The sequence below is a fragment of the Eleutherodactylus coqui genome, chromosome 2 (genome assembly GCF_035609145.1).
Source record: "Eleutherodactylus coqui strain aEleCoq1 chromosome 2, aEleCoq1.hap1, whole genome shotgun sequence".
Lineage (NCBI taxonomy): Eukaryota > Metazoa > Chordata > Amphibia > Anura > Eleutherodactylidae > Eleutherodactylus > Eleutherodactylus coqui.
In genome coordinates this window covers 16,118,903-16,407,260 of record NC_089838.1, presented here as the reverse complement: position 1 = coordinate 16,407,260, position 288,358 = coordinate 16,118,903, and the positions used below count along the sequence as shown (strand labels likewise).

The 288,358-nt window shown below is 44.1% G+C and overlaps 1 protein-coding gene and 1 long non-coding RNA gene across 2 annotated transcripts; both read right to left on the bottom strand.

Annotated features, from left to right (window-relative positions):
• Window positions 1-47,105: 47,105 nt before the first annotated feature.
• LOC136611133 (A disintegrin and metalloproteinase with thrombospondin motifs 2-like) lies at window positions 47,106-285,738 on the bottom strand. The gene is made up of 22 exons (XM_066590415.1): window positions 285,565-285,738; window positions 272,364-272,725; window positions 239,683-239,836; window positions 222,646-222,848; window positions 205,989-206,072; window positions 191,765-191,921; window positions 172,826-172,931; window positions 164,385-164,528; window positions 162,135-162,267; window positions 158,766-158,879; window positions 154,800-154,945; window positions 151,603-151,778; window positions 147,577-147,710; window positions 133,188-133,311; window positions 128,081-128,161; window positions 119,373-119,539; window positions 108,895-109,054; window positions 96,648-96,780; window positions 89,822-90,029; window positions 86,612-86,741; window positions 84,863-84,952; window positions 47,106-47,837 (listed from the first exon to the last, which is right to left on the bottom strand). The coding sequence occupies exons 1-22, from the start codon at window positions 285,647-285,649 to the stop codon at window positions 47,410-47,412; spliced, it is 3,519 nt and encodes a 1,172-aa protein (XP_066446512.1). The 5' UTR covers window positions 285,650-285,738; the 3' UTR covers window positions 47,106-47,409.
• Window positions 102,236-108,859, bottom strand: LOC136611134 (uncharacterized). The gene is made up of 3 exons (XR_010790224.1): window positions 107,211-108,859; window positions 106,144-106,605; window positions 102,236-103,594 (listed from the first exon to the last, which is right to left on the bottom strand). It is a non-coding gene; the product is annotated as an uncharacterized lncRNA (long non-coding RNA).
• Window positions 285,739-288,358: the final 2,620 nt, after the last annotated feature.

Sequence of the window (288,358 nt, the reverse complement as noted above, 5' to 3'; positions counted from 1 at the left end):
TTTTAAAATAATTTGCATGATAAATAGCAGAGTCTTTTCTCATTTAGGATAATTCCAAGTATCACTGATAAAGGCCTGTAATGTAGATATGTGTCACATTATCCTAGCATTTACAGCATCAGATTACCCTCACTTATCTGAGAGCCCAGAACAAATGTATAATCATACAAAAGTCTATATACTCATCATGGCAGATTATGTGTCCATTTCAATGCATTCATCTGACACAGTGCTAAATTAATGTATCCAGGAGCACTGACCTGCTCTGTCTTATCATATGTGATAATAATAATCTTTATTTATATAGCACTAACATATTCCGCAGCGCTTACAGAACAGATACAAAAAACAAAAATACAAAAACCATGGTTACATGTACTAATCAGTTAATGGAGACAGTAGGGGTGAGGGGCTCCAACGAACGTACATACTACAGATAATAGGGGGATATAGAAGGTAAAGGTGCTGGGGATGTGCACAGTAAGGCGAGGTTGAGTGTGTGGGATGCTATACACATAGAAAATGGTCAGACTTAAGCAGTATAGTGGCTGAATCGGTATGACTGCAGGGGGCAGTTGGTTACGGCTAGCAGGGATTGCAGTCAGTAGGACAGGGAGCATGTTATCAGGCAGAGTACAGAGGGGTTTGGTTTAGGGGATATGGTATACCTCCCTGAAGAGGTGCGTTTTTAGAGCACGCCTGAAGTTTTGTGTTTCAGTGATCGCCCAGATAGTTTTCGGTAGCGCATTCCAGAGGACTGGTGCTGCTCTGGAGAAGTCTTGGAGGCGGAATTAAGATGCTTGTATTAAAGGGGCACTTAATCTGATTTAATTAGCAGAGCGGAGGACCGGGGCTGGGTAGTGGATTGAGATGAGGGAAGTAATGTAGTGCGGCACGGTGCCATGAAGAGCTTTGTGGATGAAGATAGTGCGTTTGAATTGAATTCTGTATTTAACGGGCAGCCAGTGTAGTGACTGGCACAGGGCAGAGGCATCTGATTAGCGGCTGGACAGAAAGATGAGCCTAGCTGCTACATTCAGAATGGATTTGAGAGGAGAGAGTCTGGCGCCGGGGAGTCTGATCAGCAGTGAGTTACAATAACTGAGCCGAGAGTGCATGAGGGCAACAGTGAGTGTTTTTAGCGTGTTCACAGGGAGAAAAGGACAGATTCTTTCGATGTTTTTGAGGTGCAGCTGACATGTTCAGGTGAGAGATAGGGGGTAAAGGAGAGCTTGGGGTCAAATATAACCACAGGACAGCAGGAGTGCTGGGAGTTATGGTGGTGCCACACACTGAGATGGAGATGTCAAGATGGGGTTGGTTAGTAGAGGGCGGAAACACTAGTAGGTCAGTTTTTGAGAGGTTTAGTTTTAGGTAGAGGGAGGTACATGAATCCTGGAAAAGAGACACATATAAAATGGTCATTTAGAAGTTCATTGTAGTAAATCGTCATTGCTAGTTCTTTGTATGTTATAGTCTTACCTGGCCATATACTTAAAGGGATGTGTCATCAGAATATAAGCTATTGCATACCTTCTAAATTTGCATCAACAAAAAGAGGGACAATTTGTTGTGGCAGATTTTAGGCCATGCCCCTTTTATGCCGAGCCATGCCCATTGTATCTGTAATGCCCTTTCAGTAGAAATTGTGGCAATGTCTGAGTGGGGTATAGTGGCCCAATGGGTCCTACATAACACTCACAGTGCACTTGTCCTGTCTCACCTGTCTGTATGCCGTCCATGGATACAGACAGGTGCCATCTGTGGGAAAGACCTGTGTCTCCCCTTCTGCTCTAAACCTAGAGCTCAACTCTGATGTCAGCTGGTCTCTCATTGGCTAACAGTCAGGTTTAATTTCACTGGTGCAGAGCCCAAGGGCGAGAAAGCAGCTTCACAAGTCACAATGCAGGAAGAGGAGTCCAGAAAGAGCAGGAAAGACAGAGAGGTTACAAAAGGGAGTGTCAGAGAACAGTTATTCAGACTCAGCCAGGTGTAAGAAGTTGCAGTTCAGTTGTCAGAGAGGAGGAGTGAGTTTCATCACGTTTGTCACTCGAGGTAGAGCGAGGTGAAAAACCCACTCCCTTGGCATCCTGCAGCAGAGAAAAAGAAGAACCTTTCTGAGGCCCATCTTCCACGAACAGTGAGTTATATAGCTACCCGGTGAAATCAAAGCCGGGATTAGCATCACAGCCACTTGTCCCTCTGCTTCATAAATCCCTTATTCAAATTCAAATCAGTTATTATATTCATCTAAATCCACTAATGGGGAAATTGTCTAGTTAAACCAATCTACAGTAAAGTAAGAGAGAGAGCTTTGAAGTCAACGTATCATCAATTCAATACTGCTACACCTTCTTGTTATACTCAAATCGCCTGTTTATTGCTGCATTTTGTTGTACTTGCTGCAAATACGTTTACTGTTATCCAAGTTGTAACTGCACACTCTCAGATAACTAAACTACCACTGGACTCGTCTCCGCTATTTCTGAGGCATATCATCTTGAGTGTCCAGATAAAGTGTTGGCGTCACGTGACAAGGACTAGGCCTCTGGCCATACGGACAGTAAGTTCATTGGAGCTTTACAACCTCCAAATCTTGGCATCCTACAAACAGGATAGTTCCTTCTGTGCCTTACAATCATAAAATCAGGATGTCGGTTGTGGGAGATAATTCCGATGGCAACCAGACAGCCATCGATGACCCTGCAGATGCTGCTGCACCAGTTATTGCGCTTGCAGAATCAGCCCCTGTGACTACTAGCACCTCTAGCTTTGCACCGCTAAGCATGCCCTATTGCTTAGGAGCGCCATGGCTACCTAAGTACAGTGGCGAGCTCCACACTCTAAGAGAATTTAAGGGGAAAATAGGAGCAGTATTCTGCCTGTACTCATTAGCCATGGAACAGAAAGTAAAAATTCTCATAGGCCAACTAGAAGGTCCCGCTGCCAGAGAAGTCAAAACATGTCCGCGAGAGTACAAAAAGACGGTGGAAGGTATTATGGATAGGCTGCAGCTTATCTTTGATAAACAGACTATGTCAGAGATAAAGAAACGTTTCTTTAATAAAAGACAGAAAGTGGGTGAGACTCTGAGGGAATATGCACTGTCCCTGCAGGGGGACATGAAGGCCGTAATAAGGGCCAACCCTAAAGAGGCTGCTGTGCAGACCAAGCTCTCAGGGAACAGATTATTGAGGGCTCATTAATGGAGACTCTCAGGAGCCAGTTGAAGATGCTGTCGGTGCAGCACCCCGATATCAAATTTTTGCAATTCAAAGAGCAGGCTATGGCTATTCTGGGTACGAAGCCCCAGACTGCTGAGGGGGAGGAGCTTAAGATGTCTGATATGACTCGAGCATCGCTTTTTCCGAGTAACTGACTACTCGGACGAAAAGATTCGGGGGGTGCCGGTGGTGAGCTTGGGGTTGCAGAGGGGAGTAGGGGGAGGGAGAGAGAGAGCTCCCCCCTGTTCCCCACTGCTACCCCCCGCTCCACCATGCCGTCCCTCGACGCCCCCCGAATCTTTTTGTCCAAGTAGTCAGTTACTCGGAAAGAGAGGTGCTCGAGTGTAAAAACACCCGAACCGAGTAGGCTCGCTCATCTCTAGTTACTAACAATCTTAACAAGTATTTTTTTACAGAATTATGCACAATAAAGCATACTTATACGGCAAACAAATACATTATTACTTTTTCCATCCACTCACATTACCACCCACAGTGGACAGCGTAATGGCCATCACCAGATGCTTAATGATCACGACTGGCAGCATCTGGCTAGAATTGCCCATGACAAGCAACTCCGGCAGAAATCACATCCACATCCAGTGCAGAAGACCCCAAATGCATATCCCGCGGTTCAGTGCAGTGTTCGTAGCTTCCATGAGATATGGGAGCAGAAGACCCACCAGTGGGCCTCTGTTGTTACCACGACATCGACACAGTGCCTCACCTGGAGTTGGGAGGTTGCTGATTGGACCGTAGAGGACTGGAAACATGTGGCATAGTCCAATGAGCCATGATATCAATTGTTTCAGGCTGAGGGTAGGGTTTGTGTGTGGAGCAGACCTCAGTTCTCACCAAGGCACATATTGGTGTGGGGTGTGTTCTCTCATAGGTTGTGCCCACTGGTCCACCTAAATACATTGTTGACAGGGGCCTGCTATATTTTGCTGCTTAGTGACCATTAACAGCCCTTAATGAAGTTCATGTACCTCCACAATGATGGGATAATGATGGGACTAATGCATCATGCCATCAAGCCCAAGTTGTTCAGAATTAGTTTGAGGAGTATTCTGGAGAGTTCCTATGAATAGTGTAGCCTGCATGTTCACCTGAAATGAGCCCCATCAAGCATTTAATTGGATCTAGTAGAGAGGTCCATTTGCACCCAAGATCCTGTACCTACAAATACTACGGAGCTGTGGATGGCTATCCAGACGCTATGGCTCAACATCCCTCCAGACATTGTCTGTCTTTTTGTGGAATTGATGGCACATCAAGCTGCTGCACTTCACTAGGTTAGAGGGGGCCATACATGATATTAGTTCTTGTCCCATGACTTTTGGCATGTCAGTGTAAAAGTCTAATTTTGTGTTGAATTTGCAGATACCACTTGTTATATTAGTTGTGTTGAGCTATATGAATTGTTCTTTTTGCAAACATTTGAAACTTTGTACATTTTGCAAATAAACCTCATTTGCAATGCGGGTGAATAATTACAACTGCAGGTGTGCATATGAGCTGTATACACAAAATGGTTGGATAGTTTTATTCCGAAATCACATAGGGCTAAATAGGTTCTAGCAGAGACTACTATCACCGAAAGGAGAACCTAAAACGTAACTTTTATTGGTATTGGATTAGAAAAGAAAGAACACATAGCTGCATTAAACTACAATACCCTAAACCCATGAATACACAGGGTTAGTGTAATAATCAAGTTTCACCCACAGATCGTGGACGGTATAGTGTATTGGTAGATATAAAAAACGTTCACACTATGTGAGTGAAAGCAACATTAATTTTTTCGATGTTACTCACAAGACCAGTGGGACACAATTACTGGTCAGATGAGACATACGGCTCCAGTGATACTCAGAAACATCTCTCTCTTATATACACACAGAGATGACTGTGACTTATTCGCCCTTGATGCAAACAGTTATAATTGAGGTGCCAGTTGCTGTGAAAAATAGGAGTGCTCTGATGGTGTTTGGATGCTGTTTGGATTATTATTGCCCCTAAGCCTACTACAACAGCCATCTTCCTGGATTTGAGCTTCTTTTAGTTTGATGACACTATAGTAACTTATTCCTATTGTCAATGGTGACTACTCTTGGTTAGCTGTTGAAATGGACATTATATACAGCGAAGTTGTTGCAGTAGTGGGCTGGTCCACTTAGGGTTAATGCTAAACACTCCAACAGTCAGCCCAGTGCAGGGGCCACTACAATAGGAACCAGCTACTCGGAGCAGCTTCTGAATTATACAGGCTCAATGCGCAGCGTCCCATAGGGTGACCCTGGACACAGGGAGTACGTTGAGGAGCTGGAAGGGCAAGATGGTGGCTTGTCATGGTGGTGCTTACCACGCTTTCTCCCGGAGCATCGGTGTCAAGAATTGTACACAGTATTCCAATGTGAGGCCTGACAAGTGCCTTATATAGTGGAAGAATAATGTTCTCGCCCCTATGCCTCTTTTAATGCATCCCAAGACTTTATTTGCTTTTGCAGCAGCTGACTGGCATTGATTGCTCCAGTTAAGTCTACAGTTCACTGATATACCCAGGTCTTTTTCCATATCACTTTCCCCTAGCAGTACCCCATTTAGTGTATATTAATGACATATTCGTTTTTCCTGCCCATGTGCATAGCCTTAAATTTATCAATATTGAACTTCATTTGCCATTTTTCTACCCAAGCCCCCAGCTTATTTAGGTCCTTTTGTAGCCGCATATTGTCCTACGTTGACTATACAATTGCACAAGACAAATATATAACATTATGGAGGGGCCCTGCTAACTTCGGGCTACTACAACTTCTCATTGAAGGGTTAATTAATACATTTAATAATAATAATAATAATAAACTTTATTTGTATAGCGCCAACATATTCCGCAGCGCTTACATAGACAGGGGGGGATACAGAAAGACAAAAGTACAAACATTACAGAACCACGGTTACATAGTAATCAGTTGATGGATACAATAGGGGTGCGGGTCCTGCTCCAACGAGCTTACATACTACAAGTAATGGGGTGATACAGAAGGTAAAGGGGCTGGAGATGTGCACAGTATGGCGAGGTGGAGAGTGAAAGATTCTATACACACAGACAATGGTCAGACATTTAGCCGTGTGACGGCAGAAACAGTATGACTGCAGGAGCGGTTTATGATGGCTAGCAGGGATTGCAGTCAGTAGGTCAGGGAGCATGTTATCAGGCGGAGTACAGAGGGGTTTGTTTAGGGAATGCGGTATGCCTCCCTGAAGAGGTGAGTTTTTAGAGCACGCCTGAAGTGCTGCGAGACCTGGATTACTCGGGTAGCCTTTGGTAGTGCATTCCAGAGGACCGGTGCTGCTCTGGAGAAGTCTTGGAGGCGGGAATGAGAAGTTCGAATTAAAGGGGCGCTCAGTCTGGTTTCGTTAGCAGACCGGAGAGCCCGGGCTGGTTGATGTATTGAGATGAGGGAGGTGATATAGCGGGGCGCTGCACTGTGGAGGGCTTTGTGGATGAAGGTAGCGAGTTTAAATTGAATTCTGTATTTAACGGGCAGCCAGTGCAGTGACCGGCACAGGGCAGAGGCATCCGAGTAGCGGCTGGACAGGAAGATGAGCCTGGCTGCCGCATTCAGGATGGATTGGAGAGGGTAGAGTCTGGTGCAGGGGAGGCCGATCAGCAACGAGTTGCAATAATAGAGCCGGGAGTGGATGAGGGCAACAGTAAGCATTTTTAACGTGTCCACAGTGAGAAAAGAGCGGATTCTTTCACTTTTATATGCAATCTGAATTCTTTTTCTTATCCTAAACATAGGCCATCAATGCTGATCAGGAAAGAAATATGGTAAAATATTCTGTGAGAATGGCTGGGTAGTAGAGATGAGCGAGTATACTCGCTAAGGCACATTACTCGAGCGAGATTCGGGGGCTAGCGCGGGTGACAGCTGAGTTGCAGCGGGGAGAGAGAGAGAGAGAGATCTCCCCTCCGTTCCTCCCCGCTCTCCCCCGCCGCAACCCACCCCCCCCCCCACCCCCCCCCCGCCGGCCCCCGAATCTTTAGAGACGAGCGGGGAGATACTCGGCTAAGGCACTACTCGCTCGAGTAATGTGCCTTAGCGAGTATACTCACTCATTTCTACTAGGTAGGTTTACATTTGTCTTTTTTGTTGCTGAATTCCCACTATTGCAGTCACAGTTTTCTATAGACACACAGTAGTTGTTCATTGTATTGCGCCACTGCAATTCCATTAAAAGTACACATATTGGTGCAATTTTCGCTGTAATGGTGCTGCAATCGGCTGTATGTGAATATGCCCTTAACATTACCACTGTTTTCCTCTCTTTTCTCCCTGACAGCGTCTGTGATTTGGCAGCTGGCACAAAGAATTTCTCATTATTCTGGGTATAAAAATGTAATCAGCGGAGCGCTGATTATCTCTAATCGGTCAGCTGCTTTGCATTGACATTGTACGCATTATCTATTCCTGACTTTGGAGAATAAGCAATAAGCAGATGTTGTACTGATTTTCTGCTGATTCTAAAAATTTGGGTAATTAAAATTTCACCTGTGTCAAAACTTTTCTTTTTGTCCCCAGGGAGATGTTTTACTAACATATGGTGGAAATTAGTGTGCTGTTTTATAGTCTATTAGCTCAGTAGAGGTAAAGTGGCCTCTCATGATACCATATACCTAATTATCCAAAGAAGGTTCCATGTGGAGGGAGACAATTTACTAGACAGTTTGACGGTACAAGTGCAGCAATTTAATTTAGGAAAGAAGATTATTGGCAATCATTATGCCTTTACAGGGTCATGAACACAGCGGTATTATGGATCTGTCTAGTATACACTACTAAGAGGCGCGGTGTACCTAGAGTTGCAAGAAAAAATAAATCCCCTGGATTCTTGCATTGATTACTAAAAAACATGGTCTGCGGAAGGCCTGGCTATGGAGGAGTCGGGACATGCACATCCTCTCCTTCAACGGTATTACAGAAACTCAAACCGACATCTACGGACAAAAAGGCATTGGTAGCTTCTATATGGGGAACAAAAGGAGCAAAGCAACTTCACATACCTCCTCTCCGAGAGGAACGCAGTCTGCGCAAAGGATTCAGCGCTATCTCTCTAGCAAAAGCTGGTGGAGGCTCAGCAGGCCTTGGCGAATTTGGCAGCCGCAACAGAACACCTGCCCAATCCGAGCCCACTGGCGGGGAAAACTTTGCAACGACCGGCTTCAGCCTGGACAGAGTTGGCCAGCATAGCACTGCAGCCATAGCCGGGAGATGTGTATTTGGCACACCTGCATTGCTCACAATTGCCGCAGGTGGACACAGAGGGCATAAGAGGATAGAAGACAGTAATAAACCATGTGGTGCAGTACAGCGGGAAAAGGAAGATCTGCCTGGGGAAGCACACTACCGTGATCACATGCCAGGTTCAGCTGCCAGGCCTCAGGTATTTAATAACTCTCCATTGCTCAGCTCTTTCACCATTAAAGACATTGTTCCTGGCCAAATAACTTTCCCCAGCTTGGGGGATAGTTCAGTTCAGTGCACTCCAGTGGCAGACATGACAGCTACTAGTCTCAGGGGTGTAACTATAGATGATGCAGGGGATGTGGTTGCACCCGGGCCCAGAAGCCTTAGGGGGCCCATAAGGCCCCTCTTCTCCATATAGGGAGCCCAGTACTATGAATAAAGCGTTATAGTTGGGGGCCCCGTTACAGGTTTTGCATTGGGGCTCAGGAGCTTCAAGTTACGCCTCTGACTAGTCTGTCTGAACCTATTCAAGGTATTGCAGCATTAGCAGAGATCAGGACTCTCAGTGCTTATATCACAGCTCTACCAACTAAAGAAGATATGGAGGCTTATATTGTCAGATTGGAAAACTCATAAAAGTGAAGTGGCCTCAATTCATGCTGAGATCCATCAAATTGACACGAGGGTCACTACCATAGAGTCTTCTCTGGCTGAGTTAACAAACCGCGTAGACACACAGGAGTCACTGATGGTGGCCTATACTCATAAGATGCAGACACTGAAGGACTCTTTGGATAGTGAAGAAAACAGGGGAAGTAGAAACAATATCAGGATACGGGGTGTTCATGAGGAGGTGGAACAATAAAATTTAAAGGAAATAATATGTCTCAATTTCAACTCCATCCTAGAGGTCTCTCAAAAGTCCCCTCTAGAGCTAGACCGTGCTCAATGGTCCCTTAGACCCAGGTAGGTCAGCTCTGTGTATGCTAGTGACATTATATGTAGAGTTCACCGCTATCAAGGAAAACATACTATCATGAAAAAAGCTTGGGAATGTCAGCTAATATATCATCAGGGCAAGTGTATTTTGTTACTTCCTGACCTGTCTTGTGCTACCCTCCAAAAAGGAAAGCCCTCTGTCCTCTTAAGGATTTCCTGCGGGAACATAATTTTTCCTATAGCTGGGGATTCCCATTCCACCTACAACTATGCCATGAAGGCCACTTATATGTTCTTCGGAACCCAAAGGATCTTTCTACCTTCCCTTCGGCTGGACTGTTAACTGCAAAGGGCGTGATTCCAATACTAATTCAGTGACTTAATTCAGTTATGGTAGTTTAACTAATGCACTGAATCTCAGTCCCTTTGGACTTCAGTTGGGGTTATTTTGAGGGGCTATAGAATTGTGTGCAGTGTGTATTACACTGGTTCTGAGGCGGAATGAGGGTTTCTTCAGGCTTTAGGTATCTGAACCCATGCTCTCTTGGATATATGTTTTCAATTATGCTTTTCAACATTGGTTAACTATTTATTATCGGCATTCAGAAGTAAAGAGAGACTACATAGAATCATAGAAAGGTAGAGTTGGAAGGGACCTCCAGGGTCATCTGGTACAACCCCCTGCTCAGTGCAGAACTCACTAAATCATCCCAGACAGATATTTGTCCAGCCTTTGTTTGAACACTTCCATTGAAGGAGAACTCACCACCTCCCATGGTAACCTGTTCCCCTCATAGATCACTCTCAGGGCTCCTGCACACTTGCGTTTTTCTTGTGCGTTTTTTTCATGCGATATCGCTGCATTTTTTTCACGCAATTGTCAATGGGACTTTCTAATGTTAAAAACACATCGCACAAAAATTGCAAAGCACCAACTTGCGATACATTTTTAAGATTAGAAAGTCGCATTGACAATCGCGCTAAATACGCAGCGGTATCGCGTGAAAAAAACACACTCAAGAAAAACGCAAGTGTGCAGGAGCCCTCACTGTCAGAAAGTTTTTTCTAATATCTAATCTGTGTCTCCTTCCTTTCAGTGTCATCCCATTGCTTCTAGTCTTTCCTCGTACAAATGAGAATAGAGCTGATCCCTCTGCACTGTGACAGCCCTTCAGATATTTGTAGACAGCTATTAAGTCTCCTCTCAGCCTTCTTTTTTGCAAGCTAAACATTCCCAGATCCTTTAACCGTTCCTCATAGGACATGATCTGCAGACCGCTCACCATCTTGGTAACTCTTCTCTGAACTTGCTCCAGTTTGTCTATCTCTTTTTTAAAGTGGGGTGCCCAGAACTGGACACAGTATTCCAGATGAGGTCTGACTAAGAGAAAGTAGAGGGGGATAATTACCCCACGTGATCTAGACTCAATGCTTCTCTTAGTACATCACTTAATAGTGTTTGTGTTTTACATAGTAACATAGTATGTTAAGCTGAATGAAAACAATGTCCATCTGGTTCAGCCTGTTTCAAGCTCCTTGTTGATCCAGAGGAAGGCAAAAATGTTGAACAACACTGGGCCTAGGACAGAGCCTTTTGGTACCCCACTTGACACATTCTTCCACTTGGATGTGCAGCCATTTATGAACACTCTTTCAGTACGATCACTCAGCCAGTTGTGAATCCACCTAACAGTTGCCTTGTCAATCCCATATTTGGTCATTTTTTCAATAAGTATAGTATGAGATACTTTGTCAAATGCTTTACTAAGGTTAAGATAAAGTAGATCTACTGCATTTTCCTGATCGACCCAGTATGTGATACTATCATCAAAAGAAATTAGATTTGTTTGTTACAAATCCCTGCTGGCTCTGGTTAATTACTTCATTTTCAATCAAGTACTTGCATACATGCTGTTTAATAATTTGTTCAAAGATCTTTCCCGGTATAGAAGTCAGGCTCACAGGCCTGTAGTTTCCTGGATCCACCTTCTTCCCTTTTTTGAAGATAGGGACAACCTTTGCCCTTTTCCAATCTCCTGGGACTTCTCTTGTTCTCCAGAAATTTTCAAAGATTATGGCGAGTGGTTCAGCAATTACCTCCATTACTTCCTTTAGAATGTAATTCATTTGGACCTTGAGACTTGAATTCATTTAAGTTAGTTAAGTGTTCCCTCACCATCTCTCTGCTTATAGATAGCCTGCATTCTTGTATTCCCTCAATAGCACAGGGAAGATCAATTGATGTTCCATCTACTTTCTGAGAGAAAACAGATACAAAATAGGAACTTTTAGGGATTGTTAAGGATTGTGCTTTGAGAATCTCATTTCGCAATATTTCCCAACCTTCTTGGACATTTCTGTCCTTAAGAACATCCAGCCATTGGATTCTTCCTACCCTCTTCCTGAGTTCATTGAAATCTGCCTTTCTGAAATCCAACCTTGAGGTCTGAGTTTTCTCCGGTCTTCCTCCCCTTTTTATCAAAAATTCAAGGATAACATAATCACTGCCTTCTAAGTGCCAGCCCCCCTTACTTCCTCAACCATTTCCTCCCTGTTAGTAATAATAAGGTCCAAGATAGCAGATCCCCTTGTTTTCTCTTCGACTTTTTGGAAGATAAAGTTGTCAGCAAGAGCGGATAAGAATTTGTTGGATCCATTACTTTTATCTGAGAGAGATTCCCAACAAATGTCTGGATAGTTAAAATCTCCCATAATTACTATGTCATGCTTTTTTAAGATCTTGTCCATCTGATGTAGAAATAGTTCATCAATATCTTCTGCTTGTCCAGGTAGCCTATTGTAAATGCCTACAATGGTGTCCTTTCTGTTGTTTTCTCCTTGTATTCTTACCCAAACAGTTTCTACAAAACTACAATGCTCTGAAGCCTAAACCTCTGTGCAGATTAATGTTTTCCTAATATACCTCCTCCCTTTTTTTTTGGTCTGCTTCTTGTAAATAAGTTGTATTCTTCAAGCCTTGTATTCCAATTATATGTATCATTCCACCAAGTTTCCGTGATGCCTATGACATATTTCTCTTCCTGTGCTAGGAGCTGCAATTCTCCTTGCTTGTTTCCAATGTTCTGTGCATTTGTGTAAAAACATTTTAGTTTGTGATCAGTGTCTTTTGCTCCTCTACTTGCCTTCTGAAATTTTTGTTCATTCTTTCCACTTCTAATAGGGAGGTTCTCAAATGTATTAATTAGCTGTATATTTTTACCTGGCCTTTTATTTCCCTTCCCATATTGTTCTAGTTTAAAGCTCTCCTAATGAGTGAAGCAAGGCGTCCACCAAATATATGCTTACCAAGCAGTCCATCACGTAGGTAATTCACTCGATGGTCTAGAAATCCAAATCTTTGCTGAAGGCACCATTGACATATCCAGTTGTTCACCTCTAGAATCCTGTTCCATCTTCTTATTCCATGGCCATCCACTGGAAGGATGGATGAGAAGACCACCAGTGCTCCTAGTTCCTTCACCTTCTTTCAGAGGTCTTCAAAGTCTCTGCAGATAGTTGCAAGGTCCTTTTTTGCAGTGTCATTTGTCCCTACATGTTTTAGTAGGAATAGGTGGTGTTCTGTAGGGCTGAAGAGTCTTGACAGCCTATCAGACACATCTTTGATTTGTGCACCTGGAAGACAGCACACCTTTTATTGCATCGTGCCTCTAATGAAAGGAAAAATGACTTTCTAGGAGTGATGCCTCAGCCTGCAGCAGCGACACATTCGTCACCTCTGACTTTTGGGCTTTGACGTTATAGTTACTGACTCTACCACAACACTGGAATTTCTGTAAGATCACTGGTAAACCAATATGCAGGTTAGATAAGTAAAATAGGAGGTCATCCACAAAAAGCGTGATTTTTGTTCCGTATCTCCTATGTGAAAGCCTGTGATCGACCCGTTTTGGTGGATCGCATTCACCAGTGCCTCCATGGTTAGGACATATAGAAATGGGGACAGAGGGCAGCCCTATCTAGTCCCGTTCCGTATTTGTAAGACATCTGAAAGGACCCTGTTGACTCTGATCCTGGCCCGAAGGGTTATGGTACAGTGCAAGGATTCGTTTCTTCATTCTTAGGCTGACACCTATTTTGTCTATGGTATTTGAAAGGAAACTCCAACTGATCCTGTCGAATGCCTTCTCCGCGTCGACCACAAGGAGACAGAGTGTTTAGCTCTAGTGATCAATGACAAGGATTTGATAGTATTATCTCTTGCCACTCTACCTGGCACATGGCCCACCTGTTCCCTATGGATTAAATGCGGAATTGTGTCCTGTAACCATGTGGCTAGCAGTTTTGCAAACAGTTTCATACCAATATTGAGGAGAGAAATTGGCTTGTAGCTGCCGCACACCGAGGCGTCCTTACCAGGTTTAGGGATGACCATGATCTTTGCCATCAAGGCCTGGGCTGGGAAAGGGCAGCCAAGCCCTACTGCATTGAAGGCCCTGAGCACCAGAGGTGAAATTTCCTCTTAGAACAGTTTTTAGAACCTGGCTGTGAAGCCATCCTGTCCCGGGCTCTTGCCCACTTTCAAATTTTTGATGAGATCCGCAAGTTCCAAAGATGAGAAGTCAGCCTCTAGATCCTCCGAATCCTCTCTTGCCATTCTTTTGCTGGCATTAAGGGCGAGATAAGCCTCTGTCTCTTCTGACGTGCTCTGGGGACCTGACCTTGTGTTCCCTTCAATCTTATAAAGTTTGGTTTAATATCTCCTGAACTCTTCTAGTATGTCCAAAATGGAGTGGACAAGGCCTCACCGGCCCGAATGAATTTTAGCGATATGAGAAAGTGTTGCCCTGGGGTGGAGAGTTCTGGTTAGCCAGCTCCCGCATTTGTTCCCGTATTCGAAGGCACCCTTGCGTAGCCTGCCTCTAAAGGCCAGCGATCTCTGGTCAAGAATTCACAGAATCTGCTGTCTCAAAGTCGAAATTTCTGCTTTGAGTGTTTCCCTTTGGGATCTTTTGTTGGCTGCCTCTTTTGTCTGCAGGTTTAGTATGAGTTTACGTAAGCTCGCTGCATTTGCTTTTTTGAGTCTAGCATAATGTGCGATCAAGACCCCTCTTACGATGCATTTTAATGTTTCCCACTGGGTGGGAGCCCCCGTGAGGTTTGAGGGGTGTACTTCCGTAAACTCTGCAATTGCGTTTTTAATGTCTAACACGCTCAGAGGGTCTTTAAGTAAATTGTCGTTGAGTCTCCAGGAGAGACTCCTCGGGCGACTATCCCACGTAGCAACTTCGCCAAAAACGGGCGCATGGTCGGACCAAATAACATTTCTAAGGGAGCATCTCCGGGAGCAAACCAACAAGCTCTGTGAGATCAGGGGCAGGTCTATTCTCGTGTATGAGTTGCGTGCAGAGGAGTGGAATATTTAGTCCCTTACACCCAGGTGAAGGATCCTCCACAGCTCCACCAGTTGTAGAGCATTTAAGGTTTTTTTAAGGGAGTGTAGTGCTGATCGGGAGACAGATGTCCTACCTGAAAATGCGTTGAGCTCCAGATTCAGCACTAGGTTCAGGTCTCCCCCAGTGTCTTCAGTATTCCAGAGGAGCACAGTACTTGCTCCTGGTTAGGAAAATTAATGTTAGCAAAAGTCACAATAGAACCGGGCGCATCCACCTTCAGGACGACAAAACGTCCATCTGGATCAATTTTAGAGTCCAGAACCTGGTGCCTAAACCCCTTATGGAGCGCTATTGACACACCTCCTGCTTTTTTGGAGGGGTGGGGCCATGAAACCAGCTGTGGCAGTACTTGGAGCAGCAGGACAGAACACTGTCCGCTTTGAAGTGAGTTTCCTGGAATATGGCCAACCACACCCTCTTCTTGTGGAAATGGTAGAGAATCTGGCTCCTCTTCAGTGGGACATTAAGTCCCTTGGCATTGAAAGTACCACATGTCAAATCACTCATGGTTCCTGAAAAGGTGGAAGGCCCCCTGCTGGGAACCCAGCCTGCTCCCCGAGCGGAGAGGGGTAGGGTGGAGAGAATGGAGGGACACACAGAGGGGAACATGACAAAGATAAGAACATATAACAGATAAAATAATTGTGAACTATCTTCATTTGATAGACTGTGATGGCAATCAGTGCCTTCGCTCCTAATTGGAGCAATTGAGTCCAACCAACAGACGGTCAACCTCCCCCTACCACCCACGCCCTGAATCAACTTTCTTCTTTCAAACATTGTTAACCCCAAACAAGTCTGCAACCCCTCTCGGGTGATCTCTGGCTTTTCTACTGGAACAGAAATATGGAGATCACAAAGCTCTCTCAGGTTTGTTCCCGTGGTGGAGACATGGCGTGATGGCAGTGGCCCACCTTCTGACACTCATTTCTGGGCAGGTGAAGTGGCAGGGAGCAGGACCTCGGCCAATCAGGAAGAGACAAAGATGGCAGCTCAAAGGTGCCCAGGAAGTTAGGCAGGTCTCCCATGCCTCTAGGCTGACGTGCCCTCTTTACTGGCGTGAAGCTGGAACGGAAATTCCAACAGTAGTTCATCTCCATTACAGAGTAATGTGAGCAACAGCTTCAGAGCTTTACGTAACTAGAGGGTGCGGCGAGATAAATCCGACAAGCTCATTAACGAAGACCCGCGGTAGGACAGTTTCCAGCCCCTCTGGCACATTGGCGGATCTGCTCTTTAATCTTATAGAAGTGAACTCTGCACACAATGTCTCTGGGTCTGTTAGGATCAGAGGATTTTGTGCCCAGGGAACAATGAATTCTCTCAATTTTGATCACGGAGTTAGGTGGTTTCTGCAACAGCCCATTGAACAACTCTCGGGCCCAATTCTCCAATTGAGCGCTCTCAATTTCTTCTGGAAGACCCCTTATCCTCAGATTGTTTTTGCGACGATGATTTTCGAGATCGTCGATCATTAAGTATAGCTCTGAAATCGTGGGATTCACTGCCCGCGTGTCTGGCAGTCTCTTTCGGGGGTGGCGCCACCTTGGCCAGCTGCGCTCTCCGGGCCTCTCCTGTGTGGCGGAGGAACGCCACTAGGCTCCCTCCCTGGGTGCTCGGAGTTTTCCTCAGACCCTCTTGGGTCTTTTTGCGTCCCATCCGCTTTGCTGTCGGGGTCCCCTTTCTTGTTCAGGGCTATTGTATGGCTCTGGTGTCAGGAGCAGGAAGGAGACACTTGCTCATCAGTAGGCCACCACGTCAGGCGTATGTTTTTGGATACCCTGTGCAAAACTGTCTTGTCATTCTGTTATGTGTATTGCACAGCTGCAGCAAATGAGAGGTTAATGTCTGCAAAGTGTGAGCTGACTGTCTGTGAATGTATACATTCTATCCTGTCACATGGTACGAGTGAGAGTCTATAAATGTGAGTACTTGAGAGCAGGAAAGAGGTTCAGTACAGTGAGTTCTTCCATCTAGAGCCTCATCTTGAGTACAACCGAGGAGAAAGCACAGAGGTACATGAGGGTACCTTCAGCCCTCGTGTGCTGAAGATGGAAGAAGAGGAAAGATTCCACTGAGTGTGTGTTCCCGTGATGAGCGGTAAGTGAGCCCCAGTGAAAGAGACAGAGAGTGTGAGTTAGTCCTAAGTCTTTTCTATACAAGGCCCAGTGCAGAGGTACTCATCTTTTGCTTTCAATTGTTCACACTCCAGCGTCCTAAAGTCTGGGACTGCTGGGTGGAGGTACTCATCTACAATTGTCACACACACAGGCTTCTGAAGTCTGGGATCGCTGTGTGGAGATACTCATCTTCAAGTCTGTCTGTATACTTCCCTAATTCTTCCTGCACTTGGAATTCTGTCTATGCCTTGTATCGTTGGAGTGTTTATTCAAGTAAACTTGTTCCAGGCCCTTACCGTTCCTGGGGACCTGAGGTACTATTCTCCTGTTGGTGGCTCGTTTATTTCCCTGTCGATGTTCATGCCGGTGAGTACCGAAACGGTGGTGTCACCCGTGACAATGTCACCCTGTCCTAATGTTTATTAGACATCCCCATGCCAGGGGTGTCTGAAAGAGGCCCAGCGCTGCCCTGGCCTTGGCTGTGTGTGTCCCTCCGGGAGGGAGAGTGGTAAGTGCCGCCGTGACAAGCCAGCATCTTGCCCTCCCTGCTCTTCAACATATGCCATGTGTCTGGGGTCACCCTACGGGACGCTGCAGTATTCTTTCCCATTGTGTCTCATTTCTAGTGTCACTACGCTGGGAGAAAGGTAGATCTTCTTTGTTGACATTGAAAAAATGTTATCTAGCAGTTGTTTTCCTGCAGAATATCACTACTATAATTGGTCAGTCTGTATTTTAAGGAGAGCAGAGAGGCTGAGCCTTTTTGCATTTTAGGATGGAGGATTTGTCTTATTTATAGGCGATAGAACTTTTTCTATCTGGTGGGTTGAATTTATGATCTACAAGAAAATCAACGCGTGGTAATATGCCACATGTATCATTTTCAACCACAAGGTGGTGCTGCAGTCCACTAGTTCAGGGTCAATAGTATGAAGTCTGCATATACCATGTTTCCCAAAAAATAAGACAGTGTCTTATATTAAATTTTGTTCAAAAAGGTTTAACTTTTTTACATGTATAGCTGCCTGGACACAATTTAATTGACTTTTTTAATTAACTGTTAGCAGGGCTTAATTTTGGAGTAGAGCTTATATTTCAAGCATCCTCAAAAAGCCTGAAAAATCATCTTGCATCCTCAAAAATTCTGGAAAATCATGCTATGTCTTATTTTCAGGGTATGTCTTATTTTCAGGGAAACAGGGTAGTAGAGATGAACTTAATTGCTGCTCATGTGCTGCTATTCAGATGTAGTAGGTGCATAAGACGGATTTAAAGAGCTCCTGATATTATTAGTTCCAACACTAGAAGATATGGCTTCCTGGCTATACATCTCTGGCCTCTTTCTCCAGCCCTAACAGTCCCAGACAGGCGACTTTCTATGTATTATGTGGTAATATGCTGAGGACTCCAACTGAAATATTTATAATTTCCACTGCCTGTCTAGATCTTTCTGGTGAAGCCCCCAGCAGTGTGTGGCTATATGAAGGTAGATGTGCCGCAGCAGCTTCCTCACCCTACTATCCAGCCACTATATCCAGGTGTTGTGTCTGAGCTCTGCAGCTCCTCTTCTCTCCCACACCTTTCCAGCTTAAAGACAGAACTGTAGGCTGCCCTCACCTCTGATTCTCCAACATGGCGACTGCCCTATGAGCCCTCGCCGGTCCTGAGGGGTGCTCTGTGCGTGGCACCTCACAACCACCAACTCTGGAGGTCAGCGGGGATAGAGGTGATCCCTGAGGTCCTGATACGAAGGGGCCAAGTCCCTTATAGAGGTATGGGCTGGGCTGTGGTGAGATTGGCAGGAGACACGAGCCTGCGGCTTCACTAACCTCCAATAGGCAGGGGGTTACCTGGTGCTGCTGCTGCCATGTGCTGACAGAACGAGGTGGATGCACCAGACACCTCCGGATGCGGGTCCCATCACTCCAGGCTGGACTAGGCCACAACTCCCTCACCCTTCATGTAGTGGTGGAGACACATCAAAGTACTCCTCGGGAGCAGAAGAGTGTGTCCAGAGGGTATTGAAAGGTGCTCTGTGTCCTCTTTCTGCCTGGTTGCCTACGTTTCTGGCTAAAAAACAGGTCACCATGGCAGAGCTCAGCAAAGTGCGTCTTCTCCCTGGGCTTGCTAGGCCACGCCCCATCAATATTCGATTCTAGGCATGAAAAACTGCAAAAATCCACAATACACAAGATAGTTCTATTCTCAAAAATCATGAAGCCTTGGGAAATGATTTGTATACTGAGGAGAATTTACCTCACCTTAATGTGTATATACTGAAGAAACTTTAATGCACCTCTATACTGAGGGAATATAATTGACCTCTATGTGTATATATACTGAAGAGAATCTACCTTACTTCTATGTGTATATACTGAGGTAAATCTACCTCAGCTATATGTGTATATACTCAGGAGAATCAACCTCCCCTCTATGTATATATGCTGAGGAGAATCTACCTCACCTCTATGTGTATATACTGAGGAGAATCTACCTCCTCTCTATGTGTATATACTAAGAATCTACCTCACCTCTATGTATATATACTGAGTAGACTTTAATGCTCCTCTATGTGTACATACTGAGGGAATATAACTGACCTCTATGTGTATATTCTGAGGTGGAGAATCTACCCCACCTCTATGTGCATATACTGTAGATTATTCTCCTCACCTCTATGTGTATATACTGAGGAGAATCTACCTCACCTCTATGTGTATATACTGAGGGAATATAACTGACCCCTATGTGTATATACTGAGAAGAATATACCTCACCTCTTTGTGTATATACTGAGAATCTACCACACCTCTATGAGTATATACTAAGGAGAATATAAATGACCTCTATGTGTATATACTGATGCGAATCTACCTCACCTCTATGTTTATATATTGAGGAGACTCTAACGCTCTTCTATGTGTATATAGTGAGGAGAATCTACCCCATCTCTATGTGTATTACCTGAGGAAAACCTACCTGACCTCAATGTGTAAATACTGAGGAGAATATAACTGACCTCTATGTGTATATACTGAGGGGAATATAACTGACCTATATGTGTATATACTGAGGAGAATAAAACTGACCTCTATGTGTATATACTGAGGCAAATCTACCTCACCTCTATGTGTATATACTGAGGAGAATCTACCTCACCTCTATGTGTATATACTGAGGAGAATAAAACTGACCTCTATGTGTATATACTGAGGCAAATCTACCTCACCTCTATGTGTATATACTGAGGAGAATCTACCTCACCTCTATGTGTATATACTGAGGAGAATAAAACTGACCTCTATGTGTATATACTGAGGCAAATCTACCTCACCTCTATGTGTATATACTGAGGAGAATCTACCTCACCTCTATGTGTATATACTGAGGAGAATCTACCTCACCTCTATGTGTATATACTGAGGAGAATCTACCTAACCTCTATGTGTATATACTGAGGAGAATCTACCTCACCTCTATGTGTATATACTGAGCAGAATCTACCTCACCTCTATGTGTATTACCTGAGGAAAATCCACCTGACCTCTATGTGTAAATTCTGAGGAAAATATAAGTGACCTCTATGTGTATGTACTGAGGAGAATCTAACTGACCTTTTTGTGCATATACTGAGGAGAATCTACTTCACCTCTATGTGTATATACTGTGGAGAATCTACCTCACCTCTATGTGTATATACTGAGGAGAATCTACCTCACCTCCATATCAATATACTGAGGAGAATATAACTGTGCATTGAGGCGGTGAATTACCTATATGATATACTGCTTGCTAGAGACAGGTTGCACTTTACAAAAACAGGTAAGCACTAGAGATGAGCGAACGTGTTCGTCCGAGCTTGATATTCGTGCGAATATTAGGGTGTTCGGGATGTTCGTTATTCGTAACGAACACCATGCGGTGTTCGGGTTACTTTCACTTCCTTCCCTGAGACGTTTGCGCGCTTTTCTGGCCAATTGAAAGACAGGGAAGGCATTACAACTTCCCCCTGCGTCGTTCAAGCCCTATACCACCCCCCTGCTGTGAGTGGCTGGGGAGATCAGGTGTCCGCCTAATATAAAAGTCGGCCCCTCCCGCGGCTCGCCTCAGATGCCTGGTGAGTTAGATGAGGGACAGTGCTGCTGGTACCGGAGCTGCTGTAGGGAAAGAATTGGTAGTTAGTGTAGGCTTCAAGACCCCCAAAGGTCCTTATTAGGGCCACTGATAGCTGTGTGTTGGCTGCTGTTAGCAGTGGCAATTATTTTTTTTCCTCAAAATCGCCTCTGCAGAGCGTTGCACCCGGCATTAGGGACAGAAGTGTTGCATAGGCAGGGAGAGTGTTAGGAATGAGTGTAGCCTTCAAGAACCTTAACGGTCCTTTCTAGGGCCATATTTAAGCGTGTGCAGTACTGTCCAGGCTGCTGTTAGCTGTGCTGCATATTTTTTTTTCTCTCAAAATCGCCTCTGCAGAGCATTGCACCCTCCATTGATACTGCAGGGAAAGAATTGTGTAGGCAGGGCCACAACACAGTCATTATTCATTGAATATACGCAGTGCTGCCTTTTGCTTGTAAAACAACTGAAAAAAATTGTATTTGTCCAGCCTCTGTCCGTCCTAAGGGCTGTGGACACGTGTGAGCTGCGTGAACAACGTTGAAAAATCAGACGCACCCAGCTACGCTTTACTGCTGGCTTCGCCATTTGCTTTCCTTAATTGGGAAAAAAATACCTGCTCTGCCAGAGTTATAATAACTCTGCTACCCTCACGTTCTGTGACACATTAGCAGGGACACAGCACAGTTATTAAACTTAGATTATTCATTCACTAGAGGCAGTGGGGCCTTTCGTTTTCCAAAAAGGGAAAAAATTATATTTGGCCTGCAGTCTTGCGCCAATTTATTTCCTGCCTGTGAAATCAAATCACTGGTAATACAGCATGCTGAGGGGTAGGGGTAGGCCTAGAGGACGTGGACGCGGCCGAGGACGCGGAGGGCCAAGTCAGGGTGTGGGCACAGGTCGAGCTCCTGATCCCGGTGTGTCACAGCCGACTGCAGCGCGATTAGGAGAGAGGCACGTTTCTGGCGTCCCCACATTCATCGCCCAATTAATGGGTCCACGGGGGAGACGGTTATTAGAAAATGAGCAGTGTGAGCAGGTCCTGTCCTGGATGGCAGAAAGTGCTTCGAGCAACCTATCGTCAACACGCAGTTCTGCGCCGTCCACTGCTGCAAATCCGAATCCTCTGTCTGCTGCTCCTCCTTCCTCCCAGCCTCCTCACTCCACTACAATGACACCTGCTCAGGAGCGGGAACACTCCCAGGAACTGTTCTCGGGCCCCTGCTTAGATTGGGCAGCAGCGGTTCCTCTCCCACCAGAGGAGTTTATCGTCACTGATGCCCAACCATTCGAAAGTTCCCGGGGTCCGGGGGAAGAGGCTGGGGACTTCCGCCAACTGTCTCAACAACTTTCTGTGGGTGAGGAGGACGATGACGATCAGACACAGTTGTCTTGCAGTGAGGTAGTAGTAAGGGCAGTAAGTCCGAGGGAGCAGCGCACAGAGGATTCGGAGGAAGAGCAGCAGGACGATGAGGTGACTGACCCCACCTGGTGTGCAACGCTTACTCAGGAGGACAGGTCTTCAGAGGGGGAGTCAAGGGCATCAGCAGGGCAGGTTGCAAGAGGCAGTGCGGTGGCCAGGGGTAGAGGCAGGGCCAGACCGAATAATCCACCAAGTGTTTCCCAAAGCGCCCCCTCGCGCCATGCCACCCTGCAGAGGCCGAGGTGCTCTAAGGTCTGGCAGTTTTTCACAGAGACGCCTGACGACCGACGAACAGTGGTGTGCAACCTTTGTTGCGCAAAGCTCAGCCGGGGAGCCAACACCAACAGCCTCACCACCACCACCATGCGCAGACATATGATGGCCAAGCACCCCACAAGGTGGGACGAAGGCCGTTCAGCGCCTCCGGTTTGCACCCCTGCCTCTCCCCCTGTGCCCCAACCTGCCACTGAGATGCAACCCCCCTCTCAGGACACAGGCACTACCGCCTCATGGCCTGCACCCACACCCTCATCTCCGCTGTCCTCGGCCCCATCCAGCAGTGTAGTTCAGCGCACCGTTCAGCCGTCGCTTGCGCAAGTGTTCGAGCGCAAGCGCAAGTACGCCGCCACGCACCCGCACGCTCAAACGTTAACCGTCCGCATAGCAAAATTCATCAGCCTTGAGATGCTGCCGTATAGGGTTGTGGAAACTGAGTCCTTCAAAAGTATCATGGAGGCGGCGGCCCCGCGCTACTCAGTTCCCAGTCGCCACTACTTTTCCCGATGTGCCGTCCCAGCCCTGCACGACCACGTCTCCCGCAACATTGTACGCGCCCTCACCAGCGCGGTTACTGCCACGGTCCACTTAACTACGGACACGTGGACAAGCACAGGCGGGCAGGGCCACTACATCTCCCTGACGGCACATTGGGTGAATTTAGTGGAGGCTGGGACAGAGTCAGAGCCTGGGACCGCTCACGTCCTACCCACCCCCAGAATTGCGGGCCCCAGCTCGGTGCTGGTATCTGCGGAGGTGTATGCTTCCTCCACTAAAGCACCCTCCTCCTCCTCCTCCTCCTCCTCCTCTGTCTCGCAATCAAGATGTGTTAGCAGCAGCATGTCGCCAGCAGTCGGTGTCGCGCGGTGTGGCAGCACAGCGGTGGGCAAGCGTCAGCAGGCCGTGCTGAAACTACTCAGCTTAGGCGATAAGAGGCACACGGCCCACGAACTGCTGCAGGGTCTGACACAGCAGACCGACCGCTGGCTTGCGCCGCTGAGCCTCCAACCGGGCATGGTCGTGTGTGACAACGGCCGTAACCTGGTGGCGGCTCTGCAGCTCGGCAGCCTCACGCACGTGCCATGCCTGGCCCACGTCTTTAATTTGGTGGTTCAGCGCTTTCTGAAAAGCTACCCACGCTTGTCAGACCTGCTCGTAAAGGCGCGCCGGCTCTGCGCACATTTCCGCAAGTCCCACACGGACGCTGCCACCCTGCGCACCCTGCAACATCACTTTAAGCTGCCAGTGCACCGACTGCTGTGCGACGTGCCCACACGGTGGAACTCTACGCTCCACATGTTGGCCAGGCTCTATGAACAACGTAGAGCTATAGTCGAATACCAACTCCAACATGGGCGGCGCAGTGGGAGTCAGCCTCCTCAATTCCTTTCAGAAGAGTGGGCCTGGTTGGCAGACATCTGCCATGTCCTTGGTAATTTTGAGGAGTCTACCCAGGTGGTGAGCGGCGATGCTACAATCATTAGCGTCACCATTCCTCTGCTATGCATCTTGAGAAATTCCCTGCAAACCATAAAGGCAGCTGCTTTGCGCTCGGAAACGGGGGCGGGGGAAGACAGTATGCCGCTGGATAGTCAGGGCACCCTCCTGTCTATTTCTCAGCGCGTACAGGAGGAGGAGGAGGAGCATGAGGAGGATGAGGAGGAGGGGGAAGAGACAGCTTGGCCCGCTGCTGATGGTACACCGGCTGATTGCCTGTCATCCTTTCAGCGTGTATGGCCTGAGGAGGAGGAGGAGGAGGAGGAGGAGGATCCTGAAAGTGATCTTCCTAGTGAAGACAGCCATGTGTTGCGTACAGGTACCCTGGCACACATGGCTGACTTCATGTTAGGATGCCTTTCTCGTGACCCTCGCGTTGCACGCATTCTGGCCACGACGGATTACTGGGTGTACACACTGCTCGATCCACGGTATAAGGAGAACCTGCCCACTCTGATTCCCGAAGAGGAAAGGGGTTCGAGAGTGTTGCTATACCACAGGACCCTTGCGGACAAGCTTATGGTAAAATTCCCAGCCGACAGCGCTAGTGGCAGAAGGCGCAGTACCGAGGGCAAGGTAGCAGGGGATGTGCGTAGATCGAGCAGCATGTACATCCCAGGCAGTGCAACAGTCTTTAAGGGCCTGGCCAGCTTTATGGCTCCCCACCAAGACTGTGTCACCGCTCCCCAGTCAAGGCTGAGTCGGCGGGAGCACTGTAAAAGGATGGTGAGGGAGTACGTAGCGGATCGCACGACCATCCTCGGTGACGCCTCTGCCCCCTACAACTACTGGGTGTCGAAGCTGGACACGTGGCCTGAACTAGCGCTGTATGCCCTGGAGGTGCTTGCTTGTCCTGCGGCTAGCGTCTTGTCGGAGAGTGTGTTTAGTGTGGCTGGGGGAATCATCACAGATAAGCGTAGCCGCTTGTCAACCGACAGTGCCGACAGGCTTACACTCATCAAGATGAACAAAGGCTGGATTTCGCCAGACTTCTCTTCTCCACCAGCGGACAGCAGCGATACGTAAGCAATACGTAGGCTGCACCCGCGGATGGAAGCTACGTTCTCTCTCACCATCCAAAACGTGGACCTTTTAGCTTCATCAATCTGTGTATTATATTCATCCTCCTCCTCCTGCTCCTACTCCTGAAACCTCACGTAATCACGCTGAACGGGCAATTTTTCTTAGGCCCACAAGGCTCAGTCATATAACTTTAGTAAACAATGTTCATACATTTCAATTCTCATTAAAGCGTTGAAACTTGCACCTGAACCAATTTTTATTTTAACTGGGCTGCCTACAGGCCTAGTTACAAATTAAGCCACATTAATCAAAGCGATTAATGGGTTTCACCTGCCCTCTTGGTTGGGCATGGGCAATTTTTCTGAGGTACATTAGTACTGTTGGTACATCAATTTTTTTGGGCCCTCGCCTACAGTGTAATCCTAGTAATTTTTAGCCCACCTGCATTAAAGCTGACGTTACCGCAGCTGCGCTGCGCACTGCAATGGGATATATTTATGTACCGCCGGTGGCTTCCTGGGACCCACCCATGCTGTCGGTCCACACGGAGTTGTAACTACATGTGTTCACTTCTAAAGAACCCCAGTCTGACTGGGGCATGCAGTGTGGGCCGAAGCCCACCTGCATTAAAGCTGACGTTACCTGATGCAGTGATTGTGCTTTGTTGGAGGTAGTGTGGTGCTTAGCTAAGATATGCCTTGCTAATGAGGGTTTTTCAGAAGTAAAAATTGTTGGGAGGGGGGGCACTCTTGCCACTATTGTGGCTTAATAGTGGGACCTGGGAACTTGAGATGCAGCCCAACATGTAGCCCCTCGCCTGCCCGATCCGTTGCTGTGTCGTTCCCATCACTTTCTTGAATTGCCCAGATTTTCACAAATGAAAACCTTAGCGAGCATCGGCGATATACAAAAATGCTCGGGTCGCCCATTGACTTCAATGGGGTTCGTTACTCGAAACGAACCCTCGTGCATCGCGAAAATTTCATCTCGAGTAACGAGCACCCGAGCATTTTGGTGCTCGCTCATCTCTAATAGCTAACTTAAATGAATTCAAGTCTCAAGGTCCAGATGAATTACATCCTAGGGTACTAGAGGATGCAGTGAACATAATTGCTGTACCACTTTCCATAATCTTTGAAAATTCCTGGAGAACAGAAGTCCCAGAAGATTGGAAAAGGGCAAATGTTGTCCCTATCTTCAAAAAAGGGAAGAAGGTGGATCCAGGAAACTACAGGCCTGTGAGCCTGACTTCTATACCGGGAAGAATCTTTGAACAAATCATTAAACAGCATGTATGCAAGTACTTGGATAAAAATGGAGTAATTAAGCAGAGCCAGCATGGGTTTTTAGCAAACACATCATGCCAGACAAATCTAATTTCCTTCTATGACAGAATCACCAACTGGGTTGATCAAGGAAATGCCGTGCATATAGTATATATTGAGTTTAGTAAAGCATTTGACAAAGTATCTCACACCATACTTATTGAAAAAATGACCAAATATGGGATTGACAAGGCAACTGTTAGGTGGATTCACAACTGGCTGAGTGATCGTACTAAAAGAGTGGTCATAAATGGCTGCACATCCAAGTGGAAGAATGTATCAAGTGGGGGACCACAAGGCTCTGTCATAGGCCCAGTGTTGTGCAACATTTTTATAAATGATCTGGAGGAGGGAATTGATGGAAAACTGATCATAGGCTGACTCAATGCTAGGAGGGATACCTAACACTAGGGAAGAGAGGGAGAGTATTCAAAAAGATCTACATGTGGGCAAGAATATGTCCATTACTGCTGAGGAAATTTCTGACTTGAAGATTGAATTCATTTGGATTAACAGTGCTGCCTGTCTTCCAGCACTTCGCAGAGCCTCCTCTAAGTGCCTGGGACTTCCTGTACTTCTAGGCCCGGGATATGTAGGCACGAGTAGGCCTCCTGAGGCAGCGGTGTCCAGCAGCTGCGTAATTGGTCCCCAGAGCCCTCACTTCTCCTTCCTCGGTTTTAGGGGGACAACACTCTTACTCTCAAGCGCTGGATGGCGGTTGTTACTGGGAGCCCCCCGCCGGGTCACACTCACCTGCTTCCTGCTGCTGGAAAGGGGACTGCTGGTAATGCTGACTTTCCCCTGTCCTCCATTGGTGGATCCGGGTGTGTCGCTGCCTTCGGTGGCTTGCTGGTCGACTTTGGAGCTCCTGCCAGCCGGCGGCACCCGGAAATTTAGGCTGGGGATGCATTGGCCGCAGCAGGCTTCGATTTGCGGTCTTGCTAGAATAGACCTTAAAAGATCTCTTTTTTTGTTCCCCCAGTCTGAAGAGGGCAGCGGAGCACAGATCCGGGCTGTATGGGGTACAGGTGAAGCGGGTTGCCCAGAAATTCTCTGCCTGCTGCAGAGCTCCAAGGGCTAGTCTTTAACCTGTGGAACTACATTGGATTCATCAAGTTGATGATAATTCCTTGTCTTATGCATATGTAGATTCCCATTTACTAATGTATATCCTTATGTTGTCTAATTTCAGTTTTGCAGTTTGTACTACATATTTTAGGGGTGTGGTAGATAAGCACAGATCGCTTATTATTGCGATTGTGTTGAGCTTTGACTAGTGTTGTCTGAACGCTGTTTTAATTAGCAACATAGTATACTAGGCCGAAAGAAGTCATATGTCCATCCAGTTGTTTTTCCAGAGAAAGGCAAAAGAAAACAACAATGAGCTAGAAGCAAATTTTCTTCATTCAAGGGAAAAGAATTCCTTACAACTCCAAGTCTGGCAGTCAGAATAATTCCTTGAATCAACAACCCTGTGAGTCGGCTTCCACATGGGTAACAATTAGCGGGAGGGCATTATGCACAAGAGTAGTAACTCCCTGGTGTTTCTTGGAGGCTGTTGAAGAGTATACTTTAGAGTATTGGGGGTGAAAATATGTTGGCGCAGAGGAGGAGAAGTGGGTCTCCTGCAGGCATATAATATCTGGTTTGAGTTTCAGGTACTGAGCCAGTCGTTTTATAGGTGAATTGAATCCTTTAACGTTATGGGAAAGGATAACTACCATCTTGTTGATTTTTTAAGTGCTGTTGAAAGCTCAAACATAGGATAAGCGTCCCCATAGCTTCTGCCTGTTTGAGGCCGCGGGGGCCCCGATTAGAGGATTGCTGCTCTCCAACAAGCTGTCTTCCTAGATAGTCCTACATAATGTGACGGATATGGATACTGCTGATTTGAAGGTATTGCCTTAGATAGAAACATATAGTTGTAAAAGCTTATAACTAACAAGAACATAACAACAATGTACTGGGCTTGTAGGCCCAAGGTGGTCCAGATGTCGGGTGTATCCCCCATATTATGTGGGGCACCCACGAGGTCCGGGTCAGAGTGGACAACAAATATCTCCAGCCCATCCTGGAGCTAAATTTAGCTAAAAGATAAAAGGTTAGAAACCAGATCAATGCCACAAACCCCAAACATTAACTATATTTAACATTGGCCAAACTATGTGCCTCGTAGATTCCGAATGTGACTAAACAGAAAAATCACGGCAAGTAGGGCCCTTTATGCTAGCCTTTGAGTGGCTAAATGCCTGGTTTAGCCCCCGGTGAGAAGGAACAAATTGTTACGACTCTTTTGTTTGGAGGGTCAGAGAGGTGTATCTTAAAGTCTCTGTAATTGTTTAGAGTCCGCCAATATGGCCCCTTCCCTGTAATTTCCCCCCCCCCCCCCCATCCCTGGTGGTTCAGCGGGGTGCATGAAGGTGTACCGTATAGTCCCGTGGTTGAGTGATGTTCAATTCTACTTGGGAGGCTGGACTCGGCGCAAGGTTCCAGTCGTTGACCAGGTCCTTGTCACCCTTTGGGCTCTGGGTATCACGACATTCAGTGTGTTGAGGGGGATTCTTTCGTTGATTGATCCTCACATTCAGTGCAAAGGGGAAGTTCCATCTATAACGGATATTTCCTCTTTGTAGCACCTGGGTAAGAGGTCTCAGGCTCCTTCTTTTAGCCATGGTGATTGGGGCCATATCCGCATAAATCTGGACAGTTGGCGATACCCCCAGAAGCACTGTTAGATTTCTTGCAGCTGTTAGTATTTGGTTGCGCATCTCATCATAGTGGAGTTTGAGGACAATGTCTCTTGGCAGATCTGGGTTGTTAAGTCTACTCAGGGCACGATGGATACGCATGATACGCAGGCTTTCTTGAGAAACTTGTGGTTCCAGCGCAGAGAATAAATTAGTTGCAGCTTCACGGATGTTGGTGATTGCCTCTGGCATACCTCTGATTCGGATATTTGCTCGTCTACTTCTATTTTCCAGGTCTTCACATTTCAATTCCAAAGCTTCTATCCGCTCAGAGACATCTGCGCCTTTGGTGCGTTCCTGATCTAGGGCTTCCACTATCTCATCTGTCTTGTGTTCCAGGTCCGCTGTGCGTTACCCTAGGTCATGAATCTGGCTATTAATATCGCGAAGCGCGGATTGTAGTTCAGCTTTAAATAAGTGTTGAATACGTACGAAGAGCGCCGTATCAGAGGCAGATAGTGAGGAGTCGTCCGATGTTAGCGGTGGCTAGGCAGGTTGGCCTCCCATTGGTGGTGATGTTGAGGTATCCATATTTGGGGCCTGGATCTGTGGTCTTTCTAGTTCGGCGTGAATGGGTTGAGGAATTGAAAAGAGTTCGCAGAAGCGTGCTCTGGGATGTAGAAAGTCGTGACTTGTTCTATTTACTAATTCTCTTTGGCATAGCGATGTGGCATCGAGCCGGTTCCCATCAAAACGGCCAGGACGGGATGGAGCACAGGTCACAGATGAGAGAGAAACATTGTGACCATGTATGTGCCCCTCTGGCTTAGCGAGGGTTCCTTATGGGTCTGCTGAATATGTCTAGGTGTTACGAGTTAAATTGGACAGGTAGTACGAAGAGCCAGGCCGATTCTGCCAATTGCGATCTTTTTCAGATATACGTATAGGTTATGGCAGGGTAAATTATCAGCACTTGTCACTAGGTGGCATCAGTAAATTGGAAAAGATGAGTTGTGAGTGCAGTACCAATATTTGCCACTAGATGCCAGCAGCACTCTCGGGGAACTATGAATGGAGATACAGTTCTGTATTTCACCGCTAGATGGCAGCAGCAGCCTCAGCAAAAGGCAGTGCAAGGCTCCTGATAGTACTTTTGATCTGGGGTGGGGGGCATCCCTACTACTTATCATGTAAGTCTTTTTAGTTTTTTTTTTCCATTTCTTTCTTTCTTTCTTCTCTTCTCTTTCTCTTTTCTCCCCGTCCTCTTGTTTTATTTCTTTAATGGGCTTAGGGAGGGGGACATGAAGGGGCTATCTATCTCACCTTCTCAGGCATGGTGACAGGACACTGCTGCCTTACCCACTGCTGTGTCGTGCTGCCCCCCGCTGCTGTTAGTCTGGGGGGTCCTCCAGTCCACGGCCACCGGACTGGTCCGCCAGGCACCCAAGGTTCAGGCTGTGGCGTTGGCCAGCACAGGGTCGCAGAACTCTAATCTTCGTTCCCTGGGAGGTGCTGCCTTTAAGCTTGCCTTGCTCCCCAGTGGTGGTCTGTGGTCTCCCGAGGGGCGAACAGGCCAGTCCTCAGCCTATAACAGGTACCGCGGGCCACGGCTCCGGGTCCTCCACTCCGCTCCCCGTTGACAGCAGGGCTGGCGTCTCACCCTCTTCTCCCATTGCGTGTCGGTCTCCCCGCAGTATCCTGATAAGTGGCCCCTCTGGCCGCTGAGTGGGAGGCCAAGAGAGTCCGGAGTCCGAGGCTTCAGGCCCCAAGGTAGGCCGTATGTCCTCCAGCAATATTAGAAAGGTCTCCCTCGCCTCCCTCCGTACCACACAGCTTTAGAGAGTCCAGGGAAAGGTTATTTGGTGCGGGAGCTTTCTTTAGCTGGGCTAGATCTGCTTTTTTACAGGGCGTCTTGGCGGCGCACAGGCAACATGCTTCCTCCCGACTCTGCAGCTAGCCACACCCCCCATGATGGCTTATTTTTAAAGTGGGATGACTTGTATTTTTTTTATGGTACAATTCAATGTACCACAATTTACTGGAAAGCTTTTAAAAATGTCCAAGTTGAGTGAAATTGAAAAAAAGGCAATTCTGCCATCTTTGGGGGATCTTGCAAAAATGTCATGATAACTTTATTTTATGGGACAGTAAATCATTTAACTTTTGCTGTACTACTTCTAAAAAATATAAAACATCTTCGTCAAACAATTAAATTATCTTCTGCCACCATCTTCTGACAGCCATAACTTCTTTAGTTTTTCATTGATACAGCTGTGCGAGGGCTCAAGTATTGTGGGATGTCCTGCATTTTAGTCCTGGAGTTTGTGTGACCTTTTGACCTGTCATTGCAGGAGGATATGAAGTCGGTAGTTTATGCCAACCCTAAAGAAGCCGATGGCGTGACCAGGCTCTGAGGGAACAGTTTATAGAAGGATCTTTAACAGAAACTCTCAGAAGTCAGCTTAGAATGTTGTCCCTGCAGCATCTGAGTAGCGACTTTCTTAAGTTGAAAGAATTAGCTATCCAAATCCTGAGTATGGAACCCCAGACCGCTGAGGGTGACGAGTCCAAGCACAGTATGACTCTGATGGGGGATGATAAGATGTCCCATCCTCATAAACATGACACTCGCCAGCAAGTTGAACAGGCTAGCGAACCTACTAACAATAGTGGGCAAAATGGGCATGAAATGAATACCTGCTAAACTTTAATCAGGCCCTGGGCAGAAGGACCGTACCCCAGGAGGACAAACAGTAGGTCCACAACCCTCTAGAGAGATATCCAAATATGTACTCTCCATCCGGAAGTATTTCTGTACATGGACGCTATGCCTTTTCCTGCGCTACTATAGACCAGATCACAGGTGACCACTATAAGAAAAGTAGATTTCGAGAAATACTGGTCATCCGATATACTTAGCTGTCCAACTAAACAATTAATCAATATAGTAGCCAGCAATGGTTTACCGGTACCTATAGTCACGTACAGGGAACCCACCATTAAAGCTGGTAAAACAGAGTTGCAGCATCAAGATATACTGGTGGTAGATGTACCAGACAAAAACGCACCCATAATAACGTTGGGTATGAGCATCCTCCGCAATTGCTACACTGAAATACATTTGGCAAAGTATCTCATACCATACTTATTGAAAAAAATGACCAAATAAGGAATTGACAAGGCAACTGTTAGATAGATTCACAACTGACTGAGTGATCGGAATCAAAGAGTGGTCATAAATGGCTGCACATCCAAGTGGAAGAATGTATCAAGTGGGGTACCACAAGGCTCTGTCCTGGGCCCAGTGTTTTTCAACCTGTTTTAATAAATGATCTGGAGGAGGGATTTGATGGGAAACTGATCAACTTTGCCGATGACACAAAACTAGGAGGGATAGCTAACACTAGGGATGAGAGAGAGAGAATTTAAAAAGATCTAGAAAAGCTTGAACAGTGGGCGACAACTAACAGAATGGTATTTAACAAGGAGAAATGGAAAGTCCTACATCTGGGCAAGAAAAATGAAGAAAAGCACATACAAAATGTGAGGAATTGGGCTAAGCAGCAGCACATGTGAAAAGAGACTTGGGTATACGCATAAATCATAGACTGAACATGAGTCAACAATGTGATGCAGCAGCCAAAAAGGCAAACACAATTCTGGGATGTATTAAGATCACGTGAGGTAATTATCCCCCTCTACTCTTCCTTAGTCAGACCTCATCTGGAATACTGGTCTACATCTGGGCACCCCACTTTAAAAAAAAAGATGCAAGAGGACCAAGCGATTCGAGAAGGTGCTTGAAGAATAAAATGACTATAGAAAAGAAAAAAGTCTTCTGCGCTCGTGTGGATCAGACCGATAAAAATCAATTTTCTACGTGTCTGTAAACATAAAACTTTTATTGAAACACTGGGCGATGCGTTTCGGCTACTGTGCCTTTCTCAAGCTCATCTCATGTCCAGCAGGAGGCACAGTACGTTCAGACATTTTTAAATAATTCTCAATCCTGGCTGACTGATCTCCCTATCCGGGATGATCAAACTTCTGTTACCCAAATCCAAGGGGTTAGAGAGGTTGCTGTTGAGAAGCAGGCTGCATTTAGCCACCATAGCATGGACTTTGGCAAGGCAAAGGGCATATCACATACCATTCCCACCAATGGTCATGCCTCTATTAAGGAAAGATACCGACCTATCCCCCCTTCATCTTATCAACAGGTCAAGACCATGTTACAGGAAATGAAGGAGCACCAGATCATTAGAGAAGGTTATAGTCCTTGGCCGCTGAAATAGTATTGGTAAAAAAGATGGTGGGGGTATCCGGTTTTGCGTGGAATACCATAAATTGAATAATATAACTCATAAGGATGCATATCCACTCCCGCGCATAGAGCAGTCGCTAACAGCTTTAGGTATAGCTGCCTATTTCCCCACTTTAGATTTAACTACTGGTTATTGGTAGATGCTTATCAGTGAACTGGATAGGGAAAAGACTGTTTTCACAACTCCTATGGGTCACTTTGAGTTTAATAGCATGGCCTTTGGTCTCGGGAACATTCCAGAGATTAATGGAAAAATGCTTAGGCCACAAAAACTTTGATTCCTATATCTAGATGACATTGTATATTAAAAAACTTATGAGGACTACCTTCATCACCTTAGAGATGTGTTCCAAATTCTTGTAGAACATGGCCTAAAAATAAAGCCCTCTAAATGTCACCTGTTCCAAACCAAAGTAGGCTATCTTGGGCACATTGTCACGGTTGAGGGGTTATATCCCGACCCTAACAAGGTTGACACAGTCAAAAACTGGCCTACCCTAAAACACTCAAAGACGTCAGAAATTTTCTAGGTTTTGTCGGCTACTACCATAGAGTTAAGTTTGTTCAAATAGCCGCCCTTCTCCAAGAAGTTCTGAGAGTAAACTCCAAAGAAGTTCACAAGAGATCTCTTGGGAAATTAACCAAGAACAAGCATTTCAAACTCTAAAAGAAAAACTAACCACCCCTCCTATCCTTGCGTATCCAGACTATGCTCTTCCCTTTAAACTTTATACAGATGCTAGTTTTAAAGTGTTAGGTGCAGTGCTCAGTCAGGTTCAAGAGGGCAAGAAAAGAGTAATTGCCTATGCTAGTCACTCACTGAAAAGATCTGAGGGAAATGACCAGAACTATAGTTAGTTTAAGTTAGAATTGCTTAAGTTAGTTTGGGCAGTAACCGAGAAATTCAAGTTGCAACTTTCACCGCTTATACTGACAATAATCCAGTGGCTCATCTCAATTCAGCAAAACCCGGAGCACTATAGCAAAGATGGCACTCAAGACATGCGAACGTCAACTTTAATGTCAAGTATAGAGCTGAGAAGACCAACACAAATGCTGACACTCTCTCTAGATTACCCAAATCAATTGACTACTCCTCAGAGGAAGATCAATGGAAGGAAATAGAAATGCCTAATTTTTCAGCTCATCAAGCACAATAAAGTTGCTAACCATAATCCAACAACTCCAATTCTTCACCAGAATTGACAGATACCCTTCAAAGATGGTTCCTATAACAACAGGGTAGCAGGACTTTCGGTGAATTACAAGAACATCTAGTATCTGAAGCTGTTCCTAACGGAATCTTTTGTAAATCTTCTGACCCAGAGTTACAGCAATTATGGAGACCAAGAAAGAGACATTTCCTCAAAAAGAACCTTATATTTAAGAGTTCTACTGATCCTGCCTCTGGAAATCATGCCCACCAAATCTTAATTCCCCACAGGGATGCCAACCAAGTACTGTTAGCTTACCATGATCAATCTGGTCACTCCGGAGTACGCAAAACAGAAGCTATCATCCGCCAAAGATTCTATTGGGTCGGCATGTATAACGAAATTGAAAAATGGTGTCAGGAATGCAGTGTTTGTGAAACCCATGGGAGAGCAAAGAAGGACCAAAAAGCACTAGAACTTCTAGCTATTGATCATCTCTAAATTGAGATTAGTAGGTCTGGATATAGTTATGTACTCACTCTCACCGACCACTACACAAAATTTACTGAGGCGGTCCCTCAGTAAGGACTTAACTGCAAAAACCACTACTGCTATAGTATGGAAGCATTTTATCCTGAACTACAGGTGTCCTGAGAAAATATTGAGAGGTCCCGCCTTTGAATCGCAACGATTTCAGGAACTTTGCGACGTTTACCACTGCAAAAAGTTGAGAACAACAGCGTATCTTCAAGGAAATGGCTTGTGTAAAAAAAAAAGCTAATAAGACCATCCTAGAATTGTTAAGAACTATTTCTCAATCTCAAAGATCCCATTGGCCATCGTTGCTACCTGAACTGATTTATACCTATAACACCCCACACTGCTCAACTGGCTACACAACTTATCTTATGTTTGATCGACAAGGAAGATTGCCAGCTGATTTCAAACTAGGAATACAAGTTTCAGATGACACCTAGCCAAAAACAGAATGGGTTTAAGACCATCAGTGTCGCCTCAAAGAAGCCCAAGACACAGTAGACACATTTCATAGGTGTGCAAGAAAAGCAATCCAGAGACTTCAACAAAAATGCCCACGCCACAGATCTTCAAGTAGGAGACCATGTATGGTTAAAAAAAAAAACATTGCACAGGGAAATTAGATTCCAGATGGGAATTGCAGCCTTATACCGTGGTAACTATACTCTCTGCTGAAAGAGGACTGTCTCGTGTAGCACATCCCAATGGAAATAACCAAGTGATACATAGAAATCGTTAGAAAATTTGCATTGCCCCACCTTCATCACCTGTATCTACAGATTCTGGACAGAGGAAATTGAGACTGATTCAAAGACTGACTTAGATACAAATCCAGGTACTGAATGTCCTGTTTGAATACTGTTTGACTGCGGGGAGAAGAATTAGTAAGAGCCCTATCCTAACCCAACATGTTCCCTCAAAATACTTGCAAGTACTCTAAAATCCTAAAATAATGTGCTGTCACGACCCAGTAGGTACACCTCTCTGTCTTTCGGATCTCAGTACTACTGGAGACGGCTGTGTTTTTTAAATTGGGGGGGAACTGTAGTGGCCCGGAGGGTCCTCCAGAATAGTCACAATTATTTGTCCTGTAACACCTAGCTATAGGCTCCTAAGAGATGCAGAAGGTGCTGTACATTGGAGAAACCCTAACTTTCCCCTTTCTTCTCAAAGCTAAAGCTAACTGCTTGACAACTTTTGGCTGCTTATTGGCTGCTTGTCATGCTATCACTGATTGGAGAAGGGGGATGGTGTGAGCTCCCAGAGCAGGAAAATATCAGGCTGAGACAGGATGTTAGGTGGAAAAGTAGAGAAAGTGCGGGAATTAGACAGGAAGAGAAGGCAGTTAGAGGCAGAACAGGGAGCGAGTCGGGAGGAGGTAGTCATCAGAGGAGGACATGAGAGAGGAGTTCCGCGGAGTGAGCAGAGACGAATCATGTTCTGAGTGAGGAAGTCAGCATTCTTCAGGTTCCTTACCAACTAGCAGTTTGGAGGAGAGAATTCAGGGTCATTTTTGCCACTACAACAGAAAGTTACTAAAAATACCTGGTAAAGTCAAAGCCAGGGAAAGTAAAGAGGCCCATCTTATATTCTACTTTGCTATTGCCTTATAATCGTCCAGTAAGCTCAACAGATAACTAGGACTGTGGGAGATATGCTGATGAAACCTCTAGGGTCAAATAGAGAAAGTTGAAGAGTCAATTTTATTCTATTGTTTTCAACTGTCAAGTAACATGTTATCTCACTACCGAGTCTTAAGGTCCAATTACACGCAAGGATGATCACTCTAAATTCGTCAGACACTGACAGTTTTGAGCAATCATTTTGCATTAGCTACTTATGGGCTAGCCCAATAGTAGCTAATTACCTTCATTTGCATGTATTTAGAGAACAGCGGGTGGTCTGATCTCTAAATACACCACTTTTGTTCTGCCAAGGGCAGCAGGCTGCATAGGATGCTATCAGCAATCCCCTTGGAGAACACAGCATGCAGTCCCTCTTATCAGGGACGTCGGTTTTTATGCTGAGCCTAACTCGGCGATGGACGAAAAGTGCACAGTAAGTGTGAGATGGGCATACATATTTCAGTCAAAAGCCGTCGTTTGAACAAATTTTGAGTGATAATCGTTGCATGTAAATCAGCCTTAAATCTCTGCCAAATTACTGCTGTGTTGCTTTTGAATGCAAAGCTAAATTAAATATGTACACTTCCAGTTTACAATATGTTAGGAGAGGTTACAGAGAAACCTGTGACAACCATCTTTCCTACCCATGGTCTCCTCCCCCCTTTGGTGCGCCCCGCTCGGACGCTGTAATGGCTTGCATCTTGGACATAGGCTTTGTTTTATCCCGAGTCCTCTAGGGCATTGTTCCCCAACTCCAGTCCTCAGGGATTGCCAACAGGTCATGTTTTCAGGATTTCCTTAGTGTTGCACAGGTGATGTAATTATTGTCAGTGCCTCAGACATTGCCACAGGTGTTCTTACCAATAGGATATCCTGAAAACATCACCTGTTGGTGGTCCCTGAGGACTGGAGTTGGGGACCCCTGCTCCAGGGAGCGTGACAAGAAAGACTTATTTGGAGATGCCATGCGGCAAAGCAGAGGAGAAAGGGGGTGCATATCATAAGCTATGCCTACACAAGCGGCAGGCATCGTTGCTGCACTTATGTGATTATTAAGGTAGCAGAGATACTCGGTGTTGCCCAGGATTAAAACTTGAACCAATGACACATTAACATGGATTGAGATTTTAAAGAACATCCGTGTTGCCCATAGCAACCAATCACAGTGCAGCTTTTAGTTTACATCAGCAGTATAACAAATAGCAACCAATCACAATGCTGCTTTTCTTTTACCTCAGCTGTGTAAAAAATGAAAGCTGAGCTCTAGCAACCAATCACAGCGCAGCTTTTATTTTACCTCAACAGTATAACAAATGAAAGCTGGCCTATACGACACAAACAGATTTTGCTTTACAACTTGAATGAAAGACACATTAACATGGATTGTGATTTTAAAGAAAATCTGTGTGGCCCATAGCAATCAATCACAGGGCAGCTTTAATTTTACCTCAGCAATAGAAGAAATACCAACCAATCACAGCGCTGCTTTTATTTTACCTCAGCTGTGAGAAATGTATTTCCTATCCACTGTTTGAGGGGGTTCAAAGAAGGGCAACTAAATTGATAAACGAAATGGGAGGACTGGAATACCCAGAGAGGCTAACAAAACTGGGGTTATTCACCCTGGAAAAAAGACAGCTGAGGGTCAAGCAAAGAACTATGTATAAATACATTAGGGGACAATACAAGGATCTGTTTATACCCAGGACTGCGACGGTAACAAGAGGGCATCCTCTACGTCTAGAAGAAAGCAGTTTTCATTACCAATACAGAAGGGGGTTCTTTACTGTAAGAGCAGTGAGTCTGTGGAACTCTCTGCCCGAGGACGTGGTGATGGCAAAATCAATAGCGGAGTTTATGAGGGGACAAGATGTCTTGATATTACAGGATATAGATATTAAATAACCAGTGGGGTTGTTGATTCGGGTCTTGGAATCAGGTAGGAACTTTCAAACACTGATCCAGGGATTATTCTGACTGCCATTATGGAGTCCCAACTGGACATTCACTGCACAGGATCAGGTACAGAACATCAGACATGGAATATATGAAGGTCCCCGGGATCTTATAGTCTTGCTGTCTGTTGAGGATTTGTATCCTGTCCGTGGTCCGTAGATGTGAGCAGGTCTTCCAGCTCTTTACATTGCAGGGATAAGTTTCTTTTTGCGTGTCAGTGGGCAATGCACTCCTGATTATAAGGTTCCTAAAATGTGGCCTGTAACGTAGGAGGATCCAGGAATATGGTTTTCAGATAGTCATCCTTTTGTAGGGTATGATGCAGCTTCTTTGCGGTTTTCCTTAGTACCTCTAGCTGTGAATTGTAGGTCACTACTAGAGGTACTTGACCATCTTCCTCCTTCACATGTTCCACGTCCGATGTTGTGTACCTGATCCTGTGCAGTAAATGTACTGATGGGGATCTTTATGTTGGGGACACAAGACGAAAACTGAAAGCCAGGTTGAGATAGCATAGCCGCACGATTAAAGAGAGAAAGACAGAATTATCTATGGCGAAGCATTTTTCTAGTCATGGACACAACATATGAAAGTTATTTATAATTAAAGGCAATTTCAAGTCCCAACGTCACAGAACAATTTGGGAATACAAGTTTATAACCACCTTTGATACTATCGAAAACTGAAGAAATCTCAGAGGGGGTATTTTGCAGCAGTGAAGGTTATGAGATATGAGAAACCAAGAGCAGAGGTAACACGTTGACCTGGTGGTAACCCCCTAACATCAATTTAGAGACTATAAAACTTTCACAGTCCTTGTCACTGGACTAATTAAGTATTTACTGTTCTGCTCATCCCTTTCTGGTATTTATCTAAGTGCTATTAATCACATCATGTCTTTGCCTTTTCATCTTGTCCTGGAATTAGTTTTAAGTGCAAATTAATAATACCATGTTTATGCCCTACCATGTAATCCTGTGTATAGGTATTTATATAAATGTGTCTTTAGATCTTTTTCCATTATGCTTGAGGAAGAACCCTGAGTAGGTTCGAAAGCTCATAATAACATCATGTATTTTTTTTAGGCATGAAAAGGTATCATATCTGCAAGATCATAAAATCATAGAATGGTAGAGTTGGAAGGGACCTCCAGGGTCATTTGGTCCAACCCCCTGCTCATTGCAAATTCATCCCAGACAGATATTTGTCCAGCCTTTGTTTGAACACTTCCATGGAAGGAGAACTCACCACCTCTCGTAGTTACCTGTTCCACTAATTCCTCATTATCAGAAAGATTTTTCTAAAATCTAATTTGTGTCTCCTCTATTTCGGTTTTATCCCATTGCTTCTAATCTTTCCTTGTGGAAATGAGAATAGCGCTGATCCCTCTGCACTGTGACAGCCCTTCAGATATTTGTAGACAGCTATTAAGTCTCCTCTCAGCCTTCTTTTTTGCAAGCTAAACATTCCCAGATTCTTTAACCGTTCTTCATAGGACATGATTTGCAGACAGCTCACCATTTGGTAACTCTTCTCTGAACTTTCTCTGCGTTGTCGATGTCTTCTGGGGTGCCCAGAACTGGACACAGTATTCCAGATGAGGTCTGACTAAGAAAGCGTAGAGGGGGATAATGACCTCATGTGATCTAGACTCTATGCTTCTCTTAATACATCCCAGAATTGTGTTTGCCTTTTTGGCTGCTGCATCACATTGTTGACTCATGTTGAGTCTATGATCTATGACTATACTCGAGTCTTTTTCACATGTGCTGCTGCTTAGCCCAATTCCTCCCATTCCGTATGTGCTTTTTTCATTTTTCTTGCTCAGATGTAGGACTTTGCATTTCTCCTTGTTAAATACCATTCTGTTAGTCACCATCCACTGTTCAAACTTTTCTAGATCTTTTTGAATACTCTCTCTCTAACACTTCCCTAGTGTTAGCTATCCCTCCTAGCTTTGTGTCGTCAGCAAATTTGATCAGTTTCCCATCAATTCCCTCCTCCAAATCATTTATAAAAATGTTGAACACTGGGCCTAGGACAGAGCCTTGTGGTACCCCACTTGATACTTTCTTCTACCTTGATGTGCAGTCATTTATGACCACTCTGAGTAGGATCACTTAGCCTGTTCTAAATCCACCTAACAGTTGTCTTGTCAGTCACATGTGTGGTCATTTTTCATGAAGTATAGTATGAGACACTTTGTCAAATGCTTTACTAAAGTGAAGATATAGTATATCCACCTCATTTCCCTGATCAACCCTGTCTGTGATTTTGTCATAAAAGGAAATAAGATTCATCTGGCATGACTTGTTTGTTTCAAACCCATGCTGGCTCTGGTTAATTACTCCTTTTTTATCCAAGTACCTGCATAAATGACGCTTAATAGTTTGTTCAAAGATCTTTCCCAGTATAGAAGTCAGGCTCACAGGCCTGTAGTTTCCTGGATCCACCTTCTTCCCTTTTTTGAAGATAGGGACAACATTTGCCCTTTTCCAACCTTCCTGGACTTCTGTTCTCTAGGAATTTTCAAAGATTATGGCGAGTGGTTCAGCAATTACCTCGGCTGCTTCCTTTAGTAGCTTCGGACGTAATTCATCTGGACCTTGAGAAGTGAATTCATATAAGCTATGTGTTTTTCACTGCTTATAGATAGCAATAGCATAGGGAAGATCAGTTGATGTTACATCTACTCCCTGAGAGAAAACAGATACAAAATAGGAATTTAAGAGTTCGGCCTTCTCAACATCATTCTTAACCAAGTCACCATTTTCATCTTAGAACCATCAAATAGCATCTTTGACTTTTCTTTTGCTTTTGATATAACCCCCAAATCCTTGTTTTTTTTGCTTTTTGCCTGTGTTGCAAGCCTCAATTCATTATTAGCGTTAGCTTTTCTGGCACTTGCCCTACAGTTTCTGCATTATATTCTTTAGATATTCCCCCTCTTTCCATTTGATAAACACATTTTTCTTCCTTTTTAACATATGTGCAAGTTTTGTGTTCATTCATCCTGATTTCTTTAAATGCTTCGCATTCTTCCTTCTTTTAAGAATAGTTAACGATTGTGCTTTGAGAATCTCATTTCGCAATATTTTCCAACCTTCTTGGACATTTCTGTCCTTAAGAACATCCAGCCATTGGATTCTTCTTATTTTCTTTCTGAATTCATTAAAATCTGCCTTTCTGAAATCCAACCATGAGGTCTGAGTTTTCTCAGGTCTTCCTCCCCTTTTAATCAAAATTCAAGGATAGCATGATCATTGCCTCCTAAGGTCCCAGCCACCTTTACTTCCTCAACCATTTCCTCCCTGTTAGTAATAATTAGGTCCAAGATAGCAGATCCCCTTGTTTTCTCTTCTACCTTTTGGAAAATAAAGTTGTCAGCAAGAGCGGATAAGAATTTGTTGGACCCATTACTTTTACCTGAGAGAGATTCCCAACAAATGTCTGCATGTCCAGGTGGCATATAGTGAATGCCTACAATTGTGTCCTTTCTGTTGTTCTCTCCCAAACAGTTTCTACAGAACTCCCAGCTCTGAAGCTTGAATCCCTTTACTGGCTAACACGGTACTAACCTTTTTTTTTTCCCCTGTTATTTAAATGAAAATATGTATACTAGAGTTTCCCTATAGCAGTAACTTTTATTCCTGATAAAATTAGTAGCAGCTCTAAGAATTAACGTGTAACATAGTATGTAAGGCCAAAAAAAGAGATATGTCCATCTAGTTCGGCCTCTTACCCCCGAATATTGATCTAGAGAAAGGCAAAAAAAACTATGAGGTACAGGCCAATTTTCCCCGTTTAAGGGAAGAATTCCTTCCGGACTCCAATTTGACAATCAGAATTATCAACAAAGCTTTTGAAGTTATTAATATAATATTGTATTGCTCAAGAAAGGTATCCCAGCTCCTCAAACTCTTATGGAATTTGAGGAGATACCACAACTAACTATGGAATACCACAGAGGCCCCTACAGGCTTAATGTGGGTAAGAGCTTTGGATGATATGATGTATATGGAAGAACTGCGGTCTATGGATGACGCTAAATTGTCCGGCTACTACGCCACTTGAGCGATCTGGATAACCTTCCGCTACTCTACTAAATTCAACTCATGGTTAACCCCCCTAAATTACAATCGCTATGGGAATGCCATCCTTGATGGTGTTCACATCTGGATGGCCGTCTCCGTGCTGGTGTGTCCACCTCCCACCCTTTCTCCACCTCCTCCTTCCTTCTCATTCCCCCTCCTCTTTATTTTTCTTTCTTCTCTTTTTATCTCCTTTCTTTTTCCATTGGTGAGATAGATGCCGGGTTCCGACGGTGCTGGGACCAATCTTTATTACAGGAGATGTGTGGGACTTCCTCCCTCTTCTCTCCACACAAATCTTTATATAAGATTTTGCATTTACAACGTCTCGGCCACCAGACACCTGTATCTGACCCAGGGACGCTCCGGGACGGAAGTTAATTGTCAAGTTAAAAGAAAATGAGCATTGCCAGGCACTTGTTAGGGATCCTACTATGTTCTTATGTTTTTTACCTGACTGATTCTTATTTATTTTGAACATACACTACCGTTCAAAAGTTTGGGATCACCCAAACAATTTTGTGTTTTCCATGAAAAGTCACACTTATTCACCACCATGCGTTGTGAAATGAATAGAAAATAGAGTCAAGACATTGACAAGGTTAGAAATAATGATTTGTATTTGAAATAACATTGTTTTTACATCAAACTTTGCTTTCATCAAAGAATCCTCCTTTTGCAGCAATTACAGCATTGCACACCTTTGACATTCTAGCTGTTAATTTGTTGAGGTAAGCTTGTGAAATTGCACCCCACGCTTCTAGAAGCATCTCCCACAAGTTGGATTGGTTGGATGGGCACTTCTGGCGTACCATACGGTCAAGCTGCTCCCACAACAGCTCAATGGGGTTCAGATCTGGTGACTGCGCTGGCCACTCCATTACCGATAGAATACCAGCTGCCTGCTTCTGCTGTAAATAGTTCTTGCACAATTTGGAGGTGTGTTTAGGGTCATTGTCCTGTTGTAGGATGAAATTGGTTCCAATCAAGCGCTGTCCACTGGGTATGGCATGGCGTTGCAAAATGGAGTGATAGCCTTCCTTATTCAGAATCCCTTTTACCCTGTACAAATCTCCCACCTTACCAGCACCAAAGCAACCCCAGACCATCACATTACCTCCACCATGCTTAACAGATGGCGTCAGGCATTCTTCCAGCTTTTTTTCATTTGTTCTGCGTCTCACAAACGTTCTTCTTTGTGATCCAAACACCTCAAACTTGGATTCATCCGTCCACAACACTTTTTTCCAGTCTTCCTCTGTCCAATGTGCAGACATTGGGTTCTTTTGCCCATCTTAATCTTTTTCTTTTATTGGCCAGTCTCAGATATGGCTTTTTCTTTGCCACTCTGCCCTGAAGCCCAAAATCCCGCAGCCGCCTCTTCACTGTAGATGTTGACACTGGTGTTTTGCGGGTACTATTTAATGAAGATGCCAGTTGGGTACCTGTGAGGCGTCTGTTTCTCAAACTAGAGACTCTAATGTGCTTATCTTCTTGCTTAGTTGTGCAACGCGGCCTCCCACTTCTTTTTCTACTCTGGTTAGAGCCTGTTTGTGCTGTCCTCTGAAGGGAGTAGTACACACCGTTGTAGGAAATCTTCAATTTCTTAGCAATTTCTCGCATGGAATAGCCTTCATTTCTAAGAACAAGAATAGACTGTCGAGTTTCAGATGAAAGTTCTCTTTTTCTGGCCATTTTGAGCGTTTAATTGACCCCACAAATGTGATGCTCCAGAAACTCAATCTGCTCACAGGAAGGTCAGTTTTGTAGCTTCTGTAACGAGCTAGACTGTTTTCAGATGTGTGAACATGATTGCACAAGGGTTTTCTAATCATCAATTAGCCTTCTGAGCCAATAAGCAAACACATTGTACCATTAGAACACTGGAGTGATAGTTGCTGGAAATGGGCCTCTATTCACCTTTGTAGATTTTGCACAAAAAACCAGGCATTTGCAGCTAGAATAGTCATTTACCACATTAGCAATGTATAGAGTGCATTTGTTTAAAGTTAGGACTAGTTTAAAGTTATCTTCATTGAAAAGTACAGTGCTTTTCCTTCAAAAATAAGGAGATTTCAATGTGACCCCAAACTTTTGAACGGTAGTGTATGTCTATCCTTGCTGATGTACATCATGTCTGTCCTTGCTGATGTACTCAATAAAATATACATTGAACCATCTTTTATCGAATTTGTCCTCAGGCAGAGAGTTCTATAGTATCGCTGCTCTTACAATAAAGAACCCCCTTCTACGTCGGCGTAGAAACCTTCTTTCCTTTCCTCTAGATGTAGAGGGTGCCCCCTTACAGTCCTGGGTATAAATAGATATTTAGAGAGATCTCTGTATTGTCCCCTGATATATTTTATACATAGTTATTAAGTCGGTCCTCAGCCATTTTTTTCTAAACTAAATAATCCTACTTTTAATAACCTCTCTGGGTATTGTAGTCCGCCCATTCCGTTTATTACTTTAGTTGCCCGCCTTTGTACCCGCTCAAGCTCTGATATGTCCTTCTTGAGTACCAGTGGCCCAAACTGTCCACAATATTCCATGTGTGGTTTAACCAATAACTTGTAAAGTGGAACAACAATGTTCTCACCATGTGCCCCTAGACCTCTTTTGATGCACCCCATGATCTTATTTGTCTTGGCAGCAGCTGCCTGACATTGGTTGTTCCAGTTAACCTTACACTTAACTAAAATATCCAAGTCCTTTTCCATGTCAGTGTTATCCAGTGGTTTCTCATTTAGGGCTCATTCAGACGAGTGTGTTTATGTGTGTATGTAGGTGTGCACAAAACTGTGCATCTATTTAGAATCATTGGTTTTCTATGATGTGTCCACATGTCTGTGTTTTACAGGCGTGCAAAAGCGCGCACCTGCAAAAGATAGGACATGCGTGCACCGCATAGGTCTGTGGTGCACATGAATATTCCCGGTGGGGAGTCCTCTCATCACTGAACACTGTGACAGCACTATCAAAGTGTTCAGTAATGATGGCACTCCCAGCGGGGAGTAAAGAACCCCCAGCCACAGCTGTTAGAGCTGTGACAGCTGTGGCAGATGATTGTGATGTTCTCCCATTGCTTTCAATGGAGCTGCTGCTGCTGCCAGCAACACCTGCAGTGATTTTCGGGGAAGGGCTTTAAATATAAGCCCTTCATCCCTATCATATGTAAAAAAAAATATAATTATATATATATATTACATATACACACATATACATATACAGACTTACCTCTCCACTGCTGCAGGGGCTCATGCGCGTCTAGCTGCTTGTCTTCCTGCACTGCACTGAAGCTCTTTCAGCAGGCTGAAAGGACTGTGTCTGATTTGCTTTTTTTTCCCCCTAGGTTCGTTCTCTCTCTCTCGCCAGTCAGACAAAAAATTTGCCAATGACGCGTGCTGTATCGCGACGGGGAGGGGCCAAAACAGGCATGTCACAGCGGGGAGGAGCCAAAAACTGGGGCGGGGGCGAACACGGCTTGATGCTCATTTGAGTAGCGAGCACCATCGGGTATGCTAATACTCGAACGAGCATCAAGCTCGGCAGAGTACGTTCGCTCAATTCTAGTTAACAACTGTCTGTTTACGCAAAACGACCAACAATGATTTTTAGTTTTGCATGAAAGATCTGATCAGCAATTTACCGCTGATTGTTCTTTTACTGCATGCATTTATGGTGCACGATCTAACGAGCGGTTAGAGATAATAGTGCAGTGTAAAACGCCTCTTAAACTGTGGGTAGTAAGATATTTTGCAAAAAGTCTTTAAATCACCACACATTAATAAGAAAAAAAAATGACAAATACACTTTAACCCTTTCCAATCCACTGTCTGACGTCTGAAGACATTCTGATTGAAACCTGTACAGTTCTGGTGTTGGAAGACGTCCGGCAGGGTATTCTTACTGTATATTACTGGCTACTCTGTTGTCGGGGGCCTTTCCAGCATGTCCCATACAGCAGTACTGGCTCTAGCCAGCAGATGGCGCCATTGTATAATGACAGAAAGAGAAAGCCCCCTAGGAAACCCTGATATAAATGATTGCTAGAAAATTATATTTTCATGGTGACTGTATAAATCCAGTACGAGAAAATGAGAGCAGCACATAGACTGATTCTATTGCAAAACATTCTAATTGTATATTATTACAAATAATACATATGATTTACACTTGTACATGAACACGTGACAATAACATAGTAGTAAATGTCGACAGACTGTTTGTGATTAGAAAAACAGCACCGGAAGCATCTGTAAACAATATTAACCCTTGCAGATCACTGTAGGTTGTTGCTATATTTAAAGGGAATGCCAGTCGATAGTTTCAAAAGTACTTCCTGCAATGTGCAGTAATGACCGCAACTGGTAATGTCACGTAGTGCCATCTTCTTCCATGCTCAAAGCAAATGCTCTTGACATTAATGCAGCTTCTTCTTGGCTTCTTGTAATTTCTCTGCAATCAGTTGTTGAATCCTCTGGTTTTTGGTCTTTTCATACACGGGCCTTCTGCGTGGTAGGAGATTAGGAGGGGGGACCTCATTGCCATGCCTATTCTTTTTGTAGAGGACATCTACTCGGTTGGTGTCTTGCAGATTGTCACTTACATTCCTAGGAGATATCTGTATACTGTAGGCAGGGGTGTGTGACATTGGAGGTGGCACGCTTGTGAGGGTTGGATTTGCCGGTAGAAGGGTTTCAATGCTATTATTTCTTACATTACTGTGACTTGAGTTTTGAGATGAATTGCAGGCCTTACAGCACAGTCTGCTATATCCACGCATGGAGCAATAACGAGCCAGCACTTCCAAACGACAAAAAACAGATTTATCCCCAAGACAATTTTCTTCTAAAAGAAAGAAAAAAAATATTTTATTATCTGTAATGTAATTAGGCATATAAAAAGAGAGATTATTATTGCACTTGTGTAACAAGGTCCAGCAGGTTCCCAATGGGATGGAGATCTAAAGAGTTTCCTAGCCACGGACCCAAAATTTCAATGTTTTGTTCACCGAGCCACTTAGTTATCACTTTTGTCTTGTAGCATGGTGCTTCATCAGGCTGGAAAAGCACTGTTTATCACCAAATTGCTCCTGGACCGCTGGGAAGAGTTGCTCTTGGAGGAGGTTTAGAGACTAGAGATGAGCGAACCTCCTCGGTTCGGGTGTTTTTGAACTCGAGCACCGCTTTTTCCGAGTAACTTACTACTCGGACGAAAGGATTCGAGGGGCGCCGAGGGGCGGCGTTGTGGAGCAGGGGGGTAGCAGTGGGGAACAGGGGGGAGCTCTCCATCCCCCACTCCCCTCTGCAACCCTCCGCTCACCCCCAGTGCCCCGCGAATCTTTTCGTCCGAGTAGTGAGTTACTCGGAAAAAGCGGTGCTCGAGTTCAAAAACACCCGAACCGAGTAGATTCGCTCATCTCTAACAGAGACCATTCTTTATTCATGGTAGCTAAACATTATACTCAGAGCATTCTTAGGTAAATTGTGATTGAGCCAATTAACTTGGATGAAAACCAACCCCACATATGGTCTCAGGATGCCCTACTGTTGGCATGACACAGGACTCATGATAGCGATTTCCTTCTCTTTCTGAGGCCATTCATGCATGGGGTTGCTTTTCATCCGAGGGAGTGGGAGTTTACCTAAGAATACTACCATGAATGAAAAAATTGTATCTAAACATCCCGCAAAAGCAAACTTCTAACGATCCAAGAGCAATTCGGTGATGTGCAATGCTTTCTCCCGCATGATGGAGCGCAATGTCACAAGACAAAAATGATAACTAAGTGATATGGTGAACAAAACAGTGACATTTTGGGTCCCCAGATCTAAATCCCATAAAGAACCTGTGTTCAGCACTTATAAAGTGGGTGGGCAAAGACACAGAAATTGTGATAAACTCCAAGCATTGATTAGGCAAGAATGGGCTGCCATCAGTCAGGATTTGGCCCAGAAGCTGGTATTAAGCATGCCAGGGTGAATTGAAGAAGTTTTGAAAAAAAAAAAAAAAAGGATTAACACTGTAAATTTCAAGTGTTTGCCTAGAATTGATATATCTGTCAATGAAAGCTTAAGGACGGCTGCACTCGGCCGTATTTGAATAGCAGAATCCGGGGCGGGCGCCCACCCCCGGGTTCCGCAGCAAATACCATCAATAACATGCTATGTAAAAACGCTTATTTTATTCCTGTACAGGCTCCGTATGGACAGCTTCCATTGGGGTCAATGGAAGCTGTCTGAGCCGTGGCCCTTCAGCAATTAATATTATGGAAAGGTCGGGGACCCACGTCATCGCCTAGCAACGAGATGGGAAAATCTATACTGTGCTTTTCCGATGATGAGCCATCCAGACCATCTGCAGTGCAGAAGGGAAAAAGCAATGACAGGTACGCGGTGTCAGACACAGGGTCGGATTCCGTTGTGGGATCCCGCATGCGGGAACCGACCCAGTCGTGTGCAGCCGGCCTAAAACGTTATAAAATACTTATAATTGAACCAGTCTGAAAACGGATTGAGTTGATTGGGTAGAATAGATTTTAGATAGATCCATCTGAAATGTTGGTTTTCTTAATGTCTTTGGACCAGTAAAGGATCATATGATAATTATATTCTACTGCATGTGACTAATTTCTAACTTCTACTGCAGCCTTCCTAAATTGTATCTCTGTGTGTTAATTAAGGGCTCCAACTGCAGCTTCGGCCTTTAGGCTTATTGAGATACAAGCTGACTTTTTAGATTCCTTCATGTCAATGTGAAAATTACTGAAATTATGGCAACGAGAGAAACTGAAAAAGTGAATTATCCACTATATGGACAAAAGTATTTGAACACTGCAGAAAATCAGCCGATACTGAGCTTGTCGAACGACATGCTGGGAAGGGCATGGGTAAAATAAAAAGCTGCTCATTTTGTAATAACTATTCATTCATCCGATCAAGCACTTGGGGGACGAAATGGAGCAACGGGTACGACACCGCCGCCCACGCCTATCTGCACCACAGTGTCTTCTCCGACTTATAGAGAACTTGTGGACAGTATGCCTCGATGTGTAATACAAGCAAAGGAGGGCCGACACGTTACCAAATAGAATAATAAAGCACTTTTTCTGACAAAACATGCAGTGTCCAAATACTTTTGTCCATATAGTGTATATTCACTTACACCTAGATATGTAGAAATATATATTAGCTAAATATACAGAAATATCTAGGTGCAGCCCTACCAGGACCGACTACTGCAAGATAAATAAAACACTATTAAACTGTCTAAAAGGAAAATGGTCTGCCCATAGCGACCAATCACAGCACAGCTATAATTCTGTACTCTGCAGAGGTAAAATAAAAGCTGGGGTGTGATTGGTTGTTATGGGCAACTAAGACAGTTTTTATTTTACACAGTTTCATAAATCTTTCCTGTTTCCGATCTTTCTAAATCATCACAACAAAGTACATATCACTGAAAAAAAGAATTCCCCCCTCTAAAAACAAATACTTTATTTGCTTTGGGAAGAATACCCAATATTACATACAGCGATAAATAGAAGATGCATAAATAAAGTGCGTATGCGCTAATAAGAAATCAATATGGGGTCATAGGTGGGAGAAAAGTAAGTATTACGTACTTACAGTTAGAAGAGTTCATAGGATGTGTGCAGACAAAAGGCATGTCAAACAACGGTCAAATGGTAGCCAATATCCCTACATTAACCCTTTAGTTAATGGCATTCATATATGATGTCTTTATGTTCCAATAGCATATTGCGCCCCATATGATCCCAGTAACTATGAATTTGGGAGAAAGTCGTTGGAACAAAATTTATACGAGGTATGGTTCAGGGTGTAATAAGTGGACAGCGGGGTTCAGTCATAGATGGGCATCGGGGTTCAGCGATCGTCTCACAGACAGGCAGGGTAACTAGAACGCCCTGTCTAGGAAGCTCGCATCTGGCAATGGCAGCACTTTATTGAGGAAGCATTGATGACGCTCCCAAAAGAAGAGCCCTTTTGGCCTACTACCTCCCTATAAAGGCGAAATGCCAACCCATTTCTCCTGCTGCCTGACCACCACCACAGACCATGTGATGCACTGCAAACTTGTCAAATCAGATTACTTGCTCCTGTCAGTGACTTGCGGAATCCCCATAGAACAGCATAGACGTCCGCAAATCGATTAAAGCATGCGGATTTGTTTTACAGACCTTTTAATCTGGAAAACAAATCGCAGCATGCTCCATTTTTGTGTGGTCGCCGCAGAGATGGCTTCAATTGAAGTCAATGTAAGCAGTCTGATCCGCGGCACACCCACAGCTGGCATTGCAGACGGACTGCGGATCCCGTGGGAAAGCAGGAGAATAAAAAAAAACTGTACTGCACATGTCCAACGGTGATTCATCTGGGCCATGCACAGTACAGGGAACCCGGAAGTGGAGAGGCCCGCGTGGATGCCTCCGCTGGAATAATACAGGTATGCAGGGCAGGGCTGGATTCCCTGCACTGAATCCGACCCGCCCGTGGACACTGGGCCTTAATGTTTCTTTTCTACCAAACCTACAGCATGTTGTGATTGCCACTGACCCTAAAATACCGCTGACCATTTTTGGAATATGCCATGTACCTGTTCTTGCTGCAGGAAATTTCGGTCAGTTTTTTTACAGTAGAACACCATGGGCAAAAGTTGGCTGCAGGACAATAGTAAAATATGAAAAACCCTACAAACATTCTGGGTTTTTTGTGACGTCTTTTCTTACTGGTATTTTTTTTTTGTTTCAATTTTTTTTTTTAACTTTCAGCATGTTCTATGTGCCATTTTTTTCAGGCATTTTCCCTCAGGCTCCTGTATAGGAAGTAAAGTAGGAAACAACAAAAAAAAAAACTGTGTATAACTAAAAAGTCCACAAAAAACAACTGCAGAAAATGACGCTATGTCTAGGACACCAAAAGATGGTTTCTCACACAGAAAGTATTAGGGGAAAAAAGATGACAGTTCTTCATATTTTTGCCAGCACGAAGGAGAATTATAAGGGCTCATTCACACAGGTGTAAATATATTTTTACGCACGTAATACAGAGTGCTGAATCCCCATTTGTTTGTATTAGGGTATTCGAGACGTGTTCTATACATGTGTATTTACATGAATCGAAAAAGTAACTAGTGATGAGCGAGCATTGCCCTTAGTGAGTACCTGCCCGCTAGAGAGAAAAGATTCGGGTGCCGGCGGCGGGCAGGGAGCTGCGGGGGAGAGCGGGGGGAACGGAGGGGAGATCTCTCTCTCCCTCTCTCCCCGCTGCTACCCCCTGCTGACTGCCGCAACTCACCGCAGCTCCCCCGCGCCGGCACCCAAACCTTTTCTCTCGAGCGGGCAGGTGCTTGCTAAGGGCAATGCTCGCTCGAGTTATTACTTGCACAGAAAAAACAAGCACTGCCAGATATGTATAAACAGAGAGCGGTCCTACTGGATGGGGAGCATTATGCTGAATTGTGCTGAGGGGGGTAATGCTCCTGGTCGGCTGTGAATAAACTATCTTAAAGGGGTTGTCCCGCGGCAGCAAGTGGGTCTATACACTTCTGTATGGCCATATTAATGCACTTTGTAATGTACATTGTGCATTAATTATGAGCCATACAGAAGTTATAAAAAGTTTTATACTTACCTGCTCCGTTGCTGGCGTCCTCGTTCCCATGGAGCCGACTAATTTTTGCCCTCCGATGGCCAAATTAGCCGCGCTTGCGCAGTCCAGGTCTTCTGCTCTCTTCAATGGAGCCGCTCGTGCAGAATGCCGACTCCGTGTAGCTCCGCCCCGTCACGTGCCGATTCCAGCCAATCAGGAGGCTGGAATCGGCAATGGACCGCACAGAAGAGCTGCGGTCCACGGAGGGAGCAGACCCCGGCGGCCATCTTCAGCAGGTAAGTATGAAGACGCCGGACCGCCGGGATTCAGGTAAGCGCTGAGCGGTTTGTTTTTTTAACCCCTGCATCGGGGTTGTCTCGCGCCGAACGGGGGGGGGGGGGGTTAAAAAAAAAAAAACCGTTTCGGCGCGGGACAACCCCTTTAAGTAAATAAAAGCTGTAGCATTTTGGATGTACATGTATTCACTTTCTTTTGCTATGAATCCCCTAAATTAAGTGGGGTCCAACAAATTAACTTCAGAAGTCACATAATTAATTAAATATAGTACAATCAAGATGTAGCAAATCAAAATGAAAGATCCAGGAGTTTGTGAGGGCAAAATAAGTCAGACAAAAGTTGTGGAGAATTACAAATCAGGGCCGAGTTACATAAAAATATCCCAAGCTTTAAACATCCCATGGAGTAGCGTTATATCTATTATAACATAATGACAAGTATAGGACAAACCTGACAAGAGACACACTAAAACTCACAGACCAGGCAAGGAGGGCATTGAGAGGAGACTCAACAAAGACACCAGTAATAACTCCAAATATCCACAGTGGAGATGAAAGGATCTGTCCATAGGACAGCCATACATTCCACACAGTGCAGTTTCATGGAAGAGTGGCCAGAAACAACCCATTGTTTAAAGAAAAACATAAGAAAATGTTTGGAGTTCGCCAAACTGAATATGGCAAACTCCCCAACACATGGAAGAAGGTTCTATGATCAGATGGGACTAAAACTGCACTTTTTTAGTCATCATGGGAATCACCTGAAGAACACCATTCCCACAGTGATGACCATCATGCTGTGGGGTTGCTTTTCATCTGTAGGAACTAAAAAAAATGGTTAGGATTGAAGAAAATATGGATGGCAGAAGGACGAGAAAATTCTGAGGGAAACCACCTTTAATCTTCCAGATATTTGAGAGTGGGATAGAGGTTCACCTTCCAGCAGGACAATGATCCTAAACATACGGCTGAAGCTACACTGCAGGGGCCTAAGGGGAACCATTTAGATGTCTTTAAAGGGATGATTTGTGGGAGTCGGAACAGCCGCTAATGATAATACTGCATCTGTGCACAACCATCATCAGATGTAAACATCACAGGGGCTTAAGCGCTCATAGAAGCACCGCGGCCCCTTCAATCAGGTGATTGGTAGTAGCCCATCACCAATCAGATACCAATCAGTATCTGATTGGTGATGGTGCACTGCTGGTCTATCCTAAGGTTGGGTAAACCCTTTAAATGTCAATTGAAGATCTGTGGCATGACTTGAACACTGCAGTACCTCAACAGGCCACTTGGCAAGTTCATGATTGTGATTGCTGTGTCTAGTAAATAGAGGTCTATATTGAACCACTTCTGTCCTAACCTCCAGAATATCTGACGACCTCCAGAATATCCGACAGCCTCCAACAACCTGGCCTGCTTACACTATACATTTATGTAGCTACAAGAAGTGGATCCAGTAGCAAGAAGACAGACATAAAGGCATGTTCACTTAGCAGAATCCACATTGAAAAGCTAACCACTAATCCAGTCCCTCCTGAGACATTTAAGGCTGCCCAGGCCTTCCCTCATAAAAGCTTGCCGTTACAAGGACTGACACAGCATGGCAGCAATGATACCTCCTGTTTCTGGAGCTCCTGAGGATTTAAACTGAGAGAAGATAGGGATCTTCTCAGAAGTCCCAGGCTGGAGTCGGGAGGTGGAGGAGTTGAGGTAAGCACACAGCGCTGCTGTGCCAGTGATCGCTACATTCACATACCATTGGTCTGCAGTTTGCTCTACTATTCTGTCTGCCCAATATGCTGAAATTGAATGGAAACCTGCAAAAATGGAAACTAAAACTTGCAGACTTACAGATGGAGCCCTGGGACATAATCCAGAGAAAAGGGGTTCTTAGCTCAATGTTAATGAAGCCTTAGGCCTCATTCAGTCAAGCGGTTTTTTTGCGCACGCATAATGCACGCTTCTAAAAGAACCAATGGGTTCTTATAGAAGCGGTCATGTGCGCAGAATTTAAAGCGCAAAACAGCCGCACCTAAAAAATGATAGGACATGGGCTCCTATGGGAGCAGTAGTTAATGGAAATTCCGTTAATCCCCACGGGAAGTCTCCTCATCACTGAACACTGTGACAGCAAAGTGTTCAGTGGTGATGGGACTCCCCAAGGGGATGAAGGAATCCCCTGCCACAGCTGTGACAGTTGTGGTAGAGAAGTACAATGCTATCCCCATTGCCTTCCATGGGGCCGGTGCTGCTCCCACCCCATGGAAAGCAATGGGATGAAGCAATCTCTGCAGCGATGATTTTCAAGGGGGAATGGGGGGGGGGGCTTGAGACATAAGCCATACCCTGAAAATCATCCGTAGCTGCAGAAAAAAAAAATCAGAGGCAGCACTTCCAGGAGGTGGGGATTTTAAAATCCCCAGCCAGAAGAAAATGATACAGAACAGTGCCGGGTCGTCAGGGAGAAGACCAGTCAGAGCCCTGACAGTTAAGATTTTTTTAAAAATTTTCAGCAGCTAGGGGTCCCCAAAAATCCCTGCGGGGGTTGCCTTCATCCCATTGCTTTCAATGGGGTGGCAGCAGCATTGGCCCCATTGAAAGCAATGGGATAGCATTGCGGTCCTCTGCCACTGCTGTGACAGCTGTTGCAGGGGATTCTTTCATCCCCATGGAGAGTCCCATCATCACTGAACACTGCGACAGTACTGTCACAGTGTCCCACGAAGGGACCTTCGTGGAGCAGCTGCTCCAGTGAAGGGCAAAGTTTCATGCGCAAACTTTTGCCCATTCGTGTGTTTTCCACAGAAGCGAGGAGCACATTTTTTCGCACACATAGGCGCACAAAAAAACATGCTCGTCTGAATGAGGCTTTATACTCACATTCAATCCATTTCTATTGCTTGTCATCTTCACATAAAAATCATCTCTTGCACCTGGTGGCCCTAAACTGTGCTATACAACGATTTGCATTGTTATGTTTTAATACAGTACTGTGGAAACTATTTTAGGCAAAGTGTGGAAAAAATGCTGCAAAGTAAGAATCCTTACAAAAGTAGAAGTGTTAAAAGTTCATTTTTCTCAATTAACACAATGCAAATTGAATGAATGAAAGAGAAATCTAAATCAAATCAATATTTGGTGTGACCGCCCCTTGCCATCAAAACAGCAGCAATTCTTTTAGTTACACTTGCACAGGATTTTTGAAGGAATTCGACGGGGAGGTTGCTCCAAACTTCCTTGAGAACTAACCACAGATCTTCTCTGGATGTCGGCTTCCTCAAACCCTTCTGCCTCTTCATGTAATCCCAGACTCTTTAATGTTGAGATCAGGGCTCTGTCAGGGCCATAACTTCATTTCCGGGACCTTTTCTTTACACTGAAGATAGTTCTTAATGACACTGGCTCTATGTTTGGGGTCGTTGTCCTGCTGCAGGAAAAAAATTAGAGACATTCGGACTTCTTTCTGATGGTATTGCATGATGGATAAGTATCTACCTGTATTTCTAAGCATTGAAGACACCATTAATCCTTACCAAATCCTCAACTCCATTTGCTGAAATGCAGTCCCAAACTTGCAAGGAATCTCCCCCATGCATCACTGTTGCCTGCAGACACTCATTATTGTACCGCTCTCCACTATGCTTCACTGTTGCCTGCAGACAGTCATTATTGTACCGCTCTCCACTATGCTTCATTGTTGCCTGCAGACACTCATTATTGTACCGCTCTCCACTATGCTTCATTGTTGCCTGCAGACACTCATTATTGTACCGCTCTCCACTATGCTTCATTGCTGGACATCTGATTTCAAAAGGAAGTAAGCTTCACCAAGTTACCATGGTCGACCACTAAGTTTACAGTCCTCAATGTTGGCCATTTATTTGTGCCCCTTCAAAAGATCTTGATTAGAGATGAGCGAGCGTACTCGTCCGAGCTTGATACTCGTTCGAGTATTAGCGTGTTCGAGATGATCGTTACTAGAGACGAGTACCACGCGATGTTCTGGTTACTTTCACTTTCATCTCTGAGACGTTAGCGCGCTTTTCTGGCCAATAGAAAGACAGGGAAGGCATTACAACTTCCCCCTGCGATGTTCAAGCCCTATACCACCCCCCTGCAGTGAGTGGCTGGGGAGATCAGGTGTCACCCGAGTATATAAATCGGCCCCTCCCACGGCTCGCCACAGATGCATTCTGACAGAGATCAGGGAAAGTGCTGCTGATGCTGGAGCTGCTATAGGGAGAGTGTTAGGAGTGATTTTAGGCTTCAAGAACCCCAACGGTCCTTCTTAGGGCCACATCTAACCGTGTGCAGTACTGTTGAGGCTGCTTTTAGCAGTGTTGCACAATTTTTTTTTTTTTGTATATCGGCCGTGCAGAGCATTGCGTCCGCAGTCTGCAGTCATTGTACAGAGTATAGGGCCAGTACTGGTGAGGCAGGGAAAGAGATATTCAGGCTATATAGGCAGTGGGCTTTTTCCAAAAAATTGGGGAAAAATACTATATTTGGGCTGCCTGTGACAGTCTTCAGTTTACTGCGTGTCTGCTGGGGGTAGTAGTCCTAATTAATACGCAGCTAAGCGTTACAGCAGGCTTGCGCAAAATTGTTTCCTGGATCTGCTGTCTCTGTTACATGATCGCCGTCATCCCGCCAGAGGGAAAGAGTATACATAATATTATACGCTGCCTACAGTATCTATCTGCTGGGGGTAGTAGTCCTAATTAATACGCAGCTAAGCGTTACAGCAGGCTTGCGCAAAATTGTTTCCTGGATCTGCTGTCTCTGTTACATGATCGCCGTCATCCCGCCAGAGGGAAAGAGTATACATAATATTATACGCTGCCTACAGTATCTATCTGCTGGGGGTAGTAGTCCTAATTAATACGCAGCTAACCGTTACAGCAGGCTTGCGCAAAATTGTTTCCTGGATCTGCTGTCTCTGTTACATCAGCGCTGTCATCCCACCAGAGGGAAACAGTATACATAATATTATACGCTGCCTACAGTATCTGTCTGCTGTATCAGCTCAGCATTTTTAAAAAATAGAAGCAAAATAATTAAGGCCTACTACTGGCCTTTGGCCACTTGACTGCTTCTGCGCTGTGAATTCCACTAGCTCAGTCATACGCACCTACGTCTCACTACAGGTGTGCGCAAAACTGTTTCCTGGCTCTGCTGTGCGTTCCGTAAGGGAAGTCAGCCTCCAACCACAGGCCAATAAGCGGCACATTTAATTACAGCGTTCTGTTTCTGCACTACTGGTAATACAGCATGCTGAGGGGTAGGGGTAGGCCTAGAGGACGTGGACGCGGAGGCCCAAGTCAGGGTGTGGGCACAGGCCGAGCTCCTGATCCATGTGTATCGCAGCCGACTGTTGCGGGATTAGGAGAGAGGCACGTTTCTGGCGTCCCCACATTCATCTCACAATTAATGGGTCCACGCGGTAGACCTTTATTAGAAAATGAGCAGTGTGAGCAGGTCCTGTCGTGGATGGCAGAAAGTGCATCCAGCAATCTATCGACCACCCAGAATTCTGCGCCGTCCACTGCTGCAACTCTGACTCCTCTGGCTGCTGCTCCTCCTTCCTCCCAGCCTCCTCACTCCATTACAATGACACATTCTGAGGAGCAGGCAGACTCCCAGGAACTGTTCTCGGGCCCCTGCCCAGAATGGGCAGCAATGGTTCCGCATCCTCTCCCACTGGAGGAGTTTGTCGTGACCAATGCTCAACCTTTGGAAAGTTCCCGGGGTCCGGGGGATGAGGCTGGGGACTTCCGGCAACTGTCTCAAGAGCTTTCAGTGGGTGAGGAGGACGATGACGATGAGACACAGTTGTCTATCACTCAGGTAGTAGTAATTGGAGTAAGTACGAGGGAGGAGCGCACAGAAGATTCGGAGGAAGAGCAGCAGGACGATGAGGTGACTGACCCCACCTGGTTTGCTACGCCTACTGAGGACAGGTCTTCAGAGGGGGAGGCAAGTGCAGCAGCAGGGCAGGTTGGAAGAGGCAGTGCGGTGGCCAGGGGTAGAGGCAGGGCCAGACCGAATAATCCACCAACTGTTTCCCAAAGCGCCCCCTCGCGCCATGCCACTCTGCAGAGGCCAAGGTGCTCAAAGGTCTGGCAGTTTTTCACTGAGAATGCAGACGACCGACGAACAGTGGTGTGCAACCTTTATCGCGCCAAGATCAGCCGGGGAGCCACCACCACCAGCCTCACCACCACCAGCATGCGCAGACATATGATGGCCAAGCACCCCACAAGGTGGGACGAAGGCCGTTCACCGCCTCCGGTTTGCACCACTGCCTCTCCCCCTGTGCCCCAACCTGCCACTGAGATCCAACCCCCCCTCTCAGGACACAGGCACTACCGTCTCCTGGCCTGCACCCACACCCTCACCTCCGCTGTGCTCGGCCCCATCCACCAATGTCTCTCAGCGCACCGTACAGCCATCGCTAGCGCAAGTGTTGGAGCGCAAGCGCAAGTACGCCGCCACGCACCCGCACGCTCAAGCGATAAACGTGCACATAGCCAAATTTATCAGCCTGGAGATGCTGCCGTATAGGGTTGTGGAAACGGAGGCTTTCAAAGATATGATGGCAGCGGCGGCCCCGCGCTACTCAGTTCCCAATCGCCACTACTTTTCCCGATGTGCCATCCCAGCCCTGCACGACCACGTCTCCCGCAACATTGTACGCGCACTCACCAACGCGGTTACTGGCAAGGTCCACTTAAGAACGGACACGTGGACAAGCACAGGCGGGCAGGGCCACTATATCTCCCTGACGGCACATTGGGTGAATTTAGTGGAGGCTGGGACAGAGTCAGAGCCTGGGACTGCTCACGTCCTACCCACCCCCCGAATTGCGGGCCCCAGCTCGGTGGTGGTATCTGCGGTGGTGTATGCTTCCTCCACTAAACCACCCTCCTCCTCCTACGCAACCTCTGTCTCGCAATCAAGATGTGTCAGCAGCAGCACGTCGCCAGCAGTCGGTGTCGCGCGGCGTGGCAGCACAGCGGTGGGCAAGCGTCAGCAGGCCGTGCTGAAACTACTCAGCTTAGGAGAGAAGAGGCACATGGCCCACGAACTGCTGCAGGGTCTGACAGAGCAGACCGACCGCTGCCTTGCGCCTCCAACCGGGCATGGTCGTGTGTGACAACAGCCGTAACCTGGTGGCGACTCGGCAGCTCGGCAGCCTCACGCACGTGCCATGCCTGACCCACGTCTTTAATTTGGTGGTTCAGCGCTTTCTGAAAAGCTACCCATGCTTGTCAGACCTGCTCGGAAAGGTGTGCCGGCTCTGCGCACATTTCCGCAAGTCCCACACGGACGCTGCCACCCTGCAACATCGGTTTCATCTGCCAGTGCACCGACTGCTGTGCGACGTGCCCACACGGTGGAACTCTACGCTCCACATGTTGGCCAGGCTCTATGAGCAGCGTAGAGCTATAGTGGAATGCCAACTCCAACATGGGCGGCGCAGTGGGAGTCAGCCTCCTCAATTCTTTACAGAAGAGTGGGCCTGGTTGGCAGACATCTGGTTGGCAGACACTCAGATGGTGAGCAGCGATGCTGCAATCATTAGCGTCACCATTCCTCTGCTATGCCTCTTGAGAAGTTCCCTGCAAAGCATAAAGGCAGACGCTTTGCGCTCGGAAACAGAGGCGGGGGAAGACAGTATGTCGCTGAATAGTCAGCGCACCCTCCTGTCTATATCTCAGCGCGTTGAGGAGGAGGAGGAGGAGGAGGAGGAGGGGGAAGAGACAGCTTGGCCCAATGCTGAGGGTACCCATGCTGCTTGCCTGTCATCCTTTCAGCGTGTATGGCCTGAGGAGGAGGAGGAGGAGGAGGAGGATCCTGAAAGTGATTTTCCTAGTGAGGACAGCCATGTGTTGCGTACAGGTACCCTGGCACACATGGCTGACTTCATGTTAGGATGCCTTTCTCGTGACCCTCGCGTTACACGCATTCTGGCCACTACGGATTACTGGGTGTACACACTGCTCGACCCACGGTATAAGGAGAACCTTTCCACTCTCATACCCGAAGAGGAAAGGGGTTCGAGAGTGATGCTATACCACAGGACCCTGGTGGACAAACTGATGGTAAAATTCCCATCCGACAGCGCTAGTGGCCGAAGGCGCAGTTCCGAGGGCCAGGTAGCAGGAGAGGCGCAGAGATCAGGCAGCATGTACAGCACAGGCAGGGGAACACTCTCTAAGGCCTTTGACAGATTTCCGGCTCCCCAGCAAGACTGTGTCACCGCTCCCCAGTCAAGGCTGAGTCGGCGGGAGCACTGTAAAAGGATGGTGAGGGAGTACGTAGCCAATCGCATGACCGTCCTCCGTGACGCCTCTGCCCCCTACAACTACTGGGTGTCGAAGCTGGACACGTGGCCTGAACTCGCGCTGTATGCCCTGGAGGTGCTTGCTTGTCCTGCGGCTAGCGTCTTGTCAGAGAGGGTGTTTAGTGCGGCTCGGGGAATCATCACAGATAAGCGTACCCGCCTGTCAACCGACAGTCCCGACAGGCTTACACTCATCAAGATAAACAAAGCCTGGATTTCCCCAGACTTCTCTTCTCCACCAGCGGACAGCAGCGATACCTAAACAATATGTAGGCTGCACCCGCGGATGGAAGCATTGTTCTCTATCACCATCAAAAACGTGGACCTTTTAGCTTCATCAATCTGTGTATAATATTCATCCTCCTCCTCCTGCTCCTCCTCCTGAAATCTGACGTAATCACGCCGAACAGGCAATTTTTGTTAGGCCCACAAGGCTCAGTCATATAATTTTTGTAAACAATTTTTATACGTTTCAATGCTCATTAAAGCGTTGAAACTTTCACCTGAACCAATTTTTATTTTAACTGGGCTGCCTCCAGGCCTAGTTACAAATTAAGCCACATTAACCAAAGCGATTAATGGGTTTCACCTGCCCTCTTGGTTGGGCATGGGCAATTTTTCTGACGTACATTAGTACTGTTGGTACACCAATTTTTTGGGGCCCTTGCCTACAGTGTAATCCAATTAATTTTTTGCCCACCTGCATTAAAGCTGACGTTACATCAGCTGTGCTGGGCACTGCAATGGGATATATTTATGTACCGCCGGTGGGTTCCAGGGAGCCACCCATGCTGTGGGTCCACAGGGAGTTGTAACTGCATGTGTCTACTTCTAAAGAACCCCAGTCTGACTGGGGCATGCAGTGTGGGCCGAAGCCCACCTGCATTTAATCGGACGTTACTTCAGCTGTGATGGGCACTGCAATGGGATACATTTATGTATAGCCGGTGGGTTCCAGGGAGCCACCCATGCTGTGGGTGCACACAGAATTCCCATTGCGGAGTTGTACCTGCCTGTGACTATTTATAAAAAACCGCGCTCTGACTGGGGCATGCAGACACCTTGACAGAATGAATAGTGTGTGGCACATAGGTTCCCCATTGCTATGCCCACGTGTGCAGCTCCTGATGGCGGTGGCACAGGATTATATTTCTCATTGCTTCTGTACAGCATTGTGGGCTATCGCCCCGCCCCTTTTAAAGAGGGCCGCTGCCTAGCCGTGCCAACCCTCTGCAGTGTGTGCCTGCGGTTCCTCCTCATGGCAGACGCACTTATAAATAGACATGAGTGTTGCGTGGCATGAGGGCAGCTGAAGGCTGCGCAGGGACAATTTGGTGTGCGCTGTGGACACTGGGTCGTGCGCGGGGGGGGGGGGGGGGGTTTGGGCAGCATGTAACCCAGGAGAAGTGGCAGCGGAGAGTGTCATGCAGGCAGTGATTTTTCTTTGTTGGAGGTAGTGTGGTGCTTAGCTAAGGTATGCATTACTAATGAGGGCTTTTCAGAAGTAAAAGTTGTTGGGAGGGGGGGGGCACTCTTGCCGCTATTGTGGCTTAATAGTGGGACCTGTGAACTTGAGATGCAGCCCAACATGTAGCCCCTCGCCTGCCCTATCCGTTGCTGTGTCGTTCCCATCACTTTCTTGGATTGCCCAGATTTTCACAAATGGAAACCTTAGCGAGCATCGGCGATATACAAAAATGCTCGAGTCGCCCATTGACTTCAATGGGGTTCGTTACTCGAAACCAACCCTCGAGCATCGTGATAATTTCGTCCCGAGTAACGAGCACCCGAGCATTTTGGTGCTCGCTCATCTCTAATCTTGAACCGTGTTATCTTAAAACTGCTATGAAATATTTTCATGGGAGGGATCTTGCTGATGAAGTAACTACTTTGTGTCTGGTTGCTGTGCTCAGTCTTGCCATGGTGTATGAGCTGTGACATTAAACGGTCTTCCACAACCTTCATCTTTGTAACAGCGTTTTAAGCCTACTAACACAGCTGTTTCTGTTTCAATGGCCGTGCTTCAAACTACAGATGAAAAAAATGATTATCACCACTTTTTTTGTTATAATAAGTAAATACACCGAACTATAATCCTACGAAATCCCTGAGTTTGTGCAGGTGTAACTAGAATTGAGGCTTTTTGAGGCTAAGCGCGGTCACACCAAACATGGATCGGACTTAGATTTCTCTTTTGTCCATTAACTTTGCTTTTTGTGAACTGACAAAAACAAACTAACAGCACTTCTATTTTTTAAAGCAATCTTACTTTACAGCATTTTTTCCACACTTGCCTAAAACGTTTGCCCAATACCGTGCAACAACCAACTTCCGCAAGCACTAAGAACAGGCGCACACAAGCATATAATGAAACGGCATGTATGTAACACTGCGCATTGACCCGCGTATGGCAACGATTTTTGCCTGCGCATGACAGCGTATCTCATGCACACTATCAAGCACATGCTTCGGTCTTTTTTTTTTTTAACCCTTTCCAATCCACTGTCTGACGTCTGAAGGCATGCTGATTGAAGGCTGTACAGCTCCGATGTCGAAAGACGTCCGGCAGGGTATTCTTACTATATATTACTGGCCGCTCTGTTGTCAGGGGCCTCTCCAGCATGTCACACACTGCAGTACTGGCTCTAGCCAGCAGATGGCGCCATTTTATAATGGCAGAAAGAGAAAGCCCCCTAGGAAACCCTGAATCCAAAATTGGATTGCAAAGGGTAATCGTCCCGCTTTGTTGCTTAGTGTCGTTGCATATACTCAATGTAATTGCTTATGTACAGTGTTTTGTATGCACCCATAAAGAACGATAGGGCTCTATTGCTCGTAATAGGCGATAAAATAGAACCTGCTGCGTTCTTTTTCACTTGCTTATGATATGCAATGAAAAAATGCTGGTGTGAGTATCACAGCAAACATCAATATATGTGACCATTCAATGTACTAAGTACATTGCTCGAGTAATACGCAATTCAAATACTCTCCTGTGACTCTGGCCTACTGCAGACTAATCATTAATTAGATTTTTTTTTTTTTTAAATGGCCAAGGGTTCTATTCTAGCTTAAAAAAAACCTTTTCAAGAGTCTAAACAGACAAAATACAGTTTGAACAAAGTTTATTTCATAGACTTTCATTTGTAACAAACAAAATACTTTATATTATATACAATATTGTGAATTTTGTCATAAAAGCAGTTTTATCACAAAGGCAGTTTCCACAATAACATACCATTGTCTTACTAGCTAAAAACTAATATCCCTGATATGTTAGAGTGCATATAGGCTAAAGTCAGAAAAGGGCAGAGATTACAATTTTCTTGTTAACAGTATGGATATGGGATCATATGGATAAATGGGGGGGGGGGTAAATGCTGGTTGCATAAATAGACTCATTTGGAAATTGACTGTGTAGAATAGAATTCAGATTTTTACTACCCTTTGGTCATTTTAGCCAAGCATCACTGGTATTTTGAAAACCTTTTTAAGCCACAGTTTACGTTTATAGATATTAACAGTGAAACATAGAACATTAAGATCACTTTCCATTTATGTATATTTAACAGTATCAAAAGCCGGTGCAAAATAGTGCACATCGATTTCACATTGTCAGGAAAATTCACAAAAGCAGATTAAACGCTGCAGTAACAACATCTCCAATGGCTCCAGGATTAATAAGGTTTCTTACGCAAATATAGTTTACTTCATTTCAAATACAAAACATACGTAAATGCCTTTTTTCTCGAATTCCAGTCTCACATGGGACAAATCTACAGTTACACAATGTGGAGTATCCATGGTTAGGAAATAACTTACAGCAATTCTTGGTATTCCGACTTGGTGCATAGACATACAACAGAGTGCACTTTATGGTAATTCATATTAGTAATACTGCAGGATAAAGTACATTGTAGGTTTAGCACTGAATACTTTGGCATGTAAGAGTTAATGTAGGATAAAAACATTAAATAGAAGTCCTGATGGGGCATCCAGCTCAGGACTGCCCTCTTCTACAGGCCAGAACGAAAAGTCTCAGTGTAAGAAGGGTTCCTATTAGAGATGAGCGAGCATACTCGCTAAGGACAATTACTCGAGCGAGTATTGTCCTTAGCGAGTACCTGCCCGCTCAGAAGAAAAGATTCAGGTGAGCGGTGAGTTGCGGGAGTGAGCAGGTGAGAGCGGGGGGAGAGAGGGAGAGAGAGATCTCCCTTCCGTCTCGCCACCCCCTCCCCCCCCCCCCCCCCCGCCTGCCGGCACCCGAATCTTTTCTTCCGAGCAGGCAGGTACTCGCTAAGGACAATGCTCGCTCGAGTAATTGTCCTTAGCGAGTATGCTTGCTCGTCTCTAGTTCCTATTAGAGATGAGCGAGCGTACTCGCTAAGGCAAATTACTCGAGCAAGTATTGCCTTTTGCAAATACCTGCCCGCTCGTCTCAAAAGATTCGGGTGCCGGTGGGGGTGAGTGGTGAGTTGCGGGAGTAAGCAGGGGGGAGCTGGGGGAGAAAGGGAGAGAGAGATCTCCCCCCATTCCTAACTGCTCTTCCCCACCGCTCCTCGCCCCCCGCCGGCACCCGAATCTTTTGAGACGAGCGGACAGGTACTCACAAAAAGCAATACTCGCTCATCTATAGTTCCTATTATGAGGACCCAGCAAATGTATACATTGCCTGGCCAGTCGTTAATTGGAATGTCTGCATGGAATGCTACATTCTCTGAAGGGGAGATCTGTCCAGAAGTCAGCTGATTACATGGATTTAGACAAGATAGACCCACTGATTACCACAAAAGTTTCTGTTGGGAGATAACCCCTTTAAACGCCGTATGGAGTAACATGCTTACCATTGAAAAATGTAATTGATTAATTGATTTGATGTTTCAGAAGGTAGTAGAGAAAAGGATGTTGCAGTCCGAGGATTAAAATCCAACATATTAGAATATGCTTAAAAACGATAACGGTGGAATGAAAACCCTAAGCTCACCCGCTGTGCCCGGTATGTTTACCACCATTATTGTTTTTAATCGTATTCTAAAAAAAAAATTTTGGTATTTTATTCCATGTACTGGATCATCTTTTCCTTACCTTTGCAACCATGGTTCAGCTAGGTCTCCTCAATGAGGAATTCATTTGCAAAACAGTTCATTACAAGTTAATGTGAAAACAGTTAAAAGGAATCCTTCTTTGATTCAAAATATAATTTCTGGGGTCTGCTCTTTAACGGATCCGATGTTACATCAGAAATGTAAATTTGTAACTACAGATGAGCGAGTATACTCGATAAGGACAATTACTCGATCGAGCATTGTCCTTAGCGAGTACCTGCCCGCTCGGAAGCAAAGGTTCGGGTGCCGGCGCGGGCGACAGGTGAGTTGCGGCAGTGAGCAGGTGGGAGCGGGGGGGGGAGAGAGGGAGAGAGAGATCTCCCCTACGTTCCTCCCCGCTCTCCCCCTCCGCCGGCAGCCGAATCTTTGCTCCCAAGCGGGCAGGTACTCGCTAAGGGCGATGCTCGATCGAGTGATTGCCCTTAGCGAGTACCTGCCCGCTCGGAAGCAAAGGTTCGGGTGCCGGCGCGGGCGACAGGTGAGTTGCGGCAGTGAGCAGGTGGGAGCGGGGGGGAGAGGGAGAGAGAGATCTTCCCTACGTTCCTCCCCGCTCTCCCCCTCCGCCGGCAGCCGAATCTTTGCTCCCAAGCGGGCAGGTACTCGCTAAGGGCGATGCTCGATCGAGTGATTGCCCTTAGCGAGTACCTGCCCGCTCGGAAGCAAAGGTTCGGGTGTCGGCGCGGGCGACAGGTGAGTTGCGGCAGTAAGCAGGTGGGAGCGGGGGGGAGAGGGAGAGAGAGATCTTCCCTACGTTCCTCCCCGCTCTCCCCCTCCGCCGGCAGCCGAATCTTTGCTCCCAAGCGGGCAGGTACTCGCTAAGGGCGATGCTCGATCGAGCAATTGCCCTTAGCGAGTATACTCGCTCATCTCTAGTCTGCTCTTTAATGATCCATTGTTACATCAGAAATGTAAATTTGTAACATAAACATATAGTTGTAAAAAAAAAAAATCAAGCACCTAAGAGGAGTTGTCAGAATCGACTGAAACTTTATGTGTGATTGTAACGTTGATATAAGGGATTAGATATCGGAGCAAAAAGATAATTTATTGCAAAAAACTGAACTATTAAAAGGACCTCTAGCAGCCTGTTGGGCCGCCTGTAGCTTCGATGCAAGATGTTCATACAGGTGGGCATGAAGTCATACAGGTCCTGATGCAAAATAGTCCATATCTGCTGACAGTGAGCCTATAGACTGTCCAAACTTGCAGGCTGTTGAAGTTGGCATCCCACATGGTTGAACCCATGTTCTACTGGCAATAAATGTGGCAACCGGGCAGGCTCCATAAGTGTGGCAATGTTGTGGAGGCATTCCTGTGAAACCTTTATTGTGTGCGGCCGAATATTATCCTGTTGGAAGCCCTGCCATGAGCGGTAACACATGTAGCTGCAGGATGTCCTGGATTCGTTGCTGAAGACAACCCAGTTGCACTCCTTAGTAGACCAGGTTCATCATTCATGACAAATGTCCTTCAGCCAAGCACCTGGAAATGATTACAATAGACACAGGGGCCTGTAACAATGGTGCCATCTGTCTCTGGATTGCGGACATTTGTAGCTGCTCGTACTTGTTGGATGATTATATGATCTTCTCTAGAACTGGTATGTCGAGGGCATCCTGAAGCCTGGTCATCTTCTATGTGTGCCCTTACACATCCACTGAACCCAACACCTCCGAACAGTCTGATCAGAATGACCCAGATGTTGGGCAATGCATCGATATGATCATCCAGCTTCTCGAATTCCAATAGTGCGCCCCCTCTTAATTTCTAATAACTCAGTAAAATTTCTTCAATTTCATCATAGAAGCATGTCTAGTGGCCAATAAGCTGTATACAAGTGGAAAAAGTAGCCTCTGAGAGTCTTTTATAGGTCTGGAACCAATTTAAGGGCATATCTGCCTGAGATGGAACTGCACGCCGAGTTTTGCAACAACTTCTTCTAGGTGCTTGATTTTTTTTCCTGACAAAGAGTGTATATACTACATATATGTGTACTGTATATAGTGATCAGAGATAAAAGATTAGCTGCAGTGCTCTGAATGTTTGCTGATCCTCAGGCTGGATTCAGACGAACGTATATCGGCTCGGTTTTCACGCCCAGGCGATATACGTCGTCTATCTCTGAGGGGGGGGGGGGGAGCCTGGAAGAGCCAGGAGCAGTGCTCTGAGCTCCCGCCCCCTCTCTGCCTCCTCTCTGCCCCTCTGCACTATTTGCAATGGGGAGAGGCGGGATGGGGGCAGGGCTAATTCTAAAAACTTAGCCCTGCCCCGCCTCCTTTCATTGCAAATAGTGCAGAGGGGCGAAGAGGAGGCAGAGAGGGGGTGGGAGCTCAGTTCCTGCTCCTGGCTCTTCCATCCTCCCCCCCCCCCCTGCAGATGAGGACACCATATATCGGCTTGGTGTGAAAACCGAGCCCATATACGGTAGTCTGAATCCACCCTTAAACAAACATCAATTTCTTAGACACAATGAATTTCTTCACTTTTTTATAGTTGTATTCCGAAAACCATGAATTTAGTTTTCTGGTGACATAGCTTGTGTTTTGCACAAGTTTTGTTTCAGAGTACATATTATTTATTGATTAACTTCTATTAACGTCTTGCTAAAAAGTCCTTGCATCTTATAATCTAAATTAAGGAGATCTCGGCAGCCCCAGACACTACTGACTGCTTGCTTAATGACTGGGCAGAGTGCTCATAAAGAGATGTGCCTGATCATTGAGAAGACTGTGTGGCTATTCATAGCCACACAATTCTCACTCTCCCTACCAGAAACAGATCCTCCTGCCTGCTCCTCCTGCACTCGAGTGCCATCATGGTCATGCATACATCAGACCCAGCCACACCACTTTTACGCCGTGATGTGCTCAGGAAGTTGGAGGTGGTAGAAAAGCACGGATAAGATGCAGCCGAGAGCACTGCAGACAGCAGGAGCTATAGGACAGATATGGAGGCAATCGAGCTGTGAGGAGGCTGGCTAGTGATCGTTCTAATTGTTGCTTGTAAATCTACTTTACACCATGGAATTTCGATTGGATAGGATTTAAGACAAGTTTTCAAGAGTTTTGTCAAATCACACGTTCACCTCTGTAAATATGTGCAGTACATATTCTTCATTCAGCTGTTGCATTAACCCCTTAATGACACGGCCTATTTTGGCGTTGAGGACCAAACGATTTTTGGTATTTTTTCATCTCCATTTTTCAAAAGCCATAACTTTTTTATTTTCCCGTCGACGCGGCCGTATAAGGGCTTGTTTTTTGCGTGGCGAGCTGTAGTTTTTATTGGTACCATTTTTGGGTACATAGACTACATTGTAAAACTTTTATTATTTTTTTTATGATCGTAGGGAGAGAAAACGCATCAATTCTGCCATAGATTTTTGGGTTGTTTTTTAGAGCGTTAATTATGCAGCATAAATGACACACTACATTTTTTTCTGCGAGTCGGTACGGTTACAACGATACCAAAATTGTTATTTTTTTTTAAGGTTTTTCCACAACAAAAGCCCGTTTTTTGGAAATTATTAATTTTTTCTAAACTCACTGCATTCAAAGTCCTGTAACTTTTTTATTTTTCTATGGACGGAGCTCTCTGAGGGCTTATTTTTTGCGAGACGAGCTGTGGTTTTTAGTTGTAACGGTTTTTATTGAAGGTTTTGTTCTCCAAGAGTGAGACAGTAACATACATGCTCTTGTCCCCACGCAGGGGGCTTAAGTTAAGCTGTCTGGTATTATTTAGCTTATAATACAATCTTTTACTCTTGGCATATAATATTGGGAGGGGTTAACAGGGGGAACAGAACAGGGGGTCGTCGGGGATCCACATCTTCTTTAGTTTTGATTGGTACCATTTTGAGGTACATACTTTTTTTTATCACTTTTATTGCGTTTTTTGGGATGCAAAATGCTAAAGATTAGCATTTTGCCTCAGTTTTTTAGCGTTTTTTTAAACGCTTTTTGCCATGCAGGATAAAAAGCGTGTTCAATGTATTGCAAGCATCGTTACGGACGCGTCAATACCAAATATGTGGGATTTTTGAAACATTTTTTATGCTAATATAAGAAAAAGCATAAAAAAAGGGTTTTTTAACTTTTTTTTTTACATTTTTATTTTTTGATCTTTATTTTTCTCTTTTTTTTACAACATCTGTGTCCCTCTGAGGGACTTTCACCACAGCACTGCAGATCGCTGCAATAAGGCATGGCAGGACTTCTCTCCTGCCATACCTTATCGCTTATTACAGCGATCTTAGGCTATGGCAATACAGGACGCCGGTATCCGTTATCGCGAGAGCTGGCTGGTTGTCACATTTTTTTGCTATTTTTGCCCAATGAAAGCATTTTTCATTGTTTTCTTGCATCGCCACATTCAGAGTAACATAACTTTTGTATTTTTCATCTGTGGTGCTGTTTGAGGGCTCGTTTTTTGCAGTTTAAGTTCATTTGAACCATTTTAGGATGCATGTGACATTTTGATCATTTTTTTTGCGTGTTTTGGGAGCTGAGTCGTACACAAAACTATTTTTTTTCCCCCTGTTTGATGTGCAGCATCGATGAGAGGTTATTCTTGTCCTCTGGGTCATTACGATTCCAGTGATACCGAATATATATCTATATTTGTTTTACTTTGGGGCAATAAAAACATTTTTCATATCAAATTCTTTGTTTTGTATAGCCGTACTCAGAGAGTCAGAACTTTTTTGTTTTGCCTTTTTACAAAGCTGCATGAGGGCTTGCTTTTTTTTGGAACGAGTTGATGTTTTCATTTCTACCATTTTGGGGTGCATATGACTTTTTGTTTGCTTTTTAGTTTTTTGAAGGGCAAATCAACCATTTGGGCATTGATTTTTTTTGTGTATTGTACCAATTCTTTAAATTACCACTTTCTCAATAATAAATAGGAATTTTAATTCTATGTTTTTGTTAAACACATTTATTTGCCCAACAAGGGGATTTGAAGATGTGATTCTTCGATTTCTTAGATAATACATGAGCACTACCTAGGTCGTGCATCGCATTATCTGCTTTGTCACGTTCATCACTGACAATACAGCCTGTTACTCTCAGTGATGAAGCTGGCCCTCATAGGCCTCCATAAATGTCAGACCCAGAGGTTATTTAACCCTTTCCAATCCACTGTTTGACCTCTGAAGACATTATGATTTAAGGCTGTACAGCTCTGATGTTGGAAGACGTCCGTCGGGCTTCTCTTACTGTATATTGCCAGCCTCTCTGCTGTCGGAGCCTATCTAACGTTTCACCTCATGCAGTACTGTCTTTAGCCAGCAGATAGCGCCATTGTAGAACGGCAGAAAAAGAGTAAGCTCCCTAGAAAAACCAGGATACAAATTGGATTGGAAAGGGTTATTCTCTGGTTGGCATGGGACCCCTCAGGACTCTTGTGATCAGATTGTAGAAGTGCCCATTGTAGAAGTGCATTGACCGTGGCATCTCCAGGGTTAAATCACTGGGATAGGAGCTACACTGTAAGTTACAGCCACGATCCCTCTCTGATTACCGGGGGGGCTCAGAAGCAGAGTTCCCTGTAATCAGTTGTACATGATTAAAACTGCTGAAGGTAATTAGGCAATGTTGTGAAGTAATGTTTATGCATAGAGCACTAGTTAGTCCTTCACTTCCTTAGACCACCAGAGAAGTTTTAAAGCATCCCAGCACTTCCAGGTGACTTTCCTGAATCAGCAGCAATGTTTGTGTACATGAGAAATAGCACTATTTCTAGTTGGTATATAACTTATATTAGCAGTCATCCCCTCTGCAGCCTGTATATATAATACAGAGCTCTCCCTGAGATAGTCTAGCAGACTAGCTGCTATGATATCTCCCATACACTACACACACACGCAGTACCTGCTCCCCTCTCTCTGTAGAGTGGAGGACATTATACAGCAGAACTAAGCAGTGTAGCTGTCAATCCAGCACTGAGCTGAGCTAAAACACTCACTAGAGGCTGTATCCACATCGCTGTCTCTCTTCAACAACTCCCTCCCCCTCCGCATAGACCTCTATGGACATCATAAGACAGAAAGAAGCAGAGCCATTGCTACCTCCTGTAATAAATAAAATAAATCTGGTTATTTATATAGCGCCAACTTATTCCGCAGCGCTTTCAGGTAATTTATTTATTGAAATATCAAACTCGGAAAGATGGAAGGCTGCTTAGTCAACCTTGAGCCGGCTACCTGAAACAGGCAGGGATTCACCTTGCAACCTTCAGGTCAGAGGCAAGAGCTTTGGACTGCATTTTGCTGCCTCACCACTCGATGCCACACGGGGCTCTAACCATCTCCTATGCCTCTACTACTGGAGAAAGACTGCAAATAACAAGGAGGTAAACAACAGGTAAACACCTGTGCCAAATTAACTCGGGCGAAGACGGGTATATCAGCTAGTACAGTATAAAGCTTGAGAATAAGATGGGCAGCTTAGTGGTTACCATTGGTTCCTTGCATTGATATGGTGGTGTTGTCCTGAGTTCAAATCTGACCAAGGTCAGTATTTTGTATTGAATTTTTAATGGGTTTCATTCCAAATCATACTGATAAATTAATTTAGCTTGCAAATCCGCATGTGAGCGATACCAATCTACACACTGTGGAATATAGATGAAGAAACTAAATTATAAAAACTGCAGAGGTTCTTTAACAGGCACTTAAAGCAACCTTTAGACAGGTGCTCAAAATTCATATGCAAGTCTGAACCTTCTGGGGATGATTACCTTCTGGCTTTTTTTTACAATTCTAGCTCCCTAACTGCTTTTATCTCATACTTATTGAGGAGCGAGCTGTGATTTGTGACTATAGCTTAGCTACACTGCTTAGTTTGAGGTAGTCTGGGCCACACCCCCTGTGTAATCATAGGTTCAAACTGCAGAGGAGGCAGTCTGAACCAGTGGTGAAACAGACGATGTGTCCAAAGGATTTCAGATTTTTGGCAGACCAATGGACACAGGCATACTCAATAAGCTCCAAGTTTTCCTGCTGCGCAAACCACTTAGAAACAAATCGAAAGTTACTATACAAATGGTACTATACCCCGTATAAAGTAGCCAAAATCTCTCCACAGAATCGCACAGGCACATTGCTGCATATATGATGGTTGTTTTCATACTGCTGAGGTAAACGAGAGCTGCGCTGTGAACAAATGATTTGGGACGCCTGCCAAATGGCGCACTAACATCAGTTATCATGTTGAAAAAGGAAATAACTTTAAAAGCCCAATTCTTAATAACCAATCCCTGCGCTTAACGCACCGGTATATCACCTGGTATACCATAAGCCCATATCTTCCTGGCAAATATTCAAATCATTTCAATTAAAGGGAAGCTGTTATGTCCCCACGGCACTATAAACTAAGTTACAATTGTGAGCAGTTCATTCCCTTTAAAAATAAAAGAAACTCAGCTAAAAGGAAACCAATGTGGCTCGACAAGACGGTAAGAGGGGCAATAAGCGAAAAAAAGAAAGCGTTCAAACTACTAAAGCAAGAAGGCAGCGAAGAAGCGCTAAAATCATACAGGGAAAAAAACAAAATATGCAAAGATAAGATCAAAACTGCCAAGGAGGGAGCAGAAAGACTGATCGCCAAAGAGAGCAAAAACAAGCCGAAGCTATTTTTCAACTATATTAACAACAAAAGGATTTGCAGGGAGAGCACTGGCCCTTTAAAAAACAATGCAGGAGAAATCATTGATGATGACGAAGGGAAAGCAAATCTACTAAACAGTTTCTTCTCAAGTGTATTCACAAACGAAAAGGAAATGCCACAAGAGATGCAGGGGAATAAAACGAACCCCTCACAAAATATGTCATACCTAACGCAGGAGGAGGTGCGGAAGCATCTAAAGAAAACTAAAATTGATAAATCGCCGGGCCCAGATGGATTACACCCAAGGATACTAAGGGAACTAAGTGACGAGATAGCTAGGCCGCTATACCTAATATTTCTAGACACTATCAAGACCGGTGTAGTACCATTGGATTGGCGCATTGCCAACGTGGTTCCAATTTACAAAAAAGGGAGCAAAAGTGAGCCTGGTAACTACAGGCCAGTAAGTCTCACTTCAGTAACGGGAAAAATTTTCGAGGGGATTCTGAGAGACGCCATCGATGAGTACCTCAAGGAGAATAAGGGAATAACTCCTCACCAGCATGGATTCATGAAGGGTCGCTCATGTCAGACAAATCTGATCAGTTTCTACGATGAAGTAAGCTGTAAGTTGGACCAGGGAGAATCTATTGATCTTGTATATCTGGACTTCTCTAAAGCCTTTGACACCGTGCCACATAATAGGCTAATATACAAAATGAGGCAGCTCGGACTGGGCGAAAACGTGTGTAAGTGGGTAAAAAATTGGCTCAATGATAGAAAGCAGAGGGTGGTAATAAATGGCTCATACTCTGATTGGACCACAGTCGCTAGCGGGGTGCCACAGGGTTCAGTATTAGGCCCCACTCTGTTCAACATATTTATCAATGACCTGATAGAGGGGCTGCACAGCAAAATATCAATATTTGCAGATGACACAAAATTATACAATATAATTAATGCAACGGAGGACAATGTGCGGCTACAAACGGACCTGGATAAGCTGGGGGCTTGGGCAGAAAAATGGCAAATGAAGTTCAATGTTGATAAATGTAAGGTTGTGCACATGGGCAGGAGAAACGGATGTCACCAATATTCACTTAATGGGGTACCGCTGGGGAAAAGTGATATGGAAAAGGATCTAGGGGTATTAGTGGATAATAGACTAAACTGGAGTAACCAATGCCAGTCAGCTGCTGCAAAGGCAAATAAAGTCTTGTGGTGCATTAAAAGAGGTATAGGGGCGAAGGACGAGAACATTATCCTCCCATTATATAAGGCACTTGTCAGGCCTCACATGGAATACTGCGTACAATTCTGGACACCGGTGCTCAGGAAAGATGTCACAGTGCTTGAAGGGGTTCAAAGAAGGGCAACTAAACTAATACATGGAATGACGGGACTGGAATACCCAGAGAGGCATCAAAACTGGGATTATTTACTCTAGAAAAAAGAAGGTTAAGAGGCGATCAAATAACCATGTATAAGTACATGAGGGGACAATACAAGGATCTCTCCCGCGATCTGTTTACACCCAGGACCACGACGGTAACAAGAGGGCATCCGCTACGATTAGAGGAAAGTAGGTTTCATCACCAACATAGAAGGGGATTCTTTACTGTAAGAGCAGTTAGACTGTGGAACTCTCTGCCTGAGGACGTGGTGATGGCAAAATCCATAGAGGAGTTTAAAAGGGGACTTGATGTCTTTCTGGAGGGGAAGGATATTACAGGATATAAATCTTAGGTTAATTGTCAATCCGAGTATACAGGCAGGTAGGAACTATTAGGGGTTGATCCAGGGAACAGTCTGATTGCCATTAGGGAGTCTGGAAGGAATTTTTTCCCCAAAAGGGCTAATTGGCTTCTGGCCTTTGGGTTTTTTGCCTTCCTCTGGATCAACAACACAGGAGGATAACAGGCTGGACTAGATGGACATCGTCTTCATTCAGCCTTACATACTATGTTACTATGTTACAATGCTGTTAGAGAACGTGACTGGGAGCCGGGTGAAGTCCCAGCGGTGCACAAAACGTCCCGCACCCTCCTATACAAGTCTAAGAGAGCGTGCGGGCATGGGATCCTGAAAAGAGCCAGACTTTCATGCGCCAATGGAACTTCACAAACTAGTGATAAAATGTAGGATACAGCTCATATATCTTATTTTACTCATCATAACGATCAGAAATAGTGTTACTTCTCACGTACATGCGGTGGTTTACTCTGAAAGGGCCGTTACGCTTTAAGATCATGTTGCAAAATAGAAAAAAAACAATTTGACTTTTTCAAAGTATGGATAGTGTTGGTTATCTTTATGATCGATTCCATATTTTCTGAGGTGTTGGTTGTAGCGGCAGGGGATATTAAACATGTAGAACATGCTACAATGATGGCATGGTAGAATGAAAATGTATCAGCACTTCAATGGTCAGGCCATGATGTGCTTCTGACTATAGGTTATAAATAGAGATGAGCGAACGTACTCGGAAAAGCACTACTCGCTCGAGTAATGTGCTTTATCCGAGTATCGCTGTGCTCGTCCCTGAAGATTCGGGTGCCGGCACGGAGCGGGGAGCTGCAGGGGAGAGCGGGGAGGAACGGAGGGGAGATCTTTCTCTCCCTCTCTCCCGCCCGCTCTCCCCTGCTCCCCGCTGCGACTCACCTGTCAGCCGCAGCGGCACCCGAATCTTCAGGGACGAGCACAGCGATACTCGGATAAAGCACATTACTCGAGCAAGTAGTGCTTATCCGAGTACGCTCGCTCATCTCTAGTTATAAACATCTAAGGGGCCCATGCCTGGTAAGGAAGTGGTTAAAGTATACCATCATATCCTCATTGACAGTTATAGCAGGATATCCTGAGAATCTAATGGCTTCCATACATTTTAACTCACCATAGCAAAAACTAAGTGAGCGAGCCCTCCATTTATTTCTTGGTAACCGAACAATCATCCCTTCCATGACAAGCGTCAGCACTTTCTGCTAGGGGGGGCTTCATAGACAACTTGTCAGCAGTGAAGATTCTGCGGTTCAGACTTGCCATATAGTGCAATTTATACAATATATATTGATAATCCACAGCAAACCTCTACATATCAGTACGCTTAGGCCAGATTCACATGGGCGTATGCGTATTTGCGCATGCATGAGTGTAATTTTTGCGGAATTAACAATGCTTTTTTTGTTTGCACATCAGCATATTTTACTGTTTTTTTTCGCATGCATTTGCACGCAGCAAGCAAAGACGAACTATTTAGTCTGCGTTCCAGATGTGTTTTTTTCCCCCATCGGAATCAAGCAGCGTATCATACATCTCCTATGGTACTGAGCGTGCCTTTTCTGCACCCCCCCCTGAGATCTATGGGGACCTTTATTGGGCAGGTGCGCCGGAAAATAGAGCATACTGCATTTTAATTTTTTTTTGTGCAATTGAAATGCGTGCACAAAAACAGACATGTGAATGACACCCTTAAATCAATGGGTTCTATTCTCTGTGTATTGCGCGTGCAAATATGCGCATGTGAATATGGCTTTATTGGGCAGAAAATGTGGTAAACGGTTCTCTTAATGTCAGAATTTGCACGCACATAATCATACAGTTGTAGCCCAAAAGAGCACAGCATACATGAAAACTAAAGAGGTAACCCCATGTTAGCACATATTACATGACTTTCCTCATAAAGACTCAAGTTACACATAGTTAATAGAGATAAGCGAGTATACTCGCTAAGGCACATTACTCGAGCAAGTAGTGCCTTAGCCGAGTGTCTCCCCGCTCGTCACTAAAGATTCGGGGGCGGGTGACAGGTGAGTTGCGGGGGGGGGGGGGGGGGGGGGGAAGAGAGATCTCCCCTTCGTTCCTCCCCGCTCTCCCCCGCCGCTCCCCGCCCCCCGCCGGCCCCCGAATCTTTAGAGACGAGCGGGGAGATACTCGGCTAAGGCCCTACTTGCTCGAGTAATGTGCCTTAGCAAGTATACTCGCTCATCTCTAATAGTAAAGCTTCCCTTTGTAATTACTTTAAAGAATACGTATCGTATGGAAGCATCAAAGAATGTTCCTTTTAACTGCTGGGTACAATGTGTTACAAGTAATCAGCAACGTTCCGTTGGTCACATACAGACAGATCAGCACTTAATGCCTCTCGCATTCCTGCTATTTTTAGACGATTGTAAGTGGTAATACAGATAATAAGTAGAACATTATATTCGGTACTGTTCATAGAAAGGCGTCTTTAAAGTGGCTCCAAAGCAGATCTTAAAATAAACTGAGCGGTAGGAAGCAAAATGAGCATTCATGTCTGTAAAAATCCATACAAAATAAACAAAACAAACATACAAACAGTCTTTGCACTTGGACCAGGGTCCCAATGTTGGCCCCGTTTCATTAGCTGCACAAATGTTATTCTTGAGAGCATAAAACGTCATTGAAACAAAATGTTACAACGAGCAGAAAACTGTCACTGTCAGGGCATAAGGATATTCTATGAACACAAGCGATGTCATGCTGTACAATATGTCAGAGGTAGAAGATAAAAGACATATAGAATAAATGATAGATGAGGAATCGGACAAAAGAATTTCATCATGTTTGCAATGTGTTTGAAAGATATACACACACACATTATATATATATATATATATATATATATATATATATATATATCTCAAACTAAGAGGTATTGGACAGCTTCCGTCCTTGAATGTACCGTTACCGTCAAGAGAATAAAGCAATAAGGTGCTGCTATAGTCCCTAAAGATAAATAGAGGTACAAGTGCAGCACACATCGATGGCCGACAACTACAACACCAAGTATACAAATTCTATAAAAACACTGACATAAAATAATCACCAAATAAAGGTTCCATATAAGTTAAATAAATAATGTATAACATTAGAGTGTAAACATAGTAATTATCTTACTTGCATGTAGATATTAAAAGGGATTCTGTCATCGGGATCATGCTGCTTGAACAGAAGGCAGCAAGAACCTGTTAAAGGGAAACCTGCTGCCCCGTGGCCGTTTTATTCTGAAATGATGTGTGGTTTCAGAATAAATAGAGACTTTGAAGTTTGACTAGTAGATGATTTCTGAGTAACTGGGAGGGCTGCACCCAGAGGCGTAACTTGAAGCTTCTGGGCCCCGGTGCCAGATCTGTAACAGGGCCCCCAACTATAATGCTTTTTTCATAGTACTGGGCTCCCTATATGGAGAAGAGAAGCCTTAGGGGCCCCCTAAGGCTCCTCGGCCCAAGTGCAACCGCATCCCCTGCACCCCCTATAGTTACATCCCTGGCTGCACCAGACTCTCCTTGCCCTCTGAGTGTCAGCGCTTTCTAAATAGACAAGCGGAGAGAGGAGCCGTCGTTCTTCATACTGTAGGAAGGTAGAGGCCGATGCGGCCCACTCCCGTGACTCGGAGCTCAGCTGTCAAACTTCAAGGTGTATTTAATCCGGAATGCCACATTTCAGAATACATCAAACACCCATGGGGGCAACAGAATTCCCTATCCTGGGTTCAAGCTGCCCATTGTCAATGCAGCATGAACCCAGTGACAAAATGTATTTAACAGGTTCTTGGTGCACGGACCATTGGCTGCAGAACTGACAGATTCTAATCTGTTGGGCGTATTATGTGATGATGAAAGAGAAGGTGGTTTTGATTTATTTGTTGATATGGAGCTACATAGTCTCCAGGGCACATCCATAAGGTTGCATTCCCATGAACGTATATCGGCTCGGTTTTCACGCCGAGCCGATATACGTCGTCCTTATCTGCGCGGGAGGGGGGGGGGGTGGAAGTAAGGTGGGACAGGGGTGGGGCTAAGTTCCACGAATTAGCCCCGCCCCGTTCCGCCTCTCCCCATTGCAAATAGTGCAGAGGGGCGGAGAGGAGGCAGAAAGGGGGCAGGAGCTCAGTTCCTGCTCCTGGCTCTTACATCCTCCCCCCCGCCTGCAGATGAGGACGACGTATATCGGCTCAGCGTGAAAACCGAGCCAATGTACGTTCGTGGGAATGCAGCCTAAGGAATCAGAGCAGCTTTAATTGGAATATCTCAGTAATGCAGCCAAAGGCATCCAGATTGTAAGTAAGAACAATAACCTCTAGACATACAGAGAAGTATAAAACAGTCTCGTTCTTTGTAATATACACTAACAGGCTGTTTTAATTTTCCTTTGTTTGATGAATTCATTTCAAACATGACTCGTTGCAGGTAGCTAAATTGTTCTGGAGTTAAGGTGCGACATCTGTTAGGTAGGTTGTTGGGTATCTGCAGCTCATTGGTAGCCTCCGTAGGCTCTGCAGTACTGAATTCAAGTGAAAGCTATAGAAAGTAATGCATACCATCTGTAATGCTTCAGCAGACTACATTGCACACACTACTTGCGCTGGTTATAGCACCCGATAACTGAGAAGGTCCCTCTGCAATGAGCTAGTTGCCACAAGCCACCTCCGATATGAAAAAAGGGGTTTTACTAGAAGACAACCCCTTGAATGTAAAAACAGTCATTTTTGACATCATAAACTATTAAATCAAGAAACTGCAGCAGAAGGGATCTAGGTTTAAAGGGAACCTGTCACATAGAAAATGCAGGATATGCTGAGCAGATCGATATACATATTTGTGAGAAAAGATTCAGAAGAACAAGTAAATTACTGTGTTTCCCTGAAAATAAGACAGTGTCTTATATTAATTTTTGTTCAAAAAGGTTTAACTTTTTTACATGTACAGCTGCCTGGACACTATTTCAATTGACTTTTTTTAAATTAACTGTTAGCAGAGCTTAATTTTGGAGTAGGGCTTATATTTCAAGCATCCTCAAAAAGCCTGAAAAATCATTTTGCATCCTCAAAAATTCTGGAAAATCATGCTATGTCTTATTTTCAGGGAAACAGGGTATTCCCCGAACATCTACTTATTCTTTCAGTCCTGCACCGTGAATGACAGCCTTTCCTGTATGACTGTACACAGGCAGACACTGATTACTGAGCAGGACCGCCCACTGGACTCCTAAACCCAGAAGAAGCAGATGTTTCAATGAATAACTGACTAGTTCTACTGAATCTTTACCTACTAAAATACACATGATTCTGCTCAGCTCATCTTCCTATAAGACACGGTGCCTGCAGCCTGAACTGCATTTTGAAGCTGACGAGTTCCTTTTAAAACAAGATAATGTCTCAGTTTCTCTGATTTGAAGTTCAGTTTTCTGACGCTGAGTTTATGTCACTATTAAGGCATCATTATTACATTTTTTGGATAATTCGATACATGCTATATAAACTGAGGTATTCATGTTTCATAACTTTTAGTATTTACGCCCTTTAGTATCATGTATTAGTAGAAGCAATAGAACATGAAATATTAAACAAAAGCAAGCACTGGTAATTAAGTGGGATATACGACCCAACCGTGTAAACCATTGTTGGGATATGCATTATTGGGAGTTGTACCAAAATAATATATAAAGAATAAAGAAAAAACTTCATTTATATTTTGTAAACTAAAAGACTTTTCTTAGAATTATGTAAAAGTGTTTTGTAGTGCTAACCAGTTTAGGGGGTGTTTCCCATTTAGAATATGTTAATAAAGGCTTGGCAGTAGCATAGATTAGACGACACAGGAAGTAGGTTTTTTGTTAACCTCTCTGAACAGTATTGAAGTTCAAAGTGCACAAAAAGTTCATTCTTTTCATCATCCTAAGGGCGCATTCAGACGACCGTATATCGGCTGCCGGCCGATATACGGCATCTCTCTCTGCAGGGGGTGGAGGCTGGAAGAGCCGGGATCAGTGCTCTGAGCTCTTGCCCACTCTCTGCCTCCTCTCCACCCCCTGCACTATTTTTTATGAGGAGAAGCGGGACGAGGGCGGGGCTAATTCCCGAAGTTTAGCCCCGCCCCTGTCCCGCCTCCTCTCATTGCAAATAGTGCAGAGGGGCGGAGAGGAGGCAGAGAGGGGGCGGGAGCTCAGATCACTGCTCCTGGCTCTTCCAGCCTCCACCCCCTGCAGAGAGAGATGCCGTATATCGGCCGGCGGCCGATATACGGTCGTCTGAATGCGCCCTAAAGTCTACAAAGGACACAAGGCAGCAGTCGCTTTTCTCATTGAAATATAACAGTTGCTAAATATATGCTGGATTATAATAGAGCCTAGTGCAGTGATTTAATGTTCGTTGTGCACCTATGGGTAATACAGAATTAGCGTAATACAAATACCAAATGTAGGAACTTTTTAAAAGTTAGTTTACTTAAAGTGATCCAGCAGGCCTGGGCAAACAAAGATGGCTGCGCTAATTCTCTGACTACCTGATGGGCACTGTGTATTAGTATGTAATAGTAGTCTAAGACACTGCATGTTGTTCTCACTGGCCAGCACTGCGCACATGGCTGCACTGGTTCATCAAAGCAGGTGTAGTGTCTTAGACTAATGTACAGTGGGTCAGAGACGTGGCGCAGCCCTCTGTGATTCTCCAGGCCTGGAGGGTCACTTGAAATGTTTCCCACTTCTGTTATGATCAATTTAGCAAAGAAGGCCGACGGAGCTTACATTATTCCTGCTCCCATAGGAGTCTATGGAAACTCCTACGCTTAGCGCCATAGATAGGTCCTATCTTTTAACGCAGCAGGGAATATCAGTTGCTCATGATCTTTTTTAGGTGCGTTTTTTTTTTTTTTTGTGGCTAAAATTCTTTCTTCTGAATTGGTTCTAATAGTCACATTTTTTGGATACATCTAAATTCCCCGTGGGTATGATCCCTTAAGATGAATCAAATGTATTTACATGAGACACGAGTTCAAAATCTACACTTTAAAAAAGTGACATTTTTGGAAGGGTTTTTCCAATTTCAACGTGACTGTTGGGGGTTAAACAAATATTTTGTGTTAAAACATTTTATGTATGTTTGCATAAACTATGTCAATTCAACTAATTAATGCAAGACTTAATCTGCATTGGAATGTGATGCTGGGCACCACGCAGGCCCTGCCCTATTTGAAATTACACCTGTGGACTTGTGGTGCCTTTCTATCCTTTAAACGCTGACATGTTCTGCATGCCAATTGTGTGATGAAGTGCCTGGTTTGAGCATGAAACGCGTAATTCCCGTAATTTTCTATAACCCTTTCCAATCCACTGTCTGACTTCTGAAGACATTATGATTTAAGGCTGTACAGCTCCGATGTTAGAAGACGTCCGTCGGGGTTCTCTTACTGTATATTGCCAGCCTCTCTGCTGTCGGAGCCTATCAAACGTGTCATCTCATGCAGTACTGGCTTTAGCCAGCAGATAGCGCTGTTGTATAACAGCAGAAAAAGAGTGATCCCTACAAATTGGATTGGAAAGGGTTAAAGTAAATAAAATCAGTGTGCGTTTTACCATAGCGCACTGGTGCACTGTTTTTCTATTAGTAATGGTGTCGTTTTTCCTTAAAGAGAGGACCTAGTAGGTGTAAGGAGACTTATAAGGCCATGCACGCTCCTCTGGGAAATATACAAATGGACATATAGAACAATCCCTCTACAGCACTACCTATGGGAAGGCAGGATTTCTGCAAGTCAATGCTAGACTTTTTAACAAGCTTTGTAACAATAACTAGGAATTGTGAGCCAAAGCCAGAATAAGCATACACAGACAGCTGTTTCAGGGTGATTTTCCCTCATCAGTGTGCAGTAGGTTTCAGCTTGGCCAGTGAAAGGCCTATAGATGTGGGTCAGGAAGGGTAGCATTCCTCCTTATGGAGAGCACCTAGTAGGTGTGAGGAGACTAATAAGTCCATCCATGTGCCTCTGGGAAATATGCAAATGTGGAAGATGGAAAATAAGTGCCACTTATGGAGAAACGATACCTTTCTGGAGAAAAGTTGGATTTAAGGGATTGGTATCCTTTTTCCACGTAAGTAGCTAAAGCTATGGACTATGCAATAGAGGCTTTAAACTAAAAATTAATCTATCGTCAAAAAATGACCTATTGTTTTAGGTTATACATATTTTTAAAAAATTATGAATTTTCTAATTTTTCATAGCATTATCTATATTTTAAATAACTCTGAAATCTTGCATTTATTATACTAAACACCTCTGGTTCTGTGACTTTGCAATACCTATTTCCTTATCATCACAGGCCAGATTACAATGAAAGGTAACACCTCTATTATAAAGCTAAAGAAAAATAACACAGCATTGACAATACGTGAGGGTCACAGCTCACCTCTTCCTCCTCCCTGCATTGTGACCTCTGAATACTATTAGAGAGGCCACCCTCATGAAATCATTGTGTTGCTTTAGAAAAAAAAAATAAAATTAGCCTTGTGGTCTGACTCAAAGCATGATTGTGTATATATGAGTGTATGTGTGTAGTATTAGTATGTTTCTGTATGGCCCATTTAGGTCAGTGCCTTTGATTGTGAAGATGAACATGTTTAAAGTTTTAAAAATGATAAACTCTGCTGGAAAATGCAGAATTATACCTTTATCCTAGCTGAACCCAACTATTCTATGGTTCTGAGAATATATATATATTTTTTAGAACAATTTAGTTCAATCCGCACATGACTGAAGTAAGAGCTTCATATTACCCACAGGTGCTTTAATAGTCACTTCTGTCCAAGTGAAGGAATTTTCAGAGCGTTCCATTAAAAATGTATAAATGTGAAAATTTGATGCGCTGCTACATTGTGTTCTTTGCTGCTAAACAATATTATAAAAAAGTAGTAAAAGAAACCCTTTAGTCAGCGCTGCAGAATCTAAAGAAGAGTGTAAACAGAAGACAGGAAATGCAAGAAGAAAATCAAAGATATGAAAGTCTTTCGCAAAGTATAACATGAAGACCCAGAGCCCAGCGCTGCAGCCGCACGGAGAGCATGCATTCTATGCCACAGGCAAAATTATAAATAGGTCTTTTACTTGAAGATATTTTTTGGCTTGGGTAATCTGTGTCCGGTCTAGAGAGCCACTGGACAATGTAATTCTTCTTTAATGGATCAGAAGAGTTTCCTGAAACAAGAAGACATTTCTTAGATAGACACTTGCCTCATTTTCTCAGGTTTTGATATTAAATGACAAAGATAAAATAGTGAAAAACAGGCTTTAATTAACAGATATGTAATCATTTGCTTAAAGGGGTTTTGTCATTAAAAAAAAATTATCTAAACTTACCCATTCCTTCCCTGTCTGTCTCCTTATCACATCTTCTCCTGCTTGAGCTTCTCCAGTGCCCCAGATCAGCTCACTGCAGGCTGGGCTCAGCTTGTTATGAAGGCTGCTTATCACAAATTCCTTCCGGCCTGGTCAGTGAAGGTCACATCCCTGTGCTGTAGCTTCACTGCCTAGGAAGGAATTGTAATCTATTTCAGAGACAGCTCGCATGAGCAATCTCTGAAGAAGATAGGCAGTCCTCCTGCTGGCCTGTGAGCTGTGACATAACGTACATTGGCAGACTGCCAACCTAATGTAGGTAACCTCACAGGAAGGCGAAGAATCAGGTAGCTGGAGGTGAAGTGAGCCCCTGGACTGCAGGAGACAGGAGAAGATGGGGGAGGTAAAGATCTGGTAAGTAGACTGATAAGGGAGGAATAGATAAGTACAGCATTTTTCTTTTTTAGTGACAGAACCCCTTTAAGGCCCAATGTCCACAGGGAAAATAGATTGATTAAATCCGCGTGGGTCTCCCGCACACGTGATCCATGCCCATAGGGAATCATTGGGCACCCGCAGGTATGCAATCATTTTCCTCGGCGTGCAGACTGGAAGACAACCGCAGCACGCTCCATTTTTGTGCGGTTTTCATTGAGCCCAATGAAAGCCGTCCAGATCCGCGGCACAGACGCAGCTGTCTCTGCGGGAAAGCAGGCGTTTAAGAAAAAGATGGCGCGGCACGCCGCCGTCGTCCCGAGCGCATCCGCCATGCAGAAGAAAGAAGATCTGGCCGCCATTGTTTCTTATATCGAAAGAGACTATAGCACCGCATGTATTTAATTAATTAAAACCAGATAGAGAATATTCAAATCTTTCTAATCTCTTTTTATTTTCTGATTTCAGAATTTTTAATTCTGCTGTTTATATGACTATAGAGGCTGCCATCTTATCGGGTTTCATCCCGCTACCACTCCAGTCCTCACTTACAATACTTCCAGGCTGAGGCCTGTGATTCACCTAAGGAGTCCCATACTTAGATGTCACGTGATCATCTCCTTGTATGTGAGTAGAGACCAGCAGAGACTGGAGTGGTGGGAATTGTCAGTATACAGAAGCCAGGAATAGGCAAAGGGGAATGTAAGATATGGGTTCATATTACAGATCTGTATTTCCAGGTCCCATTGGCTGCTATGATGGAAACACAACTGTAATGCGGCCTCTAATGAAGCACACTGGAGGCACACAGGAGCGGTAGTCATTCAAGTGAATAGAGGCGGAATGGGTCGCCCACCTCCATTCATTGTAAACAGGTAGTCACTCAAACATTGAGTGATTCCTATTTATACTGAGCAAGAAGCTACTCAGCAATCGTTCCTGTTCACTAAGCTGAAAAGGAAAGACTAGTGACAACTCTGACTTACTGCTCAGTGTCCTGTCTGTTGCCATATGTACACGAGCCGATAGTCACCCCAAAATCGCAGGGCCACTATTGTCCATGTAAAGGTACCTTAAACTTACCAGAACATAAAGGCAGACTGCAAATCCGTATGGTTTCAGGTTTGACACTATTGCAGTTGTCTATTTTATTGTTACTTGAACCACAGAGAACTGGTCTTTCCTGAGTTCCATTGCCACAAGTTACAGAACACTGCAAGAGAAAAAAAAAGTCATACTAAAATAACTAGATATGATTGTTAAGTCTGCTACCCGTGTCTGACGCCCTTTTGCTGTTCCGGACAGACACGAGTGTCACTCTGCTCCTTCTGAATGAATGTACTCTTTTCTTCCACTTTTTATCAGCACTACACTAGCTAAACCTGCACAACCCAGCTGCAGTATAATTGGCAATTACCTCCTTATTTAGCTGAGCTGGGAATCCTCCATCTTTACCTCAGTATTGTTGTGTGTTTGTCTCAGACACTCAGCACATCTGGTTGCCTGTCTAAGGGCTGTTTTCTCTATTTGAGCCTGTATCTGTTTATTCTGTATGTTCTTTGCCTTGTGTTTTAGCCTGTGTGCGTTTGTCCATTTCCTTCCAGCCTGTGTATCGTTTCTGTCTCTGTGGTAAGTCAGTCCTGTTCTGTCTTCTGTACATTGTCCCTGTGTCTTGTCAGGGGTAGTTAGCCCTGAGGTGAAAACAGTGGGTCCGTTCTTATCAGGATGCCTACCCTGCTTTTAGGCAGCGGTCTTCCCATCTTCCTGATTAGATAAGGCCAAATTTCCCCATCTGAGATTGCCTTGCAGTGATACATCTGACCACTGGGGTCAGCTGTCAGCAACACCAGGTCTGGTCCAAAAGCCAGGTTGGTTGGTTAGCACAGTGAGTCCACTTTCGCTATCCGTAACAATGATATTCTGAATAATATTAAGTCTGACGAGAAGCTGGTTTCCTTCATTCATTGCATCAGGTACGGTATTAATAGGTTGCATACATTGTCTAAATACTCCCTAAAGTACATAAGTAGCGAGAGGACAATTTACATATCCGACAGTATGCTGGCTTAGGTTAGATTAACATTTTTGTATAAAGACTTATTTTGGCTATATAGAAGGCTGTATTAGGGATATAGATAGAGATGAGCGAACGTACTCGTTTAGGACGATTTCGCAAACGAGCACCGCTTTTTTCGAGTAACTAACTACTCGGGCGAAAAGATTCGGGGGGGCGGTGTGGTGGAGCGGGGGGTAGCAGTGGGGAACAGGGGGAGATCTCTCTCCCCCCCCCTACTCCCTTCTGCAACCCCCCGACACCCCCCGAATCTTTTTGCCCGAGTAGTCAGTTACTCGAAAAAAGCGGTGCTCGATTGCGAAATCGCCCTAAACGAGTACGTTCGCTCATCTCTATCTATATCCCTAATACACTTATGCTGATAGTGATGTGAGTGCTGCAGCTTTCATTTGTTGGTGGGGCAGCATGGTTGCCTTGCTGTATTCGGGCCCTGGGTTTAAATCTGACCAGCATTTGTATGACATTTGTATGTTCTTCCCATGTTTGTGTAGGTTTCCACTGATTCTCCACACTACAAAATATACTAATCAGTTAATTTGAAAAATTAGATTGTCAGCTCCAGTGGGGGCAGGGAGTGATGACAATTATGTACAGCGCTGCAACAAATGTATGAGCTATATAATTGAGTAAAATAAAGCAAGCCACCAGTTTTGGAACAAAAGTCCATTGCAGGAGCAGAGGATGCATAGTACCTGCAATTGCTTTTTTCTGCCAACTCCCTGATTCACCAGTTTGAAGATGGCCAACACAATCTTAATCTTCAGATTGCGTAATCCTTACAGTGCATTGGTAGTTTTAGACCTCCAATACACTGTACCTGCTCTCTGACTGGTCATAGCTACTCAGATGATCAACACTGGCCAATCAGAAAGCCATGCACAATGTGCAATAGGTAGCTAGATAAGGGAGATGGAATAAATCCTCCACAGTGCCACCTATTGGAAGGCAGAATTCCTTCAAGCCAAAGTCAGTCTCTTTAAACAAGCCTTGTAACAATGACTGGGAATTAAAAGCAAAGCCAGACTCCATGCACAGACAGCCGTTTCAGGGTATTTGCCCTTCATCAGTGTAGGGTAGGAGTCTGGCTTTGCTAGTGAGAGGCCTGGGACGGGGGTCAGAAACGCTATCTTTTCTCCTTAGGGAAAACACCTAGATGGTGAGTGAGGAGACTCAAATGGCCATGCACGCTCCTCTGGGTAATAGGCAAATATAAGAGATGGAATAAAACCTCCACAGTGCCACCTATTGGAAGGCAGCATTTCTTCAAGCCAAAGTCAGATTTTTTATACAAGCTAGAAAATTGCTGTAGCCATCTTGGGCATCCAAAAACAGGACCTGGAACTGGCGAATCAGGGGGCAGCAGAGAATAACTGCAAGTAATACTTCCACCTTCCCCAGGACAGAATTTTATCCCAAAGTCAGAGGGTTACTTTAATTAGAAGTAGATTTTAAATCTAATTTGATTTAAAAAAAAAAAAGAAAAAGATGCTGTAAAATCAACCTTCACTTTAAGGGTGCATTCAGACGATCATATATCGACTGGGTTTTTACACCCAGCCGATATACGGCGTCCCTCTCTGCAGGGGGAGGAAGCTGGAACAGCCGGGAGCAGTGCACTGAGCTCCCGCCTCCTCTCCACCCCCTTGCCACTATTTGCAATGATAGGTGGCGGAGCTACATCCGGGAATGTAGTTCCACCTCCTCCCATTGCAAATAGTGGCCAGGGTGGAGAGGGGGTGGAGAGGGGGCGGGAGCTCAGTGCACTGCTCCCGGCTGTTCCAGCTTCCTCCCCCTGCAGAGAGGGACGCCGTATATCGGCTGGGCGTGAAAACCCAGCCGATATACGATCGTCTGAATGCGCTCTAAATTACAGAAACACCATGACGGTTACTGAGGGCCTGCCTGCTCTTGTTTGGAGTTTGAAAATGTTACTCTGTATTTAAAACATGGTGTTAGAAAAAAAATAGTTCTCACAAAATAAGCCAATTTTAACTTTTGTGGACTGTGCATAGATCTATACATTTCTGCTTTTGGTATACGGTATCTGCCCATTCTTATCTAGAAATCACAGGTTGGACCATCTACTAACTATAGGCAACATGAATGTACGTGTCAAGATATGTAAAATACTTTTCAATACAAATCAGGAAAATTAACAGACTGTAAGAAAAATATAATTCATTGCTTACTAAAATAAAGAGATTAAACAGTATACATACTTGGGACCAGAGTCCTACCCTCCACTGAACCGGGCATGGTAGGCGATTGCAAGGCCTTTTGGTTTCGGGACGGTTCTCGCTGCAGTATTTGCTGTGCACAGTTCTGTTCATATTGTCACTTAGCGGCTGGATACACCGTACTGTGCGACTTTCGTAACCTGCTTTCCCACATGTTGCAGAGCATCGCTCCCACTCTCCGATCATCCATCTGTTAGCAAACAAACAAATACATTATAAAACGCAAACTAAAAACACCGATATTACACTATTATTAGGAACCTTATATATTTGTTGACTCCGCAAAACTATGTGATATACGGGTACCTATTCATGTCAATGGATGACATGGGTCAGGAAGGGTATCACTTCTAATTAAGGAGAGCACCTAGAAGATGTGTGAGAAGAGTTATAGGGCCATCCATGCTTGTCTGAGAATATGCAAATGGAAAGATGGAACAATGCCTCTGCAGCGCCACCTATTAAAAGGCAGCATTCCTGCAAGTGAATATTAGGCTCTTTGAATAAGGCCTTGTAAGCCTCCTCACACACCTTCTAGGTGCTCAAATTAAGGGGAAACGCTACCCTTCCTAACCTACATCTATAGGCTTCTCACTAGCCAAGCCAGAAACCTACTGCCCACTGGTGAGGGGCAATCACCCCGAACAGCTGCCTGTGGATGGTTCTGGCTCTGGCTTACAATTTCCAGTCATTGTTAGGAGACTTGAAGGAATGCTGCCTTCCAATTGGGGGAGCTGCAGAGGTATTGGTCCATCTTCCCTTTTCCAATTTGGTGGCATGTAATATGACTAGTGATGAGCGAGCATACTCGCTAAGGGCAATTGCTCAAGCGAGCATTGCCCTTAGCGAGTACCTGCCCGCTCGAGAGAAAAGGTTCGGTTGCCGGCGGCGGGCAGGGAGCTATGGGGGAGAGCGGAGAGGAACGGAGGGGAGATCTCTCTCTCCCTCTCCTCCTCCGCCAACCCCTGCTGACTGCCGCAACTCACCGCTCCCCCGCGCTGGCACCCAAACCTTGTCTCTTGAGCGGGCAGGTACTCGCTAAGGGCAATCAATGCTCGCTCATCTCTAAATATGACGTTTTTCAATATGGAGATAAGCATATCTTCTACTGGAAAAACACATAATTGTTATAACTGCAGATCCATAGCGATCAGCTTAACACCTGCAATCTCCCTGCACCCTTGTGGTGCTGATGCTTGTAGTGCTCACATCGATGGCCTTGTTCCAATCAAGTTCTGTGAACATTTTTTTTTAAGTAGGTGATTTTTTTAATTTTGCTTTTTTTTATGTCAATATGTATATTTATTAAAAAAGTCTGAATATTGTGCAGTTTTCACAGGCAAGGTTACAATGAAAAGTAACACCTATATATAGACACAATATCCACCATTCACAAGAGATGATGGTAACAGCTCACCTCTTCCCCTCCCTGCACAGATGACAGATTATGTGTCATAGAGAAGTCCCTTCCTGTCCATTGAAGCATATTTACTTAAACTGGTCCTTCATAGATTCTTAAAACTAGCCTATCAATATCTGATTGTTGGGGGTCCACTGAGTGTGTTAGCACTGCAGCCTCCTCGATGTTCACATTGGAGAACTATCCTGTTCGTATTCAGAGCGCCATGTTATTTATAGTGGCTGTTCTGAATACTACAGGCTTCTCCTATTGAAGTGAATGGGATAAACCTGCAGTACTCAGAATAACTGCTATAAATTATATGATCGCATGGGTTCTGAGTGGTGGACCCCCATCGATCAGATATTCATTGACAGTCCTGAAGATAGGCTGTCAATTTTGTAAAGGCTAGATAACCCCTTTAATTCTTGTCCCTTGCCCTCTGCTCCTGTATGCTGACATCAGACTACCACCACTAGCTACATCCCTGCAGTCAAACCATTCCTGTGTCATTACAGTTGTTTAGGAATGTTTTGAGGACACAACCTGGGAATTTCCATGCATTAAATATCTCATTGCAGACGCTAAGGATGCAAAGACTAGAGGTTCCTTAACCCTTTCCCAACACTGGGCGTAACTGTATGTCCTGGCAGAGGGGTACTTAGCGCAAGAGGACTTACAGGTATGCCCTAGGGATAGTGCAAGATCATAAGAGATCCCGCGCTATCCGGCAACGGAAGAGGGCCTCCCTCTGCAACAGCAGGGGTGCATCGGAGCAGCGACCCCCGCCGTTAACCCCTTCCCTGCAGCGATCTACGTAGTTCGCGGCATGTAAAAGGTTCACAGAGGGAGCGCACTCCCTCTGTGAGGTCATCGGATTCTGGCTATGTAATTTTGGATTGCGATTGGGTTACCATGGCAACAGGATGCCAGACACAGGCGTCCTGCAGTGCCTGTGATCGCTAATACAGGGACGTAAAAAGTGTAAAAAAATATATAAAAACAATGAAAAAAAAAAGAAAAATGTAAAAATACCTCTTTTTTGTGCTTTTTCTCATTATTAGCATAAACATTTTTTTTAAAAATTAAAATCCTACATATTTGGTATCGTCGTATCCGTAATGACACGTACAATAAATTGAACATGCTTGTTATCCTGCATGGCAAAAAGCGTAAAAAAGAGCTAAAATAAACTGAGGCAAAATGCTTATTTTTTTCTTTTTGCCGCTCAATAAAAGTGTTTAAAAAAAGTTGTATGTACCCCAAAATAGTTCCAATAAAAAATACAGCTCGTCCCCCAAAAAATAAGCCCTCACAGAGCTCAGTCCATGGAAAATAAAAAAGTTATAGGACTTTGAATGCAGCGCTTTAGAAAGAAATAATTTCCAAAAAATGGTTTTAATTGCGGAAAAGTGGAAAAACCTAAAAAAAAATAAGAATTTTGGTATCATTGTAATCATACCAACCCGGAGAAAAAAAAATGTATTGCGTCATTTATGCTGCATGATTAAGACTCAAAAGAATGGCAGAATTGATGTGTTTTCTTTCCCTGCGATCATAAAAAAATTAATAAAAGTTCTACAATATAGTCGTACGTACCCTAAAATGGAACCAATAAAAACTACAGTTCGCGATGTAAAAAACAAGCCCTTTTATGGCCGTGCCGACGGAAAAATAAAAAGGTTATGGCCTTTGTAAAGTGCAGATGAAAATCCGCCAAAAATGTGTGCGTCCTTAAGCCCAAAATAGGCCATGTCCTTAAGGGGTTAAAATCCAGACCTTTACTTAACTTGGAATTAGAAGGTCTACAAATCCTTGTCCATTATAATATACCAATGTCTTGATTTAGTACAACCACACCAACTCAAGTCATATATAATTTTACCTCACAACTTTTACTGCAAATTCTCAGGGTTTAGAGAAAAAAAAGTCAAACTGAAAGCCTAATTACAGTCCAAGAAGCTCCTAATCTACACTGTATAACCACTTCATAAGAGGCATGTCGGACCTCGTGTGGCCTTCACCACCGCAGCAATTCCTCACGGCATAGATTCCTCTGATCCTGGCATACTGGAACAGGTGGCCTGCTCTTACAGCCCATCCATGCTAAGGAAGAAGTTTCTGAGGGTTACTAGCATTGTATTTTGCTTGAATTAGCTTGAATGTGTAACACCTGTTTCTCGGAGCAATTCCTGACATCCTCTTCAGATCCCTTTTGTCAAGGGATCGTTTACATCCACAGGATCCCTTTACACTGGGTGTTTTTCTTTGATCCCACCATTCAAAATATACTCCCAACCGTTGTATGAGAAAACCCCCCAAAATTTGCAAATTAGCAATGTATGAAATACTGGCCCTGGTTGTCTAGCAGCAATGATTATGTCTCACTGGAAGACACTGCAATATCTTGATTTTCTCAATATAATAAGGATTTACATGTATAATTTTCACACAGAAAAGTGTGGTTACTTCAGAGGAATGGAGGAATAAAATATCTATACACATAAAGGGGGAATTGGATTCTCCTTAGACTGCATGCACCCATGTCCCCCTGCAGACTGTGTCACCCCTCCCACTCCCCTTACTTTTTACCCTTTAAGGTAACGCCCCTTTTTATTCAAATTTACCCCCAGACTAGAGGTTGCAACCCCTTCATAGCCTTAAAGGCACGCTCCATCCCTGCGTTCCATGGCCACCTTCTTATGTACTTTACAGCCTTTCAGTATATGCACACAGAAGTCAGTTAGATTCTCCTCATTATATACAAATATAGGTGGAGTAGATTCTCCTCAGTATATACACATAGAGGTGAGGTAGATTCCTCTCAGTATATACACATATAGGTGGAGTAGATTCTCCTCAGTATATACACATAGAGGGGAGGTAGATTCTCCTCAGTATATACACATAGAGGTGAGGTAGATTCTGCTCAGTATATACACATAGAGGTGAGGTAGATTCTCCTCAGTATATACACAGAGGTGAGGTAGATTCTCCTCAGTATATACACATAGAGGTGAGGTAAATTCTCCTCAGTATATACACATAGAGGTGAGGTAGATTCTCCTCAGTATATACACATAGAGGTGAGGTAGATTCTCCTCAGTATATACACATAGAGGTGAGGTAGATTCTCCTCAGTATATACATATAGAGGTGAGGTAGATTCTCCTCATTATATACACATATAGGTGGAGTAGATTCTCCTCAGTATATACACATAGAGGTGAGGTAGATTCTCCTCAATATATTTACACATAGAGGTGAGGTAGATTCTCCTCAGTCTATACACATAGAGGTGAGGTAGATTCTCCTCAATATATTTACAAATAGAGGTGAGGTAGATTCTCCTCAGTCTATACACATAGTGGTGCGGTAGATTCTCCTCAGTATATACACATAGAGGTGAGGTAGATTCTCCTCAGTATATACACATAGAGGTGAGGTAGATTTTCCTCTGTATATACACATAGAGGTGAAATAGATATTCCTTAGTATATAAAAACAGATGTGTGGTAGATTCTCCTCAGTATATACACAAGGTGGTGAGGTATATTCTCCTCAGTATATACACATAGAGATGAGGTAGATTCTCCTTAGTATATACACATAGAGGTCAGTTATATTTTCTTCAGTATATACACATAGAGGTGAGGTAGATTCTCCTCAGTATATACACATAGAGTTGAGGTAGATTCTCCTCAGTATTTACACATAGAGTTGAGGTAGATTCTCCTCAGTATATACACATAGAGGTGAGGTAGATTCTCCTCAGTGTATACACTTAGAGGTGAGGTAGATTCTCCTCAGTATATACACATAAAGGTAAGCTAGATTCTCCTCAGTATATACACATAGAGGTGAGCTAGATTCTCCTCAGTATATACACATAGAGGTGAGCTAGATTCTCCTCAGTATATACACATAGAGGTGAGCTAGATTCTCCTCAGTATATACACATAGACGTGAAGTAGATTCTCTTCAGTATATACACATAGAGGTGAGCTAGATTCTCCTCAGTATATACACGTAGAGGTCAGGTAGATTCTCCTCAGTATATACACGTAGAGGTCAGGTAGATTCTCCTCAGTATATGCACTTAGAGGTGAAGTAGATTCTCCTCAGTAAATATAGTAGAGGTGAGGCAGATTCTCCTCAGTATATACACGTAGAGGTGAGCTAGATTCTCCTCAGTATATACACATAGAGGTGAGGTAGATTCTCCTCAGTATATACACATAGAGGTGAGGTAGATTCTCCTCAGTATATACACATAGAGGTGAGGTAGATTCTCCTCAGTATATACACATAGAGGTGAGGTAGATTCTCCTCAGTATATACACTTAGAGGTGAAGTAGATTCTCCTTAGTAAATATACGTAGAGGTGAGGTTGATTCTCCCCGGTATACAAATCATTTCTCAGGCTTTATGATTTCTGAGAAAATAACTCTCTCATGTATCACAGATTTTCAGTTTTTCACACTTAGAATTGAATAATGAAATTGCAACTCCTTTACTTTTCCTATTTAGGACATAAAGAATGGTAGTGGCAAATTCCATGTTTGTGCGGTTAAGATGTATGTTATTAGGTACATTACATAGGGGTGCACTTACTTTTGCGCTTAAAATTGAAAAATCAAATTGTGACCCCTTTACTTTTCCTATTTAGGACATAATGATTGCTTGTGCCAAATTTTATGTTTGTACAACATCAGGAAGTTAGAGAATTAGTGGCGAGTCAGTCAGTGAGTGAGTGTGTGAGTCAGTGAGTCAGTTAGGGTTTCACACTTACAGACAGACAGATAGCAGGTGTTTTTAGTAAAGTGGTCATTCAGTGTTTATGGTGATACAAAAATCAAGTTAATTCCATTCACATGGTGTTGCTTAGTAAACATGAATGCCATCTCTAAAACCAACTCTATTTTATCAATAAAGTGCAGAAAAAAATGAAAACTACTGCTTCAGATTTTATATGCAGTACCAAGAAGAAATCCAGTATTAGGTGAATACCGGCCCCATATCCCCCTCCCCACCTTGTGTATACCCCGCAGATGCAAGGCGTTTCCATGTCAAAACCGCCTTGCATCATTTCGGGGATGTAGCGATCCTAGGCCGCAGCTGACAACCACGGCAGAGGAGCAGAGTTTCTCCCATTGTTTGCAAATAGAGACCTTGCATCAAATCCATGCTACCGCCGGCCCTATTGAAGTCATTGGGCGCTGCGATGTGAGAGCACGCAGGAAAATAGGACACGCCGCATCGCAATGCCACGCAGGAAAAATATCACCCATATGTATGATCCCATTCAAAATAATGGGGTTCATATTTGTGCATTTCACCACGCGATGTTCTCGCCCCTGGGAAGGCAGCCTCAGGGGGCACTTCACTGCAAATTAGAAAAAAACTTACATAGGCTGTGAACACTCCTGGGGATTGCAGGCTCTGCGAATGGGCTTTAACTTTGGAATGGCTTCACATAACTTCTTATGTACCATTTTATGGGTTGATTTCCTCCGACATCCGTACTTTGTAAACTGATTACCTTAAACATAAATTAAAGACTTCTTAAAGGTAATTTTTTGAATCAGTACATTATAAAAGACATCTTATATATAAAAGACAAAATCTGTTTGTGTTGTATTTGTATATTGTAACTGTATCCACAGTTCTGGTCCGGTCTGAGTGTTTTTCAGCGCTAGGCGACGGATAATGGTATAATTAAAAATCCAGAACTTACCGACTTGCCCAGTACTTTTTGTTGCAATAGCAACCAATTACAGCTCAGCTTTCATTTCTTATACTGCTGAGGTCAAAGGAAAGCTGCGCTGTGATTGGTTGCTATTTCTTATACTGCTGAGGTCAAAGGAAAGCTGCGCTGTGATTGGTTGCTATGGTCGACACAGATTTTCTTTGGGGAAGCTTTTATCAGAATGTGGTGCTGGGCTCATCTTTGTGGCCCGCTTTGTATATTCCTGGACTGCTATTCAGAAAAATCGCCCGGCAATGCATATAAATGTACAGACATTTCACTGGGAATTTACTGCAATTAATTAAATTATGTAAATAATTAGGTAAAATTGTGTTCAACACTTTTAATGTAAAACCATTTTTTATGGTTAGTGAATAGAGATGAGCGAGCACCCAAATGCTCGGGTCCGCGTTATTCGAGTCGAGCTTTTCGTGAAAATTTGAGAGCTCTACTTGAGTAACGAACCCCATTGACAACAATGGGAGACTCGAGCATTTTTGTATGTGGGACGCCGGGTGCCAAGCTTTTTTTTTTTTTCTTCTAGCTTCGTCTCTCTCTAGACAAAAATTTTTCTAATGATGCGCGCTGCGTCGCGGCGGAGAGGGGCCAAGACAGGCATGTTACATGCTCTATTTGCTCTGTTATTCCATTAGTGACCAAGCCTGTGTGCGCTTTAAAGGACGGTTTTCCAGGGAGAATACTTTTGATGACCTATCCTCAGGATAGGTCATCAATAGTTGATTGGCCGGGGTCCGTCGCTCGGGACCCTGAACGATCAGCTGATTGTGCACGGCGCTTGTAAATGCAGACACGGCTCCCAGTGATTTCTTCAAAATAAGAAACATTCTAATTTCTAATCCACTTTGCCTTAATTCTCTGGGAATAGAGAAGAGTCGGGAGCAATGTATTAAATAAAAATATAAAATAAATCTAGAATTTAACAATGTGAGTTAAGCAAGCTACAGAGAGTACCTAAAGTCCTCAAAATGCCCCAATGACCCCATCACTCTACAGCCCACTCCATGTACACCCCAATAGTATTGTGAAAACGTCAAAGTTTGTCACCTGAGTCAGCATTCTTAGTCATCACTCAACATCCGTTCCCTGCATTGAATATAGCAGTTGACCTCATGCTGTATTTCTAGCCCAAGCTACTGAGGCACTGACAGCAAATACACCCCAATTTACACAATACTACCTAAATTTGTGTAACAGAGTAAAATAGTAAATTAGACTGAAAAAACATATGTCCACCCAGTTCAGCTTATCCCCCCCCCCCCCCCCCCCAATGTTGATCCAGAGGAAAGCAAGAAAAAACCAAATAAGGTAGAAGCCAATTTTTCCGGTTTAAGGGAAATAAAATTCACGACTTCAATCTAGCAATCTGAAGTGACTATAGTGACTATAAAATATGTAATATTGCATTGCCCAAGAAAGACGTTCAGGCCTCCCTTAAACACTTTTATAGAGTATGCCATCACTACATCCTGAGGCAAATCTCACTTCCATAGTCTCACTGCTCTTACAAAAAAGAACCCCCTTCTATGTCAGTGTACAAATCTTCCTTCCTCTAGATGTAGAGGGCGCCCCTTTGTTATAGTCACGGTCCTGGGTATGAATAGATGATGATATATTTATACATAGTTATTAGGTCGTCTCTTCGCTATCTTTTTTCTGGACTGAATAACCCCAGTTTTGATAACTGCTCGGGGTATTATAGTTCGCCTATTCCATTACTTTAGTTGCCTGCCCTTGAACCCACTCAAGCTCCGATGTGTCCTTCTTGAGTATCAGTGCCCAAAACTATATACAATACTCCACGTGTGGTCTGACCAGTGACTTGTAAAGAGGAAATCATGTCATGTGCCCCTATGCCTCTTTTGATGCACCACTAGTAACCCAATCCAAGTATGTACTATTTACTACCACCCTCTGCTTTCTATAATTGAGCCAGTTACTTACCCCCTTACACATATTCTCTCCCAGACCAAGCATTCTCATTTTATATACCAACCTTTTATGTGGCACAGTATTTAAAGCTTTGGAAAAGTCCAGATACACAAGATCCGATGACTCTCCCCAGTTCAGCCTAGAACGTACCTCCTCGTAGAAGCTGATCAGATGTGTTTGTTAGGAGCCACCTATCATGAACCCATGCCGATATGAGTTGTACAGCTATTTTCCTTGAGGTACTCCAGGATAAAATCTCTTAGAAACCCTTCAATCATTTTATCCAGAAGACATACTGGTCTGTAGTTTCCATGTTCATTTTTAACCCCTTTTTGTATAACGGCACCACGTTGGCTACGGGCCAATCCAGTAGGGCAGACCCCATGACTATCGAGTCCTTGAATAATAAACGGTCTGGCCATCACATTACTTAATTGCCTTAGAGCCCAAGGATATCTGCCATTGGGACGTGGCAATTTGTCTTTTTTTTTATTTTTTAACGTGACTCTACACTTCTTCCTGGGTAAGACTGGTGACATTTAGTGGAGTTTACATTATCAATCTGCATCTCATGTATTCGATCTTTAAACTGAACACCTTGGTTCCAATGGGTCTAAACAAAAGTTTGGAAAATATTTTTGATGGCTGATCTCAACCGCCACACCTTCAGGTCACCCCTTTCTGTCCTGAAAAGTCCCTAGCGCAGCTTACAGCGAGTTGTGATGCCCAAAGTGCACAACGGGAGGTGCCGCAGCCAAGGGACTTAGTGTCCTTTTAGATGAGACGATTTAGGGCTCATGCCGTTCGCCACAGCGCCCCTTCAAAGACCCCATACGCCCCTCCGGATCCGCTGTGCAGCTCCCGCATGACGCGCTGGCAGTGTCATACGACGTGGCCAGCGGGACACGTATTCACGCTATACTCCCGCATTAGCCCTTACTGTTAGAATAAGCAAAGGACCGGTTTGCTTTTAAACGATAACTGTTCAGACAACCATTATTTACATTTCTCATTATTACACTAATTTGGTTGCTCGTTTAGACTGATCGATTAATTACTCAGGTGAGCCTGGATACGTGTGAACAAGGCTATGATTATGTGCATAGAAGTATGTGATTGGCTCTTGTGAGGACATAAGCAGGTTTTGACATGCCCACAAAGTGCTTTACTATTGGCTGTTAGTATGTGCATGGAAGCATGTGATTGGCTGTTGGAAGAACAAAAGCAAGTTTCAACACGTCCACAAAGTGCTTTACTATTGGTCAGAAGAGTCGCATAAAGGCCTTGAAGAATCATTCGTTATTCTGATAGCCTGGATAGTGGCGCCGATGCCTGTAAGATGGTTATTTTCGGTACTTTGAGAGAGTCTTTGACTTCTACACAACAGAATGAGGATTACTTCATTTGATCGCCTTTAAGTATTAAATGGTTCCAACTTTAAAAGGTGAGTTTTCTTGCTGATACGTTCTTTTACTTCATAGCCTCCAGCACTATTACCTCCTCCTTAAGACGAATATACATGTCCTAGTATTCTTCAAAGTTGAAATCAAAAATAATATGCCTACAGCCCCTGGAGGAGGAGCCTGATATCATGGTGGTGGGAGTCCCGCTCTGAGCCTGGTAAATGCCAAAAACTGTATCTCCCTTAACCCTTTCCAATCCACTGTCTGACGTCTTAAGACATTATGATTTAAGGCTGTACAGCTCTAATGTTGGAAGACGTCCGGCAGGGTTCTCTTATTGTATATTGCCAGCCTCTCTGCTGTTGGAGCCTATCCAATGTGTCAGCTCATGCAGTACTGGCTTTAACCAGCAGATAGCGCCATTGTATAATGGCATAAATAGAGTAAGCCCCCTAGGAAATAAAGGATACAAATTGGATTGGAAAGGGTGAAGACCAGTTTCAGTTGAGTGCATTGTCACTCGGGCCTCCACTAAAAAAAGAGATAATCATTCCTGTGTAAAAGCACCAGAACAATCATTGCTAGGATGGCATGTTGGGCATCTGCATCTGACAGGTCATCTCATGCAAAACGGCCCTAGCACGTTCAGAATATTGGTCTGTATTATCAATGACCTTTCAATGAAAAAAATCACAAAGCAAAACGGGCCTAAAAGACGCTATTCTGAAACTGGTCAAAAAATTTGCAGTTTATGTTTTCGTCTATTCTCCATTTTTGGTGCAGAAAAATGGCAAGGTGCACATCAGTCTCTTTCCCATTGATTTGTATGTGGTCCCAAAAAACATGCAAAGCAAAATTTGAAGGCTTCCATTACTATTTTGAGATCAATGGGGAAGGGGGCGGGGGAGTACCCAATTCATTACATTTCTCTGCTCCAAAATGTATAAGTCCCACAACTGAAGGCAACAGCCTGTGTCCCTGTTAAGTTGGAATGCAGACAAAAAGTGACACTTTTCAGCCTGGCCTGTGTTCTCCCATAGAGATGAATGGCAGAGCAGAAGCACAGAGCAGGAGGAAAAGAGTCACTTTTTGTCCACACTCAAACTTAAAACGGGCCCAGGAACAGGGTATGCGGGGAGCATGAAACAGCACTCCCCATTCCCTGACCTTAGTGGCCCAATACGTAGTTTATGGGGCTCAAAGGCCATGACAGGTTCCCTTTACATGGAGCCTATCATAACCTTTGAGCACCATGAGTTACATTATGAGACTCAAAGGTCAGGAATCGGGGGAGCACTGTTTCATACTCATCACATTCCCCATTCCTGTGCAATGTTATAACACATTCTTATTAAAACAGGTTGTGACCCCATTAATAAACCGTTAATAGAAATGTGTTTTAGCATTGTACATTTATTGCGCAGGAATGGTGGATGCAATGATAATGAAGTGGTGCTCCCCATTCCCTGACCTTTGAGCGTTGAGGACAACAGACTATTGATACTTATAATTTATTCCGCAGCCATGCAAGGAAATCCCCCCCGGCCAGGAGGCCAGAAAATTTCCTTGAGGCCATCCAGGGCTGCACACTGCAGAGGCAGCTATGGAGCATCTAGGTGGAGCTGGCCCATCTCAGGCAATGGGGAGAGGAGGGTCTTCACCCTTGAGCTTCACATTGCTCCGCCTCACTTTTTGTTGTGCGCCATAGATCCTTTTCAGTAGCGCAGAACCCGGATGAGGATCCGTTGCTTCCAAGAAGTCAGGTGCTTATAGAGTCCATCTTAAGCCTGGTGACCCATTATCTGAACTACAAAGTGGTGGCCCATTAAAACAGTGTTGTAAACTTTTATACATGTTTTAATAGCTTCTTTCTTTCCTTTAACACAAACTGCATTTCTGTCATTTATTTTATTTATTGTGGGATTTTTTTTGGCATGCAAAACACAAGGATATAGAGTACAACGTATACTGGATCTTTCCTCATAAAACTATATATATATACATCTGCCAAGCTCCTCCTGCTCTATAAAAGGGGTTTAAAGGGAGTTTGTCACCTGGAACAAGCTGTCCAAACTGCAGGCAACATGTTCTAGAACAGGAGGAGCTGAGCACATTGATATATACTATTATGAGGCAAGATTCAGTATTTTATTCAGTTATGTCTCTTCACATCCTGGACATCCATTGGACCGTTCAGCTCAGGATGTGCAGAGATACAAATGAATGAAGTACAACAATGTATCAATTTATGAGGAAAGATTCCGTATAAGTTGCACTTTATTCATTTGTATCTCACACATCCTTCCTGAGCTGAACAGTCTGATGGGTAGGATGCGCTGAGCTATAAATAATTAAAATACTGAAGCTTTCCTCATAAAACTATATATCAATCTGCTCGGCTCACTCTGCTCTATAACTTTCTGCCTGCAGACTCCCTTTAAAGGGAAGCATGCATAGGACAAGTATTGTATAGACCTCATATCATTCCAGCCTGCTATGACACTGTACCCACACTGTTGAAATATGCTCTATATTGCTCACAAGAGTGAATGGCATCATCACAGACACGGCAAACCTGAAGGGACTGGAGAGGTAGGATCCCTTGTGCTCCTAAACGCCGCTGTCCATAGTTGATTTGCAAGGGATCCACATTTTCGCTATTAAGCAATGCAGACGGGGCGGTATGACAGTGTATCATGATGTAGTAAGAAGTTGTACAAGACACAACAGGCCAGCACTACCTTGTCTGTGGTTTATGGAGATGGATTGCGGTGTGAAATATGCAGAAGCGGTTGGCCATAATGCCAAGTGTTCTCCACAAGTCTCGCTTGGACAGTCAAAAACTAAATATTTTCCTTCCTTGATCCAATAGTCTTTAAGGGAAAGGTTTCAGTAGATGTGCTTGTGGTGGAAAGGCCTCATCTCCAACAAACACAAAATCCAAAATTGCTTTTGTCTCTACGTTGCTCAGTAGGCCTAATCTGTCTGTTTGCTCCATGAATTTGGTGTGCTCCAAAACACCGCTGTCCGATACTTGCCCGTTTTTGCAAACATCTACCATCAGAAATTTGTAGTTGGAATTCCATTAATATTATACTACAGTAGCCTTTGTAATTATAGCAGTATGATCCTGAGTTTGCAGGCTGAGAGATCCAAAAATGTTTGTCGTCAAGGGCCCCTCCATAGTTGGGGAATTGACAGAGACGTTCAAAGTCCTCTGCAGGAATCTTCCACTCCTCTACGGTCCTTGGGAACTGTAGAAAGAGAAAAAAACTTGGTTTCAAGAATGAACACAGCAGTGAAGCGGCTATGAAAAGCATACATGAGGGGGGAACATTTATCAACCATTTTGCCCCACATTCTGTTAGGAACAACCACAAATAGTGGGCACTACACAACGAGGAAACCTGGTAATGAGGTGCACTATGTTTATGACTTTCAGAGAAAAGGACGCAACTGAAAAGGGCTGCAAGCAAGTAACACCAGGACTCTAGAAAATATGAATGAATATTACTAGTGATGAGCGAGCATACTTGCTAAGGGCAATTGCTCGAGCGAGCATTGCCCTTAGCGAGTACCTGCCCGCTTGAGACAAAAGGTACGGCTGCCGGGGGCGGGGAGCGGCGGAGGAGAGCGGGGAGGAACAGAGGGGAGATCTCACTCTCTCTCCCCCCCCCTGCTCCCTCCTGCTCACTGCCGCAACTCACCTGTCACCCGCGCCGGCACCCGAACCTTCTCTGCTGAGCGGGGAGATACTCGCTAAGGACAATGCTCGATCGAGTAATTGTCCTTAGCGAGTATGCTCGCTCATCTCTAAATATTACATTAAATATTTTATTGAAATAAATGCCAAAAGCAACCAAACACATTAAAACCATTTTAACACAAAAAGACAGGTGACTACTGTAACTGAGAAAGACCACACAAAAACTAAATAATGCATCAATGTTGGCTGCACAAATAATCCAATGCATTTATGTATCTAGATCATAAATATAGTAAAGAAAAAACTCATATAGACAAATACTTGCACATAATTGAGGATTTCGTTCAAAGAGTAGAATACCAGGAAGCACTGCCAGAATAAAAAGTGTAGCAAGGGGCTCCCTAAGTGATGAAGCTTGCACTCCGCTTAGGGTGGGGGCGTTGGCCACATGTAGCCTTTATTCCTTTCTTTAGGGAGACCCTTGCTTCACTTTTTAGTCTGGTGGCGCATCCTTTACAACTGTTCTAGTATACTTCTTTTTGAACTGAATCTTGCACTCTGAGCAAATATTTGTGTATATAAGTGGTAATTTACATATATTTAATTAAATATTTATATATTTATTATTTTGATACATACATAGTATGCTAGTCCGAAAAAATACAAAAAAGGCCATCCAGCTTAGCCTGTTTACCCCCTTTCCACCTTGTTGATCCAGTGGAAGGCAAAAGAAACACAGTGGGCAGAAGCCAATTTACCCTCAATCTGGTGAAAAAAAAAATCCTTCTTGACTAAGAATAATCTCTGGATCAACATTTAAGATGAACTTCCCTTCTGGTTATTTAATGTCTATATACTGTAATGTTGTAGTGCTCTAAAAAGACATCTAGTCCCCTCTTAAACTCCTCTGTGGATTTTGCCATCACCACGTCCTCAGGCAGAGAGTTCCACAGTCTCTCTGCTCTTACAGTAAAGAACCCCTTTCTATGTTGGTGATGAAACCTGCTTTCTTCTAGACGTAGCGGATGCCCTTTTGTTACTGTTACAGTCCTGGGTATAAACATATAATGGCAGAGATCCTTGAATTTGTCCCCTCATGTATTTATACACAGTTATTTGTTTGGCCCTTAGCCGTCTTTTTTCCAGGGTGAATAATCCCAGTTTTGATGCCTCTCTGGGTATTCCAGTCCCGTCATTCCATGTATTAGTTTAGTTGCCCTTCTTTGAACCCCCTCAAGGACTGCAACATTTTTCCTGAGCACCGGTGACCAGAACTGTACGCAGTATTCCATGTGAGGCCGGACAAGTGCCTTATATAGTGGAAGAATAATGTTCTCGTCCTTCGCCCCTATACCTCTTTTAATACCCCCCAAGACATTATTTGCCTTTTCAGCAGCTGACTGACATTGGTTGCTCCAATTGAGTCAACAGTCCACTAGTACCCCCAGATCATTTTCCATCTCACTTTTCCCTAGCAGTACCCCATTTAGTGTATATTGGTGACACCCGTTTCTCCTGCCCATGTGCATAACCTTACATGCTTTGGATTATGTGTGCATTATTTATTTTTTGTGTGGTCTTTCCCAGATACAGTCGTCACCTGACTTTTTGTGTGTTTTAAATGGTTTAATATGTTTGGTGCCTTTTGGTTATTTATTTCAATACAATTTTGCATAGGATCTTCCTTCAGATGTTCTGTGAATGCTGGTGTTCTTACATTCTGTTAAGCTTCATTTACACAGGGCAATGCGAGTTGCACCCAAGACTCCTGCACCCGTCCTTGTACTGTGTCAGGTGCATGACACTGCACATTACATATCCTGCTATTATGTAATCCTCGCACAGATATAGGGAATGCAGAGCGTGGGTCCGAGTGAAGAAGGGAGAAAAAAAAACTAAAAAAATTGCTTCTGTATTTGAACCCTTTCAAATGAATTGGGCTTATTTTCCTTTCGATTTCTGTTGGACAGGACACAACTCACACAAGTTTAGCAGGCATATCCTTAAAGTCAACCCTTTTTCTTTTGCATTTATGGGATTGCGTAACAATTTGCTACTTTTGTTCTTCAGACCAGATAAGGAACTACAACTGCCTACCTTGAATGGATCTGCTTTCAGGCTTGCATCACAAGGTTAAGGAATTATGGAACTCAAAGAAGCAACAGAGATGGTAGCTGAGAACTTCAGGTCTTGCAGGACTTTGCTGATAGCCAAGAAGCAGAAAGTCAACTGCTGCTCTGCTGAGATAGCTTCACGCAAAGCTGTGTTTTGCTTCTCAATGCTTGGTTTCACAGTTGCCAGCCAAACAGAAAATGACTCTTAGACATGCACAAGTAATTTCTGAAATCCTCTGTGTTGTTCTCTTGCATCTACGTTAAAAGCCCCTTGTGTGACAAGCTGTCTCTTTGCGGCAGCCACTGTTTGGACCAAGCTCTCTGCTGACACTTGTGGGGATGTTATTCTTCTTCCTCCATTTCTGCTACCATGATTTCTGCTTCCAGATGGCGTTTTGTCCAGCATCGTAGCTCTCAGAGTGGTGACCGTCTTCTTCACCCAAAACTGTAAATAAACAGAACAGGTACATTAATATGGAGTCGCGTACACAGAGAGTGCTACAATACTACGAACCTTACAAGAGAACAAGCTCTCCTTTGTAATGGAAGCATTTGTTCTTGCGAATGTTCCCTCAAGAAAGCAGAACTTCCAGGTGACCGAATTAATTATTGACATGTCCAAATATCCCTCGAAGTAGCCAACAACAATGACTCACAGGTGGCAGTGCCATGTGGCCTCCTTTTATCATTAAAAGATGCCTTGATGGAGCCCATGGCACTGCCACCTGTGAGACATTTTTTGCTTCTTTGAGGGACACTACGGTCTCCTTGAAATCAATAAAGCTAAAGTGGTGGAGGGCCATAATAACTGAACGGACATGTTGAAGTAGCCTTCGAAATAGCGAGCAAAAATGTCTCACAGGCACCAGCACCATGTGGCTTTCCATATGCCACTATGAACGCCTTGATCGCCGGTCATTTTAATCACAATTTTGAGGGGTACTACACTGTTTGTTCCTTGCAACTGGGAAGTAAGGTAACAGTATACAGGATGCTACTAGAAGCTGCAAAGGGATCGAGTTAAGAGAACATACAAGCAAGCCAACTCACCTTTGTAGTAAGAAGCGTTCACTCCTACGAATATACCCTTGAAGAACTGGCAAAACTTGCAGGTGACCAAACGAAGTAATCCTTGAAGTAGAGAGAAGAAGCAGTAGCGTTGTGACACTTTACGGATGAACGGAATGGCGAAGATCTCTCGAGGCTTTTATGTAGCTCTTGTGGCGAATGTCATAACGTACTTCCCATAATTTGAGGATTTAACAGCCAATAGTAGAGCACTTTGTTAGGGTGTTAAAAACCTGCTTTTATTCTGCCGGCAGCCTGTCGCAGAGCATTTCGTGGGGCATGAACTATGTCCTGACGAACAATCACCCCTTCACTCAAGTCTGTAAACGACTGCTTAAACCAAATGATAAGTGAATGACCCAACGAGGATTTTTGTGAATAAGGCTTTCAGATAGAAACACAGTGCGACTGGCCACATGCAGCCAAATCATGGCCACACAAATTATTGGCAAAACTGTATGGCCATCGCAAATGGACGTGGTCTGCCTATGTGTGGCCAACGACATTATGTTCTTCTAGCCTTAACTTGTTTATCTATTCGACATAAATACAGTACCATAACCAAACTCGGTACATAAATACAGTATCAGAACCAAGCTTCTAACATAAATTTGCAGCATTATATCACTCTTCTTTCATCTGAAGCTTTCTCGCAGCTTTCATCCAACCAGGTCTCCGTTATTCCCACTATGTCGTAGTTTTCCTCAGATATTATTACTTCCAGTTCGTCTACTTTATTGGTCAGACTTCCAGCATTAGTCACCATACAGTTTAGAAGGATTTGGTTATTTTTTATGTTATGTGCATCCTACTAACTGTTCTGCCAGTTCTAACTGCCTCTCCAACCTCTTTTTCATTACTTAGTTCCAGGTCACTGTCTACACCCTATCTCTCTGGTTGTCCTTCCCCCGAAGTCCCTAGTTTAAATACTCCTCCAAGATATAAAGTGAGAATGCTTGGTCTGGGTAAGAATGTGTGTCAGTGCGTTAGTAACTGGTCAGTGATAGAAGACAGAGGTGGGTTATAAATGGTACATACTCTGAAGGCTCCGATTAATTACAGCACAGAGGGATCCACAAGCATCCCCCAACCACCACATTGTATTCAGAACCCCAGCTGACTTGACAGGACACACAAAGTGAGAGAGACAAAATGTGTCATAAAATACTGAAAACATGCTACTGTACACACCTATTACTCAACTGGAAAACACATATACTGTATGTACAAGTACTTCCTTATGCCCCTTTTACACAGGATAATACTCATTTGATCGGGCGAGTGACGTCACCACTCGTTGCTCGTGCAGATTGTTTAGACCTGCAGATCATTGCCAGAATCGTTCACTTTTCGCTCAGTGCCTTACATTAATATGTATACACCGAGCGTGTTTAGATGTAACGAGAAGTGAGCGAATCAGCGACGATTTCTGTGCAGGCTGAAACTGAGCGACAAACGAAAAGTGCACGATGGCTTCGGGGTTAGATGTAACAATTTTGTTCATTTGAGGGAATTTTAGCCTTTAGTCTATTTGTGATTTGGAGAATTTACAAGAAAAAGAACAATTTAGGGTAACTTTTATTGTATGTACAGAACGTGTCATCACTGGTACTTAAAAGGATACTGCATTTGTCAGTTCTGAATGTACAGTATACAGACTGATTACCTCCTCCACATGGTTTAGAACAATGGGACCATTTCTTCAAAGCCCACTCATACTCAACCACATCCTCTTCAAGAACATAGTTGTTGCCTACATTTAAGGAATCTTCATGTATCATGTACTTATAAGACAATGAGATTTTAACATTTCCATGAGGGATTACCTGGAATACAAAAGGATAAATTTACATGTAAAGTAGGGTAGACTTCAGTACCTGCCGCATAATTTCAATGCTCTTATGCATTAGCCTCTTGAAAGGTGACTGATGAAACTTAGTGACCCTCCAATCAGGAGTTCAAAACGGATATGTCAGTACCTAAAGGGGAAGATTACCTTCTATTATTTTTTCCTGAGTAATTGCTCCTTGGTTGCTTTTTAAGAAGTCACTGAGACAGAGGGAACTTCGTATTTAAATTTGCCCTTCACAGATAAGAAACCCTTAAAACCTAATCCTAATATATTTAAAACTAAAACCTTAGGGCCATACATAGACAGGCATAACAGACAAACAATTAGTAGGTATCTCCAGTAGCAGTAGCCAAGGCCACAAAGAATAACCCTCTACAAATGCCCACTCATTGGGATAGACCAGAAGTATAGGGAGACAAACTATAGGAGTCTCCTGGTGTATTTGAGCAATATGTCAACACCAGAAGTGTGGGTGTGCCCAGGCTAAGCTAGAGGTAATGTCCAGGTCACGCCAACAGCTCCCAAATGGCTGTGGCGTACCCAGCTTGACCGAGCTGCCGAGGGCTCGGTGCATCATAGGGACCTCTGTGAGGTCATTGGACCACCGCGATAAAAATTGCAGAGGGCCGATGGTTTGCCGTGGCAACAGGATGCCAGATACAGGTGTCCTGCTTTGCCATCGCTTCCACCGAACTATCTCTCTCTCGCCAGCTCCGTGAAGGCGCATGCGTTCCGCTGCCAATCGGGAGCTGACGGCGTGACCTGGGCACTACCTCTAGCTCAGCCCAGTCATGCCCACACTTCCAGTGGAGACATATTACACTAATACCGTCTCCCGATACAAACCACTCCCCAGGAGGTAAGATATTCCTATTAGAATGCCCAGTCCAAATAGTGGAAAATATCCCATCGGGCACTATAAATTGATGATTCAATGGTCCATCTAGTCTGCCCCCTATACTCTTTCTTTCTCTCTCAAGATAGATCCAGTGTCAGACAAACAGATGTGAATCCTCCTTGCCACATAGCAATTTAACTTTGGGTGAACAGGTGAACAGCCTGACGCATCGTGACATATAGTATATGCTCATTCCAGGTACACTTGAATTCATTTATTGTTAATTTTCTAACCTCGGCTGCTGGAAGTTTGTTCCCAGCATCCACCATGCTGTCAATAAAAAAAAACCATACATGGGAGATTGTGATCCTGCTGTACGGAGCTCTGGTAAAACCCCATCTGGAATACTGTATTCAGTTCTGGAGACCTCAACTACAGAAAGACCTTGATAAAATAGAACGAGCCCAAAGATGGGCTACAAAAAGGGTGGAATGTATGAACAACAAAAGTTATCAGTAAAGATTTAATGAGTTATCCAATACCAAAATTTTTTCTAAAAAACGGGTCCCCTATGGCCTAAAATAATAAAAAGTCATATACTCACTTATCCTGGCTTCCCACATCTCCCTTGCCAGCAGCTCCGGTCTCTCATGTGACATTCGAGCTCTGCGCCCTAAGGCCTGTAATTGGCTGTGGCAGCTTTTGACATTCTATATGGAGGCTGCTGCAGCCTGTAAAAACAGACAAAGCACTGAAGACGGAGCTGCATCATGGGAGGTGTGTACCTCTACTCGCCCTCTACTCAGACAGACCTGTGCGTAATCGTAAGATTGAATGGAGCCCCTATGAAGTTCTGTTTGATAGGGCCGATGTAAAAGGCCCTCTCTTTCTGCAGTCACAGTATGAGCATCTCACTTTCTATGCGAGTGCTTTATAAAAGTTTGGAACTGAGATTTGATGGACCACACCAGATCCAGTTGACGACTGGAAAAGACAACTGGATACACACCAGCCGCTCCAAAAGAGTTCTCCCTCCTAAACCAGAAAAAGACTTGTCACCATACACACCTGGACTCCATAATGTGTTGAAAGAGGAGGACAATAAATTTGTTAAAAATCATGAAATACTTGTAGTATTCGACGATGCAGAAAACGGAATTGTTGAATGTGTACTTCTGTTCTTACAGAATCCTCCTCAACACCCTTTGTGGATATACCCCTTCCTGTGGAGATCAGGTCATGGTTTAATATGGTGTATCAGGTCATGGTGTTGTCACAAAAACACCAGAGCACAACTGCCCCAGTAATGGTTGGAGCATGGCTCGGTGACCCCTGGTTGTTTTTTAATTGCTCGTGGACGGGGGATCATCACATCTTAGTTGCCCAGGGAAATGCCACTATAGACTTTTATTCCTCCTGCACAAAATGCGCATGTGTGGAAGTCACAAATAATGTTGCAATGTTGTTTTTGAATCACACCCCTTATGGGGATTGCAATAGGCTACCTAATACACACCTACAATGTGTAGGACAACAAAAATGGTAGAAAATCAGGCCAGAACGTAGGATGTCCTGCTATTTGGATGACAAGTTATCTGGAGTCCTAGATCACAATGTAGTAGCTAGACATGAGCGAGTATACTTGCTAAGGCACATTACTCAAGCGAGTAGTGCCTTAGCCGAGTATCTCCCTGCTCCTCTCCAAAGATTCGGGGGCCGGCAGGGGGCGGGGAGCGGCGGGGAGGAACGGAGGGGAGATCTCTCTCTCCCTCTCGCCCCTCTTTCCCCCCCCCCCTGCTCCCCGCCGCAACTCACCTGCGCCGGCCCCCGAATCTTTAGAGACGAGCGGGGAGATACTCGGCTAAGGCACTACTCGCTCGAGTAATGTGCCTTAGTGATTATACTCGCTCATCTCTAGTAGTAGCCATGACAATTTTGTGTTACCGCATGATGTGTTGCCACAACAATCACCGGCACTGCTTAGCTGCCAACTTCAGTTTCTCTATAACACTCCCCCATTCAGGAAATTTTATGAAAAAAAAGAAACCAATGCTATGGGGTGTATCCTCAAATACACTATGGAATAATAGCCGGGCGGAAAGATATAACCCATTTCTGAGGGGGAATGGTAGAATAAAGTTCCCCACTACCCCCTTGGGCAACTTGGAACAAGGTCCAAGTTGCCCAAGAATATCAGGTCCAAAAAGCTGCAACACTTTGAAGGTGGACAAACAGCAACAAGAACCTCTTTTTTAAAGCAGAATATGGAATGGGCAATAAAGAAATCCAGTTTTAATAATGCCTGCATTGATGACCGCGAGAGAGGAAACCACTAACATTTTTGTCATGATGGGCTTCGGGAGCCAGAAATGAGGTCAGATCAGAAGTCTCTGCAAGTCCCACCAGCCAGAAAATCCCTTCTGTTCCATCTATTGGTGGATATTGTGTTAATGAAAATGCAAATGAGCCGCTGAATATTAAAGCTAATAAGTTCAATATAGACTGAAATATGTGCATTTATATGAGTTAAATCAATCATTTTTTTCTCTAAAAATCCAGTTGCTAAAATTTTGGATTGGACCTTGAAACTACAGTCTGTACAGAAAAACACTTTTACAGATTGTAACCCTATTTCATGTGGGATGTTGGTGTACAGAACGGTTGAGAGGCCCATAAATATCAAGATTTCTATTCAAGATCTTTTAAAAATGTGAGAAGGTTGCCGGTGTCTTTAATATAAGCAGGTAGGGTCACAACATATCTCTGTAATTGATGTTCTAGATCAGGGGTGTCAAACTCATTTCACTGTGGGCCAAACATTGATCCAGAGATTCTTCTGACTGCCTTTATGGAGGCAGGAAGGACATTTTCTCCCAAATTGGCTTCTGCTTCATTGTTTTTTTTTGCCTCCCTCTGCATCAAAAAGGGAGGGGGGTGTTGGAAACAGCTGAACGTAGATAGACTTCTCTTCTTTTAGCCTAACATACTATTGGGAAGCACAGCTTGGGTTAAAGTTGGCTTGACACTGCAGGTTAAGAAAACACTTTTTGAGCTAATTGAAACGGCCTTTGATAATAGTTTAGCCAAGAATGGAAAAAAAAGAATGTGTGTTCAGAATTCTCAAAGACACAAACTTACTAGAGATGAGCGAGCACCAAAATGCTCGGGTGCTCGTTACTCGGGACGAAATTATCGCGATGCTCGAGGGTTCGTTTCGAGTAACGAACCCCATTGAAGTCAATGGGCGACCCAAGCATTTTTGTATATCGCCGATGCTCGCTAAGGTTTTCGTTTGTGAAAATCTGGGCAATTCAAGAAAGTGATGGGAACGACACAGAAACAGATAGGGCAGGCGAGGGGCTACATGTTGGGCTGCATCTCAAGTTCACAGGTCCCACTATTAAGCCACAATAGCGGCAAGAGTGCCCCCCCCCCCCCACTGTCAGCATAAAGATCGTTCTCCTCTGCCATAGCTGTAACAGCTGTGGCAGAGAAGAACGATGTTAGCCCATTGAATTCAATGGAGCCGGCAATACAGCAGGTTCCACTGAAAGCAATCAGCTGCCGGCGTGCGCGGGATGAATTGTCGGGAAGGGCTTAAATATAGAAGCCCTTCCCTGCAATCCATCCAGAAATGTGTAAAAATAAAAAAAATATACCGTATATACCGGCGTATAAGGCGACGGGGCGTATAAGACGACCCCCCCAACTGTCACCTTATACGCTGGGAATACAGCGGAGCAAAGAATAAAAATCATTACTCACTTCCCCCGGCGGTCTGCGGTGCTCCTGCAGGCTGTCGCTCCCTCCTGGTTCACGGCAGAGCATTGCTTTCTGGACGCAGGGCTTGAAATCCCCGCCTCCAGAAAACACACGTGCCTTCAGCCAATCACAGCCAATGACAATGATGTCATTGAATGGCTGTGATTGGCTGACGGCGTGTGTTAGCTAATCACAGTAGCTTTCTGGAGGCGGGGATTTCAAGCCCTGCGTCCAGAAAGCAATGCTCTGCCAGGGACCAGGAGGGAGCGACAGCCTGCAGCAGCGCCGCAGAACGCCGGGGGAGGTGAGTAATGATTTTTATTTTTTGCTCCGCTGTATTGCCGGCGTATAAGGTGACAGTTGGGGGGTCGTCTTATACGCCCCGTCGCCTTATAAGCCGGTATATACTTACCTTGTCCCGGCAGACGGAGTTCAGCGTGGCCGGCCTACAGTGGGTGTGAAGGGGGTGTGAGTCAGACCTGCCCCCTGATTGGCTCAACGCTGAGTCTGACTCACACCCCCTTCACACCCACTGCCGGCCGCCGCGGCTGAACTCCGTCTGCCGGGACAAGGTAAGTATATACATATATATATTTTTATTGTAACACATTTCTGGATGAATTGCAGGGAAGGGCTTATATATTTAAGCCCTTCCCGACAATTCATCCCGCGATCGCCAGCAGCCCATTGCTTTCAGTGGAACTTGCTGTATTGCCGGCTCCATTGAATTCAATGGGCAAACATCGTTCTTCTTTGCCACAGCTGTTACAGCTGTGGCAGAGAAGAATGATTTGTCTTCTATATGTTCTCAATGAGGTCGGCGCTGCTGCCGCTGGCCCCATTGAGCGCATATAGAGAAGAGAACAGGAATCGCAGATAGGTGCGATCTGCGATTTCTATGGCCTAAGAAGGACCGTTGGGGGTCTTGATGCCTAAAATCACTCCTAACGCTCTCCCTATAGCAGCTCCGGCATCAACAGCACTTTCCCTGATCTATGTCAGAACGCATCTGTGGCGAGCCGCGGGCGGGCAGATTTTAATACTCGGGTGACACCTGATCTCGCCAGCCACTCACTGCAGGGGGGTGGTATAGGGCTTGAACGTCGCAGGGGGAAGTTGTAATGCCTTCCCTGTCTTTCTATTGGCCAGAAAAGTGCGCTAACGTCTCAAAGTAACCCGAACATCGCGTGGTGCTTGCCTCTAGTAACGAGCATCTCGAACACCCTAATACTCGAACGAGTATCAAGCTCGGACGAGTACGTTCGCTCATCTCTAAAACTTACACATCAGTCTCCAGTTTGTCCAATTAAATTAGGGAGCAGATCCATAACTGCTACTTTATCAGAATACCTAGACCATTAATTACAGAGATATGTTGTGACTCTACCTGCGTATATTAAGAACACAGGGCACCTTCTCACACTTTTAAAAGATCTTGAATGGGAATCTTCATACTTATGAGTCTCCCTCGATATGACCACGCTGTATACCAGCCTGCATGAATAGGGGTTACAAGCTGTGAAACCATTTTATGTACAGTTCCTCTTCTGCCTGAGAGACAAGGAGTTTTATCCTAGATTCAATTAGCTTTATACTTAAATACAATGATTTTAAATGAAGCACTTCAAAAGGTACGTGTTTCGCACCGAGTCATACTGACCTCCACATGGAAGCTTTTGAAGAATTTGAAGGATTCACATATTAAATTTTATCGCACATTTATACATGATATATTATAAATTTGGGATTGATCATAGATGTACCTTAACCCCTTCACGACCAATGACGTACCGGTACGTCATGGAGCGTCGGGGTATGTATAAAGAGAGGTTGCGTGGCAACCTCTCTTCATACAGTGCGGGCGTCAGCTGTTTATAACAGCTGACACCCAGGGGTAATAGCCGCTATCGGCCGTTCGGTCCTGTGTTCAGAAACATACCCATTGTGGCCCTAATCTTATGTTGGTATGCACAACAGCGCCCAAAATAAGAGAAGCAGCCGGTGGCTTTCAGAACAGACATTTTGCTTGAAGGTGTTTTAGGCCCCATTGCACTCTTGCAGAGCCCTAGAGCGGCCAAAACGATGGAGAACCCCCACAAATGACCCTATTTTGAAAACTAGACCCCTTAACAAATTCATCTAGGGGTGTACTGTATATTTTGACTCCAAAGTTTTTTAAAGGAATCTAAGCAAAGCAGAAGGAAAAAAATTACTACTTTCATTTTTTTGGCAATTGTGTCATTTTAAAAACAGGTTTTTTTTGTACAGCACACATATGCATGAGGATTTACACCTCAAAATGGATCTCCCTGTTTGTCCCGTGTTTAGAAATATATCCATTGTGGCCCTAATATTATGTATGTATGCACAATGAGGCCCAAACCGAACAGAGAATTAAACTTCAACTGTCTTTTAACTTTTACATGATCGCCAATATCCATTGGATAACTGTGATCACGTGACCAAACACCACTTACGGCGTCCCTCGGTCCCTGCGCCAGACTACCTTTAGGAGCAGGGAGATTTTAAATTTCCCGGACCCTCCCCAGCTCCTGCGCTTGTGTACACCACAGCTGGGTACAGGTTTGTGGATAAGGCCTCAGGTAAGTAATTTTACCTCCTTTCATGGATCAGATCTGTAACGGGAGGTGAAACTTTAACCTTTTTGTACTTTTACATGATCGCCGTTATCATGTAATTACACACACAGCTCTGCTACATGCAAGCCACAGACACACACAGCTCTGCTGCATGCAAGTCACACACACAGAGCTCCGCTACATGCACATCACACAAACACACACAGAGCTCTGGTACATGTACATCACATACAGCTCTGCTACGTGCACATCACGCACATACAGCTCTGCTACATGCACACCATGCACACACACAGATCTGCTATATGCACGTAACACACATACACAGCTCAGGTAAATGCATGTCACACACAGAGCTCAGCTACATGCACGTCACACACACACAGAGCTCTGCTACATGCACGTCACACACACAGCTCTGCTACATGCACGTCACACACACAGCTCTGCTACATGCACGTCACACACACAGCTCTGCTACATGCACGTCACACACACAGCTCTGCTACATGCACATCACACAGAGCTCTGCTACATGCACATCACACAGAGCTCTGCTACATGCACATCACACAGAGCTCTGCTACATGCACATCACACAGACCTCTGCTACATGCACATCACACAGACCTCTGCTACATGCACATCACACAGACCTCTGCTACATGCACATCACACACACAGCTCTGCTACATGCACGTCACACACACAGCTCTGCTACATGCACATCACACACACAGCTCTGCTACATGCACGTCTCACACACAGCTCTGCTACATGCACGTCACACACACAGCTCTGCTACATGCACGTCACACACACAGCTCTGCTACATGCACGTCACACACCCAGCTCTGCTACATGCACGTCACACACCCAGCTCTGCTACGTGCACGTCACACACCCAGCTCTGCTACATACACATCACACACACACCCAGCTCTGCTACATGCACATCACACAGACACACAGCTCTGCTACGTGTACATCACACACACACAGCTCTGCTACATGCACATCACACAGACACACAGCTCTGCTACGTGTACATCACACACACACAGCTCTGCTACATGCACATCACACACACACAGCTCTGCTACATGCACATCACACACACACACAGCTCTGCTACATGCACATCACACACACACACACACAGCTCTAATACAAGCACATCACACAGACACAGCTCTGTTACATGCACATCACACACAGTTCTGCTGCGTTCACATCACACACACAGCTCTGCTACATGCACATCACACACAGCTCTGCTACATGCACATCACACACAGCTCTGCTACATGCACATCACACAGACACACAGCTCTGCTACGTGTACATCACACACAGCTCTGCTCCATACATTATAATATACGTGTAACTCACTGTTTCACGGACAAGTGGTTGTTAGTATTTTGATTACGTTTGATGTTTAGCAGTACATATGCATTTTCTCTAGCATAATATCCACCACTTGGTGGAACAGAAGGGGGCTTTCTGGTCAATTGAATGTGGAAAGATGTCTTGTCTTACCTCACTTCTGGTTCTGAAAGCCCATCATAAACAAAAATGTTACACTGGTTTTCCTCTTACTGTCCTCAATGCGAGCAAGTATAAAAACTGGACTTCTTTTATTGTCTATACCATATTCTACTTGCGAAAAGAGATGCTTGTTGCGGTTTGTTCACCTCCAAAATGTGTTGCAGCTATTTGGACCAGAAGTATGTACTCGCATTTCTTTGGCAACAAATGGCTTGACTGCTCCTGTTGGCACCTGCCCTGTTTACGGATACACCTTGAGAATAGATTTGGAACAAGGAGGTAATGGGGAACCTTGTTCTACCACTCTCCCTCAGAAGTAAGTGATAGCTTTCCTTCTTATGGTCTTATGCCAAATTGTATTATTTGAGGATATACCACTGAGTGTTTGGTTTCTTTTTCCTTCCATATGGAAACAAGGTGAGAGGGGCAGGCTAAATGATCTGTAGAGTACAGGGGGTTACTGAGTCTGTAAACGTGCAAGGCAGTACAGCTGACAGTGGTAGAAGGAGAGGTAAGACCTAAAGATCTTTCCATGATCTGCCCTGCCTGGACCTGCCAATCAAGTGCAGCATCCACCCTGAAAGAGGTAACCCCACTTTTAGAACCTCACCAGATTATCTGATTCTCGATATATCCCTAGGTGTAAAATGAAGGAGAGAGAATATGTAAGGACAAGGCGGAACAGAAAAGACAAATAAGACAAGGTCAGAGTGCAGAAGCAACAATAGTCAGTAAAGTTATTGTCCAAAGTCCATAAAAGGAGGGCAGTAACAAAAACTCAGAGGAACAAAGGCAAAAGCACCTAACCACTAATCAGGACCAGTATACAAAGGTATTACCGCCATCCTCTGCAAAGAGGAGCTAGAATAAATACCCAAAGCAAGTCACTGGTAGGCTGGTTGAGATGAACATCTCAGCCAGCCTATTAGCTCTACAGAGAAGAAAGGTTTCTCCCTCGAAATCCAGTGCCGAATGCCACTGCACATGCCCCGGCAAGTGAATCGTGTGGTGTGGTATTGATGCCATGACATCGCACAGACCTGCATATGCACCCAATCCCCGTTGGCGCTCGCGGTGCTGTGCCATGTGCTCTCAGACAAAGTTGGTTAAAAAACCATACAAGGTGTCCACAGAAATACCTCTATGGGGCAAAAGACATCTTTCCATTTGTTTCATTGATGACATTAATTCATTAAAGGCATTTTTTAATTGGCACCATTGAATGAATGTATTGCTATGCTAATTCGTCTTAAACTGATTACTTTGATTATTTCTAGTACTGGAACAAACATGCTCCATGCACATACCGTGGTGCAATGCTTGAAAGATCTTTCCCCCTAGATAGGCATTTTTGTGAACACCATGCATACGTCTACTGTTTGGCAATAATGCAGTCTGCATATGGTCTGCCATTATGGTGTTACTTTGTCTTTGTGAGTTCTTTTGTCTCAGTGCCAATTCTTTCACAGAATTACCGAATGTTGCTTCACACAAGTATACAGGCATCGTGGATTATGAAACAAAAATTACTATTTGGCACTTACAAGAATTACAACAGGAGTTTTCAGAGGCCCCATAGTCTGAATTGTTTCCCGGTTGGCATCATTCCGATATTCCCATTCAATGCCAATTTTCACGAATACTTTCGAAGTTTGCAGACTCTCATTTTCATCGTTTAAAATAAACTTCCCAGTTGCTTGATCTCGGATAGCTGGATATAAAAACAAAGGGAAAATTACTACCGGTAAGGCAAAGCTGCTGAAACTCTCTGCCCAACACAGAGCCTGCATTCTACACATCATTGGTTAGGATTTTATTGAATTATGGCAACTCTTTGTTTCTAGGTAGTGCCGAATAGGACTATACTTGGCCTAAGAACGATGGAGTTTAGACATTTGTTAAACAAAGTGTTAATAAAACTATACAATATCTCCAAAAAGGTTAATCACTGGTGAGCATTACAAAAACATAATATAAAAATGATATGTTTTGAGTACAGACATTATAAAATATATATAGAACTAGCTTTTGTCCGCGACTTCATCCACATGAAATTCGTATTAAAGGGGTTGTCCCGCGCCGAAATGTTTTTTGTTTTTTTTTCCAAACCCCCCCCCCCTCCCCCGTTCGGCGTGAGACAACCCCGATGCAGGGACCTAAAAAAAAAACCGCTCAGCGCTTACCTTAATCCCCGCGCTCCGGTGACTTCTATACTTACCGGTGAAGATGGCCGCCGGGATCCTCTTCCTCCGTGGACCGCAGCTCTTCTGTGCGGTCCATTGCCGATTCCAGCCTCCTGATTGGCTGGAATCGGCACGTGACGGGGCGGAGCTACACGGAGCCGGCATTCTGCACGAACGGCCCCATTGAAGACAGGAGAAGACCCGGACTGCGCAAGCGCGGCTAATTTGGCCATCGGAGGCCGAAAATTAGTCGGCACCATGGAGACGAGGACGCCAGCAACGGAGCAGGTAAGTATAAAACTTTTGATAACTTCTGTATGGCTCATAATTAATGCACAATGTACATTACAAAGTGCATTATTATGGCCATACAGAAGTGTATAGACCCACTTGCTGCCGCGGGACAACCCCTTTAAGCTTTCTAGATGATACAAATCGCAACTATCTTCATAATTATTATGTTGCTAATTTATCACTAATTAACATATGTTATTATAAACCTTTATATTTCTTTATTAGAGACGAGCGAGCACCCAAATGATCGGGTCCTCGTTATTCGAGTCGAGCTTTTTGTAAAATTCGAGAGCTCTACTCGAATAACTAACCTCATCGACTACAATGGGAGACTCGAGCATTTTTGTATGTAGGACGCCGGGTCCTGAGCTTTTTTTTTCTTCCTTGGGTTCGTGTGTGTGTTCTCTTTCTCTCTCGCCAGACAGCCAAAAAAATTGCCATTGACACGTGCTGTGTCGCAGCAGGGAGGGGCCAAAACAGGCATGTCACAGCGGGGAGGAGCCAAAAAACTGGGACGAGGTCAAACACGGCGTGATGCTCGTTCGAGTAACGAGCACCATCGAGTATACTAATACTCGAACGAGCATCAAGCTCGCCAGAGTACGTTCGCTCAACTCTATTCTTTATCATATATCTTTCTGTTTCTTTACTGTATTTTTGAACCCATGGGTACTCTGTGGGTATCATCGGTATTTGTGGTACAAATACAGTTTCCCATTTAGCACATGCAGTGTTTTCTGTGGTCGCAATAACATTTCGATTGAGAACTCTTATTTGCAGTCTGATGCCATTACATAATTTCAGAGGGTTTAGGTTCCTTAGTAACATAACTGGTGCGCTAATCTTAAGAATGCGTTTAGGTGGAGGGAGACCAGCTGGGTTGAGGGTGTTTAGGAATTCCATGGGACAGTTTACTGTATCATCAGTTTGTAGCACTGACTCTACAGACTTATACATTTCTTCTTCTTCGAATGATTTCAACAAAAGATCATTAATAGCAGCTGCTTTGTCATATTTTGGGGTTAAAATGACACGCTCGCATCACCAATATAGGGCTTCGCTTTGTTATCAGAGATGTCTGGATACACCTTAGCAGTCAGTTCTGTAAGAGATATCGCCGCCACTCTAACTAAGCTTGGTTTTATAATGATCTTACCTTCCGTGTAGAGTTTTCTCAGTCTCCTATTTTGAGTAACATCTCTGAAAAATGCCCATCGGAAGTGTCCTCTCTTAAGAGAACTCTGTTATTAGGGTGAGCTTCAGAATATGAGGCCACAAACATGAAGATTTTAAAGATAACCTTACTTCTTAGGCTCGTATTCCCCTGGGCACAACTGGTGAAGTTTGCTGAAAGTCTCCAGCTAAGAGAACCGCAACACCCCCATTAAGCCATCATTTGTCCTCCTCTTTTAGCGTTCTACTGAGAGCTTGAACTCAACTGAGCCATAGTGCATTCATTCCATACTATTAGCTTAGTCTCTTCCAGCACCTGCACCATATTACTCTGCTTTGATATGTTGAACAAAGGAGTCTCTACATGCATCAGATTTAAGGGCAGCTAAAAAGCAGATTGGGCTGTCTTACCACCATCTAGTAATGTGGCAACAGTGCCAGAAGAGGCAATTTATCGATTTTAATCCTCTTTAATCGGCTCTGCACTTCCTCCTGTGTTAGGTATGCAATATGTTGTGGGGGGTTCGTTTTATTCGCCTGCATCTCGTGTGACATTTCTTTTTCAGTTGTGAATACAACTGAAAAGAAACCATTTAATAGATTTGCCTTCCCCCCATAGCCTTCTATGATTTTTCCTACATTATTTGTTAAAGGGCCAGTGCTCTCAGTGCAAATCCGTTTGCTGTTAATATAATTGAAGAATAGTTGAGGGTTATTTTTGCTCTCTTTGGTGATCAATCTTTCTGCCTCCTTCTTAGCAATTTTATTATTTTCTTTACATATTTAGTTTTTTTTCCCTGTATGACTTTAGCGCTTCTTCGCTGCCTTCTTGTTTGAATAGTTTAAACGCTTTCTTTTTGTCGTTTATTGCCCCCCTTACAGTCTTATCGAGCCACACTGGTTTCCTTCTACTTGTGTTTTTTTTTTTCTTTTAAAGGGTATGAACTGCTCACATGAGGTGATTAGGAGGTTTTTAAACTTTTTCCATTTGTCGTCTGTACTGATATTTTTGAGGATGTTGTGCCAATTAATGTTACCGATAGTAGTTCTGAGTGGATCACATTTCGCTTGACTAACGTTTAGTTTTTTGGGTCATTCCCTGGTAAGGTTTCTTATTGAATGACAGCTGGAAATAAATTATATGGTGGTCACTGTTCCCCAAGTGCCTCTCAACCTGCACCCCCATTATTCGGTCCGGTTTGTTAGTAAGGCCTCGGTCAGACGGGCGTTTTTTCGCGCGATTTGCGCATGCGATCTTTTAGAACCATTGCTTTGCAATGGTATCGGACACATGGGCGCTTTTTATGCGCTTGTCCGATAAATTATAGGACACAAGATTATGGAAAGTGGTTCAGCAATTACCTCCGCTACTTCCTTTAGTATCTTAACCCTCTAGCCATCTTCTCCCCCAGCATAGCTGCACTCTCCCCATTGAGATGCAGCACATCCCCACTGTAGAGCCTGTAGCCAACAGCAAAGTCAGCCCAGTTCTCCAGAAGTCCTCTTTCTTATACCAACTCTAAAGCCACTGGATTCCCTCCCTAAGCTCCCATTGTCTTTCTGGTGTGGCTCATGGTACACGCAGTATTTCCAATAAAATTACCTTGGAGGTCTTCGCCCTAAGCTTAGATCCTAGGTCCCTGAAATCGTTTTTGAGGGACCTCCATTGACCACTAACTTTGTCATTGGTGCTATAACGGCTGGATCCTCACCAGCCCCTCCCAGCAATCTGTCAACCCAATCTGTGTTGTGTCGAACTCAAGTGCAAGGAAGACACACTGTTCGACGATCTTGGTCTTTGTGGCAGATTGCCCTGTCTGTCCCCCTTATAATTGAGTCCCCCACCACTATGACCTGTCTAACCAGCCCTGTGCTTCCCTTCCCCTTCGTACTGGAGAAGTCATCTCCCTGGCGTTCAGTGGGGAATGTCGTGCTACAGCGGTGCTGGCTCTGTAATGGCATTCCCATCATCTGCCAACTTTGCAAACATATTGGGGTGTGCCAGTTCAGGACCAGCCCACCTGGTTCTCTTCCCTTTACCCTTTCTTACTGTCACAAAGCATACACAGAATGGGAGGAATTGGGCTAAGGAGCAGCACATGCGAAAAAGACTTGGGTATACGAATAGATCATAGCCTGAACATGAGTCAACAATGTGATGCGGCAGCAAAAAAGGCATACACAGTTCTGGGATGTATTAAGAGAAGCAGCCAGCTCTGCAGCCCGTATAAATGATTAGAGTGCCATTACGTGATCACCTTTCTGATTGGAGTCATTCACTTTCCCTTTTCTTTTCCATGTGGCCCAGAATACCATGGCCACAACTGTCTCTGCAGAATGACACGCGGACATTTCTGACAGTGAGGGTGATCAATGAGTGGAATAGGTTACTATGAGAGGTGGTGAGTTCTCCTTCAATGGAAGTGTTCAAACAAAGGCTGGACAAATATCTGTCTGGGATGATTTAGTGAATCCTGCACTGAGCAGGGGTTGGACCAGATGACCCTGGAAGTCCCTTCCAACTCAACCATTCTATGACATCTTTGTTTTCTTGCTTTTCCAGCACCTTCTCTAGGTTTTCCGGTCTTCTACACAATCCCACCGTCTAGTGCTCAATATACTAATAATGCCATCTGTGGTACCCGATATAGTAATAATAGTATCTCTATTTTAGGGATGCCTGCACCTGCAGGTCAACACAGTAAATGCAGCTTATAAACACCCCCACATAGTAAGAGTGCTTTCATACAATGCCCTTTTTGGCTCCAGTCAGTAATAATGTCTCCTCTGCCTGCAACTAGTAATAATGCCCCTTATGACTCTTATAGCAAGCTGGGGTTACTTGTCTGCAGATCGCCGACCTCCCGGTCCGGAAATGGGCACCACACGTGTAGAAACACTCGGGAGACTTAACTTTCTCTTAAACCTGGTGCTTGCCAGCATTAATTTTCATGGCACAGCAAACTTTATACAGCATAAACATAGTCCAGCGTTTACAACCCACAGGGTCACGGTCACTAATCCAACCTGGGGTGTCTAGAGGGCGTCCTCCTCAGTCAGACGGGTGACGGGCCCAAATTGGTCTGCACCGGACTTCAGGCTCCAAGTTCCTGATGTGGCGTCTTCACACTGCCTCTCCCTGGTCCACACTGGACCTAAGGCTTGCAGCCCTTCAAGCTTTGCTAAGCTGCAACTTTCCCCTGAGTGTGACAGGAGCTGATCCTTTTATCTCACTTTCTGCCACACCTACAGGTATCAGAATGCTTGTCAAGCACCCTCTTCAGGCCACGCTATGTACTCCTACACTCTATATCACTTAACAATGCCCCTTGTCCCCCAACAGCCTAATGAATGCAGCTTGTGGTCTCATAGTCTGTATTAAGTCGACATAGTCATTAATAATATCCCTAAAGACTTGGATATACTAATAAATCACAGACTGAACATGACTCAACAGTGTGATGCAGCAGCAAAAAAAGGCAAACACAATTCTAAGATATATTAACAAAAGCACAGATCACATCAGGTAATTATCCCCCTCTACTCTTCATGAGTCTACATTCACACGAGCATAAATCCCAAACTCACACGAGCGTTTTTCCCCCCTCCCAAAGATGCTGCAAGGCAAAAAAAATCTCTACATGTCTTATTTTTTCACGGCCCTTACAATGAGACAGTGAAAAACATTGCATGCCTTTCGATGTGCATGTGAGTGCGTTGTGATGTTTCCCAATGAAAACAATGGGAAACACTTGCATATCCACTTGAAACAAGCACCGGATGATTAGAATTTCAGAGAAGTAATGTGGGGGGTTTTACATGGAAATCACTTTTTATCTGCATGCAAAGCGCACGTTAACAAACGTAATATCGGGCCAGGTTCTCAGGTCAATAATGCACTTGTTCATGTGAAGATGGCCTAATTTAGACCTCATCTGGAATATTGTGTCCAGTTTTGGGCACCCCAATTAAAAAAAAAAAAGATGTAGACAAACTGGAGCATGCAAATAATGCAAACTTGGTGGCTTCACTGTATCTAAAAAAAAGAAGGCTGAGAGGAGACTTAATAGCTGTCTACAAATATCTGAAGGGCTGTCACAGTGCAGAGGGATCAGCCCTATTCTCATTTGCAAAAGGAAAGCCTAGAAGCAATGGGATGAAACTGAAAGGGAGGGGACACAAATTATATATTAGAAAAAAAAAATTCTGATAGTGAGGGTGATCATTGAGTGGAACAGGTTACCACCGGAGGTGGTGAGTTCTACCTTCAATGGAAGTCTTCAAATAAAGGCTGGACAGACATCTCTCTGGGATTATTTAGTCAATCCTGCCTTGAGCAAGGGCTTTGATCCGATGACCTTGGAGGTCCCTTCCAACTCTACCATTCTATGATTCTTTTGTGCACTTACTGAGAGGTATCGGTATAATTTGTATATATTTCTTATAGCTGCATATCTACAGCTATTTACAATTTTATTCACAAGTCAATTATCCAGTGCTAAGTGCAGAAGTAAGTGACCCCCCTATGTAATATAAATAGTAACACACATCTGTACCACACAAAGATGAAATTTGGCACAATCATTCTTTAGGTCATAAATAGGAAAAGTAAAGGGCTCGCACCTTGGTTATTCAATTCTAAGTGCAAAAGTAAGTGATCCCCAATGTAATGTAACTTCCCGTGTCATGCAGACTTGAAATTTGGCACGACCATTCTTTCGGTCCTACATAAAAGAAGTAAAGGGGTTGCAACTTGATTATTCAATTCTAAGTGCAAAAGTAATTGAACCCCTATGTAATGTACTTAATCTAATCCTCTAACTTCCCAGTGTGGTACAAACTTGAAATTTGTCACTACCATTCTTTAGGTTCTAAATAGGAAAAGCAAAGGGGTCACAACTTGATTATTCAATGCTATTGTAAAAGTAAGTGACCCCTATGTTACGTTTCATTTAACCCCTTGAGTGGCGGGTTTCCTACCATCCTGTCGTGCCCACCAGGGCAGGTTTTTTAAAATGGTCTAATCATTGAATTTCAACTAATTTTGCAGTTGCGTCTCAAGAGCCATAACTTTTTCATTTTTCCATTGACATGGCCATATAAGGGCTTGTTTTTTGCGGGACAAGTTGTGATTTTTTTAAACAGGGGGGAGGAAAAAAAGAAATGGGGAAAAAAGAAAAAAAGGGGCCATGTCATTAAGGGGTTAAATAATGTATTAACTTCCTTCTCTGGGTCATTACGACGCATGCATACCACATGTGTGATTGTATTTTTGAATTTTTTTTACAAAGTAAAGGGAGACAAGTGTTTTTATAATTTTTTTTATAATTTTTTACCTTTTTTTTTTTTAAAATTTTTTTGTCCCTTTAGGGGACTTCCACAGGGACCCATCAGGACCCCTGATCACATTCCAGGGGTCCGATGGTGACAGCCCTTTACATGCTGCAGTGACAGCCCTTTACATGCTGCAGTCACATAGACTGCAGCATGTAAAGGGTTAACACAGCAGAGATCGGAGGTTGTCTCTGATCTCTGCTGTAAGAGCAGGTACCTAGGTGTCCTCTGACAGCCAAGCACCAAGCTCTCCCTGCCACAGAGACCATCGGCTTGCTTCTGACAAGCCGATGGTCTCTATGGCAACCTGTAAACAAAGCAGGAGGTTGCCGACATATCGGCAATATCTTCTGCTGGTTTTTCAAAGCCCTTGCACTGCTCTGTGTGGGTCTGTGCAGGCAGAGCACACTGTCACAGCTTGTGGCACTGTGCTCTGCAGCTCCCATAGTGATACATAGCCCGGAAATCTTCCGGGCTATGTCACTATGAGCAGTGGAGCTCGTCCGGGAAAATTTCCGGGCATGCCACTCAAGGGGTTAAAGCATACACAATTCTTCAGGTTACTTTTCATAATAAGCTGCTGTGTGTATACAAGTAATATCACTATTTCTAGCCACTATATGACCTGTACTGTGCAGCCATCACCAGATTGCTCCTCTGCAGGCTCCTTCTCTGATTTTCAGTTTACTCTCAGCTAGTAGATGGAGACTAGCTGCTATAATATCTCAACATACTGCACATGAAGAAAATCGCAGACTGTGTTCCATAAGTCTGTAATACACACACTCGTTTATAAACACTGCATAGCACAGCCGGGTCGCTGTGATTTCAGTACCTGTAAATCACTTACTACTAGATGTAGCCATGTCTGTGTGTCTCTCTTCCCCTGTAGCAACTTACCCACCTGACTATTTTCGTCACTGCCACTGAAACAAATGGAGTGGCAGTACCGGAGCACAGCAGTCACTCCATGCATGCAGTGACTTACAGGACATGCGTTTTTGGAATAGTTGGGGATCCCGGCAGTTCAACTTCCACCAATCAAAAAGTGAATCGCTACCCAGTGGATGGGGTATAACGTTCTATCCCGGCACAGACCCTTTACTACAAGTTGTCTCAAAGTGAAGTGACCATTTACATTTTGGTATATGATGGAGACTTGCAATAATGGTAGCCACTTCCTTTTCCATACTTTCCCCAGGGATAGCTTTAGGCATGTGTCTGCTGTGCTTACAGGGAGATAGGATTCTAAATTGTATGCTACTTACCGAGATTGTTAGCAGATGATTCTGTTTCTTGAATGAGCAGATGCCGGGCTCCAGCTGGAATTTCAAATATCCGAATGTAACCTGTTTGGGAAAAAATTGTAAAATGTAAATAAATTTTAAAAAAATCAAAGTCACAACCAAATGTCTGGATATAGAGCATAATTACTAGAGATGAGCGAGCGTACTCGGTTCGGGTGTTTTTGCACTCGAGCACCGCTTTTTCCGAGTAACTGACTACTCAGACGAAAAGATTCAGGGGGCGCCGGGGGTGAGCGGGGGGTTGCAGAGGGGAGTGGGGGGGGGGGGGAAGAAGAGCTCCCCCCTGTTCCCCACTGCTACCCCCCGCTCCACCACGCCGCCCTCCGCCCCCTGGCGCCTACCGAATCTTTTCGTCCGAGTAGTCAGTTACTCGGAAAAAGCGGTGCTCGAGTGCAAAAACACCCGAACCGAGTACGCTCGCTCATCTCTAATAATTACTACATACTGTGGCAGAGGTGCCACTTTAGTGGCGTGTTTGAGCCACTAGGGGACCATATTTAAAAAAAGGGTGGGTACACAACAGCTATTCTCAACTTTGGAGGTAGCTTCACCTGAGGGGCACATTAAAAAGAGGTGAACCTGAAGGGAGAGACGGGCTATGCAGAAAGGCCTGTGGCAGCAGTGTTACTTGAACGTGTAGGAGATGCACCCTGTGCTCCTTTATGGCATGTGAAGCTTTAGGTGCCAGGCCTGACTGTTACCGAGAGAGAGAGGCATCGGTAATGCTTAGCAGGAGGCGAGGCAGCCAGGTTGTGCTTTTGTGCACCAAAACGGTGTGAAATATTTGCTGTGGAGAAGCAAAATAAAGCTGGCAGGAGCCAGATGAAGAAGAAACCAGAAATATGGCGATCCTAGTGATCCCCATATGCTAATCCCCCCAATGTCACAATACATTAATTGCTTACATGCCCTATAGCCTAATAAATTCCTGAACAATATTGTAAAATTCCATATATAAGACTGCGTTACGATTGATATGCTATAGGCCGCCTGCAGACGAGCGGGTCGGATCCGGCAGCGAGAAATCTCGCCGCGCGATCCGACCCCAGAGCCTGCAGGGACGAGCGCGTACTCACCCGCGCCTGGCGGCCCCGGCTCTTTGATGTGCCGGCTGCCACGCAGCCGGCGCATGCGCAGACCGGAGCCGGCGGCCAGGTGAGTGCGTGCCCCGCAGAAAATTAGAACATGCCGCGGTTTGTTTGCCGTGCGAGATTTCGCGCGGCCAAACCGCGGCCGTCTGCATAGGAGTGCGTATTGTAATGCACTCCTATGCAGACTTTCAGCGGCGGAAATCCCGCGGCGGGATTTCCGCTCGTCTGCAGGCGGCCATAAGCAAATAGACCATAAGACAAAACAAAAAACACTAGGTTAGTACAGCAATTACATTGTTACATGTTCAATACTAAAAAAAGACAAATGTACAAATTGTCAAGAGTTAGGCCCCCTGTCCACAGCCGTGACGGAATACTGCTAGCGATGTTCCGCTGTGGGGGAGGAGGCAGAAGCGCTGACAGGTCTCAGCGGTGAGCCTATCTAACAGATAGGCTTACTGTGGAGAATCGCGGCAAATTGAGGCGTGCCGCGATTTAGATCCTGCAAGCAGAGAGATGCCATGATTCTCCACTCGTGGATACTGATGCTGCGCTGACAGCGGCATTTAAAGCGCTAACAGTTCCCATGTCGGAACTGCTGCCGCCGGGTGTCTGCTGTAAGAAACAGGCTGCACCCGACGTTCAGGGGTCCCATACAGTGTCCCGCGATAACATCGCGGGACACTGTGCAATTGCTAGGCAGCCGGGGGCCTTCTAAAAGGCACACGGCTTGATAGGCGCTCTGCAAAGGCAGCCCTATAGTCCTTCAGACGGACCGGCTTGATAGAATGCCATAGCATTACATCATACTGTGCAGGACAGATTGTTCGCATCTTGCGAAGTTCGTAACTCGAACGCTCGCAGGTAGGAGACTACCTGTATAGTGTTGGTGTAAAGTATTGATAGTACTAACCTACTATAGTACCCCATGTGTAGAGAATTTGTTACACAGGTACCCCCCGTAACCCTTTGGGACAAAGTTAGGCCATGTTATAGTTTATTTTGCTTATTCATGCTTAGTGAGCTGATTTATAGTTTGTTATATCGGTTTTATATCTTTACACTGCTTTCTATACTATACCGATTAGATTGGATGACCGTTATATTCTACTCCAATTTATTGAGATACTTGTCCTCTATGCCTTATTACATATATCTCAGTGCGTATGTAGGAAGGTACCGCCAATTTGCTGAAATTGCTGAAGTTTATCTGTGCACAATTTATCTCCCTTTCATGTGTCTATGGGTGAAATAACCTTTTTATCATGGAACGTCAGGGGTATGGGCTCAGCGAGGAAACGCTCCATGATAATTTCTCTGGTGCTTTCCCACAGTACCCATATAGTCCGCTTACAGGAGACCCATCTCACGCCTGATAGCACCAAAGTTCTGTGCCAACCCTGGGTGCAGTGCTCATATCACATGTCCTATTCCAGGGGAGTGTCTTTACTGATATGATGCTCTCTTCATTGGGAGCTCGAGCAGTCCAGAATCAATCCAGAGGGCAGATTCATTCATATAAAAGCCAAAATTAACAATGAACCTGTCATTATCCTGTTATTATAATCCTCCAGCTTCCAACTCTATACTGATGGAGGGCATTTCATTTGCATCTACCTCACCCAAAGCATCTGTAATTTCTATGGGAGATATGAATATGATAGTGGGCCCGGCTATGGATAAATTTGGAGGCAGTGCTAGTTTGAGAGGAATTGGGGGGCCAACCAGATTAGCTTCTGCGATATCGGCTGCAGGCTGGATTGATTTGTGGTAATTATCCCATCTGAATTCCCAGGAATTCTCATGCCACACTGCTCATAATCATGCCCTTAGTCGTATAGACTAAATATTTGGATCTCCGTCTCTATTCTCCAAAGTTAGCTCCATCATGTAGCCCACGAGAGGAGTTTCTGATCACTCCCCAATTTGTCTAGCTTTAAAATCCCCGGATCTTTCCCCACTGAAAAGATGCAGGGTACATCCGTTCTGGCTATCACTATTCAATCTCACCAATCGTATCCCAGACTAGATACAAGTATACTTTGAGGTGCACGAACAGGCCTCGGACTGTATATCGGTGAGGGATACGTTCAAGGAATGAATTAGATCAGCTATATCCTTCATCAATGTTGCAGGAGGACCATGTGTCCATATTATAATCCTCCATCTCTGCTAAGGAGATCGAGGAGGACCTGGAGTCTATGTCCAAAGGTAAAACCCCAGGACCGGATGGCCTCCCTCTGTAGGTATATCTACAGTATAGGGAGCTGCTGGTCCCACGGCTGCTCCTACTATATAATGGTGCCCTGGATAGGGGATGCCCCCCAAGATTCCTTTGGGAAGCCAACATAATACTCATTATTAAACCTGATAAAGTCCTAGAGGAGTGTGACTCATATAAGCCTATCTCCCTACCGAGCTTAGATAATAAAGACTTAACAAAAATCTTGGCACTTCGCTTAAACTGAGCTATAGAGGACATTGTTCACCCTGATCAATCAGGATATATACCTGGGAAATCCACTTCAGATAATATTCGAAGAGTGCAGGTAGTCACTCAAGTGGGGTGGAAATGGCAATCTGATTTTCCCCTAGCAGTCAGACTCACGGGTCTGTAGTTTCCTGGGTCCACCTTCTTTCCTTTTTTGAAGATAGGGACAACATTTCCCTTTCTCCAATCTTCTGGGATTACTCCTTTTCTCCAGTAATTTTTAAAGATTACGGCGGATGCTTCAGCAATTACCTCCACTGCTTCTTTCAGTACCATAGGGTGAAATTTCTCCTAACCTGGTGACTTGAATTAATTTGTTAGTCAAGTGTTCCCTCACCATCTCCCCACTTATGGATAATCTGCATTCTTTTATTTCGTTAATAGCACACGGAAGATCAGTTGATGTTATTTTCTGTGTTTCAGTTTACTTGCCCTTTTAATAGCTGTTCAATGACTTAGTTGTTTTGAAGCAATAGTTTTTCAATAGCTCAAGATAACAAATAGGCACGGAAATTTATCCCACTGAAGTTACACTTTGCCACATCAGTACAATGAAATCATATGCGTATTAATAGTTTGAATGCCTTTAATTTGGGTGTTTTCTCTTAGAGTTTGTGCTAATTGTTCTATTGACAATATACAGATTAATGGGCACAGCAAACGCCCCTGTTGGGTGGCATTAGGGATACCAAATTTGTCTGATAATTTCTCATTTGCAAAAATCCTACAGGGCTGTTACAGCTTTTAAGATATTAACCGCAAAGCCCAATTTACTAAAAGGAGTGTCTCACAACAGGCTTTACCAGGGGTGTAACTATAGAGGATGCAGGGCATGCGGTTGCACCCGGGCCCAGGAGCTTTAGGGGGCCCATAAGGCCTCTCTTCTCCATATAGGGAGCCCAGTACTAAGAATAAAGCATTATAGTTGGGGGGCCCTGTTACAGGTTTTGCATTGGGGACCTTCAAGTTATGTCTCTGTGCTGCATGGTTTAGGTATGGGTACGGGTACAGATACAGATACAGATAGAGGGGGGGACCCCAGCTCACGTTTTGCATCAGGGCCCCTGAGCCTTTAGTTACGCCCCTGGGCTTTACCTATCATGCAGGCACTCCACCCACGCCTCCTCCTGAAGTTTATGGCAGTGGATGGTCGCACATACTCATCGCTGCTCCATTTACTTCAATGATACCACTGGAAATAGGTGATTTGAATATCTCTGGCAGTGCTATTGAAGTGAATGGTGTGATGCTGCATATGCACGAGCTGATTTTAATCTCCTGAATGAAGGTTCCTGTTAAATGCGTGTAAGCGAATAAAGTTAGAACTTCTCATTATTGGAGGAATAACTAAAATAATTAAATGGGATACATTTTTATTGCAATCGCTCTAATAGGTTCTAAGCAGCTGATGGCAACTCATCTTTACTATTGATCTAGTCATTATTCCATTACACATTTACAGTATCATATACGGTAATACATTTACCTTGCTTCTTGGGTGTTCTTGTAAACGTTCCTTTGACGATTTTACAATGTGAATTATCACCGCCACATACTCCACACTTGTCTTCTTTTTTAATTGACCCAATCACTTTGTCACAACCAACTTTCTGTATAAAAAAAAAATACAAACACAATGCGAAAGGGAAAAGATTGTAAAATAAGCAGATAGTGAAAAGAAGTCTACACAAAATATAAAGCAACTTAAAAATCAAATGGTAGGAATCTGGGTCAGAAAAATCACATATTAGTAAAATGAATGGCAATAAACAATATTACCAAGAATGTTACAAATAATGTACAAGAACAGAGTACATAAAACATATAAAGTGAGAATGCCAATGATGCACTCAATGATGATTATACAGAAATGGCAGACGCCCAACATAGTGGAGATGGAAATTTCGATGGGAATTGTCATGTAAAAGTGTTGGTGGTCCATACTATGATATTCAAAAGTATTTTCGAGAAAAAAAGCAGAAATTGGAGGACAATAAAAAGAGAAACATAATAGGACATAAATATTGACTATTTGAACATTAACCAATAGCCCAATGTTGTTCTGATGGACGGACTCTATGAGAATGTGGGACATTAAAGGCCGTACATAATTATACATAAAGTATGTAAAAATGTAGGTGTATAAAATTATTATTACCCGATATATAACTAAAATTTGTACTCCGGAAAGGATGATTCATTCGTGTGTAAAGACAGAACACAAAACAAGAACAAACTAAATGAAAATTAAATGTGATAAATGTGAAATCCTTCTGAAGGAATGATGAGCAAGATGAACTTAACCGGGAGGATAATGGACCATTAATATTACCAATGAAAAGGAGTCAGCAGGTTGACCAGAGCTACAAGTATTTAACTAGAGATGAGCGAGTATACTCGCTAAGGCACATTACTCGAGCGAGTAGTGCCTTAGCCGAGTATCTCCCCACTCGTCTCTAAAGATTCGGGGGCCGGAGCGGGTGACAGGAGAGTTGCGGCGGGGAGCGGGGGGGGGGAGAGAGGGAGAGAGAGATCTCCCCTCCGTTCCTCCCCGCTCTCCCCCGCCGCTCCCCGAATCTTTAGAGATGAGCAGGGAGATACTCGGCTAAGGCACTACTCGTTCGAGTAATGTGCCTTAGCGAGTATACTTGCTCATCTCTACATACCAGCAGTTGGTGGACCAAAGGAGGTTTTCAACCCATCACAACAGAAAGCTTGCTTTATAATGTGTATGTACTTAATGGGCTGTGAAAGGAAGAACCTGGAGGGAAGATAGGACATTTTGAACAGTGTAGAAATGTAAGTGGCCAAGAAGGAACTGTAGCAGGTGGAGCAGCTTGTGTGGTGGTGTTTAATTAAGTAGCGGGGTTGTCGGGGCAGAGCGGGTGCCTTGGAGTGTAGGGACACCGGGGCTACACGCAGACACAGTGGGAAACTGAAGGAGAGAACACTGCAAGGATGTCATGGAAATGAATGAAGTCAAAGCGCCAGCATATATATATATATATATATACTGCAAGTGAGTGAAGAGATAGGAAAGAAAGGAACAGACGGGTGTCAAAGATTCTAGAAAGTGGATGCGAATGGAGGGGGGCAACGCAAGACCCATAAATAAACAAGCAGAGCTGATGGTAATAAACAGAATGAAAGAAGCAAGTATTGGGTAAAGCGTTTTAAAACGGAGGATGTGAAAACATCTATAGGTGATAGTAAGTTAAGGCCTGAAATGGTGATGAGAGAAGTGAGTAAATGTATAGGAAGATTTAGACAAAAAGGGGTAGTAAATGGGACACCGCAGTAAAATCCTGATGAGAAGGATGGAACATGATGATAATTTATAGGGAAGCCCATGGTATACGGATTGTGATGGGCATAGCTAGGGGAATAAAATGCCCTAAAATGTAGGGGTGCTGCTGAACTAATGATGTAATGTTAAGTATTTGTATGTTGTACAGTATATAATTACCATAGGAAACACACTTGAGCAACAGACATGATAACAAGAACAGGAAGTGGGAATGCAAGACGGTAGGGAGTGGAGGAAACGGTAAGATTAAAGTGAATATATCACTGAAAATAGGAGGTGGAATAACAATGGAAGGAATATATCCACATATATCCAATGGAGGAACACGCAGTCTAATGGGCATCAAGGGAAGACAAATTAGCAAGAGCATTCAGGGAGAAATTTACAGATCATGTGACAAGCTGGCAGGTGAACACACAAACTGGTGGGATGGTGGCAGGTGAATTGGCTCATGAATGGGGAATATTTAATTACTGAGGGGGTACATCGGGGACACTTCTTTACTTTGGGGCCATGGTGGTTGACATCTTATTACTGTGTGGGCCATAATGGGGGCAACATGGATAACACCTCTTTACTGTGCGGGGTTACATGGGGACATCTTATTACTGAGGCACATAATGGATGCCTAATTAATGTGGAGCTCACATTGTGGACACGGGGGGGGGGGGGGCTTATAGAATCATAGAATGGTAGAGTCGGAAAAGACCTCCAGGGTCATCTGGTCCAACCTCCTGCTCAGTTCAGGATTCCCTCCATCTGAAAGCCCAAATCCTGAATCTAAATGAGCGACTGGCAACACTGTGATCCATTGACAATATTAAAAGCAGTTTGATGCTCACTGATCAGGCACTCGCTGGGGTAGATGTGGGGGAGGATGGTAGTTTGGAAGAGCAAGACAAGCAGGCAGCTAGCCGGGTAAATCATAGAATTGTAAAGTTGGAAGGGACCTCCAGGGTCATCGGGTCCAACCCCCTGCTCAGTGCAGGATCACTAAATCATCCCAGACAGATATTTGTCCAGCCTTTGTTTGAACACTTCCATTGAAGGAGAACTCACCGCCTCCCGTGGTAACCTGTTCCATTCATTGATCACCCTCACAGTTGAATATCTAATCTGTATCTCCTCCCTTTCAGTTTCATCCCATTGCTTCTAGTCTTTCCTTGTGCAGATGAGGGGTGATAGGTAAGGATTTGGCGCTCACTAGAAGGATACTGGAGAGTGTAGTAGGTGAGTGGTCTTGATTCCCAGGTGGAGATGAATATTCGTAGGTGCTGTAAACAATCTCATAAGAGAGAGCAGCTAGAGGGAAACTCCAGTCATGGTATGAAGGAGGAAGACATAAATGAAATAAAAGAGAAAAAAACCTCAGCGCTCGCACCGTAGAATAAATGAAAATAGAATGTACTGAAAATACTGAAGTTATGTCACTTACTTCCAGGAGGCGCCTTTAGGGTAGGCGCCTCCTAATCCAAATAGGCGTATCAGAAATGGCACCGATCAACAATGATGAACAGGTTCCACGATTTTAATAAAATAAAATAAATATATAATACACAACGCGTTTCGGCCGCACGGCCTTTTTCAAGTGTCACACTTTATTTTATTTTATTAAAATCGTGGAACCTGTTCATCATTGTTGATCGGTGCCATTTCTGATACGCCTATTTGGATTAGGAGGCGCCTACCCTAAAGGCGCCTCCTGGAAGTAAGTGACATAACTTCAGTATTTTCAGTACATTCTATTTTCATTTATTCTACGGTGCGAGCGCTGAGGTTTTTTTCTCTTTTATTTCACCTTGTGCAGATGAGAATAGGGCTGATCCCTCTGCACTGTGACAGCCCTTCAGGCATTTGTAGACCGCTATTAAGTCTCCTCTCTGCCTTCTTTTTTTTTTTATTTTTTTTTTTAGATAGAGTGAAGCCACCAAGGGGGCATTATTTAGTGGGGGAACTGGAGGTGGCCGCTGGATAGGGACAGTTTGTGCAGACAAGTCATCATGACAGTCCAGGCCTGGATAGATGAGAATAAATAATGACCGCAGGCACTATGTGCAGTATAACTTACTACTGCGCGCACTGTTTATTTCGCGGAGCACAGTAAGTAGTATAATGTATTACAGGGGGTGCACATGGTAGATTATCTCTGTGCCCCAGAGATGAATTAGAATATACACTATGCCCCCAGAAATAAAATGTATCTCTGGGGCACACTGTAGTATAAGTTGTTTCTTAGTGAGTAGCACTAACTTCAGGTAACACAGTGTGTAGAGGAGCCAAACACATCTCTAGCCACAAACTCCGCAGAGGCAAGAATTAGCTAGAGAAGTCATGAAGGTCTGCAGCAGATGGAGAGAGAAAAAAGGAAGTCCAGCGGATGTCAGCTGGGAGTCACTCCTTGTCATTGTGTACTCTGCTTCAGATTACATCACATCACTATTGTATTCACGTTTAAGGACCACTGAATTCCAGTTTGCTGTACTACACCTCCCAGCATGCTTTTGTTAAGGTCCCACCGGGAGTTGCAGTTCCACATGGTATAGCACAAGATGACAATAAGGGGGCTGACAATAATGTTTTGGTGTACGAAGTATACCACAGTATTTTTCCCAATACGACTTGACCACAATGTCATGCTCTCCCCTGCCCCCCCCCCCCCCCCTAGCCGTGTCTCTCTCATTTCCCCTCTAGGTTAGACACCCCCATCATCCTGTGAAAGCCTATCCCCGGCTGATATCTTTGCTACCCCTTTTCGCCTAAATTAATACTCATCTTTCTATATATTTACTTCCTCCCCTCCAAACCATTTTAGGTCTTACTATCCCCTCCACCTGTTTCCGCATCACCCAGTTTAACAGGTCCCCTAATACTAACCTATACCGTTCTGTTTATTACCATAGCTCTACTGTTGTGTTCCATGTTTATAGCCGCCACCTCCAGTCCCATCCTCCTCATAGCATCTTTGACATCTGTCCGTTTCGTTCTTTCTCTTCGCTTTCCTCACTGCCCGGCTCCAGCCCTAATGTTCATATATACCGGCGCTTAGATTTCATTTATCTCTATGACATCATGGCGCCTGCGCATTGTCATCCCATTCCGCTTCTCACTGTGTATGAACATAGCCCTGGCATACCCCCCACTCCATGGCGCCTGCGCCACCGCGTCAACCCTGCTACTTAAATAACTTGCTCCAAACAGGCAGAGGACCTCCTACTTCAGTGCCCTACAGGACTGGACAACCAAAAGGCTTACCAACCTATTGGTAAGCTATCTCTGCATGTTACAGTTCCTTCTCAGTCACTTATATTCCCTACACCATCCAAAACATATACACTTTTCACCTATCTTCCCTCCAGGTGTTTACTGCTACAGCCAGGGGCGTAACCAGAGGCTCAGGGGCCCGGGTGCAAAAGCTCAGCTCAGCATGACCCATGCAGCATTTTACACTTATGGCCTTGTGAGCCAGCCTTAGGCTGTGTTCATGTTTATGGTTGCATTTTTGAACCACAATTTAAAAAACCTAGAAAAATATTACATGCTGTATTCGAAAACCACATACACAATCATATACAGGTAATACCCAGGTTATACCAGCATGGTCCATATCACTATATACAGGGAGACGTACATCTCCTGTATCTCAGAGGCTGTGATGGTCTGCGCCTTGCGTATTTTGGATTTTAAGGACATTAGTCTGGCTTTCCCGGGTTGATTAACTTGGCCAGGAGATGGTTCAAATGATTTCCCATTTCGAAGTACTGTTGCTTAATAAAAAAAAGCTTTCTTTTGGTTTTAGTGTATATTTGATGTTTATATAGTCTCGTTAGACTTAGCCAATTTATTTTATTAATTTCAGTTGGCTGGGATATATGTTCTTTTTCAGCTTCTGCCACCCATGATTCTAGTAAAGAGTCTGTCTGGGAAGTACTTTTTTAAATAAATGATATGGTAGATTTAAGGCAGCCCCGAAGATATGCTTTGAAGGAATCCCATTTAAGGGTATGTGGGATGGTTTCTTCATTGATTTGTAAAAGCTGTGCTATCTCATCTGGGATACGATCATCGGATCCTATGAGTTTTAACCAGAAGGGGCCTATTTTCCATCTAGGCAATATAGTCTGCACTGAAAATTGTATATGTAATTCTATTGGAGTATGATCTGATATGCCTCTCAGTCCATGAGTTACGGATGTTACATGGGCAGCCAGCATTGATGTACTTAATATGTAGTCTAACCTAGACAAAGATCCCTTACCAAGGGTGTGCCAAGTGTACTCCCTGACCCCTTGGTGCTTTAACTGCCATAAGTCCATCCACCCCACCCCATCCATAAGTTGTCGCAAAGTGGAGTCGCCTCCCTGAGCAGGCCGAGGGCTCAGTTGAAACCTATCTACCAATGGGTCCATCACACTGTTAAAATCTCTCACATAGAGCACATCTACCAATGGGTATTGATGCACAAAAGTTACGGCTGCTTGGATAACATACGTGTCAGGATGTGTTGGATTATATATGCATAGGTAACGTATGGCCTATTGTTTAGCTCTACGTGTATAAATACAAATCTGCCTACTAGGTCTCTGTGGGGAGTAATGGAATTCCATCTCACTGATCTGTGGATCATGAACGAGACCTCTGTGGAGCTAGATGTGTGAAGCGAGTGGCAAGACCACTAGACCCATGGCTTCTTCATAATACCCACCCTGTCCACCATGAGGTGTGCCTCCTGCAACATCACAATATGTGGGCTGCCTCTCCTAATAGATGCAAAAACTGCTGACCTTTTTGTCGCCCAGACCACGCATGATCCAAGTTAAACAATTTAACGACATGGTGTCACGTGCCAGTGATTTCTAAGGGGGAGCCCATACCGGTTAACCTGTAAAAGCCACACGTTGGTTGTAGATTACGTTGGCAGTATTGAAGTATATATACCATTGCAGACAAAATATTAAAATTCAATATACTTGAGTTAAACAACTTACATAACTAGTTTGTAGAATCCAAAGCATATAACATGCCAGGGATGCTACGTCGAAGAGAAACGTATAAGTAGTCTCTTCTTCTCAATGAACATTTAGAATGTGGGACTGCAAAAAGACAACTCTGCCCTTCACCACAATGCAGAGTCGTGCTGGGTAAGCCATTGAGTAAATGATGCCCCCATCTTTAAATTTCTTTTTCGCTTCTATAAACATATCCCTTTGCTTTTGGAAATCCGCTGAAAAATTCGGGAATATAGAAATTGTGGAGTTTTTAAACTTAATGCGACCCTTCTGCCTGGCTAGACGCAATGCAGTATCATGGTCTCTACAATTCAGGAGCCTAGCCAAGAATGGTCGTGGAGGGGCTCCCGGAATGTGTGGCTTCGATGGTACACGATGGTCTCTTTCTACTGTGAAAGATAAAGAAAAGGCATCCTCTCCCAAGGTGGATTTTAACCACTGCTCTGTGAGGATTTCGAGTTGCGACCCCTCTACTCTCTCTGGCAAACCTATTATGCGCAAATGATTGCAGTGGAGGCGATTCTCCAAGTCAACAGTTTTAGATTAACAGAATTCAGCTTTTATAGTGGTCGTTTGAAACGGCATTGGAGAGGTCATATCTCATCTTCCATTCGGCCTTACAAACTATGTTAATATGTTATATTGCATATGCGGCACTCTATTTCGGTCGTCTGGCCCTGCATCGCCTGTAAATCTTGCAGTAGCAGGTTCACATCAATCTGGATTTCAGCCATTTGTCCTGTGAGCGTGGTTTCACAAGCATTAATGGCCTCCAGCAGTTCTGACGACACTTGACGGAGTGTGGGTTCTGTATCATGTTCAGTGTCAGCATCTGAGTCCTTTTCCTTATCTTTGGAGTGAGGTGTCCGCACTATATCAGATGCATCCACTCGGATAAATTGTTTATGTTTTTCTCATGCTCATGTTGGCTGTTATACCAGGAGCAAGCTCGCCTTACTTGACTGTCAGTATATGGCTCAGTGCGGGTCTGTGTTGGTATATAGGTGTATCACAGTACAAAACAAGCAGCACTACAACTCCCAGATCAGGCTAAGGGAAAGTGCTTTCCGGCATATCCTTCCCCACCACAGTCTCAATATGGAGCATTTAGATTAGATGATGTGCCTATGTTTCCCGATCGGAAATGTCCCGGCTTGTATATATTATGCAGCACTAAAGCGGAGCTGGTAAACACAGTCCCGTTAATTTCCTTTCCAATTGCTTGAAACCCTGCTGGGCACCGCCTGAGCTCCCTGACTGATCTCTTCAATACTCAGCCCTGCCCGCCACTACTTGGCTTCCTGCCAGGAACTCCACATGGTGTTCTCAAATGGCGCCCTCCGGCTGCTCCTCTCCTTCTCCTCCTATGCGGCTGAGTGGTGAGTATGCACAGCGGTGGATGGTGCTGCAGTGCGCCATGTAAGCTGTGCTCTTAATATTGTGGCTGCTGTGTAATTTGAGACTAATGGCGGGTGGTAGCTCATGAGCGCTGTTGAAGTGCCAACATGCAGTCCCGCCGTTATGAAGAGGAGGGAGAAATTCCTTCAGCCTCTTACCCTCCTGTGATGCAGTGGGCTGTAGCAGGGGTTTCTCTGTTCCAGCGCTGGCTCTTTAAGCCACAGGTTGTTTGGGATCGCTGCAGGATTGATATCTCCCAGAGGGAGCTCTTCTTAGTAGCGTCTGTCCATCTTGATTGAAAGCCACGCCCCCCGCTCTACCCAGGTTTATGATTTATTTATATACTGTTTTTCCCACATTTTGGGGCCATTTGCTACCGTACGAATAGTCATTATTTCTGTCTAATAATTATGTTCCATTATTTTTGTCTGTTTATTATTGTCCTACTATTCCTTCCTGGTCCCACAAAAATACTTTTGAAGATTGTTGTTTGGGCCAACAATACTTTTACATAATAATTACTTCTGAATCTTCATCACAACCAAGCTCAGACTGGCGACACTGAGGACTCTTGATCCAAGAGTGCAGCAGTGCATATAGCTCTTCTTATTCTTGTGCTGCTAGTAGTGGAGAGGAAGCCTTGCCCACTAGGAACATTTCCAGTTTCAGTGCAGCGCAGTTGACTGCTTTCAGGCATTGCTGTCTCCCTGCTTCGCCTATTGTGAAGTCTGGCCAAAGTGAAAAGGGAGGGAAGGGAGGCTACAGACACTGAAAACAGGAGGCCAGGAACAGATACAAGAAGACTCCAATGATCAAAGTTTTAAAAAATCGAAAGCATTTGATTGTTATAATATACTGCAATACTTCAGTATTGCAATGTATTCTATGGTCCTATGAGGCTCAGCCTCTACCACAAATGGCAGAACTGGAGGCCATCTCCAAGCCTCGAGTTGCCATAGCAACCCACGGGGACCTCCTGGTCACATCACTGGGGGTCCAATGGGTGACAGAAGCTTTGTCTTCCCTCTGTTAGCCTTTTACAGGGATTGACCGCAGTATGTAAAGGATTAAATGGTGAGTATCATCAGTTTCTTCAGTCCTCGCTGTTATAGCAGGGGCTTGGCTGTCTGATGATAGTTGTGTGCCAGCCCCTGTAAAAAGGCACATGCATCAAAATAAAGTCCATTTGTAACTGCCGTAAAAAAAGGCGTATGGGTGGTCACTAAACAAATTTTCTCCACGTGCTGCAGAAAAAAATCCACACAAAATCTCCAGGATATCAACTTATGCTGTGGATTTCAGTACAGATTTCAACCTTTGCTATATAAAGGATGAAATTTGTGGCAAATCCAAAGCACTTCCGCACCCAAATCTGCAAAAAAAGCAACACATTATTTGGTGCATTTTGTACCACTGTAGATTTTCTGCTGATTCACAGAAAATCCTCAGTGAATCTGCCTTGTATAGCCTTACCCTACTTATTCAGATGTTTGGGTCATATTTTCTAAACCTGTAATGGATTAATGAGGCTCCTGGCAGACATGAAGGCTTACCATGGATCACTATTCAAGGGGATGTGCCTCTGAGATCATGCATGCCCACTACCTGTGAAAATCTCCTCAACTGGCATTACGGCTCTCCTTGCAGTGCTTTTTGGAAGGACAAATCCCAATAGAAATTGAAAAAATACCGGCATTCACTTCTCTGCTTAGAATAGTTTTATTACATTGAAGCAACATACAAAGACGTATTTTGTCCCATCGAGCCTTTTTCAACTGCCACATATAATAGTAGCATCAAGAAAACATATAGACAAATTAAGTCCCAATAAGATGACACCCTAGTAACCAAAGTAAACAGCATGCCAATCATACAGGTTGTCTCAAATATAGGAGATATCAAAAGTCTACGTACCCCTAATAAAATGGTATGCTTTTCTCATGTTAAAAAATCTGACAAAGAGTATTCATTTCATATTTATTTCCACCTTCAATGTGACCCGCTATCTGTACAATTCCATTGAAAAACAAACTGAAATCTTTTACAGTGGAAAAAAGCCCTCCAAATCATCCAGATTGTGAGGGCATCTTGTGTGTCAACCCAGCGACCTTCAGGTCTACCCAGCGACCTTCAGGTCAACCCAGCGACCTTCAGGTCAACCCAGCGACCTTCAGGTCAACCCAGCGACCTTCAGGTCAACCCAGCGACCTTCAGGTCAACCCAGCGACCTTCAAGTCAACCCAGCGATCTTCAAGTCAACCCAGCGATCTTCAAGTCAACCCAGCGATCTTCAAGTCAACCCAGCGATCTTCAAGTCAACCCAGCGATCTTCAAGTCAACCCAGCGATCTTCAAGTCAACCCAGCGATCTTCAAGTCAACCCAGCGATCTTCAAGTCAACCCACCGATCTTCAAGTCAACCCAGCGATCTTCAAGTCAACCCAGCGATCTTCAAGTCAACCCAGCGATCTTCAAGTCAACCCACCGATCTTCAAGTCAACCCACCGATCTTCAATGGGATTTAGGCCTGGGCTCTGGCTGAGCCATTCCAAAACTTTGATTATCTTCTGGTGAAGCCATTTTTTCGTTGATTCGGAGGTCTGCTTTGGGTCATTGTCGTACTGAAAGGTGAAATTCCTCTGCATGTTCAGCTTATTAGCAGAGGCCTAAAGGTTTTGTGCCAAAATTGACTGATATCTGGGGCTGTTCATAATTCCCTCCACCTTGACTAAAGCCCCAGTTCCAGCATAATGCTGCTTCCACCATGCTTCACTGCGGGTCCGGTGTTCTTTTGGTGATGCAGTGTTTTGGCTTTCTGTCAAACATACCTTTGGGAATTATGACAAAGAATTGTAACTTCGGTCTCATCAGACCATAACACATTTTTCCACATACTTTTGGCAAACTTGATGTAGGTTTTAGCAACACATAGCTGGGCTTGGATATTTTTTCTTTGTAAGAAAAGGCTTCTGTCTTGTCCCCCTACCCCACAGCCCGGACATATGAAGAATACGGGAGATGGTCGTCAAATGCGTTACACAACCAGTACTTGCCAGAACTTCCTGCAGCTCCTTCAATGTTGCAGTAGGCTTCTTGGCGGCCTCCTGGTCCAGTTTCCTTCTGTTCTTTTCCTTATTTTTTGAGGGTTGGCCAGTTCTTGGTAATGTCACTGTTATTGCAAATGTAATCCACTTCTTGATGACGCCTTCACTGTGTTTCATGGTAAATGTAATGCCTTGGAATTTTTCTAGTGCCGTTCTCATGACCGATTCCTTTCAACAAGCAGATCCTTTTGAGGTGTTGGAAATTCTTTATGGACCATGGCTTTGGCTGAAAAATACAACTAGAAAAATGTCAGGAGAATCCTACTAGAAGTAGGTACTTTATAAAGGGTGTGGCAAGTTGGGGTCTACTTGCCGCGGGATTGCCCACCTTTGTTACCGGAATGGCCACCAGCCATGCAGAAATGCTCCAGAGATGCAGAGTCAACTCCAAATGCTGGTTCCTCCAGCGTTTATTTCAACACAGCATAGGTATTCAGTCTACATAAAGTCCAGCATATCATATGGAACTTCACACTGTTGTATGTCACAGTGCACACAGCAATGCATATGGCTTCTTCCAGCGGACCTTCCAGGAAGGTGACTTCGTCCCAACAGGTGATGAGCGAGGGGCCGACTACCCCTTGTCCGCTCCCTGTTTCCAGGTCCCTCACGTACCTCAGGCCCCAGAGGCCTCCATGTACTTAAGCTCGACAGTCTTCAAGGACACTGAGCTTGTGAGGGAGGGGAAATTTAAACTGCGTAGCCGCACCCTTGCAGGTACAGGTTGACTAAACCAAACACAGTGACTGTGCTCAGAGGCCCCCTACAGGCCACTCTTGCTACTGCACTGTCACAGGGGTAAATCAGAATCACTTTAAATAATGGCAGCTGAGTACTGATTACTATTTAACTTGAGTTTAAATGTGATTCTGAACACAACCACATCCCCAAATATAAGAGGGTGTTCACATGTACGCAACAATATTATAATATGCTTTTCCTTTTTCCACTCTAAAAATAATTTCAGTTTGGTTTTTCAATGGAAATTGTACAGATAATGGGGCACATTGAAGGTGGAAATAGATCTGAAATGACTCTCTAATTTTTTACATGACAAAAACCTGGTATTTTAACTAAAGGTGTGCAGACGTTTTATATCCACTGGATGACATCACAATGCTGAACAGAACGCATAGTAACAAATGTCCTTCACAGATCCATGCATTTACTTCTCAGCACTGTCAATAAAGCTAAAAAATAAAAGTAAAATGACAAATGTGCTGCACTTGTTCTATGACCTGCAATTCGAATTGAGCTGTTAACCCTTTCCAATCCAATTTGTATTCTGGTTTTCCTAGGGAGCTTACTCTTTTTCTGCCATTATACAACAGCACTATCTGCTGGCTAAAGCCGGTACTGCATGAGGTGACACGTTGGATAGGCTCCGACAGCAGAGATGCTGGCAATATACAGTAAGAGAACCCCGATGGACGTCTTCCAACATCAGAGCTGTACAGCCTTAAATCATAATGTTTTGAGATGTCAGACAGTGGATTGGAAAGGGTTATTATGTTTATTTTCATCCAAGTGCGGAGATAAAGTCGATAACAAATTTCTACACACCGTATTGTGGACTTCTGTTTACTGATGTGATCTTTAATATGCTGCGTTGTCTCACTGACATTTAGGAGTCTACACGGACATTTAACCAAATTAATCACATTTGAAGAATCACAAGAAAAATATCCCTTGGTTTTAAAAGCTCATCCTGTCTGTGGGTGAAATTGTAATAATATTGGATTACGGTGCCTGCAGAAATGTTCTATCCCTTCCAGAAGCCAGAAACAATTGACACAGCACATTCACTTCACTCCCCGAATCAATTCTGACACGACAGCCTCTTAGATTGCTCAATTTTGTGTTACAAAGCAATGATGGGAGAACAAATTCTTGTATCAAAGTACTCCGTAAAATGGACCAATACTTACACAATTTTATTATTAACCCTTTGCAATCCAATTGTGGATTCAGGGTTTCCTAGGGGGCTTTCTCTTTCTGCCATTATACTATGGCGCCATCTGCTGGCTAGAGCCAGTACTGCGGTATGTGACATGCTGGAGAGGCCCCCCCCGACAACAGAGTGGCCAGTAATCTACAGTAAGAATACCCTGCCGGACATCTTCCGACATCGGAGCTGTACAGCCTTCAATCAGAATGTCTTTAGACGTCAGACAGTGGATTGGAAAGGGTTAAACAAGTAGGATTTATGAACAGAGGGGATACATCCTGCTATTGAGTTTTCCCAGTTTTCAATAATTACTCTGGTACATAGAGATTTGAAAACAGTTAGAGAAAAGAACTCCTGTGGATTGGGGATAACTTTCTATCTTGTCACAATCCCTTTTTAATCAATTTCTGGAAGGGCAGAATGAAAAGACTGCAGACTGACCTAAAAACAGATCTGTTAAAGGGGTTGTCCCGCGCCGAAACAGGTTTTTTTTTTTTATTCAATAGGCCCCCCGTTCGGCGCGAGACAAACCCAAGGGATGGGTTAAAAAAAAAAAGGTTTAGTACTTACCCGAATTCCCGCGCTGCGGCGACTTCTTACTTACCTTACCAAGATGGCCGCCGGGATCTTCACCCACGATGCACCGCGGGTCTTCTCCCATGGTGCACCGTGGGCTCTGTGCGGTCCATTGCCGATTCCAGCCTCCTGATTGGCTGGAATTGGCACACGTGACGGGGCGGAGCTACGAGGACCAGCTCTCCGGCACGAGCGGCCCCATTCACCAGGGAGAAGACCGGACTGCGCAAGCGCGTCTAATCGGGCGATAAGACGCTGAAATTAGACGGCACCATGGCGACGGGGACGCTAGCAACGGAACAGGTAAGTGAATAACTTCTGTATGGCTCATAATTAATGCAAAATGTACATTACAAAGTGCATTAATATGGCCATACAGAAGTGTATAACCCCACTTGCTATCGCGGGACAACCCCTTTAAGGACTCTAGCTTGCGCAGGGAGTGAAGTGGTTGGTTCCTAGGAGTAACTTCCTCTATACTGAATGAGATGCTATTTCTGTAGTTGAACTACGGCTTTATAAATATGTATTACTCACCAGGCATTCACCTCGAACACACATATTGTGGGAGTCTTTATATGAGCATTGTGTTCCATCATGTGCTAGCCTTTTCATATATACTACGTCTCCGCTTTCCTTTGACTGACAGTAAAGATGACACCTTTCTTTTTCTGGAAGAAACATTGGAAAAATCTACAGTCATTAAATCATATCCTAATATTAACGCATTGTAATCTTCATTTAGAAGGGGTTACAAAAATATTCGCAAAAATACACAAAATGTAACTTCGTAAATCTAGGGTAGATGCAACTCTGAAACTCTTCTAGCCCATAGCTGTGCCTTTAATTTCAGCAAGTATAAAAGTAAGTCAACTTATTGCTTAAAATGTATTATATCACTGAAGGGCTCTATAATTATAGGTGTCCATACTGTTTTTAGAATGAGGATTTTCATAGAATCATAGAATTGTAGAATTGAAAGGGAACTCCACGGTTATCGGGTCCCAGACAGATATTTGTCCAGCCTTTGTTTGAACGCTTCCGTTGAAGGAGAACTCACCACTTCCTGTGGTAACCTGTTCCACTCATTCATCACCCTCACTGTCTGAAAGGTTTTTTTCTAATATCTAATCTGTCTCCTCCCTTTCAGTTTCCTTCCATTGCTTTTAGTCATTCCTTGTGTAAATTAGTACAGGGCTGATCTCTCTGGACTGCGACAGCCCTATTCATATAGTTTGGAAAGTTATAGGGTACTTCTGGAGGGAAGTATTGGGGTTCAACAACTGAAGATGGACCCGACTAGAGTGATCAATTCTAATGTGTGCCTTCTCCTCTTGGCAGATAAACTTCTGCACACTACAATTCAAAAGGCCTTTTTAATCTTAATATTTATTATTCTACTAACTCTGGCTCTGTTGAACTCAAACTTAATTAAGCATAAAATTAGTGACTTGTAAAGGCCCATTTACATGGAGCAATGATCACTCAAAATTCGCTCAAAAGACAGTTGGAGTGACAGTTTTGAGCGATCATCTTTGCCTAACTCGAAGTATCTAATTAGCTACTTTAGTGTTATGCAGGAAGAGCGGGATACCGCCATGATAGCTCAGAGAACAATGCAGCTGTTTTATATATGCAAACAGCTGCATTCTTCTCGGCACTTTCAGCTGGTGTTCCTCTGAGAACAGTCAGCGGGATACCAGCTGAAAGAATGCTATAGTACCGCTCGCTGAGATATCAGCATGCGGCACTGGTAAGGCTCATACCTAATTTTTAGCTGGCTAGAAAGGAGCGATGAACGATCAATTTACGATTTCCGCATGTTTAGACGCAACAATTATCACTCAAAAGATGGCTTTTGGAGTACATTTTGAGTGATAATCATCATATCTAAATGCGCCTTAAGGCCCAAGGCTGTATGGAGAATTTTTAAGAAAATCTAACATAATATGTAAAGACAAAAAAAGACATATGTCCATCCAGTTCAGTTTATAACCCCTCCCCAATGTTAATCCAGAGGAAAGCAAAAGACAAAAACAAAAAACAAATGAGGTAGAAGCTAATTTTCCACATTTAAGGGGAAATATTCCTTTCTGACTCCAATCTGGCAATCAGAGTGATCTCTGGATCAACCACCCTTCTGAATTAATTAGTGACTCTAACCAGTCTATTTATTACTCTAGTTGACATTCTTTGAACCTGCTCAAGCTCTGATATGTACTTCTTGAGTACCAGGCACAAAATCAAATGCTTTGGAAAAGCCCAGATACATAAGATCCATTGACTGTACCGAGTTCAATCTAGAACGTACCTCCTCATAGAAGCTGATCAGATTGTTTTGACACCAGCGATTCATAAGCCCATGCTGATATGGAGTAATACAGCTATTTTCCTTCAGGTACTCCATGATAACACCTTTTAGAAAACTTTCAAATATTTTACCCACAACAGATTTAAGACTTACTGGCCTGATTGACTTTTTGACCCCTTTTTTAATATTAGCACCACAATGGCAAAGTGCCAATCTAGAGTAACAGACCCCATCACTATAGAGTCTTTAAATATAAGAAACAATGGCTTGTCTATCACATTACTTAAAGGGGTTGTCCCGCGAAAGCAAGTGGGGGTATACACTTCTGTATGGCCATATTAATGCACTTTGTAATGTACATTGTGCATTACTTATGAGCCATACAGAAGTTATTCACTTACCTGTTCCGTTGCTGGCGTCCTCGTCTCCATGGTGCCGTCTAATTTTCAGCGTCTAATCGCCGGATTAGACGCGCTTGCGCAGTCCGGTCTTCTTCTTTTCTGAATGGGGCCGCTCGTGCCGGAGAGCTGGTCCTCGTAGCTCCGCCCCGTCACGTGCCGATTCCAGCCAATCAGGAGGCTGGAATCGGCAATGGACAGCACAGAAGCCCTGCGGTCCACCGAGGGTGAAGATCCCGGCGGCCATCTTCACCAGGTAAGTAAGAAGTCACCGGAGCGCGGGGATTCAGGTAAGCACTATTCGGTTTTCTTTTTTAACCCCTGCATCGGGTTTGTCTCGCGCCGAACGGGGGGGGGGGCTATTGAAAAAAAAACAAAACCCGTTTTGGCGCGGGACAACCCCTTTAATTCCCTTAAAACCCAGAAGTGTATGCCATAGTGACTTGGCTATTTGTCTATTTTAATCTTTTTAAGGTAGCTCTGTACGTCTTCCTGGGTTAAACTGGTGACCTTTAGTGGACAGTTTACGTTATCACTCTACATCTCATCTGACATTTCATTTTGCTCTGTTAATACATTGCAGAGAAAAACTATTTAATAGATTTGATTTCTGCTCATCACCCTCTACATTTTTTTCCTACATTATTTAATAAGGGGCCAGCACTTTCAATATAAATCTTCTTTCATATTTATATAATTACAGAATAATTTAGGGTTGAGTCGCTGTCTCCACCTTTTGCTGCTTTTCTCTGCTTTTTACAAAATGTATTTTTTTAGTTAGGTCTTAGTGCTTCTTTGCTGCTTTCTTGTTACAGTAGTTTAAATGCTTTCCTTGTCACGTTCCCTCCCTAACGTGAGCTGCAAATGATACTCACAGACAGATAAACTGACTGACAATCCTAGAAGTAATTTGGTATCAGCGGCACTCCTACTTCAATTACCATCAGATCTTGCAGGAAATGATGGATGTTGCACACCCCGTTCAGGCAGGATTCCAGTCCAATAGTTCCAGTAGTAGATATAAATAGGTAAGGCAGCAAGATAATGGTGCCAGTAAAACCGAAATTGGTCAGGATGTGACTTTATTCCTTTACAAAAGCAGCAACGTTTCAACTACATGCTGTCGAGCTTGACAAATCCCCGCCTGCTGAATGAGCTGCCTCTGATTGGTCACAGCCCTCACCAATCAGAGGCAGCTCTCACTTACCTTAGCTTCTCACTGAATTCATGAATGGGTGAGCGAGTGCTGCCTCTGATTGGCTCAGCGCAGGGACCAATCAGAGGCAGCTCTCAGCTGAATGACAGTGATAATGTCAGTGATATTTTTAAGCCCTTCCCGAAAATTCATTGTGCGATCGCCGGCAGCCCATTGCTTTCAGTGGAACCTGCTGTATTGCCGGCTCCACTATATTCAATGGGCAAACATCGTTCTTCTCTGCCACAGCTGTTACAGCTGTGGCAGAGAAGAATGATTTGTCATCTACATGTTCTCAATGGGGTCGGCGCTGCTGCCACCGGCCCCATTGAGCGCATATAGAGAAGAGAACAGGAATCGCAGATCGCGGATAGGTGCGATCTGCGATTTCTGTTCTATAATTTATCGGACGAGCGCATAAAAAGCGCTCATGTGTCCGATAGCACTGCAAAGCAATGGTTTTATAAAATTGCCGGACGTATGCGCATGCGCAAATCGCGCGAGAAAATGCCTGTCTGACTGAGGCCTTAAGTTGCAGTTATTTTCCTTTTTGATAAGAATTAGGGTAAAAAAATAAAACTAATCTGCCAATTCCATACAATAAAGAAAGGCATGGGAGTAACGCAAATACATGTAGATTCTTCATAATAAGAAGTTACCATCAGGATGTTCATATGGAATCCAGTGATGTTTAGCATTCTGATATTCGAAGAATGGGTCCCATTGTCTGCACTGCTCTTCTCTAAAGTCCTCAGAGTCTTTGCCACACTCTTCAGTATTACAAAGCTGTAGTTCGTAAGTTGGTCCTATGCAAGAACGGCCTCCATTTACTGGGCTAAATATAAAAGAGAAGAAGCATGAATAATGAAGCCAATATTATAATATTCTTCAAAATCTAATTTACTTCCAAAAAGTTTTTATTGAGATTTTATAGAATGAAAATGTGCATTAAAGGTAAAATGTCCAATGCCTGGGACTTTCTTTGGTGCTAACTAGAGATGAGCTCAGGGGGGCAGCGTGGGGTGGCGGGGGAGAGCGGAGGGGAGAGAGAGAGATCTCTTGATGAAAAGACTTCTTTTTTAATCTCCAACTACACATTATCAACTGTGAACTAATCCCATTCTGCCTCATCACCAACCTTACGACCTTATATATCCCAGCCTTAAACCATCTCTTTCATGTATTGCAGGGATTCCCAACCCTGTGGTGCAGCGGCTCTCTGTCTGGATATCACGTCGGTATTATTGTATCTTGTCGCAACCAAGAAGTCCTGGTGGAGACAAGATTGACAGGGGGTTGACGCCCCCTGATGCTGATTGGCCACCAGCTCCCTGGTCCTGGCAGTTAGTCAGAAACTTGTGTGCCTGGGTGTCAGGGAAAGCAGCATCCGCATTGAGAGAGGTGCAGCAGGTGTGGAAACAATGTGTACAAAATCCGTGTGGGTATTGACATAAGGTGCAGGATTTATTTCCTCAACATGTATATTAGAAGCCCATCCAGCATTCTTCCCTGTGTGTTTTTCAAACAGCCCTATCCTTTTTATAACGATGGAGGTAAAAATCATATATCGTAATAAGCCACACCTTAGCCATACCCCTGACCACACAATAGCCACACCCCTAACCATACCCCTTTTTGGTAGGGGTGCCGCATCGTAAAATGTTTTTCCCAGAGGTGCCCCAAGGGTGAAAAGTTTGGGAAACACTGATCTATTGTATCATTAACCATCTGCCATCCTCTTACAAAATATCTTAATCTTCGCATCATAGACGTTGCCTTCTCCTGGATCTCCTCATACTTCACCAATCAAAAATTTTGTGTCTTGCATACCAGCTCCTCACTTTACTTCTCTGTTATTGTCTCCCAAGGCTCTGCTCTTCTCATTCACGTGAGGTTTCGGTCCTCTCTGAGCTCACCTTAGGACACCCGTGTTATGGTTTGACATGTGTACTGCGCCAGTCAAAATCCCCACATGCCACTTTCTTTGGAGCAATCCTTTTACCAGGAAATCCTAGTGTTTTCCATCTATAACTTTGTTGTAGGACAGCTTGTTGTAAGAATCCTATAGCTTTAAAGACGGTTTCTCACTGAAGATACTTATCCATGATCTACAGGACTCTCAGGATTCCTGACATCTACGTATCCTGAATATGTCATGTGAATTGAGCGGCGATGTGAATACATAACCACCGCTCCATTCACTTTTATGTAACAAAAGGAGACTGATGTTCATCCCATATGAGTGAATGAAGCAGTTGTGGTGGATGTGCAGCACCACTCCATTGACGTGGGGAATTTAGGGTGTGCAGTTTTTAAGATCGCTGTTGGTCCCAGTGGTTGGACCCCCAGCAATAGACATTTATGCCCTAGTCTGTGGATAAGGGACACATATCATTAGCGGGGAAGTCATGCTTAGAGCCACTTTTATGCTGATGACACTCGCCATAATCTTTGAAAATTCCTGGAGAACAGGAGAAGTGCTAGAAGATTGGAAAAGGGCAAATGTTGTCCCCATCTTTAAAAAATGGAAGAAGGTGGATCCAGGAAACTACAGGCCTGTGAGCCTGATTTCTATACCGGGTAAGATCTTTGAACAAAATATTAAACCACAAGTATGCAAGTACTTGGATTAAAATGGAGTAATTAACCAGAGCCACAATGGGTTTGTAACAAACAAGTCATGCCAGATGAATCTAATTTCCTTCTATGACCGAATCACTGACTGGGTTGATCAGGGAAATGAGGTGGATATACTATATCTTTACTTCAGTAAAGCATTTGACAAAGCATATCATACCATACTTATTAAAATAATGACCAAGTATGGGATTGACAAGGCAACAGTTAGGTGGATTAACAACTGACTGAGTGATCGTACTCAAAGAGTGGTCCTAAATGGCTGCACATCCAAGTGGAAGAATGTATCAAGTGGGATACCACAAGGCTCTGTCCTAGGCCCAGTGTTGTTCAACATTTTTATAAATGATCTGAAGGAGGGAATTGAAGGGAAACTGATCAAATTTGCCAATGACACAAAGCTAGGAGGGGTAGCTAACACTAGGGAAGAAAGAGTATTCAAAAAGATCTAGAAAAGCTTGAACAGTGGGTGGTGACTAACAGAACAGTTTTCAGCAAAGATAAATGCAAAGTCCTACATCTGGGCAAGAAAAATGAAAAAAGCACACACAGAATAGGAGGAATTGGGCTAAGCAGCAGCACATGTGAAAAAGACTTGGATATACTAACAGATCATAGACTGAACATGAGTCAACAATGTGATGCAGCAGCCAAAAAGGCAAACACAATTTTGGAATGCATTAAGAGAAGCATAGAATCTAGATCCCAAAGATAGAAGACACAAATTAGATATTAGAAAAAACTTTCTGACAGTGAGGGTTAACAATGAGTGGAACAGGTTACCACGGGAGGTGGGGAGTTCTTCAACGGAAGTGTTCAAACAAAGGCTGGACAAATATCTGTCTGGGATGATTTAGTGAATCCAGCACTGGACCAGATGACCCTGGAGGTCTCTTCCAACTCTGCTTCTATAACACTCAGATTTACTTCTCTTAAACCACTATTAACTAACATATTCCAGGTCAATTGTTTTAGCCTCTGCAGAAAACGAACTGTAATTAATCTGAAATCTATAGTACATAAGGACTCTGCATAAATGTGGATAGTTTTGATTAATGCCTAAGAGAACATTTAAAAGAATACTACAATTCACAAAAAATGAGGCCAAGTACTGGTCTCAGCAGTGAGGTCACAATGGACTGAACTTCAGTATACTCACTCATCTCTAGTCTTAGTGTTCTGGCTATGCAAACTACAATTTAAAAATAAAAATACTTACTGGGGATTGTCACAACTTCTTGTTCTATATCTCACACCTGTGCCGCATGTCCGAGAGCAGGAACCATATTTACTCCACTGCCCCCAATTTCCATCTTGCCGAAGAATATCAGGAGTTAACCAAATGCAGTGACCTTTAAAGCAATGCTTGGGCCAAAAATAAAATATATTTTAATTAAAAATACAGTAAAAATCTCACGTGTTTTAATATCTGATCAGTTGCCAAAATATTAAAATAATAAATATATTTGCTTCGTCATCAAATTATGTTGAAAACCATCTATTAACCAATATACATGACTGTAATACTAATAAAAAGTATCTGAAAGCCGTAATAACCTTACAGATTAAGCAATAAAGGGGTTGTCTGAGATATATGTACTCCTTAGTGATCAAGCCCGTTTGCGCCATAGTTTGGAAATCTGAGATGTGTCGCTTTAAAACAGAATAACTCCGTAAAGGTTTTGCACATTTAAGTGATTCTGGCAATGGTTTTTTTTGCCACAAATTGTGCTTCATTTAGGTGGTAACAATAGACCAACAGAATTTGTGTATATTTATTAAAAGTGCACAAATTGGTAAAATTTAGAAAAAAAAAATCATTTTTTGACATTTTCAAGTGCAATATGTCAAATATGTGCAAACATACTGTACAAATTTTTGATGAGATATTTTTTCATCTGTTTACTTTATTCTGGAAGAACATTTGAAAAACTTTAGGCTGATTTTAACCATTAAGGAGACATACAAACGTAACAATTATTATTTTCTATAGTGCACATGAAAATTAGGATTTTCACCCCAATATAAATACTCCTGTCTGTCCTGTGTTCAGAAACATATCCATTGTCGCCCAAATCTTATGCCTACATGCACAACAGGGCCTAAGCTGAAAGGAGCAGCCGGTGGCTTTCAGAACAGAGATTTTGCTTGCAGGTGATCTAGCTCCCATTGCCCACTGGTAGAGCCATTGAGCTGCCAAAATGATAGAGAACTCCCACAAATTTTGAAAACTAGACCCCTTAATGAATACATCGAGGGGTGTACTGCGTATTTTGCCCCCACAGGTTTTGCATGGATCTAAGCAAAGCAGAAGGATAAAATTATGATTTTCATATTTTGGGAATTGTATAATTTAATAAATATTTTTTTGTGCTACACACATATGAATGAAGATCTGCACCCCAAAATGGATCCCCCTGTTTCTCCTGTGTTCAGAGACATACCCATTGTAGCTCTTAATCTGCTTACTGGACACATGGGTAGGCCTATAAAAGGAGGGAACACCCGTTGGATTTCAGAGCAGAACTGAAGAAATTCCAGGCTCCATTGCTCACTTGTAGAGCCATCAAGCTGCCAAAATGATAGGACGTCCCCCACAAATGATCTAGACCCCTTAGCCCATTTATCTAGTTGTGTATGGAGCATTCTGACCCCACAGTTTTTTTTGCAAAACTTATTATAAAGCAGGTGAAAAATATTTTTCTTACAAATATTTAACTTTCATAATGGTTTTGTTTCAAGCAGGGTACACTGGAGAGACACATCAAACTGTATAGCAATAGTTCTTCTGTGTTTAGCAATACCCCCACAGTAGCCTCAATCTGCTTACAAGATGCATGACTAGGCTTATAATGGAGACAACACCCTGTGGCTTTCAGGGCACAACTGAATACATTCCAGGCCTAATTGCATACATGTGGAGAAAAAAACTCCCTAAAAATAATCACCCCTTTTTGGCATTCCCTAAATATTAGATAAACGTAATAATGTAAAACTGTGTGGTATGTATTAAAGCGGGTAATTACAGAGGCCTGGTTGGGATGGGCACATGGGGCAATAAAACCGAGTATCCCTCCTCCTCCCATGCTTCGTGCAAGCCTGACACTTTTTTGCGGGGTATTTGTTGACCTCAGTGGCAGGGATGGGGTGTACAAATTGGCGCTCTGTAAACCTTCGCACCTCCTTAGACTCGTAAGCTTGCTGAGGTGCGGCGGTCTCACACAGAAGGCGCTCAACAGGCTGCTCCTGGAACTGCAGGAAGGGGAACTTCTTGTAAATTACATTGGCATTCTAACCAATCTGAATAATACGGGCTCACAACGCCATATGCGAAATCCGAAGGCGGAGGCCCGTGGCGGATTACAGCTGTGAACCCGGTCGTGACCCAGCGTACAGCTGCATAATATACTGCGCATGACCACATACTCACACAGGCGGTCATGCGCAGTACACCTTTTATTGTTTTGTTTATATTTCCCGCGATGACGTGGGTACTCGCAGCCCATATGCAATGTAAAAACCTGTTGGTAAACCTAGATTGCAGTTAAGATGTAGTAGATAGTACCTATCTGTGCCATGCACATCCGCCGGGCCGAAGAAAGAAGATCCGGCCGCGGCGGAGAGAAGATGAAGCCGCGGCGAAGGGAAGATCGGGAGCATGCGAGAGGGGAGTTAATTCTTATTTTCAGCGCTCATGTCCGCAGGGCAGGAGCAACCCGCTACGGATTCTCCATGGAGAATCCGTACCGGGCCTGATTTTCCCCGTGGACATGAGGCCTAAGTGTAAGGGAAGGGTGACCTGGGGTGGTGGGAATCCCTCCCTCCCGTCCGCTCGATTAACTGCAGGCTCGGGGGGCGGGAAGCAGCGGGCGAAGGGGGGGGGGGAGTGAGAGAGATCTTTCTCTCCCCCCCCCCCCCCCGCTACCCCCTGCTCACCTATCAAGTAACTGCCTTATCCGAGCGTGCTCGCTCATCTCTACTCGAGTCTATGAGGGCCCTGGGATAGTCTTTTTCCTTAAAACACGTATTTTCCTTTCAAAGGCTCCCATGAAGAGATTGGCATAACTTGGGGCAAACGTTGCGCCCATTGCTGTGCCTTTAGTTTGTAGATAAAACTGATCCTTATATCTAAAGTAATTCTAATTCAGAATAAAATTCACGGAGTCCACAAGGAACCTCCTTTGATGGTACATAATTAAGGGATCTTCTTCTAAAAATAACTGTACAGTTTATATAGCATTTCCATAAAAATGATTAAGCTACATAAAAAATGAATAATAAAAAACAGTAATGGCTTGGCAAACACACAAACGTTAAAATTTGGAATTTACAAGGAAAAGGCTATACCCATCCTTGAGCGAATAATAGTAGCACTTATTTTTTTCCTTGGTATATTCAAAAAGTTCATTGATGATTATGGGAACATTTACATGCAACTTCTTTACATACACATTTATACTAGGTCTAGCTAAAATGTGTAGCAAGTTGCACAATTGTTGTACATATTGAGTATTGACAAGCAAATATAGTTGCATGGCTGAGCAAGGTAGATAGTAAGGGTCCTTTTACATGTACCAATTATGCACCAATGACGAGCGCCAATCAACCCGAGCTGATTTATAGGTGGAGGACTTCAGAACTCCATGTTTACAAAAGGCCAGGGGCGTAACTATAGAGGATGCAGGGGATTCGGCTGCACCCGGGCCCAGGAGCCTTAGGGGACCCATAAGGCCTCTCTTCTCCATATAGGGAGCCCAGTACTATGAATAAAGCATTATAGTTGGGGGCCCTGTTACAAGTTTTGCATTGGGGCCCAGGAGCCTCAAGTTACGCCTCTGCAAAAGGCTATATTCGGGCGAGCAGCGACTATATCTCTGCTCACATAAAAGATATGCGCTTGCTCAATCTCCTATTTGTCCTTTTACATGGCCCTACAATTGGGCAAAGAAACATTCAGACAATCGTCTGATAATTGGGACGTATACAGCGGCGGAACTTGAAACTGGTGGGCCAAAATGCTAAATCTGTAACGGGGTCCTCGACTGAACTGAGTATTGCAGCCTTTTCCTATTGAACGCTTTATAGCCAAGCATTGAGAATATATCTATTTCCCATGAACTGGATGGACATTTGGCTTTTTTCAGCCTATGTTACTATGATATTCATACTGCATTATGAATATTACCTTTCCTTGCGCACACATTGTTCCGTCCAAAGGGGGTCCTTTTTTGGTTTTACAAAAGTAAGGATTATCGGGGTGACTGCACCAGAGTTGCTTGCAGGGGTCAAATGTGCGAAACTGTAAAGAAAAGTCAAATGAAACAAGAATTTAGATTTTTCTTAACTATGACTTTAGATATTCCATGTTTTCATCAGTAGAAATAGTGACTAGAGATGAGCGAGCACCCAAATGCTCGGGTCTGCGTTATTCGAGTCAAGCTTTTCGTAAAATTCGAGAGCTCTACTTGAGTAACGAACCCCATTGGCCATAATGGGAGACTCAAGCATTTTTGTATGTGGAACGCCGGGTGCAGAGTTTTTTTTTTTGGTTCATGTTTCTCTCTTTCTCTCTCTTTCTCTCCCTCCCTCTCCCTCCCTCTCCCTCCCTCTCCCTCCCTCTCCCTCTCCCTCTCTCTCCCTCTCTCTCCCTCTCTCTCCCTCCCTCTCCCTCCCTCTCCCTCCCTCTCCCTCTCTCCCCCTCTCCCTCTCCCTCCCTCTCCCTCCCTCTCCCTCCTTCTCCCTCCTTCTCCCTCTCCCTCCCTCTCTCTCTCCCTCCCTCTCCCTCCCTCTCTCTCTCCCTCCCTCTCCCTCCCTCTCCCTCCCTCTCCCTCCCTCTCCCTCCCTCTCTCCCTCTCTCTCCCTTCCTCTCCCTCCCTCTCCCTTCCTCTCCCTCCCTCTCCCTTCCTCTCCCTCCCTCTCCCTTCCTCTCCCTCCCTCTCCCTTCCCCCTCTCCCACTTTCCCCCTCTCCCACTTTCCCCCTCTCCCACTTTCCCCCTCTCCCACTTTCCCCCTCTCCCGTTCGAGTAACGAGCACCATCGAGTACGCTAATACTCGAACAAGCATCAAGCTCGCCAGAGTATGTTCGCTCAACTCTAATAAGGGTGCATTCACACTGAAAAGATTTATTGCCGACATTTCTGCCACAAATATCAGTTCCATCTGAATGAATTTGCTGTTTTTATATATGCCACTTAAAACAATGCATGTTTGGAGGGAGGTTGAGGGAATTAAAGAACAATATCATTGAATTTTTCCATAAATCACTTTTACAAGTGAGGATAAGAACTTTGTAGTATTGTGTGACTTCTAAAAAAGAATTCCTTTTGTCCCCTTATTAGACCCGATACACTGAACATTTTGTACACAGAAGTTCCTACAATGAGTAATCAGATTACAGTTGCAAGGAGGGGTGAGAGTGATGGATTAAGGAAGAAGTCGGAAGGGGGGGGGGGGGAAATGGGATGAAACATTTCCACCATGAATGAGCAGCGTGCTCCGATTTCTGTGCGGACATTTTCTAGGACATGTCAAGGAGATTTTGAAAGCCTCATCCACTTGTGCTGTAAATTGCTCTAGATTTGTGATGCAGAATCTTCACTGCACACCCAGAGAACATCCACTGCGTCTGGACTCTAAGGCCCAATCTCCACGTGCAGATTTGATTTGTGGGAGATCCTCAAATCAAGTCCCCCATAGAAATGCATTAGCATCCGCAGGTCAGTAAAAAGCATGCGGATGTAATTTTTTTCCCCGGCATGCGGATCGCAGTCAATGGAAGCTGCCCGATCCACAGATTGCCCACAGCTGTCATTGTGGACAGGCCACGGATAAGCAGGCGATTAAAAGAAAAAAAAAAAAAACTACCGAAATGTGCCGGGTGCGTCAACCAGCGTGCCCTGACAGAATTACCATGCTGAAGAAAGAAGACCTGGCCGCAACGGAGGAGACCCCCACTGGATCCGCAGCGGTAAGAAACTGTCTTTTTCTCTCCATGTTTGCGTGCAAGTGGACATTGGGCCTAAGAGGTGGAAATCTATTGAAGAGATATCTTCTGGGAACTACCCTGAAGGTCAATGGCTTTCTCATTTAATGAGATGTGAGAGTAGACCATCTCATGGTGAATTAGAGCAAACTGCAAATTCTTCCTATTTTTGTTTAACTATGTGCTAAAAGGAGTACGCCACCCTGAACCAGTCATACGGGAGCGGACAAGATGGCGACATCCAATGGATTGAACACTTGTTCAAACAAGTGCGGTATGCCCTATGAATTTCATTGTAATGTAGGATGGTGCAGATTTGGTGGAGATCAACTCTTCAGAAATAGCTTTATATATTCAATTCCCGATACAAGCCTAGTTATTCAACGTACATTCACCCAAGTACAGTTTGGTTCATATGGATTTAACCCAATAAGGACCAGGCTGTTTTGTACCCATGTGGTGGTTTTACTGCCCTATTTTTTTTAACCTTTAGCTACCAAAATTATTTTTGCTGCATTCCTTTTTTGTGACATATAGGGCTATTTTTTTTTAATATCTCTTTCACTTACTTTTTTTCCCGTTTTTAGGTTTTATTGGAGGTAAAAAGCTAAAAAAAAAACATTTCTAGTTATTTATTTTTTTTAATTTGTATATTTACGCTAAAATAAAGTTTGGGAATGGGTTCCTCGTGTTTCGGACGTTTTGATATCTAGTATGTATGGTTTTGGATTACAGGGCACATACGGCGACAGTTTTTGGTTGGCATCGGCTTTGGGTTATTTTCTTTCTTATGTATGTATTGTTGATTTATTCTGTAATTTTTTCTTACTGATGTATGTAATTATTCTTTATACTATCTAAGTCCACCATGACGTCATATAGGACCTCTGGGGGACATTCACATATTTTTTTTTCATTTAATACTTTCCCACTGTAGATGGGAGGTCACTGTGAAGGCAGGGAAAGGATATAGCTATGACAATCATCTGCTGTTAATGGTGGACCCAGAGTTATCTGCTTCTAGCTTTATTAAAAAAAAAAAAAAAAAGTTTCATTTCATTGTTTTCTACTTATTGTGACATGTAAAATATAGCATCAAATGAAAAAAAATATATGTTTATCATAAACAAGTGATTTAATCAGTATGTTATTTTCTGACAATACATTCCCTTTAATGCTGCCCTATTAATCCCCCCTGCTTTACACTGCAGTTCCCTGTGCTCAGTTTGGCTGATGTATATAATCAATAACCAGCGGGCTAATCCAGTGTATCTTGTGATGGTTTCCCCTCTAGAAAAGAAAAATTATAAACAAAAACCTGAGTAAAATAAAAACAGACAATGGGGAAGATTCATGGAACGGTCTACAGCAAAAACTTTTTGTTGCCTATAGCAACCAATCACAGCTCAGCTTTAATTCCTCATAGCGCTCCTGAAAAATGAAGTCCGCTGTGTGATTGGTTGCTATAACAAAGATAGGAGCGGATTTATGAAAATCTTTTTTAGATAAACAGACAAAGATGCAAAAGTCTAGTTGGATTCTATAAAACACTTTAAAAGACAATACTTACAGCTGTGCACATCATGTAACCAATACCAAAGTCAAAACGGCATTGCTCATTCATGGAATAATGAATTCCGGGCAGCTGAGGAAGTGAAGGCCAATCATGGGCAAAAGGATCATCACGCAGACAATCATAAGAACTGGGAAAAAAAGACATCCCCGATATATTATTATAAGAGGAGCATTACATATTGTTATTCACACAGCTTTAAAGGGGTTCTGTCACTAAAAAAGAAAAATGCTCTACTTATCTATTCCTCCCCCATCAGTCTACTTACCAGATCTTCACCTCCCCTATCTTCTCCTGTCTCCTGCAGTCCAGGGGCTCACTTCACCTCCAGCTGCCTGATTCTGCTCCTTCCTGTGAGGTTACGTACATTAGGTTGGCAGTCTGCCAATGTACCTTACGTCACAGCTCACAGGCCAGCAGGAGGACTGCCTATCTTCTTCAGAGATTGCTCATGCGAGCTATCTCTGAAATAGATTACAATTCCTTCCTAGGCAGTGAAGCTACAGCACAGGGATGTGACCTTCACTGACCCAGCAGGAAGAAGTTTATGATAAGCAGCCCTCCTAACAAGCTGGGCCCAGCCTGCAGTGAGCTGACCTGGGGCACTGGAGAAGCTCAACCAGGAGAAGATGTGATAAGGAGACAGACAGGGAAGGGATATGTAAGTTTAGATAATTTTTTTTTAATGACAAAACCCCTTTAAAGGAATTTTAGCACTGATGGCCAATCCGCAGGAGAGTCCGCAAATGTTTGAGCAGCGGGGTCAATGAAAGGACCCCTTCACTGATTATATAGGGGCTCAGTGGCAGCTTTGCCGCCTTCTTTTTGTTGATGCTGCTGAACATATAATTCCTTAGAATAAATGTACTCTCACCTTTTATAGCTTACTTTATACATTTATCTTACAATATACTCCCTGTATTCCATGTAGCTTTCAAGATTTCTGCTGGCAGTCGTTCAATATCTTCATTGCATACTTCCAGGGTATAAAAATTTGTCTTGGTCATTTATTGCTCCATGTTCAGTTCTTAGAGTGGCATTGTAATGAGCTGACAGGTGTGTTTGTATCCATCACATGATCAGGACAGATTTTTATACACTTGAATTAAACAACAAAGGCTCTTATTGAATGACAGCAAGATCTTGAAAACTACGAAGAATTAGGGCTAATGCCCATAATCGGATTTATGCCACGTTCCGCGTGGCGGAATAACACAGCTATTAGGTTCTATGGAACCTAATAGCTCAGTCCTCACATGCGGGATTCTGCCGCGGGAAAAAAACGTGGCATGCTCTATTTTACTGCGTTTTACGGTGGCTGGAGGTCTCCATTAATATAGTATTAACGGAGACCGCGAAAAAACGCAATAAAAAAAGCGCATTTTTCCGCGATCATCAGCAGGGACTGTTTTGTTTATCCCTATGGGACTCCCGTGGCATATCCACTCTGTCCGGGGCATGAGCCCTGAGAGTCTAGTAATTGCGAGTAACTTTTCCAAAAGAGGTTTGGTTTTTCTAAACAGCTGAGAGGGCAGAGGATGGTTAAGGCCTTCCTCACACAGACATTTGCAAAAACCCTGCAGTTGGATAGCCTTTTGGCTGCAGTTTTAGCATAGTTATAAAATGCAGCCAAGCAACTTGCTAATGCCTGAACTGAAAAAATGTAGCTGAAAGCACTGTCAAAAACGCGGTAACCACATTAAAAAATAGAGTATATTTCGGTATCTGATTCTATCTAGTAAAAATATATGTACAGATGATACATTCACTTTAAATGTATAAAAAGCATGCAGCAAGCTCTTAAACTCCTCCTAATGGTGGATGCAAGTGGCCATTTTTGTCTTCTGTATCATACATGTAACTACCCTGTTTCCCTGAAAATAAGACATGCCCTGAAAATAAGACATAGCATGATTTTCCAGAATTTTTGAGGATGCAAAATGATTTTTCAGGCTTTTTGAGGATGCTTGAAATATAAGCCCTACTCCAAAATTAAGCCCTTCTAACAGTTAATTAAAAAGTCAATTTAAATAGTGTCCAGGCAGCTATACATGTAAAAAAGGTAAACCTTTTTGAACAAAAATTAATATAAGACACTGTCTTACTTTCGGGGAAACACGGTAGTATAATCAATTATCACTAATTTGGGCCATTAACAATAAATCATTATGTCTATGACCAATTTTAGCAGTAAAACCTTGCAAAAAAATATATAATGTGATTAAACAAATTTCACAATTTAGTTACCTTAGGTAGCGGCCAAGCTCTTGCTGACTACATCGAGACCAGTGAAAGCGATGAAATGCAGCTTGTACAAGTGGAGCCATAATGCTGCCCATTCTTACTTCATCTCCACATCTATTTCCTTGACCATCATGTTCCATTCCTAACCTAGAATATACATTGGGCAATATTTACTAAACATTCTTAGCAAATTTACATTTAAATCACATCACAAACAGATATGTAATATAAGGCATATATTGCATTTTTCTCACAGCCCGGACATTTCTCTATGCAGATTTAAAGACTGACAGGGATGAAAACAACATGAAATGGAGACCAAACATGGCTCCGTCTTACTGGGGTAATGACCAATCAAAACGAATAGTAGCACAACCTTCTAAAATATATAGAACGAATCAACAGCTGTCGCGCTGTGGAGGCGGGATTTATGAATAGACTATCGGTGGCCTAGTTAATTCATAAATCCCACCTCCACAACTAGATGGCTATGATTGGTTCATTGAGCGCTGCAATGATTGGTTATTCGACAGCTGTTCAGCCAATCACAACCATTGCTTCCTTGAGGCGGGATTTACAAATCCTGTAACCAGGAAGTCAGGTTGCACGATCAGCCGAGGACTGAGGGAAGTGCACTCAGTGGAGAGTTTACTTTATAACTATGCATTTCATCTAACATTTCATTTTCCCCTGAATACACTGGGGGGGGGGGGGGGGGAAGTAATAGATTTGCTTTCTCCTCATCACGCTGTATGCTTTTTCTAACATTATTTTTTAAAGAGACAGCATATTCAGTTTAAAACTTTTTACTACTTAATAGAAATAAGACAACATGCTTTTTCTTGCACCACTGTTTGGGCACTTTGCCTCACCTCAGGATGATGAATTGGGTGTCATTTGATTTCTTTGATCCTCACCACCACCGTAAAATTCAAAAATTTGAGGTGGGTATATTGAGTAACCTGTCAGGCCATGTCAAAGTAACCATGTTAAAGTATAGCGGCATATGCAGTTAGGGAGATTCAAGTGTTGCTAAGCGATATTCATAGTCTCTCAGCGTCTCTCTCTCACACCATCATGAGACTATGAATGTCACGGCTGGCTGACGTCCGATGAGACGTAGAGAAGCACCGGAGAGAGAAATAAACATATGGACACAGACAAACACACACTCACACCAGAAAGGATTCAAGTATTGCTAAGTGATGTTCATGAACGTCACTGCTGGCTGCAGGGCCAATGAGATACAGAAGTGCTGGTAAGAGAAACAACACACAGACACACAGGAAAGGGAGGGGAGAGAATCGGCATGGAGAGAGGGTTGGTGAGAGATAAGCGTCATGGGGGGCACGGAAGAAGCGTCATGGAGGGGGTGGGAGAAGCATCATCAAGGGGAGGAGAAGCGTCATAGAGGAGGGAGAGAGCAGCAACATGGAGAGGGAGGAAGAGAGAGAGAAGTGGCATAGAGAGAGAGAGGGGGTGGAGAGGCGGAGATTCACATCAACCATTTTTCTAAACATTTTAGGTTTGTGTAGCGAACATCAGGTCAATCTATTAATTGACTTATTTTTGCTCTCTTTGGCAATATGTCTCTGTCTTCAACTTTTTTTGTTTTTAACTGCTTTTTATATACATTTGATTTATTGTTCATCCCAGTTGAACTGTTTAAAATCTTGAAAGATCATACTGTCAAGGTAATGCATGCCATATGCTAGCAAATATGGAAAACACAAGAATGTCTATCAAATTGGAAAAAAAAAATCAACTTATATCCCCATACCAAAAAAGGGAAATACTAACGAATGCTCTAACTATCGCACGCGGGCCCCTATCTCACATGCCAGTAAAGTAATGCTCAAGATCCTGCAAGGTAGACTCCAGCAATTCATGGAGCGAGAGTTGCCAGATGTACAAGCCGGGTTCAGAAAAGGCAGAGGAACTAGAGACCATATTGCCAATATCCACTGGACAATGGAGGCAGGCATTGGATTTCAGAAAATCATCTATTTCTGTTTTATTGATTATTCTATAGCCTTTGGCTGTGTGGATCATAATAAACTGTGGCAAGTTCTTGGTGGTATGGGGATACTAAGTCACCTTGTATGCCTCCTGAGGAATCTGGATACCGAGCAAGTAGAAACGGTAAGAACAGACCATGGAACAACAGATTGGTTTAAGATTGGGAAAGGAGTATGGCAGGGGTGTATACTCTGACCCTACCTATTTAACTTGTATGCAGAACACATCATGTGACGAGCAGGGCTTGATGAATCCAAGGCTGGAGCTAAAATCGCTGGAAGAATCATTAACAATCTTAGAAATGTACATGATACATCCTTGATGGCTGAAAGCGAGGAGGAGCTGAGGAGCCTTATTTCCAAGGTGAAAGAATAAAGTGCAAAAGCTGGGTTGGAGTTAAACATGAAAAAAAAACAAGATTATGGCAACTATATTGATTGACAACTGGCAAATAGAGGGAAAAAATGTGAAGGCGGTGACAGACTTCATATATCTAGATTACTGCAAACAGGAAATCAGAAGACCTTTACATCTTGGGAGGAGAGCAATGATCGATCTCAATAAAATAGTTATGGGCAGAGACATCACACCGACAACGAAGGTCCGCATAGTTAAAGCAATGGTATTCCCCATAGTAACCTATGGATGTGAGAGCTGGACCATAAGAAAGGGTGAGTGAAGGAAAATAGACGCTTTTGAACTGTGGTGTTGGAGGAAAATGCTGAGAGTGCCTTGGACGCAAGAAGATCAAACCAGTCCATACTCCAAAAAATAAAGCCAGGCTGCTCACTGGAAGGAAGGATATCAAAAACTGAAGTACTTTGGTCACATAATGAGAAGACAGGATACCTCGGAGAAGACACTGATGTTGGGGAAAGTGGAAGGCAAAAAGAAGAGGGGCCGACCAAGGCAAGATGGATGGATAATATCCTTCACTTGACGGACTGGACCCTGGTGAAGTTGGGGACGCCGACAGCCGACAGGAAGCTCTGGGGTGGGCTGGTCTACGAGGTCACGAAAAGTCGGAAGTGACTGAACGAATAAACAACAACAATTTATTGTTTACCCTATAGGTTTTTAGGGCTTCTTCACTACCTTTTTGTTTTAGTAGTTTAAATGTTGTTGTTTATTACCCTCTTTGCATCTTTATTTAGTCAGATTGTTTTTTTCCTATTCCTAACCAAGGATATATCAAGGTACACGACAAAAACAATACACAATGTATCCCCAGATATAAACAAATGTGGCATATCAGGCGTAAGAAATCGGGCAAAAGCTGCAAACTCTCACAAGATGTACTTGGTTACTCAAAGTTCTGTAGAGTCACCAAGCAGGAACAGAGGTATAGCAGGGGTGTTGATAATGTAAAATTATCCCTAGATGCAACTTACTGCTCTTTGTCTAATTGATAATATTTAAAGGGGTTGTGCGAGACATAAAAAACAAAAAAAGTTAAAAGGACTTCATATTAACAAAAATTGAATACTCACCTACCCGCATGGCTCAGTGTCCTGTGATGCAACCTTGATGCCCGCCACACAGATCCTGGAATAAGCGGTTGGCGGTCAAGTACTGTTCCTTGTGTATATGACCACTCAGCCACTCACAGGCTTCAGTGGTGATACTTCCATGGCCGCTGTAGCTTGCCAGTGGCTAAGCACAATGACCGTTCCTCACTTCTTCTGGGCTCTGCTCAGAGGGCACCAGAGCTGAAGCACTGAACAGGAAATCACGGATATAGCTGACTATGCAGTTTTTATTCATTCCAATCTCCTTTAACTTTTTTTTTATGGCCTGAAAAATCTATTTTACCCTCTATGCTGTTTGATATTGTTGCCAAAAGTGATTTTCTTGCAGATAACTTTTCACTATCAATACAAATTGTATATTTTATAATATATAATTAAATCATTTTTTTTTTTTAAATCCTAGTTTTATATTATAGCATTAGAATTATATAATGTATTTTATAATCTATATTTTATGCACTGCAAACCTCCAATAGAAGCAAACGCCGCTCACCCAATAAATAAGTAAATCTTTGACAGCACTTTCCATATGGTGATCAACGTTGCTCAGCCATTTCAAGAATATCCAAAATTCACGAATGTGTGAAGGCTTGAGAAAGCATCATGCGACGCGAAACAGCTGTTGCTTTTCTGTGTGTACCACGTCCTCATTTTTAATTCTGCACTTTTGTTATGGAATACACTTCTGCCTCGAAATTTGATATCATCGAGTGCCACCTGTTCAATCTAGTTTGTGGATTTTATGCATTGCTCTTTAATCCAAATCTCCCACCCTTGTTCCAAAGACAGCTGCACCAGCTGTCTGGAAAGCGCTACACCCTTAGGGTTCAGTCATTGAATGACAGCTGAGCGCTGCCTCTGATTGGCTTAGCACTGTGACCATTCACAGGCAGCGCTCAGCTGTCATTCAATGAGTGGCTGAGCGCTGCCTGTGATTGGCTGAGCACTCAGCCAATCAGACCAGCACTTTCTAAAGCATGTATGACCTCTGCAAAACCATAATTCCCATTTTGGCAATATTTCCACAGGAGATCCTCCAATTAGGAATATATGCCCGACATATTTCTGGCCATGATTTTATTTATTCAGCGATATAACTAGGTACACTGATATGCCGTTTGGGCGTGATACGGGGTCCGTACCACAACATCTGTAGATGCATTTCATTAGGGGTTAGAAAGGGCAAGCTGCCATAAAGACCGGGATCGTCAAACGGTGTGTTGTCTTCCTGACGCTCGAGTTCGACACATTGCAGATCGGGTTGACAGAGTACTGTGAGGGGCTGGTCAGGATCCAGCGGTTATGGTACACATTAGCACGAATGACAAAGTTAGAGGTAGGTGGAAGGTCCTTAAAAACAATTTCAGGGAACTAGGATGTAAGCTGAGGGCACGGACCTCCAAAAAAAGTATTTTCTGAAATATTACCTGTAGCGCGGCCACTAAAAAGGCAGAGGGAGATTGGGGAGGTAAACAAGCGACTCAAGAGTTCATGTACAAAGGAGGGGTTTGGGTTCCTGGAGAACTGAGCCAGTTTTGCAGTTGGCTGCAAGTTCTACCGTAGGTATTGGCTACATCTCAATGGGAAGGGTGCAGCTGTGTTAGAGGAGAAGATGACTGGAGGAGTGTTTAAACTAGGGACTAGGTGGGGTAACTGGTGAGTTAGAGGGGAAGACAATGTAGACAGTGACTTTGGATTAAGTAATGAGAATGGGGATGGAATGGTGGGAGGGTTTAGTACAGTTAGAACTGGAAGAATAGTTAATAGGGATACACTTAAAATAACAATATAACCAAAACCTTCTAAATTGTACGGTGACAAATACTAGAAGTCTGACCAATAAAGTTAAAAAACTGGTAGTAACATCTTAAATACTTACTGTGAGAATTTTACACCTTACAGAAATAAAAGGGTTAGGAATAAGATAAAACCAATGTGGCTTAATAAAGATATAAAGTGGGCAATAAACAACAATAAGAAAAAAAGCGTTTAACGCAAAAAAACAGAGTTATTGCCAAAGAGAAAAACTATCCCTAAACTGTTCTTCAACTATATAAATAGTAAACAGATTAATATTGAAAGTGTTAATGAATAATGTAGGAAAAATTGTAGAGGGTAATGAAGAGAAAGCAAATCTATTAAATAGTTTTTCTCTCCAGTATATTCATAGAGGATAATGAAATGTCGCCAGTCTAACTCAGGAAGAAGTGCAAAGCCGTCTTAAAAAGATCAAAGTAGACAAATCACCAGACCCCGATGGCATACACTCCTCGGGTTAAAGGGAAATAAGTAATGTGATAGACCGACTGTTTCTTATTTTTAAGGACGCTATAGTGTCCACTGGATTGGGGCATTGCGAATGTGGTGCCAATATTCAAAAAGGGCTCAAAAAATGAACCTGGAAACTACAAGCCAGTAAATCTTACTTTTGTTGTAGGTAAAATGTTTGAAGGGTATTTAAGAGATGTTATCTTGGAGTACCTAAAGGAAAACAGCTGTATAACTCTATATCAGTATAGGTTTATGAGGGGTCGCTCCTGTCAAACCAATCTGATCAGCTTCTATGAGGAGGTACGTTCTAGACTGGATTGGGGTTAGTCTTTGTATCTGGACTTTCCCAAAGCATTTGATACAGTGCCACATAATAGGTTGGTGTATAAAATGAGAATGATTGATCTGGGTGAGCAGGTGTGCAAGTGGGTAAGTAACTGGCTCTATGATGGAAATCAGAGGTTCGTTATTAATGGTACATACCCTGATTGGCTCACCGTTACTAGTGGGGTACAACAGGTTCAATACTGGACTCTATTCTTTTTAATATATTTATTAATGACCTGATAGTAGGATTGCAAAGTAAAATTTGCATATGACACAAAACTATGTAAAGAAATTAACACAAGGGAGCACAGAATGTGGTTGCAAATAGATCTGGATAAATTGGGGAACACAAAACAGGTAAATAAGCTTTAACACTGATAAATGTAAGGCTATGCACATAGGCAGGGGAAATACATGTCACCATTACACATTAAATAGGAAACGACTAACTAACACTGACATAGAAAAGAACTCGGGGATTTTAATTAACTGTAAGCTTAACTAGAGCAACCAGTGTCAGGCAGCTGCAGTGAAGGCAAATAGGATCATGAAGGGGCATTAAAACAGGTATAGCAGCACATAACGAGAACAATGTTCTTCCTCTTTGCAAGTCATTGGTCATACCATGCATGAAATATTGTGTATATTTTTGGGCACCAGTACTTAAGAAGGACAGATCAGGGCTTGAGTGGGTTCAAACGCAGGCAACTAAAGTAATACAGGGAATGGGTGCACTGCAATACCCTGAGAGGTTATCAACATTGGGGTTACTTAAACCTTCCAATCCAATTTGTATCCTGGTTTTCCTAGGGGGCTTACTCTTTTTCTGCCATTATACAACAGCGCTATATGCTGGCTAAAGCTAGTACTGCATGAGGTGACACATTGGAGAGGCCTCTGACAGCAGAGAGGCTGGCCATATACAGTAAGAGAACCCCGATGGACGTCTTCCAACATCGCAGCTGTACAGCCTTAAATCATAATGTCTTTAGACGGCAGACAGTGGATTGCAAAGGGTTAATTTAGAAAAAAAACACGACTGAGGGGCGACCTAATAACCATGTAGGTAGGGGACAATACAGAAATTCCTCCCATGATTCTATATCCAGGACTGTGACTGTAACAGGGGGACATTCTCTACGTCTGTAGGTTTCTACACCAAATTAGTAGTGGTCTCTTTACTGTTAGAGCAGTGAGACTATGGAACTCTTGGCCTGAGGATGTGGTGATGGCAAACTCTATAAAAGTGTTTAAGAGGGGCCTCGATACCTTTCCGGAGTGATAAAATATTACACATTATAATTAGAGATGAGCGAGCACCAAAATGCTCGGGTGCTCGTTACTCGAGGCGAGCTTTTTGTAATGCTCGACAGCTCGGTTCGAGGAACGAACCCCATTGAAGTCAATGGGAGACTTGAGCATTTTTCAAGGTGCCCCATGCTTGGCCTCTCTCTCCTTCTCTGCATGTTTAGTGGCTAAAAAATGGCGCTAGGGGGAGGTGACATTAAAGTTCCTCGAGCCCCGCGTGGTGCTTGGTCGAGTAACGGGCATTATCGAGTATGCTACTACTCGAACGAGCATCAAGCTCGGACAAGTATGCTCACTAGAGATGAGCGAATATACTCGTTTTGAGTAATTATTCGATCGAGCACCGCGATTTTCGAGTACTTCTGTACTCGGGTGAAAAGATTCGGGGAGCGTGGGGGGCGGAGCGGGGGGCTAGCAGCGGGGAACAGGGGGGAGCCCTCTCTCTCTCCCTCTCCCCCCACTCCCCGCTGCAACCCCCCACTCACCCACGGCGCCCCCCGAATCTTTTCAACCGAGTACGGAAGTACTCGAAAATCGTGGCGCTCGGGTGAAAAAGGGGCGTGGCCGAGTAGGTTCGCTCATCTCTAATGCTCACTCATCTCTAATTATAATCACTAATTACTTCAGAAGGATCAGTGATCCAGGGATTCTTCTAACTGCCAGATTGGAGTCAGAAACAAATTTTTTCCCTTAAATGTGAAAAATTGGCTTCTACCGCATTTGTTATTTTTTGCCTTCCTCTGGATCAACATTGGGGAAAAATAGGCTGAACTGGATGGACGTATGTCTTTCTTCGACCTAACATACTATGTTACTATGCACAGGGTGTAAAGAATGTACAATAGGCATTACAGGTTTATGTATATGGAAAGGTTTACGATTTTCTATATATATAAAAGACAAGATACATTAATGACAACTCACTTCTTAAAAAGTATGTGCCCCCCCAAATATGTATTGTATATATATATTTATTTATATTTTACTTACACATGACCAGTTTCATGAGCTACTACAAAAGCTGAAGAGAATCCATCTTCATGGTTTAATGTACAACTACGTACTGGGTGACACATTCCTGTAACTGGTGCATAGCCTAAAGAAAAAGAATATTAGAAGTGTAACTACAACAAGAAGTCTCGAGCATAACATCCGCAAAGGTCTATAACATGGAGCCAATATGGGGCCAAAACAAGAGACCAAACCACGTAGATCAAAACAAGCAATTTTAAAGCGCCATACACGTCAGCACTTGTTCGGTGTGGTCTATTGCCTTATAGTTGAGTTGATGTTACTCCGGGATGCTTCCCACTGAATTGACTGCGGCAGATCTAGCAAGTTAGTCACTTCACAAACTGACTTGGGGCAGAAGTACCATGCCATAACAGTACCATGTTTAGAGTTTGTTTACATGTACCATAAAATGGTGCGAGTTGTCTGCAGCGGACAGTACACACCAAATTGAAGTGCACATGGCGGAAGGGTTTGAATATGCACACACAAGTATACTATTGTTCCATTTGTCCCATTTTCCTGCCAGTCTGCCCTACTGATTTTTGCCATGAAGTTTACATATATCAGCTCCGGGGGTTAGTCAAAGCCGAAATACTAGCCTATGCTGGCTGTTTATTTAACCAAAGAAGTTTACACTTAAAAGGGGTTTTGTCATTAAAGGAAAAATTATCTATAAAAACTTACCTATTCCTTCCCTGTCTGTCTTCTTATCACATCTTCTCCTGGTTGAGCTTCTCCGGTGCCCCAGATCAGCTCACTGCAGGCTGGGCCCAGCTTGTTATGAGGGCTGCTTATCACAAATTCCTTCCTGCTGGGTCAGTGAAGGTCACATTCCAGTGTTGTAGCTTCACTGCCTAGGAAGGAATTGTAATCTATTTCAGAGATAGCTCGCATGAGTAATCTCTGAAGAAGATAGGCAGCCCTCCTGCTGGCCTGTGAGCTGTGACATAAGGTACATTGGCAGACTGCCAACCTAATGTACATAACCTCACAGGAAGGAGCAGAATCAGGCAAGGGGAGGTGATGTGACCCCCTGGACTGCAGGAGACAGGAGTAGATAAGGGAGGTGAAGATCTGGTAAGTAGACTGATGGGGGAGGAATAGATAAGTAGAGCATTTTTCTTTTTTAGTGACAGAAGCCCTTTAATCTTTTAAATTAATTGTCTGTCTTTGGAGTGTTGCGCCAAGCTACCAGTTTTTTTAGTTGCATCCCTCTGTTCACCCACACCCACTTAGGTGGAGCATTTCCATTATATCTTGCACACTCCAAACGTCTACGTCCCTTGCTTCCTTTCTGAGACACCCAACTATTCGGGTTTTGCTCCCCCAGTTCTTTCTATTCTGCGTCTATAGTCTTACTGTCAGACAGTTTAGCTAAATGTAAATTTTTGAAATTTGTTGCCATTGAAATCAAGCACCTAGAAGGAATTGATGTTTTGCTCTTAAATGTGGCTTGCAGTTACATCCCAGGAAAATATGCAAAAAAGTTGAGTTGTGGTAGGATTAGATGAATGGTCTTGCCACCTTAGGCCCTAAAAGTGGTTCTATCTTTGGCCTATAAAAAGGCTCTTAGAGGCTAGCTGTGTGTAGTAGACCTCTTTTTCCGCTTGTGAAGAGCTTATTCCCCACTAGACATGCCTCTACGATGCAATCAAAGAGATTTTGTCCAGTTAACCGAGTTTGAGATGGAGCACATTATTGGACTGTGAGAAGCTGGATGGTCATATCGACGCACTGTACACCAAATGGGCCGTTCTGACCAGACTGTTAGGAGGTGTTGGGACCAGTGGATGTGTAAGCTTATCCACACAAGGCGACTGGGCATCCACACAGACCACCAGTAGAGAAGATAGTCTGATTGCTCGACCATCATTATAGGCGCCTGTGTCTGTCAGAACTATTCATAAACGCTTGGCGGAAGAACATTTGGTCTTGCAGTGCCATTCTGTGGCCTGCCGTTGACACCTACCAGGCTGTCTTCAGCGAAAAATTCAGGTCTAATTTGGGTACTGATGATGGCTATATTCTTGTCTAGAGACCTAGAGGTGGGAGCCTTAATTCTGTCTTTGCTGTGGAGCGACACATGGACCCAACTGCTGTTGTGATGGTCTGGGCCCATCACATACGTCAATCAGTCACCCTTAGTATTGGTACGATGGACAATGACAGCTCAGTGATATGTTCAGGACATCCAGCAACCACATGTGTTGCCCCTCAAGGCAGGGCTTTCAAGAGGCATTTTCAAAGCAACCCTCCACACTGCATGCCGTATGACATGGCACGCGTCATGTTGGTAGAGACACGGAGCTGTGCCAAAGCATTGCCACAAGATAGGTAATGCCATATTGCGCAGACTGTCTATGTGTCCATTGACGTTGAGGGTGGGCTTCACTATTACTAAATGACCTAGTCCTTCCCAGCAGAAACATCCCCACAACATAACAGAACCTCCTCCAAACTTCACTGTAGGGATGATGCAGTCACAGAGAAACTATTCTCCAGGCAACCGTCACACCCAAGTGTGGCCATCCAAATGGAATGTGTATTGTGATTCATCTGTCCACAACATTTGCTTCCACTCATTTACAGTCCAAGAACAAAGCTCCAAGCACCACCGCAGGCTCCTCTATGCATTCACTGCTGTGATGTTGGAGTTATATGCAGCCACTCATCCATGGTAACCCTTCACATGCAGTTTTTAATGGATTGTTCTGGTACTAATGGATGTTTCAATGGCCGTGAGACCTCCTGGGCAAGTGTTATGGCCGACAATGTGCTTGTACAAGGCTGTCAGTTTACGAGGTCTCCCCGAACGTGGCTGCACTGCCCACACACAAGAGGTTTTCAATTTCAGAATAACATTGCCAACAGTGGTCCAAAAGCGATGTAATGTCCCATGCGGATTGGTCCAGATAGACACCAAAACCATGGGTCAAAGGTGCAACGCTTTAAAAGGTTGCACCCTTAACCCATCGTTCTTACTACTTTTCTGGACTATATTACTATGCTCCATGCAAACAGATGTATATTTGGGTTGGCAGCACCCTAGAACTGCACATATAAATATTGCCCTTATACTACACTATATCCTTTGGATTATATCTTCCATTCGGGCCCACTCTAACCCTCTGTTTTTCTTTTTGCATGCTGATTGGTAACTCAGGTGGCATCCCACCACCATACCCCATTGGAAGTCTATCAACTCTTCATATGCTAATATATGTGTTAAAATATGTAAACCATTAGGTGTAAATATTAAAAGAGAAATAAGCAATGAGCAAACTTTAAAAGTTCAGTTCAGCCAGTCCACCAAATTTTGTAGCCTGTTCCACTCATTGATCACCCTCACTGTCAGAAAGTTTTTTCTAATATCTAATCTGTGTCTCCTCCCTTTCAGTTTCATCCTATTGCTTCTAGTCTTCCCTTGTGCAGATGAGAATAGGGCTGATCCCTCTGCACTGTGACAGCCCTATTTTTTGCAAGCTAAGAATTCCCAGATCCTTTATCCGTTACTCATGGGACATGATTTGCAAACCGCTCATTATCTTGGTAACTCTTCTCTGAACTTGCTCCAGATTGTCTATGTCTTTTTTAAAGTGGGGTGCCTAGAATTGGATACAGTATTCCAGATGAGGCCTGACTAAGGAAGAGTAGAGGGGGAGAATTACCTTACGTGATCTTAATACATCCCAGAGCTGTGTTTGCCTTTTTGGCTGTTGCATCACATTGTTGACTCATGTTCAGTCTATGATCTATTAGTATACCCAAGTCTTTTTCACATGTGCTGCTTAGCCCAATTCCTCCCATTCTGCATGTGCTTTTTTCATTTCTCTTGCCCAGATGTAGGACGTTGCATTTCTCCTTGTTAAACAGTATTCTGTCAGTTGCTGACCACTGTTCAAGCTTTTCTAGATCTTTTTGAATACTCCCCTAGTGTTAGCTATCCCTCCTAGCTTTGTGTCAGCAAATCTGGTCAGTTCCCCATCAATTCCCTCCTCAAGATCATTTATAAAAAAAAAGTGAACACCACTGGGTCTAGGAGAGAGCCTTGTGGTACCCCACTTGATACATTCCTCCACCTGGATGTGCAGCCATTTATGACCACTCTGAGTACAATCACTCAGCCAGTTGTGAATCAACCTAACAGTTGCCTTGTCAATCCCATATTTGGTCATTTTTTCACTAAGCATAATATGAGATACTTTGAGATATATTCTGTGGCATTAAAGCCGTACAAAAACCTTTAAGAGGAAGGAATTGGAGAAAATTTCTCTTCATCAGAGAGGCATTCTGGATATTGAAATTGGGAACTGTTTTACCAGTGCGTTTAAATGTTAAAAATGATTTGCTGTATCTATTTTTGTTTTGGGTGTCGCAATCAAACTTAATATGCACACATGATTTAAAGGTATGATTGGTTCATAATTGATTTTAAGGGGAAGTACCATGTGAGTTTGTTAGCTGTGATCAAGGAAGAGTATTTCTGTGTGTACGAGTGTATACATGGTGTTACACAGTGCCTACCGTTTGTAATTTTTTTGAATAAAATAAGTGTTTTTAAGGAGCTGGCTTTTCTCCTTTGTTGTTAAGGGGGTATAGTAATGCTGCAGTGATGATGATGGGGGACACAGGTGTAATGGGAATAAATCATATTCCAGAATATTTCACTGGTTTGCTCCAGATTGGTTATAATGAGAAGCTTCAAGCATTCAAGCATGAATATATGTATTTGAACTCATGGATGCTCTCCGTCAGCCCCCATACCCTTCTGGTTTATTGAAAGGAAGTACAATACAGATATACTGAATATGATGCACCAATTACATGAATGCCCCTCCCATCATCATAACAACTCATGATTGACCCAGTATGTAATGACGCTGATGATTAACTTATGTTTACGCCTCAGGTGTATGTTGCTATGTGAACATGAATTTCCCATATACCCAAGTAGCATAGACTTTATTAACCCCTTAGTGACCAAGCCTGTTTGCGCCTTAATGACCAGGCCAAATTTTGAAAATCTGACACGTGTCAATTTAGCATGGAAAAACACCAGAAAGGTTTGCATATCCAAGCGATTCTGACATTGTTTTTTCACCACATGTTGTACTTCATTTAGGCGGAAAAAAAAGACCGATAGAATTTGTGTTTATTTATTAAAAGCGCCAAAATTGGGAACATTTTGAAAAAATCGTCATTTTTTCACATTTCCAACTGCAATATCACAATTATGTGCAAACATAATATAGAAATTTTTGCTAAGATATATATTTCCATCCGTTTACTTTATTATGGGCGCACATTGGAAAAACTTTCGTTTTTTTTTTAACCATTTAAGAGACGTACAAATTTAACATTACTTTTCAGCATTTTGAGGAACACTTCGTTTTCCTACACCAAGCCAAGATTGGAAAGGCTCATAGGAGTCAAAATGATAGATACCCCCACAAATGACCCCATTTTAAAAACTACACCCCTTAACGTATTCACTGAGGGGTGTCATGAGTGTTTTAACCCCACAGTTTTTTTTTAGGAGTCAATGCAATTTAGAAGAGAAAAACTAAAATTTCATATTTTTGCAAATATGTCATTTTAAAGACAGGACTTTTTTCTATAGTACACATGAAAATGAGGATTTGCACCCCAGAATGGATAAGCCTGTTTGTCCCGTGCTCAGAAACATACCCATTGTGGCCCTAGTATTACGTCTGTATGCACAATGGGGCCCAAAATGAAAGGAGCAACCGGTGGCTTTCGGAACAGAAATTTTGCTTGAAGGAGATTTAGGCCCTATTGCACACTTGTAGAGCCATTGAGTGACCAAAACGATGGAGAACCCCCACAAGTGACCCCATTATGAAAAGTAGACCCCTTAACGAATTTATCTAGGGGTACGATGACTTTTTTGACTTCACAGTTTTTGAATGAATCTAAGCCAAGCCGAAGGAAAAAAATTACGATTTTCATTTTTTGTGCAATTCTGTCTTTTTAAAAGCAGTTGTTTTGTACATCACATATATGAATGAAGACTTGCACCCCAAAATAGGTACCCCTGTTTGTCCTGTGCTCAGAAACATACCCATTGTGGCCCTAATCTTATGTCTGGATGCACAATGGGGCCCAAAATGAAAGGAGCAACCGGTGGCTTTCGGAACAGAAATTTTGCTTGAAGGAGATTTAGGCTCTATTGCACACTTGTAGAGCCATTGAGTGACCAAAACGATGGAGAACCCCTACAAGTGACCCCATTTTGAAAAGTAGACCCCATAATGAATTTATCTAGGGGTACAATGACTTTTTTGACTTCACAGTTTTTGAATCAATCTAAGCCAAGCAGAAGGAAAAAATTATGATTTTCATTTTTTTGGCAATTGTGTCAATTTAAAAACAGTTTTTTTTGTCCAGTGTACATAGGAATGAAGACGTTCACCCCAAAATGGATACCCCTGTTTGTCCCGTGTTCAGAAACACCCATTGTGGCCCTAATCTACTTAAAGGAAACATGGCTAGGCCTATAATGGAAGGAGCACCCGTTGGATTTCAGGGTACAACGGAATAAATTCCAGGCCCCATTGCCCACTTGTAGAGCCATTGAGCGGCCAAAACAATAGAGAACCCCCACAAATGACCCCATTTTGAAAACTAGACCCCTTAACAAATTCATCTAGGGGTGTACTGCGTATTTTGACCCCACAGTATTTGAATGAATCTAAGCAAAGCAGAAGGAAAAAAAAGTACGATTTTCATTTTTTGGCAATTTTGTCAATTTAAAAACAGTTTTTTTGTACAGTGTACATAAAAATGAAGACTTTCACCCCAAAATGGATACCCCCATTTGTCCCGTGTTCAGAAACATACCCATTGTGGCCCTAATCTACTTACAGGACACATGGCTAGGCCCATAATGGAGGGAATGCCCGCTGAATTTCAGGGCAGAACTGAATAAATTCCAGGCCCCATTGCCCACTTATACGGAAAAAAATTTGACTTCCTAAAAATAATCCTCCCCCAACCCCTTTTTTTTGGCATTCCCTAAATATTAGATAAAGGTAATAATATAAACTGCGTTTTATGTCCGAAGACAGGGGTAATTACGGAGGCTGGTTGGGTTGGGCACATGGGGCAAGAAAACCGGGTATTCCCCCTCCTCTCATGCTTTTTGGGGGGTATTTCTCGACCTCAGCGGCGGGGATGGGGTGTAGAAAGTGGCGCTGTGAGGCTTTGTAATCCTGCTGCAGTGCGGGGGTCTCACACAGAAGGCGCTCAACAAGCTGCTCCTGGAACTGCATCAAGGCGAGCGTTCCTGGGGCTTCTTGTAAATTACGTGTTACGGGTAGCGGTCTGAATAACACCGGGCTCACACGGCCGTAGGTGGAATCTGCTTGCGGAGGCCCGCAGCGGATTCCAGCTGTGACCCTGCGTACGGCCATGTAATGTACTGCGCATAACTCTACTCACACAGGCGGTCATGCGTAGTACACCGTTGTTTGTTTTTTATTTCCCGCGCTGTCGATTAGAGATGACCCGGGTACCTGCAGCCCGTACACAATGTGTTTGCATATGGGCTGCGGGTATATCTGCGGTCATAGAGCACAATGGGCTCTAGGTCGCGGATATAGGCGGTAAAATATAGCATGCCGTGTTCTGTTTCTGCGAGTGGATTACGTAATTCCGACCCACTAATTGGGGGGAATTGTGTAATCCAATGCATGCGATTGATCCATGGATTACCGCTGATTAAGCGCATGCAGAACCCATAATTCCTCTCCAGTCATGTGTGACCGGCCTAATGTTAGATCACTACTTTATCACGTGACTGGGGACCGCTCAACGAGGCCGCCGGTCACTGCTCCAAGCACTCAGCGACTGTTGGTCGCTGGGAGCAAGGAGATTTTAAATTTCCTGGGCTCCCCAGCTCCTGCGAATGTGTCCGGCGTTTTGCCGGCGGGCGCATGCGCAGCAGCCGGAAGGGTCCATGGAGGATAATCACATCTGAATTCAAATGCGGAAGCCTCCGAGAAGATGTTTCATCTCCTCTCACCGATCGCATCGGTGAGGGGAGATGTAACTGCCACTTTTTAAAAAACTTTTACGTGATCGCCATTATGCATTGGATAATGGCGATCACGTGACCAGTAACCGCATACCGCGGCTCCCCGTGACATCTCCAGGCTCTTTGGCAGCCAGCAGCAGGGGGATTTTAAATTTCTTGGGCAATCTTTCACTTTTGCGCATGCATCCGCCATCATGCTGACGGGCGCATGCGCAGAAGCTGGGGTAAGGTCCGCGGATCAACATCCCATCAGGGAACAAATCCGGGGACCTTGGGTACGTAATTTCATCCCCCCTTACGGATCATATCTTTTCATCGGAGATGAAACTTTAACTTTATAAACTTTTAACTTTTTTTTTTACTTTTTAACTTTATATGATCACCCTTATCCGATGGATAACGGTGATCATATGACTGGAAACCGCATACAGCGGTCCCCAGTCATATCTCCCTGCACTCGGCTAAGTGTGACAGCCGGGTGCAGGGAGATTTTGAATTTGCCGGGCTCGCCGGCCTTCTGCGCATGAGCGCCACATCGGCACATCGCAGACGCCAGCGGGGGGTCCGGAGACCGGCCGGAGGACATGGAGGAATCGGGGTCAGTATTTTCACCTCCCCTCATGGATCCGATCCATGAGGGGAGGTGAAGCTTTAATTTTTTTTTTACTTTTTTTCAATTTTCCGCGATCGCCGTTATCCATTGTATAACGGCGATTGCGGTACCTACAGGAGCTGGGAGCCAGGAGATTTTAAGTCTTCCGCGCCGCTGGGCCTTCTGCGCATGCGGCTGACGTAATGCCGCCTGGCGCGCATGCGCAGAAGGACGGTTACGGGGCCCGGAGCATCGGGAGAGCGGGGTGCAGCGTCCCGGACCTGGGTGAGTAATTGTAGCTGCTCCGATGGATCCGATACATCAGGGCAGCTGAATATGTAACATTTTTTCAACTTTTATTTACTTTTTTGCGAACGGCGCTATCCATTGGATAGCATCGATCGCAATACCGGGGGGGGGGGGGGGGGGGGTCCGTACAGCCCGGGATGACAGCTCCATGCTGTCGGCTACCTGCGGACATCGACAGCATGGAGGTGTCACGTCCAGAGCCCGAGGGGCTTTATTCTCTGCAGGAAGCATGTTTTTACGTCCTCAGAGAATAAAGCCCACTTTGGGAGGACGTAAAAACACTATGGGCTGGTCGTTAAGGGGTTAATATTCCAATCTGGCCAAAGTAATCCAATGGAGAAGATAAAGAGCACCCCCACCCACATACCCTAATGAGCAGTGGGTATCGCAGGTTTTTCTCATAAGAAACAAATCTGTAGACCTTGTTAAGTCCTGAAAAACTGTGTGTAGGAGATACCGGACAAGAATGCAAAATACGCACACAGTGTACAGTATTGAACCAGTTCACCATTTCACTGCTAGCCATTTGCCATGAAGGTGGATAAATTTTATATATATACACTACCGTTCAAAAGTTTGGGGTCACATTGAAATGTCCTTATTTTTGAAGGAAAAGCACTGTACTTTTCAATGAAGATAACTTTAAACTAGTCCTAACTTTAAACAAATGCACTCTATACATTGCTAATGTGGTAAATGACTATTCTAGCTGCAAATGCCTGGTTTTTTGTGCAAAATCTACAAAGGTGAATAGAGGCCCATTTCCAGCAACTATCACTCCAGTGTTCTAATGGTACAATGTGTTTGCTCATTGGCTTAGAAGGCTAATTGATGATTAGAAAACCCTTGTGCAATCATGTTCACACATCTGAAAACAGTCTAGCTCGTTACAGAAGCTACAAAACTGACCTTCCTGTGAGCAGATTGAGTTTCTGGAGCATCACATTTGTGGGGTCAATTAAACGCTCAAAATGGCCAGAAAAAGAGAACTTTCATCTGAAACTCGACAGTCTATTCTTGTTCTTAGAAATGAAGGCTATTCCATGTGAGAAATTCCTAAGAAATTGAAGATTTCCTACAATGGTGTGTACTACTCCCTTCAGAGGACAGCACAAACAGGCTCTAACCAGAGTAGAAAAAGAAGTGGGAGGCCGCGTTGCACAACTAAGCAAGAAGATAAGCACATTAGAGTCTCTAGTTTGAGAAACAGGCGCCTCACAGGTACCCAACTGGCATCTTCATTAAATAGTACCCGCAAAACACCAGTGTCAACATCTACAGTGAAGAGGCGGCTGCGGGATTTTGGGCTTCAGGGCAGAGTGGCAAAGAAAAAGCCATATCTGAGACTGGCCAATAAAAGAAAAAGATTAAGATGGGCAAAAGAACACAGACATTGGACAGAGGAAGACTGGAAAAAAGTGTTGTGGACGGATGAATCCAAGTTTGAGGTGTTTGGATCACAAAGAAGAACGTTTGTGAGACGCAGAACAAATGAAAAGATGCTGGAAGAATGCCTGACGCCATCTGTTAAGCATGGTGGAGGTAATGTGATGGTCTGGGGTTGCTTTGGTGCTGGTAAGGTGGGAGATTTGTACAGGGTAAAAGGGATTCTGAATAAGGAAGGCTATCACTCCATTTTGCAACGCCATGCCATACCCAGTGGACAGCGCTTGATTGGAACCAATTTCATCCTACAACAGGACAATGACCCTAAACACACCTCCAAATTGTGCAAGAACTATTTACAGCAGAAGCAGGCAGCTGGTATTCTATCGGTAATGGAGTGGCCAGCGCAGTCACCAGATCTGAACCCCATTGAGCTGTTGTGGGAGCAGCTTGACCGTATGGTACGCCAGAAGTGCCCATCCAACCAATCCAACTTGTGGGAGATGCTTCTAGAAGCGTGGGGTGCAATTTCACAAGCTTACCTCAACAAATTAACAGCTAGAATGTCAAAGGTGTGCAATGCTGTAATTGCTGCAAAAGGAGGATTCTTTGACGAAAGCAAAGTTTGATGTAAAAACAATGTTATTTCAAATACAAATCATTATTTCTAACCTTGTCAATGTCTTGACTCTATTTTCTATTCATTTCACAACGCATCGTGGTGAATAAGTGTGACTTTTCATGGAAAACACAAAATTGTTTGGGTGACCCCAAACTTTTGAACGGTAGTGTATATGTGTGTGTGTGAGTGTGTGTGTGTGTGTGTGAGACAGTCAGCTCAGGTAGAGCGCGGGGTTGCAGTCTGAGTGACAGTCAGAGACCACAACAGAAGATAAAGTCCATACAGGCTTGGCCTGTGTTTATTAGAAAGCATGAAAATAAACAAAGTACAGCCTTAACTTCAGGCATAAACAAAAATCCTGCTTATCCATCACTTACTATACAGAGTCCGTCCAAGACTATACATACGGCTCGAGCAGGTGGACAAGAAACCACACGATTGTGTATTTACAGTTTAAAGCCTTTCACATGGGAGTGAGTATCGCTGGATCGCTCACAGCAAGGTCAGCAGTGAGGTGGGGCGGCTGGAGGAGAGTTCTTCCCGCTCTCCCCCCGCCTCTCTACACCCACTTTAAGCAGTGACTGTTGAGTACCGACCGACTGATGTTACATTGAATGATGGTCTTTCGGAATTTCAAGCATGCTAAAAACTGAACGACTTGATGATTCTCACCCATTTAGTTTCTGCATGCTTTCATACGAGACAATAATCGTTCAAAACCCTGCGGAAGCACAGGAGCCGGAAAAACCAGAACGACAATCGTCCGGTGTAAAAGGGCTTAAGCAAGGGTCTGCTTTGATATGCCTCAGGCAATACATGCCCCCTGCAAACGTGTATTCACTTGTGTTAGAGGTAACATTCTTCTTGAGGGCTGTCAATACTGCAGACTGAATCCCCCTCCCCTACTAGTATTGTGATGACATTATCCTAATGAAAGTCCACCTCGGTCCTCGATTGGCAGGTAGGGATGAGTCTCCAGAATTGAGGAGGGCGGCGTTTTGATCACAAAAGCCCGAGCTTCAGCCCGCGGCTTCACTATTATCCTCCAGGTAACAGCTGAACATCATGGCTATATAGCTATCTACTTATTAGGGCAATAAATGACTAAACCCCCTGAGGAAATACTCCATGTATGCAGTACAGAATAGAGTTGAGTCTTCAAACCGTATCCTAACACTGACATTGACATTACCTAGTTAATGTTTGGAGTGTTTTAGAACATCCTTAGCTAGGATGATAATATTATTAATAATAGTCCTTATTTATATAGCACCAACATATTCTGCAGTGCCTACAGAACAGGAGGAACAGAAACCAAACCACGGTTACATGTAGTAATCAGTTGATGGGAGACAGTAGGGGTGAGGGTCTCCAACGAGCTCACATACTATCGTTGGGTAAGAATACAAGGAGAGAACAACAGAAAGGACATCATTGTGGGCATTCACTATAGGCCACCTGCAGAAGCAGAAGATATGGATGAATTCTTTCTACATCAGATGGCCAAGCTGACAACTTTATCTTCCAAAAGGTAGAAGAGAAAACAAGAGGATCTGCTATCTTGGACCGAATTCTTACCAACAGGGAGGGAATAGTTGAGGAAGTAAGAGTGGCTGGGACCTTAGGAGGCAGTGATCATGATATCCTTGAATTTTGGATAAAAAGGGGAGGAAGACCTGAGAAAATTCAGACCTCAAGTTTGGATTTCAGAAAGGCAGATTTTAATGAACTCAGAAAGAAGATAGGAAGAATCCAATGGCTGGATGTTCCGCTGTATCCTAATGCTGACATCGATTACCTATTCAGTGTTTGGACTGCTTTCTAACCTCATCAGCTACTAATGTTCATTTCAGCATCTCACCAACAGTAGCTGGCAACAGGAATAATCTACTCCAGGTAGTGTTATTGAACTAGAAGAAGATCATATTCAGCTAGGTTGCTGCAGCAGTGGGCTGGCTCACTTAGGGTTAATGCAAACAAAAAAACCATCAAGGCAACTGGCACCTCAACTAGAACTATTAGCATTAAGGGGTAATAAGCCACATTCATCTCTCTGTGTGCACACTGGAGCCGTATATTTCAGCTGACCAACTGACTAATAAGTTTTTTCTGGTGGTCTTGTAAGAACTCTCACTCACATAGTGTGGACGGGTCTTTAGATTCATCAACATACTATACTGCCAATGACCTGTGGGCGAAATGTGATTATCGCACTAACCTTGTGTGCTCATGGGTTTAGTGTACTGGAGTTTAATGCAGCTATGTGTTTTTCTTTTTAATCAAATACTAATAAAAGTTATGTTTTAGGTTCTCCTTTCTGTGACTGTAGTTTCTGCCAGAACCTATTAAGCACTCTGATTTCTTGGCAAGGTGAAATATCAGAGTTCGAATGAGGAGTGATAGTGGGTGCCAGACGGATGGGACATTCCATTTCCAAAGTCATGTAGGAATTTAACATTCTGAAATCCACAGTGTCATGTATGTACCAGGAAAACGTCATAGAAGACATTACCACAAACAGTAGACAGCACAGTGGACGCCTAAAGATGCTTAATGATCGTGATCGGTAGCATCTGGCTAGAATTGTCAGTGCAAACAGACAAGCAGCATCTGCCGAAAATCCATACACATTCAATGCAGGAGGCCCCCCACACATATTCTGCAGGTCAATGCAGTGTTCTTTAGCTTCCATGGGATATGAGAGCATTAGACCTACCAGAGCACGCCTCTGTTAACACCACGGCACCAATCACAGTACCTCACTTGGGCTTGTAAGGTTCCTAGAGGAGGACTGGCAACATGTGGAGTGCACTGACGAGTCATGGTATCAATTGTTTCGGGCTGATGGCAGGGTTCGTATGTGGTGCACACTCCATTAAGCCATGGACCATAGTTGTCAACAAGGCACTGTGCAGGTTGATGGCAGTTCCATACTGGTATGGGTGGGGTTGGGTCCACTGGTCTGCCTAAATACATCACTGACCAACGCCCACTATGTTTCACTGCTTGGTGACCACTTGCAGTCCTTCAAGAACTTAATGTACCTCCACAATGATGAGATATACCAGCAAAATAATGCACTATGTAATTGGGCCCAGATTGTCCAGAACTGGTTTGAAGAACATTTTGGACAGTTCCTACAAATGGTGTGGCCTGTATGTTCATCCAACATGAGCCCAATTGATCACTAATGGGATGTGGTGGAGAGGTACATTTGCACTCACTATCCTGCATCTCTAGATACTACAGAGCTGTGGGTGGCTAACCAGATGGCATGGCTTAACATACCTCCAGGTGTCTTTCATCCACTTGAGGAATCCATGACACATCGAGATGTTGCACTTCGCCATGCTAGAGTAATTCCTTCATGATATCAGTGCTCTCATGACTTGCAGCTGCTGTGACTCCACTGCAAAAATCGGCAGTGGAAAAAACAAAATAAGGGCTACTTCATAACGGCGTATTTTGTGAGCTCAAACTAGATGTGGAACATACAGCGAGACAGTATTGGGAAAGATTTGCATTTCTCCTGTATTTTTTACCCATTTCTAGTTTTGGCTCACAAAACACTGATGATAAATACACCCGTGTAGAGGAGCCCTAAAAGGCAAAATGTGAACTTACATAGCACTTACACAGATCTGTAGACATTGCCCTTTGGAAATCTTTCAAACTTGACAGATCACTTGTCCAAAACTAAAGTTGCTCTTAAAGCTGAACTTACGAATATTGGTTAAACCTGCCAACCATCTAACGTGGATGGAGGTGCCCCAGCCATCACCTATATGTTAGGTTTCAACATGAACAATATTTTCAAGGGAGACAAACTGCCATCGGATGTTTTATTCCTCTCTCGCCAATAAGAATACATGCAAGCTTAGCTTAGCCAAGAGAGCAGGTGGAGTAGCCCAGAGTGGGCACTACAAAAGGTTTTAATTCATTACATTTTAATATATGTGTAGTTGCCCAGAGGGTCCTCCAGAATAGCCACACATTCCTAGTCCTGTCACACTTTGCTATGTGCTCCTAAGAGACATGGAAAGTGCCGTACGTTGGAAAACCCTGGTTTTCCCCTTTCTTTCTACAAACTAAGCCTGCAACTTGGCAACAGTTGGCTGCTTATTGGCTGGATGTCATGCCTTCACTGATTGGTAGAGGGGGATGGTGAGAGTTTAGAGCGGGAAACTCCAGTATGAGCCAGTATGCTGAGGGGGAGGAGTAGAGGAAAAAGTGCAGGAACAAGACAGGAAGTGAAGGGGAGTCGGGAGCCAGTCTGCACAGGGAGTTGGAGGAGGTTGTGTAGGAGGACCAGCAAAGCAAGTAGAGCGTGACTAGCAGAGCAAGCAGCTACAACACGTTATTCACCAGCTCCCTAGTCTACTAGCATTGAGGAGGAGAGAAGCTGGGACCCGTTCCACTAAAATGGTGAGTTACATACAACCCGGTGAAATCAAAGCCAGGGCATAGAAAAGAGGCCCATTTGAATTTCAACTTCAACAACTGCATAAATTAACTTCCAGTAAGCCCAATAGATAACTAGGTCTGTGAGAATTTCTAATGTGTAACGTCTAGATACAAATAGAGAGAGCATTGAAGAGAAAACTGTCTCATCCAAATTCAACTGTATCACAAAGTGTTGTACTACTACATAACTGTTTGCTCTTCCAAGCTTCTACAAGACTGCCATTGTTTTGCTGTACTGCAAAACTCAAGCTTAAGTAAAACTGTGCACTTCCAGTTTACAAAATCAAAAGCTACTAGGACTCATGTCAAATTAATTCCACCATTGACCCTTTGAAGTCCTGGATGAATAACTGGCGTCACATGACAAATCACAGTTCATCATAAGAGTAGATATATATATATCATTTGTGCCACTGTGCGATGACGAAGTAGGGCAACTTTGCTGCCATTGTCAGGAGAGATTGCAGAAGCCACCCATGACATCCAACTTGCAATCTCCGTTGTCTCCCATCTTTGGTGCGTCTCGCTCGGACACTGCACATGTATCTTTAATTTGTGTCTATAATACTAGGATTTTGTAGGTAGGAGAACCCCAGTTGAGAAAGGGCTAAATACAATTTGACTGATAACTACTTTGTTTCCCCATTGGTTGTCAGCTGCCCTGGCCCCATTGGCCATTCTGCTGGATGGCAACAGCTTTAGGATTGGCAGGCAGACAGTGGGGTGACAGTGAAAAAAGGCCTGTGATTGGAGGAAAAAGTCCCGCACAGGATGGCAGTTAGGATTCAATCAGGAAAAACAGTTAGTTGGAGTTGAAGTTGGAGTAAGAGAGAGGATCAAGTAAGATAAAGAAGTTTATAGTGCTGTGAGAAGGAAAGGTGTAGAAAAAAATATAATAGCAAGAAAGCTATAGAAAGTAGATTACAGAAGAAAAATATAGAAAGAAGATTGTATTAGGAAAAGGAAGATATAAGAAGGATTCTATATATCTAGAAGGATAGAGAAAGAGGATTATAGAAGATTGAGAAAGAGTTTTCAACTCCTTAACACTACAGGGTATAAGTGTACGTCCTGGCTGCGAGATACTTAACGCAACAGGACATACACTTATGCCCTGTGGGTGGCGTCAGAACAGAAGCAAGGCCATGCCATCTGGCAGCGGGAGCCGGCTATTACTGATAGAATCATAGAATGGTAGAGTTGGAAGGGACCTCCAGGGTCATCGGGTCCAACCCCCTGCTCAGAGCAAGATTCACTAAATCATCCCAGACAGATATTTGTCCAGCCTCTGAGGACTTCCATTGAAGGAGAACTCACCACCTCCCATGGTAACCTGTTCCACTCATTGATCCTCCTTACTGTCTAATATCTAATTTGTGTCTCCTCCCTTTCAGTTTCATCCCATTGCTTCTAGTCTTTCCTTGTACATATGAGAATAGGGCTGATCCCTCTGCACTGTGACAGCCCTTCAGATATTTGTAGACAGCTATTACATCTCCACTCAGCCTTCTCTTCTGCAAGCTAAACATTCCCAGACCCTTTAACCGTTCCCCATAGGAAATGATTTGCAGATCGCTTACCATCTTGGTAACTCTTCTCTGATAGTTGGCCTCCCACTGCAATAGCAGGAGTGCATAAGGAAAGCGACCCCCGCTGTTAACCCCTACATGCCATAATCTATGTAGATCTCGGCATGTTAAGGGTTTACAGGGAAAGGGAGTTCCCTTTGTGATGTCATCGAATCCATATCATGCAATCTTGGAGGGCCTTTGCCTGTGATCGCTAATACAAGTGATAAGGCACTGCAGTATAGAAATCTTGCAATGCCTTTATTATAGCGATCAGAGCTGCTATGGTGCAGGTCTCCTTCAGGGACATAAAGAGTATACAAAAACAAAAAATATGGTGTAAAAAAAAAATATGTTAAAAAAACCCCCCTTTTTTGCTAATTTTTCCCTACTTGTATAAAAAAAATAAAATTTAAGAAACACTCCACATATTTGGTATCATTGTGTCTGTAACTACCTGTACTATAAATTGACCACACTTTTTATTCAGCACAACAAAAAAATGGAGGCAAGATGCTTATTTTGTTCGTTTTACCTCACAAAAATGTAATAAAAGTGATCAAAAAAGCTATATGTACTCCAAAATGCTACAAGTAAAAACTACAGCTCATCACGGAAAAAAACAAGCCCCCACAAAGCTCTGTCCATGAAAAAATAAAGTTATGAGACTTTGAATGCAGCCATGTAAAAATTATCATCATTTCCAATAAAAAGGGGTTTAATTGTGCAAAAGTGGAAAAACCTAAAAAAAAAAAATGTATACTATTTTTGGTATCGTCGTATTGATCCGCAAAAAAAAGTAATGTGTCATTTATGCTGCATGATTAACGCTGTAAAAAAATACCAAAAAAAAACAAACAATGGCACAATTTTTCTCTCCCTGCTCTCAAACAAATAAAAAGTTTTACAATACATTATATGCACCCAAAAATGGTACCAATACAAAATATCGTTCGCAATGCAAAAAACAAGCCGTTCTATAGCTAGGTCAGCAGAAAATAAAAAAGTTCTGGCTTTTGAAAAGTGGAGATGAAAATCCCACAAAAATCGTGGCGTCCTTATGGTCAAAATAAGGGGTGTCCTTAAGGGGTTAATAGAGGAGAAAGCTATTAAATCTATGAAAGTAAGAAAAAATTCTCCAATCCTCAAACTCCACAGAGGATATATATGTAAAAGTGAATTTACAGGTCAACGGCATAAAAAGAACTGTGAACAAACAGTGAATTGTATTGTTTCATCCGAGTTTCTTCTCACCCAAGACCTCCTGCACTGCACCGAGTACTACACCGAGTACTACACCACCTCCAGGGTAAGGGGCTACAACCCCCAACAAACCATACTTAAAAACTTTGTACATGGCAGGAACATGGTCCATACCCAGGTGCCTCATACTCGGGCCTTGCCATGGACTGGTGTCACGACTAATTAATTAATATCATCCCTATACGACTACGAGTAGTTTTTAGCCACTTGCAGTCGCCACCATTTTGGGGAAAGCGCAGGTGGTAGCCACAGTGAACACGTATCTGGCCTAGACTACTGCCCGCATAGTCTGCACAATCCCCTACTCGGTATATGGCTACCTTAGTAAGTAGGGGAATTAGGCAGGAAGGGCAGATTATAGGAACTCTGGTGCTCATCCCTAAAGTTTGCACCCTGTGCTACCACAAAAGGTCACACATACCCTTAAAGGTCAGAACTGGGCCAAAAGGCCAAATAATGTGCCCAATCTCTGAAATCTAACATCTGTCCATTGCATTTTCAATATTAAAAACAACCCGAAGCAAAAAGTACCCAGTGAGAGTCCCACCGGGCAGACGCTGGAAAAGCATATCTTATGCAACTTCGATTACTTTTCATTTATTTTTTTTATTGTCATATTGTTGCGTTTACATAATGGACAACGACCCCCCTTTACCTTGCATTCCAGAGGGGCCAAACTCTTGTCTTGTAAGAAATATTGCATGATCGTGGTATTCAGCATGTTCCGTATCCGGTTTCTGTTGTAGGTAAGCCCAACGGCATACATTTTCTAAACTCTGAGAAGGGTTTCCAATTTCAATTAAGCTTGAAGACTACAAAATCAAAAAGAAAAATCATATAGGCATTAGAGTTGCATGTCAGGGAAGATATTTTAGCATTTCTGTGTGACCCTGTCAAAGTACTGTTCTTATTATACCAAAATTTTAAAAAAATCTGAATACAAAAATATTCATTATAAGATTAGCTCCAAAAAAATGGAATCCGGGATGTGGGGTAAAAAATTTCAATGATGGCACCCCTAGGCTAATGTTCTTCGAGAACAATCAGACTAGGTCCTCAGGAAAATACTAAGGAGGACTTCTTTTTCTCAGCAGCCTTTTTCATGAGATCAGCAGCATGAAGGAGTGAGGTTTTAGTTTGATCCCAGATCTTCAGGAACTCACAGTAACAGTGATTAACTGATTTACATCTGTGGAGGAGGAGACTGGTAGCAGTACTCGGGGATGCCAACATAACCAAAAAGAATAGTGTTGCCCCTAAGGATTGATTGATGTGATTGTTAGCAGAGAATTCTGCCTATGGCAAAAAGAATGGTCATCTGTCCGGCTAGGAGGATACAAAGTGATCGAGGAACAGTTCCAGCAATTGATTGGTGCGTTCAACCTGACCAGTGAACTGGGGATGATACCTATAGGACAAAATCAAGTTTGACATCCATCCAGTTGCATAATGTTTTCCAGAATCTAGATGCAAGTTGTACATTGGAGGAACTGGAGCATGTCATTAATTCACTGAAATCGGGTCAAGCACTTGGCCCAGGTGGGTTTTCTAATGAATAGATACAAACATTTAAGAAAACCTTAATTTCCCACATTCAGTCATTTCCAAATCAGATTCTACAAACTGGTGCCATATCACTTGAAAATCTAAAAACAGCAAAAGTATCGATCCCTAGTGAAGGTAAATCCCCTGACTACCCTGCCAACTTCCGCCTGATTTCCCTATTAAACGCAGACATTAACGATACACCAAAGTTACGGCTACTAGATTCTTCCCTATTCTCCCTCAGGTGATTAAAAATGACCAGGTAGGATTCACGAGAGGCTGACGGGCCCCTGACGGAATGAGGTGGCTAATCAATCTGGGATATATGCAACAGACTGAGTAAATTTGGCCTTGAGGGCCGATCTTGTCTGCCACCTTAGCTTTATACTCCAGTCCGCCAGCTTCGGTGTTGGCCAATGGCATCTTATCTGGGTCGTCGAAGATGTCCACTCTCCCCTTTAATTTTCTCCATGGTGATGGAGGCCCTAGCAGAGCCTATGAGAACTAACCCACTAATAACAACAGGTATCATACAGGGTACGACAGAGCATAAAATCCCTTTGTTTGCAGATGATGTCATTCTATGACTTTCTAACCCTAGGCGCTCTTTCTTGCATGTGAACTCTTCAACAATTCCCGCATCTCTACTCTTCAACAATTCAGCTCAGGATCCTACTATAAAGTAAATACAAATAAATTGTATGCGAATGCTCATCATCTGCAAAATAGGAATAGAGAGTTCCTAACAAATAATTATAACTTCCAGTGGTGCCCCACCGCTATCCCATATATAGGTATCCTCCCTACCCCTTCATGGATGATATAATTCCAACGAACTTTCCTCTCTTGCTGACCTCGTTGCAAAAAGAATTAGACAAACTGGTCGTACTGGAACCCAGCTCGATGGGCAGAATAGTCCTCTATAAAATGTTAATTCTCCTACGCATCTTATATTATCTTCGCTCTATCCCTTTATATATCCCTAACTCTACCTTCTTGGCCTTCCATCGCCAGATGAATGATTTCATTTGGCATGGAGCAAAGCCTAGAATTGCATTCTCCATAATGACCAGACCCCCTTATGCCTAGGTGGAATGGAAGTGCCCAACTTCCCTCACTATTATACTGCCTTCACACTGCCTAAACCAAATTAAACATTGGTGCTATGCTGATGCAAACAAATCCTGGCCCACTATAGGAGGCCTCCTTTTCACACACTAAAATCTGGCCAGCTTTACTACTGGCCTCATCAGTTGAACCCTATGTCCTGCCTAGCGGCTCCCGGACAGTGGCTGCAGCTATTCACGAGTGAAGTTCGGTCTGTGAATGTTAGGTCTAGCAGACGAAGATATCGCCCTGCCTTTTGAGTCTGCTTCTGTTTCTTCCAGGATTCACAGGGTTACTGTGTCTGGCTCGTCCACCCAGCTAGTGGTGTTTTGTAATTATCCTACTATTTATCCCTCCCAGACCTTTCCCAGAATGCTAGGTAGTGCTGTTCATTTCCTACATGCGAGCTGCTGCTGCAGCGATTCTGTCTGTATCTAGTTCCCTGTGTATGCTTAGCCGGATTATACCGAGTCTTTGGGTGAATCCAAGTTTCTGTGTATTTTGCTGCTGGTTTCTTATTTGCGGTCTATGCCCTATGTCTGTTGTCTCTGTATGGGACTGTCTCCAGCCCTCACCTTACGTCCACTCCTCCATATCTACTTGGCTTGGTGCAACTGGCTCTGGATTCCTATCCTCACCAGGTAGGTAGGGAAGGTTAGGAGTCAGGGATAGGAAAGGCAGCCTGGATCTCTCCACCTACAGGGGTATCTCCCTGTAAGGAATATTTTAGCCAGATCCGTTCTCGTCTTTTGTACAGAGTTTCAGCCTGTGCGCTGTCTTTGCCTCGGTGTCAGCTGTCTATTCTGCCAGGTGGTTTCACTTGGTAGGACAACGTAGTGGATCCACAAACCCCTCATAACAGTGAATCACCAAGCACATCCGCATCAGTGAGGACCCACCTACATGGCCAGGCTTCACTAATTCCCAACCTTTCCTTAAAAAAGTGGCCTAGAGGAGATGAGATGACGTTAACCGATTTGTATCAGGGAAACTGTATCTTCTTCTTTTTCCAGCTGCGGAATAGTTGTGGTGTTCCAGACTCCGAAATATATACGTACATCCAAATCAGCAACTACCTAAAAACGAACATTAAAGCCTCCACAGCCATACAAACACTGGTGTGTGAGCTCCTGCAACTAAAAACTCTCTCTACCATCTCCTCACAGACACAAACCATCTAAAAAAAATGATATAGCTCCTGAATTGGGAAAATGATCTCAGCAAAGTGATTTCCTTCATGGAGTGGAGTAAGGCATCAAAGTGGTCTTACAAATCTACAGCCTCTGCTTGCCACTGGGAACAATATCAAAAACCATTCAGGTGGTATTTCACACCTTTGCGCCCATCTCAGATGGGGAAAAATCTTTTCCCTGACTGTTGGAGGGGATGTGGAGAAGTGGGGGTCTCTCCAGCTGTCAGTTTAACCCTGTATTAGCACTACTCCTACTAAATATAGAAAGTCTACCCAGAGCTCAGGAGGTTACCGCGTGCCATGTTTTTCACACAGCGAGACTCCTAATCATCAGAAAGTGGAAAACCCCATTGATTCCCAAAATTAAGGAACTGAAAGATATTCTAGCACTGAACTTGTCTTATGAGGAGCTATCCACGCATCAGCAGGGCAGAATGAGGTAGTTTAAGAAGAATTGGGAACCCTGGGTTAAACTGGTTCAAAGAGAACAGGGACAACTACCAAACTAAGTCAGGCCCTTGAGTCCGTCCTCATGAAATGTAAGTAATCTATATATATAAAATTGAATGTATGTCTGTCTGTCTGTCTGTTTGTCCTTTATGCGCTACTACACCATTCATCCGATCGCCATGAAACTTTGGGAAGTTGTTGAGTACACTCCTGGGAAGATTATAGGCATAGTACAAATATTCTATGATAAATGGCACGTGCGCGAGTGTCGTCGACGGTTACGACCCCCCACGTAGATCGTTCGATTTCCATCATTGCCACTAATTCTCTCACTTCCCGATGTCTTAGAAACATGAAATTTGGCAGGAACATTGACTATGTCATAAATAGGAAAAGGTAATGGGTCCCAACTCGATTATTCAATTCTATGCGCAAAAGAATTAGCGTCCAAATTTTACGTACGGAATCTAATTTTCTCGTTTCCCAATGTCATAGAAAATTGAAATTTGGCACGAGCATTGATTATATCATAAATAGGAAAAGTTAATAGGTCCCAACTCGATTATTCAATTCTAAGCGCAAAAGAATTAGCGTCCAAATTTTACGTACGGAATCTATTTCTCTCACTTTCCAATGTCATAGAAACTTGAAATTTGGCACGAGCATTGATTATGTCATAAATAGGAAAAGTTAATAGGTCCCAACTCGATTATTCAATCCTAAGCACAAAAGAATTAGCGTCTAAATTTTATGTACGGAATCTAGCGTCCAAATTTTACGTACGGAATCTAATTTTCTCGCTTCCCAATGTCATAAAAACTCGAAATTTGGCACGAGCATTGATTATGTCATAAATAGGAAAAGTTAATGGGTCCCCACTCTATTATTCAATTTTAAGCGCAAAAGAATTAGCGTCCAAATTTTACGTACGGAATCGAATTCTCTCGCTTCCCAATGTAATAGAAACTTGAAATTTGGCACAAGCATTGATTATGTCATAAATAGGAAAAGCTAATGGGTCCCAGCTCGATTATTCAATTCTATGGACAAAAGAATTAGCGTCCAAATTTTACGTACAGAATGTTATTTTCTCACTTTCCGGTGTCATAGAAATGGGAAATCTGGCACGAGCATTGATTATGTCATAAATAGGAAAAGTTAATAGGTCCCAACTCGATTATTCAATCCTAAGCACAAAATTTGGCACGAGCATTGATTATGTCATAAATAGGATATTGAGAATGCTGAGGTAAAATCAAAGCTGTGCTGTGATTGGTTGCTATATATTATACCGCTGAGGTAAAATGAATGCTGCGCTGTGATTGGTTGCTATTCTTTATATTGCTGAGGCAGAATAAAAGTTGCGCTGCAAATTTTATGTACGGAATCTAATTCTCTCACTTCCTGATGTCATCTATATATATAAAAATGAATGTATGTATGTCTGTCTGTCCTTTATGCATTACTACGCCATTCATCCAATCACCATGAAACATTGGGAAGTTGTTGAGTACACTCCTGGGAAGATTACTGGCATAGTACAACTATCCATCGTTGACAGTTATGCCCCCCAGACAAAGATCGTTTGATTTCCATCTCAAGCACAAAAACAAAAGGCATTACGAGCAATGGGATGGGTGTTCAACTACAAAATGATGCATCCGCCGAACGTTTCGTAAGACAATTGCTGGATATTGAGAATGCTGAGGTAAAATGAAAGCTGTGCTGTGATTGGTTGCTATTTCTTATACTGCTGAGGCAACATGAAAGCTGTGCTGTGATTGGTTGCTATATATTATACTGCTGAGGTAAAATGAATGCTGCGCTGTGATTGGTTGCTATTTTTTATATTGCTGAGGCAGAATAAAAGTTGCGCTGTAATTGGTTGTTATTTCTCTTACTGCTGAGGTAACATGAAAGCTGCACTGTGATTGGTTGTTATATATTATACCACTGAGGTAACATAAAAAAGCTGCGCTGTGATTGGTTGTTATCTAGATATATAAAACGAATGTATGAATGTCTGTCTGTCTGTCTTCGCAGCAACGCGCGACGGGTAAGCTAGTCCTATATAAAGTGATGTTTGTTTATGTCTATTTATGCTTGAAAAAGGCGCTGATATTAGTGCCGAAATGCGTTGCAAAACCCTTATATGTTTTTTATGTACAAATTGTACAATTAAATATACTTTATTACGTATTGTGGAGAGCTGGTAGTTTCCCTTTTTTGGATCGCAAGACCCCGAAAAAAGAGCACAGAAGGAGCTTTTTGCTTGTTCTATATTACACAAATGCAGAGAGGACACCCCTCTTGATTGAAATACAATTGTTCACACACAGAAATTTGAGACTGTTTTACACTCAAAACTTAAACAACAGACAAACTGAGCTATGTCATATCATAAATCAGTCCACTGAGCTCAGGACAGTTTTATGATGTCTTATCTCTCCTTCAACCTGCACATGGAAGGAGATGCAGCACCACCTATTGGATGACAACATTATTACAAGTCAAGTTCTGAATTTTTATGACGTTTCAAATTTCTGTGTGTGAACATTTGTATTTCAATCAAGAGGGGTGTCTTTGCTGCATTTGTGTATAATATATGCGGACCTTACCTGTAATACAATCTTCAGAGATAGGTATGGCCTCAATATCCTTAAAAATATCACAATCTCCCACAGAAATTGGCAAGAATTTGGAGGAACAATGTGAATTTGATAAGGCTCCCTCGCTATAAAGCTTTACTAGTCGATGCTCTGAAAGAATTTTTTGATATTAATGCTACCCCTGATGTGAGCACATTCTCCAATTGAAATTCTCACAAGGTGTATATCAAAAGAATTTTGATAAAACTAAGCGCTCAACATAAAATACGCAAGCAAGATCAAATTAACAACCTTCTTAACCAAATGCAAACACAGAAAAAAATCCTACACCACCATCCCACAGATAAAATGCCAAGCAGAATTAATGTCACTAAGGAATACAGTGAGAGCCATCCTATTAGAAGAACACAACAAAAATTCAGAATTTACACGACTCCTCATATGATAAACCTACAAGACTAATGGCAAAATTCACAAAACAAAAAACACATAAAAACAAAAATCCCAAATTTACTGAAATTAGATAATGACAAAGTTAAAATATTCCATCCGCAAAACATAGCAGATGAATTCAGTACGCCAAATTATACAATCTGCAAGATGATCCAAATATCTGCCAACCAAACTCAGAAATTATCAAAGAGTTTTTACAGAAGATTGAACTCCGCACTGTGGACAACTACTTACACTTATTAGACGCTCCCAATACATGTGAAGAGATTATAAAAACCATTAAAACTTCTAAAAAATCTTAAATCCCCGGGCCCAGACAGGTTCTCCAATGTATACTATAAAATCTTTGCCCACAGCTTAACCCCACAACTAACCAAGACCTTTAATAAAGCTATGTCCAAAGGAGCATTGCCAAGGACGATGTTACAAGCTAATCGTTACCATCCACAAACCAGACAAATCAACAGAATCGCCAACCAATTTTAGACCGATTTCACTCCTCAACACTGACACTAAAATGTATTCAAAAGTGTTAGCTATGAGACTTCTTGAAGTACTACCAAACATAATTCATAATGACCAAGTGGACTTTCAAGAGGAAGACAGGCATCTGATGGTACTAGAAAAGTGCTCAATTTGATTGCAGATACCTTTTCTCCTCCTTGCCCTGGATGCACAGAAGGAGCTCGAAAGACTTTATTAGGAGTTTGCCTTCGCCACCCTGCAGAAATTTGGAATTGGGGGAAGTTTCCTTAAGGCCATCCGAGCTTTGCATTCAGGCCTAAGAGCAAGAGTTCTAGTTAATGGCGCACTTTCCAAACCCTTCCATATAACAAATGGAACTTATCAAGGTTGCCCCCTGTCACCATTGATATTCACAGTGGTAATGGAGACTATGGCAGAAACAGTTAGAATGTCTCCGGAGGTTAGGGTTTTTCTCAATTGGCCACAGGCCACATAAAATCGGATTGTTCACCGATGACATTTACAGACCCCTTAAGCTCTCTGAGAGTCATAAGGAGTATTACCTCGTCGTTTGCTAAGGCTTCTTATTATAGTCTAAACATTAATAAATCACAGATTATGGGCATAGGCGTTAGGGAACCATTGAAGAGAGTTGTCCAAAAAGAATTTTCCTTCCACTGGGGTGAATCGATACCTTACTTAGGTACTAATTTATGCCACCCACTAATCAACATTGTATCCCACAACCTCAACACACTCCAAAAAGAGCTAGGTGCTTTTGAAAAAAATGGTTTGGAAGAGTAGCACTATATAAGACGTTGATTCTCAAAATACCCTCTTCATCACAATTGCAAACTTAATTATCTTAGAATTTCAGAAACAACTACTCAACTTCCTATGGCATAACAAATGATCCAGAGTACCATCCACGATACTGTACCTTAATACCGGTAGAAAGCAAGGAGGTCCGGGAGTCCCCAATTTATGGTCATATTACCAGGTTATTAATGTGAAGCAATCCACTTTTTGGCTAAAGGAAGCCCAAAACAGCATGGAATAGCATCAAAAAATATCTCAATGAAAATAGACCTCTAGACGCGCTCCTTGAGGGTGGTTTCACATGAGTGTGTACATGTATAGGTGCGTACATATGTGCGCACCTCTGTACACGCATAAACACGCATGTATGCAGGTGCGCATTGCCCTCAACGAAGCTACTGGCAGCCTGTGATTGTCTGAGCACCTCAGCCATCACAGGCAGCTCTCGTTGAATGAATGACATGCGAGATCTGCCTATGATTGGCTGAGTGCCTCAGCCAATCACAAGCAGCTCTTTCAGCAGCCAGGGATTTTAAATTCTCGCCTGCTCAAAAGAACTGCATTGCAGAGAAGAGTACAATGCAGAGAAGACGCGGCTGAGCCCCGGCAGCTGAAGGAAGGTGAGTATGTTTTGTTTTTTTTCTTTACTTTTTGCACTATTTTGCCTTATTTTTCAGGGACCGGCTTATATTTAAAGCCCTTCCCTGAAAAACAATTACAGGGTGACGGTAGACCATTGCCTTGAATGGAGCCGCCGGCAGCTTTTTTCCATTCAAAAAAAAGTTCTGACAGAATGGAATTGAGGTGAGGGTCTCCTGCCTGCTAATATTTGCATAAAATCCTTGGGATCTTTGGGTGCATTACAAGGCTTTCTGGGACCTACTCAGGATAGATCACCAATAGTTGATTCGTGATGCACTGTTAATATTGTAGTGGCCAAGTGTGATACCACAAGCACAACGCAGACTGAATTAGCCCCACATTTTTTTATTTTCACGAGTGGCTAAATGAGAAAAATCAATATAAAATTTGCTACCCAATTTCTCCCGAGTTCAGAAATCTCCCATATGTGGACGTAAACGGCTGTTCGCATGTACAGCATGGCTCAGAAAGGAAGGAGTGCAGATTTACCTGGGATAATTTTTGGATGCCAGGTCACATTTGCAGAGCTCTTTGAGGTACCATTATAGTGGGAACCCCAAAAAGTTACTCGATTTTAGAACCTATTCCCCTCAAGGCATTCAACAGGGAGTGTAATGAGCGTTTGCCCCACAGGTGTGTGAAGAGTTTTATTAACAATGGGGTAAGAAAAATGAAAAAAACAAAAACAAAGTTGAAGCAGGTTTAGTCCCGAATGTTTCATTTTCATGGGTAGCAATATGAGAAAATGCACCCCACAATTTACTATGCAATGGAAACGTCACATCTGTGGACATAAACAGCTGTTTGGGTACATCGCAGGGCTCAGATGGGAAAGAGCACAGATTTTGGTGGAGCAATTTTCAGATGCCATGTTGCATCTACAGAGCCTCTAAGGAACCCAGAACAGTGGAACTCCCTGAAAAGTGACCTCAATTTGGTAACGGCACGCTTTGGAGTATTCATTTCTAAGGTCTATGGAGTTGTAGTTTTATTTAGGGTCTTACTGGTATCTCAGTTTACAATAGTGGGTGTATGTAAGCGGTACAGAGAAGATCAGGGCTTAATATTGGTTTTGTTGGGGATGGGGAAAAAAAACCAGCAATTCCATTAATGTTGTATGGGTGTTGGTTTTATGGCATTCTCCACACAATATAAGTGTCATGTTCACTTTAGTGTGCACTACAAATGTAGCAGTGCCATTATTGAAGTATGACGCGCCACGTGTGTAGTTTTTTTAAAATTATGTAACTAATAATGTAAATACGAATCTCATGTTCATGTCTAAAATACTGCTGAGAAGCAATAGATCAAATGTGTAGTATATGGATAACCCCTTTACATGCCACTAGCTACATAGATCGCGGCGTGTAAGAGGTTAATAGCGGGGGTTTGGAGCTGTCCAGATGCACCCCCGCTGTTGCAGTGAGATCACCATCGGTGACAGCCGGCTCCCTCTGCCGGTCAGCACGGGATCTTTTGTAATCTTGCGCTATCCACAGGGCGTAACTGTATGCCCTGTTGCGTTAAGTACCCCTCTGCTAGGATGCAGAGTTAAGCCCTGTGGTGTTAAGGGGTTAAAGAGCGTGTCCAATAGTGACCTTTGCTGATCCCAGCTGGAAACTTTTTTGGGTTCACTCTGATGTTTGGTCTGTTTGACTCCACCATCACTTGCATTTCTAGAATGGCTGAGCTCCTGATGAAGCGTATTCATTAATTACTTTTAAATCCCCAATTTCAGCCTCTTCGAGCGGTTAATGATTTCACCATGTTCCTTAATCAGCTGTTTTTCTTGCATAACATCAGTGTATGTCTGAGCATTTGTTTTTGGATCTGAAGTCTTTCCACTGTCTGCAAAAACATCAAGCCGCACTAGAGATGTAATCATTGTGAAATCTATTAACGGGGGGGGGGGGGGGGGCCTCGGTGCAAAATCATTACTGTTAGCTGGTGCAGAAGAGTCTTCCTGCATGACATAGTTGGACAGTGAGGTGCTGGAGGCCGGAGTATAGCATTCAGAGGAGATGGCTCACATGAAGAGCATACCCCTTAATTGGGAAAGAGATCTAGATGATACACTGGAGAGAGGTCCACCATTGTCAGCTGCTGGTAATGTGTAAGAATCTCCCACTGTGGCTATTTGACTTTGCTGGCGCCTTCCAGTAAAGATCATTGTTGCATTTCAGGTGTGACTGTGTCTACAAATTAATCTTTATTTGTATGGTGCCAACTGAAATCTCGCCGAATGACCGCATGGAAATACTGCAAGATTTCCGCGGGAGAAATGCAGCTTCAAAACCTGCATTTTTTCACCGCGGATTTGGAGCGGCTTCACTGCCTGCATTCCGCTGTGGCCTTCTCTCCCCCCATAGAGAAAAAAGGAGGCCGCTGCGGAAACGGGGAAAGAATTAACACGCGCATGTCAATTTTAGTGAGTCTTGGCCGCATCAGATCGGCCGCAGTGCGTGGACGGGATTTTTGCAAATCTCGTCCACTTTGCCGACTATCCCGGGATAAAAAGCCGCAGGCGGAATGTCCGTGCCGCAGAAAGTCCACATGGACATTCTGCGGCAATTCTGCCCCATGTGAACCCAGCCTAAGGGTGAGGGCCCAGCTTACAAACACTTGTGGACTATAAGGAAGTATACACGTAGGACACTACACACACAACGCTGTGCGAGTCAATCGCCAGCGTATTCTTATAAATAAGAGGTACAATGGGGTGTATGGGAGGTGCAGGGTAAGTACAGAAGCAGAGTAGACAGAGAAGAGTTTAGATAAGGAAATACGGTAGGCCTTGCTAAAAAGCTGTGGTCATTCAGAATTAACCTGTCTAGGGTAGCGCATTCCACAGAATTGGTGCAGCTTGAGAGGGAGATTAAGATTAGAGAGAAATTTAGTCTGAGGTCATTAGCAGAGTGGAGAATACTGGTAGATAGTAGATGAAGAGGAAGGTGGAAACGTAGGGCAGTGCAGCACCGTGGAAGGTCTCATGGATGAGCGTAAATTGGGGGAGTTTAAAAAGCCAATGCCTCGACCGCCACAGGGTGGAGGCATCAATGTGGCAGCCTGACAAAAAGTTGTGCATTCAGGATGTCTGTGCCTTATGTCACTCTGCCCTACCAATGAATTTGTGTGTGGCTGGATGAGGCTGCTCTCATACGGCTCCTTTGTACTACGCTAAATCGCCGTACAACGCTCCCATTGATCTAAATGGTGCTTCGCAAACCAGCGCTCGAACGTTAGAAGCGCCGCGATTTCCGAGCGCTGTCTGCACTTCAGCCTATTTTAGCGCTCTGTAAACGCACCTCATTTTGAAGGTGGCGTTTTGTGAACATGTGTGCGAGCGGCCTTACTGATGAAACACTAATGCAACTTGTTTCAGAATACGTGCGGCGAGTCTGCTTTACGGATGTCTAGAAATAACCTCCTGTAGAACAGGCCTGAGGTGGCTTCACACAACCGAGTCCTAATGTGGAACCCGCGACCAGCGTCTGAGCAGAGGATCCGCGGCAATTAGCGAGCACTGAAAGACATGTATGTGCCTTTGGTTTTCCACTCACACTCACAGATACAAATTGTGTATTCCCTGAGCGGAGGGGGAAAAAAATGCAGCATGCCCTATTTTGGCGGGAACAACCTCTATTGAAGTCAATGAAGGCCGTCTGACCTGCAGCACATATGCAATTAGCATTGTGTATGGGCTGCGGGTACCCGTATCATCACTAAGCGACAACACAGGAAATACGAAGATTGAAAAAAAAATCTGTACAATGCAAAACCAACAACGAGCCACTGCGGTCATGCGCAATGCAGAAAACCACTTGTAAGTGGGGTCACCACCGGAATCCTTCCAGTCGTGTGAAGCCGGAGCTATAATAATAATAATCTTTATTTGTATAGCGCCAACTTATTCCGCAGCGCTTTCAGGCATGGAGAAATGCAAAACAATACAACAATTACAATATAAGGTACATTGGGTTAGACACAAATGGGTTGGGCGTGGTACAGGAGGTGCAAGGGTTGGGGGGGAGCAAGGCATGGGGAACACAGGCAATAGGGAATTTCATGTACAGATCATTTATCAGAAGGCAAACAGGGTGGAGCACCATAGGGAGGGGCGAGGGACTAGGTCAGGGGATTTGGTATGCCTCCCTGAAGAGGTGGGTTTTTAAGGCATGTCTGAAGTTCGGTGCATCAGGGATTGTCTGGATGCCTTGGGGTAGAGCGTTCCAGAGGATGGGTGCTGCTCTGGTGAAGTCCTGTAGGCGACCATGTGAGGTTCGTATTACAGGGGTGTTTAGTCTGAGTGTGTTAGCTGATCGGAGTGAGCGGGCTGGGTGGTGTACTGACAGTAGGGAGGCGATGTATGCTGGTGCAGCACCATGCAGAGCTTTGTGAGTGAGGTAGAGGAGTTTAAATTTAGTTCTGCAGTGGATGGGCAGCCAATGCAGCGACTGGCATAATGCAGAGGTGTCTGAATAACGACTGGATAGAAAAATGAGCCTAGCTGTTGCATTTAGTATGGATTGGAGTGGAGCGGGCCTAGTACGGGGGAGGCCGATGAGTAGTGAGTTGCAGTAGTCAAGCCGGGAGTGGATGAGGGCAACCACGAGTGTCTTTAGCGTGTCCGTGGTTAGGAACGGACGTATTTTAGCAATATTTCTGAGGTGCATGTGGCATGTTTGAGCCAGAGATTGGATATGGGGGGCAAAGGAGAGGTCAGAGTCCAGTGTGACGCCAAGGCATCGGGCATGCCGTCGGGGGGTTATGATGGTGCCAGACACTGGAATGGAGATGTTGAGGGGAGGTCGGTTAGAAGGTGGAAAGACAAGGAGGTCAGTTTTAGAGAGGTTTAGTTTGAGAAAAAGGGAGGACATAGTGTTAGAGACAGCGGACAGACAGTCGGTGATATTTTGGAGGAATGGTCCAGAGATCTCACGAGAGGAGGTGTATAGTTGGGTGTCATCAGCGTAGAGATGCTATTGGAGGCCGAATCTGTGGATGGTTTGTCCAATTGGGGCAGTATAGATAGAGAAGAGAAGGGGACCAAGGACCGAGCCCTGGGGTACCCCAACAGCAAGAGGAAGTGGATCGGAGATAGAACCAGCAAAGAAAACATTAAAAGAGCGGTCAGAGAAGTAGGAAGAGAACCAGGAGAGAGCAGTGTCCTTTAGACCAATAGAGCGGAGCATAGTGAGAAGGAGGTTATGGTCGACAGTGTCAAATGCAGCAGACAGGTCAAGGAGGATTAGTAGGGAGTAGTCACCCCTCGACTTTGCAGTCATCAGGTCATTTGTTACTTTTGTAAGGGCAGTTTCGGTCGAGTGTAGAGAGCAGAAACCAGACTGGAGGGGGTCGAGGAGTGAGTTGTCAGAGAGAAAGCATGTAAGGCGGGAGTAGACCAGGCGTTCCAGTAATTTGGAGATGAAGGGGAGGTTTGAGACGGGTCGGTAGTTGGAGCTAAAATCCTCCTGCCTCTGGGCTATTAGACATACCAGCATATCACTATATGTTTTATCTAATAGTCCAAAAAATGGTCTATTTATCCACAGAGCATTCACAGATACTAAAATGAACATAAACCCCCGGATACTTACTTTGCTGTGGCTTAGCATTATTATCCTCACTAGGACCACATTAATGTGCGCGCCCAACGACTCATCATGGTAGATTTCATTGACCTAAAAAAGGCAAAGCCGAGTTAAATAGTGAAACAAGATTGCAGATTTCTTATAAAGACAAGACCAGGGTTTACTCCGTATGGAAATGTAGAACGTCTAACATACAGAACAGTAGATGTCCTTCTCATGAACCCAGTCTAATGTTCATGTCACTAGATACGACTTTGTAATGTATATGATTAGACCAGGGCAAAGAAGATCTCAACATTTTTGATTGCTTCTTACTATACGAGGTTTATGTAAGACCTTGGAACCCAATGGATGCATTTTCTTTAGCCGTTTATTGTGAGTTTATGAAAATATTTGACAAAGGAAGAGAAGTTAAGACAATATAAGAAGAACATTCACTCCTAATATTTATTGGCAGGCAGCTCAGTTGGAATGAGGGAAGAAGAATGACCTGGATTGCTACAGGGAAGTGTAGGAGCCAGATCCACAGCGGACTGCTGGACAACTTCATGACACAACCGCTTTAATGAAGGAAATAAAGGGGATCACCGGTTAGAATGAATAAGATCCAGCATGATTAGAGATGAGCGAGCATACTTGGTAAGGCGATATACTCGAGAGAGAGCATCGCCATTTTCGAGTACCTGCTGGCTCGTCCCTGAAGGTTCTGGGGGACCGCGGTGTCGGGGGCAGAGCGGGACAGCGAGGGGGAGCAGGAAGGAGCGTGAGAGAGATTCCTCTCTCTCTCTCCCTCCCGATCCCCTCTGCAACCCCCCGCTCACCTCCGCGGCCCCCCCGAATCTTCAGGGACGAGCCAGCAGGTACTCGAAAATGGCGATGCTCTCTCGAGTATATCGCCTTAATAAGTATGCTCGCTCATCTCTAAGCACGATGCTTAGTTCAATGAGGAACACGTATATGTATCAGTTACAGGATATTCAAAAGGATCTAAAATAGTGTTCCATAGGAGTAGAATATTATGGATGATATGCTAACTTTTCTCCAAGGCCCCCTCAGTCTACGGCAGTCTTCAATGTCCTTCCTAATGTCCATAAGCACTTGGTTACACAATTGGACCAATCCATATGTTGCAGGCTACAACCACGATCTGTTCTTTTAGAGAAAGTGTTGACACCACATGCGATAAAAAAGAATTGACCCGATGTTCGCTACGCAAACATAAAAGGTTTGGAAAGTGTGTTTTTGAGTTTCTTTGCCTATTTTTCTATCTGTGCTTCTGTGCCTGTGTCTCTGGCTGTGTCAGCCTCTGTGTGTCTCGCTGTGTCTTTCTTTCTCTTTGTCTGCGCCTGTCTTTTCTCTGTTTGTCATTTCTGTTTGCTCTCTTTGTCTTCTGACTCTGGCTGTGATTGGTGGCTCAGAGGGGGTGCATCAGCCAATGATTGCCAGGGCCACCACGCCCCCTTCCATGCTTTTGCCTCGGGATCTACCTTTATTCTCAGGAGCCGCAATTGAGCAGCGCTGGATGAACAGGATTTATGAGTGGCGGCTAAGCCAATTCATAAATGTCGCTTCCACGACACAATGGCTGTGATTGGTTCATCCTTTCAATGCAGCGCTGGATAACCAATCACAGCCATCTCACACTCCCCTTCAGCACCACTTGCTCCTGTGTAGCACCGCCCACTCTCCTTCAGCACTGCCCCCTGTCCCTTCAGTGCAGCCCCTCTCCTTCAGCACGGTCAGTTCCAGTGTAGCACCGCCTGCTCTCCTTCAGCGCCACCAGCTGTTCCTTTAGCACACTGCCAGCTCCAGTGTAGCACCATCCACTCTCCTTTAGCGCCGCCCTGCTGCCCCTTCAGTGCCGCCCCGCTGTAATTGAATCAGAACTATGGATCTGAATCTTCTATAGCATTGGATGGACAGCATGGGCCTTGCTATCACATTTTATAGAATCATATATAAAGGTAGAGTTGGAAGGGACCTCCAGGGTCATCTGGTCCAACCCCATGCTCAGTGAGCAGGGGGTTCACTAAATCATCCCAGACAAATATCTGACCAGCCATTGTGTGAACACTTCCATTGGAGGAGAACTCATCACCTCCTGTGGTAACCTGTTCTACTCATTGATCCCCCTCACTGTCAGAAAGTTTTTTCTAATCTCATCTCGCAATATTTCCTAACCTTATTGGACATTTCTGTCCTTAACATCATCCAGCCATTGCATACTTCCTACCCCTTCCTGAGTCCATTAAAATCTGTCTTTCTGAAATCCAACCTTGAGGTCTGAGTCTTTTCAGGTCTTTCTCCCCTTTTTATCCAAAATTCAAGGATAGCATGATCACTGCCTCCTAAGGTCCCAGCCACTCTTAGTCCCTCAACCATTTCCTCCCTGTTGGTAAGAATTAGGTCCATTAGCAGATCCCCTGGTTTTCTCTTCTAGCTTTTGGAAGATAAAGTTGTCAGCAAGAGCGGATAAGAATTTGTTGGACCCATTACTTTTACCTGAGAGAGATTCCCAACAAATGTCTGGATCGGTAAAATCTCCCATAATCACCATGTCATGCTTTGAGAACTTGGCCATCTGATGTAGAAAGAGTTCATCTATATCTTCTGCTTGTCCAGGTTGCCTATAGTAAATGCCTACAATGGTGTCCTTTCTGTTGTTCTCTCCTTGTATTCTTACCCAAACAGTTTCTACAGAACTACCATTCTCTGAAGCTTGGATCTTGGTGGAGATGAATGTTTTCCTAACATACAACACAACACCTCCTCCCCTTTTTTAGGTCTGTTTCTGATAAATAAGTTGTATCCTTCAAGCCTTGTATTCCAATCACGTGTATCCTTCCACCATGTATTAGTAACCCAAAACGGAACAAATATGCCAATAACAGATAACAAAGAAGGCAACAGAATGATAGTTATGAGTCCACCGCATTCATGAGAAGCGCGCTCACTCTGTCCCTCTCAACATTATTGATTAGGTTGCCATCTCAAAAAATGCACATGACCTGTATCCGTACTCGGCATAGTCAAGGCTCAAGGGCCCAGGCACAAAAGTTGGGCACCCCCTCCCCCGCCCACCAGAACTCTAAATCACACTGCATACAGCTGCAAAAATATTAACATATATGATCTAGCCCCTTGGCATAAGCTTGCCAAACATGACTCATTTCCTGGACTACTTCATTAGTCTGTAGCCCCTTAGGCTGCGTTCATGTTTTCTGATGCATTTTTGAACCATAATTAAAAAATACAAACTGTATGCGGTAATCAAAAACCACATGTGTTTTAAGACCCTGCATCCACTATTAGCCCCTTTAATGCTACAGGATGAACATTTACGTCATGGAGGTTAGGGGTTTATATGGATGGAAATTGGGGGGGGGGGGGGGGAGGGGGGGTCGATCCTGCTCCATACAATGGGGGTGCCGGCTGTTTCTTTAAGCGACATCCGCTCGCAACAGCTCTGATAAGCAGGGTCGGTAATCAGAGCTGTTAACGTTTTAAATGCTGCTGACAATTCGGTCCCACACTACCCCACGCGATGTTGCCGTGCGGTTGCCATGGCAGCCGGGAGCCTTCTGAAAGGCCCCCAGGGCTTCCATTACAGATTGCCTATGAAGCCATGCCAGATTGCGGTATCATATAATGCAATGGCATTACATCATACTGCAGGAGCGATCAAACTATCACAAGTTCTTGTCCCCTGTGGGGACTGAAAAAAAAAAAGTAAAAATTAGTTAAAAAACATTATTTTATTTTTAAAAACGGTAATAAAAGTTAAAAAAAAACAAAAACTTTTGCCATTTTTATAATAGAATCTAAATAATAATAATAAAATAAAAAAAAAACAATTTTGGTATCGCTGTGTCTGTAATAGTCCAGTCTATCAAAGTAACGCATTATTTCCCCCTCGAAGGGAACGGTGTAAAAAAAAAAAAAATTAAAAAAAATAAACAAAATGCCAAAATTAGGCTTTTTAGCTCAGTCCGCAGGAAAAAAATGTAGCAAGAAATGATCAAAACATTGTATTTACTCCAAAATGGTACCAGCAGATACTATAGGACGTCCTGCAAAAAATTAGCTCTCGGACAACTATGTCAACGGAAAAATAAAAAGGTTATGGCTGTTAGAAGTTTTTGGTAGAAAATAATAATAATCTTTCAAAAAAGACAGTAGTATAACAAAAAAAAGAAAAAACGATATAAGTCTGGTACCGTAGTAATCGTACTAACTAGGGATGAGCGAACGTACTCGTTTCGAGTAATTACTCGATCGAGCACCGCGATTTTCGAGTACTTCAGTACTCGGGTGAAAAGATTCGGGGGGCGGCGTGGCGGCGTGGGGGGTAGCAGCGGGGAACAGGGGGAGCCCTCTCTCTCTCCCTCTTCCCCCCACTCCCCGCTGCAACCCCCCACTCACCCACGGCGCCCCCCGAATCTTTTCGCCCGAGTACAGAAGTACTCGAAAATCGCGGTACTCGGGCGAAAAAGGGGCGTGGCCGAGTACGCTCGCTCATCTCTAGTACTAACCCATAGAATAATGTTATCTTGTCATTTTTGTTGCAGTATTTATGCCGTAGAAGCAAGACCCTCCCAAGGATCACGGAGTTTCGTTCTTTTTCCATTTTACGCCTCTTAGAATTTTTTCAAAGTTTTTGAGTACATTATATGGTACATTAAATAGTAGAATTGAAAAATACAACTCGTCCTGCGAAATACAAGCTCCCGGGCATCTGTGGATGGAATTAAAAGAGTTATGCTTTTTTAAAAGGGAAGGGATAGGGGGGGGGGGGGGTGAAACGGGAAAAATAAAATGGGGACGCATTCTTAAAGACGTTAAAAACTGCATAAGATTTAATTACATGTGTTTTTTGTTTGTTTTTTTAAACTGCATGCAAGTTTTTGATGTGTTTTTTAATTGTGTGTAAAAAGTGTGCCATCATATACAGGAAATACCCGAGTTTTATTTTTAATCTTATTTATAATATGTATGAATCATGTTTTTCTGCATTATTGACTGCTGATTTTCTGTCAGTTTTTATGCATTCATTATGGACTAACCTGCACTTAAATGACACCCCTTGTTTGCTCCTGGGTCTCTCATCGTTGTTCTGTAAGAGACCGGGGGAGCACTCAATATAAATCTATCGACACTTGGCCAACATGAGCAAGGAATCTGGTGTCTGTTTTTACATGCACAGTTATTCACTAAGATCGGTGGATCCCCATGCAACCATTTTTTCCCAGACTGTCACATACTATTCATTTTGACGGCCATTTTACCGTAGACCAAAGTTTGACGCATTGTGGCGGCCATTTTTTTTTTAGCCTCCTGCTATGTTGCTACTAAGCTCTAGCGCTGCTTAACTCACAAGAAGTGGCACGCCGGTCACGCGATTGATTTCTAATCCTTATGTTTAAATACTTCCCCCTTCTAACTACTCTCTTTTCTGCTTCAAAAAGGGGGCTTCGGTACCCCGAAACGTGTTGCAGCGTGATGTCCCCAGCAAGCTGTTTTATGTGTACATTGGTCTTCCTATATGGATTAAAAATGTTCTGAAGATTCTACATGTACCATGGATCCTTTCCCCTACCTTCCCATGGATCTGGAGATTTACTGATCCTAGTAGTTCTCCTTTTCCAAGTAAGGCTTCTTTCCCACAAGCGTATATCAGCCGTCCGTTTTCACAGCCGGCTGGATTTCAATGCATCGGATCACATGGCCGTATTCCTGAGATGTAAAAGCGCCCAGCCAGGCCAATATAGCGCCAGCTATTTTTACGTCGGGCCCAAAAGACAGTCCTGGAACTATCTTTTGGGCCGGAATACGTCGGCAGCAGACGCAGGTGAGGGTGGGAATTTAGCAGCGTGGCTGCTAAACTCCCTCCCTCTGCTCCCCTTCCCCCGTGCAGGCTCACCTGTCCTCTCCTCCCCGTTGGCTCTCTGCAATGTGAGCGGGCAGGACGGGGGTGGAGCCAAGCTCCCGCCCTCTCCCCACCCCTTGTCCATAGCCATCAATGGGAGGAGGCAGGATGGGTCGGTGCTTAGCTCCGCCTTCGTCCCGACCCTTCCATTGCAAAGAACGAGCAGGGAGAAGAAGAGAGGTGAGCCTGCGATGGGGATGGAGGGAAAACCGGCGATGGCATGGTAGTCTCGGCTCATATGTGCCGTGACCCATGCCGTCTGCACGGGCGCACAAACGTTTGATTTGTTCGCCCATTCACCAATTTTATCTCTCCCAACATAGCGTATATCGGCCGGCTGTGAAAACAGACGGCTGATATACGCTCATGGGAAAGAAGTCAGTAATCAGTCACAACCCTTTTAATTCATGTCCAGTCACTAGTAGTGCAGGAAGTTTTTACAGCTCTTATTGTTCGTATTATCTCGACTGAAGTACATCATACCTTGGGTTTCCTTAGATGCTCTCTCTACACCGTTGGACTAAAGTTGGGGATTCGGTGACAAAAAACAGAATTCTGAGGGCACACTCAGCCCAACAGAGTGAGGGTCTGTCTATTGTCAGACCCTTCACACCAGGTCAATCCTTTTTTCTAGCTCTTCCCATAGACTAATACCTTGTTAGATCTTTTCTGGAGAGTGGTTAGGTTTGCTCATTATTCTTTTACTCGGCCCTGGTATAAGAGCCCAGCACTAATCATTACTATAAATGCACCGCCTCCGCCTTATTCACCCTGATTGGGAATGAATGATTGTAGGGAATGATCTTTTGTTCACCATATTGGCCTGCGTAGAAGACCAGTTAAACAGACACCCGTCCCAATGATCTGAACTAGTTTTGGTTTAATGGAAATTTCAGCCCATGTTAATAGTTTGCAGCCCCTCTATCCTCCCCTAAATTGGTGAGAGGGGTGCTGGAAGGTGATCTGTACTCTGAAGCCAATGGACCATTTATACTGCCAGTATAGACAAAGGGATGAGGCAAATGTTATTCTGTAGTTCCTTCTGACTGAAAAACATTAACCAAACAAGTGGTCCAGGTCTGTGCGACAAGCACCTTGTTTTGTCTCAGGTTGGTAAGAAACTAGGTTACTTTTACATGGAATGATCATCATAGAAAAAAATAACTAAATAAATTTGCCGGATCGTTCGAGTTTAAACAGCAATCATTTAGTGTAAACACAGCCAGTAAGATTAATGATAATTTGCTCCCTAAGATTTTCAGTGGATGCTTGAAATATAAGCCTTACCCTGAAAATAAGCCCTAACTGCAGATTTTTAATATATTTTTTTTAAAGTATACTTCACCTAGAAGCACTATCCAGGGCTTCGCTGCAGCTTCTTCATGGTTCCAAGCACTGGTCTTCATCTCGTCTGGCTGGGGATTTAAAAAGCCCCGCCTCCTGGAAGTGCTGGATGTGATTGGCTTAGCCAATCCGAGCCAACGCTCGATAAATAGCTGTGATTAGTTCATCAAGCGCTGGCTGTGATTGGCTAAGCGGCAGCCAATCAGATGCGGCGCTTCAAGAAGGTGAGGATTATTCAATCCCCAGCCAGAAGAGATGGAGAGTAGTGCCAGGGACCTAGGGAGAAGATGCGGCCAGGCCGACAGGCTTCTATGGTGTATACTGTGTTTTTTGGTTTTTTTTCCTGCACCCAGGGCTTTCCTACTGTCAAAGTTCAATCGCACCACACGAAAATTGTGTTTTCTTGTGATGCAACAGAGAGGAAGGCTCCATAGGGAAACATGGACTACAAAACCTCTCAAGTCGCGTGCATATCGCGGGACCCGTGAGGTTTTTGTGTCGAGATGTCACACGCTACAAAACATCGCATGTGTGAAGTAACCCATAGGAAAGCATGGGCTTCACATACATGCGATTTGCAACATTGTAGCAACGCGACAAAACTGCCCATGTGAAGGAGGCCTAACACTGATAAACAAAGATTTTGCTACTGGGAGTAAAATGGGGTGTGCAGAATCCGAATCTGAAGTCAAAATTCGCCTAGGACATCTAGATCTTAAAGGGGTTGTCCCGCGCCGAAACGGGTTTTTTTTTTTTTTCAACCCCCCCCCCCCCGTTCGGCGCGAGACAACCCCGATGCAGGGGTTAAAAAAAGAACACCGGACAGCGCTTACCTGAATCCCCGCGCTCCGGTGACTTCTTACTTACCCGGTGAAGATGGCCGCCGGCATCTTCTCCCTCCGTGGACCGCAGGGCTTCTGTGCGGTCCATTGCCGATTCCAGCCTCCTGATTGGCTGGAATCGGCACGTGACGGGGCGGAGCTACACGGAGCCCCATTGAGAAAAGCAGAAGACCCGGACTGCGCAAGCGCGTCTAATTTGGCCATTAGACGGCGAAAATTATACGGCAACCATGGAGACGAGGACGCTAGCAACGGAACAGGTAAGTGAAAAACTTCTGATAACTTCTGTATGGCTCATAATTAATGCACAATGTACATTACAAAGTGCATTAATATGGCCATACAGAAGTGTATAGACCCACTTGCTGCCGCGGGACAACCCCTTTAAGTTATAGGACAGCTACAGTTTGTCAACTGCTTGGTAGATTAGCCAACGTACTGATGCATGGCAACATTATAATTGCTGCACCATTACCTGCATCACGCCCTCCAGCACCTCGTGATAGCAGCGGGTTCCTGCAACGCCTGGGCACGTTGGTAAGCGGATGTCAGCAGTTGCTAGGCCTATATAATGCGAGACGGGCCAAGCGCAAGCTTCTAGCTGACAATACTGTGTGTGTTTCTTTTTTTGAACACTGAATTTTTATTGAAACGGTTTCTCAATGAAGTTACAGGAATAATAAACAAAAGTCGAAAACTCGTTAAATTAGTCATCTCAGAATTTTTCATATAGAGGTTATATTGGGCAATTTAAACATAATAGAACAAGAGAACTAAAACTAAAAACTTGGATCAAGTCATCAGTCAGGACACTGAAGAAGGAAAGAAGAAAACAGGAGAAGAGAGCAATCCGAGCAGATGGGATCCTGGCATGTAGCAGAAATTACTTTGCCTCCAGACTTCCCAATTCTTCATGGATTTTGCCATTCTATTAGTTGCGCAGAAGTACATGTATTCAAACCAACTATTATTGTTCACTGCCTTAACCCTTTCCAATCCAATTTGTATCTAGATTTTTCTAGGGCGCTTGCTCTTTTTCTGCCATCGCACAACGGCGCTATATGCTGGCTAAAGCCAGTACTGCATGAGGTGGCACGTTCGATAGGCTCCGACAGCAGAGAGGCTGGCAATATACAGTAAGAGAACCCTGACGGACATCTTCCAACATCGGAGCTGTACAGCCTTAAATCATAATGTCTTCAGAGGTCAGACAGTGGATTTGGAAAGGGTTACTTTAGTCTCTTATAGAAGGGATAGAGTTACCATTCCAGGATTGAGCTATAGATAATCTGGCAGCTACCAGAACATGTAGCAAGGGGGGACGCACATTATGAGTCAGTTGATCAGAATCTAGGTTTAATTGGGCCATAGCTGAGTTTGGGGATATCTGTATACTACAAAGAGTAGACATTAATTGGAAAGTCTGGGTCCACAAACCAGAAATATATGGACAATTCCACCACAGGTGTATTGGGTTCCTTCTGGTGAGCCACATCTCCAACAGTTTTCAGAGTAGAGTAGAGAGGAGATATTTTGATGAGTTTCTTGGGGGTGAGGTACCATCGGTACAATATTTTGCGTATGTTTTCTAAGTGGTTTATACATCTTGATACTAATGAAATGGAGGAAAAACTATTTAACCATTGCTTATCCGTTACTGGGATTTGAAGATCTGTCACCCACTTCTTTTTTATAGATGCTAGCGGATCTTGTGTGTAACAGATTAAGATTTTGTAGCACACAGATATTCCTTCATTGGCTCCTTGAGTGGAGTCTAACCAGGCCTCTAGTTTCAAGGGGAAATGGATTCTAGTGGGGAAGGGGGAAATTTTTGCAGTAGATGACGAATTGTAAAGTCTTTGTGTAGATCTGTTCTAGGTATTTTTAAGGTGGATATAAGATCTGGAAAAGTAATGAAACCCTGATGTGTCCAAAGCTGTTTGACTTGAGAGATTCCTCGTACTTTCCAGTTTGAGAGATCTAGCTTTTCAATTGCAACAGATAAAATATCTATACAGCGGTGCCTTGGGTTAAGAGTTTAATTCGTTCGGTGACGGAGCTCTTAATCTAAAACACTCGTATGGAAAATCAATTTTCCCAATTGAAATGCCATTAATCCGTTCTGCCATTGCTTTCAATGGGGCTGCCGCTGCTGCTGCCAGTGGCCCTATTGAACGAAATGGGCTGCCGGCAACCTGTGCAGTGATTTTTGGGGAAGGGCTTTAGATAGAAGCCCTTCCCTGAAAATCTTCCATAGCATGTGTAAAAAATAAAAAAAATATATACGTATACTCACCTCTCCGCCGCTGGCCAGGGCTTAACCACGTGTAGCCACTTGTTCTTCCTGCACTGCTCTGAAGTTCTTTCATCAGGTGGGGATTTAAAATCCCCGCCTGCTGAAAGAGCTGTATCTGATTGGCTGAGCGCTCAGCCATTCAATGAATGACAGCTGAGCGCTGCCTGTGATTGGTCACAGTGCTCAGCCAGTCACAGGCAGCGCTCGGTCATTCACTGAATTCAATCAGTTAATATATTCCAAGCATCCGTGATAGCTTGAAGTGCAGTGGAAGAATTAAAGGGGTACTTATACTTGAAAAACAGGTGCGCTAGTAAATACGGTGTTCTTATATAACTGCACGGTGTGCTACTCTGGCCTCACACAGCGGCTCCATGACAAGAGGACGGCAATGCCGTTTGCTGTGCCTACGATTTGGTGTGAACCGAAAGATCATCACGCGGACGGCTATTTCTGCACGACCAAATTGTTTCTCCAGATTGCGAGTCTGCTCTGAAGCCAGTGCCACATGACGCTGAGAATACAGTGCCAAGACCGCCTGCATCTTGTGCTTCTGAAAGTCACAGTTCTGATGGGGATCAAGCGAATCATTTTGCTGCCAACGCATGGTATGAACCAGAATCTGAACAGGGTTAGGCCCAATGTCCACGGGCAGATTTGATTTGCGGAATCCACGTAGAAGATCCGCAACTCACAGTGCCTGTAGGGAAGCAATGGCATCCGCAACTTAATTTAAGTACGCAGATTTGATTTGACTTGACACTGGGTTAAATACAATTTCGGATGCACTGCGGATTGGAAAGTTCAAATCCATTAGGGAGGTGGGGTTGCGGATTTTTTTCGTGCGGATGATCCGCAGTGCATAAAAAAGAAATTGCATCCACGATCGCCGGCAAGCATTTAAAAGTAATTTTCGCACAGGCATGCAGGTCGTCCGCTGCAGAAATCCACGTGAAGAATCTGCATGTGCCGTGGACACGAGGCCTAAGCTCCGCCTGCTGAGCCAATCTGATTTAGGTGATCGAGTGAGAGACTTGTCGTTTTCAAAAAGAGAAGTCTGAATGGTTAGCCTCCAGATTACAGGAATGGAATTTACTACAAAAGTCTACAACAACTTCACACTAGTGTGATAGTCATACAAAATTAGCATCATATTACAAGCTGGAAAATGACATTTGTTTTTGTACTGATGTGAATGGCCTTATGCTGGAGCTAGATTGCGACTATGTACCTGAGCAGTGGAGATTATTTGTACACTCTGGCAAAGCTAGCCTGAAAGCTGTATTGATGTACAATCGCAACGAAAAGCCTTCTGTTCCCATTGCTCATGCTGTGGGAATAAAAGAGACATACAAGTCAATGGAACTCCTTTTGTAGCTGATCAACTATTCAAATCATAAGTGGAACATTTGCGGTGACCTGAAGGTTATGGCACTCCTACTGGGTCTACAGCTGGGGTACACAAAACACATGTGCTTTATGTGTCTACAGAACAGTCAATATGACAGCAATCGTTACAATGTGACACTTTATTACTGGTATTTTGAGCAGTATCTATGTCCATCCTGCCGGGTGTATCTCTTTGGATGCCCCCTCCCAGTCCCAAGTTTAAACACTCCTCCAACCTTCTAGCCATCTTCTTCCGCAGCACAGCTGCACCCTTCCCATTGAGATGGAGCCCGTTCCTACGGTAGAGCCTGTAGCCGACTGCAAAGTCAGCCCAGTCTTCTGGAAACCCGAACACCTCTTGCTTACACTAACTCTGGAGCCAGTTGTTCACCACCCTAATCTCCCGCTGCCTTTCTGGTGTGGCTCGTGGTACAGGTAGTATTTCTGAGAAAACTACCTTGGAGGACCTTGCCTTGAGCTTAGATTCTACATCCCTGAAATCCCTTTTAAGGGTCCTCCATTGACATCTATCTTTCTCATTGGTGTCAATGTGTACCATGACTGCTGGATCCTCACCAGCCCCTCCCAGTAATCTTTCAACCCGATCCAAGATATGTCAAACATGAGCACCAGGAAGGCAACACACCATTCGACAATCACGGTCTCTGTGGCAGATTGCCCTGTCTATCCCACTAATAATAGAGTCCCCCACCACTAGGACCTGTCTAGCCTTCCCTGTGCTCTCCTTCCCCTTCTTACTGGAGCAGTCATCTCCCTAGCAGCCAGAAGGCATGTCATGCTGCAGCAGTGCTAACCCTGTAATGGCATCCCCCTCATCTGATAACTTTGCAAACTTGTTGGGTTGTGCCAGTTTAAGTTTAGCCTTCCTGATTCTCTTCCCTCTAACTCTCCTGTCACCCAGTTAGCTGCCTGCTCCTCCTGATCTCCTGACCTGCCATCCAACCCCATATCTTCCCCAGCGAGCATTCGCCTAGTGAGCAGCAAACTCCTTCCCACGTTGTCAACGGATCTGGGTTTTAAGCTGCACATTTAGATCCAGGATCTGGGCTTCCAAATTCTCAATGTACTCACATCTTGAACAGCAGTATGTACCCTCAAGCAGCTGTTGAAGGACTGCACACATGGCACAAGATGTACACCAGACATTTGTTTTCAGTTGACTGGGCTGTCCTCAAAAGGACATATCAGAAGAAAATGTCTGCAACAGAGATTTGATGGACCATACCAGATCGGGTTGACGACTGCCACTTCAGTCAAATTGGAAGGAAAAGACAATTGGGTCTATGCCAACCACTGTATTTGAATCTCCATCATAAAAGAAGAGTCAAATGCCCGCTAGAATGATGCATATCCGTTAAATTATGGTTATAGTACCATAGGCTTTGGGCTTGAATATGTTGGAAAATAATTGGGGCAATGAATTCATAAAAAATATATATATATGTACTTATGCTTTTTTAGTATCCTCCTCTATGCTCTTTGTGTGTATACTCCTTACTGTGGAGATCAGGTCATGGTTTTATAAAATTCTTGGTGCCCATGTTGTCACAAAAACACCCGAGCAAAACTTTCCCAATAAAGATTAGAACATGGCTCGTGACCCTTGATTGGTTCTTAATTGCTTATGGACTGGAGATCATTTGCCTAGAAAAAAGGGTCACTATAGACTGTTCTTCCTCCTGGACAAAATGGTAATGTGTGGAAGTCACAAATAAGGTGGTGAATCACCCTCCTATATGAGGATTGCAATGAGCTACCTAATAAACGTGTACAATGTGTGGGACAACTTAAATGATAAGACAATAGGAAATTGGGCCAAAGAATAGGATGTCCTGCTCTTGGATGAAAAGCTGTCTAGAGTCCTAGATCACACAGTAGGAGCCATGCCAATTTTGTGTTACCGCATAATGGTCTGCCATAAACAGTAAGCTCTGAACATACACTCTTCAAGAAAGCAGCGGATAATTGTTCAAGACCAAATGGTAAGCCTAAGGTAGTGTCTACCGGCATGGATAACAGGATGGTTTATTTGGCTACTCAAAATAAAGATAATGGATTAGTGAAAACTACAGACTGTCTAGATTATCACATTTTCACACTATTGGGGCTGGCTAATCAAACTAATGAAATTCAAGCTTAATTGATTTTTATTAATAAACAAACACAAAATACTGCGAGATTACCTCACAGCTGCCCAAGAGTGGCATATGCTAGTATGTTTTGTACTTTGCCACACTTGGGCATTCACATGCCTTAAACACCTGACTACAAGTAAGAGTAAAAAGGGAATCCTGCCAGCTAGATGAAACCTGTGAGAGACCTCCCACACTGTTGAGTAATACGGTTATAGCTCTGGGAGCATCAATAGTGGGGTTCTGGGGACTAGCAATAACTAATGGCAGGGTAATAACTGATACAGAAGGTGATATGGCAAGAACCCATTTTGATACCTCACAGGCTCTTGACTTATTACTGTTGGATGCGCAAGGCACTTAGAAAGTTGTTCTACTGAACAGAGCTACAATTGATGGTACTCAATCAAGGATGTGAGTAATTTGAGGGTATGTGTTGGTTCAACCTAAATGATAATTTGGGGTGTATTCATAGAAATATCCGGAAAGTTAAGGGCCAAGGATAGTTTGATTGGCTTTCCGCTTTCTGGTTCGGTGCACCTTGGCTTTATGCGACTTGTATGCTCCTTTGCTGTTGCATTCCGAGCATACCTAATCTAGTAGGTTATATAGTAATTGGATCACGGGTCCACAGATTTATAATTTGTTATCAAAAGGTAATTAACTCAGATATGATTAAATGGTTGTGTCATGTTTCTTCATGCTATATTTATCCCAGTACACAGAATATATGGAGTCTCCTACCCTCAGACCCAGGGTGAGAATAAAGCTCTTAGGGACAGACTGTGGCCACCCTATGTTGGTGTAACCAGAAGAGCTTGGACAGTTCTTAGGAACATCCATCTTCCTAGATGTTAGGTAAGGCGTTCTTTAAAGGTTAGCTCAGGTTTTTAGGATGAGAATGGAAATCATGTTGTTGTAAGGCCTCATTCACACAGGTGCTACAATTTTCGGCCGCCCACATTGCGGCCGAAAATCGCGTGAGAGAGAGGCAACCACGACCAGGTCACAGCTGCATTTCCCGTTTTCTCGCCCATTCAAACGGCGTATCCAATCCGTTAGGGGGAGAGAGTTCAGCTTTGCTAAACTCACTTCTCTCCCCTTCCTCCTCTCATGCCGGCAGGTGGAGGGGACAGGACGGGAAGGGGGTAGGGGCGACTTAGCAGAGCTAGACATGCTAAGCTCCCTCTGCCTGACAGTGGCTCCCATTGGCTAACCACGGCCAAGAGATAGGACTAGTTCTATGTTGTTGGGCCACTTTTACACCAGAATCGGCACTGTATGTGCTTTTTTTTTCCAGCCAGACAATTTTATGCGCTGCAAAATCGCCCATTTGAAAAAAATGCATTGGAATCCAGATAGTCGTGATTTTCGTCCGGCGTTTTATTGCGGCAAAATCAACGCAATAAAAGGCCCATGTGAATAAATCCTAAGTGTGGGTGCTATTTAGCATGATGAAGCAGTCGCAAAAGCGGGGATTGTCAGAGCAGTAGATTCGCTTAACCTGAGCTTCTAGATCGTGCAAACTCGTAGGCTGTTGAAATTGGCATCCCAGATTGGCCCATAGATGTTCTACTAGCGATAAATCTGCTGACTGGGCAGGCCACGGAAATGCAGCAATGTTGTGCAGACATTCTTGTGACACCATTTCTGTGTGTGGTCGAGCATCATCCTGCTGGAAAATGCCTGTTGGAAGCTCTGCCATGAGAGACATGTGGCTGAAGGATGTTCTGAACACATAGCTGAGCCATCATTGGCCCTCATACCACTACTACAGGTGACAAACTGTCATATGCAATTGCTCCCCCAGAGAATCACACCAGCAATGGAGGCAGTGTGCCACTTCACAGAAAAGGCAGTATTGAGGTCTCGAAGTATGGTTGTTGTCAGTGTCCAAACTAAACGTGGATCAGTTGCTGAAGACAAACTGATTCCACTCTGTAGCAGTCCATTCTCATCTTTAATGACACCACTGCAAACAGAGACTGTGGGTGGGTGTCAAAGGCAATACACGAAATGGGCACCTTGAGAACAAATGTCCTTCAACCAAGCACCTGGAAAGACACAGGGGCCTATAACGATGGTGCCACCTGTCTCTGGATGGTGGACAATGAAACAATTGGAGCTGCTCGTGCTTGTCGAATATTCAGATGATCCTCTCTACTGGTGGTCTGTCAAGGGCGTCCTGAGCCCAATTGCCTTCTGTGAGTGCACTCGCACATTCACTGGTCCCGAAACCTCCTAACAGGCTGGTCAGAAAAGCCAAGGCACTTCGTTGATACAACCATCCAGCTTCTCACATTCCAATAATACGCTTGCTCTCAAACTGTGTTGACCACTGTGTCAAACTAGTGGTCAACAAGCTCTACACAAGTAGAAAAAAGGTCCACTACACACAAGGAGCCTCTGAGAGACTTATTATAGGTCAAGGGTAAAACCACTTTTAGGCAAGATCGTTCATCTAACCACACAGCTCTAATCATTTGCATAGCTGCCTGAGATGTAACTGCATGTTGAGTTTTGCGGCAAAATGACAACTTCTGCTACGTGCTTGATTTTTGACAGAGTGTATATCAGAAATATGAAGCTTCCTTCTAGTAACAAGGGTAAACTGCTTGCTTAACCACATGTAGAACTCATTTTTGTATCCATTTCCGATCCATTAGGTATAATGCTTAACAAATCATATATATATAAAAAAAAAACCACTTACAATATTTAAAAGCGTCAATAGATATTTCTGCACATATTCTTTTCCGTGAAATCGAACAACTGAGTCATCAACTCCGAGCAGAACTTCAATGTTATAATTATTGTCACTTGCATGTCTACGACTTCGTTTTCGTGTGTGATTGAGTCGATCTTCAAAACTGTCAACTAGATTTCCCAGGAGATTACTGCGCAGATGCCCGGGTTCTGAAAACAGACAAAATGCATAATGTCAAGCGATGTTTGCTAGTCTGGTGCTCACTAGAGATGAGCGAGCGTACTCGGTTCGGGTGTTTTTGCACTCGAGCACCGCTTTTTCCGAGTGACTACTCGGACGAAAAGATTCGGGGGGCCCCCCTCTGTTCCCCACTGCTACCCCCACTCCACCACGCCGCACCCTGCCCCCTGGCGCCCCCCCCGGATCTTTTTGTCTGAGTAGTCAGTTACTCAGAAAAAGCGGTGCTCGAGTGCAAAAACACCCGAACCGAGTACGCTCGCTCATCTCTAGTGCTCACATATTAGGCAACTGTATGAAACTACAAGTTTATGAATATACCCTCTATAGCAAGATTGATGTACGACCATGAATTTGACGAAGCCGCTGTGGGTGAGACCACAAATGCAAAGATCTAACATACATATTACACAAGTAATAAGCCATGTACATTGTCCAATTTAGTATTAACTACACGTTAGCTGTAACTTTGGCGGTTTTATCTTTTGTTGGTTATGTTTCCATACTTTAGGAGGTCATCAACCAAACTGATGAGTGAGTAGTACAAGTAGTTGGTAGAATATGTGGTGGAATCCTAACGATAGAAATGTGTTATTCAGATCCCAATGTTTACTCCAATTACAAAGAGAAAAATTAATTAAAAACACTTTAAGTACCATTTACATAACCAAACACTGTTTAGCTGTTGTCTGCAGACTATAACGAAAGCCAGATTAGAACATTCTTCTAGAATTCTTCTTATGATAAGGACTACATTTATACAAATCAGCAACATATTTACTTCTGATGCCAAAGTTCTTTAAGCGAAGCATCTGCAGCACAGATCTGAGTCATTGTACAGAAATGTCACAGAAAGATGATGGCGGCCGTAAACAGGGCATGTGTAGTGTTGTAACATCTTCATACACTCTATTATAATCTGGAACACAAGGAGTGATATTAAATTCCTCCCTTTCAGGAGTGCCTTACTTAATTACCTGAAATTCATTATAGATGTATCAATAGAGTGTATTGTGATAATCTAGACAGTTGTGTATCAATGTATCAATAGAGTGTATTGTGATCATCTAGACAGTTGTGTATCAATAGAGTGTATCAATGTATCAATAGAGAGCCATGGATGTAGCCATAGAAAAGGGAATGGAGTTTTATACAAAAGTACACTATATTAGAATAATTGAAAATTACTTAGTTACTTTTCAATCCCTCTCTAGCTCTTAAAAGCAGCTTCTCATGACAGATCTCTGTAGTGAAGATCTTTAGGAAATAACATACCAATCTTCAAGTAGTTTCAGTCACCCCCCCCCCCCCCCCCCCCCGCACCTCCCCGTGTTCAATCAGCATTTAATCACTAACAAAGTTCTCCAGGTTCCTTTATTCTTCTTGCCCGCCTGCCTAAATTAGTGACCCTAGTCCCTTATCCCTCATCCAGTTTCTCTTCCCAGCTTTTACTAGTTATTAGAGATGAGCGAACGTACTCGTTTCGAGTCATTACTCGATCCAGCACCGCGATTTTCGAGTACTTCAGTACTCGGGTGAAAAGATGCGGGGGGCTCCGTGGGGCGGGGGGAGGCGTTGCGGCGCGGGGGGTAGCAGCGGGTAACAGGGGGAGCCCTCTCTCTCTCTCTCTCCCTCTCCCCCCGCCACTCCCCGCTGCAACCCCCACTCACCCACGGCGCCCCCCGAATCTTTTCGCCCGAGTACGTAAGTACTCGAAAATCGCGGTACTCGGGCGAAAAAGGGGCGTGGCCGAGTACGCTCGCTCATCTCCACTAGTTATCAAACTAAATAAATCATCTCGCTTTTCTTCCTAGTATCTTTCCCTCTTTCCTTCCTGTTTTAGGCCTCCTGCACACAGTCGTATTTGCGTTGTGGAGTCCGCGACGGGCGCCTGCCTCCGGACTCCGCAGCAAATACAGTCCAGAGTATTCATTGGCAAAACGCCATTTCATCTCCACAAGCGGAGACCAATTGCGGTTTTCCGTTCACGGAGAATAAATTGCAGCATGCTGCGATTTTGTGTCGGTTACGCACAGCCGGCTTACATTGAAGTCAATAGAAGCCGGCATTCCCTTGGCACTTACGCAGTGAGCACTGTGAAAGTATCGCGGGATCCGCGTCACTCCAGAGCGCCGGCGGCTACTGCGCACGCGCGACAGAGTGCCAGACGGCACATCCGCTGCGCTGTGCCCAGCTGCCGGACAGGTACCGAGGGGTCACCAGCCTGGCATTGGGAGGAACGTGGAAATCCCGCATGTGGGGTATGTTGCGCCCGTATGCAGCAGGCCTTACACATGGAGGTATTACCCCTTTTTTTAAAAAAAAAATAAAGATCTTTTAACCCATCCTTGATTTTCAGTGGTAAAAAGAAAAAAAAAAATTAAAATAAAAAGCATATTACAAGACGGATGACACAAACGAGGGCTTTTACATGAACCAACGCTGCCTAGAACGTTAGATAAGCTTAAAGTCAAGTAATCGAACCAAAAGGCAAATATTTACAGAAAATACTGTATAAAAAAAAAAAAATTAGACATAAAGGCGAAGTTAGATGAATCTGATGTTATTAAATGTAATCACGCTGCACCAAATGTGAATGGTGTTCTTAGCAAGTCATGGGTGCTGAAATCGAAAAGGAAATCAGTTTTTGCCTTTTTATCGGCTCAGTTTTCTTGTGACACGCTACCCTTTTTAGAGAAATCCTTGAAAACGCTGCATTTTGGTATTCTGCTGTGGCTTCATTTAATTCAGCAGTTGTAAATTGTTGAAAAACTATTGAAATATATTAGGAATTACAATCCAAAACCCTTAGTTTAGAAAGCCACCACCAGGAAATAAGGGAGGTTTGGCCACATTGCCCGTGAGTCATGCTCTGTACAAACGTGTTCTGGTGCATCAGTTGCCAACAGTGATGAACATGGAGAACGGTTCCACCAGGACATTTCTCAAATGGAAAAGCGTTATCGAGGCAAATGGAATGCCGCAATGTTGTCCGACTCCTGCTGGACGTTCCCGAGGCAAAGTACCGCAGGAAATCAGGAAGGAAATCTGTTTAGGTAGGTTGCTTCACTTTTCTTTACTCTTATGTTGCTTATTAGAGATGAGCGAGTATACTCGCTAAGGCACATTTCTCGAGCGAGTAGTGCCTTAGCCGAGTATCTCCCCGCTGGTCTATAAAGATTCGGGGACCGGCGGGCGGGGAGCGGCGGGGAGGAACAGAGGGGAGATCTCTCTCTCCCTCTTTCCCCCGGCTCCCCGCCGCAACTCACTTGTCACCCGCGCCGGCCCCCGAATCTTTAGTAACGAGCTGGGAGATACTCGGCTAAGGCACTACTCGCTCATCTCTATTGCTTATTTCTTTGATTCCTGCTTTGATGTTTCTTCACTTCTCTTTACTCTTATGTTGCTTATATCATTGATTTCTCAACTGACACATCTTGTTTGGAACTCTAGCAGAAGCGCGTCGTTTTACCAGATACATATAATAGCTACATACGCTGACGCAAGCATTTACAAAGACCATTATCACATGAAAACTGAGGCGGATACAAAAAATAAGATCTGGATTGAGGGAAGAATTCTCTTCCAGAGACCGTGTGTTTTGTTCTTGTAACAGAAAAATAGGGGGTTTTTTTGTAGACCCCTGTAATTTTTAATAACCACTTCTCAGTGTGGGCAAAAGTGTTTTAATGTACAGCATTGTACAATGAGTTGGGAATGGGAGCTGAGCTGCAATACCAGGCACAACACATGGTTAAGGTGGCATTTAGAGATGAGCGAGCGTACTCGGTTCGGGTGTTTTTGCACTGGAGCACCACTTTTTCCGAGTAACTGACTACTCGGACGAAAAGATTCGGGGGGCGCCGGGTTTGCAGAGGGGAGTGGGGGGGGGGGGGGGAAGAGCTGCCCCGTTTCCCACTGCTACCCCCCGCTCCACCACGCCGCCCCCCGGCGCCCCTGAATCTTTCCCTCCGAGTAGTCAGTTACTCGGAAAAAGCGGTGCTCGAGCGCAAAAACACCCGAACCGGGTACGCTCGCTCATCTCTAGTGGCATTGTGTTTGGAGAAAAGAAGCCATGTTTTTCTAACCTTGTAAAACCTCTTTAAATTCTTAGAGAAATCTGGCCTCCTGATTGGCTGGAATCGGCACACGTGAGGGGCGGAGCTACGCGATGATGCATACAAGGGGGCGGAGCCAGAACGCCGCTCGTGCCGGGACAGAGCAGATGGGAGAAGACCCTTCTGCGCAAGCGCGTCTAATCGGGAGATTAGACGCAGAAATTAGACGGGACCATGGCGACGGGGACGCCAGCGCAGGGAAGGTGAGTATATAACTTCTGTATGGCACATATTTAATGCACGATGTATATTACAAAGTGCATTAATATGGCCATATAGAAGTGTATAACCCCACTTGCTTTCACGGGACAACCCCTTTAAGTACAATGCAATTAAAAAAAGGATTCATCGGTATTCAGTTTATGGAACCAGAAAGCACTTTTGATGGAGTGTGAAAAAAAAAAGTGGAGACAGAAAATACAGAGGTGAATCGAAGTTGAAAATGTCCCACTTCAACACATTTATTTGGACTTGAAACCGTTTTCTTTGTTTTGCTCTTGTCATGACGGAACAGGAAAAGCTAAAACGCTAGTGTGAAACGACACCAACACATTAAACCAAAAAAGAGAGAAAAAAACACAAGCTTCGAGGAGTAGCATTAAAATTGACTTGGGGTGGTCTTCAGCCATGCCCTGATATTACTACATCTTCCTCTGCTGCTCGGGTGTCCAAATTGGCACAACTCAGAGCTGTATGAAGAGCCGCTCTTAGACTGGTATGATATGGGGTATGCAAGAGTCGAGTCTAGTGAGCTGCTAATTTTTGGCTGCATCATCTTCAGTTCTTTGTCATTTGCAGTTTGCTGTCCTGTGATTGGATGTAGACCCAGAGAACGGAGGTCAAGCATATGCTCCATGCTAGAGATGAGCGAGCACCCAAATGCTCGGGTCCGCGTTATTCGAGTCGAGCTTTTTGTAAAATTCGAGAGCTCTACTGGAGTAACGAACCCCATTGACTACAATGGGAGACTCGAGCAGTTTTGTATGTGGAACGCAGGGTCACAAGCTTTTTTTCCCCCTTGGTTCGTGTCCCTCTCCCCCTCCTCCTTCCCCTTCCCTGCCAGACCAAAAATTTGCCAATGACGCGCGCTGCATCATGGCAGGGAAGAGCCAAAACAGGCACGTCACAGCGGGGAGGAGCCAAAAGCTGGGGCGGGGTCGAACGTGATTTGATGCTCGCTTGAGTAATGAGCACCATCGAGTACGCTAATACTCGAATGAGCATCAAGCTCGCCAGAGTATGTTCGCTCAACTCTACTCCATGCCCCTCCCATAAAGTCAATTTCAAATTAATCCCTTCCTTTGGCTGCAGGGGCATAGAAAGAAATGTTGATTTGATTACAGAGAAAAATGTTACCGTAATACATTCAACTTTTGCCATCCAGAATTTAAAAAAAAATAAAAAAATAGGCAAAATGGGGTTACATGATATGGAGTGCATGATACAGATGCTACATATGGAGTTAATAGCAAGGCAGAGTAAATGGATGCACAAGACCTGACGAAGAAAAACAAAACTGGACTAAGATTAAAACAAAGAAGAAGCCACAGACTAGGAATGCTTGGCCTCGGAATGATTTCTGTAAAGGAATTCGGGAACAGCTGGTTCTGTAGGAAGAAGCGATAACCCAAAATTCCTCCCTGTAAAGCATTTCTTACAGCAGTCCACGTTTCAGTCTTTTTCTGTTGTTTTAAAAATAACGTTTTAATGTAAATGCATTTTTATATACAATATAGCTAAAGTAGTTAACCCTTCAGTGACAAAGCCTGTTTGCGCCTTAGTGACGGAGCCGAATTTTGGAAGTCTGACATGTGTCACTTTAACATAGACTAACACCATAAAGGTTCTGCATATCAAAGTAATTCTGACATTGTTTTTTTTGCCACATATTGTATGCGGGGGAATACAAACAAGACAATTACATGTGGTATTAACTTAATTTGGAGAGAGAAGGGATGGTGGTGGGTTCAGGAGGTACGAGAACTGGAGAGGAAGTACGGGGGAGCACAAAAGCAGTCTGAAAATTACATATGGTATTTAATTATTAGGAAACAGAATGGGGAAGGGGGTGATCTACAGGGGGCAGAAGATGTAAATCCTAGGCAAAGTGGAAGGTGTGGGGAGTCATAGCGAAAGGCAGGGGGCATGTTGTGGGGGGTTGGGGATTGGAACAGGAGATTTGGTATGCCTCCATGAAGAGGGGCATTTTTAAGGCGTGTCTGAAGTTACGTGCGTTGGGGATTGTCCGGATGTTTTGGGGTAGTGCGATCCAGAGGACGGGTGCTGCTCTAGAGAGGTCCTGGAGCCGAGCATGTGAGGCTTGAATTAGAGGGGCATTTAGTCTCAATGTGTTGGCTGATCAGAGTGTGCAGGCTGGGTGATGTACAGACAGGAGTGAGGCGATGTACGGTGGCATGGCGCCATAGAGAGCTTGGTAGATGAGGGAGGCGGGTAGCATATTCAGTGACTGGAATAGCGCAGAAGCGTCTGAGAAGCGGCAGGATGGGAAAATTTGTTTAGCAGCCGTATTCAGTATCAGTTGGTGAGGGGAGAGTCTGGTGCAGGGAAGGCCAATGAACAGAGAGTTGCAGTAGGCGAGTCGGGAATGGATAAGGGTGACAACGAGTGTCTTTAGCGTGTCCGTGGTGAGGAACGGCTGGATTTTAGCAATATTTCTGAGGTGCAGGTGGCAGATTCGGGCCAGGGATTGGAAGTGGAGGGTGGGAGGAGAGGTTGGAGTCCAGTGTGACCCCAAAACACTGGAATCCAAAACACTGCTGTTTGGGGGTTATTATGATGCAAGACACTGGAATGGAGATGTTGGGGAAAGTCAGCTGGAAGGCAGAAATAAAAGAAGGTTGGTAAGGGAGGACATAGTGTTAGAGACAGCGGACAGACAGTCAGTGATATTTTGTAGGAATGGTGAAGAGATGTCGCGGGAAGAGGTGTATAACTGGGTGTCATCAGTGTAAAGAATGCATTGGAGGACAAATTTGTGGTAGGTTTGTCCGATTGGGGCTGTGTAGGTAGAGAAGAGGAGGGGACCGAGGACCGAGCCCCAGGGAACCCCAACAGCGAGAGGATGTGGAGAGAAGGTACAGCCAGTGAAGGAGACGCTTAATGATCAGTCAGAGAGATAGGAAGAGAGCCAGGAAAGAGCAGTGTCCTTTAGGCCAGTGTTCTTTTGGAACAGGATTCTAGAGGTGAACAACTGGGTATGTCGATGGTGCCATCAGCAAAGATTTGGATTTCTAGACCATGGAGTGAATTACCTATAGGATGGACTGCTTGCTAGAGATGGGTTGCACCTTACAAAAACAGGTAAGCATATATTTGGTTGGCGCCTTGCTTCACTTATTAGAACTTTAAACTAGAGCAATATGGAAAGAGAAGTGAAAGACCAGGTAAAAATATACGGCTAATTAATACATTTGAAAACCTTGCTATTAGAAGTGGAAAGAAAGAACAAAGACAAGAAATTCAGAAGGAAAGTAGAGGAGCAAGAGACACCGATCACAAACTAAAATGTTTTTACACAAATGCACAGAGCATGGGAAACAAACAAGGAGAATTGGAGCTCCTAACACAGGAAGAGAAATATGATGTCAAGGAAACCAATGTAGCTTGATAAGACTGTATTGGGGGGCAATAAACAACAACAACAACAACAAAAAAGTGTTTAAACTATTAAAAAGAGAAGGCAGCGAAGAAGCGCTAAAATCATACAGGAAAAAAAAATATGGAAAGAAAAGATTAAAATTGCTAAGGAGGAGGCAGAAAGACTGATTGCCAAAGAGAGCAAAAATAACCCTAAACTATTCTTCAATTATAAACAGCAAACAGATTTGCACTGAGAGCCCTGGACCTTTAACAAATAATGTAGGAGAAATCATAGAAGACGATGGGGGTGGGGGCAAGTCTATAAAATGGTTTCTTTTCAAGTGTATTTGTGATTGAAAAAGAAAATGACACATGAGATGCAGGTAAATAAAACTAACCCCCCGCTAAATATTGCATACCTAACACAGAAGGGAGTGCAGAGCCAGTTAAAGAGGATTAAAGTCGATAAATCACTGGGCCAAGATGGGATACACCCAAGGGTTCTAAGGGAACTAAGTGATGTGATAGGTAGACCGCTATTTCTTATATTTATCGACACTGGGTGTTGTAGCATTGGATTGGCACATTGCCAATGTGGTTCCAATATGCAAAAAGGGGTCCAGAAGAAAGCCTGGTAACTACAGGCTGGTAAGTCTCACTTCAATAACTGGAAAAATATTTGAGGGGTTTCTGAGAGATGCCATCCTAGAATACCTCAAGGAGAACAACGGAATAACTCCTCACCAGCATGAGTTCATGAGGGGGTCGATCATGTCAGACCAATCTGATCAGCTTCTATGATTAAGTAAGTTCTAGGCTGGATCTGGGAGAGTCTATTGATCTTGTATATCTGGATTTCTCTAAAGCATAACATCAGGCAACTCGGACTGCGCGAAAACATGTGTATCTGGCTAAAGAACTGTCGCCGAGATAGAAAGCAGGGGGTGGTAATAAATAGATCGTACTCTGATTGGCCCACTGTTGCTAGTGGGGGGCCACAGGGCTTAGTTGTAGGCCACATTCAGTTCAATATATTTATCAACGACTTGATAGAGGGACTGCAAAGTAAAATATCAATATTTGCAGATGATACAAAATATGCAAGAAAATTAATGCAACGGAGGACAATGTGCGGCTACAAATTGACCTAGATAAACTGGGGGCTTGGGAAGAAAAATGGCAAATGAAGTTCAATACTGATAAATGTAAGGTTATGCACATGGGCAGGAGAAACGGATGTCACCAATATACACTAAATGGGGTACTGCTAGGGAAAAGTGATATGGAAAAAGACCTGGGGGTACTAGTGGATTGTAGACTAAACTGGAGCAATCAATGCCAGTCCGCTGCTGCTACAGTTCTGGACAAAAGTGCTCAGGAAAGATGCTGCAGTGCTTGAGCGGGTTCAAAGAAGGGTGACTAAATCAATAAATGGAATGAGAGGACTGGAATACCCAGAGAGGCATCAAAATTAGGATTATTCACCCTGAACAAAAGACGGCTAAGGGGCTATCAAATAACTATGTATAAATCCATGAGGGGACGATACAAGGATCTCTGCCATGATCTGTTTATACTCAGAACTGCGTCGGTAACAAGAGGGCATCTGCTACGTCTAGAGGAAAGCAGGTTTCCTCACCAACACAAAAGGGGGTTCTTCATTGTAAGAGCAGTGAGACTGTGGAACTCTCTGCTTGAGGAAGTGGTGATGGAAAATCCATAGAGGAGTTTAAGTGGGGACTAAGACATCTTTCCAGAGCGCTATGATATTACAGGATATAGACATTAGGTGACCAGCGGGGCTATTGTTCTAGGTCTTACATTTAGGTTGGAACTATCAAAGGTTGATCCAGGGATTACTCCGATTGCCATTATGTAGTCGGGAAGGAATTTTTCCCTCGTATGGGCTAATTGGCTTCTGCCTCTTGGAGTTTTTTGCTTTCCTCTGGATCAACAAGGGAGTTGAAATAGGCTGAACTAGATGGACATTGTCTTTATTCAGCCCAACATAATATGTTACTATGTATGATCAGAGAGATGGTGAGGGAACACTTAGCTAACTTAAGTGAATTCAAGACTCAAGGTCCAGATGAATTACATCCTAGGATACTAAAAGAAAGCAGCAGAGGTAATTGTTGAACCACTCGCCATAATCCTTAAAAATTCCTGGAAAACAGGAGAAGTCCCAGAGGATTGGAAAAGGACAAATGTTGTCCCCATCTTCAAAAAAGGGAAGAAGGCGGATCAAGGAAACTACAGGCCTGTGAGTCTGACTTCTATACCAGAAAAGAGCTTTGAACAAATTTAAACAGCATGTATGCAGCATGGGTTTGTAACAAACAAGTCATGTCAGAATAATCTAATTTCCTTCTATGACAGAATCACCAACTGGGTTGATCAGGGAAAAGCGGTGTATATAGTATAACTTGACTTTAGTAAAGCGTTTGACAAAGTGTCTCTTACCATGCTCATGCTAACACTAGGGAAGAAAGAGGGCATATTCAAAAAGATCTAGAAAAGCTTGAACAGTGGGCGGTGACTAACATATTGATATTTCGCAAGGAGAAATGCAAAGTCCTACATCTGGGCAAGAAAAATGAAAAAAGCACATATAGAATGGGAGGAATTAAGCTAAGCAGCAGCACATGTGAAAAAGACTTGGGTATACTAATAGATCATAGACTGAACTTGAGTCAACAATATGAGGAAGCAGCCAAAAAGGCAAACACAATTCTGGGATGTATTAAGCGAAGCATAGAGTCTAGATCACGTGAGGTCATTATCCCCCTCTACTCTTCCTTAGTCTGGAATACTGTGTCCAGTTCTGGGCACCCCACTTTAAAAAAGACATACAAACAGGAGCAAGTTCAGAGAAGAATTACCAAGATGGTGAGCAGTCAGCAAATCATGTCCTATGAGGAACAGTTAAAGGATCTGGGAATGCTTAGCTTGCAAAAAAGAAGGCTGAGAGGAGACTTAATAGCTGTCTACAAATATCTGAAGGGCTGTCTCAGCCCGCGATGCTGATTGGAGCGGTTATCGCTGTGACGGCTGTAAGAAACAGCAGAGAGAGATCTGTATGGAGAGAGATCGCTGTGCATACACCACGGGCCCAAGCTGTCTCTCTCTTCATACATAGACCTCTCTCCATACACCACGGGCACCAGCTGTCTCTCTCTTCATACATAGACCGCCGATACAGGCCGTCAAAAGACGCATCGGCGGTCGTTAAGGGGGGGGGTTCAACTTTTTAGCTTCAACAAGCAAGTATTACACAACCTTATTTTTACCTAAATTTGACTAGTCAACTGAAATACTGCATCTAGGTCCAAAGTTACTTATCACCTCTGAAAGCTTACTTAGCCGACTGTCTCAATATTATGCATTGTGGCCAATTCTGCAATATCTCCAGACTAAATGTTTACCGGTCCACAGGATAGCTCATTACAGATGTAGTTTGAATCAAATAGAACATTCACCAAAATACCAACCAAGTCTAATGTGAAACAACATTGGATTCAAACAATCAGAACATTTGCAAAACTTCTGGCTACACTGCGCTGTGAGTAACATAGTATGTTAGGCCAAATCAAGACAACGTCCATCTAGTTCAGCCTGCAATAGTTCCGACCTGTCTGAAAGACCGGGATCAACAACCCGCTGGCCACCTAAAATTTATATCCTGCAATATCCTTCCACACTAGAAAGACATCAAGTCTCCTTTTAAACTCCTCTATGGATTTTGCCATCACAACGTCCTCAGGCAGAGAGTTCCACAATCTCACTGTTCTTACAGTAAAGAACCCTTTTCTGTGTTGGTGATGAAACCTGCTTTCTTCTAGACGTAGCGGATGCCCTCTTGTTACCGTCGCAGTCCTGGGTATAAACAGATCATGGCAGAGATCCTTGTATTGTCCCCTGATATATTTATACATAGTTATTTGATCGCCCCTTAGCCGTCTTTTTTCCAGGGTAAATAATCCCAGTTTTGGTGCCTCTCTGGGTATTCCAGTCCTCTCATTCCATGTATTAGTTTAGTTGCCCTTCTTTGAACCCCCTCCAGCACTGTAACATCTTTCCTGAGCACCGGTGACCAGAACTGTGCGCAGTATTCCATGTGAGGCCTGACAAGTGCCTTATATAGTGGGAGGATAATGTTCATTGATTTCCCCAGTACATTGAACAATCTCTTTGAGGAGAACGTCATGCTCTTATTTGAACAAGTGCAAGCCAAATGCCCCATTTCTCACGTTTACAAGTAATTTCAAGTATGACATGCCCTCAATTTACAATTCCCAGACCTACAATTTGTCCTATCCATTCAATTGCATTATTTGCTTGCAAGACACACATTGTATGGTGTCTATGATACATCACTTCTTAAATTGTAGAAGGCCCCCAGACTTCACGTTTGTCATGCTCAAGTGGTAATCCCTAATCCTTTCTTTAAAGGCCATGGAGACCTTCGTTAGTGATATATATATATATATATATATATATATATATATTTATTGCAAGATACAGCCAGTTGGAGGTCTAAGGCGGCCTGCAGATGGCCAGGTCAGATCTCCTGCGAGAATTCTTGCAGTGGGATCAGACCCGCGTCCCTGCAGGGTCCAGTGCGGGTCTCACCTGCTCCCGCGGCTCTGTGATGTACCGGCTGCTGCCCAGCCGGCGCATGCGCACACCGGAGCTGGCGCACCAGCAGTGACATTTCCGTGCGGGCCTCTTTGAGACCCGCACAGAAATAGAACATGCGGCGATTTGTTTTCCACGTGTATGGGTCCATTCAGGTTTCCGGCATGTGCTACTTCATAAGGGATTTCATATCTAATCTGCTCTTTGGACTCCAAATAGAGTCTCCAATGCAGAGGGGAAATTAGCTTTATATAGTTGCTTTCCTACATAACAATACTTTCATCACATGGTTATTGCATTCAAGCCTGGAATGAAAATGGATGTTAATTTAGATTTCATGTAATGGAAAAAAAAATTAAAATTAAAAGGTTTTGAGTGTGTGGGAATTCACCATCTTTCCTGCAACTTAAAGGGGTTATCTAGGGTTAAAAAAACATGGATGTCCTCTTATCTATATGGCTTTGTGGGTATGGCAACTCAGCTCTATTGTAGTGAATGGGAGCCGAGCTACAATAGCAGACACAATCCACGTACAAATGTGCTGCTGTGTTTGGAAGAAAGCAGCCATGCTTTTAACTTCAGAAGTCACATCATTAGTTGAATAAACTTCCCCTGGGTTCAGTCAAAGTGTCACATGATCTGTCACAGGTCAGTATACATACCCGTGTCTGAAAGGCCCCAGAATCTGCAACAGCCCTAAGCAACCAACAAGTAGACCGAGCAGCTCTCCAAACACGTCGGAGAAAGTTTTAGAGAAGTGGAAATCAAGGTCAGGTTATAAAAAAATATCCCAAACTTTGAACAGCTCATTAAATCTATTATAACACAATGGAAAGGACAAACCACAACTACAAACCTGTCAAGAGAAAGCCGCCCATCAAAACTCACTGACCAGACAAGGAGCACATTAATCAGAGATTTAAGAAAAACACCAATGATAGATCTGAGGGAGTTCCAAAGGTCCACAGCGGAGATGGAAGTATCTGTCCATAAGAGAGAACCTTTGGAGTTCACAAAATAGTATGCGGCAAACTTGCCAAACACAAATAAGAAGTCTCTCTTGTCAGCTAAAAAAAATTTTTAACTTTTTTTTATGGGAAACCGTATGTGTGGCAAGAACCAAACACTTCTCATCTCGCACAACACCACCATTCCCAAGGTAAAGTATATTGGTGGCAGCTAGAGATGAGCGAGCATACTGGCTAAGGGCAATTACCCGAGCGAGTATTGTCTTTAGCGAGTACCTGCCCGCTCGGAAGAAAAGATTCGGGTGTCGACGGGGAGCGGCGGGGGAGAGCTGAGGGAACAGAGGGGAGATCTCTCTCTCCCTCTCTCCCCCCTGCTCACTCCCGCAACTCACTGCTCACCCGCGACGGCACCCGAATCTTTTCTTCCGAGCGGGCAGGTACTCGCTAAGGACAATGCTCGCTCAAGTAATTAGTAACATAGTAACATAGTTTGTAAGGCCGAATGAAGACAATGTCCATCTAGTCCAGCCTGTCTATCCTCCTGTGTTGTTGATCCAGAGGAAGGCAAAAAACCCCAAGAGCAGAAGCCAATTAGCCCTTTTGGGGAAAAAATTCCGTCATGACTCCCTAATGGCAATCAGACTGTTCCCTGGATCAACCCCTAATAGTTCCTACCTGCCTGTATACCCGGATTAACAATTAACCTAAGATTTATATCCTGTAATATCCTTCCGCTGCAGAAAGACAGTGAGTATGCTCTCTCATCTCTAGCGGCAGCATCAAGCAGTGGGGATGCTTTTTATCGCCAGGGACTGGAAAAATAAAAGCAACTGCTGAACTCCCTGCTAAAGCTACACTGAAGAGGTTTGAACATAGTACGCAAGGCTGAAAAAAAAGACACGTGTACTTCCAGTTCAGTCTACTACCCCCCGATGTTGATCCAGAGGAAGGCAAAAAAAAACAAAAAACAATGACGTAGAAGCCAATTTTCGCCATTTAAGGGAAAAATTTCTTCCTGACTCCAATCTGACAATTGGAATAATCCCTGGATCACCGACCCTTCTGAAGTTGTTAATAATTCTAAAATATAATATTGTATCGCTCTAGAAAGCGGTTGAGGCCCCTCTTGTACTCTTTTAGTGAATTTGTCATCACCATGTCCTCAGACAGAGAGTTCCATAGTCTCACTGCTCTTACAGTAAAGAACCCCCTTCTGTGTCAGTGTAGAAACCTTCTTTCCTCTAGCCATAGAGGATGCCCCCTTGTTCCAGTCACAGTCAAGGGTATAAATACCGGTAGAGAATGGGAGAGATCTCTGTGCTGCCCCCCTGATATATTTATATATAGTTATTAGAGCGCTCCCTCGTTACATTACTTTGTATAGTAGATGATGGGAGAGATATCTGTATTGTCCCCTAATGTATCTATACATAGTTATTAAGGCACTACAGCCGTGGTTATAATGGATGATGGGAGTGATCCCTGTATTCCCTGAAATATTTATACGTAGTCAGTAGGTTGCCCACCAGCCGTCTTTTTTCTATACTAAATAATCCCAATTTTGATAACCTCTCTGGGTATTGTAGTCCGCCATTTATTACTTTAGTTGCCCACCTTTGCACCCGCTCAAGCTCTGATATGTCCTTCTTGAGTACCGGTGCCCCAAACTGTCCACAATATTCCATGTGTGGTCTGACCAGTGACTTGTAAAGAGGAAGAACAATGTTCTTGTCATGCGCCTCTAGACCTCTTCTAATGCACTCCATGATCCTATCTGCCTTGACAGCAGCTGCCTGATACTGGTTGCTCCAGTTTAGCTTAAAGTTAACTAAGACCCTAAGTCCTTTTCCATGTCAGTGTTCCCCACTGGTTTTCTATTTAGTGTGTAATGATAATTAAGAAAGATGGAAAAATACCTCTACAGCGCCATCTATGGCTGTTACGGTATACTACCCTTGATACGCCAGCCCAGGTGCCCTAGATCTCACCCACAACCCCTGTGTCTGCCTACTTGCCTCCACTCCTGGCTTACGCCAGGCGGGCAACTGGGCGGCGGTCCCTACTCTTACTAGGGACCAAAAAAGGGACGCTGGCGTACCTGGATGGAAAGGGTAGAATACCGACAGAAAAGGCAGATGTAAATAACCAACACGAACAATAAGCAGAACTGAGGCAGATGGAAAAACCTGGCGGGTAATAGCAAAGTATAGCAGACAAGATGACAGAAGCAGCAGACGAACAGAGGCAGACTAGCTAGCACACTGAGGGAATCACAATCAGTGATTGCCAGTCTCTGCCCAACCTTTATACAAAAGCCTCTGCCCAGGGGCGGAGAGAGGGAGACAGCCAACTCCCAACAGAACAAAATAAAAGGGAGTCTGTGCACGGCAGCTGCACTCACAGGTGCGCATCGTGCCACGCACAACCCGCACCACGCCGCCCAGGCACCCACGCCCCCGGCAACTGGACCACAAGACAGTGGGACGTGCCCCGACCGTGGGACCCCGCTGACCTGGGAGGACCAGCAACCGCCGCATGGCAACAATGGCATTGCATCATACTGCAAGAGTGATCAAAGCATTGCATGTTCTTGTGCCCTCTGGAGACTAAGAAAAAAAATTAGTTTAAAAAAATTCTTTAAAAAAAATAATAAAAAGTTGTAAAGGTTTAAAAAAAAAACAAAAAAAACCCATACTTTTGACATTTCAATTAAGGGCTCAGTCAAACGGGGGAGTTTTACCGTGCGTTTTTTAGCACGTCCAAAAATTTGCACTAGATAGAACCAATGCTTTTCAATGGCAGAGGTCACATGTGCGAATTTTACATGCGGAAAAATGCCTGTGGCAAAAATTATAGGGCCCAACGATTTGGAGAACGCATGCAACTGCGGCAAACTGGTGTTGAACAACACTGGGCCTAGGACAGAGCCTTGTGGTACCCCACTTGATACATTCTTCCATTTGGATGTGCAGCCATTTATGACCACTCTTTGAGTACGATCACTCAGCCAGTTGTGAATCCACCTAACAGTTGCCTGGTCAATCCCATATTTGGTCATTTTTTCACTAAGCATGGTATGAGATACTTTGATAAATGCTTTCCTAAAGTCATGATATACTATATCCACCACATTTACCTGATCAACCCAGTTGGCGATCCTGTTCTAGAAGGGAATTAGTTTCATTTGGCATGAGTTGTTTCTTACAAACCCATACTGGCTCTGGTTAATTACTCCATTTTAACCCAAGTACTTGCATACATGCAGTTTAATAATTTATTCAAACATCTTTCCTGGAAGAGAAGTCCCAGAGGATGGGAAACGAGCAAATGTTGTCCCTATATTTTCAAAAAAGGGAAGAAGGTGGATCCAGGAAACTACAGGCCTGCGAGCCTGACTTCTATACATTTGCATAGCACTGTACATAAAGCAAATGAATAAAATGAAATTACAAGCTTTTGCTGAATAATATAAAGTAACTTACCATCATGTTGGATATACTTGTTCTGACTTGAAACAGATTTTTTGATAGCCGACCTACGATATACAATATGGGTTCTACCATTATCTTCTTCTTGTTTATCCTTCTCCAGTGGTTCTATGAAAAACTCATCATTGCCTGTACGAATCATGCCAGCCTAAAATGTGAAATTAATAAGAAGACATCAGAAAGCCTTTTACTGCACATTGTTCAGTATACTTTCAGGTGTACAAATCTTTATGAGGGGTTAGCCATGATTTTTTGCCGCAATCCATGGAGCGCAATCAATAGAGGTCCTTGATGTCTAATGGGCTCCTGTAACAGATGGGTTGTTCTCGCTTATCATTCTGCTCAATCCAATGCTACTCATTTCAAGTCAACTGACTTCATCAGAAGGTGTAGATACCATATGGGGGTGGCACTGAAATGTCATGCAATCTATTAGGCAGAGGAGGCAGCTGAACAATAGATGGTTGCCCTGTTTAATAGAAACATACAGAATGAAAGGGAAACTGTCACTAGTTGACAAGTCAAGCCCCCAGCACTTCCATTGTGCATTATACCCATGCTTTTGTTGAAATAGTCGTTACCACTTTCTGCCCCCAAATCCCAACATATTACCTGTGTGTAGCCAAAATCTCTTGAGCCGAGAGATTCATTAGGAGAATAAATTGGTGTCCATCTTCCCAGATGCCTTTCCTAAATTTCAAAAGCAGCAAGCCTCCTATACTCAGATCAAATGCCAATTTGTAGATTCTCTACTCAATGGCTTATCCAGCTAGACTGGTAAGCGGAGACCATGCAGCCTTTATCAACAATCCCTCTGTCCCACGGTCGTTCCGAGTTGTTAGAAGAAATCTGGCATGAGACACAAGACTTTGCTAACCGTACTCTTTAATGCTGCTTTCTCTCTTATTCATTAGATGATAATGATGGATTATTGATAATGATTAGAGAGATGAGCGAGCATACTCGCTAAGGACAATTACTTGAACGAGCATTGTCCTTAGCGAGTATCTCCCCGCTTGGAAGAAAAGGTTCGGCTGCCGGCGCTGGTGACAGGTGAGTTGCGGCACTGAGCAGGGGGGAGCGAGGGGGAGAGAGGGAAAGCGAGATCTCCCCTCCGTTCCTCCCCGCTCTCCCCCGCCACTCCCCGCCCGCCGCCGGCAGACGAATCTTTTTATTTTGACCGGGCAGGTACTCGCTAAGGACAATGCTTGATCGAGTAATTGCCCTTAGCGAGTATGCTCGCTCATCTCTAATAATGATGATTACACCACATTGGGTTGCTATCCCGTTTTCTTTTTCTGAGTCAACCAGACACATGGACTGTAGGATTTTAGCTGCCCATGGTAACATAGTATTTTAGGCTGAAAAAAAGACTTTTGTCTATCCAGTCCAGCCTATTTTCCTGCAAGGTTTATCCAAAGGTAAGCAAAAAATACCAATGAGGCAGAAGCCTCTTTTCCTCACTTTAGGGCAAAAAATATCTTCCTGACTCGAAGTCTGGCAATTGGACTAACCCCTGGATCAACAACCAATCTGAAGTAATCAGTTACTATAACCTGTAAGATTGTTACACTCAAAGGCATCCAGGCCTCTCTTGTACTCTTTTACTGAGTCCTCAGGCAGAGTGTTCCATAGTCTCACTGCTCTTACAGTAAAGAACCCCCTTCTACGTCGTGTAGAAACCTTCTTTCCTCTAGACGTAGAGAGCGCCCCCTTGTTACAGTCCGGGGTATAATAGATGATGGGAGAGAACTCTGTATTGTCCCCTGCTATAATTATACATAGTTATTACGTCGCCCCTCAGCATTCGTTTTTCTAAACTAAATAACCCCAGTTTTGGTAATCTCTCAGGGTATTGCAGTGCACCCATACCATATATTAACTTAGTTGACCACCTTTGTACTCGCTCAAGCTCTGATATGTCCTTCTTGAGTACCGGTGCTCAAAACTGTCCACAATATCCCATGTGTGGTCTGACCAGTGACTTGTAAAGAGGAAGAACAATGTTCTCATCATGTGCCCCTAGACCTCTTTTAATGCACTGCATGATTCTATTTGCCTTGTCAGCAGCTGGCTAAACTAGATAGACATTGTCTTCATTTAGCCCAACATACTATGTTACTATATTGGTTACTCCAATTAAGTCCTTTTCCATGTCAGTGCTCCCCAGCGGTTTCTCATGTGCACAACCTTACATTTACCAGTATTAACCCCATTTGTCACTTTTCTCTCTATACTGCCAGTTTTATATGCTCAGTCATGGGCTACTAATGTTACGAGGATTATTGCCTCATTGACTTGCTGATCCAAGACATGAAGTTATGGACTTCAACAACCACTTAAGAGATACGTGACTTTTTTATACCGTTACTACAAGTTCTGCTGATCTCACTTCTAATGTTGATATTACAGCAACCTAAATTCAGCATAGTGGTAGTACTAAATTACACTACGGTAATAGTTCTCTCTCTGTGTATATTAGTCTGGTTCACTTTATTTGTAACCCATATATGGTATACCTGGCAGCTATAGTAATAATTATGAGGTGTTACGCAGGGCACTTATCTACTGTTTCCACAGCAGTTTACTTCTGAAGTTGTGGAGACTCCCCTACGGCTCTAACTGCCATGTTAACCAGTTAGCTCTGGTTGAGCCTCCGCCACTTTGACAGATGACAGGTCATAATTTCATTATTTAGTGTTGTCTTTGTAATATGTTCTATATCTACTGTAGGTTTATCACATTACTGTTACGTCCGCGCCACACCAGAGCACCAAGCCTCAGCAAGGACGCAAGACAGCGTTCACACAAACATAACCATCCACAAAATACATACTGAACACTAAGGTAGGACTGCAAACTGGTATCACGGGCAGGCATAATATAACCCTAACGGGACAACCAACACGTGCAGCCTGTCTACAAGCAGGGCGATCGTTCCGATAAGGACAACCCTGCACTGGAACCTACCTATCCCTAGGTGGCAAATGATCCACAGCAGGACACGACGCAGCTCACACCAACACCCCAGGGACTTGCACACAAGATAGAACAGGACTGTTCATACACCTTATCTGACACCTGCACAAACCCAATGAACACAACACAGTTCACACACATGTCCGACCGCCTGCACAGACACGCACCACACATCATGCATAAGTGCAAAACCCTAGGGTAACAGAGAAACCCAACACAGAAACCCCACTCAGACCTCACATGCATACAGATATCAAGGGGAAAGAGGCTAAGACCACACTGGCATACAGGGAACAGCGTCAGGCATCACCCACCTGATACACACATAAAACATCAAACGTCTGGAGGCTGCACCAGTCAAAGGGAAGGAGAGGGAAGTGGGTGTCTGCATAAAATGCAGAAAGGGAATACAGGTGTCCAGACCATCCTCAGGGAAGGTGAGAGACACTATAGACTAGATATGCATAACACCAAGAACAGAGTAGGATTAACATAGTATGCATAAACTGGATAAAATGACCAGCATTCTCTGGCATGAAAAACTGGTATTTACGTGCAGCAGACCAGGGGGATTGGCTGGTGAATACCATGCCAGACAGCTCAATTAACCCTCACCTTCAAAGGTGTGCTCAAGGAAACCTGTAGAACCACAGGTCCCAGATGCATAAAAGTGTAAAAAAAACTAAATAAAAGTGAAAGATTCTACTGGATCGGATGCATGAGGGGAGCTGAAAGTACGCACCTCCGTCCTCCGCAATGTCCTGTGATGATCTGGTCCTTCCAGGACCTGACGTCGCCTTCTGTGCATGCGTGCCACGGCCCAGGAAATTTTAAATTTCTCTGCTCCCGGCTAGCATGAGTAGCCGAGAGCAGAGAGATATCATTGGGGACCACGGTTGTATGCAGATCCTGGTCACATGATTGCTATTAACAGAAAGATACAATTTTGTATCCAGATATACCTGCTGCAATGAAACCAGTGCCTCGTGACGCCAGATTACCTATTCCTGATCCAATGGGAGGGTTGCTATTGGCCTCTGGCTGGGCAGCATCCCTGGGACTACTATGTGGCCAATATAGGGGACACTATTACTACTATGGGGGTCACTTACTACTGTGGCCATTATGAGGGTTACTATTACTACTGAGGCCACTGTGGGGGGGGGGGGTCACTATTACTACTTGGGCCAATATAGGGGACACTTACTACTGTGGCTTCTATGGGGGTCACTATTACTCCTGAGGCCCCTGTGGGTTTCAATTGTTGGGGCTCATTCCCATGCATCTAAGCGCATGTCAGTTGTGTAAATGCAATATGCAGTTGCACGACCAAAAATCGCTTACGCCGGCGTTTTTCACCTGTTCTGTTTTTAAAATGCCCAAATACACTACATAACGTAGACAGGCTCATTGAAATGGTGCGCAAATAAGCAGGATTCCTGCGTACTCTCTGCGGATGTGTGCCCGCCCATTCACTTCAATGGCTTATAGCGGTGTGTAATGCGTCCCAACAAGGTCATGCTGCAGATTTTTTCACGCAATTGTACACTGTGCAAAAAAATACGCGCATGTGAACTAACCCATGGAAATTAAAGAGTTCTATTCACTGCGTATCATACAGACAACACATCTCATCGGTACGAAGTACTATCCGAATACGAAGGGTGTCTTTTCCTGGTTCTTAGGGCTCCCACACGTCAATGGGACTTTCTAATGTTAAAAACGCATCACACAAAAATCGCAAAGCGCAAACTTGTGATACGTTTTTAATAGAGATGAGCGAGCCTACTCGGCCACGCCCCTTTTTCGCCCGAGTACCGTGATTTTCGAGTACTTCCGTACTCGGGCGAAAAGATTCGGGGGGCGCCATGGGTGAGTGGAGGGTTGCAGCGGGGACTGGGGGGGAAAGGGAGAGAGAGAGGGCTCCCACCTGTTCCTCGCTGCTACCCCCCGCGCCGTCACGCCCACCCCCCGCCCCCTGAATCTTTTCACCTGAGTACTGAAGTACTCGAAAATCGCGGTGCTCGATCGAGTAATTACTCGAAACGAGTAGGTTCGCTCATCTTTAGTTTTTAACAATAAAAGTCGAATATTAATATTACGGCGCGTCCAAACTGTTAGAATCTTAAATAAAGAAAATAGTTTGTTACTTTGAAAATGAGGCGTATTCAGTGTTCCTGGTGGAAGCGGCAGGTTTTACTTCTACGAAAACATCAATGACTAAATGACAAATTCACTTCGTTCATCGTTCAGTTTCTGCGTGCAGAAAGCAGAATGACAGATTGCTCCATGTAAATAGGCAGTAGTTCACTTCTGAATGACTGCTTGCTTACAGTGAATAGAGGCGGGCAAGGCTGGAACGATCCTCAGACCGCCGTGCTCGCTCCGGTGTAAAAGCACTAGAATTTGGTGCATTTTCTCTTGTTCTCCTATTCTCGTTATTAAGTCGTCACTTCTCTAAGCCTGGAACATACAATATTCTTTTGCAATATAATCAATACCCTGTTTCCCTGAAAATAAGACATACCCTGAAAATTAGACATAGCATGATTTTCCAGAATTTTTGAGGATGCAAAATGATTTTTCAGGATGCTTGAAATATAAGCCCTACTCCAAAATTAAGCCCTGCAAACAGTTCATTTAAAAAGTCAATTAAACCCTTTCCAATCCGCTGTCTGACCTCTGAAGACATTATGATTTAAGGCTGTACAGCTCCGATGTTGGAAGACGTCCGTCGGGGTTCTCTTACTGTATATTGCCAGCCTCTCTGCTGTCGGAACCTATCCAACGGGTCACCTCATGCAATACTGGCGTTAGCCAGCATATAGCGCTGTTGTATAATGGCAGAAAAAGAGTAAGCCCCCTAGGAAAACCATTATACAAATTGGATTGGAAAGGGTTAAATAGTGTAAAAAAGTTAAACCTTTTTGAACAAAAATTAATATAAGACACTGTCTTATTTTCGGGTAAACATGGTAAGTCCATGAAGATATTAGAGATTGTACAAATAGGCCAAAGTCTATAGACTATGAAGCTTCATCACTACTATATACCGCTCCGTAACTATATACCTTCCCCACTAGAAACGTATTCAACAGAACATAAAAACCGGACAAGATTCCGCCATGGATTGTAGTTACTTGTATTGTGGAGCGTTCCTCCTCATGGGCAAACAGTAAATTAATGATTGGTGTGACTGCTGACCCCAGCACAAGATGAGCTGCACCCTTTACAGGATATCATAGGCACAGAGCAATTCTGCTTTGATCACCATGGAAACTGCTTCAGGGAAGGAATCCAAATCATAAACTAATTGATGCATCTGAAGGACCTGCTATCCATCTCCTCACGGAGTCGGAAAAGGTCAAGTAACAATAAAAAAATATTTTTTTTTTCTGTTGAGAGAAGGCCTAAATTAAAATATGTAAAAATATAACGTTTAACCCCTTAGTGATGCAGCCTGTTTGTGCCTTAGTTACGGAGGCAGATTTTAGAAATCTGACGTGTTACTTTGACATAGAATAACTCCGTAAAGGTTTTGCATATCCAAGTGATTCGGACATTGTTTTTTCGCCACACGTTGTACTTCATTTAGGTGGTTAAAAAAAGACCAATAGAATTTGTGTATATTTATTTTAAAAAATGCCAAAATTAGGAACATTTTGAAATTTTTTTAAAATTTTTCACATTTTTGATCAGTGACGGGAGGTGAAATTTAAAATTTTTTTGTGATCGCAGTTATACATTCGATAGCAGCGATCACATGACCAGGGAACACGTACAGCGTCACCCAGTGAAATCTTCAACTTCTTCATTCTAGTGGTGTTTATTTTTTTCTGATGACGCAAATAATGCATTACTATGATAGATTGTACTTTTATACCAAATATGTTTTGGGGGGTCTTTAATTTAGATTTTTTTTTTTCATTATAAATATGGCAAAAGGGGTTTTTTTTGTTAAAAAAAAAGTAATAAAAGTTAATAATTAAGGTTTCTAAACTGCTTTTTACTTTTTTTTTTTTTTTTAAGTTCCCATAGGGGATAAGAACTTGCAATGGTTTAATCGCTCCTGCAATACGCTGTAATACCATAGTATTATATTATACCATGATCTGACAGGCAATGTATCTAGGTATGGCTTCATCTGCAATCTGAAATGGCAGCCCTGGGAAGTTTTTGTGACCCCTGAACATTGATCAGGGGCAATTAAATGCTGCTATCAGAATTGAATGCAGCATTTAAAGGGTTAATAGCTGCGATCTTAAAATACATACTGCTAGGTATTTGAAACAATTTACAAAAGTGTAGGAAAATCTAAATATGGAATTATTTTCATGTGAGGATGGAGGATGAAAAAAACGTAAAGACAGGACCTAGATTGGAACCAGAGATACGGATGAAGAAACATGATGCAGCCAGACATAATCAGAGATTAGGAGTGAGACGATAAAGCTCCGAAGACCGTGGACTCAATTGCCACCTTTTAGTCGACGATTAGGTCCACAAATGTTTGATTTTGTCCAAAATCGCTACATGAAAATCCCGTTTAACCTCAGGGGCTTTCATACTACCGATTTCATAGGCTTAGCTAGAGTGGAAAATGTAATTATAGCAGGAGTGCCACCCCAAATGAAATTGTTAAGAATAGTCTGGAGTTTAGTGAAGGAGTTTTGGATAGAAATCGCTACAGTTCTAAAAATATAGAGAATGCGTGGCAAAACCATCACTTCGACCGCTGCTATTTAAGAGTTGCGGAATGTAGTTAAGCATGGGTGAATCATTTATGGTGAATGTATAGGAGCTGGGGCTTGTTAAATGAATACATAGATGGAGGTATGGAATGGTCATCTCATACATACGGGAAAGAATTAAAGGTTGCCTAGTGTTATTGTCAAGCCCAACACCCAGCAATGGACAATATGACCTTTTTTCCAAAATCAGATATCACAGATTTGGCCGGTTAGAGCCAAGATGACATCACCAAGATGACATCATCTGCATATAGTGATATTTAGGGTTTTTAAGGTTCTAATTTAGTTTCTTTAATAATATATTTTCTTTTTCTAATCTGTTCAGCTAGAACAAAAGGAGGACAAAAATAAGGTGCGAAAGAGGGCAGGCTGATCAAGTACTGTTAAGTAACGGGGGAAACGCACCTAGAAAAACCCAGGCCGATGGTGCTCAATATAATGACAAGATCGCAGATTTAATGGGACCAGAGAAGAAAAACTTCCTTAGGGCCTCTAAATAAATCCAGTAAATCCGATCAAATCCATTTTCTGCATTTAGGGCTAGGAATAATGAAGGTGTACGACCAAGTTCAGTAGTCTTAGGGCTCCCACAGACTTGCACTTTTTTAACCCTTTCCAATCCACTGTCTGACCTCTGAAGACATTATGAATTAAAGCTGTACAGCTCCGATGTTGGAAGACGTCCGTTGGGGTTCTCTTACTGAATATTGCCAGCCTCTCTGCTGTCAGAGCCTATCCAACGTGTCACCTCATGCAGTACTGGCTTTAGCCAGCAGATAGCGCCGTTGTATAAACGGCAGGAAAAGAGTAAGCCCCCTAGGAAAACCAGGATACAAATTGGATTGGAAGGAGTTAATGCTGCGTTAACACTGCGTTTTTTTACGCAAATGTCAATGGGACTTGCTAATGTTAAAAATTAGAGATGAGCGAGCACCAAAATGCTCGGGTCCGCGTTATTCGAGTCGAGCTTTTCGTAAAATTTGAGAGCTCTATTCCGAGTAACGAACCCCATTGACTTCAATAGGAGACTCGAGCATTTTTTGCACGGGACCCGCCGCTTGCCGAGTCTGTAAACAGAAGTCTGCTAGCAGCACAGCTTCCTCACCATAATATGGTCGGACAGGTTTATGATGCCCAGTCACCAAAAGGATCCGATCCAAGGGTCCACTTCATCCACAGAAAATAGGTAGCGGTGACAGCATAGAAGGTGCAAATAAAACGTTCCTTTATTCCTCCATAGTTTACATGCTAAACAATAGAGGAATAAAGGAACGTTTTATTTGCACCTTCTATGCTGTCACCGCTACCTATTTTCTGTGGTTGCCGATTCTGTGCCAGTCTCTCTCTCCCGCCAAGCCAGCCACAAACTACGATTGACGTGCGCAGCAGGGAGGGGTCAAAACTGACATGTCAGCGACGGGGAGGGGCCAAAACTGGGGCGGGGTCGAATACAGCGTGATGCTCGCTCGAGTAGCGAGTACCATCAAGTATGCTAATACTCGAACGAGCATCGAGCTCAGAAGAGTACGTTCAGTCAACTCTATTACAAACGCATCGCACAAAAATCGCGAAGCACAAACTTATGATGCGTTTTTAACATTAGAAAGTCCCATTGACATTAGTGTTAATACAGAGTTAAAAAAACACAAGTATGTGGGAGCCCTTAAAGATATTAAGGAACCTGCAGGTTCCATCAGGAGAAGGTCTCTGTGGGATAAAATCTACTTGATCCGCAGCAAAGTTGGAATTGAGCGATCAGTTGTTATCAGCGGAGCAGACTGTTATCACAGCTGGCTGCGCTGATAAGATTCTCTCTGCTAGATTCTCGCTGTGAATTGACACTGGCAGTCAGAGCGGAGAAAAATACAGCTGTTTGCTTATACAAAACAGCTGTATTTGTGGCCTCGGCTGTGCCCCGCTCCGCTTGCAGAGTCTATAGTAGCTACTATAGAATCATGAGTAGCTATATACTATCATTTGAGTGAGTTTTGAGCGATTATCTTCAAGTGTAAAATGGGGTCTACGGTAAAGTGACAATTAGGGCTCTAAACACTTCTGAGGGAAAGGAACCTATATCTGTTGCCTCATTAAAACACAATCACCTGATAAGGGCCAGTAAGGAAGAGCACTTTTTAGCCTAAACATTAGAGAAGCCATCTGGCCCCAGAGATTTGAGAGGTTTAAACATTTTGATGGCTTCTAGAACTTCAAAATCCAAGAGATCACTGTAGAAAGAGAGGCTAATTAGTCAGGTGACAGGCACTGAAAATTAATATATTCTGGGAAAAATGTGAAATTTGATGCGTATTTGTATCTTCTCTTACATTAGAAAGAGGAGTAAAATGAGGCAAATGCTTTAGCAATTATTGGGGATGAGTAATTTTATGCCCTCCTGAGTCTAAAAGATAGCCAATTCTTTCCATAGATTTAAGACTTTAAAAGTTGTTTGGACAATCGTGTGTATTTTTATTTATTTTAAACAGTATCATGCCCAAAGACTTTGAAGCTTCACCCACAACCTAAATATCTCTTCTGTTCTTTGAGGGGTGAGATTAACTTAATTTAGATAGTCAATGGTATTCATTTGAGAACTCAAGAAATGTTGCGTCCTCCGGCACTGCAACCTCAAAAACACAAACAAAAGGCACAACTGTGCAAAAGGAAACAAAAACAAAAAGGGGAATGCTCTCCCTATCGTCCCCTAACCCGGGAGGAGGCCCTGCCTACTCGGCAGACCGACCGCTCTGACAAGTGCAAGCCCACACGCGTGCCTGGGCCACTGACAAGTCCCTATGGGGGAGCCCTGGCACAACAGAAGACAAAACCGAAAACCAAACAAAGCATAAAAGAACTTAGCTAGGAGCTTCAGCCAAGGTGTGTTCCTCCGTCGCTGTCCAAAGGTAACTGAAGGATTGACCAGCACAGGAGATCCTGCTGGCACTGTTTAAGTAGGAGCCAAGCTACTCAGCACCAGGTGCTGACTGACATTACTCCTGCAACTATCACGCCCCTCAGCTCCAGGCGAAGCAAGGGCACACCCAAAACCTGGTCTGGGCTGCAACAAGAAAGTCTATTTCTCCTCTCTTTAGCCTTAGAACAGTATTTTATAAATAAACCTCTCAAATAGGCTTCGTGGACATTCCACACTGTGAAGACACTAGAAACTAATTGCAATTTAAATGATAATTTGATTTTTATGTTAGATTCATGATCTGGGTGGGAAAGAATATGTTCATTAATAGAGATGAGCGAGCGTACTTGGAAAAGCACTACTCGCTCGAGTAATTTGCTTTATCCGAGTATCGCTGTGCTCGGGTCTGAAGATTCGGGTGCCGGCACGGAGCGGGGAGCTGCAGGGGAGAGCGGGGAGGAACGGAGGTAAGATCTTTCTCTCCCTCTCTCCCGCCCGCTCTCCCCTGCTCCCCGCTGCGACTCACCTGTCAGCCGCAGCGGCACCCGAATCTTCAGACCCGAGCACAGCGATACTCGGATAAAGCAAATTACTTGAGCGAGTAGTGCTTTTCCGAGTACGCTCGCTCATCTCTATTCATTAAGTCTCCAAGGGAAAGAAGGAGAATAGGGAAACACTTCTCATGTAGTGATAAAGACACTGGAGCATGATCCAACCAGGTGATTGTTCAGATCTCGGTCCGCATATACTCCCTCAACCCTTAGGCACCCAAAAAACAAAATTCTTGAATAGGAAGAATGAGGTAAAGATAAAAAAGTACAGTCTCTCTCAGAGCCATGAAGACTCTTTACCTTCCCTATAGTCCCGCTTTTGTAAAGTGGATCCAGAGTTGGAGCCATAACTGAATTGAAGTCACCAATTATCAAAGTGCCCTTTTATATCTTAGCAGCTGCTTTCAAAACGTGTGAAATTTTTTTTTTTAGCTTGCAGCTTATACCGGAAATATAGATTCACTAAAGGGAATTATTAATCTCACAGACAAAAATTATGCAACTACCTAAAGGATTTCTGTATAAATTCTGCTGAGATAATAAGATAGCGAATTAGTGATTGCAATTAATACTCTTTTTTTCCTATTAGGGTTTGAAGCAAAAATACCGAATTAGTCTTGCCTCGCTAATTCCATTTCCATGAGTCCATCATGACAGCACTACTGGAGGTTGCCCTTTGACATTTCCAGGACAGGAAGAGGAGTTTAAGAGGCCGCCTCCCTCACACTTCTCCCGTGACTTAAAATTATTACACCGGTCTTCGTTCCTCAAAAGAATTCTATTAGTACAATTTCATAAACATAATATATCATTACGTCAGAAAGTTTTAATTCATAGCAGATGGGAAGTGTGTGCCGTCATGATGGACTCACGGAAAAGGAATGAGTAAGACTAATTCTGTATTTTCCATTTTTCGTCTATTCTGACAGCACTACTGGAGGTCATACCAGATTAGAAAAGGATTTAGCTAGGGATCACCATCTGCAGGACTTTTCTCCCAAAAGCAGTATTCTTACCAGACTAAGCCCAAACGATAATGTTTAGAAAAAGTCTGGAAAGTAGTCCATGTGGTTGCTCTATATATCTGCTTGCTTGAGGCTTCAGCCCATAAAGATGCAAAAGCCCTAGCTGGATGGGCTTGAATCCCCTCTGGGGGACTCAAGTTCTTAGACGTACAAGCCTCTCTGATGCACATCTTGATCCACCTAGCGATAGTATCTTTGGTGGCCACCTTCCCATTGTGTTGTCCATGAAATTGAATAAAAAGACTGTCAGATCTCCTAAATGATTATGATGCCTGTATATATGTCCACACAGCTCATCTAACATCCAGGTTATGGAACATTTCCTCCTTACTGCTTTTTTTTTTTAAGTTTTGACAGAAGGAGGGTGAAATAATCTGCTGCTCTCTATGAAAAGAAGTTACAACTTCAGGATCAAAGAGGGTTTCATTTTTAAACTTATATGGGCCTCTAAAGTTTAAGGAATGGTTCTTTACAGGATAGGGACCCTATCTTTCTAGCAGTGGTTGGTGCCACTAGGAAGACTGTCTTAATCATTAGATTTTCTTTAGAGTCATTTCATTAATGGGTTCAAAAGGCATTTTACAAATACTATCTAGCACTGTATTTAGGTCTCAAGGAGGGACTATTGTTTTTTAGCCTTACAGCCCCTTTTAAAAACCTTTTAACCCACCTATGCTCCACAAGGCAGGTGTCAAAAAAGTCAGTAAGAGCTGACCATTGGGCGTAGCTAAAGGCTCATGGGACCGGTTGCAAAAGTTTATCTAGGGGCCTCCCAACTTCTCTTAACCCCTTAATGCAAAGGTATAACTTGAAGCTCCTGGGCCCCAAGCAAAAGCTGTAACAGGGCCCCCCAACTGTAATGTTTTATTCATAGTACTGGGCTCCCTTTATGGAGAAGAAGAGAGGCCTTATGGGCTCCCTAATGCTCCTAAGCCCAGTGCATGCCCTATAGTTACGCCAGTGGCTGGCACTTGTACTCCCAGGGTTCTAGGACTCCGTCCTTTTCTTATTCCATTTTGTAGGAACTCTAGTATTTCATTATAATTTGAATTCTCAAAATCCATATTGCTTTTACTACTACTAAGACATTTTTTAGCAAATTTTGGAGGTCACCTTTTTCCTACTAGCCATAAGAGTATCCCCAACTGCCACTGATAGCCCCTGGTTTCTTAATCTCTGCCCCTCAGTAACCAGAGTACCAGTTGTAACTGGTGAGTGTTCGAGCAGTTTATGAGCAAAACCTCTCTGCATGGTAGAGTAATTGGGGTGTGAACTGCTAGACTTCGAATCAGAGGATACCACAGACTTTTGCACCACTGTGGAGTGATAAATATGACCTTTATTCTGCTGTCTCCGATTTTTTTGAAGAGCCCGAGCTATCAGAGGTAGAGGAGGAAAAGCATAAGCCAGAGACATTTCTCATCTTTGAGCTAATGCAGCCAACCATCTGGGTTGTCTTCTGGATGCAGGGAGGAAAATTTGTGGCACTTTTTCCAGTAGGCAAACAGATCTATCTGTGGTTTTCCCCACCAGGCTACTAGCTGGTTGGACACCTCGGTGTTAAGGAACCACTCCCCAGGTGATTCTACTTTAGGGTTTTCACTTCATAGGCTGTTTCCTCTGAATTAAATAGAAGTCTCCATTTGAACTCTCGAGAGAGAGTTAACCTGTTCTTGACCTTTTCCAATTCATCTGTTACAAGCTTCTTGATTGTATCATGTAAAGAAATGGTAGTTCTCAGTCTAATTCAAAGTCCCCCTAAACATCTCATCGTGTATCACTCTGGGCTCCTGGACTTCCTGAATATCCATTGTACTGTCTTCTTCCAGAATCAGTGGAGCGAAGTCTTCTAAATATTCACTGCATCTGATAATGCACCATCGGACCACTCACATTCAGATGAAGCCATTAGACTCATGGCGCAAGGTCTTTTAAGTGGCTGTGAAGGGCCAGGCTGTGGGGGTGGGCTGGCTCCATGGCTTGCACCTCTTCTCTAACCATAGTACGGAGGTCCCCCATGCAGATGATGACATTTTAGGCAGTCGGATGACATTAACCCCCTCGCTGCAGACATGGGCCCAAAGGAACCCCAGAGCACTTCTTTGTGCACTCAATCCGACGCAGTCAGCTACAAGACCCTCGGTGCTCCCGTCTGGAGCTCTTCTCTTTGCACGTCGGACAGGAAGAACACTGAAGAAGGCGGCAGCCTCTTGAACTCTTCTTCCCGTCCCGGGAAAGGTCAAAGGGCAACCTACAATAGTACTGTCAGGATGGACAGAGCGGAAAACAGAGATGCAGGTATTTAGGATGAGAGGATTTAGGGTGTTTATCCTTTATAAAATGTGCTTCTTGAGCAAAGAATACATCAGGGTGGAGCTTGAGGGCCTCACGCCATAGCGAACTGCATTTAAATGAATTGTTCACGCCCTTGACATTTAACGCTGAAATAGGGATAGGCATGATGTATAAACAGAGCTGCGCTGGTTTCATGGCAGACAGAGTAGCGGACACGTAGAATAAAGAAAGACCTCATTTATATAACAAACAAATAAAAAAAACTGAAAAGCAATTAAATCCTGGTGTTCACGTAGTGCGCAATGCACTTTTTAGTGAAATTAAGGTGTATCCATGGTGTAGGCCTCGGTCATCTCATTGTCCTTTTCCTTTAACAAGAATTTCATAGATTTACAGTAACTGTTCAGGAGGCCTTGAGTGAACAATACGTTCCACGCTCAGGAGATAAAACTGAAGACTCCAAACTGATGGTCCATGTCAGCATGGCTTGTTCCTCAGCAAGGACACATTTTCCTAAATATTTATCCTAATTATTTTATTGTTTAGACATTTTTGTACTTTTGTTTTGAGAAGCCCATCACGCATGGTGCCAGGCCACTTGATAGAAGTCAGCCTGGCGATTCAAATGTCAATGTTCTTGTTTAGTTTGTAGAACCAATTATAATAAATGATCATAGAATGGTAGCGTTGGAAGGGACCTCCAGGGTCATCTGGTCCAACCCCCTGCTCAGTGCAGGATTCACTAAATCATCCCAGACAGACATTTGTCCAGCCTTTGTTTGAACACTTCCATTGAAGGAGAACTTCCCACCTCCCGTGGTAACCTGTTCCACTCATTGATCCCCCTCACTGTCTAATATCTAATCTGTGTCTCCTCCCTTTCAGTTTTATCCCATTGCTTCTAGTCTTTCCTTGTGCAGATGAGAATAGGGCTGATCCATCTGCACTGTGACAGCCCTTCAGATATTTGTAGAAAGCTATTAAGTCTCCTCTCAGCCTTCTTTTTTGCAAGCTAAGCATTCCCAGATCCTTGAACCTTTCCTCATAGGACATGGTTTGTTAGTGAAATGAATAGGACTCTATGTTCTATCCCAGTGTTCCCTAACTCCAGTCCTCAGGGACCGCCAACAGGTCATGTTTTCAGGATTTCCTCAGTGTTGCACAGGTGATGTAATTGTCGGTCCTCAGACATTGCCACAGGTGTTCCTACTATAGAAGATCCTGAAAACATGACCTGTTGGTGGCCCCTGAGGACTGGAATTGAGGACCCCTGTTCTATCCTATATGTAGCCATTTTGTAAGCAAGTAGCCATCTTCTGTGTCTCCTTACATTGTATTCATTTGTCCTTTTTCCTCCAGGATTTATGGATATTAAATTGTTATTTAATAAGCCGTGTAGAAATCACTAAGATATTTATATGGCATTTAGACTGGCCGGCGGGTCAAACTGACAAGACATGTTCCTAGCTGATCACTTATGTTCCCAAACATTCTATGTAAACAAGTTATTGTTTTTAGTTATTGTACTTTTGTATTCTGAGAAGTTAAAGGGGTTGTCCCGCGAAAGCAAGTGGGGTTATACACTTCTGTATGGCCATATTAATGCACTTTGTAATGTACATTGTGCATTAATTATGAGCCATACAGAAGTTATTCACTTACCTGTTCCGTTGCTGGCGTCCTCGTCTCCATGGTGCCGTCTAATTTCAGCGTCTAATCGCCCGATTAGACGCGCTTGCGCAGTCCGGTCTTCTCCCTTCTGAATGGGGCCGCTCGTGCCGGAGAGCTGCTCCTCATAGCTCCGCCTCGTCACGTGTGCCGATTCCAGCCAATCAGGAGGCTGGAATCGGCAATGGAACGCACAGAGCCCACGGTGCACCATGGGAGAAGACCTGCGGTCCACCGTGGGTGAAGATCCCGGCGGCCATCTTCGCAAGGTAAGTAAGAAGTCACCGGAGCACGGGGATCCGGGTAAGTACTATCCGTTTTTTTTTTTAAACCCCTGCATCGGGTTTGTCTCGCGCCGAACGGGGAGGCTATTGAAAAAAAAAACAAAACCCGTTTCGGCGCGGGACAACCCCTTTAATGATGTGTGACTCTTCTGCGCTTGCGTGGTTTTTTGACTTGAATTTTAGATGTTAAATTCTTTATCTTGTATATTTATATTCTGTTTATGTTTTTTGACCAATAGTAACAAATGAATTATGATAGATTTGAATTATTGTAATTGAACACGTGACCCTATAAAACTGGTCGTCTGTCACTAAATAGATTACTTTGATCACGCTAAGTCTTGTTGTGGGGACAGTTAATCTCCTGAGCTGAGAGATGTTGTGGATGCCGGAGAGGAGTAGTTTCATCTCTCCTGACAGATCCGTTCTGTGAGGAGAGAGAAAACTTTAATTTTAAAAAAAACCACAAAACTTATGTGAGCACTGTTATCCATTGGATAAAGGCGATTGCGTGACTGTGGGGTGGGGAGAGGGGTCGCACACCGCAGCACCTGGTGACAGCTCCAGGCTCTCGGCTACCTCCGTCACAAACACAGAATAGCGATTTGTAATTCTGTTGGAATTTTTTTTGCGATGCCACCGGAATCCTGATCACATTTGGCGCATAATCCAGAATATTTCTCTGGCATATACACCAAGTGTATGAAGAAAGCATTATGTGTGTATGGCCCCCTGCACACGGGCAGAAATTCCGCGGTGGGATTTCCCGCAGAATTTCCGCCCATGCCCGCCTGCATAGGATTGCATTACAAAACGCAATCCTATGCAGACGGCCGTGATTTGTTGAAAACACACGCAGAAAACAAATCGTGACACGTTCTATTTCTGTGCGGGTCTCACAGAGGCCGCACAGAAAGGTCACTCCTGACGCGCCGGCTCCGCTCTGCGCATGCGCCGGCTGGGCGGCAGGCAGCACATCATTATCAACAGATAGTAGAAACAAAAATGATCACCCAAATGAGAGCTAGATTTAAAAATAAATAAAAAAAATAAATAAAAAAAAAAAAATCACAGAAAAATCAATTTCCGTGAATCTCATTACGCCCACTTATGTGACTTCTTAGGCCACGCTCGCACATGTAGCTTTTTGCCACGATTAGCTTTTTGCCGCAGTTCAACGTTGCCATTGATTTCAATAGGGCCTTGCAGACAAGCGCTCAAACACAGCGTTTATAACGCTGCAATTTTCGCGTACAGTCTGCTCTATTTTTGCGCGGTTTAGCGCTTTTTAAAAGCAAATCATCAACCGTCACAATGCTGAAATGTGTTAAAAAGTGCTGTCAAGCGCCGTGACATGCTTTAAAAAAAATGGCGTTTAAAATTGCGGTAAAAATGCAGCGATTTTTGAGCAGCGTTTTCTGAATGCATCTGTGAGATGCCTTAGTGTGTATGGCTCTTCCGGCATTTTTTCTTGGAGACGGAGATGACCGAAAAAAAAAAGCACAACTCTGGCGTTCTTTATTGTTTTTTCTGACTGCGTTCACCCTGTGGGGTAGATAATGGGTTACTTTGATAGAATGGACCTTTACGGATGCAGCAATACCAAATGTGTATTTTTTTTGTTATTATTCAGATTTTATTATAAATATGGCAAAAGTTTATTTTTTTTTAATCCACATTTCCTTTTAATTTTATTTTAGTAATTAGCAATATGTTTTTAAACTTTTCAACTTTTTTTTTGTGGTCCCCAGAGGGGACAAGAACTTGCGGTGCTTAGATCGCTCCTGCAGTATGATGCATCTCGGGGGCGGGCTGGGGCGCTGTATGGGACCCCCTAACATCGGTCAGGGTCAACGGCATTTAAAAGGTTTACAGCTCCAATGAGCAACGCGGCTTATCGAAGCTGTTGCGGGCAGGTGACGGCTGTATAAACTCGATTGTATGGAGGGGGGGGGGGGGGGAAATCGACCCCAAAGCTGCAGGACGTAACAGTACACTCTGCAGCGTTAAGGTGTTAAAACCACAGCCGTTTTTATTTTTTTTTTTTTTAATAGTGTATGTAGTTTCTTAAACAAAAAAAAACACATGCGGTTTGTAACCTGCCCCATCACTGTGTATTGCAGCAATTGTATCTCACACATGCTGTCGTGCGCAGGCCACCGGTGTATTTTTTTTTTTTAGTTTTTTACATTTTTGTAAATTGGTTTTGTACCAGTATGCTGCACGGATACTATTCTGTATAAGTACAGGTTGGGGGGGAGGGGGGGGGGGAAACCCCCTTAGCTGAACTTTTGCACCTGGGCCCCTGAGTCTCTAAGTATAAAATCGTAGAGTTGGAAGGGACCTCCAGGGCAGGGGCGTACCTAGTGTCCCAAAAGTCATGATACGGCTTCAAATAATTAGTGAGAATGAAACTACTGACAAATGAAAGACAGCAATGGGAGAAGATTTCTGAAAGTCTAAAAGAAAAGCTCTGTTCTCTATAGCGCCCAATCACAGCGCAACTTTCATTCCTCCGAGTGTCTTGAAAAATAAAAGATGGGCAATAAAGACGTTTTTTTATTCTAGACTTTTTCCCTTAATCTACTCCACAGTCTCCAAGTTTTCTATCTCCAGGTTGGTTGCAGTGCATATCCATGGTGACGAAAGTGGACAAGATGGCAATGGTTCAAAAGGAAAAGTGCCGTGTTTTGTGGCTAGTGAAATATGAATCTGTGGCTCATCACACGAAAACAACATTAGTCATTGGGACAGACCGTGGAAAGACAAGAGACCTTCCCACTGAGGCCGGCTGCACACAACCGGGTTGGATTCCAGATGCGGTATCTGACACCCCAGAAAAAAACCCGCATACCCGTCAGTTCTCTGCTTTTTCTGTACTGCGGACAGTCCGGCCGGCTCGCTAGGCGATGATGCGGGTCCCGCGAGCTTTCTGCAATGTTCACTGCAGAGGGGCCGCGGGTCAGACGGCTTCCCTTGACTTCAGTGGATGCAGGCTGTTTGGACACCGCTCAAAAATAGAGCATGCTGCAATTTTTCATCCGCAAGCAGGAAAAAAATAAAACTAAATAAATTCACAGCTCATTTCTGCTCGTGTCCGGGAAAAAGCGCTTTTCCATAGCATACTATGAGTATTTGCTGCGGGACCTGGGGGACAGACGGCCGTGTCCCCGATTCCACAATGCAAATATGGCCGTGTGCAGGCCAAACCTATTGAACACAGATTGTCCAGTAGGTTTGATTGAAAACATTCAAAGTTGTAACATCCATAATCCAAAGAAATCAGAGCCAACGCATGGACTTCAGTTTTTACATGCAATCCACCCCGATAATCACGAAAAATACAATTTATATGATTTTGCTTTAAATATTCTTAATGAAACTGACAAATAACTTTTTTTTACATTGTTCAATGAAGCCATTTGTCAGACGTAGGGACTTGTCTATCGACACAACCTAATAACAGAGGCTACTGAACGTCCCTGTTGCTGAACAGGAGGGTAATAGCCCTATCGTAGGGTGGCCCTTAGCTATAGGTCATTTTCCAAAAGTTAAACTTTTGCTGCTCCCACACCCTAATCCTGTTCCAATCAACAAAAAACTGGGCAAAACTGTGCAAAACTTCAGCTCAATCTGACAACGGCTAGGCAACCATCAAACGCCTTGAAGTTTAAACATAGTATACGCATTACGCGATGATTAATTCCATTCAAAAGCGGTATACTCTAGCCCAGCTCAACCTTTTTCTTCTTAGGCCTCATGTCCACGGGGAAAATCAGGTCCACTGCGGAAATGTAACGCGGGGTTTCTGCTGCGAATGCACTTAAATTTCTTTTTTTTTCCCCATGCGGGAGATCAATTGAGCTATGAGCGCCCGCACGCGTGATCCGCACTAAGGCCTCATGTCCACGGGGAAAATCAGGCCCGCTACGGATTCTCCATGAAGAATCCGTAGCAGGTCCCTCCTGCCCCGCGGACATGAGGGCTGAAAATAAGAATAAACTCACCTGCTGCGGGCCGTGCGTGTCTTCCCTTCTTCTCGGCCGGATCTTCTTCCTTCGGCCCGGCGGATGTGCTCGGCACACCGGCAGCGTACCGCGCGCATGCGTCAGGCACATCCGCCGTGCCGAAGAAAGAAGATCCTGTTGGGAGGGAGGGGAGGGGAGGGGAGGGGAGGGGAAGGGAAGGGAAGGGAAGGGAAGGGAAGGAAGGAAGGAAGATCTGCATCGCCCGGAGCAGGTGAGTTTAATTCAGGCGTGGGTCTCCTGCAGATCCGGACGGCTTCCATAGGCTTCAAACGGAATCAACGTTCCCAAAAAGTTCCCGAAATAACATGAATAACTTGAATAATATGTTTTTTTTAATGCCGCGCACAACTTTTATTAAGAGAAACGCATTTTTATTTACAACAATAATTCCTCTAATTTTAAACATAATGCGAACGAATGAACATGGATTATGGATTTAGCAGCAGTTGGGTATTTTTTAGGGTCTCTGGCCCCGATCTGTAAAACAACTGTTTCCCAGTTTCATCCTTTGTGAGAATGTTGTGTATCCAGAATGAGTGACATCTTTCCGCAACGCCATTCCCAACAACCGGTTTCATTCCACTTTTGTAACCAGGATCGTCCTTCCATTAAGTGTAGTGATAGAGCAGATAACGTTCCTTATGGATAACGCAGACTAAGGTGCACAACGAGATACGTAGGGGACCCTGATAAAGGTAACGCCAGCATTAACAGAATGTATGTTAAATCATTTGTAGCGCCGGCGTAACTCAGCAAGAGCAATGCTAATTAGATTAATAAAAAGCGGCAGCAATTTCCATGACTAGGGCTTATAAATAAAATAACAAAGAAAGGTTTATCTGAAAAAATGAATTTCTGGGTGAAAATTTCAAAACGTCCCGGTCGATGAGGATCGCCTCGCAGTTGGCCAATTCAGCTAAAACGTTGCACAGATGTTTTTTCTGTTGATTGAAACGAGATAAGAGGGTGGAGGGGGGTGGGGGGGGGGGGGGGCGAGAGCTAAACTTTTACAAAAGTTGAAAAATAAGGGCCACCCTACATTTAGGCCCAATTCCCACAGGCGGATTTCCGCCGCGTGATCTGAAATTTTAGAAATCTGACATGTGTCACTTTAACATAGAATAACTCTATAAAGGTTTTTAAGTAATTCTGACATTTTTACCATCTAAAATGAAGTAAAATATGTGTATATTCAAAATGGCAAAATTGTGAAAATTAAAAAAAAATGTGTCATTTTTTTACATTTTCAACTGCAGTGTGTCAAATATGTGCAATAATACTGTACAAATTAGTGATAAGATATACATTTCCATCCGTTTAGTTTTTTTAAACCATGTAGGAGAAAAAGTTATTAACATTGTGTCAGAATAATAGATACCCACTTTAAAAAATATACTCCTCAATGTATTCACCGATGGGTGTCATGAGTATTTTGACCCCACCCCTTGGCTTTCAGAGCACAACTGAATAAAATTCTAGGCCCAATTGCACACGTGTGCAGAATAAAAAAAAATTGACTCTCTAAAAATATTACCCCCCCTTTTTGGCTCTCTAAATCTTAGACAAAAGTAATAATGTAAACTGAGTGGCATATCCGAAAATGGGTACTTATGGAGGCCTGGTTAGGATGGGCACATGGGGCAATAGAACCAGGTATCCCTCCTCCCATGCTTGCTGAAAACCCAACACTTTTCTTTCCTGGGGGTGTGTGTGTGGGGAGGGGTGGTGGTGGAGGGTTCTTGACTCCAGCGGCAGAGTTGGGGGGGTGTAAAAAGTGGCGCTCTGTGAGGCTTTGTAATCTTACTGAGGTGCGGCGGTCTCACAGAGAAGGCGCTCAACAAGCTGCTCCTGGAACTGCAGGAAGACGAGCGTTCCCGGGGCTTCTTGTAAATTACGGACTACAGGTAGTGGTCTGAATAACGCCGGGCTCACACTGCCGTATGTGGAGTCCGTTTGTAGAGGCCTGCAGCGGATCCCAGCTGTGAGCCCGGCCGTGGAATGTACTGCGCACTCACACAGGCGGTCATGCACAGTACACTTTATTTATATTTCCCTTTTCGTTGCTTAGCGATGTCACCGGTACCCGCAGACCATACACGATGTAGTTGCATAAAAGGGTGCAGGTATATCTGCAATGATGGAGCAGAATGGGCTCTATGTTGCGGATATCCACGTGAAAAAAAAAATAAAAAATAGGACCCGCAAATGTCAGCAGATTGCATAATCCAATGCATTTGATTGATCCGCATATTACTGCTTGCAGAATCCGCAATTCCTTTCCAGTCATGCGAGATCGCTACCTTTTCATCACGGTACCGGGGACCGCTCAACAAGGCCACCGCTCACTGCTCCAGGCTCTCAACTACCTTTTTTAGCCGAGAGCGAGGGGATTTTAAATTTTCCAGGCCTTTCCGGCTCCCGCGCATGCACAGAAGTTCGGGGAAGGTGCGTGGAAGATGAAGGGGTTCAAATGTGGAGGCCTCTCGTAAGATGTTTCATCTCCCATGACCAATTGCTTCAGAAAGGGAAGATTAAACTTCAACTTTTTTTTACTTTTACATGTTGCCGTTATCCATTGGATAGCAGCGATCACTTGACCAGGGATCATTTACTTTGGTCACGACCCCGGGCTCTCCGCTACCTTTAGTAGCTAGAAGATGATTTTAAAATTTCCACGTACCCTCCCCAGCTTCTCCGCTTGCATCCGCCTATTTGCCGATCGGCGCATGTGCCGAAGCTGGGGAAAGGTCCGTAGATAAAGATTGCTGGAAGCCTGATGTAAGTAATTTCACCTTCCCTCATGCATCAGATCCACTCTTACATGACTGCCGTTATTCATTGGATAATGGCAATCACGTGACCAGGGATCGTGCCATGAAATCTTCTAGTTCTCGGCTAAGTTTGGTGGCCAAGAGCAGGGAGATGTTAAATTACAGATATGATTCACGAGGGGAAATTAGAAAAAAAAAAAAAAAAAAAAGTTTGATTCAACTTGACATTATTGCAGTTATCCATTGGATAACAGCGATCATGTGACTAGGAACCGCATACAGCCGCTCACGATGACATCTCCCTGCTCTCGCCTACTAGCTGGGAGCAGCATCCGCCCTACAATTTACACCTGGCATGCTTGCGCAGAAAGCGATGTCAGGTCCTGCAAGAACTAGATCACCCGGAGGAGAGTAGTTTCAGCTCCCCTCATGGATCCAATTTGTGAGGGAAGCTGCACCTAACTTTTTTTTTTTTAAACTTATTCTCATGCAACAGCTGTTTTCCATTTGATAATGGCGATCGCGTGACCGGGGGATGTCACATTTTGCGGCCCCCCCATGACAGCTGCAGGCTATCACGACCACGGCCCCCGTGACTTTAATCCATAGAGCAGTAAAAACAAGCCAGCCCTATGGATTAAAGCCCAGCCAGCCACACTATAGGCTGGTCAGACTGGGAGTTGTAGTTGCACATAGTAACGGGTCTCTGTCATTCCCCCATCATCCAGGGAGAGGCTCCCCAGGTCGAAACCTCCACACCTACAGCCATGTGAAAAACAGAAAGCATCCAGCATCAGGCGGCTGCAGCCCGCTACTGACAACTCCCTGGTCACCGTGGAAACCAGGTTTAGCCAAGTTCATCCCTGAAATAAATAAATTATATTACACACACACACACACATTACACACATACATACACACGAATATCGCTTGTCTAAACAAGCCCTTCGTGATATCAATGTTTCACCTTATATATTTGGTGCCTTTACTGGACCAGAAGTCTTTTTAAAGACCAGGAGGTTTTATACATATATGTATTATACATCTCAATAGCTATCTATATGGTCATTGAAAGCTTGGAAGAAATGAGGGTTGAGATCAGTGTCTGGAGTTAATCATCCTTGTCTATCATTTTGTTTCCATAGCAACTGCAAAGCAGAGAACATAAGAGATTAAACTATTAAAATAATAATAATAAAAAATACTCCATGCAGACTTCTCTGAAGTTAAGTGTACTGTTAGATTCAGCTCCTGTGACACGTCGTTCTACAGATTTCCATGGGCACACTGCCACAGGTGTAAGATAATTGAGCTGGCTGGATGTGGAGTTCTCCAGCCAACCAATCACCACCGGTCTGCTGCACATATATACCAGCCCCTCTGGCTAGGGGGTGCTGGTTTCCCAATAGCCTGGTGTTGGCATTATTGGATGTCATTGTGTAGGTGTGAACAGGGACATGTTCTGTGTGTCTCAGCAGGTGGATGGACAAGTGGTGTAAACAGTCCTGTTCCGTGTAGTATGCGTTCCTTATGATGGTATGAACAGTGTCCCGTGCAGCTTGGGTCGTTACCATCTAGTAGGAGTTAGGTCCTTAGGTTCCAGCGTGGGGCCGTCCCTATTGGGATGATAGCCATGCTTACAGGCAGGATTCATGGGGAAGTTGTCTTGTGAGAGTAGGGACCAACAGACAACAAGAACCCTTGTCGCAGGCTCGTGGGCTTAAGTATATTGGCCAAAATTTGAACCAATACCTAGTATGTACCATAGCAACTCCATTTGTTTATGCATGCAGGTATGCTAGGCGAGTGTTTTTTCAGTCTGCGTGTTATGTCTGCCCATGAGTACCACTTGCAGTTCTCGAGTCGCAAGTAGAAGACGTAACAAAACGCTATAAACAGCAGAAGCGAACGGAACAAGTACACACAAATTCAAGCAAATCAATTTATTCCCTTTTATGACTGACTAATTTATTCAGCAACATAGCTGCTTGAAGCTTGTTTTTTGTGGGACGAGTTGTATTTTTCAATGGTACCATTTAATGTACCATATAATGTATTGAAAAAAAAATTTTTTTTCTTGTTTGCTTTTTATTTTCTTCAGTATTTCTTTGGGTTTGGGAATTCACTTTGTTTTTAACATGTGTAATAAAAAGGTTCTGCCCAAAAACACACAGCACTGGCACATTAGAAATATACTTGCTAAGCCTTGGGAAACTCGAAAAGCTCTGAAAAAAAAAAGCCCTGAATCCTTATTAGGAAAAATAGAGCTTTAGGCAAGATACTAACACCTTCACTTTCGAGGAAACGCTGTAGAATTAAAAATAATACTCTGTCAACCAAATGTGGAAAACGTATCTGTAGAGCCTATAAATGCAAAGCAAAAAAAAAAAACGTAAAATGCTGCATGAATATCTGTCACAGTAAAAAGGAAATTCCCCTAGAAAGCAAACAGGGAGGATAAAGGAAAAAAAAAATAAAAAATTATATATATATATATATATATATCTATATCTATCTCACTTGCAGGTCAAAATACATTAACTTATTGGAATGCCCAAAGAATCAGAGTAAATAAACACTGGTGCAGAGAGTGGGAGAATCGGAGCTACCAGGAGAGCCGCTGGAGTATTCATCCAGTGGGGAGAAGAGGCGCAGTTCCCAGAACAGCAGACAGCCAGAGTGCGACTGCCGGGAGAGACAGTTACCGACGCTCAGTCATTGGTAGCCCGACCACGCTAAAGAGGAGCTGTGAGGAAGAAGACTGCTGACTCATAGAATGGTATAGTTGGAAGGGACCTCCAGGGTCATCTGGTCCAACCCCCTGCTCAGCGCAGGAATTACTAAATCATCCCAGACAGATGATATTTGTCCAGCCTTTGTTTGAGCACTTCCATTGAAGGAGAACTCACCACCTCCCGTGGTAACCTGTTCCACTCATTGATCACCCTCACCGTCAGAAAGTTTTTTCTAATATCTAATCTGTGTCTCCTCCCTTTCAGTTTCATCCCATTGCTTCTGGTCTTTCCTTGTGCAGATGAGAATAAGGCTGATCCCTCTGCACAAGCTTCAAAAAGACAGTGGAGGTGGAAACGTAGCGGTCTCTGTGGGTGATGGGAGAATAAAGTATTATAAGTCACCTGCACCTGTTTATGTTGCCAAGCTTTTTTTTTCCCCCTAACTATCTACAGGGATTACGGTTTGGATCCCTGACTTGGCTTTTGCTTTTTTTCTGTCCTGCCCAGCGTGGGTTCCCTGTGGTGCTGCTGGTATAACTTTTTGTATTTTTATTGGATCCAGCATACACGAGTCGCCCGTTTCTGACTTTGTCTGCTTTATCCTGTAGTTTTGCTGCCTTCTTGACTTTACAGCAGATCCCATTTATGTCTTTGTCTCGGTTATCCAGCACAGCTTTCCTATCTTTGACTTCACTGGCTGCTCTTTATCCTGTACTTGTATCTGTATACTCTGTCACCAAGCATAGCTTTTCCATCTCTCACTTTGCTGTCTGTTCTTTATCATGTTTGCAGTCCAGCATATTTCATGGTGCCTTGCAATGATGCTTCTGACTCTCGGGAGTCAGTTGTCAACCACACTGGGACTATTCCAAGAGTTAGCAATCTGCTCGGTTCGCCGTATAAAAGGGCCAGATCCCTGTACAAGCGTTAAAGGGTGAATACCGGGGAACCGCCAGGATAATGCCCTTACATTGAGCCCAGAGTCAAACCAGGTTGGTTGGCACAGTGGGTCCACCATCACTGTCCATATCAATTGGCTTCTGCTTCATTGGGTTTTTTTTGCCTTGCTTTGGATCACCGAGGAAGGGGGTGAGGGGTAGAAACGTGCTGAACATTGTCTTCTTTCAGTCTAACATACTATGTTACTATATTGGTGGAATATCCAAACGGCTTTATAAAACCGGGTCTCGAGGCACTTTGCTACCCACCACAATGGGGATGCTTCTCAAATGCGTCTGACCCATTGGAACAAATTCCAGAAGTAGAATTCAACAATTTTAAGAAGAAAAGAAACGCATCAGATTTTCCATCTGGATAGATTACACCCAAGAGGTTTTAATGAGGTCTTGGAAAACTTCTAAGGAATGTGTCTAAGATAGATAACGATAATTTCTAATACCCTAGAGTATTTTATACGCATGTGTATTGGCATATTTCTCTATCTGTGCCTTTTTCTGATTATTCTCTAAGATTTATAACTATCTTTTATACACACCCATCAAAAATTCCTGTAAGGTTTACTCATAATATTTTAATATTTTGTAGTTATGGCCTGAAAACCTTAATTGGCATGCGACAGCACAAATCAAAAGCAAAAATGGGAAGGAACTGAATGACCAACAGAGTATAGAGAATAGGTGGAGGGAATGCCAAGCGGAACTATATGCCTGGACCACTGTGTGAGGGGGAGCCTGTGGACTTGGAACCCTCCATTATGGTGTCAGAAGTGGTTATGGCAATGAAACAACTAGACAAAAGTAAAGCATCAGGCATACATAACATTGCTGCCAGTACATGTGAAAACCTTCACAGTGCTGTGCCAGGCAGTATAGGTAGCCACACGATGGCCACAGGACTGGGAAAGATCTGTCTTCATCCCTCTACCAAAGAAAGGCAACCTCCAGAATTTCTCCAACTACCGAATAGCCCTAATTCTGCATGCAAGCAAGATTCTGCTCAAAATTATAGAGGAAAGACTGAGATCAGTAGTTGAAGCGGCACTCCCTGATGCGAAGGCACCCGCCACTATATTACAAACCTGCGATGAACCATGGAAAAAGCTCAAGAATACCAAAAGAATATCTACATGCGCTTCATAGACTAAATCAAGGCCTTTGACTGTGTCGACCAGGACAAGCTCTACAAGAGCTGGGCGTATCGGCACATCAAGTCAAGCTAATAAAAATCACTTTATACCAATCAAGAAGCCCCTATGAGAACACAGTATGGGGACACAGATTGGATTAGGATCAGCAATGGTGGCCAACAGGGCTGCATCCCTCTCACCCTTCTTGTTTAACCTATACGCAGAAGTGATCATGTGGAAAATGGACCTAGATGAATTGGTAAAGACCGGGGTGAAAATAGGTGGAAGAAACATCAACAATCTCCGTTATACAGATGACACAACTCTGCTTGCAGATACAGAAGCCGGACTAAAGCAGCTGATCTGGAAAATTAAAACTGTACGTGCAAAAAAAATGGGCCTCTAACTGAATGGAAAAAAAAGAAAAATAGATTACAATTATGACAACTGCAAAAAAATTACCAAATTCATATCAAAAATAGACAATGAGGCCATAGAACGCAGGACTTCATCTTCCTTGGCTCAAAAATTGACCAGACTGGAGAATCTATGGATAAAACGCAACTTTGCCTTGGGGCGAAATGCTAAATGTGAACAAAATCTGGAAAAGTAGGGATAGTGCAAACCACCGTTTTCCCCAGAGCCATGATTGGATGTGAAAGCTGGACTGCGAGGGAAGCTGATAGAAGGAGGATTGATGCGTTTGAGCTGTGGTGCTGGCGAAAGCTGCTGCGTATAACCTGGATGGTGAGTAACTAACAGAGAAGTCCAGAATTGTATAAGAGCCAATATATTACTGGAGGGCAAGATGGCCGGGCTCGGAACCACGGATTTTGGCCATGTAATTCAAGCAGAGTCGCTAGAAAAATCTATAATGCTTGGACAGATCAGTGTCAAAAGAAGACCCGACCGCCAAAGGACCCGATGGCTGATACTGTCAGAGCTGATACTGGCATGGATATCATACCATTGAAAGAAGCAGTGCAGAACTGGAAAACATGGAGGGAGTTCGCCTTTAGGGTCGCCGGGGGTTGTGAACGACTAAGTGGCCAACAACAACAACCTGTAGTCCTCCTGCTTTGGCTTTCTCTTCCGCCCCCCCCCCCCCTTCTAATGGGGATTTTAGCATCATAAACCTGATATTTTAAACTATACCATACTTTTCTATAAGAAAAGTTTAAGTCCATACTCTACCTATCCTACCATATCCTTATTCAATCTATAAATTACCTCCTGAGAGGTAATTAGATTCTCGCCATTATCATTATAATCTATTATTTACCCCCCCCCCGTGAAAAAAAAAATCTCTTTACTTTTTCTTTAATTCTACTTTCTTTTAGATGTATTGTAGCCATCTATATACATTTACTCTAAACCCATGGTATTATGCTTTTAATTTGCTACATGAGCACATGGCTGCTCCTAAATAATAGTTTGGTAACTGAAGTAATCTATGAAGACCGGCCAATCCTTTATTCTTAGTAGAGATATCAGTCTCTGATAAACTTTCTGACTAATCGGAGACTGACATCTCTACTAAGAATATAGGATGGGTCGTCCTCCATACTTCAGTTAGCAGTCTGGATACGGCCATGTTTATGGGCTGACCTTTGCAGACTGGGTTTTTAAATATAGGTGTTTGTCAATCTGCGTTATAATAAAGGTTTATATTTTATTGAGACTTAATACCGAAGGGTTAATTTTGCTTATGGCAATTAAAATTCAGTATCTTTAAGCCCGGATTATTTCTAGGCATTTAGTACAATTAGAGGTCAGTACACAGGACATATCAGGTGCAGTACACAGGAGCAGGCAGGTAGCGTAGTCAAGGGAAGCCAGAGGTCAGTACATGGGTAGTATCAAGTGCAATACACAGGAGCGGGCAGGTAGCATAGTCAAGGGAAGCCAGAGGTCAGTACATGGGTAGTATCAAGTGCAATACACAGAAGCGGGCAGGTAGTGTAGTCAGGGGAAGCTAGAGGTCGGTACACGGGAAGCATCAGGTGCAGTACATAGGAGCAAGCAGATAGCGTAGTCAGGTGAAGCTAGAGGTCAGTACACGGGAGCTTGACTAGAGGCTGGAAGCACAGTAATTGCGCGAGGAGGGAGGGACAGGTTTATATAGGGAGACCAGTTAGGGAAAACACAGGGTGAAGCCAGTCAGGGAACACACAGGGGCATGTAACTAGGAACAAGGGCAACGTTTTGCATTGCAGCTATCCAGAGGACTGATGGCTCAAATCAGAAGAGGCGCGGTCTGGAGCACGGGAGCTCCCAGGTTCAAGTCCTGAACTCAGCGATCAGTGAGAAAGGGAAAGTAAGCCTGTGTGCAACCCTGGTTATAGAGGTATATGAAACGTCAGTGTGTCTGCCAGCTGAGGGAATACATGATAGCAGGATTAAGTGTAATTTTAGGGGATTACAAGGTTGATTGATCCTATTAGGATTCCTATTAAATTGATGTCCAAAAGTGTTTTTGACATGATGAGAAGTATTCACATAGAGCTCTAGTTTATTATGGTAAGTTAGTCTTCAATAAGTCAAATATTAGTACAATGGAGAGCTATTCAGTGTGATTGTAATGGAGGCAGAGGCCCTGAAAGGAGACTTGTGAGGAGATTAAAGGGGTTGTGCCAAGATAGAAAAACGTTATCCTCAATACAGGGGATGACTTTATGATCCATGGGGGTCCGAGTGCATAAGAACAGGGATCCCAAAAAGTCCCCATATGACTAGAGCGGAGGGCATGCATGTCTGTTGCTGCTCCATTCATTTTGATAGGGGGACTGGAAATTGCCAAGTACAAGCGCTCAGCAGCCTCCAGCACTCCCAATTACATGAATGCAGCAGCGGCGCACATTCACAAACTCTGCAATCCCTGTTTAAAGGATCAAGGAGATTCCAGCACTTGGACCCCCCCTACTGATCATAAAGTGACCCCTTATCTTGTGGGCGTAGATTTGAAGGCCCAGTTTGGGATAGCGAATATAGAGGAACATCCCTGAATTTGGCCCCCCACGTCCTTTGAGCCCATAACTTTAATTTGTAGGAGCCGACAGTCTATATTAGTCCATTTACCATTTGTCATATTTTTATTCAATTACAACATATTCTGCATCACACACAAAACACACTATGTCCAAGGCATATGTCAAGGACCCCCCACCCCCCAGAAGGAAAAAATATATATACGTAGTTGCTAAATAACATTGCTGCCACTACACCAAGACCAGCCATTACCATCAGACAGTAATCCAATATTACCATCACACCGGTATGGAACAAAGCCGCTATATGAAGGACAATCCTGCCAATGATGTCAATGTACAGGGCTCAAATATTACTGTCACACCACGCCCAGCATTATCACTGCTGAGTAATATTACCATACTGTTCCTTACAAATCACAGAAGCCAAGAAATAACCCCCTGGAAGAAAAATAAAGGTATTGTACAGCAAAATAAGATCATTTCCAAAATTGTACACACTAGAAAGAGGGAGGGCACTGAAACGCAGCGTATGATGCCTGCCAACAAATACAGAGTACCTGCCTCGAAAAGGGCAACCCAGAACTGGAACCTCACTCTAAATATATATGATGATCCAGGGCACCAGGATAAAGAGTTGAGGCTTAAGCCCAGTGCTAACAATGAGCCGGAGCAACTCTAGATCAGATACGAGTTCCAACAACTAGCTGACGCATACAAATGACAGCTGTTTGAAAGCTTTTACATTGAACGAACCACTGAAGCACAACAAGTGCTCTGACGACTTCTAATCAACAAGTACTCTGCCGTGGGCAGGGGGGCCAAGTTGGTTTACTGAAGGCACCATTTAACGTATCATACAATGACATAATGTATTGAAAGACTACTGCCATATGTTGTTAGCTGATGGTGACAGAACAGAGCAGGTGCCTGATGATAATCAGCTACTGCAGACAACGTCTATATACCTGCCAATAGCAGTTAGAATGCATAAAGTCGAATGGCTGCCACGAAGGGGGTAAGGAGATCTATACAATTCCATAATATACAGAGCACTATACGGTACATCCAAGAAGCCCTTTGGCCTTTTTGCTTTAACTTCCGCTTCAATTGTTCATAACGAGCAGGTTACATGTTTACTATTATGACAGACGAGAATACCCATCCATTTGCCCTGTGCCCCGGAGTACCCGGGCAGCAGATCAGACCGCGCTATGCAGCTTCTGTAACTTCCATTCACTTCTACGTGAGGTACGAAAACAACGCAAGGCTCTGCTATTGCTGTACTCTCGCCTACTGCATATAGCCGCGGTCGAAGGAGGTCAGATCTTGAGATAGGTGCAAGTCCCAGACATTCATAGCATATCCTGTATATACTCGGGCGAAAGGATTCGGGGGGGCGAGTGGGGGGTAGCAGTGGGGAACAGGGGGGAGCTCTCTCCCCCTCCCCCCCCCCCCCACTCCCCGAGTCTTTTTGCCCGAGTAGTCAGTTACTCGAAAAAAGTGCTGCTCGATTGCGAAAATCGCCCTAAACGAGTATGTCCACACAATTAAAAATAAGCATGCAGGATGCAAACTCATCATCTACATATATAAGATCTTACCAGTCCATCGCAGTTACTTATGGCAACCGAAGCATTGGGTAGATCTGTTATATCCCCGATATACAAGCAGTTCCTGTGTAGTGGTTCTATTCCAATCACACGGTGGTCTTCCTCCCATTCCACGGTCGCTCCAGGTGCGATAAGTTTCGAGTTCACTTTTAACCTCAGATGAAACTCTCTGCCAAAAATAGTAACATTATAATAAACCTTCGGCTCAGCCGATTCCTCGTGGGGCTCCGCAAGATCTCTCTGGAACCGCGCCTTTTGTCTTTTTGACACGGCATGTGATAGAAAGTTCCCTGCTGCATCTGTGCTGATTGGGGTTACAAGGCTGTATTCTTCAATCTTCTGCAATAAGGAATCTAAAAATTAAAAAAACAAAACAAAAATGGACATTTATTCAGGAAGCCCATTTTCATGGAAATCATTAGATAAAATAATACAGCTTTGTGCTGGGAGTATGATTGCGGCGACGGTCCAGCGCCGGCCCATGTTCGTGTTGCTGTAATGTTTATGCATACTTATCATATTACAGCACTAATTGACAGCATCTGGTTTATTTTTGCTTTCCTAAACTGAGATTGCATAACATATTAATCTGTAAATCCTGCAGTGACCAGTCCAACTGAAGCGTACACTCAATCTACCCTGTTTTCCTGAAAATAAGACATACCCTGAAAATAAGACATGCCCTGAAAATAAGACCTAGCATGATTTTCCAGAATTTTTGAGGATGAAAAATGTTTTCAGGCTTTTTGAGGATGCTTGAAATATAAGCCTTACTCCAAAATTAAGCCCTGCTAACAGTTCATTAAAAAAGTCAATTTAAATAGTGTCCCGGCAGCTAAACATGTAAAAAAAATATTAAACCTTTTTGAACAAAAATTTATATAAGACACTGTCTTATTTTGGGGGAAACACGGTAGTACTGTATTGGACCTCCTTTTACAGAAATACTGGCCCATGCGGACAACATAGCTTCTTGCAGTTGACGCAAGTTAGATTAAGGTACTGACATGCTCTGAAGGGGTCATTCTGCTCGCACAAGATTCTGGCTCTTCCTTTACATGATACACCAAATATCATCATCTGACCAGGTAATATTTTTTTTTCACTACTCAGCGATCCAAGTTTTGCGCTCCTTTACCCACTGTAGTCTGGCCTTTAGGCTGCGTTCACACAGGCTACAAAATGCATGTATAAGAAGCCCATCGTTTTAAATGGGTTCTTTCAAATGAGCGATGTTTTGTTAACAAACGCAATCCTATGCAGACGGCCGTGGTTTGGCCGTGCGAAATCTCGCACGGCAAACAAACCGCGGCATGCTCCATTTCTGTGCGGGGCTCTCAGAGCCCCGGACAGAAACGTCATTCACCCGCCGCCGGCTCCGGTCTGCGCATGCGTCGGCTGTCCGGCAGCCGGCACATGAAAGAGCCGGAGCTGCGGGGCGTGGGTGAGTACACGCTGCTCTCGGCAGGCGCTCGGGTCGGGTCCCGCGGCAAGAATCCTCGCCGCCGGATCCGACCCGCCCGTCTGCAGGTGGCCACAGTAGGAAATCCTACAGTAAAAGCCCTAAAATAAGCCCTAGCTGCATAAAAAAAAATAATACATCACCTAGGAGGCGCTGTCTGGCTCTGCCGCACTTCTCCCGAAGCTCCTTGTCACTTGTTTGAAGTTCTCCGGCAGAGTTTCCTGGTCAGGGAGTTTGAAAATCCCCGCCTCCAGGAATCTCTGCCTCTGATTGGTTCTCGAGCGCCGCAGCGCCATACGTAGCCGTACTAAGAACGGATGAGTTGTGCATTTAGGCACATTAGTTGGAGCAGTAGTGTTGGATTTGGCTGCAGTTTGCTTCACTATGCACCATCTTCGTCACAGTGATGCTTGACTTGCTCCTCTGACCCATTTCATCAAGGAGTTGTTTAAATCCAATAAGGTTGGCAGTTTTTGAAGTATTGTCCCTGACTTAGTCTAGCACTGATGCCATACACGGTGGCATGTTGTCCATCTGATGCCGTACTACCAGGTCTTCCCTCCCGGAAGCAATGCTCCTCGGGAAGAGCTGTAGCATGTCTCTATGAAGAGCCATGCAGTGGTACATCGATCTCATGGGTATTCTACAGATAACCACACAGATTAGGCATCCGACTTCAGTGGTCCCAACTAATGTGTATCGGAAGGGAGGAAGTGGGGGCAGAGGAGAGGGTGGGGGGTCTCCTCATTATCTGCTAATGAAACCTGTCTCCAAATTGTCCAATCCTTTCCTGAGTAAGGGCTCCCACCCACTGGCGACATTTTTTCCACTGCGATGCGAGACTCAAGTTAAAGTCTTGCATCGCAGTGCGAAAAAATAAATAAATAAATTAAAAAAAAAAAAATAAATCAGCATCACGCCGACATATCGCCAGTATTTTCAATGGGGCCAGCGGCAGCAGCGCTAGCCCCATTGAAAAGAGATGGAGAATGCCGGGGACTTCTGTCACAGCTGTGGCAGGAGTTCCCTTCATCCCTGCGGGAATGAAGGAATCCTCTGCCACAGCTGTCACAGCTGTGGCAGAAGTCCCCGGCATTTTAGCCCATTGCTTTCAATGGGATCGGCACTGCTGCCGATCCCATTAAAAGCACTGCTTTCTGCCAAGCCCAGCTGAAGGATTATCGGGGAAGGGCTTGAAATATAAGCCCTTCCCCGATAATTATCAATAAGTGTGTAAAAAAAATTTGCAAAATTATTACTCACCTCTCCTGAGCTCAGCTGCGTCCTCCTGCTGGCTTCCCGGCACTGCTATAAAGCTCTTTCAGCAGTTGGGGATTTAAAAATCCCCGCCTCCTGAAAGGGCTGTGCAGATTAGCTGAGGGCTCAGCCAATAGCAGCTACTGCTTAGCTATTGGCTGAGCGCTCAGCCAATCACACATAGCCCTTAGCTATTCATTCATGAATAGCTAAGATATAGCTATTATATTAGATATAGCTATTATAAGGGATTATATTTCAAGCCCTTTCCCGATAATCATTCAGCGGGGCTTTGCAGAAAGCCTTGCTTTCAATGGGATCGGCAGCAGTGCCGATCCCATTGAAAGCAATGGAATAGAATGCCGCGGACTTCTGCCACAGCTGTGGCAGAAGTCCGCGGCATTCTCCCTATGTTTTCAATAGGGCTAGCGCTGCTGTCGCTGGCCCCATTGAAACCATATGCCGGTTCTATACCGGCGTCTTTCTTGCGCTGCGCTAGTTTTCTCGTGCTCTTGCAGCGCAAGAAAGAAAATATTGCCAGTGGGTGGGAGTCCTCAATATGATCAAAGTTTACGGAATTAAAAACATTGTACAAAATGTACCCAGCGGTTCACACTTCTAAGGCCAGTTTCACATCTGCATTGGAGGTTCTGTTGCAGATCTGGCTCAAAATATCGGAACAAAGGGCGCTGCACCTAGCACTTCTTCCATCCAAAAGCAGTTAATGAGTTCCTTTCAGTGCGGTTCGGTTCAGTCTGGAGATATTAGTCTGCAGGAATAATCCTTTTGCGCCGTTGTGATAGCTATAACGATTTCCAACTTCCCACAATTCATTCCACTTTCAAAGGATTGATACTCTGCATGTATGTTCCCAACAGGACCTTATTCAATGGGACCAATCAAGAACCACCGGGATCTTAAAGTGAGGAATACTTTTAGTTCCAAGGATACGCGGGCCGCTGCCCATTCCCCTGAAGTTTTCACAAATGGTTTCTTTCTTTTCCTAAAGCCCACCATTGTGGCTTATTGCTACCAAACTCCATAAATGTAACATTTCCGTCTCAGAGCTTTGGCAGGCGTCCTGCGCCCCGACCGCCGAGGCTTTTATTAGGGCTTCCTGTGTGGGAACTTCATTGCAAGATTTAATTTTTACCTGAATTCTTAAAGATATGGGATAATAATAGCGCTGTGCACGTAAAGCCAACCACCATTCCATATGCCGGATCTTCCTCTAGCGGAGTTGTACCTTTAACCCCTTGGTGCCAGAGCCATTTTCATTTAATCCTCCCTACTTTTGACATACACTCTGTGACATGCCATCTCCGGACCCAAACATTATTCCCATTAATGTTGTTTTTTTGCAGGATGACCTGCAGTTTCTATGGGTACCATTGGGGGGCGTAGGCAGCTTTTTGATCAACTTTTTATAGCATGCTTTACTTGGAGATGGGGTGATCGAAGAACATACAAATTCTGGCACTTTGATTTCTCTCTTTTCTCCCAACATTCACATGTGGGATAAATAGTGACATTTTAATAGACTGGGATTTATTGACACAAGACGACCTTTGGTATTATACTAATACTAAAATTGGAAAAAGGGGTTTTTTTCCCCTCAACTTAATCTTTGTTATAAAATAAATCTTGGTATTTGTATAGCGCCAACTTATTCCGCAGCACTTTCAGGAAATTATTACTTATTACCCCCCACCAAGCTGGGTTCTCATTTTACCGACCTCGGAAGGATGGAAGGCTGAGTCAACCTTGAGCCGGCTACCTGAATCATGCGGGTGATTGAACTTGCAACCTTCAGGTCGTAGGCGAGAGCTTACACTCTGCGCAAACACGAGGCTCATAATTATATAATTTATCATTTAAAAAAAAAAAAAAAAAAAAAACTATTTAGCTTTTAACTTTAGTTTCTGGCTCGGCCAGGCCACTTAAAGACTCGGCTCATGAACCCGCTTCATTTACATCCTGGCTGTAAACGGATTTCCGCAAATGAACATAACCTTACATCCTGTGGGCCCGCCGCCATCCATAGCAGGAGCTGGCTGTTACTGTCTGTCGGCTTCCTGCTGCAACAGCAGGGAGTCTGTGAGACTGCCGATCCCGTTTACGCCTTACATGCCATGATTAGTGTTAATCACGGAATGTAAAGGGTTCACAGAGGGAAGACACACCTCCTGTAATATCATTGACCCTTTGAAATGTAATAGCAGAGAACCAATGGGTTGTGGCAACCAAATGCCAACCAACTTTGGTTTGATAACCACCATAGGTGGCTTTTGCAGTATTCCCCATTTCCAACCTCTTGTCTAGTGAAGTCTGCTTTTTGTCCCTGACGGAATGAATTGCATCATGCAGAGTTCTTGCATGGAATTGGGTCTATGCTACAGCAGAGATGCAAGAGGTTAATTTCCCTAGAAGGGACATCGTTGCCCGATAGAGCAAGTCCTCAGCTCAAGTCCTCAGCTCAAGTCCTCAGCTCAAGTCCTCAGCTCAAGTCCTCAGCTCAAGTCCTCAGCTCAAGTCCTCAGCTCAAGTCCTCAGCTCAAGTCCTCAGCTCAAGTCCTCAGCTCAAGTCCTCAGCTCAAGTCCTCAGCTCAAGTCCTCAGCTCAAGTCCTCAGCTCAAGTCCTCAGCTCAAGTCCTCAGCTCAAGTCCTCAGCTCAAGTCCTCAGCTCAAGTCCTCAGCTCAAGTCCTCAGCTCAAGTCCTCAGCTCAAGTCCTCAGCTCAAGTCCTCAGCTCAAGTCCTCAGCTCCAGAAAATTTTGGATCTAAAGCAGGAGGTTTTGTTTTTTTCCTGTGGGAAGAAAGCCCCGTTTCTCTAAGTCCAGGATTATCCTGAGAAAGGTCTGTCTTTGACGAGGGGCTGAGAATATCCCCAAGGGTAGACATTTGAGCTAAAAATGGTGTATTTTTCCCCCCATAGTTATGGCAAACCTGAGGAGTTGCCGAGACTGGAGATGGATTGGGACATGGAAATCAGCGTCCTTTACACCTATGGTTGCCATCAAGGCCCCTTTTTTTAAATCAATTTCACTGTCGAGTTTACTGATTCCATCTTGAACCTTCTGTACTTTGCTGATTTCAGCGGTTTCAGATTTATAGTCATATGAGATTACCTGTTGGGTTTTTGATAAATAATTTGGAATAGTGACCGGTCCTTTGCTCGGCTAAATTGACTGGGATCACTGCTTCCAGCCATAGGAAATCCTGAACTACCTGTTGTAGTAGAGTAATTTGGGATGAGGGGCAAGAAAATATTGGGGAGGGAGAGAAATCAGCTTTATGCGGTATCCTTCCTTTACAAAGTTTGAAATTCAGGCATTTTCACAGAGTTGAGCACCCCCCCCCCCCCCCCCCCAAAAAAAAAACAAAAAAAAAAAAAACCTGTAGACTTTCCCTACTGGAATGGCATCAGTGTTTTAGTCTTTTTGATTGGGGTTAATTGGGGACCCATTTTGCCTTTACCCCAGCTAGTTTTTTGATTGTGTCCTAAGGTATGAAAAAAGGCCTTCCTTCTTTGGGGGTCTTTCCAAAGGAAACCATTTTTTCCTGTCTGAAGCTTTCTCCAGGATTTTATCTAGACTAGATCTGCTTCAACTATAAACTGAGAATGGAAGCACAAGGAACATGTTACATGTGCTGCTGGGATCTGTAGTTCTAAGCTTCCTAGCAGCACAGCCCTCACAGGGTTGATTAATTGAGCTGGCTGGGTGTGGTACTTCCTGCTAGCCAATCTCCTGGGTCTGTGCTCACATATAAATCCCAGCTCCTGGTCAGTCTCTGTATGGTCCCCTAGGATGAGCAGTCATGAATCCTTATCTGTTGAAGTTGCTGTGTTTTGTTGCAGCTTGCTGTGTGATCTGTGCCTTGCTGTTCATGTCAGTTTGTACGTTTATTTTGTGTCAGTTTGGTCTGCTGAGTTTGTTTGCTATGTCTGCGCTAGGTTGGCCCCTAGGGCCCTCTAGATACGAGGGGCCTTGCAGCTTAAGTTCATTGGCCAATGTACGAACTAACACCTCACATTTATATTCAGCTTATCATCTGCTATTAGTGTTTGCATTGTGGCTACTGTATGCTGTGTATTCTGGCTCTGTGTGTCCTGTGGTTCAGTCCCTGTCATGTGGCATGTGAATGCATCCTGTTCTGGTGTGTGGCTCCTAGGATCAGCTAGGGCCCAGATCTGAAGACCGCTGGGCTGCCCTTATTGGGGCAATGTCCCTGCCTAGGTAGGACCATGCCAATTCTCCTCCGGTAGCAGAGGGTCAGTTGCCTGATACCTGTGTGCATACCCAGTCCCCCTTGGTCACGATCGTGTGGGCCCCGTGCCTAGTTTGCCCACACGATCGTAACAGAACACAACTTATTCTTTGACGCCATATGCCCTGAGCAGGATTTAATCCCCCTTTTACATGGGGCGACCGTTGTCTAAATAACTGCCGCTATGGTCATTAGCGCTCGTGCACAGCATTTACACATGCAGAGAACACTGCTGGATCGGGGGGCTTCCCTTTCTACGTGAAGCGCTACGCAGGGAGTGTTTTCTGGATTCTGGGCTTTTCATTGTGTGTAATTTTTTTATGCCGACTGAAAGTCACCACTGCCAACTGGTGAACGAATATAAACTATGTTTTTGCATTTAACCCTTTCCAATCTAATTTGCACCCTGGTTTTCCTAGGGGGGGCTTACTCTTTTTCTGCTGTTATAAAGCTGCGCTATCTGCTGGCTAAAGCCAGTACTGCATGAGGTGACACGTTGGATAGGCTCCGACAGCAGAGAGGCTGGCAATATACAGTAAGAGAACCCCCGACGGACGTCTTTCAACATCAGAGCTGTACAACCTTAAATCATAATGTCTTTAGATGTTAGACAGTGGATTGGAAAGGGTTAAACTGGACAATTGTCACTCAGTTTCATTTGTTTGAACGAATTTTGAGTGATAATAGTCTCTGGCCAGAATACGGCATTCGCTGCCTATGACAGCTGCTGGAGAAGGGATGGGGGGGGGGGGTAGCTCCTCCTCTCCGCCCCTTGCTGACTGTTTGCAATGGGAGGGGGCGTGAGCTTGTTGCTAATTCTAATTAAGTTGGCCACACATGTAGCAGCCAGTGTAGGTTTAAGTCTGGCTGAAGATGCCTCCAATGTCTATCAGAAGACTTCCTACTTTCCGATCCATGGCATTTTTTTGTTTTTTTTAACTGTGTAGTGTCCTTAAAGGGTAATGTGATATGTTTAGCTACTGAGACATCTACTTTTGTTCTAGTTTCCTCCTCTGAGAAGGGATAACGTCTCTTAATTAGAGATGAGCAAGCACCAAAATGCTTGGGTCCTCATTATTCGAGTCGAGCTTTTCGTAAGATTCGAGAGCTCTATTCCAGGAACGAATCTCACTGACTTGAATGGGAGACTCGAGCATTTTTGTATGGGACCCGCCGGTTGCTGGGCCTTTTTTTTTCGGGTTCGTTCTCTCCCTCTCGTTCGGGTGTTCCTTCTCTCCCTCTCGTTCGGGTGTTCCTTCTCTCCCTCTCGTTCGGGTGTTCCTTCTCTCCCTCTCGTTCGGGTGTTCCTTCTCTCCCTCTCGTTCGGGTGTTCCTTCTCTCCCTCTCGCCAAGCCAACCACAAACTACCAGTGACGTGCGCAGTGGGGAGGGGTCAAATCTGAAGCGCGGGGGGGGGGGGGGGGGGGGGGGGTCGAAAATGGCGTGATGCTCGCTCGAGTAGCGAGCACCATCGAGTACGCTAATACTCGAACGAGCATCAAGCTCAGAAGAGTACGTTTGCTCAACACTACTCTTAAATCCTCTTGGACTAAGACAACCTGGCGCTCATTCCATTCCTTCCTGATAAGTTTGGGAACATTCTCAGACCAAGAACGTGTGTTTAGGTCTTTCTCCCAGACCACCAAACAGCCCATCCTGGATAGTACTAGGCTCTTTCAGTTCATCCAATTGCCTTAATTAATTAGTCTATATCCTCCGGTTTAAAAAGAAATTTCTTTAATTATCATCCGAGAAATCGTTAAGACTTTCACCTTCCTCCACCTTCTGAGAAGGATTTCACCCTTTTTCAGAATAATGAGAATAATTACCCAAACTAATCAATCATTCTCTTTGCCGGTATCAGAACAGAAGAAGTGGATGGCATTTGATTTTATGATGCCAGAGCAAAGTGAACTTCAGCTCTAATCAAGCTTTCAATCTCATCCATTCGAGTCTCGGGATTCTTCTTTACCCTTTACTATGTACATATTTGGCATAACGATTAGGTATATGAAGGAAACACGTTTTTTGTACAACACATTTTTTTCGGCTTGGTTTTATCAGGCCCAAACAAGTTCAAGCCCCTCAAACAGGAAAAAAAAAAAAAAAAGTTTAAAAATTATTAAAAAAAACAAAAAAACAAAAAGAAAAAACAAACACTCTTTTGCCATATTTATAATAAAAGTCTAAATAATAAAACAAAAATACCTATTTGGTATGGCTGCGTCCATTAAACATCCAATCTATCAAGGCGACTCATTATTTACCCCGCCCGGTGAACGTCATCAGAAGAAAAAAATAAAAAAAGACACAAAAAAATAATTGTGCTTTTTTGCTCACCTGCTTTCAAGAGAAAAAAAAAATGTAATAAAAAGTGATCAAGAAGTCTTAAGTACTCCAGAATGGTACCAACGGAAACCACAGGGCGTCCCGCACAAAATGAGACCTCACACAACTATGGTCGACGAAAAAAAAAACTAAATTAAAATTTCATTAAAAGAAATAAAAGTAGTATAACAAAACAAAAAACCTATAGAAATTTGGCATCATTGCCATCATAACGCCCCGTAGAGGAACGTTCTGTCATTTTTGTTGCAGTGCGTACACCGCAGAAACAAGACGCATCCAAAGACGGCAACTACATAGTATCACTGAAAAATACAACTCGTCCCGCTGAAAACAAGCCTTCATACAGCGACGTCAATAGATAAATAACAGTTACTGTTTTTTTTTAAAGGGGGCGGTCTTTAAAATGCTAAAGGCATAGTTTGTCTGCTGCACACAAAACAGGCTACTTCCAATACCAGGATTTGTAGCCAGTTCGGGGTTGTCAGATGCTGGCGTTCTAATAACACCGCAGGCGCACTATCTGGCTCACAAAAGGGAATTCAGACAAGGAGGCCGGTACAAGGCCAAAAATGGAGGCCGGTACATGGGGGCCGGTACATGGAGGCCGGTACATGGAGGCCGGTACATGGAGGCCGGTACATGGAGGCCGGTACATGGAGGCCGGTGCCTCCTTTCTCTTGTATTGGACTCCATATATCAAATTAGAGCGCCACCACTTTCCCCTTCTCCTGCTGAATACATTGTGCTTTAACAGCTATTAGGCCACGCCCCAACATCAAAGGCACTAATCACTATGTCAGAATGCTACCCCTAAGCATATTAGCCTTTTACTCCCCACTCCTACATGAGCCAACCTAAACAACCAATCACCGCGAACCAGCCAAACCAAATAACCAATCAGCGTGAAATCAGCCAACTAAAATAACCAATCACCGGGAATGAGTAAATCCAAACAACCAATCAGGTTGCGAATGGTGTGGATTTGGGGAGTAATATAAATATATGCCACCCCTACAGCAGGGTCTACTTTTGCCTGACTACATCTAGGAGGGGACTCTGACCTGGGATTGTCGGGGTGGAGTTATAGTGAACGTCCACAGCAGTCAATTGGCTATGTGGAAAGAGGGTGAAGAAAGCGGGTGACAGCCGCCAACAGAGCGGGGAGAGAGAGCATTCTGACAGTCGGCAGGAGATGGGGAGATGTGACAGCTGAAGAGGAGACCTGCCATCGGCAAGAGGCGGGGACAGAGACAATGGGGCTGGCAAGGTGACAGTGCACCCACCTTCAGGTACGGCAGCACGCATTACAGCAGATATGGGAGGCCGTGAGGGTGACAGCGCACGAGCCGTCTGGGGAGAAGGGAGAGCGGGCATGAGAGAGACTAGAGAAGGGAGCGAAGATTCGGGACAGCCGCCGGGGGCCGGCAAGGTAACAGCACGGCCGGCTTCAGCGACGGCAGCATGCATAACAGCTGATATGGCAGGCCGTGGGGGAAGAAGGGAAAGGGGCCGCGAGAGTGACAGGAGTTGGGAGGGGAGCTTATGGTACAGGAGCAGCAAATATAGCAGCCAATCGGCAACTGTGGGCATTGCCTAGAACTCCACCAGGACAATCCCAGGTCTCCACCCCTAGTTCTGGTGGAGACAAGATACACCAGTACCAGCACAGCATCCCGCAACTACATTAGCCCTCACCCATACATTAGCCCCTGCAACATCTCGGGAGTGGGGGATCCAGGAAGGGAGATGCAGTACTGACCGCGGCCGAGGACAACACTTACCCCTCCGGGTCTTCTGCGTATCTTTCCAGGTCTATTTTCTATACACATGCGCAGTTTTTTTTCTTTCCTTTAACTCCTGTTTTCCTGCGGAATTCATTGAATCACATAATTGAATGGCTATGATTGGTTAATCGAGTGCCACATCAGGCAATGAAAGCCGATGCTGGATTAACCAATCATAGCACTAGCTTGCTGCAAGCAGAGTATACAAGCCAGCTACCAGGAAGAACTGCTCTGTCTGCGTTCAGGAGAACACGGCAACCTACAGCAGCGCCGCAGGCCACCGCGAGGGAACATAACGCCGGCTGCTAGGCGAGTGTTCTCTTTCTTTTCCCCCACATATAGCCTAGCTAGGGCTAATTTTTAGAGGGGGGGGGGTGGCTTCTATCTCAGCCCCCCCCCCCCCTCACCCACCCCTAAAACAAAAACAGAAAAAAAGTCAGGGTAGGTCTTATTAATCGGGGAAACTCGGTATATGGGAGAACCAACTCTGCAGACCCCTTTAACACGACTCCCACAGGGGCAAGATGTACCTGATATATGAAGAGGTGACTGTTAGGGTGTCCAGTTGCCTGGAAAAAGAAAAATCTACTCCAGCTACGAGCCGATGTAGATGTCTAATATAATTTAGAAACCTTTCTGGGTAAATAAGAACATAAATCTGTACAGCGGAACGGCCACCCCTCCTTCCAACTGGCCAAGGCCACCCCTCCTTCCAACTGGCCAAGGCCATACCTTAAAAACCACATGCCTTGCACAGGCTTTTAAAGAGTCTGTTTTTGTCACCAAACTCTGACTTCTTTACACTGCGGCCACAATTACTGTTCGATATTTTGCAGTTTAACACTTTCCAATCCAATTTGTATCCTGGTTTTCCTAGGGGGCTTACTCTTTTTCTGCTGTTATACAACAGCGCTATCTGCTGGCTAAAGCCAGTACTGCATAAGGTAACACGTTGGATAGGCTGCGACAGCAGAGAGGCTGGCAATATACAGTAAGAGAACCCCGATGGACGTCTACCAACATCGGAGCTGTACAGCCTTAAATCATAACGTCTTCAGACATCAGTGGATTGGAAAGGGTTAATTACACCAGAAAACTGAAGTACCTATTGAGGAGTTTGCCTCCACCTCTAGGTGAGCAGCTAGGCTTAAAGTGAGGCATTTGCCCACCACTTTTCTATCCTGTGAACCATTTCTTATTTCATATTCCATGCGTTACGGTTTTTTAGACGCTGGTCTACGTTAAAGAGGTAGTCCGAGTCGTAGCTCATATATTCCCCTCCCCCGCTGTGTCCCTCTCCCAAAGTTCAAGGACAAGATAATCTAGAATCATTTCCTTGGAAGAGCAGACAAACAACATTTAAATCTGTCAATGAACCCGTTAAATACTCTTTTCAGAAAAACATGTTGGAAAAACACTGCGAAGGGCTTCTCCAACAATCACATTCCTCTGCAGACCGTGCCCAGACCTTGGCGGTCCAACGATAAAGAGTTCAAATCCCGTGCCGGCCAATCCCGCGGTCAGATTGCCATCCATCTCCTAATTCTTCCCAAGAGGGCAGATACCTGACAATGGGGCTGCACACAGTGTGTTATATTCCCCTAGGAACACATTCCCCTACAGGGGTGCTGGAAGCACGAGACCAGAAGTTTGTAAAGTTACTTCACTCTTCGTTTCAGATGCATTGGAGCCATAAAGTACACTTCTTTGGAGACCACCCCCTACAAGTGATGGATCTGCATCAGCATGTCTCCACCATGATGGACCACCTGCACCTGTCCGCAGGACGTCCACCCCGACCCCTGCCTGCGCTAGGAGGTCAGCCCACGGGCTTCATGCACAGCGCTGGCTGCTCGCCACTTCCACCCTTCACGACTAGCAGGACTGCAGTCTTCATGTACTAAAGGCTGCGGTTGTCCGACCCTGCCGAGGACTACAGGCGGGGAGCAGCCGCAGCTGCCCGGGACATCGGCGACCAACTTACGGCACGGCAAACTTTCCAAGCTGCGGGGCGCGGAGACTCCGCTAGTGAACACCCGCAGCCCCCTGCGTGCGCCGGGCTGTGCACTCACCTCTGTCCCCAGAGCCGACCAGACAATCCGCAGGTAGCGTCCAGCAGAGGACGGCGCAGGTGAGCAGCCCAAGGACGGGCTCCATAGCAGCCGGCCGAGCGCAGGCATCCAGCGCTCCCGCTGTGTCCCCCGCAGCTCTCTGCAGAACAACTCCAGCTGGCCGCCAGTTCACCGCAAGTTAGCTTGTCATCCGCCGCCTCATTGGCGGCTGTAAGGCGGCTCCGCATTGGCCGCTGTCATCCCTCTCGGTGGATGTGGCAGTGACTAGTGCGGCGCTGCTTGTCATCAGCTGCCACATGGACGGGGCTGCCCGCTGCACGGGGGAGAGTAGAATCCTGCCTGCGGCGCTTCTAACGGATCGCTTCCCCTTCTCCAGTTTGAAACACAACAAATGTATCCAGCTTTGCACATTGCTAATAAGTTTGTTGCAACTTCACGGCTCAGGCCGGGTTCACACGCTGCAGATCGCATGTATGTGGACTGAGTCGGGTTCACACGCTGCAGATCGCATGTATGTGGACTGAGCCTGGTTCACACGCTGCAGATCGCATGTATGTAGACTGAGCCGGGTTCACACGCTGCTGCAGATCGCATGTATGTGGACTGAGCCTGGTTCACACGCTGCAGATCGCATGTATGTGGACTGAGCTGGGTTCACACGCTGCAGATCGCATGTATGTGGACTGAGTCGGGTTCACACGCTGCAGATCGCATGTATGTGGACTGAGTCGGGTTCACACGCTGCAGATCGCATGTATGTGGACTGAGCCGGGTTCACACGCTGCAGATCGCATGTATGTGGACTGAGCCGGGTTCACACGCTGCAGATCGCATGTATGTGGACTGAGCCGGGTTCACACGCTACAGATCACATGTATGTGGACTGAGCCGGGTTCACACGCTGCAGATCGTATGTATGTGGACTGAGCCGGGTTCACACGCTACAGATCGCATGTATGTGGACTGAGCCGGGTTCACACGCTGCAGATCGCATGTATGTGGACTGAGCCGGGTTCACACGCTACAGATCGCATGTATGTGGACTGAGCCGGGTTCACACGCTACAGATCGCATGTATGTGGACTGAGCCGGGTTCACACGCTGCAGATCGCATGTATGTGGACTGAGCCGGGTTCACACGCTACAGATCGCATGTATGTGGACTGAGCCGGGTTCACACGCTGCAGATCGCATGTATGTGGACTGAGCCGGGTTCACACGCTGCAGATCGCATGTATGTGGACTGAGCCGGGTTCACACGCTGCAGATCGCATGTATGTTGACTGAGCCGGGTTCACACGCTGCAGATCGCATGTATGTAGACTGAGCCGGGTTCACAGGGGCTACAGATCGCATGTATGTAGACTGAACCGGGTTCACACTCTACAGATCGCATGTATGTAGACTGAGCAGGGTTCACACGCTACAGATCGCATGTATGTATACTGAGTCGGGTTCACACGCTACAGATCGCATGTATGTAGACTGAGCCGGGTTCACACGCTACAGATCGCATGTATGTGGACTGAGCCGGGTTCACACGCTACAGATCGCATGTATGTGGACTGAACCGGGTTCACACGCTGCAGATCGCATGTATGTGGACTGAGCCGGGTTCACACGCTACAGATCGCATGTATGTGGACTGAGCCGGGTTCACACGCTACAGATCGCATGTATGTGGACTGAGCCGGGTTCACACGCTACAGATCGCATGTATGTGGACTGAGCCGGGTTCACACGCTACAGATCGCATGTATGTGGACTGAGCCGGGTTCACACGCTACAGATCGCATGTATGTGGACTGAGCCGGGTTCACACGCTGCAGATCGCATGTATGTGGACTGAGCCGGGTTCACACGCTGCAGATCGCATGTATGTGGACTGAGCCGGGTTCACACGCTGCAGATCGCATGTATGTGGACTGAGCCGGGTTCACACGCTGCAGATCGCATGTATGTGGACTGAGTCGGGTTCACACGCTACAGATCGCATGTATGTGGACTGAGCCGGGTTCACACGCTACAGATCGCATGTATGTGGACTGAGCCGGGTTCACACGCTACAGATCGCATGTATGTGGACTGAGCCGGGTTCACACGCTACAGATCGCATGTATGTGGACTGAGCCGGGTTCACACGCTGCAGATCGCATGTATGTGGACTGAGCCGGGTTCACACGCTACAGATCGCATGTATGTGGACTGAGCCGGGTTCACACACTACAGATCGCATGTATGTGGACTGAGCCGGGTTCACACGCTACAGATCGCATGTATGTGGACTGAGCCGGGTTCACACGCTACAGATCGCATGTATGTGGACTGAGCCGGGTTCACACGCTACAGATCGCATGTATGTGGACTGAGCCGGGTTCACACGCTACAGATCGCATGTATGTGGACTGAGCCGGGTTCACACGCTACAGATCGCATGTATGTGGACTGAGCCGGGTTCACACGCTACAGATCGCATGTATGTGGACTGAGCCGGGTTCACACGCTACAGATCGCATGTATGTGGACTGAGCCGGGTTCACACGCTACAGATCGCATGTATGTGGACTGAGCCGGGTTCACACGCTACAGATCGCATGTATGTGGACTGAGCCGGGTTCTCACGCTGCAGATCGCATGTATGTGGACTGAGCCGGGTTCACACGCTACAGATCGCATGTATGTAGACTGAGCCGGGTTCACACGCTACAGATCGCATGTATGTGGACTGAGCCGGGTTCACACGCTACAGATCGCATGTATGTGGACTGAGCCGGGTTCACACGCTACAGATCGC

Excerpts from the sequence above, each read along its gene's own strand:
- LOC136611133 (XM_066590415.1), bottom strand. The coding sequence starts at position 285,649 with ATGGAGCCCGTCCTTGGGCTGCTCACCTGCGCCGTCCTCTGCTGGACG. Across the intron at positions 239,837-272,363 it reads TAAGTAACTGCGATGGACTG|GCTGGCATGATTCGTACAGG; the intron begins GTAAGATCTTAT and ends TTCACATTTTAG. Across the intron at positions 222,849-239,682 it reads CAAGTATATCCAACATGATG|AACCCGGGCATCTGCGCAGT; the intron begins GTAAGTTACTTT and ends GTCTGTTTTCAG.